This window comes from Erpetoichthys calabaricus, chromosome 7 (assembly GCF_900747795.2).
Source record: "Erpetoichthys calabaricus chromosome 7, fErpCal1.3, whole genome shotgun sequence".
Lineage (NCBI taxonomy): Eukaryota > Metazoa > Chordata > Cladistia > Polypteriformes > Polypteridae > Erpetoichthys > Erpetoichthys calabaricus.
In genome coordinates this window covers 94,934,084-95,177,876 of record NC_041400.2, presented here as the reverse complement: position 1 = coordinate 95,177,876, position 243,793 = coordinate 94,934,084, and the positions used below count along the sequence as shown (strand labels likewise).

Genomic DNA, 243,793 nt, shown 5'->3' with positions numbered 1-243,793 from the left:
GATTTGCTTTTGCATGATAATTAAGATCTAGTTTATTAACACTGTAAATATTCACATGAGTAGCAATTTGTATTTGTGTGGAAAATTCATATTTTCAAATGCCTTTACAAATAGGGGTGAAATTTTCACTATTTTGAAAATATCATATCATATACTCTAATATTTTAAATGAATAAAACCATTTTTTACTAGTAAATGTATTTACAATCATCTCATTGTAGTTTGTTCTGAATGATAAACATTTTGACGGTAAAGTAACCAAAAGAAACAGGTCTGTAGTGCTTTAAATAAATAGAAATTTTATTAAAAACACCCACATCTCAGCAATATCAGGAATGATATAATTAACAGCTTTCAAATAAACTGCATTCAGTACATTACAATACTTACAGTATTTATATCCACCCTCAGTTGTTTTAACAAACCAGACATTGTGGAAATTACAGAAGCGAAGTATTTTTTTTTCCTTAAAAAATAATAAAAGCAGTGAGATTAAACAGCTAGATTTATTTAGTGTCAAATTGTTAAAACCAATATGTAAGTATACACAGGTCTGTTAGCTTTACAAGTTAGCTGTATACAAATGTACATCAATTGAGCGTAAATAAAATTCATTCAAGTAATGCAAACACCGTTCAGAAGCATCTTCAAGTATGGCTGTAATTTACCCGATATATCGTGCTAGACAGACTCCCCACCTGCTCCTGATGCTGCGTCCGGTAGTCTACTCTACACCATCCCCATCTATTCTGTCTCATGACCTCTGTACACAGTATTTATTGTATTCTTTTGAATGGAGCAGATCATTACTCAGTCATACATCCAATATCCTTGGGGAATGCCGTATCAAAATATTTTGTTTATACAGTAGAAAAATTTGCCAAACATTATTAGTATCAGGAAAAATGACTGGAAATTACTTTCTTTGAAAACTAATAAAAACAAATAATGAATCTGCTGTTGGAACTTAAAGATTTTGGTAACAGGATATAAATTTATCACATAGAAAATTTTAGTTCATTAACAAAAGTGGGCTATTTCATGGTTACCTAAAATACATTTTGCAAGATTTCTCAGCTGTTCTTTTAAATATTTTTTTTTCTCTTTTGTCCTCTAAAGTAAACTAGGAGTTTCTGGTCTGTTCTGGTCTAATTCTTAAATTACAAGTGAAAAGTAATGAAGTGCTTTACGCAACAGGGGCAGTACTTTAAAGAAAGAATTAGTGTCCCCCAATCAAACCCATTAAGCTCAATTGTTAATTGGTCACAGCTAAATAAGCCAGTTTCTCATAAGATGAAAAAATTTGATAATTGACACATTTTAATTGTTTAGATGAATTTCTTTAAGACGAGGACATGTATGGTATTGCTGTTTATCACATCAATGATTTATACCTTTACTCCGCTCAGTGCATAATTTTACTTTCATTTAAGATTAAAACAGGAGCTGCTGGCAACTTTAGTTCAGTTTTTACAGTATACATAAATTTATATAGTTTTTAACATTATTTGTATTTCAATAGATGAACAATTTTGTCAACAGGTTAGGCTGTTTAACGCAGCTTCTATCCATCATGAAACCTGTTTAATCTAAATTCATGATCGCAGGGAGCTACAGTTTATTATTTCAGCAACTGACACAAGGCATGGCACATTTCTGTACCTAGTTACTCATTCCAGGCCAATTTCAATTCCTCGGTTAACTGAAGGTGCGCAAATTTGGAACATAAAAGGAAAACTGGAGTACCCGGTGAAAGTGTCACACAGACACTAGGAGAATGTGCAAAGTCCACACAGAGAGCAACCAAGCTGGGATTTAAACCAGGCCTGCTGAAGTGGGGTGAGCCAACTACTGCATCACCATAACAAAATAAATCTGATAAACAATTGATTGTTCATTTATTGAATTGCATTTTAAGAAAGTAACTCAACACAATATACATATATTCATTTCTATATGAGCTTTTGTTTGTGTATTTGTACATACACATATATACTGTATATATATATATATATATATATATATATATATATATATACTGTGTATATAAATACATTAGATAATATTTTAAAAATGTGCCATCCAATGTAAACCAATTCAATGTGATGTTGGTCCACAGGCTTTCCCGGCAGCACTAGGTACAAGGAAGAAAACGGCCTTGGACAGGGCACCAGTCTGTTGCAGTGCCAAGTTACACACATACCTACACTCAGACTGGGTCAATTTGAAATTACCAGTCATTCTAACCTGCTTGAATTTGGGGGTGTGAGTGCCTGGGTTTGAAAACTCAGGCTGACATGGGATGGGGTATGTAAACTCCACGTGGACAATGTCTGAGAACAGGATTATATATATGGCATATATAAATTTACAAATGTATGTATATATATATATATATATATATATATATATACACATACACGCGTGTGTGTGTGTGTTTGTGTGGACACAGACAGATAAATATACAGGTAAATATACATATATGTATGTATATACATACACACAAACACACAAATATTTCAAAACATATTACTTAAAAACTTAGTTAATATTACAAATGTTAAAGTTAAGCTAGTATTTAATAACAAATCCCAAAGAAAACAATACAATATGTAAAAAATAAACCAGAAAATAAAAAGTAAAAAGCTGACACATGAAGACAGGCAATGCTGGTTTGTGGAAAATATGAGCTGCATTTTCCCTGATTTTGAAACACGTTAAATTAAAATCAAATTTCATCTTTCAAGTTATACTTGTTGATACATCAAGTATGCAAATTACCATTTAAGTTCACTGTTGCTTCAAGGCTTTTTTTTCTTAATGTTACCATGATGACATATAAAACTGTAAAAAAAAAAAATAAAATAAAAAAAAAAGTAATAAAAACTATACTGTTATGTCTCAATCCTATTGCCAAGATAGTGCTGAGGTATATGACAACAAGGAACATTTCTTAAAACCCTTCTTGCCGCACATAAAAACTCACATTAGACATATATAACAAAAGGTCATATAGCACCATTTTGAAATAAAATCAGCTCAAACCAAAAACAAGTATTAGATTTTATACAGTAATTACTTCTAAAGCTTCAGGTATAAAAATCCAATTTAATTTACTGTACAACTCTTTATTTACTATTTTATACAATTACATTACAATGACTTTAAACCTCCACAGCTGCCCTTCATCCCGTTAACCCGACTGTTAACATACACCTCATCCTAGTTGCATCCTCCATGATTTAGTAAAAGCGCTTTCTGGCTTTTTTTGTAACAGAATATGTTTAGACTGACAACAGTCATCTGTATTTATCCATTTTAATATTGTTTAACTCATGATCCACTGATTTTATTTTCCTTAAAATTTCACAGCATGTGAAACACATTTAAAAATGCTGGTTATTAGTTTCTGCACCTTTAACTTATCAGTTTTAAAAGCACCAGAATTGACAAAAAACAAGATTATCCAGTAAGATCCCACTGAACTGTACCTAATTGCTTTTAATTTAAAACAGAGCACACCAGCACCATTATGGCTGAACCATAGATCTGATGTATTGTGATGTCTTCCTTACATCACACAAGTTACAGTAAATTCCTAAAATGTGAAGGTGCTTTTGCTCCTTCAAATCATTTTCCATTTAAATAAGCAAAGTGCTTCAAAAAGACCAGTATTAAAACATCCCCTACAGTTCATCGTTAAAACTAAAATACCATCCAGATGTCTTCATCCCGTCTACATTTCAGATGTAGACATTCTCATTTGGAACTAATTCTTCTCAGGGTGAGTTAAATGGCTCCTTAGCCTGAGCGCTTAACATAAAATCAGAATCCTCATAATATAGCGGAAATTTTAGAGCAAGTGATTATTTTTTCCTTTATAGCACCAAGACATTAAATAACCCAAAATCAAGCTTTTTCATTTTTCCCTAGCTGTGTACATAAAATAGTTATATCAAAAGATAATGATAAATAAATTTAGAAATTACAAAAAAAGCAATTAAATTAAATTTATTTCCAGTAGCGGTCCTGATGATATTGGACGTTCAGCACCAGAGTGAGTTTTGAGGAAAAAAAAAATACTGTAATGCTCCACACCACAGTTTGTAAAGCTCTAGCAGTGATGATCACGGCTATGTACAATTGTATAGGTACAGTAATTCTCTTGTATAGAACCCAGATCTTTGCATAGGATCACTTTGAGTTTATCCCAGTTACTAGCTTAGAACAAACTTTATGTAGAGTTAAGTAGGAGGTTTTTTTGTAATGAGGTTTTATATGTTTTAGTGCCGGTAACTGTAGCCCTAGACTGTGGAAATATGAAAGAAAGACCTGAATATGATGCTAAATGTATCGGTTATAAGGCCCTGTGACTCTGGTGAAGGCATATGGAGCTGTAGTAGTAATGGAGTCAGTGGTCAGGGACATCGACTGTTGTGCTAGCATTTGAACAAAACGTTTATATGGTGGCTCGGAGTGCTCATGGAGATCCGAATGCTCTCGTTTCACCTTTCTGCCATTGTGTTTGTTAGGGACGTTGTCAGAACCATGCTTTTCTAACTCTTCTTCTTTCTCTCTGGCTTTTTCGGCCACCTTTGCTTCCCACAGAGCCAGTCCATGTTTTGCCTCGTTCATGCTTTTATGCTGGTAGAAGACTAGAGAGATTCTGGTAGGGTGGTTTCTGTCAGGCTTTTTAATTGGGGTGGTTGCGTGAAGTTCTCTTTTGGCACATTCAATCAGGATTGAGCCATGGCTTGGGGCAACTGCGACTCCCCCAATTTCAGGATCCAGGAAGTTGTGCTCACTGTCTGACCAAACATCCTCATCCACTTCTTTGTGATTTTCCACAGCAGCTGAGGGGGCTGTGCCATTTTGTACATCTCCATTTACTTGTCTGTAACTTGAATTGGAGGGAGTACCAGGCTCAGGTGCAAGAGATGGAAGCATTTTAGAAAATCCATTTGATCCTTTAAAAAGAAGTTCATTTCTACTTTGTGTATGAAAAGAATCAGGATTCCTATCAAAGACTGCAGGGTTTTGTTCATGAACTAGGTATGGATTTGGATAATTGGCATACTGGCCAGCTTTGCTACCAGCTGTGTAGTCAAGGCTTGGATGGACAGATGACGAGCGAGGAATACATTCCAAAAAGTGTGCATTGACTTGGGAATTCGGAGCAAAAGATGAGTAACGCCCCATCTGGTGGACACTATTCTTCATGCTATAGTTGCTATAACCATTGACCTGCATGTCATGTTCTCCATACGGATGATGGTAACCAACTCGATAGGTTTGATGGCTTCCATATTGATGCTGAGGATAAAAGGCCTGAACTTGTGGCATCCCTAGCTTGCTAAGAGTTTCTGGATTTTGATGCTGAAATGTTTCGATTTTTTGAGAATTTGAATTGAATGAGCTAACAGCTGACAGATAATTGTCTACAGATATACTTCCATTACATTGATAGCCAGGATAATGGCTAGTGGGATTCACTGAATTGGAACTATGCTTGGTGGGAGTGGATCCATTTAGAAAAGAATTGTGCACTGACAAAGAATTTGCGGTCAAATTTCCTGGAGTTGAGGAACACGGATAAGAAGCTAAAGATTCCGACGTATTTGAGTATGAACTGGATGTGGATGGAAATCTTGGATAATTTGAGAGGTGTGGAGAGCCTGGAATCAGGTTCTTCGACTGTTGATTAGATAATCCAGGGCTTTGGAAATTGGCCCGCATGTTTCCAGCAGAAAGTTGAGCTGCATGAGAGCCTGTAACAATACAAAAAATAAAGAAATTAGATTATGCAAAGAATACTCACTCTCAGATCCAAGTAATCAAAAAAGATAGGCGATAGTTTTCAAAAGGAATTTTTTTCCAAAGCCATTTTTAGAAATTTTCCTTAAGTTCATGCTTTTAAGTTTACTTACAAAACTACAATACTTTTCTCCTTCTTTCTGATTAATTGAAAGAAGATTCAGCAGTTACAATAAATCATCCGTCAATCCATTTCCTTAATTGGACTGGTGGGACTTGGTGTCTCTTTTAATAGCATCAGCATCAAGTGACTCCGTGAAAAACCCGAACTACAAAGAGGACTATTTCATTTATGTTAGGTAGAATGCCCAGAGGGGACTGGGTGGTCTCGTGGCCTGGAACCCCTACAGATTTTATTTTTTTCTCCAGCCTTCTGGAGTTTTTTTTTGTTTTTTCTGTCCACCCTGGCCATCGGACCTTACTCCTTTCTATGTTAACTAATGTTGTCTTATTTTAATTTCTTATTTTGTTTTTTATTTTTCTTCTCTTCATTATGTAAAGCACTTTGAGCTACTTTTTGTATGAAAATGTGCTATATAAATAAATGTTGTTGTTGTTATCAGGCAATAGACTGGACCCAGCCCTGCATGGAACACCTAAACATCTAATGTTTATGCTTACACATAGTGTACATACTCTCTCTTGCACTCAAACTGAGCCAACACAGAGAAAGGTTAACATAATGGAGAAACTGAAAAAATAAGCACCAAAACAAAAAGTAATAATAATAATCCTATGAGAATGTTTACTTTATCACCAGCATATCACCAGCCCCGACTGGGGTGATAATATTCAGGATCACTGCCACACCATAATATAAGACGGCCACTCTGAGAGTCCAGTCACCTGTCAGCATTCCTGCTGCCTTCACAAACTCACTAAATATTAATAAACTAGATAGATAGATAGATAGATAGATAGATAGATAGATAGATAGATAGATACTTTATTAATCCCAATGGGAAAAACTAGAGATGGAGTTTTGCAGCTGTAATAATTCATGCAGATTTTGGCAGCGATTAGGGATTCTTACAGACTACAAAGTATAGCCTAATCCTGTCTCATCTACATTTTCAATCCCTGATGAATTTAATGCCTTCTACAACTACTTTTATTGCAATATCAAGCAGACTACCATTTGATGACCTGCATGAGTTGTATGTTTTTATATGTCTTGGTTTCTTTACATGACTAGATTTAATGACTTTTAAATTCATTAATATCCATAAGGCATCAGGTCCAGATAGAATGTCAGGCCGTGTGTTGACAACTTGTAACAACCAATTGCTTGACATTTTAAGTGACTACTTTAATATCTCTCTAAGGGAATTTGTGGTCCCTTTCTTTTGCTAATGGACAACAGTTTTCCCTGTGATTAAGAAAACAAATGTGGACTGTCTGAATAACTACACACTGGTGGTACTGAAGTATGTCATGCCAAGTGACTTGTTGCCATACCATCCATATACAGTGTTACAGCATACAGTGGCATTAAATAAAATTCCCCAAGACCACGGTGCAACATATGCATAAACACAGGACAGGGTTAGAACTATACTATACTATAAATAGTCAGACAGATAAATAAATAAATAATAGGTAACTGTATATATGGTAATAATTTGAAATAGAGAGTAGTAAATAAATAAATAATAACAATAACTAATAATATAAAAACAACAGTAGTAACAAGTGTAACAAATGTCCATCCATCCATCCTCTTCCACTTATCCGAGGTTGGGTCGCAAGGGGCAGCAGCTTGAGCAGAGATGCCCAGACATCCCTCTCCCAGACAACTTCTTCTAGCTCTTCCGGGAGAATCCTGAGGCGTTCCCAGGCCAGCCGGGAGACATAGTCCCTCTAGCATGTCCTGGGTCTTCCCTGGGGCCTCCTCCCAGTTGGACGTGCCTGGAACACCTCACCAGGGAGGCGTCCAGGAGGCATCCTGATCAGATGCCCGAGCCACCTCATCTGACTCCTCTCGATGCAGAGGAGCAACTACTCTGAGCCCCTCCCGGATGACTTAGTTTCCCACCCTGCGGAGGAAACTCATTTCAGCCGCTTGTATTCGTGATCTCGTTCTTTCGGTCACTACCCATAGCTTCATAAAGAGGGGGACCACCATCCTGGTCTGCCAATCCAGAGGCACTGTCCCCGATGTCCATGTGATGTTGCAGAGATGTGTCAACCAAGACAGCCCTACAACATCCAGAGCCTTGAGGAACTCCGAGTGTATGTTATCCACCCCCGGGGCCCTGCCACCAAGGAGTTTTTTGACCACCTCGGTGACCTTATTCCCAGAGATGGGGGAGCCCACCTCTGAGTCCCCAGGCTCTGCTTCTTCATTGGAAGGCATGTTAGTGGGATTGAGGAGGTCTTCGAAGTACTCCCCCCACCGACCCACAACGTCCCGAGTCGAGGTCAGCAGTGCACCATCCCCACCATATACAGTGTTGACACTGCACTGCTTCCCCCTCCTGAGACGCCGGACCAGAATCTCCTCAAAGCCGTCCGAAAGTCTTTCTCCATGGCCTCCCCAAACTCCTCCCACGCCTGAGTTTATGCCTCAGCAACCACCAAAGCCGCATTCCGCTTGGCCTGCCGGTACCTATCAGCTGCCTCCAGAGTCCCACAGGACAAAAAAGTCCTGTAGGACTCCTTCTTCAGCTTGACAGCATCCCTCACCGCCGGTGTCCACCTTACGGCCACAGCTCCGGTCAGCCGCCTCAACAATAGAGGCACGGAACATGGCCCATTCGGACTCAATATCCCCCACCTCCCTCGGGATGTGGTCGAAGTTCTGCTAGAGGTGGGAGTTGAAGCTACTTCTGACAGGGGAGTCTGCCAGACGTTCCCAGCAGACTCACAAAACGTTTGGAACTACCAGGCCTGATCGGCATCCTCTCCCACCATTGAAGCCTACTCACCACCAGGTGGTGATCAGTTGACAGCTCCACCCCTCTCTTCACCCGAGTGTCCAGGACATGTGGCCGCAAGTCCGACGACACAACCACAAAGTCGATCATCGAACTGAGGCCTAGGGTGTCCAGGTGCCAAGTGCACATATGAACACCCCTATGCTTGAACATGGTGTTCGTTATGGACAATCCGTGACGAGCACAGAAGTCCAATAACAAAACACCACTTGGGTTCAGATCGGGGGGGGGGGGGGGCATTCCTCCCAATCACGCCCTTCCAGGTCTCACTGTTATTGCCCATGTGAGCATTGAAGTCTCCCAGCAGTACGAGGGAGTCCCCAGAAGGTATGCCCTCTAGCACTCCCTCCAGGGACTCCAAAAAGGGTGGGTACTCCGAACTGCTGTTCGGTGCATACGCACAAACAACAGTTAGGACCCATCCCCCCACCTAAAGGTGGAGGGAGGCTGCCCTCTTGTCCACCGGGGTAAACCCCAATGTACAGGCTCCAAGTCCGGGGGCAATAAGTATTCCCACACCCGCTCAGAGCCTCTCACCGGGGGCAACTCCAGAGTGGTAGAGAGTCTAGCCCCTCTCAAGGAGATTGGTTCCAGAGTCCAAGCTGTGCGTCGAGGTGAGCCAAACTATATCTAGCCGGAACTTCTCAACCTCGCGCACTAGCTCAGGCTCCTTCCCCTTCAGAGTGGTTACATTCCACGTCCCAAGAGTCAGCTTCTGTAGCCGAGGATCAGAATGCCAAGGTCCCCGCCTTCGGCCACCATCCAACTCACACTGCACCCCCATGGGAAGTGTAACAAATGTTCTGTGTATAAAAAGGCAATAGGAGCAGATCTGAGAGCAGAAGGGCAGCATAGAGTTCAGAGTCTGGACAACGAAGGGACAGAAGCTATAGCAGAACAAGGCTGAACTGGTTTGGATGCTACAGTACTACTGCTGTGATGAACTAGTGGGTCACATTAAACGGAATGAACAGTCATGATCAACTCCTATTTGCATATAGTCATAACTGGTCCAGACAGCATGCCATATCCCTTGTATTCCATACCATCCTGATAATAAAAATTGCAATGCCAGAGACCGGTTTAAAAATTATAGCTCAGCATTTAGTCCCTGTTTGAATGGCAAAGCTAAAACAAAATTCTTCAATTTAGGACTTACTGCCACCTTCTGCAACTGAACTTTGGTCTGTTTAACCAATAGGCCTCAGCATGTGTAGACTGGCAGCATTATATTCACCATGCTGACCCTCAACACAGATATTTCATGGAGTACTTTGCCCCGTTCTGTACTCTTATTCACCTCTGACTGGATAGCCAGACACAGCTCCAGCCTTAATCATTAAGTTTGCTGATTATTCCATCATAGGCCCGATCACCAACAATGATGAGACAACTTACAGAGAAGAAGTCTATTTGCTGAGTGGTGCTAAAACAGCAATCTCACCCTTAATAACAGCAAAACCACAGAGCTAGACATAGACTTAAGTAAGCAGAAAGAAGACCACACTGCCATCTACAATTGATGCTGTTGAGAGGGTGATCAGCTTTAAACTTCTTGGAGTGACCATCACAGACAAACTGAATTGGGCACAACGCATTTTGGCTCTTGTCTGAAAGGATCTCAAATGCCTCTACTTCTTCAGATTTTTCTATTTGTTCTCATCAACTTCAACAGGCACACAGTGGAGTCCATCCTCCCCCACATTATGCGACTCTTCAATTCCACCCGGGGCGGGGGGGGGGGTCAGGGGGTGGGGGGGGGGGAACGTTAACATCATACAAAGTTATTGTCTGTTTTATCTGCATTTTTATCAATCTTTAATTTAATATTGCTTTTTATCAGTATGCTGCTGCTGAAGTATGTGAATTTCCCCTTGGGATTAATAAATTATCTATCTATCTATCTATCTATCTATCTATCTATCTATCTATCTATCTATCTATCTATCTATCTATCTATCTATCTATCTATCTGTCTGTCTGTCTGTCTGTCTGTCTGTCTGTCTGTCTGTCTGTCTGTCTGTCTGTCTGTCTGTCTGTCTGTCTGTCTGTCTGTATCCTCACTGACTTCATCACATCCTGGTATAGGACCTGCTCAGTTAGAGAACATAAAGCCCTGAAGGGGGTGATGGCAGAATATTACTGGCAACCAGTTTCCTTAAGTCCCTGACATGTGCAACACTTGCTGTGTTAGAAACTAAAACTGTACAATTAAAGACATTGGCTATCTTGTGGTCCCACATGTGTTTTGTGGATTTGGAGAAGGCATTCAACAGTGTCCCTCGAAGCATCCTGTGGGGTGTGCTCCAAGAGTACCGGGTACAAGGCTCGTTGTTACGAGCCATTCAGTCCCTGTACAGGAGGAGCAGGAGCTTGGTCCGCATTGCCAGTAATAAGTCAAACTCATTTCCTGTTGAGTTTGGACTCTGCCAGGGCTGCCCTTTGTCACTGATTCTGTTCATAAGTTTTATGGACAGAATTTCTAGGTGCAGCCAAGGAGCGGAGGGGGTCTAGTTCGGTGACCTCAGAATCTCATCTCTGCTATTTGTGGATGACGTGGTTCTGTTGGCTTCATCGGCCAGTGACCTCCAGCTCTCACTTTGGGCAGTTCGCAGCCGAGTGTGAAGCGACGGGGATGAGAGTCAGCACCTCTAAATCCGAGGCCATGGTTCTCTCCCGGAAAAGGGTGGAATGCTCTCTTTGGGTTGGGAACACATTACTGCCTCAAGTGGAGGAGTTCAAGTATCTCGGGGTCTTGTTCACGAGTGAGGGAAGAATGGAGCGGGAGGTTGACAGACGGATTGGTGCAGCATCCGCAGTAATGTGGGCTCTACAAAGGTCCGTCGTGGTGAAGAGAGAGCTGAGCTAAAAGGCGAGGCTTTCAATTTACCAGTCGATCTACGTTCCTACCCTCACCTATGGCCACGAGCTTTGGGTAGTGACCCTAAGAGCAAGATCACGGATATAAGTGGCTGAAATGAGTTTTCTCCGCAGGGTGGCTGGATGTTCCCTTAGAGATAGGGTGAGGAGTTCAGTTATCCGGGAGAGACTCGGAGTAGAGTCGTTCCTCCTCCGCATTGAGAGGAGTCAGTTGAGGTAGTTCGGGCATCTGGTGAGGATGCCCCCTGGACGCCTCCCTAGGGGGGTGTTCCAGACATGTCCCACTGGGAGAAGGCCACGGGGTAGACCCAGGACATGCTGGAGGGATTATATCTCCCGGCTGGCCTGGGAATGCCTCGGGGTCCCCCCAGAGAAGCTGGAGGAGGTGGCCGGGGAGAGAGAGGTCTGGGCTTCCCTGCTTAGGCTGCTGCCCCCGCGACCCGACTTCGGATAAGCGGTGGATAATGGATGGAAGGATGGATGGCTATCTTGTACAGTTATTTTTCTCACTCCTTCCTTCTGGCAAACGTTATAAGACCATTGGCTCGCACACCAGTAGGAAATCTTCAATCTAGGAGCTGTAAGTTTGCTGAACAGCCAATCATAATAATACAAAATTTTGTAACATAAAAACATTATGTGTCCATAAATATGAGGGGAACCCAAAATCCCCAAAACTGTTAAAAAAACTTCATTATACAACTTATACAACAAGCAAAGCTTAATTAAACTGAAACTAAAAAGGACGGAATTAATTAAAGTAGCTTTTCTTTCCGTTTGTCTATCTGCACAGGACGACTCCTCTGATTCCTTTTTCTCAGTTCAGTTTATTATTCCACTTTCTTTAATGTAAAAGCTAATATTCCAATTGAGTGGCACAGTGGTAGCGCTGCTGCCTTGCAGTTAGGAGACCCGGGATCGCTTCCTGGGTCCTCCCTGCGTGGAGTTTGCATGTTCTCCCCGTGTCTGCGTGAGTTTCCTCCCACAGTCCAAAGACATGCAGGTTAGGTGGATTGGCGATTCTAAATTGGCCCTAGTGTGTGCTTGGTGTGTGGGTGTGTTTGTGTGTGTCCTGCGATGGGTTGGCACCCTGCCCGGGACTGGTTCCTGCCTTGTGCCCTGTGTTGGCTGGGATTGGCTCCAGCAGACCCCCGTGACCCTGTGTTTGGATTCAGCGGGTTGGAAAATGGCTGGCATGGCTGGAAGAGGCAATAGGGGAGTGCCTGGTTTAAACTGAATTACATTTTTTTGAATTGTTAGCTGCTTCATACTCTACTACATTAGGTGGTGGTCAAGCACCTTATAGTCAGGTGTGAGCTGCCATGACCTATAGAAAGAAATAGAATAAAAAGTAGCCTGGAATTAATGGCATTTGGTCACTACTGGTCATTAAATGAGAAGCAAAGTACCATCTGCATAATGTTTTAAATAAAGCACTTGACCCAAAAAATTTTTAGAATGGATAATTCAATCCCCAGTGGATTAAAAATACACCTCTTCAAACGGTCAACTCCAAAGCAGTCTCCAAAAAGACTGTAGCCATTACCTTGAGTTTTAAACTTGCTGTAGCATTTACAATGTGCCCTTAAATTCATGTATTCATTTGATAAGCCTACTTACTTCTAGTTTAGGGTTGCAGGTGTAGAAATTAATACTATAAGTATTTAAAGTCTTAGTTCAATAAAAAAGTTAAATCATATATTGCAATAGGTAGCTTCAGCATGTAGTGAGTGTAACTGATAGCCTCAAGCAGTGTAAGAGTTACATATTAAAGGCTAAAGCCCACAGCTTTTCTCTAAAGTAATCTGAAAGGCCACCACTAGTTACAAAGGCGAGGTTTTGGAAAGAGCCAAGTAAATAAGGGATGGACACTCCTGTGGTCAGAAGGCAGCAATATATTTCTTAGGTCATAAGATAATGGTGGAAAAGTAATCATGTCCTTCAGGAGATTATTTGTGCCCATTAAGCACAAGAATACATTGGTAAAATTTACAAGTTAGAGGGAAGGAATGCAACAGGTAAACAGAAGATGCGGTCGCTCCTTTGGTCAGGTGGCCAATATGCCTTTTGGGTGAAGGTAATGGCGGCCAATAATGGGGGAATTATATCCATTTAGAAACCCTTGGCTCTTATTTTTATTAGGCACTAGAAAATATGGGTGAATAGGCAAAAGCACAGGAATGTTGGAGTCAGATAATGATTCTTTGCATTTATATAGCGCTTTTCTCACTACTCAGAGCGCTCTGCAATTGCAGGTTAAGGGCCTTGCTCAAGGGCCTGACAGAGCAGAGTCCCTATTGGCATTTACAGGATTCGAACCGGCAACCTTCCAATTGCCAGTGCAGATCCCTAGCCTCAGAGCCACCACTCTGATAACAATATACAGACTGAGGTAATCTGATGATAAGAAGTTGTATTAAAACGAGGTATTACCAGGCTTATGATCTCACTTCATTGAACTGTGATGGCTTTTGTGCATCTATGCAATAAAGTCTAAATTCTGATTGTCTTTCCAGAAACACTGCGTATTTTATTCCAAGAGGGAACAAATCTTTCTTCACAAACAGGGAGCTGGAGCCTATCATCGTATATTTGGGTGCAAAACAAGAACCAACACTTGGTGGCATGTCAGTTCATCACAGGGTAACACGGGGTCACAGTCCACCACAAACACTGGACCAATTTTGTGTTGCCTGTTGACCAAAACTTAGTAATTTTTTATGTCTGATGCTTTGAATAAAGTAGCACATACACACAATCACACATATATATATTAGTTTGTGTGTAGTTTGGGATAATAGTAGGGCCATGGAAAGTTCTGTGCAGAAAGATCCAAACAGGGTAGCCAGGCGTTTTTTACTTGCAAACCCTCGTTGGCTTTTTTTTAAATAAGATCACATATCTGTATTCCCTTATTCCTTCTAAAAGGTGGATCATCATGAGAATACTCAAACTGTTTACTGTATGTTGCCTTTTCCTTATTGAAAAGCATAGCTAGACTCTTTGAATAATAAGCGTTTAAAAAAGAACAAGAGTTCAGCCCATCAGCTTGGCACAGATCAATGCTGCGGTTTCGCTATCCCACCAGCCAGCTGTACCGGCCTTGTTTCAATCCCACTGCAAAGCTGCAATGATTTTTAAACAACCTGTGATTACAGGATTGTACTGCTGTAATGCCTGGATTTGCGAGGCGACATCACCTTCTGACAGTGTTAACCCATAGGACTACAGAGATAACCAGAGGGTTTTTTTAAAAAGGTTATTTATTTGGCAGTGTTGATGCAGAGACCCACTAAAATAAATCAAACTGTTTTCCGGTGCTGTTTGCTGACCTGGATTTTCCCTTCAGGATGACTCAGTTAGAAAGTCTGCTCTTTATTTTGTGTTTTCCATTTATCATCCTTAAATTTTGACCACCATTTGTTGGTGAGGTGATTTGTTTTCTTATTTCTAATACTGTTCAGCCCTGGCTGGCAGGAGACTTCTAGTTGCCTTAACAGTCAGTTCTGGATTCAGCAGCTACCTTTTTTAAGCCACAGTTATTATTATTAGGAAACACTTATATGGACTGTAGTGCTATACACCATTAGACTGTAAAGTTAGTGATTCACCAACTTATTTTCAGTTTAATCAAATATGGTCCTCATGCACACGTGGAGCTTTGAATGTACTTTGTACAGCTGGTTCTCGTACCACACTTACGAGTCACACATATGAGTTAACTCCTAGGAGGAATGGAGGCACCCACCTTAGTTTACATGTTACATGTGTTGCGTTTTACACATGGTTCCCCACCAACAAGGGCTCAAATGCTATTTTTATGTCTCTCTTGTTTAATTGTGATTCCTGTGTTTATGCATGCTTTGCAATATTCTTTGCTTTTTATGTCTACACATTCATGCCTTTGTTGTATGCCTTGTAAATTGAAGGCGGTCCCTCAAGAGGTAGGGCTACATGCCCATCACCACAAGGGACTGTCCACAGCCCTGAAGGTAACCCACAGTTCCTTGCAGTTCATTCTGGGTGTTTGGGAGTGGAAAGTTCTTGGATTTGTGATTATTTTTTTGTGCTTTGTGTGCATTACTGGATTTATGACCCCTTTGCTCTATATTTTCGACTATTTGGATTTATAGTTTGGACTTGATCTCCTTGGATTGACTTTGCTTTTTCAGGCAATCACTTTTTGCTTTTTGTGCTCCATGGTGCTTCTTGTTGTTACTGAGCATTTTTCTGAAGAATAAATCTTTATATTTATAAAGATTCTGTGTTTGTCCTTGTCATTAGCTGGATTTAATGGATTTTCTCCTCTTGTGGACATTTTTGGAAGTTTTTAAGACTTTGTGCTTTAGAAATTCTCAAGTTCACAACAACATTTAAATGGTCCAGCAGTTTTCCCCTTGACTAGCAAAACAAGTCTTGCCTTGGCCACTGATAATTGCAGTGCTGGAATCAAACAGCAGGCTTATAAAAAGTTGTTCTTCCTGACGGGAGGGCCAAAGTACAGACTGCATATGTCTTCACTACTCTTTCAGTTATTGCCTGTTCTGACTGCGGCAGTGAGGAACACTTGATCTTTTATATAAATATGGGGGACGGACAACACAGAAATCACCCAATTAAAGGCACTTGTGCTGACTGTTTAAATTAAACAGTAGCACTTTGCAGAGCTGGAGAGAATGCACTGAATAGTTAATCAACTGTAAGCATTTGTGTTTATAATTTAGTGAGAAAAAACGGACATTGTGTTTAATGAATTCCCTTTTAAGAATTGGTATACCTTTCTCTTTGATTGCCTTTAACTGAGTTTCTTAAAAGTTTTCCCTCACAAGGACACTCTCATTTGTAGGGCTGATAACTGATAGACCTGAACTTCTTGAACTCCTTGATTTGTTAAGGAAAATTGTAAACATTTTTTTTTGTTGTTGTTTTTGAAGGAAAAAATACAGAGCCATTAGTTCATCTAGGATGCACATCCAGATTTGCTCACACTGAGGCTAACTACAGTTCTTGTGATGAAAGAATTCAAGTTTTGTTTCACAGGCTCAGCTTAGATGTCTTCACTTTTGAGGCAGTCCTTTCCTCTGTAATATTTATACATGCATTTGTTGTCATTACCTGTTAAAAGGATGAAAGGAAGCCCTCGGAGATTTAGGGTCCTCATTTAATAATAGGTATACCACTTTCTCCTCCTCCGCTTTTTTGTGTTCATAAGAGGTATTTACAAACACATTGAAATATGACTAATTGGCTGTATTATCTGTCCTGTGAGTCCATATCATTGTGTTTTTATGTTTCTGCTGCTGCTTGCATCTGAATTCCTCTGTGGGATTAATATAATATCTAATACTAGCCAACCCACGGCGTAGCATACGCCGCATAATTATGTATTGATGGGTGAACACTTCCTGAACAACACAGTTGTCCAAACAGAAGTGAAAATAAAATTGAGCCCGGTGCATTCTTTAACTGCATTTTCTGCCTTGTAACACAGTGGTAGTGTTTCTGGTTAACAGTAAGGAGACTGTGGAAGATTTTGGGTTCGCTTCCTGGTTCCTCCCTGTGTGGATAGCGCTTTGAATGAAAAAAGTGAACATTTGCAAAATCCGTAATGGTGCGTTCAGTAAGTTCAATGCACACGCGTTTAATTTGCCAGCCGTCTTTTCAGGTTTGGGCTTATTTTGCAGTGTTACCGCTTGTGCATATTAAATCTTGAAATCCTTCGAGTAACTAATTAACTAAAACCCACCCACCCAGCTTGTGTGAAAAAAATGCACCAGTTCTTTCATCATTTTGTTGTAGCCTATCGAAGACTTGCTGCCCCCAACTCCTCTCCTGAGTCGCTGTCGTCTGTGTACCTCTGAGCCACGTTGTCCTTTCATTGTTCTTTGCGATTTCGGCTGCTTTTGTATATATAATCCACCAAGTCACCCGACCACAGTAGTAGGAGGGGGGTGGGGAGCGTACACAGGGCAGGGACGTATTCAGAGGGAGCGTATAACCCGCACTCAGTGGGTATTCCTCGTTCGTGGGGAACAATTCGAGAAAGAGCTATCAATCTGTTAATCCTCTCCGTGTCCGGGCAGGGTGAGGTTTCCGTGTTGAGTCAAATAAAGCAAGATTTGTGTGTGGCGAGTTGTTGTGAGTGTACACAGGGCAGGGACGTATTCAGAGGGAGCGTATAACCCGCACTCAGTGGGTATTCCTCGTTCGTGGGGAACAATTCGAGAAAGAGCTATCAATCTGTCAATCCTCTCCGTGTCCGGGCAGGGTGAGGTTTCCCGTGTTGAGTCAAATAAAGCAAGATTTGTGTGTGGGGAGTTGTTGTGTTCAAGCATATGAGCAGGCACTGTGAATGCCTTGAGAGCGTGGGTGGACGCATGCCGGATGAATGAGTATCCATATAATATATATATATATCTATATAATGAGTATCTATATATCTTCTTAGATATAGACAGCGTCTGATAGTTCAACTGATGATACAACTATCATAGTTGTGATGGTTTTACACTCCAGCACATTGCGGTGAACGCTGGTTAACAGTCAGGCGGGCAGGCGTATAGAATTGGTGCTCTTAGAGTTGGTGGGCGTGTCTCTCTAGGGGTTCGAGTTCTTGGGCGGTGCTCTGTCGTTTGTATCACACGGTCGGACGACTTGGTGGATTATATATGATAATGATTAAATTTTAAAATCCTTCGAGGAACTAATTAACTAAGACCAACCCCGCTTGTGAATATTAAATGTTGAAATCCTTCGAGGAACTAATTAACTAACTAACACCAACCCACCCACACAGTTTGTGTGAAAAAATGCGCCCGCACGGTCGGACGACTTGGTGGATTATATATGATGAACATTTGCAAAATCCGTAACGCTGCTTTCAGTAAGTACAATGCACACGCGTTTATATAGTAAAAGGCAAATTATCCGCGACAAACAAACTGTTATAAATGCTGTATACCAAGCCGCGGCGTAGTATACGTTACATAATCACGCTGCTTTTTAAATGTTTTTAAGCAGTCCCAGTCGACGCGTCCAAGTTGGTGGGCGTGGCTCTGCGAGTTGTCGTCGTAATCCAATGGTCTTAGAGTTGGTGGGCGTGGTTCCTTCCTGCGTGCGCCATTGGCGGCTTACTTCTCGGCGGCTTAGTGAATCCACGCCCCTTCCGGCGTGCTTTCCATGGGTGGCTACTTGTTTTCCGGCTTAGTGAATTATATATATAGATAATCTAAATCACTTCAGTGTTTTGTTGTCCAGTGCCTCCTGACTCACTTGTACAAGACAATCCCCACATCTCATATATCACTCGGCCCCTCTTGATGTCTAGTTATGCAAGATATCAAGCTTTTTGGATTCCCCTCCCCTAATTTATGTCCAGCAGATCTGAAAAACCCTGTTTTTGATGTTTGGACCATATTTTCTACAGGAAATTACATCCTTATGATAAAGTGTAAACCAATAAGTGTCATCAGCAAAAATAAGAACAAACATATGAACATAAGAAAATTGACAAACAAGAGAAGACCATTCAGTCCATCAAGCTTGCTTGTTTAGCTAATAGCTAACTGTCCAAATAGCTCATCCAGATACTTCTTAAAGGTTGAAAAGGATTCTGCTTCATCTACATGTCTCAGTATTTGATCAGAAGGGTTTGAAGTTGTGCATGCTACATCAACAAACCCCAGTGGTTCACCCCCTAAAGGGATACGAGGATTTAAAGTTATCCTTTTTTAAGGGAATGGTAATATAGATACTATATGTGAACTGTTGTTTTGTGTTATTTTGAGGTTGCTGATAATAAATATAACCATATTTTTAATATTAGATTCTTTACCAGTGGCGCTAGCCCACTAAGAGACACACCCAGAAGGTTAAAAACGACAGATTTAAACAAAAGGATGTGGGGTATTCTTTTACACTGTTTCAAGGTCAGTGATTATGAATATGATATTATTTTTGATTGTTAATCCTATATCAAGGATCTAGCCCTCTATGGACCTCTATCAGAAGGTGAAAAGTTACACATTTCTATTAGAATCAAGAACATTTAGGCTTTAAACATTTAAACTGAAGCACACATTTTAATATTTCAAGTATTTCATGCAACTATTCTTGTTTATTATATACTTTTACTTCATGAAGGAAATCATTATGTTTCTGACGAACTACCTGAAATTAGTACGACTTACGGTAACTCAGAGATGTTTTTGCTCTTCCTTTCCCACCTACTTCTGTTTATTCATATTTACAAAAATTCATCTTCCTGTTAATGATAGGATGTCATATTTTCTTCATGAGGAATACTGTCACTGGGCTTAGTTCACAAATAAGACAATGTTCACTCTCATATTATGCCATGTATTTTCAGAAGTGGGTAAGTTGAGAAGCCACCCCACTTACAGCCTGAAGTCTTCCAAACTTAGACGTAGTAAAACCAGATGTTACTTTCTTCTTTACCGCAATATAAAACTGAGCAGGGCAGAATAGTCAACTTTTAGCCGTTTAACAGTGGCATCCTTTCAAAGAACACCTCGTCCACCTGAGCACTTTAATATACGTAATCCCAATTAAAGATGGGCCTTTACACGTATAAATTAATCAGGAATACTGACTTTAATTTTAACATTATTGTAGCCTGGCAGCTGCAAACTCAAGAAAAGAAGATATTAATACTACACACCTTACAAAGAAAAACAATGTAAACAATGTAAAATGATGCAAATTACATTTAGATTTACTTGTACCTGTGCTTTGGACATTGTCATAAGTGCCTTCTTTCACTTTTGTATTGTTATTCTTTTCTGATTTGCTGTTTGGTGTATCAGAGTGTGAAAGTTTTGCTGCTGCTGCCGCCCTCCTGGCATCCTGCTTCCTTTGGCGACACGTCTTTGCAGGCTCAGCTAACATTCGGACTGGCCGACGAAACGAGGTAAGCACCTGAATAGCACCAGACTTAATTTTTTCTTGTTGAGCTTCCGCATTGCCAAATTCATCCGTTGCAGAGATTTTGTATAAAGGAAGAACATGGAGTTGTTCATCCTCTGCGATTTTACCAATATCTCGATTATCCTCCTTGGTTAGCGTGCACACCTGTAAATGATACAAGAATGGATATCATAACTGTTTTTCAGTTGACTGGTTAATCATAATTAACACTGCTGTGTTTTTACTTATGGCTTGTTCCCAGGGCTGGCATTAACGTAAACGTATAGGTGAACTAGTTGGTCACCTAGTGTGGCAAAGTTTTTGCGGGGGGCAGTCATTTTGTCAACTATATTAGATGCAACCATCGGGGTCAGGAAGAGGTGGCTTCGGGTGGAAACACTTTTAATCAGAGTATAGCATCAAGTCAATGAAACTTCTAGGATATTGATCTGGTCAGTTAAGTAGCAGAGGGGGTTGTTAATCAGTTTCAGTTGCTTTGGTGTTAATGAAACTAACAACAGGTGCACTAGAGGGACAACAATGAGACAACCCCCAAAACAGGAATGGTTTAACAGGTGGAAACCACTTACATTTTTCCCTCCTCATCTTTTCTGACTGTTTTTTCGCTAGTTTTGCATTTGGGTATGGTCAGTGTTACTACTGGTAGCATGAGGCGATACCTGGACCCTCCAGGATAGCACATCAATACGTGCCATTGCCAGAAAGTTTGCTGTATCTCCCAGCACAGTGAAAAGGGCATGGAGGAGATTCCAGGAGACAGCCAGTTACTCTATGAGAGCTAAACAGGGTCGTAGAAGGTCCTTAACCCATTAGCAGGACTGGTATCTGCTCCTTTGGGCAAGGAGGAACAGGATGAGCACTGCCAGAGCCCTACAAAATGTCCTCCAGCAGGCCACTGGTGTGAATGTCTCTGACCAAACAAACTTCATGAGGGTGGCTTGAGGGCCCGACGTCCTCTAGTGCAACCCTTGTGCTTACTGCTTGGCACCGTGGAGCTCGATTGGCATTTGCCACAGAATACCATATTTGGAAGGTCCACCACTGGTACCCTGTGCTTTTCACAGATGAGAACAGATTCACCCTGAGCACATGTGACAGACATGAAAGGGTCTGGAGAAGCCGTGGAGAATGTTATGCTGCCTCTAACATCATTCAGCATGACCGGTTTGATGGTGGGTCAGTGATGGTCTGGGGAGGCATATCCATGGAGGGACGCACAGACCTCTACAGGCTAGACAATGGCATCTTGACTGCCATTAGGTATTGGGATGAAATCTTTGGACCCATTGTCAGACCCTGTGCTGGTGAAGTGGGTCCTGGGTTCCTCCTGGTACACGACAATGCCCGGCCTCATGTGGCGAGAGTTTGCCGGCAGTTTCTGGAGGATGAAGGAATTGATACCATTGACTGGCCCCCACGCTCGCCTGACCTAAATCCAATAGAACACTTCTGAGACATTATGTTTCGGTCCATCCGACGATACCAGGTTGCACCGCAGACTGTTCAGGAGCTCAGTGATGCTGTGGTCCAGATCTGGGAAGAGATCCCCCAGGACACCATCCATTATCTCATTAGGAGCATGCCCCGACATTGTCAGGCATGCATACAAGCACGTGTGGGCCAAACAAACTACTGTGTACGATTTGGAGTTGTTGCAATGAAATTTTAGAAAAATGGACTAGCCTGACACATCATTTTTTCACTTTGATTTTCGAGGTGTCTTTGAATTCAGCCCTCTGTATGTTGATAATTTTCATTTCCATCAAACGATGTGGCATCCTTTCGTTCCTAACACATTACCCAGTCTATATCTGTATAGATATCCAGCATGATTTTTTTCCCCATTGAGATCTGATGTGTTTTCAAAGGTTTCCTTTAATTTTTTTGAGCAGTTTATATAAAGTACAACACTGGATAAATCTTTAATACATGTTTAATTGGGTACAGCTTGGTGGCAGAGTGGTTAGTGCTGCTCTAACTCCAACTCTTAAGTCCTGGCCCATTCGGTTTTTGTGTAAAGGTTATATGCTGCATGTGGGTTTTTAATCCCATACTCAGGTATCTTGCCCATATCCAAAGATGAGCATGTTAGGTGACTCCACATTGACCCAGCACTTGCAAGTGTGCAGGCATTTATAATATTCTTGCATCCCCATCCAGCAACGTGGCTACCTATGCATAAAGCCTCTGGTACATTCAATCTGACAACATTAGCTGGGCTTCATTGACTGTTCTTTCAAGATTAATGTTAACCATTTACATTAAGCTCAGCTTGTACTTTGTGCAAATCAGAACTTTATATTAACAAATAAGTCAAAATTGAACCTCTTAGATTTATAAACGGTCTCCCTCTGAAGTAATGATCCAGTTTCATGCTAGGAGAATGGTGATAAAAGCTTTTTGGTCAATTTTGAGGCCATGAGCAGAAAGACACGTGGAAATGCTTTAGAAATAGGATAGAACAGTATATGGGGAAAGAGAAGAACTTCTTTGGAAGGAGAAGAACATTTCATACAATGCTTAAAAATATTACTGAATAAGGGCCTTAAAAAAGACAGTTAATTACTTTCTATGCTAAAATAGTTTCTTATATTATAATGAAAATGTGTTTTGTCTGCTAAATCTTTTGTATTTAGATAAGAACTGCCTGAATATTTTAGTGAATAGATTTAATAGAAAGTGTTAAAGACTCTGTGGCACTATAAGACCAGAGTTATGTTGTTTTAGGAATGCTGTGTGGAATTTTACTTGGTTACTTATAAGAGATGAGCAAAATTACTGGTTTGAGTGTGGAGTTACACAAGTATGCTTGTGCTTGTGTAACTTCACTGCTGCAAAAGAAAGGATTCTAATGTCAGAGATCTATGTTAGTTTCGTCAGCTCTGAAAGGCAAAACTGGGCATGGAGACAGGAAATGTAGTTTTATGAGGCCCTAAATGAAAGGCAATAGCCACCTTGGAAATAAGCAAGATTTTTGAGCACCTCGGGGACAGGACCACAACACATGTTAGATTAGCTTTAAATGATCAGACAATGAACTGTTCATGTGTGTCTACCACCATCAAGACTGAGGCAGTGTAGAAAAGGTTAAGATGCTGAAGTGCAATGCAAGAACAGGTCTGCTTAGAAAACTGAACATCTAGTGCTAGCTGGGTGTATGGCGTGAATGGCCATGTCTTGATTTGCATTCACTTTGTCATGTAAGATTATAGATTGTTAATAATGTTTTGAATTCTAAAATATTAAACTAAGGTTAACTGCTTGCTTCTGAAGCTTGCATTTCTAGTTACTCTACTGGCAGAGACTGATTACATTATTTGGGTCAGCGGGTGAGGCGGATGCTCCAATAGAATTAATACAGTAGCATAATATAAAACAGAGTGTAGACTGTACAGAATTGATAAACTAGCATGATATGGAATAAATTACTGTTAAATGTTGGAGTAAAAGAGAATTAGTCATTACATTACATTACATTAGTCATCACATTAGAAAGATTTTGCACAGTTAGGAGAAGATATATAGTTTTGATTAGAGGTGTACCTCAAAGCCTTTCCACAATAAAACAAATAAGTAGAGTAATACTAGTCAATAAAGTGCTTAAAGTTGTTACTATTTAGTATTCGGTGAGCTTTCAAGATGGCTGGCCCAGTTTCCTTCTTTTATTGAATTTTATATAGTAAATCCTGAAAATGGTCTCACATCACTTTGAAACTTTCAACAGGCATTAGTAAGACCTTCTAAGGGAGTTAAGGTGAGCAAACATTTGAATATAGATAGCTAATAATTGCCAAAAGACTTGTATGTGTCCAAAAAGGTTTGCAGCATTAAAGAATTTAACCCCTGACTCTGTCTGTTTTGCATCTTTGTACCTTGCATTATACAGTATGCCCTCTATCCTTTCCCCTCAGGATGTGATGGACAAAGTAGAACATGATAGAACTAAATACCATGCAAAACTGTTGTTCTTCAGGATGAATGAATCTAAATGATGGTACGCTTTTTTGCTTCCCCGGGCCCATCCAGAGCAAATGTCCAACTTGTTTCTTACTTATTATGAACATTTTATTATAGACTCACCAGTGTACTGCCACTCTGCATGTTGTGCAGATCTCTGTGTGCATGGGCACAGAAGTCTAAGCATGCTGTCACTCCTGAGAATGGACGACCTTCTTTCAGTCCCAGCCTGCAGTCTGCTGCCCTTTGCTCATGTTCCACCTAAATCAAAGTTCACATTTAGATTTCTTTTTTAATTATATGGTTAGTTATTCAGTAATGTACAGTAAAGAGCAGAGAGACCACATTCAGACAGCAGGCAATGTGTGCTGTAGTTTATTGTTTTGAAGTTTCATGTTTTGATTAACCTCTGGCAAAGCAGCTGTTTTGTTAGAAACATTAGAAGATAATGTCTATTAAATTAAAAAAAAATGTTTAATCCAGTTTGGGATCATGAGGACAAAGAACCTAGGTGAACAGCACTGGGCACAATGGGTGTCAGTTCAAGGTACTGCCCGCTTGTACAGCATTATGTACTAACATGCATGTGTTTGAGGTTGTAGGAAACCTTGAGGAAAAACACAGACATAGAGAGAATGTTCAACCTATACACACATCCACAATAACCAAACACAGGATACAAAATCAGGATGCTGGACCTGAATGCCTATACAGTAATCCCTCCTCCATCGCGGGGGTTGCGTTCCAGAGCCACCCGCGAAATAGGAAAATCCGCGAAGTAGAAACCATATGTTTATATGGTTATTTTTAGAATGTCATGCTTGGGTCACAGATTTGCGCAGAAACACAGGAGGTTGTAGAGAGACAGGAACGTTATTCAAACACTGCAAACAAACATTTGTCTCTTTTTCAAAAGTTTAAACTGTGCTCCATGACAAGACAGAGATGACAGTTCTGTCTCACAATTAAAAGAATGCAAACATATCTTCCTTTTCAAAGGAGTGCAAAGCCAGCAGTCAAAAAAAAAATCAATAGGGCTTTTTGGCTTTTAAGTATGCGAGGCACCGCCGGTACAAAGCTGTTGAAGGCGGCAGCTCACACCCCCTCTGTCAGGAGCAGGAAGAGAGAGAGAGAGAGCCACAGAAAAACAAAGTCAAAAATCAATACGTGCCCTTTGAGCTTTTAAGTATGCGAAGCACCCGCAGCTGCACACAGCCCCCCTGCTCACACCCCCCTACGTCAGCACAAGAGAGAGAGAGAGAAAGTAAGTTGGGTAGCTTCTCAGCCATCTGCCAATAGCGTCCCTTGTATGAAATCAACTGGGCAAACCAACTGAGGAAGCATGTACCAGAAATTAAAAGACCCATTGTCCTCAGAAACCCGCGAAGCAGCGAAAAATCCGCGATATATATTTAAATATGCTTACATATAAAATCCGCGATGGAGTGAAGCCGCGAAAGGCGAAGCGCGATATAGCGAGGGATCACTGTAGTGCTAACTACTTGCTACCATGTTAGCTTTATTTTTTTAACCATGCTGCCCTTTAATATGTAATGACCAAATTTCCTTCCAATGGCAGAATAATTTCCAATTAATACACACCATTAAACAAGTGTTGACATTCAAGCTAGCCGTGAAAACCCAGAACATTTTTTGTAAGTTTGTATTATATTTTATAATTCTACATCCATTGAACTGAAATTCTAATTGATACTGCTTATTGTGCCATTTAGGATATATCTAGGAATGCATACACTAAGCATTTGGTGTCAAATTAAAATCTATTTCTTAACAAAGAATATCAATACTTGTATATTAATAATAATAATAATAATTCTTTACATTTATATAGTGCTTTAACCCTAGATGGACGTTAATACAGTGTATAGTGTTGCTGTCTCAAACTGCCAGTGAGCTAGACTTTGATCACATTTCAGACACTGTTTGTATAAATGTGGTTATATGTGCAATATACCTATCCTTTGGGCAACATCCATAATTTATTTTTTATAAATCTACTTTGTCCTGAAACTTGTTAAATATGGCTACATTACAAAGAATAATTATATGTGGATAATAGGGAACTATGAACTACAGAACTCATTTAATTGATTAATGAAAGATTCCAGTCCTGGCACTATGAGCAGCATTCACATAATCATGCTTCTTACACCAAGTCTTCCATAGGCACAGTGAAACAGCACTTAATGAGAACTATGATATTTGTCGGATTTTCAAGCTATATAGTGACATAACAATTAAAATGCATATATCTCCAATGTGAAAAGAAATAGTCCTATAATTTGTCCATTTGGAAATGCAACTTAATTGTCACCTAAAGCAATTTCAAGAACAAGATAATTTGGAGTTTAATTAAATTTAGGACTCTTATGTTAAATCATTAGTCATCGATTTTGGACACATATACATAGTATATGTGTTTATGTATTTAATTAATTGTTGCCTTTAAACGATAAACTGGTTTGTGACTAAATAATCATTTAAATATGAAAAAAACATAGAAACTTGAATGTGTGTTAGAAATAAAGAGATTACTTTGATGGCTGATACCTTATGTGTGACTTAAAGAATGGGGGGCTCAACTATCTGAGACATCTTTTTCTTTTAATTAAGGTATTGCTCCCTAAGGTAGGTCTATCTGTCCGTCCATCCATATTCTTAAGAAGCTCATCCAGGTTAGGGTTGTGGGACATCTGGAGCCTATCGCAGCAATCAATGGGCTCAAGGCAGGAACATCCCCTGGGCAGGACGCTAAGGTGTTTCCATTTCTTTGATTTCTTTCGATGGACATGTCTTGATACAGTATGTTATAACCCTTTCTTCTCAAACCATTACACTTTGTTTTTATGGTGTGAATAATGTCATTTTCTGGTGTTTAATGTTGAAGATATTTGTCATGTTTAGTTTAGAAATTAGAATTAGGAACAGTCTCTCTGTATCCTTGATTTTCTATAGTTCTCACTGAGATGTTTGTTTTTTTAACCAAATCTGAAACATGAGCTTATCAAAATAATGTCACACGAATTTCATCGTACTTCTTACACTTCTTTAATAAAAAAAACGTAAAAAAATAATTATTTAGTTGATCAATTGTATCGATCTTTTGTCTATTACTGGAAGTTTGTCATCAATTGACCAATAATGAAATTGCTTTTAATTATTATATAAAAACACTTTAACATAGCTTAAAAGAAGCATGATAATGTATAGAATACCTGGTTACTGTAAGCATCAGGGGCCATCTTTCCATAAATGGGGGCCATTACAGTTGCCAGATTCTGCAGACTTGACTCAAGTTTTTCCTCCTGATTCCAAAGAAAAAATGTCAATCAATAGATTTACAAATGCACAATATTTTCAGCATATAGTTTTGAAGATCTGTGATACAGTGCAATACATTTGAAATGTATGCATTGTCTTTCTGTTACACACTGTTTAACAGCTGTACAGATGCACGAGGGGTAAAATAGACAAGGTAACAATGAAAAATTGTATGATATCATACACAGTGGCAGAAAGGTGAATTTGAAAATAAAGAAAGCAAATGTATTCCCTTTTTCATGAACTTTGAACTTAAAATCCCCATGCTTTTGTTTCAAAAGCTTGTTTTTGATATTAATATAGAATGGATGGGGTTGGAAAAGAAGACAGGGGAGGTGTAGAAACTAGAAGGACAATTTCTAAGGCAAAGTCTTAAGGTTTATTCAAATAGACAAGGATACTGACCTCCTTAGGATCATCACCCAGAAGCCTGAATTTTCTAGGCAATTTGCTTCTGGCAAATTTGCATCCATTATAGTACATGCTCCAGGAACAGCCAAAAGAAAATGAAGCACCACAGGTCTCTGGGTCCAGACCTTGACATGCACATGTTCGTCTAGCATGGAAAAAATAAAACAATAATAACTCTATTTAAAAAAATTCAATAATCATTTGTAATATGCAATAAAAGACTTTCATTTATTTTTGCCCAACCATAAGGTTTCCTTCAGAGTACAATAAAGTGGAGTAAAGAATTATAAGCAGGACTGTCATAAACTAAAATCCAAACTCCTTTAATGTTCTCTTGACACCTTTAGTCTTTCTAAGATTATGCAACTAGCCAAGTGTATCTTTACGTGTCTTGGAGTTTGTCATATTCTCAAGTCAACCCCACCACAGCACAATCATAACACCACACTATCCAAATGTTTACAAGTAATCGCCTCCAGCATGCCGGTGTGACCAGTCAACAATGAGTCACCTTTAATTTAATGTTGGTTGGTTCTCTTTCTTTCAGAAGATAGAGGTATAAAATGTTGGTGTCCTGGGGTGCAGCTGTTTAAAAATTGACTCTTTTTCCATGTGTGAATCATGCACCATTATTGTTAGAATTTCTAAAGTTCCTGTACAGTATGTGTTTGAGTATCGCATGTGTTTAAATTTCAGGTAGCAGAAAGGTTCTGGTAAACAGCAAAATACTTTATTCTTTACAACAGAAGACATTTCCAGGGTGCTGACACTCTAGGATCCTATCTAAAACGTGTTCTGTAAGTGAAGATTTATGTTTTACATTTGCATAATACTTTAAAGGAACTACTATTAGTGGATTATGTGTCATTGTAGAAGTTGCACTATCCTGGCTTCGATTTATGAATCTCATCATGAATATGTTGTACCGATAGACCTGCCAGAGATTATATTTTAATTGTGCCGTTTCAAAATTTCCTGAGAAAGCCAAACTGAAAGTATGGAATCATAGCAAGACACTACTGTGGCAAAGCCTAAAATTAAAATGAGAAGCAGGTCCACTAGTCTGGTAGACTTGTCTCTTAGATGGTACTGCTTGAAGGGAGCTGAAGTGCGGAATGAACTTTGTGATTTTGTGTTCAGCTGTAGGACCCATATAATAGCTGTAGGACATAGTAATAAGTCTTAATACCAGTCTTCTTCTTCTTATTCTTTCTCTTTATCTTTTCCCACTTCTATTTGGTGTCAATGTGCTTGGTCAATCTTCTCTATTCAGCTCAATCCTGCACCTCCTCACCAGTCAAGCCCATTTCCTTCCGATTTTCTTTTTTTTATCCATTGACCTCCACTTTGGCCTCACTTACTTTCTCTACTCCTGTACTTCCATTCTCATCACACTTTTGCCCAAATATTCATTGTCTCAACTCATCACCTGTGCGTACCCCTTCATCCTACTTTCCTATACTTTCTTAGATAACACTTTTGTTGTACCTCTGATTGCCTCATTACTTATTCAGCTCATTTTGTAATTCCACACATCCATCTCAACATTCTTATTCGCGCTACATCTAACTTTTTCTCCTGTGCTCCCTTTACTGGCCATGTCAAAATATTAAGAAATTCTTTAAACTTAGGTAGCTTCACTGATTATATATATATGCATTATTTGACAGTAAAACTATTTTCAACCATTCTATGATCTGCTTCTCGCAACTGAAAGAGGGCACCATGGCGGATGTTAGCCGACTTGCTGACCAACCACTGGTGTTACCTGGTAGGTAACCACCCATACAATCAGATTGTGATTCAGACTACGAATGCCATGAATATCCAGTATATATATATATATATATATATATATAAGAAAATCCTGGAATGGAAAGCAAATGCAAGGCTACGATACGCGATAATCTTGAAAGACATTTTAAAGACCTGCTAGACCAAGGAGACTTGCCACGGTGCATCTTGCGGGGACCGTAAACATGAGACTTGGTGCCAAGAGATTGTCCCAGGGCCGTAGCAAAAAGGACAGCGGCTGTACAGGCTTTAAAAAGATCGAAGGGCAGCGTGACAGCAGCTACCCCAACCGAACACAAGCAGCTTTACACATCCTGCAAGAAAGAATTCAACCACTCCCGGGGCCAGAAATAAAAGACAGGTATTGCTTTTACAACGTCACGTGAGACCAGGCATTGAGCCATCATTTAAAACAAGTCAACAGACCTCTAAGCTAGCAGTTGTTGGGTTGCTTTTGGCAGGCAAGCATCATGTGTTCCCAGCTCTTAAAACAACGACATGCGACAGGCAGAAGAGGCAGCTAGCAAGCAGCAAAAAGACAGCAAATGATCCAAAGGCATATCCTTAGCGTACGTTCAGCCGCAACACCCTTCACAACACGAGCAGTATTAACGTCTGGGAAGAAAGAGATGTAACCTCGCGCGGGGCAGGAAATAAAGAAACAAGTATGTATATGTTTTTACAAAAGTTTTTAAAGTAAAAGTGAAAATAATGCATATGTAACAATTCACAAGAAAATAACAATCTCTTTAAATTGTAGATTGCCTGCCTAAGGTAAAGTCATCCCTGATGAATGGGGACGTGGGAATGAGGGGTTCTTTCTTCGGATTAGCGCTATTTCAGATGTTGAATGGCAAAATGGGGGAGGCAGCTTGATGAATGAGGTCTCCAGGACTTAAAACAAATCCAAATCATATTATGTGATAACATCTAATGTGAAATTCTACTCCGTACTTCTAGAATTTTTATTTTTATACTGTATTGAGGATTTTTTTGTTCTATGTATTGTACTGTACGGCTCAGAATTAAAAGACAATGAGTAAAATGACAAAATAGAACTTCATAAAGACGTTTACAAACGTTGGCACTAAACACATGCAGAGCAGGTTAGAGACTATGAAACCAGTGAAATTAGAAAGGCTCAAAAAAAAAAACAAAAAAAACGGCGCTATACACATGTGGAGAAAGTTAAAGGATATGAAAGTAGGAAAATTAGAAAATATAAAAAAAGAAAGTAAAGATCGCAGTAGCGCAAACAAACAAACTGCCTCATTTAACTATGCACCAGTCTAACTTTGGTTTTGTACAATAATTACTACACTATTGCACCTTAACACTTAATTCTACTTTATTCACATAATTTTACTTATTTATTATGTTCTACTATACTGTTATCTTTCAATCTATGACTTTTTGTTAATCTAACTGATATTCTTCTAACTTTGCACAGTTTTTGATAAGCTGATGTCCTGTATAACTATGCATGTGACAAATAAAGAATCTTGAGAATTTCAAAAACGGAGTTTACCGCACATGCATTTAGTGGTTACTTTGTTAGTGTATATATATTTATCTGTCTGCTTATTTAAAATGCACAATTTACCCCAGGAGTCAAAAACGTTCTGTCTAGCCCTTGTACAAAAACCTAGACAAAAGCTGGGGTATCACCTTGGTAACCCCATGTACTTTTGGAACTGAGAGAGGAAAATAGCACGACATTACAGACAGGAGTCCAATGCAGAACTCTACTTACTTTTTTACTTTGTAAAAAAAAATTATTAACTGCTGATGATGTAGATCGTTTTGTCTGTGCTGAAATTCCAAACAGAGAAACCTGTCCTGACGTCATTAAAAAGATTCAGCATATTGGGACTCGCAAGATTACAAATATTGTTTTTACAGAAGTTCTGAAATAAAAGTGAAACTAATGAAATAGCAACAATTCAAAGAAAAAAAAACTTAAAAGTCTGTATCCGAAAAACCAAACACGGGGGTTGGTGAGCGAAGCCCCCTAGTGTATATATATATATATATATATATATATATATATATATATATATATATATATATATATATATATATATATATATATATATATATATATACACAGTGCATCCAGAAAGTATTCACAGCACATCACTTTTTCCACATTTTGTTATGTTACAGCCTTATTCCAAAATGGATTAAATTCACTTTTTTCCTCAGAATTCTACACACAACACCCCATAATTACAACGTGAAAAAAGTTTACTTGAGGTTTTTGCAAATTTATTAAAAATAAAAAAACTGAGAAATCACATGTACATAAGTATTCACAGCCTTTGCTCAATACTTTATCGATGCACCTTTGGCAGCAATTACAGCCTCAAGTCTTGTTGAATATGATGCCACAAGCTTGGCACACCTATCCTTGGCCAGTTTCTCCCATTCCTCTTTGCAGCACCTCTCAAGCTCCATCAGGTTGGTTGGGAAGCGTCGGTGCACAGCCATTTTAAGATCTCTCCAGAGATGTTCAATCGGATTCAAGTCTGGGCTCTGGCTGGGCCACTCAAGGACATTCACAGAGTTGTCCTGAAGCCACTACTTTGATATCTTGGCTGTGTGCTTAGGGTCGTTGTCCTGCTGAAAGATGAACCGTCGCCCAAGTCTGAGGTCAAGAGCGCTCTGGAGCAGGTTTTCATCCATGATGTCTCTGTACATTGCTGCAGTCATCTTTCCCTTTATCCTGACTAGTCTCCAAGTTCCTGCCGCTGAAAAACATCCCCACAGCATGATGCTGCCACCACCATGCTTCACTGTAGGGATGGTGCCAGGTTTCCTCCAAACGTGACGCCTGGCATTCACACCAAAGAGTTCAATTTTTGTCTCATCAGACCAGAGAATTTTCTTTTTCATGGTCTGAGAGTCTTTCAGGTGCCTTTTGGCAAACTTCAGGCGGGCTGCCATGTGCCTTTTGCTAAGGAGTGGCTTCCGTCTGGCCACTCTACAACACAGGCCTGATTGGTGGATTGCTGCAGAGATGGTTGTCCTTCTGGAAGGTCCTTCTCTCTCCACAGATGACCTCTGGAGCTCTGACAGAGTGACCATCGGGTTCTTGGTCACCTCCCTGACTAAGGCCCTTCTCCCCCGATCGCTCAGTTTAGATGGCCGGCCCGCTCTAGGAAGAGTCCTGGTGGTTTCGAACTTCTTCCACTTATGGATGATGGAGGCCATTGTGCTCATTGGGACCTTCAAAGCAGCAGAAATTTTTCTGTAACCTTCCCCAGATATGTGCCTCGAGACAATCCTGTCTCAGAGGTCTACAGACAATTCCTTTGACTTCATGCATGGTTTGTGCTCTGACATGAACTGTCAACTGTGGGACCTTATATAGACAGGTGTGTGTCTTTCCAAATCATGTCCAGTCAACTGAATTTACCACAGGTGGACTCCAATTAAGCTGCAGAAACATCTCAAGGATGATCAGGGGAAACAGGATGCACCTGAGCTCAATTTTGAGCTTCATGGCAAACGCTGTGAATACTTATGTACATGTGCTTTCTCAATTTTTTTATTTTTAAAAATTTTGCAAAAACCTCAAGTAAACTTTTTTCACGTTGTCATTATGGGGTGTTGTGTGTAGAATCCTGAGGAAAAAAATGAATTTAATCCATTTTGGAATAAGGCTGTAACATAACAAAATGTGGAAAAAGTGATGCACTGTGAATACTTTCCGGATGCACTATATATATATATATATATATATATATATATATATATATATATATATATATATATATATACATACACATACATACACACACCTGTATATGCATATTTAAGTATGTATATATATGTATATACATATGTGTGTGTGTGTATGTTTTTTAACTGTTTGAAGAATTTACAGAATTCTTTGTATATACCATACACATGGAAATTGGACATATATGCAGTACTAAAGAGTTAAATATTCTCAATTCAGTTTATTGATCTTATTAATGTCAAAATTCCTGCCAAAGATGCATCTACAGTGGACATAGACAATATTCAGACCCTTTCACTTTCTGCACACTTTTTTGTGTTAATAGATTTAAATTTAAATACATACATTGGTCACTCTTACCCATCAGTCTATACTCAAAGGTAGAAAGGTTTGCAAATTTATTAAGAAATTTAAACTGAAATCTCTCCTTCATTTACATTTTTTGTCCCTTTGTTGTGGCATCCCAGACTCTGGTCAGGTACCTCCTGTTTGCTTTAATTATCCTTGAGATATCTGTAGAAATTGACTGGAGCCCACCTGTGGCAAACTGAATTAATTGTACATAATTTAGAAAGACGTGTATACCCCTGTGTATATAAGGTCCCAAAATTCACACTGCATGTCAAGGCAAAAATCAAGTTATGAACTTCAAGAAACTCTCTGTAGACCTGTGAATGAAATTTTTGTGAGGTATAGATTAGGGCAAGGGTTTAAAGCCATCTGTACAGTTCTGTGTGTTCCCAAAAGTGCAGTGGCCTTGATAATTGTGAGATGGAAGAAATTTAACCACCAAAACACTTCCTTGAGTTGGTCTTCCGGTCAAACTGAGTAACCGGATAAGAAGGGTCTTGGCCAGGGAGGTGACTAAGATCCGAGTGGTAACTCTAACAGAGCATTAGAAATCATCTGCTGAGATGGGAGAACTTGCTGGAAGGATGACCATCTCAGCAGCACTATATCAGTTTAAATGTTTATGATAGAATGGATAACTCTGCTTGGTTTGCCAAATGGCATTCAAAGGACTTAGACCATGAGGAAAAAAGATTCTCTAGTCTGATGAGACATATATTGATTTCTCTGGGCAGAACTCCAAGTCCTATGCTTAATATAATCTCTACAGTACTATGGAGATACTTTGCATCAGTAGCAGGGGCAGGGAGACTGGTCAGACGTAAGGAGAAGGATGAATGCAGCCATGTACTGAGAGGTTGTGGAGTGCATGTGACCACAGACTGGGGCAACAATCAGCGCAACAACAATCAAAAGCATATAGTCCAGACAATTCTAGTGTAGCTTTGGGCCTGTTGTTGAGTGGCCCAGCCAAAATCTACACTTAAACTCCATTGAATATCTGTGGGGAGACCTGAAGATGGCAGTTTACTGTCAGTTCCTGTTCAGACTAATGGAGCTTGAGAAGATCTGCCAAGAAGCATGGGAACACCTGTTCAAATCCAGGTGTGCAAACTTTGTAGAAACTTACCTAGGAACACCACAGTCTGTAATTGATGCCAAAGGTGCTTCTACAAAGTCCTGAATAGGATACTGGTCAGAATACTTACATGAATGAGAGATTACAGTGTTAGATTTTTAATACATTTTAACACCCTGTAGAAAACATGTTTTAACTTTGTCATTATGGGATATTGAGTGTAGATTGATGGAGAGAAATTGCATATTAATCCATTTAAAATTTAATCTACAGTACAATACAATAAAGTGTGCAGAAAGTGGGAAGGTTTGAATGCTTCCTGAATCCACTGTATATTGTAAACCGATAAATCATTCAGTTAGTTTTATTTAAACGAATTCCTTAAAATAATACTAATAAAAAAAACCATTATTGACATTAGAATTAATTTCATGTCAGACATTATTTATATTGGTCAGTAAGTTTATAGTTGTTTGATTAGTTATAGTGTTGGTCCTGAATTAATGATTTTGATGTTGCAGCAGAAAAGGATCTACTGTATGTCTAGTAAATCAACACATGCATGTCATTAAACATTCTTACTCTTCATTGAGAGCACATCTTCGGTTTGTAAGAGCACCATGTTTCCTTAGAGTGTCACTCAACTCGACGTACAGGCTGTCTGCAAGAGTATTGGATATTCCTTCCCATATAAGAATAAGGATCACTAAAACTGCAGTTTCACAACTGTGACCTGCTCGCTCCCGCACCAGGATCAGGATTTTTTCTTCCTTATTTGTCCTGCGGATTACCTGTGTAAAGGAATTAATGAATGGTTTAGCTACAATGGGTGAAAGATATTTGGAGAAACATTAATAATTCAATACAATTACTGTCTATGGTAAAATTCAAGCCAGCTTTCCCATGTACCTTTACTACCCAGTCATATATACAAGTTTGGTTGAAAAGCATATCTTGTTATTACCAGTAGCAAAAAGACACCATTGCAAATAAAGAATATGGATTCCCGTTTTATTATTAAAACAAAACTGTGCACAGGTACATAATTAAATTATCAGCCTTGTAACAAAATTTTATTCGTATTAATTAGTTGAGTTAAATGTCTTGTAAAAAGTGGTGTTCTTATAGTAGAAGAAATCTTGACTTGGTGAGGACCTGGGGAAAGTTCTGTGTGTTATTTCGTTTGATAGTTTTTCTTTTAGAATTGCATTGTTTAAAGTCTGATTGTGCCTAAATTCCTTGTATTATTAATGATGCACTTGCTTTATTTCAGTCCTAATGGCAATAACATTTTATGGCATGCAGTGAGTGATTTGCACATTTTATGGGAAGGCAAGTATTGAAAAAGTGTCAGTGTCTTTGTTTAGGTTCACTGCCCTCGATATTGGTTTGAGGTAGACCTTGAGAGGTCTGGCAATATGATAAAATGTGTCCTATATTTTGTATGAATTATAGTCTTATTTAATGGAATGCAAGAGAGTTGCACTTAACACCCACCCCTTCCTGCACATAACACACACAATATTGTGCCAACACAAAAATAAAAACTGGAAAAATACTGTTGTTCAAGAGATTACTTCTTTCCTGTCTGCACTGATGGTCCTAGTGTAAATAAAAAACATTTAAGGAGTATAACAAACAAGTTAAACACATGGAAATCTGAAGTGAATTATTTAAGAGACACAAAATGTTTAAAATTAATATTTATTTCAGCTTCAAAGTAACACAGACTGCGACTATGTGTGCAACTAAAGGTGAAATTGGAGGGAAGGAAAGGGTAAAGCTTTTATATTACAGGCCTCACTTTATATATATATATATATATATATATATGTAATAAATGTATATAATATATATAAATTTATAATATAATATAAAATCTTTTTGTTTCAGATACTCTTTGATAAAACAGCCAATATAAACCGAAAACAGGAAAGAATAAAAATTTGACCAAATATGCCTTAAACTTTGCTTCTGTTTTGTTTTAATCATATTATTTTGATAAATTATTTTATTTCTGAATAAGCTGAATTAGAGTTAAAATGAGCTACCTTTAAAACTAAAGGCTTATCAATATATTTCTGCAAAGAACACTAACAGTGTACCAGACTTACCCACTTAGCAATTGGACATCCTTGTGCGCTCTTCCCTTCTTTGCCAGTATAGACAGCTTTTTCAATTCTAATGGCTTTTCCTGATTCACCATACCTTTTAAGTAATGAATAAAAATCTTTAAGTATATATATGTATATATACACATATACATTACCCGTCAAATCTTTTACAGCACCTGAAAATACACACAGTTTAATGTCTTAATGTTTCATGAAGTCATGTCATAGAACAAATAAACAATGGCAAATAAAAAATAAGTCAAGGAATAATTAAGTGTGCGAAATTTTATTCAATTTTTGATTCGTCAAAGTAGCCACCTTTTGCTGATCTAACAGCCAAACTGTGCTAACCCTTTTGATTCATAACGTCAGTCACTCTGTGCAAGTCACCAACTCTGCCTCCAGCAAAAGATCCCCAGACCAACACACTTCCTCCTCCATGTTTAAGAGTTAGCTTTCAACAAGTAGACGACATACAAACACCCTGCATGATGAACTGAAGATTTCAAATTTTGATTCATTGGTCTATAACACTTTCTTCCAGTCTGCAGTAGTCCACAGCTGGTAATTCACGTCCCTATTTTGTGTCCTTTAAGGAATGGCTTTCTTACTGCCACTCATCCTGTTAAACCTGCAGCACAAAGTCTCCTCTTCACAGTAGAAACTGAGACTTGTTTTTTTGTGACCACTGTTAAGCTGTGCTTAAAGCTGTTGCGCTGTGAGGTGCCTATCACACAAGGTGGTGACCCTCAGAAACTTGTCTTCTGATTGGGTTCTGACTTTGGGTCTGGCAGATTTCTTCCAGATTTTCTTCTAGTTTCCAATTGCCTTTGGATTGTGTAGGGCACCATACTTACTGACACTTTGATTTTCTTTTCAGTTTCTCTAAATAAAAGGGTGATAATGCTCTATCTAATTTCATTTGTGAACTGCCATTTCCTTGCCATTATCACTGGATTTTATAACTTTCTACAGTGTAATAATGTCCAAGTACAACTTCAGAGGGTATAGTAACACAGTCTGTTCCAACTCTGTTTTAAGACAGACAGTGTTTTTAAGTAATCAACAGAAGTTGGGACACTTGTGATGGATGCGGGAGTGCTTGTGAAATGGTATAACAAGCTAGGAGCTGCTGGAAGATGGCATCAGGAAGAAATCGACATGCACATTCTGTGAAAGGCAGAATGTTTAAAAAAGCTCATCAACAATGAACTTGTAAGAAGATAATGATTTGACAGAGATGGAATAATATTCATAACAAATCTTGTATGTTAATTGATTGCTTCATCTACATGGAAAAACCATGTGCTGTCTGCCAAAATGTTAGTGTTTGGTAGCATTATGTGTAAAATGATGCTTTGCAATAGCAATGATTTCAGTATGTCACAAACACCCGTTTCTCAAATTTTGTACCAAACTTTAAATGCCCTTACAGTGCGTGAAATATTGTGCAGATTTATACATTTTCTTAACACTCCATATGAAGTAATGTTAAAGCAAGCACACACATGAAGATCATTGCTCCAAGTGTGGATGAGCATACACATGTGAATCGCAAGCAGTTTCACAGTATAAGTACACAGCTCATGGATACAAACTGTATTTTAGTAGCCAACATATTACCCTGAAGATAAGCAGGCCTGGATGGGTGATAGACAGAGAAATGTCACACAGGTACACTGAGCTCTGCATTCCACAAACCCTCAAATGTTCTCTTTACATTTTACAAGCCTGGGAAGGTTCAAGAAAACAGGGAGAGACTCTTGGGAGTGTTATGTAAATAGAGCCTTTCAGAAGATAATTGTACAATCTAAGATGATGAGGACACTGGAAAAATGAGAGTGACTTCAGAAACAGTGCAAGAATAGCCGTGACTAGTTCCAGTAACTGTCACATTAGGAGGTGTTTTCCATTGCTATAACAGCGGGAACGTTTCATCTGAAAGTCCGGCTGAGAATTATCCATTTATCATCCATCTATCCATCCATCCATCTATCCATTTTTGAAACTCACTTTAATCTGAGCAGGGTCATGGGGAAGCTATCCCAGAAAGCCTAGGGCACAAGGCAGAAACAATCCCTGGAACGTTCATTGTTAAATAAATGTGTGCGATTTTGGGCTTTACTCTCACTCAGTATGTGTGTCTCAGTCTTTCCATCTCAGTGCTTTTTGCAAAATGGCAACAATTACGTTTCTATTACTACTTTGTATATTATTACTACAATTATTATTACTATTATTATTATTATCTTTGATGTAAAGCCTTAGTGTTAGTATCAGAAAACTACAAAACATCATAATGATTTTCAGTTTGTGGCTTGGGGTGTCATGAAGTCGTGACATCATTCTCATTCCTAGCTAGTAGCCATAGGATGCTTTGTAAATACTTTTTATGTCCTACTCTGAGGTAGAACAAATTCTTATCCTAGCATAGCTTTTAGTGCAATTCCTAGGAGTAATTCTGCAATGCTTCACAAATACAGGCCCTGGTTTTTCACCTTATCCCAGTTATGTCTGTGCATGTAAACGCACTCAGTGTCATACAAAAAATGACAGGAAGCCTTACATATGCCATTAGTAAATTAAGGAGATAAGAAATTGTTGAAGTAGAGCCAATTTGGTTTAAAATAGTTACACTCAAAACAACTTCATCATTAAGTGTACAGTAATCCCTTGCTATATCGCGCTTCGACTTTCGCGGCTTCACTCTATCGTGGATTTTATATGTAAGCATATTTAAATATATATCGTGGATTTTTCGCTGGTTCGTGGGTTTCAGTGGACAATGGGTCTTTTAATTTCTGGTACATGCTTCCTCAGTTGGTTTGCCCAGTTGATTTCTCACAAGGGACGCTATTGGCAGATGGCCGAGAAGCTACCCAACCGGAGCACGTATTACGTATTAAATAAAACTCCTCAAATATATTGTGAGCACGGGGGCTGTTCGCACCCCTAGAGCAGGGGTCCCCAACCACCGGTCCGCGACCCACTACCGGGCCGCAGCTGTCTGACAGCCGGGCCGCGAGAGAACTGCCGGCAACGGAGACTCACTCAGACTTTTCAGAACGCTTGGCGGGCGGGGCTTTGCAGTGGCGCAGAGAGAGGAGAGAGACCGAGGTGAGAGAGTATTACAACAAAGTATTGTTACGGTCCCGACAGTTTCCCCATATGACACGAGTGTATAGAAATCGTGTTACTACGAAGTACATTCAGCAGATGCTTTCATTACAACGAAGTGACCTTGAAATGCCTGAATGAATCATCCACAGAGCAGTTAGATCTGTGGTCGCAGCTCAGTTGTGCACGTTTGCACAACGATCCCCAAACAGAAACATTGTAAAAAAAATTCTTTCTTCGAACTTTTCTCGTACTGTTTTTTTTTTTTGCTGTTTTTGTTTTCTGTGGTTTTCAGTGATACCTTTTGCTTATTGCTTGTCAACATTTGAAAAACATCCATTGGAATTTAACTCATTGTCACCCTCCTATAGAAACGGCAGACACGAAAAAAACGATAGTGTTAATGTTTGTGATGTGCAATCTGTTTGAATGGCAAATGCAAAGCATATGTCTTTGTTATATGCAAAAAAAGAAGAAAAATCTCAGGTTGCAAATGTATGCGAACTGCTTAATAACTTAATAATAAAAGAAATGTTATGTAAATTGTGTATAAAATTGCCCCCCCACACCCCCCCACGACCGGTCCGTGGAAAAATTTGCATCTAATAAAGTGGTCCTTGCTGTCAAAAAGGTTGGGGACCACTGCCCTAGAGGATATGGCCGCTCCTCAAAAAACGCTGAAAGACTATCTTCACATTACTCCCTACCTTGCTGGGCTTACTTGTGGCTGCTTTGTCAAGCGATATGCTTCCCACATGGTGCTTCGCATACTTAAAAGATCAAACAGCACGTATTGATTTTTGATTGTTTGCTTTTCTCTCTCTCTCTCTTGCTCTGACATTCTCTGCTGCTGATGGAGGGGGTGTGAGCAGGGGGGCTGTTCGCACCCCTAGACAATACGGACGCTCGTCTAAAAATGTTGAAAGATTACCTTCACATTGCTCCCTTCCTTTCAGCTGCTTTGTCAAGCATCATGCTTCCCGCACGGTGCTTCACATACTTAAAAGCTCGAAGGGCACGTATTGATTTTTGGTTGTTTGCTTTTCTCTGTCTCTCTCACTCTCTCTGACATTCTCTGCTCCTGACAGAGGGGGTGTGAGCAGAGGGGCTGTTCGCACACTGGCCTAGAGGATACGGACATTCCTCTAAAAAATCCTGAAAGACTACCTTCACATTGCTCCCTTCCTTGCAGCTACTTTGTCCGGCGGTGCTTTGCATACTTAAAAGCCCAAACAGCCCTATTGATTTTTGATTGTTTGCTTTTTTCCCTCTCTCTCTCTGACATTTTCTGCTCCTGACACGCACTCCTTTGAAGAGGAAGATATGTTTGCATTCTTTTAATTGTGAGACGGAACTGTCATCTCTGTCTTGTCATGGAGCACGTTTAAACTTTTGAAAAAGAGACAAACTGTTTGTTTGCAGTGTTTGAATAAAGTTCCTGTCTCTCTACAACCTCCTGTGTTTCTGTGCAAATCTGTGACCTAAGCATGACAATATAAAATTAACCATATAAACATATGGTTTCTACTTCGCGGATTTTCACCTTTTGTGTTCCAGAACACCCGTGATCGAGGAGGGATTACTGGTACACCTCATAAGAGAACAAAAAGATAAACACATGTAAGAAAAAATGCAAAAAAATGATGTGTTTCTTCCAATATTATGAAAGTAAAGGAACAATCAGTGTGACAAATGTACGGAAAAGGGATTAGGAAATACACAATTCATATCTTTCTGTAGTTTTTTATTTGTAAAGAGGCCAAGAGCAGTGATAACTGACAGTCAGGGGTTCCAAGAAGGTGGGGAAACAGGAACACTTTTTATGAGCCCTGGGCTTGTGGGGAGCACAGTAGGGTCAGTGCAGAAATTGTTTTTGTAACAGTAGCATCAGTAACAATATCAGCAAGAGTTGCAGCAAAAATTGGGTAGGACAACAGACAGTGGGAGTCTATAACTGAGTGGGCCATTATACAAATCAGCTCCCTGCTTCTACTGCCCCCTTCCTGTCACAGGATAAAAGCGGCCTCCCACCTCAGTCAGATTTCAGTTATTCTCGTGGTTCTTTTAAAGATAGGGGTCTAAAATCCATGAGAAATGACATGCAGTGCAGCAAAAAGACTGAACAGTCTTGCAGTTTTGCCCATCGAATTTGAGTATATGCATCACATGAATTATGTGGATGTCTTTAATGACTTTGCAGCTCCTACAGCTTAGGGGTGGATTCTTTAAAAAATTACTGTAGAAAGATAGAACCTTTTATTTATTGTATTTGTTTTACATGATGTTGAAAGGAGATTTAGTTTAATTTGGTTTGCAGTGTAACAAAATACAACCTGGTAATGTGTTATATTTGGGTCAATTATGCAATATGTGTTTGTAACGGACCTTGGAAATTCTAGGAGTGCTGAGGTCAGCACAGATTTGCATAAGCAGAAATGGCTACCCTTAATCTAAAAGGATGGAGCTTAAAGGCCAAGATTAATCCAATATTCTAAGTGTTCTTCATAATCAACCACCTGTTCAAATAAATCGAATACTGCAATTTTTTTTTCCATTTTGTTCCCTAAAAGGGTTTTTTGAGAATTTTTCCTTGTCTTCTTAGAGAGTCAAGGCTGGGGAGCTGTCAAAAGGCCGGGCCTGTTAAAGCCCATTGTGGCACTCCTTGTGTGATTTTGGGCTATACAAAAATAAATTGTATTGTATTGTATTGTACTGTACAATGAAAAAATGGTTAAACATGAACTGCATTCTCACATATAGTACAAAATATTTAAAAATATTTACAACATGCTCCAAACAAACAAGGCATAGACAAACACAATCATCAAACTGTATTTGTAGAGTCCCACACAAACCCAGAATAGTGGAAGTGATATATAGTTCAGATGCAAATGAAGAAAACTTAAGGAGGAATGATGGTTAACATCCCCTGACCAAAATGTTTCCAGAAAGGAAACACTCAACAGCCCTACTGGCAAATCCCAAATAATATGAAAGCTTTACAGGTGCGCATCCTAGAGAAGAAGAACAACTTTGAACAGATAAATGCAGCATGGTTAAAATCTACTCCCCTTGCCATCACTAATGATGTAGACAGAATATTTGTAGTTTGTTTGCTGGTTGGGAATTCTTTATGATTTGTAATTGAGCAGATTGAAAGATTCAGCAAAACAAAAATGCATACCCAACAGCCCTCCCCATTAATTTACTGTATATAGGGTAACTAATAAACATACAAACCTACCCACCATATCCTACATTTCTCTGCTTAAAGAAATAGACACAAATTATACTGGAAAATCTAATAACAGAAAGAAAACTTTACACAGAACATACCGAAGACAAACATTTTATGTTGCATCACTACATGTTGATAATGTTTTGCCTTTGTTTTAACGTTATAAAATATACATTGATAATGTTCTGTTAACAACCATGATGTTAAATGGCTAATATGTTGTGAGGCTGAGGCTAAGGAAGGTCTCTTTAGTTTTGTCACAGGCCCTGACATGTATAATGGCACACCTGATATGAGAGTCAACATTAGCTTAGAAAGGCGAGATGTCCTTTGTCACCATAGGGGACAGCTTAAGGGATCTTGCGATGGCAATTCCCCACCATTTCACGGGGTGGCGCTGTGTACTAACACCTTTTCTACAATCCGCTGACCAGAAGATTAATGGCTTTAATGTTGATGATGTCACTTCTGGCGTCTGCCCAGCTTGACCAGTCTCTTCCTGTTGGAAGTACTTAAATCTGAAGGATCAGCTATCTTGATCAGTCAAGAATTAGCCTTGTGTCTGAAAAGATGTTGTTTGCTCAGTGCCATTTGTATTTTTGTTTCATTTATACAAAGTTTGCCTATGGGTGCCCCAAAACTTCATGTGTCTCTACTTACACCTTTCAATAATATTCTAAAGCTTTATGAGGAAGTCAGAAGAGTTCTGACTCCATGATAATATACAATAATTCTTTGACTTTGTAAACATTCAGATGAGGAGCCCACAAGACAGGCACATTTTAAAAATGCAGCTATCAGGCCTTCAGGGTGCAGTGCCCATGGGTGAAAAATGAACAATGGGGTATTGCAAGTATTAGTGTCCAGCTTGCTTCTCTTTTAATGTATTTGAATAATTTAAAGAAAAGGCAGCATGGCTTCATAATGGTTTGGATTGCTGTCTTATAACTATAGAATCCTGCTTTCAGTTTCTTACCTGGGCACTGTCTATATGTAATTTTCATGTCCGCTCTGTGTCTGTATGGAGTTTATCACTTAACCACATTCTGGTTGTCAATGCACACCCAAAAGACACACATCTTAATTTAATTGGAATTTCTAAACTAATGCAAGAGCATTGATTGCTGCCAGGGCCCAATTTTGCCAGGATAAGCACCAGCAAAGTGAACTGGATAAGTGGGTTAAAATTGGATGGATGGATTGATTGATATAGGAAAAATGTAATTAACAAATTCACAGATTTTCTGATAACACAAAACTAGGTGATTGCAAGCAATACCAAAAAGAGCAGTATGCAACACTTGCTTTGTAAACATCTTGCATAGGGGAAATAAGGTATAATAAAACAAACTGAATTAGTCATCTAAAAGAATACCACATGGATGAGTGTGTTGCCAACCTCAAAGCTAAAAGGGGAAAAACCAGCATTATCTGCACTGCAGTCTGCTGCTACTTGCTGTTATTTGAGACAGTTAAGATATTCATTTAAAACGCTGCCTATCTTGATTCATTACACTGCTAGATAAGTTCTCCACCCTCCACACAGGAAGAATGTTGGGGAAAATTGTGTAGCCAGCATTTTATTTTGATGATATACCAGACAAAACCGTCTGATGACTGTTCAAGTAAGTCTATTTGAAATCAAAAATGAACCCATGAATCATCTTATTTACTTGGAAATGCTAACAAAACAAATGCTGCTGGCCCTGCAGCCAACCTACTTACTGTTATTAGCAACCAAAAAGATGACTGTGATGAGAAACTCATTCGAATGGCAGGTAACCTGTCTACACTTGGAGCTACTCAAAAAGAACACTGCTGGAGAAACTAACAGGCCTACAAATTAGGCAGCCATGGTTGCTGCAAACCTGATTATCCTTTATGCTCCAGTGCTTGTCTTGTGCTTTACCATATTTATTTTTATTAATTGAACCTCAATTACTAAATTACTTACTTGGTAAGTGCTTTTGCCTGATGTGTCCAGCATTCTTGGTTTAAATTTCATGCCCAGCCATTTTTTTTTTTACATGGATCTTTTGGTACTCTGCTTTTCCTCCCAAAGACGTATAAGTTACATTTACTGCCAAATCCAAGTTGATATGGTGCATGTTTGTGTGAGTGGGCTCTGTATTGGACTAAAGGCTTTTTTTGTAAAGTATAGTCAGGATGGGTTTGGGGAACTGTGACCCTTAACTGGTCTGAGCATGTTATTTCTTCTAGGTTGTTTTAGCTGTACAGTAATCCCTCCTCCATCGCGGGGGTTGCGTTCCAGAGCCACCCGCGAAGTAGGAAAATCCGCGAAGTAGAAACCATATGTTTATATGGTTATTTTTAGAATGTCATGCTTGGGTCACAGATTTGCGCAGAAACACAGGAGGTTGTAGAGAGACAGGAACGTTATTCAAACACTGCAAACAAACATTTGTCTCTTTTTCAAAAGTTTAAACTGTGCTCCATGACAAGACAGAGATGACAGTTCTGTCTCACAATTAAAAGAATGCAAACATATCTTCCTTTTCAAAGGAGTGCAAAGCAAGCAGTCAAAAAAAAAATCAATACGGCTTTTAAGTATGCGAAGCACCGCCGGTACAAAGCTGTTGAAGGCGGCAGCTCACACCCCCTCTGTCAGGAGCAGGAAGAGAGAGAGAGAGAGAGAGAGAGAGAGATAGCGAGAGACAGATAAAAAAAATCAATACGTGCCCTTTGAGCTTTTAAGTATGCGAAGCTCCGTGCAGCCTGTCCTTCAGGAAGCAGCTGCACACAGCCCCCCTGCTCACACCCCCCTACGTCAGCGCAAGAGAGAGAGAGAGAGAGAGAGAGAAAGTAAGCTGGATAGCTTTTCAGCCATCTGCCAATAGCGTCCCTTGTATGAAATCAACTGGGCAAACCAACTGAGGAAGCATGTACCAGAAATTAAAAGACCTATTGTCCGCAGAAACCCGCGAAGCAGCGAAAAATCCGCGATATATATTTAAATATGCTTACATATAAAATCCGCGATGGAGTGAAGCCGCGAAAGGCGAAGCGCGATATAGCGAGGGATCACTGTATCTTGTCCCAATTGTATATACTGAACAAATCAATATGTACAGTACTGCCGATCATTTTATTTTGTTTGTTTGCAGATCAACTGGCAGCTACAAAATGTGCAGCAACAAGCTTTCGTTCAAAATGGTGTGACTGGATAAACACAACCTGACAACATCTGTTAAGACATAACATCCTCTTGCTACCAGTATTCACTTGGCTGCTGTGGAACTGAGCCTGCTGGCATGTGGTTAGAAAGTTGCTGGCATTGGTTAGCTGTGTGAAAGGCTTTCACTGAGCAATGCCAACTCTTCATTATTAGCAGACCGCTGACAGTATTTTTCTCCATCAACTTAACTTTTATTGCTTCTTGATTGACCACTTGATGTTAACTTTTTTTTAAGGAAATAAGGAAAATAGATAGAGATGGTATTATGTGTCAATGGTGCATTTAAACAAGTGAAGTTTACTTTTTCCATACATTATCATTTGTCATATATAGCACTGGGTGGCACAGAGGGTAGCGTTGCTGCCTCGCAGTTGGGAGACCTGGGGACCTGGGTTCGCTTCCCGGGTCCTCCCTGCGTGGAGTTTGCATGTTCTCCTCGTGTCTGCGTGGGTTTCCTCCCACAGTCCAAAGACATGCTGGTTAGGTGGATTGGCGATTCTAAATTGGCCCTAGTGTGTGCTTGGTGTGTGGGTGTGTTTGTGTGTGTCCTGCGGTAGGTTGGCACCCTGCCCGGGATTGGTTCCTGCCCTGTGTTGGCTGGGATTGGCTCCAGCAGACCCCCGTGACCCTGTGTTCGGATTCAGCGGGTTGGACAATGGATGGATGGATATATAGCATTGGAGAGTAACAGGCAAGTACAAAGTTTGCAAAAGATGAGTAAAGACACTGGTTCCTTTTCAGCCTTTCCTTTCCTTTTCTTTTCTTGTGCACTGAATGTACAATACTTCTTTCTCCACCTCAATACCTTTTTTCTCCTGCCCTAACTAAGACATTTACTCTGTCCAAGGAGAAAGCAATCAATTAAGAGATCACAAAAAACTGAACTGAATCATGTACAGTAGTAATATTATTTGTATCTATATGTCTCTTACACAATTTCACTGCCTCTGTACATGTGATAATACTGCTAAAATATAAAGCGCATTATAAATAAAATTTATTATTACTATTATTATTGTTATATACAGTGCATCCGGAAAGTATTCACAGCGCATCACTTTTTCCACATTTTGTTATGTTACAGCCTTATTCCAAAATGGATTAAATTCATTTTTTTCCTCAGAATTCTACACACAACACCCCATAATGACAACGTGAAAAAAGTTTAATTGAGATTTTTGCAAATTAATTAAAAATAAAAAAATTGAGAAAGCACATGTACATAAGTATTCACAGCCTTTGCCATGAAGCTCAAAATTGAGCTCAGGTGCATCCTGTTTCCCCTGATCATCCTTGAGATGTTTCTGCAGCTTAATTGGAGTCCACCTGTGGTAAATTCAGTTGATTGGACATGATTTGGAAAGGCACACACCTGTCTATATAAGGTCCCACAGTTGACAGTTCATGTCAGAGCACAAACCAAGCATGAAGTCAAAGGAATTGTCTGTAGACCTCTGAGACAGCATTGTCGCAAGGCACAAATCTGGGGAAGGTTACAGAAAAATGTCTGCTTCTTTGAAGGTCCCAATGAGCACAGTGGCCTCCATCATCCGTAAGTGGAAGAAGTTCGAAACCACCAGGACTCTTCCTAGAGCTGGCCGGCCATCTAAAATGAGCAATCGGGGGAGAAGGGCCTTAGTCAGGGAGGTGACCAAGAACCCGATGGTCACTCTGTCAGAGCTCCAGAGTCCTCTGTGGAGAGAGGAGAACCTTCCAGAAGGACAACCATCTCTGCAGCAATCCACCAATCAGGCCTGTATGGTAGAGTGGCCAGACGGAAGTCTCTCCTTAGTAAAAGGCACATGGCAGCCTGCCTGGAGTTTGCCAAAAGGCACCTGAAGGACTCTCAGACCATGAGAAAGAAAATTCTCTGGTCTGATGAGACAAAGATTGAACTCTTTGGTGTGAATGCCAGGCGTCACGTTTGGAGGAAACCAGGCACCGCTCATCACTAGGCCAATACCATCCCTACAGTGAAGCATGGTGGTGGCAGCATCATGCTGTGAGGATGTTTTTCAGCGGCAGGGACTGGGAGACTAGTCAGGATAAAGGGAAAGATGACTGCAGCAATGTACAGAGACATCCTGAATGAAAACCTGCTCCAGAGTGCTCTTGACCTCAGACTGGGGCGACGGTTCATCTTTCAGCAGGACAACGACCCTAAGCACACAGCCAAGATATCAAAGGAGTGGCTTCAGGACAACTCTGTGAATGTCCTTGAGTGGCCCAGCAGGAGCCCAGACTTGAATCTGATTGAACATCTCTGGAGAGATCTTAAAATGGCTGTGCACCGACGCTTCCCATCTAACCTGATGGAGCTTGAGAGGTGCTGCAAAGAGGAATAGACAAAACTGGCCAAGGATAGGTGTGCCAAGCTTGTGGCATCATATTCAAAAAGTCTTGAGGCTGTAATTGCTGCCAAAGGTGCATCGACAAAGTATTGAGCAAAGGCTGTGAATACTTATGTACATGTGATTTCCTGATAAGGGCTGTTCGGTCCCTGTACGATCGGTGCCAGAGCTTGGTCCGCATTGCCGGCAGTAAGTCGAACCCGTTTCCAGTGAGAGTTGGACTCCGCCAGGGCTGCCCTTTGTCACCGATTCTGTTCATAACTTTTATGGACAGAATTTCTAGGCGCAGCCAGGGCGTTGAGGGGGTCCGGTTTGGTGGGCTCAGGATTGGGTCACTGCTTTTGCAGATGATGTTGTCCTGTTTGCTTCATCAGGCCGCGATCTTCAGCTCTCTCTGGATCGGTTCGCAGCCGAGTGTGAAGCAGCTGGGATGAGAATCAGCACCTCCAAATCCGAGACCATGGTCCTCAGCCGGAAAAGGGTGGAGTGCCCTCTTAGGGTTGGTAGTGAGATCCTGCCCCAAGTGGAGGAGTTCAAGTATCTCGGGGTCTTGTTCACGAGTGAGGGAAGAATGGAGCGTGAGATCGACAGGCGGATCGGTGCGGCATCCGCAGTAATGCGGGCGCTGCATCAGTCTGTCGTGGTGAAAAAGGAGCTGAGCCGCAAGGCAAAGCTCTCAATTTACCAGTCGATCTATGTTCCTACCCTCACCTATGGTCATGAACTATGGGTAGTGACCGAAAGAACGAGATCGCGAATACAAGCGGCTGAAATGAGTTTCCTCCGCAGGGTGTCTGGGCTTTCCCTTAAAGATAGGGTGAGAAGCTCAGTCATCCGGGAGGGGCACAGAGTAGAGCCGCTGCTCCTCCGCATCGAGAGGAGTCAGATGAGGTGGCTCGGGCATCTGATCAGAATGCCTCCTGGACGCCTCCCTGGTGAGGCGTTCCGGGCACGTCAAACCGGGAGGAGGCCCCGGGGAAGACCCAGGACACGCTGGAGGGACTATGTCTCTCGATTGGCCTGGGAACACCTTGGGATTCTCCCGGAAGAGCTAGAAGAAGTGGCCGGGGAGAGGGAAGTCTAGGCATCTCTGCTCAAGCTGCTGCCCCCGCAACCCGACCTCGGATAAGCGGGAGACAATGGATGGATGGATGGATGGATGGATGTGATTTCTTTTTTCTTTTTAATAAATTTGCAAAAACCTCAAGTAAACTTTTTTCACGTTGTCATTACGGGGTGTTGTGTGTAGAATTCTGAGGAAAAAAATGAATTTAATCCATTTTGGAATAAGGCTGTAACATAACAAAATGTGGAAAAAGTGATGCGCTGTGAATACTTTCCGGATGCACTGCATGTTACGGGTAAAGCCTGAAAACTGGATAAACGTAGCATTATCTGAGTAAAGCTTGTATTATCTAGCAGACCTGGGTAAAGCTGCAATAACATATGAGTTTCTAACTTTCCCAGGTAGTCTCTTTGGATAATGCACGTTTTACCCAGGTAATGCCAGGTTTATTCAGGTCTTTTGGATAATGTGAACTTTACCTGTATAATGCTAGGTTTATCCAATTTCTGGCTTTAGCTGTAACATATATATGGCAAAGTTTTGGTTTTAATCTAAACCAGTCTGATATTTGTTTATATGCAGTGAAATGAACCTCACATTTGGAGGTGCTTCCAAATGCAGGAGATGCCAAAAAACTTGGCCAAGCAAGGAGAGAGTGTGTTAAAGGTACGCTGAATAAACCAGAGACCTGTAAAAAGCAGCAGCTCTGCTTACAAAGAAGATGAACATTTACTTATTTAAAGCTTGAAAGAACCCCACTGTAGGTATGGATTTGAGGTTAAAACTCTTTGCCAGTCCCTCTTAGTAATGGAGGAGTGTCATGGAGATTTTGGTCAGAAAAAGGTTATACCTTCATGGCATTTACTGGCATTTTATCTTATGAGCAGGGAAACCTTAGGGGATGGTCTTCTTCTTAGATTTCCCACAATAAGGACCTTGCTCATATGATCCTTAAAAGTGCAGAGATAAGCACAGTATTTGCTCTTTAGATGCGAAATTTGGGAGTGAGTGCATATTTATAAATAAATGATACTGGACAAAGCACTGCTTTTCATGCTGTTAGCAACTTGACTGGACAGGTATTTCTGTATTCATGGAAAAAATAGAAATGCTCCATTTTAGACAAAAAAACAAACTTACCGAACATTTTACTTTCCCTTAGTCTTGGTGCTGCTCTTCTGATAGCCTCCACCAGATGTTATGGAAAATCCACTAAGCTTACTTGAAAGCTGTTCAAGTATTCATATTAAGTGTGTTATGGTGACCACGTGCAACTTCAGATGTTTGTGCAGGCAAATATTTAAGCACAGGTGCCTCAGAAAGCACAATCTTGTGGATCTCATTCTTACTCAAAGCATTAGCATGCACCCCATCTTGTTTGCCAGGCAGGAAGAACTGCACATGGTGTTCATGTTCCTTTCTCATTCCACCAAACTTTTGAGCTTTTTCATTAGTTGGCAAACTTGTGCCCACAGAAACTTCATAACTTCTCACACGCAGAAGGCCAGTCATTTGTGTCATAAATCCCCATCTCAGAAATTAATAGCAAGACAAGCTGCTATCAGATAGCCATCTCTACCTACAGCAATGTCACCCTGTGATCTCAAGCTTCTAAATAAACACAAGATATTTAGTGTATGCTGAGCCAGAGTTTTGAGCAATGCGAAACAGAAGCACTGGCAGCCCCCTTACTTCCTGTCTGATGATCACGAAAATGTACATGTGACATTTTAAGTTAATAAATGTGTGCTCTTCATTGTATGGTGTTGTGCAGAGTTGAAGGGCATGTTCACCCTTTTTGGCCTTTGGGTTCATCTCATGGTACCATGTTTTACAATGTAAATTATTTTTCTATTTATTACCGGTATGTGTCTTTTGAAAAATAACATTAAACTTTACTTCCACCCCATTCATACATTTTATGTACCTCCACACTGGAAAACAAGTTTGGTTTCCCCTTGGTTTCTTGTAAGCTTTCTAAATTCCTCTAAGTATTTGTTATAGGAAAAGCAGTAGTATTAAAGTGTTTTTAACACATTTGCTATTATGAATGATGGAGTAAGAGTACGAAACTTTACATTTACACATTATCAATTGTATGGTTTTTACTTCAGTTATCCTGAACTGGATTAACACTAGAATTACCAGAGTCTACAAAAAAACTTGTAGATCTGGCCCACCTTAAAACCGTTCTCACCTCTCTGCCAGCGTCTTTTGTCTTCTAAATGTGCCGATTAAGATGAGCAGCAAGCAGCCGGCTATTCCATCCCCCACCGTCGCAGAACTTTCACTAAGTTTTCCCAGCTCATGCCTTGTTTGATTATCTGGGAGTGACTGAACTGCTGGAGTTTTAGAGTGGAAATAATAGATCGTTATTTGGAACACATGCATTTAATGTGTGTTCCGTTTCTACAGTAATCTGTGTAAACACATTGTTAAAACAGAAACTTTTTCATATTTTAGTAATAAATGTTACAAAATGTAGGCATAAACTATAGAATGTGTGAAGCCTGAAATCCAACGATCAAATGAACACTTTCACAAAAGGTTCAAGGACGATACAACACCTTCTGTTGCGTAACGTTAAGATTTGCTGACTCAGAGTGCAGCAACCCTACCGTGCCTCAGAGACCCAAGTTCGATTCCCAGCTGGGGAGAAAGTGTTACTTTTTTTTTTCTCTTTTTAACGTCAAACGGACATAAAATTTATAAATTGGTTTGCACTGTAAATCGTTAAGTTTAAAATGTCGATCGTGGTTATTTCTGTTGATCAATTCATGCTTTTTACTTAGAGTCAGAACAGGAGCTTATTCAGCTTCTGATCTGACTCTAACAGCAGCAGCATAAATTCACACCCGATCTGATGCTGTTCGTTTAAAAAATAATATTGCATAATAGCACGTCTTTATGTGAAAACAGCAGTGTCAGATGGGGAGTGTCTGATGATTTCATATAGCAATGAAGTTGCTGCTCTTTACTATGCTTTCCTTTGCATGTCCTGGAGTACAAAAGAAACAGTGGTAGTATGTATCGTGATATACTGCAGAGCTATAGCGTGTCTTTATGTGAAAACAGCAGTGTCAGATGGGGAGGGGAAGGATCCTGAACGAGACTGAGAGAATGAAAATTGAATAATAAAAAAAAAAAAAAAAAAGACAAAGCTAACCTTTACAAGTATCGTAAATTACACTGGCTGTTACAGACTGAAATCAAACGTATGTTTATTCTAAAATAGCAAGAATAAGAGCAGTTCACTTCTCAAAAGGGGCTTATGCAGGATCGAACTTGTGACCTTTCAATTCCCAATCAGCAGCTGATACTGTTGCGCTACGGCGGCAGTCATAGTAAATATGTGTCAATATTGCATGCATGCATGCTTCCTGCAGTTATATTTTGAATAAAAGTGCACTTGTTCTGTTATATTTGTACCTTTTGTGAAAACGTTTCTTTGATATTTGGACTTAAGGCTTCATACATTATATAGTTTATGCCTACATTTTGTCATTTACTACTAGGATATGAAAAAAGTTTCTGTTTTAAAAATGTGTTTACACCGATTACTGTAGAAATGGAACACACTTGAAATGCGTGTGTTCCAAATAACAATCTATTATTTCCACTCTAAAACTCCACTTCAATCCCAGATAATCAATCAAGGCATGAGCTGGGAGAAGTTCATGCAAGTCGGTGGGGGGATGGAATAGCCGGCTACTTGCAGCTTGTCTTTATCTGCACATTTAGAAGACAAAATACGCTGGGGGAGAGCTGTGAACGGATTTAAGAAGCGATTTAAGGTGGGACGGATCTACAAGCTTTTTCGTAGGCTCTAGTAATTCTAGTGGTAAGGAAGTTGAAAATTCAATGATTTTGACCAAAATAGGTTTCTTGGGCTGAACCTTTATAGACAGATAAATAAGTTCAAAGCTCACTTAACATTCACAAACTCACTTAATCCAAACTCAAGTGCACATTTTTTTCCATATCTAACTTCAGATCCTAATGCATAAATGAGCTTATAAGAAAAGCCAGGAGACTGCAGGTTAAGAAGCTATATTTAATTTTTTTGTGGGCATCACAAAAGTGAGACTTACAGATGTTATGTATCAAAATCGTCTTTGTGATTGGAATATTTATTTAATAATTTACTAGTAAAAATACATAAATACTGCAGAATAAAGAGAAAAACAATCACTGGTCATGGTCTAGTTTGAGAATGCCTGTTCCTTAGTTGGGATGACATTCTCATGTGTGAATGCTATCCACCTAGGGTCAGCTGTTTATGTGTTGTCACACATGTGCGATTTGGAGACAGTTTATGAGCTCAAATAAGTGCATGTTCCTGCCGGACCAGGGGTTGGCGTTCTCCTGTAACTCTTTATCCTCCTCTCCTGTGGAAAAACCGAGGAACCGTCAACCTAACAGTACTTCTGATCCCCAGACAACAACCTAACAGTACTTCCCATTCTGGTCCCAAGATGCCACTCTACCATTACATCACGTCCTGTTTTCTAATTATATATGACAGCCATTTTGTAATCTCCTCAGTTCTGTTTTGGACTCCTGTCTGTAAAGACATATTTTTCACCCCTACATTTTCCCGGTTCCTCCCTGTGTGGATAGCGCTTTGAGTACTGAGAAAAGCGCTATATAAATGTAATGAATTATTATTATACAGGCTGGATCCCCAACTCTTTCACATAGTTTTGTGTCTTTTCTTACAGTGTGAATGAATGACTCTCATTAAATTCCTGGGATACTCAAGCCATGGATTTTCTGTGTCACAACTGCAAAAGTTATCAAATTTTAATCATTGTATGAGCTGTTACATACGGTACAGACCTGACATCACATGTTATTTTTATCACAGATTGAGCTTCAGGATATGCCAATCTTAGAGTTTTCTTTGTTACAGACTTATTAGGAATTTAAACCTGTTTTAGCAGCATCAGACACAAGGATGGAACCATTCTTGATGAGACTTACAGTCAGTTGAGATACATACATCATGTATCACTTATACTGAGACATAACAGATAATATATCAGTCCCATCTTTGGAATGAATACATGTTCCATCCATCTATTATCTAACCACTTATCCAGTTCAGGCTCATGGGAAGCTGGAGCACATCATTGTAGCATCAAGAACTCGTCTTAGATGGGGCACCGATCCAATGCAGGATGCGCTCACATCCATGAACACACACACACAAGGCAAATTTACATCCACCATTAGTCCACATGCATATCTTTAGGATGTGGAAAAAAATGAGGGTATCAGGAAAAAAGTACATGCAAACATAGGAGAAAGATCAGTCTCCACACAAGCGATGTACTGCAAACCCATAGAGACAGAGATCCTGTCTTTTCCTGAATCTGTAGCACCATATTACTCCCAAGTTGCCAGGCCTTCTTTACTGTATTTCCCCTTCTTTGTGCTGTGTTCTGTCAGATCAGACCATCGGCTTTTAAAATTAAATGGGTCTTTTAAAGTGTTATTAAATAGTATGTCCTGGAATTAATGCGAGAGATCTAAAAGACTGGGAGATAAGAAATGCGAGGTAAAATCATTGTCAAAGAGCGGCAAGGTCAAAGTAAACTGATCAAACAAAGTACAGGGGGTAAAGCAAAAGTCAAAGCCAAAAACAGTTCATTACTAAAATGGAACCAAGTGCTAATTCCTGGTAGCGTAATAAATGTACCTGGTCACATGACTAGTTTCCTGCATTGTGTATATAACATAATGGGAATGAAAATTACATCACATTTAACTGGAAGCCGCACTTTACTTTGGAAAGCTGGATTTTGTGCCTTTGCCCATTCTTCACAGCCATATCATTACAGTTATATTTTATACTTTACCTGTTTTCTATTATTTTTCGGATAGCTGCAACATTTGGCCCTGCCCCAAGGTGAGTATAATAGGGGCCCTCGTCCTTCTCACTGATTTGTTCTGTTGAAATAAAAAACACATGCATATTAATTATGATCTAACATATACAGTATGTAATAGTATTTAAGAATAAATATCACTTTGACTCAGTGATATTGTGGATAAATTAAGTGAAAAACATTTGCAAGCTTGTTGGGTTGAATAGCCTGTTCCTTTTAGAAGTGTTCTAATTATCTAATTATAACCCAGAATGAAACTTGAAGAATTAGTATTAATGTTAGTGCAATCATACAATTACGACTAATTCTGGAAACATGCAAAAAATCTATAAACCTTTATTTCATACAGCACCATTCATTAAAAGTAAAGTTATAAAACATATTTACTACCACAACAACATTAATTTATTTTTAGCTGTAATCATCAGAGGAAAGTGGTGCAGTGGCTGGTGCTACTCCTTGGTGGATACATCATCCTTGGTTCTACTGCTATGAATGATCATTGTCGTTTTGGAGTTAGCATGTTTTGAATGTATAATATCTGCCTGGGGTTTTCTAGCTTTCATCCAAAATCTCTAAAAACCTGCAATATTGTTTTAAATGGTGATTGTAAACTGTTTGACTGTGTGTGCCCGAGTTGGCCCCACAATGGATAGGCAAATCAGGGACGTTTCCTGATTTGAACCCAATCAATCATTCTCAAGCTTTTTAGCCTAAGGCAGGTTCAGAGGGAGCTGCAGCTGGAGTCGGCACAACAGTGTTTTAAATAAATAATGGTTTCACTTATCGTGCTATTGTATTGTTTCTTTTAATTTTAAATTAACCAGCTTTTAAATATTGCCAGGCCTGTTTGCTACAGAATTCTTTTTTGGGCCCACTTTAATTTTTTAATAATTATGGCATGGTCATACAGCAGCACAAAAACACAATTTTGGTTTTGAAGGGGTATTTTATATATTCTGAAGGTTTACTTTCTTTGTCCTGATTTTAATCTGAGCTGAAGTAGTCCTTTGAAGAAGCAGTAGTGCTATTTTATATTATCTTCATTACTGCTGTTTGATGTTAAAGGATAGTCAACAGCCTCAGGAACGTGACCTCAAACCATAGTTGTTATTGATGACTTTTTGGAAAATCTTACTCTCGTTTTCCCAAATTCAGACATGGTATGGGAATTGGGAACTTTAATTTGGCCACATGTGATTGAGTGAGTACCCTGCTTAAGTTATGTTAGGATAGGAGATTGGAGGTTTGTTTTTGGCATCACACCTGTCTGCCAGGCCCATCATTGGCTATCCGTGATTCTTAACTGAATTATGCAGGTTCAGGATATGGATGTATAGCTATCTAAAAATCACACAATGTAATCCTATAAAACTAAGAACAGATGCTAACAAGGGTGGAATATTTCAAACTGAATGCAGATGAACTCCTACATCGAATCTAAAACGTTTCTGAGTTTTTAATATTATTTTACTAAATGTAAGCTATTAATTACATACATTAAAGCTGTGAAAGACACACGTAGACACCACTTCTTTAAGTTCATATACAGTAAATCCTTGTTATAAAAGCGTAACCCATTTCGCAACACCCAAAGTTTACTCATTCGTATAGATGGACATGGACAGCAGAAATACAATTCCAAAAGGCCTACCGTGCAGAAGCCAAATGTTGGGATTAAGCAATAATAAATCTGTGATGTCCTAATATGTCTGGGGCTCTACATGCTACACAGAATGAATCAATGTGTGTCTGCCCGGCACCAAGAGGTATGGGTAAGCCATTGAACCTATTCTAGATGGGGATGAAGCTTGCAATTGTTCCACAGAAATGAGGAATTCCCAGTATGTGTGGGTCATACGCATGGACTGATGAAGTCCCAGCCCTTTGTACACACTGCCCATAACTACTGTTTATTCAGTTCTTCAGATCTGCCTTACTGCAGTCACTCGCAGCCTCTGATGAAGCACCTAGAAGATTATTAAACTCGATTTTAGAAGAAGAAGAAGTCATAACAAGGTTTCTGTTGCGGAAACCTGTGGAAAGATCATTACCAAACCTTAAGGGATGTAGGTAAGGCATTTGCTGCCTGCCAGAAAGATATAATGTTCAATTCACTGTCTGTAGGTAATGTCAACAAGTACAATTTGCCTGTTAAAACTATTATTGGACTCCTCATAACTATTTACATATATAAAATCCATTTTATAGTGAAAGACTTGGAGAGAGTTCTGCTTTCAGTGCTGTCCAATTCTGGCCAATTGCTCTTCCCTTAACTTTTTGTTGTTACCAAGAACACACAACACACTCTTAGCTAGATGAGTTAGCAGTGGATAAGAACCACTGTAGTTTTGTCACCAAGCAATATTTTCATTCAAATGAACATAATAAAAGGGACCAATTATTCATCACCTGCAATTAATATCTATTGATGGATTGGCTCAGTAGTTTGCAGTTACACAATCATGGGTTTCTAGTTAGTACACTATCTCCCAGTGTTTGGATATCCTTTCATCTGTATATGCTGGTTTTCTTTCTCCATCCAAAAAATTTATGTAGACTAATTGGTGACTGTAAATTTGTGCTGTATGGCTATCTGAATGAGAGTGATGGCTGTTTTTTAACCATTTCGGCTTCCCATGAGTAGTGACAAGAAAAATGATTTGTGTGAAACTGAACACTTAAGAGTTTCTCATCACAAAAAAATTTGTGCAGCAAATTGTTTCACTGCAAGCAAATTATGTACCATTAGCATATACTGTATATCTTCATCTTATCTACAACCTTTTACTCCATGTACAAAAGAAGAGCACAGTTTGTTTTGTTATAGAGTATGGTGGGGTGGGGGGTTGGCTGGATAACAAATACTTCCAAGTACTTCGCTGCTGCTAAAAGCCATCGCTCTAAGTATGAGGCTGTCAACATTCAAATTACAAAGTGGGGGAAACTGAGCACAGATGTTGTTACCCTTGGTGTTACCTCTTCTACTAAATGAGTGATGTTAGGCAGAACCAGCAGCATGAATGTGTAGCTGGGCAATGCAATGGTATTGTGTGGAGCCACATGGAAGGGAGCATGGAATTTTGGAATGGCCACGGAGGGTGCCTGAGAAAAGATAGAATTGTTTTGATAGATAGATAGATAGATAGATAGATAGATAGATAGATAGATAGATACAGTTAGGTCCATAAATATTTGGACAGAGACAACTGTTTTTCTAATTTTGGTTCTGTACATTACCACAATGAATTTTAAATGAAACAACTCCAATGCAGTTGAAGTGCAGACTTTCAGTTTTAATCCAGTGAGGTGAACAAAACGATTGCATAAAAATGTGAGGCAACTAAAGCATTTTTTTAACACAATCCCTTCATTTCAGGGGCTCAAAAGTAATTGGACAAATTAAATAACTGGAAATAAAATGTTCATTTCTAATACTTGGTTGAAAACCCTTTGCTGGCAATGACAGCCTTAAGTTATGATCTCATGGACATCAGCAGATGCTGGGTTTCCTCCTTTTTAATGCTCTGCCAGGCCTTTACTACAGCGGCTTCCAGTTGCTGTTTGTTTGTGGGCCTTTTTGTCCGAAGTTTAGTCTTCAACAAGTGAAATGCATGCTCAATAGGGTTAAGATCAGGGGCCTCATGTATAACGCCGTGCGTAGAACTCACACTATAACATGGCGTAAGCAAAAAAGTGGGAATGTGCGTACGCACAGAAAAATCCAGATGCAGGATTCTGTACGTATGCAAACTTCCATGTTCTTCCGCTACATAAATCCTGATCAGTGAGAAAAGTAACGCACGTGCACGCTCCTTCTGTCCTGCCCCAACTCCTCCCAGAATTATGCCTCTTTGAATATGCAAATCAATAAAAATAGCCTTCTGTGAAAAGACAATGGGAAAAGCACGGAGGGAAAATATACGAATTTCAGTGAATACCAAGTGGAGGCAAAGGAAAAACGTACTATTTGTTGGTTTAAACAGTGGTATAATCAATAAAAGGAAGTTGATCGAGTGACAGAGTGTCAGAGAAACTCGAAAGATCAAGTTCACAAAGTCGCACAGTGCCCGAAATAAAAAAGAAGTCACATATCAAAGTTGCCGTGAAAAGGCGAATGTATAGCCCACCGTCTGAGTGTCATATGAAAGCTTATTAGGGTACAGACAAAAAAAATAGGCACACAGTGGGGAAAAAAGCACGAAATGTCAACTTTAATTTCGAAATTTCCACTTTAATCGCGTAGTTTATTTTGCCATTAAAGTAGAACATCATAAACTTCATCTTAAAATCGTTTAATTTACTAGTTTCTCAAATCCCATTGTAACTAAAGTAACACGTTAAATGCTTTGTTCTGTATTTGATCTTCTATGTGCTCTATGTGTGTGAATCACTACCTGCTTCCATTATATTCATGATATTACAGCTCTCTGAATAATTAAAATACTGAGATGTATACGTGATATCTTTTTCATGATGATAGGGATGAAAGCATGTTATTAAACATGGGAACACGGTGGCGCAGTGCTTGTTCATGTCTCACGCAAGAGGCTTGCTGCGCCATGCGCAACCTTCGATGAAATTATTTATTACAGAAGTACTGTCTCTTTCAAACGTACTAACCGCCAATTCCTGTCCTTACTTTTCTTTCTCCAAATACCCAATCGTCACACAATCAGCTCTGTAATAGACGTGAAGCCATTTGTAAGCTTAGAACGCCAATTCTTCAAAAACTTTTAAGGAACATTGAAATATCTTTGTAGTACATGTTTAATTATTCTATCCGTCTATCCTTCCAGTGTCGCGTCAGCACCAGCAAGAATACAACACAATGCAGGAACATTCCGTGAACTAGCTAGCGCTGCGGTACCGTGTCCTCACATGTTTAGTTATTAACAATACAGATTATTTAAATGAAGTTAAAGTTTTATCTGTATAATATAATCAACATATTTTGCTGCATTTCATCTTAAAAATGATATTGTCATCATATGTAAATACGCGCTTTATAAAGTGGCGCATGTTGTGCAATATTATAACTGTAGTGCAAGTTTACAGTGAGGTAATTGTACTTATAAGTACAAACAGTTCTACAAGGAGCACTTGATGGACTGATTGAGTGCGTTTATAGTTCTTGGGATGAAACTTTTTCTAAACCGCGAAGTCCGTACAGGAAAGTCTCTGAAGCGTTTTGCCGTGGTTGAGGCAGCATCTGCTTCATGCTGTATACCGATAATTCTCTTTTCAATCAGCTACTGCTGTGATTCCCCACTCAGATACAGTGATATAAATACTCCAAGTGGTGCAGTGAGAGTAATATGGAAAAAGATGATCTGCTGTGGCAACCCTTAACGGGAGCAGCTGAAAGAAGAAGCAGATGCAGTGAGAGTAACAATGCTAAAGCAGTTATGGTATTTGGAATACTATGGCTATTCCCTTGACCATTATATTGCTGCAGGTTAATTACAATCAGATGCATTACACTAATAAACAATATGCAGTTAGTTTCAGTGTATTTATAAAGCCACGTCAGGAATGTGGATCTAAGAAAGAAAGGGTGACCACACAGGAACAGTAGCACTGCTTTGATGCTGGGTGCCGCCAGTCTGCAAAACCGAACAGAGAAATTACATACGCCAAGGTATGAGGTACCGTGGAAATATGCGTGGCTTTATGCCAAGTTTAGGTTTTATACATCGCGATTTGAGCGTGGAAACGTTCGTACGCAACATTTCTGTGCGTACGCACCGTTTATACATGAGGCCCCAGGTGACTGACTTGGCCATTCAAGAATTTTCCACTTCTTTGCTTTAATAAACTCCTGGGTTGCTTTGGCTGTATGTTTTGGGTCATTGTCCATCTGTATCATGAAACGCCGCCCAATCAATTTGACTGCATTTAGCTGGATTTGACCAGACAGTATGTCTCTAAACACCTCATAATTCATTCGGCTGCTTCTGTCCTGTGTCACATCATCAATAAACACTAGTGTCCCAGTGCCACTGGCAGCCATGCACGCCCAAGCCATCACACTGCCTCCACCATGTTTTACAGATGATGTGGTATGCTTTGGATAATGAGCTGTTCCATGCCTTCTCCATACTTTTTTCTTGCCATCATTTTGGTAGAGGCTGATCTTGGTTTCATCTGTCCAAAGAATATTTTTCCAGAACTGTGCTGGCTTTTTTAGATGTTCTTTAGGAAAGTCCAATATAGCCTTTCTATTCTTGAGGCTTATGAGTGGCTTGCACCTTGTAGTGCACCCTCTGTATTTACTTTCATGCAGTCTTCTCTTTATGGTAGACTTGGATATCGATACGCCTACCCTCTGGAGAGTGTTGTTCACTTGGTTGGCTGTTGTGAAGGGGTTTCTCTTCACCATGGAAATGATTCTGCGATCATCCACCACTGTTGTCTTCTGTGGACGTCAAGGTTTTTTTGCGTTGCTGAGTTCACCAGTGCTTACTTTCTTTCTCAGGATGTACCAAACTGTAGATTTTGCCACTCATAATATTGTAGCAATTTCTCGGATGGGTTTTTTCTGTTTTCGCAGCTTAAGGGTGGCTTGTTTCACCTGCTTGGAGAGCTCCTTTGACCGCATGTTGTCTGTTCACAGCAAAATCTTCCACATGCAAGCACCACACCTCAAATCAACTCCAGGCCTTTTATCTGCTTAATTGATAATGACATAACGACGGACTTGCCCACACCTGCCCATGAAATAGCCTTTGAGTCAATTGTCCAATTACTTTTGAGCCCCTGAAATGAAGGGATTGTGTTAAAAAAATGCTTTAGTTGCCTCACATTTTTATGCAATCATTTTGTTCACCCCACTGAATTAAAGCTGAAAGTCTGCATTTCAACTGCATCTGAGTTGTTTCATTTAAAATTCATTGTGGTAATGTACAGAACCAAAATTAGAAAAAAGTTGTCTCTGTCCAAATATTTATGGACGTAACTGTAGATAGATAGATAGATACTTTATTAATCCCCAAGGGGAAATTCACAAGCAGTGTAAGCTTTAGGAAGCAATATTCTTTGTCTTCCTCCTCAAAACACTTTAAAAACTCACACAATCTCGTTTTTCAATTATACAATCGCATGCAAATCAAATTTTAGAGGAAATTTTGAAATTGTATGCAGAACAAAATTCTTCTATTTTGCTCATCATTACCCATAAGCAACTAGTATTATGGTTTGAAGATTGATGGATGGAAGATAATAAACAAGTCTTTATACATTTTTTTTCTCTAAAGACACAGGCCCTAGATCCCCATCTATTATTAGGACATGAACTGGACAGCAGACCCCTAAGCAGGAGTTGTCAGTAATTTTTGTCAAAAGTAATTTCTTCACTAGAGATGATTTCTACAATGTCCTCACTTCACCACTGCTTGATGCTAGTGTCCATGCACAGGTGTGATTGGGCAGTTTGATAATGAATTTCATTTTCAAATGCTACTTTTGTTACATCGATTTTGCACAATGCAGTAGGACATTGTAAATTAAAATGAAATACTTTGTGCACCACTTTGATCAAGATCTGACAAAAGAGCAAAGAGGTAAATTATGTTATAGTGAAATGCAGAATCTTTTGTATTATGAGTAGAAGCACAATTTTAAGTTTTAAAATAACAGCATACAACCCAGGGATGTCTCTAGTGGTAAGATGAATTCCAATTAAATTACCAACACACAAAATTTTATATCCTGATGAGTAAAAAAAAATTACACCAATTTTAAAGCTCAAAGCATATAGGCTTACAATAGATGTTATGCAGTGGACATGATGTGTGAAACCCTTAAAAATAAACAAAAAAAAAGCTGTTGGTCCAAAAGTTGTTGACTGACATCATTAAAAATATGAAAGATCAGGTAACGTCCGTTCAATGTCTCTGTGTGTTAAACTTGTACATTAAAAAATGCCAAAAGGACACTGACAAAAAATCCAAGCTAAAGTGCCTGAGTGACACATTTATTTAGCTATGAAATGCTTAGGAAGCCTTTTTTATGGCTCATATTGTCAGCTCAGTTTTCCCTATTCTGTAAATCCACAATTAGTTCTCTAACAAATTATCAGACCAGACGATGACACTATTTCCCCAGCTGTACATGCTTTCATAGAACATCTATGATTAAGGTGTTTTTTTTTATTGTGGTTATTGTATGCAACTGGATACAGGAGTTTCTTCTGAGTAGTAATAAAGATAGGCAAAAAAAAAAATCATCAGTGCAGATGTTTAACATGAGAGCCCTTGTGGGCTTCTGCCTCAGCTGCAGATGGTGTCCACCTCACACCCACAATTATATAGCTGAATATAACAATAAAAAAATAAGACCACAGTGATAATACTGAATGTAGGAATCACATAGAAGCTCCACAAAACAGACAACTGCAAAATGTCCCTAAACATCACCAAGGCAAAAGAATTCTTTAGTGACTTGAGGTGAAACAGAAGGGAACAACACCCTGGTCAGTCATCATCCTGCTTCAGAGTTACTGGGTTACAGACATGAGATTACATCAAAAAATCTATTTTGACTGCATCTGGAGTAATGTCAGTACCATTTTAAAAGACTTCAGCCACTCCTGGGGCCAAATGCTCTCACACAGAAAGTACTCTAACTCAAGACTGGTAGGATTAGAAACAGTTTACAGCCCAACAGGTACACATTGTGAGTAATGAGGACAATGTGATTATGTAACTGCCATCCTTTGCAAAGATTTAAATCTTACTACACTGCATAAGCCTGCCATTTCAGTTTGGGGTTAGACTACCATGGGGTGAGGTCTACTTCTAAGGCCCAGAACTATCAGAATACATGGTCCAGCTTTTATTCATTTTGAGGTGCCTGTATAAAGTACAGTTTTTATGCTTTACTGTGTGTTCATTTCTTTTTCTGTTCTCCCTTTAAATTAATTTCCTTTTAAAATCTAATCATTACTTTGTCAGGTGTAGTCCAAATGCCCTGGTTATATCTACTATATTTTAAAACATTACTGTTTGTTTGAGTGTGTGGTCCCTCCAAGCAATCTGATTGGTCAATATGGCTTTGATCTCATAGGTTAATTTTTCTTTGATTGCTCAGTCGAACACAATTGAGACAGGAAGTGCCAGGCAAGGGAGTTTGATTCTCACACACACACACACACACAAAGATACAGACGAAAGGCATAGGAGGAATAGTCTCCTTCAAACATGGAAAATATTCACAAAAATATGAATGATGTTTTCACAACTCGGTAACGTGGGCATGTTGACTATTAGTGGTAGTCCAGAAGTGGATAGGAGGCAAGCTTGGTACCCCAGAATGTGATCGAGAGAGGAAGCACCAGCAAGATAGACTGAGACACACAAGGTTATCCCGAAGAAAGGCGTAGAAGCAACGCAGAAGGTACATGTAGGGCAAGAGATATCAAATATTTTAAAATGTATTCTATGGCAATAAAGTTTGAGCATGCAAATGTGGTTTATATAGGCCAATTCAAGTTTATTCTTTAACAGATTTGTTGGTTTTCACATATTTTTGACATTTTTATGTTTATATTATTGGTTTTGATTTATCTTTTAAAATGCACATAGTTTTATTATTTTTGTTTATATTGTTGTGTTTAATACTTATATTGTGTTCATGTATTCTGTAAGGATCTTTTATCATATTCCATTTGTCCTGTGAGTGGAACTTCAGGAAGTGGGTCCACCATTATGTCATGGCTGAAGGACCACATTCAGCCTTCATTCGATATTAGGGTCAAGGTAATTCAGACTAACACCGATTGTGGATTCAAGTATTATTGAGAGAATTATTGGGGTTTTATGTTTCTTTTGTGATTTTTTTTTGTCCATTTCTGGATTTTGTCATTGAATTTCGGACTGGCTGTGTTTGCTTTGGGTTTCCTTTTTTAGGCAAACCATTTATGGCTTGATTTCTGTCCTTTTTTTTCCTGCTACAACTTTTGTTCTTCTTCATGTATAAAGCAACTTTCTTTGATTTTGTCCTTTAACCCAGAGGATTAGAGTTATCCAGGCCCATGAAGAATATTTTTGAGTGTTTTGAACTTTAAAAACCTAAGCCCTATTTTGGCACTGAATTAGGGGTTAGGCTGCCTGGGGTGAAGTCTGCTCTTGAGGCACAGTTCAGTGCAGTTGTCAAGCCAATTTGTAAAGGAGTTTGCAGAGTTTTTTTTTAATCTTAGAAATGTTCGGTATGCACCCCATGTGTCACAAGGCACATGTCAATCTCATAGTCTAATGCATAACTGATCCTTTATATTATACAGTATTAGGGCAAGAATATGAAAATAATTAACAGTAACACTGTAATTTGGTGCACACTACATGTTCATATGACACTTAGCTACAGAGTATTACATTTATGAAAGTGTGTGTTTCTTTTTGAATCACTCAGTAAGTGCAGCTTACAGTCTAATAGTTTTAGATATGCTTAATCAAAATTATCTCTTTTACTGACTTCCTCCCAAAACCAAACATCATGTGACATTAGGTATAACTGATTAATCTGAAAAATTGTACCACTGTAAGTTGCTGTGTATAAGTGGGTGCGTCTTGTATGCGACTGTAAGTACAGTCCTTGCATTGCACATGGGATAGCATGGGACTTTGTTCTATAAGTGCATACAGAACATGTTTGGAGTAATTTTCCATGAAAATCAATGAAAAGAAGAGCTGACACAAATTTATTTCCAATTAGCATTGGTGAGTTAGTTATTGTATATGTGTGCTTCACAAAGATGTTGGCATTAACAGATGAAGATCTAATATATAATTTGTCAAGTAGCAAAATAATTCAAATAATTCAATAGATCTGTCTTTGAGTATATTGCAAAAGCAATTCATCTTCTAAACGAATATACATTTGGCATTCCTAAGGTGACTTATACCACAAACGTCCACCAAGGTGTGTCCAGAGCAGAAATTGAATCCTGGAAAAGATTCTAAAGCTGCAATATCTGTAAACATTGCAAAATACGACGGCATAGTGTATTTCATGTGGACCGAATAGTTGAACACTTGGAGGGAATTTGAGAGCAAGGGTTACATTGTATATAGTAACAGTTTCTCTTCCTGTTTTCTGGCCACAGGAAGTCCCAGCACAACATAACTGATATCAATTCTGCTTGCTCATGATGTCTCTTCCAGCCCAGTCTTCATAAAAGAAGACAGACACAGGAAGTCGTCATCATTCGGCCAACGGCTGGTATAAAGCATACATCTCTATATACCCAGTAGACAATGCATCTTCTTATCTTTATAACCTGCTTCAAACTCTGCATTTTTCCTACATTAAATAGGATTTCCTTGTTTGGGACCCTAACTCTTTTCATATGTGTTGGTTTGCCTTTTTTACAATAAAATAACCAGATGTCCTGTTTTCAATATTTCATGCTTCCATTTCTATTTTGCAGATGAACATTTCTGTTATACTGACCCTGTATCAAAATTTTTAATCATTTTCATAGCTAAAGGAACCACAGAATCTATAGCAGAAATTTGCACAATGTTTAATGTCTATGTATGCGTCTTGCTGTTAATATTGTGTGATATGGTTGCCGCTGTGACATTAACAAAGACCACTAAGTCCAAATTCTAATACTAGATACTCTTCTGATCTATAAAAATGTTCAGTCAAAGAAAAAGAAACGTTTGAAAATATACTTAAACATACAAATAGTTTTACTTTCTCTGTAGTTCCAATAATGTGGCTAAAACTATTGTCACAAAACTACTAAACTGTATTTTTTTAAGACTAAAAATTCTGAAAGGAGTATCTTTTGGAGAGTTAAAATCTATCGCATGCTGAAAGGGAAAGGACCGGGAGAAGGATGAAAAAACACGTGGTCACGAAAACAGGCACTAGTCAGTAAGATGAAACACACATCTGAGAGAAACGGCAAAGCCAAAACAAGAACAGAGAATCAAAAGGTCAAAGGAGTTGTTAACTCGACAAATTCAAGTGTGTAGCAAAATATAGAATGGTTTTTGTTTTTGGAAATTTGGATGATCTTCCAGATATACTGGATAGGGGGTTAAAAACTGTCACGGACAGACACAGTCACACCATCGAGACTTCTAGTAAATGCCCCCTAGCAACCTATGATTGCATCTTGATGACGAAAGTTAAAGTAGCATTAAGGCAAAACTAATTAGGGGTTGCCACAGCGGATAACAACTTATTAATTAATTATATAACTTTATAAAGAAATCAGAATAAAATAAGAATCCCAGGGTTAAGGGAACCTAAGAATGCTTAAGCATAATATGAAGGGTCAAGGAATTCATTTAAGTTATTATTCTTGGTGACTTGTGCAAATTGTCTGCCATTTCAATGACTTGTATTAAGGATTTGTTTGGCCATCAAAAGTGGCTATCAGACCATCCATCCATCCATCCATTTTCCAACCCGCTGAATCCGAACACAGGGTCACGGGGGTCTGCTGGAGCCAATCCCAGCCAACACAGGGCACAAGGCAGGAACCAATCCAGGGCAGGGTGCCAACCCACCGCAGGACACACACAAACACACCCACACACCAAGCACACACTAGGGCCAATTTAGAATCGCCAATCCACCTAACCTGCATGTCTTTGGACTGTGGGAGGAAACCGGAGTACCTGGAGGAAACCCACGCAGAGGAAAAGTCAAATATATACAAGTTGAAATATCCTTTGTCAAGGTAAATTTAAAAGTGCAAAAAAAAAATCATAATTAGTTTGCATACAATGTTTCTTTAAGAAAGATAGTTCTGAAAATGTTTTAAAAAGGGAGATTTTGGAAGTTGGGCGGCACAGTGGCGCAGTGGGTAGCGCTGCTGCCTCGCAGTTGGGAGACCTGGGGACCTGGGTTCGCGTCCCAGGCCCTCCCTGCGTGGAGTTTGCATGTTCTCCCCGTGTCTGCGTGGGTTTTCTCCGGGCGCTCCGGTTTCCTCCCACAGTCCAAAGACATGCAGGTTAGGTGGATTGGCAATTCTAAATTGGCCCTAGCATGTGCTTGGTGGGTGGGTGTGTTTGTGTGTGTCCTGCAGTGGGTTGGCACCCTGCCCGGGATTGGTTCCTGCCTTGTGCCCTGTGTTGGCTGGGATTGGCTCCAGCAGACACCCCGTGACATTGTGTTCGGATTCAGCGGGTTGGAAAATGGACGGATGGATGGATTTTGAAGTTTCAAAAATTTCTACAGTGCACTCAATTCGCGACATCTCAAAGAAATTTAAAGTTTCTTGGCCAAGTTTCTTCAAGAATAAGGGTACCAAGCTTTAATAAAATTGGGCCAGATCAGTGTGTGCACATTTTACGTGAAAGCACTCATGAATGAGGATTTTAAAAGCAGCAATAAGATATTTGCTAATGCAACATTTTCCTAACTTGTAGGTTAGTATCCATGCCAATACTCATGGCTAATGTTTGTCTAAAATTATTGTACAGTTTTTGCTGCCTGTAGTGGAACCTGGCTAATGGCATTGATCTTGTCCTGGTGTTAGGGGAAAAGTGACTTTAGAGTTTTATTCCTTCAAATATGCAATAGTAAATGAAAGCCAAGATTTACACAAATATGGATCCTTAATCTTGTGGTATGTATAATCTTGACCAGGATTTCAAAAGAATATACATTTTTTCATTAAACATTTGCAACCTGATTAAGTTCAACCATATTTGCTTGAAAACTGTAGGCTTACATAGCCTCCATGATATCTCAACCATGGTGTTATGTTACAGCCAGGGATTGTTCCCTCGCATATTTTGAGTGATTATTTTTCATGTGTTTTTTTTTTTATATACTTTTTAATTTATGTAATGTGTATTTATTTTTTTAATATGTTCCATGTGTTTTATGGGTTGCTAACCCCAAGAGGTATGTCCTCCATACCATAATTTATTGGATTTCTGGTTCTGTCTTTTGTTTTCTGATTTCTAAATAGCAGATTGGACTTACCTTTGTCTTGCTCTATTGTGTTGTTTATTAGTCTGTTTAATAACTTAATTAAAGTCTAAGTATGTTTGTTTTACTTTTATCCTCTCCATCCAGAGGTTTAAGATCATTCACTCCCTTGAAAAGTATTTTGTGCATTTAAATCATTTTTTGAACTGTTAACACGTGAGACCTTGAAGCATGCAATTTGAGTTTGGGGCCAGGCTGCCTGGCGTCAGGCCACTTTAGGAGGCAGAATTAGTGAACTCCTCGTCTGGCCTGTGTTTGCCCTTTTTGATATTTTGTGTTATATATAGACATGTATATGAAGGTGTGTCTACAGTGGCGTAGAAGAGTGAACATATTGAAGTGCAACCAATATAACATGAAACGGAAACAGACATGAGAATGAATATAAATGCTATATTTTATTATTGTGTCACTTGCCATTCATCAACATTGTACAGCTGTATTTTTAGAAAGCAATCAACAGTTTAATATTCATCTTTCTTTTGAAGAATTATTCTCCTGCTAGTAGAATTTCACAAATTTAAGTGATCAGCCTGAAAGGCATTTTTAGAGAACATGAAGGATTAGGGTAGACGTGATTTCATGAACACACACTAGCAGAGAGGATAAGCACTAACGTGGTCATGTATGACAAGAGCTGTACGAGCAAAGACTAAAATCTTTATTGTATTTAGATGACTACATCAAGGGAAGAATACAACAGACTGAAATAAAAAGGAAACAATGAATAAATATGGTGAATTTATATGAAGATGCATATTGAGGTGGAGATCATCTTTGATTTCAGTCAGAGAGGACAAAAGCAAGGTGAATGTTTGATTAATTTAAACTCGAATACTTGCACTACCCATAGTTCCATCAACTGAATTTATTTTGCATACTTGCAGTGAAAATGGACATAACAGAAATTGGGGAGAAAAAAAAACCAAATAAAACATTGGCCTTCTGCAAGCAGTGAACATCTTTATTATTAAGTATGCTTTTATCTTTACTGAAATATATGCATGGTAAGAATGCAACATCAAAAGAACTTTAGAAATGTATACTTAGCAGAAGGCATTTTTAACCACTTGTCTTACAGAAATATGAGTTAATAAGTGAATCTACTATATTTAGACTAAAAAATAGTTTCATATTTCATAATCAAACTAAGTAACAGTCCTAAGGGAGAAGGCGGGGCATTACATAAAAATGTTTGTGACCTATTTTTTAATCATGAAACAAACAGCATAATGCTACATTAATTTATTTTCTGAGCTTGCTTTTTTGAATTAGAGATTCCTAAGGAAACTGCAGCCATTGCTGACAGCATTGAACAAAAAGAACAAGCAATAAATAGAATTCTAATCCATCACACGACACACTCACACACACATTCCCGAGCTCACATACTCTGTGGCCCAATTTAGAGTTACACATTAATCTAATATAAACATTTCTGGGAGGTGGGAAGAAACCCCATTCAGACACAGAGTGACCCCCAAATTGTGTCAGGTTGAAAAAATACCTTTTGTTTTTAATAAGAGACAGGGCAAAATAATGTGTTTATTTCATGTAATTTTTACTTTTTGTGGTTATTATTAATTTCTATCATTACTCTGGTGACACTATTTGTGTTGTGTTTGTCACTATCAGGTTTCTGTGTATCAGATATATTGTTTAGAGTCACTTTGCTTGTCGCTGCATATGTGACATCACATGATGAATTTTGTAATCATTTGGTATATAGAGGAAGATGTTGTGCAGTATTTAATCTAAGTCTTGGATTAATCCACAGATTGCTCCATTTCCCTCTTAATTTATTGCACTTAGGACTAAAGTGTTCTCGTAGTGGTTAGGACCTTTTACAACATTATTTTTGAATATGAGTTTGGCTTTTGTGTTTCTGGTTGATCAGTTCTTTGTTCATTCTGGGACCAGTGATACTTGTTAACTCTCCTATCAGGGTCTTAGCCTGCTCCATTTGTACCATCAAGTCCTGAGGCCTCACTGTATAATGCTGAATTCACAGTAAAACATGGAGTAAAATTGGAAATGTGCATGCGCACAAAAAAAAATTAGAGATGAATAAAACTGTGTGTACACCAAGTTCCACACACTTCCCCTTTAGAATTCCTAATGAAAGTGAAATTTAATGCATGTGCACATGCCTACAGACCCACCCTGACTCCTTCCAGGATTTAGCATATTTGAACATGCAAATCAATATAAATATCCCCTTCCATTCAGTGTTTTGTTAAAAGACAATGGCAAACCAACGTGGAAAAAAGAAGAATTTCAGCGAATGTGACATGGAGGCAAGGAAAAACATACTATTTGTTGACTTAAGCAGTGGTATAAGCAACAAAATAAAATTGATGGAGTGCTACAACATGGAGGAGACACTCAAAAGTTCAAGTTCAGAAAGCCACATTGTGCCCGAAATAAAAAAGAAGTGATCAGATATCACAGTTGACATGAAAAGGTGAGTCACAGCCCACTGTCTCCTGGCTGCACACACACCTCTGCCTCGGAAACTGCTGGGCATTCATCTTGGCTATGTGCTGATGGATGCTGTTCTGGAGCGCAATAGTGGATGCTGTAAGAGATGTGGTCAATGAACTAAGGAAAATAAGGGCAGTACTATGTGATATTGACCACAAATTAAGTTAATAGTTTAAAAAATAAATGCTGCATCTGTTTACCTATTTTCACATTCTAATAATTACATTCAAATGAAGTTCTAATGCTGTCTGATTTGGCTGATCAATTGTTGGGTCAGGGTCAGGTTCATCATACCGCATCTCTTCAGATATGGCCAAGCCACGATGGAGTACCACATTATGCAGCATGCTACATGCTTGCACAATGCAACACAATTTCTGTGGACTATAGAGCAGCACATTAATAGAGTGGAGATGGTTTCGCTTTACATAAGCAAGTTCATTCTCTGAAAGTGCCTTTACAGTGTAGCGTTGGCACCGAGTGCCACAACGGATAGATTCTTGTTATGTGGCTCTTTGAGGTGACTTGCTATCCTTAAAAGGACTGCTTGCCTTTTGCTACTGTAGTTGGGAAAAGCACCTGAAACAGTGCGAAGTTGCCATTTTTATAGGCTTTCTTGCTATGGTGATTCATCCCTGGCTGATGAAACTTGTCCAGCGCAGTTGCAATAGCAATGTGTGTGCAGTTCACTGCTCCGATTACATTTGGAAAACAGGACATTGCTGCAAATTGCACTTTATGTTTTCCAGGTCAACCACAGTGTAAGAAAATCTTATATATCAGGGTACAAGCAGGTAATACCATTCCTATACAGCTGGCATGAAGTGACACGGTGATGTTTGTAAAACACCCAATTGGTCAGCAAGTTAGCTCCTGTGGCTAAAAACCTGAGAGTGGACAGAACTTTCAAAGAAGTGGGTAGAGCAAAATTCCTCAAAGTCTGCCTTTGTAAAGCCAGCGCCAGTTCAGCACACAGCTCCAAGAGGATAGCTCTTGGAAATCGAAATCAACTTAGAAGTCCGCCATCATCATCTATAAATACACATTGTTTTCTAATTCTTCCATTTGCGATGTCTTCGAACAACGCTAAAGCAGCTATGGTATTTGTAATAGTTCAGCCATTCCGTGCACAATTATATTGTTACAGAATGAGTACAATCAAGTGAATTAGATTTGTAAACGATTTGCAATTAATTTTGGTGTATTTGATAAATCTTGCATCATTGATGCAATTCTGAAAAAGAAAGGGACACCACAGAAAAACAGTAGCACTGCTTTGACGCTGGTTGCCACCTGTTTGCAAAACCAAGTAGAAACTTGCTTATGCACAGGGTGAGGCTGCTGTGAAAATTTGCATGGCTTTAGGCAGTTAATTTTTTATACGTTTCAAAGTGAGCGTGGAAATAGGCGGACACAATATTTTTGCGCGTACACATCGTTTGTATACATGAGGCCACTGGTCCTTCCATGGTCAGTATTTGACCTTGAACACTTTCTTTCCTTTCTGTTGGGTCACAAAACTATTAAACTGTATTTTTCCATGTTTTTAAATAGTAAATATTGAGATTTAAATGTACAACATATTGCAGGATGTTATTCTTCTTTTATTTGAATTAATCTCAGGAACAAATTATAGTCCTATAGGCAAAAATGTTTCAGCTATGCAAGAACCAATAAAATATATAGTTTCTACTTTCCTACAGATGACACAATGCACTGTTGTATAGATTTTTATACATGGTACAAAAATAAAAATTAAATTACAGGGAAAAAATTGCAATAATTTTATTGTATACATTTGTAGCAGCGACACATATTATGGCATAATATTTATCTCTGTAAACGTTGTTTTTGCCTTAGGAAGAAACAAGGCATGGTCATGGCAGTTGTGGAATCTCACGTCATTTAGGTGATATGTTACAAGATTGGCACTGGGTTTGTGGATGTGTTAGTACAAGGTTTTTTTTTTTATATTTTACTTCCTGGCTTTAGAACTTTGCTCTTGCTTTAATATCCTTAAGTTTTGATTACTGATTTAAACTACATGACTGACTGTCTTGACTTTTGGTTCTGATTTTGGCTTATTCCCTGACTTCATTTCTTCTCCTGATCAAATTCATTAAAAACCTTTACTGCCCCACATAGTACAGTGATGCTGTGTTGTTTCATAATTCGGGTTGTATTTTCCTGATATAAACAACTATTTCTTTTTTACAATATGTTTTAAATCAGTGTTCTCAAGGCATCTCAGAGTAGCGATGCAGTGGGGTTAGGCTCGATTCGATAATCATTCATCTATCTATTTAAAATTGAAATTTACAACAGTCATGTGTGAAGCCTCTCTTGTATTGAGGGGTTTTCTACCATTTTTGCCTCACTTCAAGCTAGAAGACAAGCTTGAAGGATGTTCAATGACTTATCATGTTCTATAGGCAGTGTGGAATAAATTGCAGGTTCAGATCTAGACAGGGAGAGATCTGAGGAGAATTTACATCAGGTTAAAAGTCCATTTTTCATATGACAATGCTCAAAGGTTTGCTAAAAAAAAACTGAACTCAACTATATTATGTAGTTTTTACAAAGGCACAAGAAGAAATGAACCACAACACTGTTCCATTGTTATACTCCTTGCCCAAACCATCATATAATAGCTACTGTACATAACTGGTGTTGGTAAGCAACAGAGACAGAGCAAAGGGGCCAAAGGTAAGCAGCACATAAAAATAGGGGTCACATCTAGACCCCATGTTCCATTCTGACAGTAATCTTTTCAAAATGGTGTTTTAGGGTATTTGTGCAAGGAAAGACAAGACTATGAAATCATCCTAATAAGGACACTTGTACCTGTGGGGAGTACATCAGGCTTATCTCTTGTGAGATAAAGATTAACATGATCTATAGATACACAAATAAAAGGAGCTGGGCAGGAGATTTGAGTGAAAGAAAATACAGGAAGCAAAGAGAGAAAAACAAGCTTATCAGAAAAAGAATAATGTTAGATAAACTGAGAATTAAGTGAATGAAAGTTACTAAAGCCACTGAATTATTATGTTCATGCATGACATCTGAAAAAGATACTTGAGACAACAGCTGACGTGATAAATCAAATTGCAGTGTGCCCACATCCTCCAGCAGATTCTCTGTGGGTGGAAAATGTTCTTCTTGTATATTTGGTTGCCTCTTAGGTCTCACAAATTCCACCTCAGAGAGAGAGTATCTTTTTACTCAGTTCACTTCTGCTTTCCGTTAAATCTGCTCTAATGCACCTCAGCCTGATTCTTCCCACCAATAAATATATCACTCAAATACATACTGAACTTCCTCTTCTTGGGAAATATACTCCTCCAGTTTATCTCAGTTCTCTACAGCTTCTGTCTTCAACATCTACATTTCCACTCTAACATATGTTAATCTTTGATACCTTCATTAACTGTACATATTCCTGTCAATTCAAAATATAATACATTAATATCTCATTTTATTACAACCAACTAAACAGCATTTTTTTTGATTATGTGTGAATATATGAGCCACCCTGTAAATCTTGAAATACTGATGGCTGATGCTTGGCTGTTTATCACTTTCTTTAAAATGAAATGTTAAAGAACTGCAGAATACCATGTCATGATACATACAGTCAATACACCTTTCTTTTAATTGCTTTCTTCAGTATAATCGTGCATGTCTTGGTCATTGTCCATGCCCTTAATCCCAAAGCCTATATGATATTTTCCCATCCTTATGCCTTTATCCATGTAACTCACATGACGTTTGTCTCTTCCTGTGTTTGTTGTTGAAAGGTTCTTAGCATCTGCAGTTATATGGCAGTCGGCTCATGACACTCACTAAGTCAACTTTCATTTAAATCTAGTTGTATTAGTTTATTTTGTATTGAATTGTTAATTTTTTACGTTTTTTTTGTTTTTAAAAAAGTATGTCAATATGTTATGTTTAAATATTATTTAATGTATTGTGCATCTAAGTTATTTTGTTATGTTCCTGATGTCACTGCTGCAAGAACCGCCCTTAGCCTTTATATTCATTGAAGGACAAGGTCCTGGTAAAGGTTCATTGTGAGTTGTTCAAGTGATCCTTAATGAGTGTATTATATCTTTTTTCAAGTTTCTAGTTCCCCTTCTTGGGTCAGAGCAGGCCAAAGCCTGCTAGTGGATTTGGGGTCAGGCTGTCTAAGAGTCGCTAGTGAAGGTCCTGGCCTGCTTTACGGGTCTTTTGGAGACCTCACACCTCTTTTATATGTTTGTGATGTCCTTTCAAATCACACTTGATGTTATTTTTGCACTGTTTTACATATTATTTTCTCATTTCTTTATTTTTTCACAACTGATGAGTTTGAAACATTGTTATTTCAACAAATTTACTTTTTATACTGTACACTCCTTCAGCTCCCAGACTCTTCAGCCTTGGTGGTCTGCTTATAATTCCAAGAGCCAAGAAAGTTGCAAGAAATGAAAAACAACATTAAAGAATAAGTAACAATGAAAAAACAATAAATCTATACAAACTAGAAGAGTAGCATCCTTATATACAGTATCATGATGCAAGTCTCTAAAGATGAGTCCAATGATAAGGTCAGGGGTTCCAAGGCCAAAAGATCACCCAGCCCCCACCAAGCATTCTACCTAATACAAATATTCTTGAGTCATTTCTCTTTGTTTCCAGGCTTCATATGGGAGGATTCGATGAAGTCAGACTTGTGGACAGCTGGGGCACCCGACTTCATTTCAGCATAACAGATGGCTACACAATGTCTTGATCAGGTGGTGGTACTGCAAAACACCACCACAGAAGAACCAGAAAAGATAGCAGAAAAAAATCCCAAAGAAGATGATAATTGTATGCTCATATAGTCTATTTGGAGCACAACTAAAATGTAGCTATAGAAAAGCCAAATTAAAATAATGGGTTTTTACCAGTGTGGCATCCGGACGGGGTTCACGCCCGGCCGGGACACCCAGGAGGATGGGAGGAGGGCTCATTCCTCCTCCAGAACGCGAGGGGGCGTCCGCCTTGGTTGTATTGGGGGCCACGGGTACATAGCTTGGAAGCTCTACCCTGTAGGTGCCCGTGGCCACCGCCAGGGTGTGCCCTGATGCCTTGGGGATCCTGGACCCCTGCGCTTCCACCACACCCGGAAGTGCTGGGGGGAAGAGAAGAAGGGACACCCGGAGTGCTTCCGGGTACACAGCCGACACTTCCGCCACACTGGGGAGTGCCGGTTGAAGAATGCCGGGGAGCACCTGGAGCACATCCGGGTGTGTATAAAAGGGGCCATCATCTTCCTTCCTCCCTCCAGTCATTGTCAAGATTCGGGAGGAAGGAAGATGATGTCAGGAGGACGGCAAGGAGGCGGCCTGAAGAGAGAGAAGGCATTGTTGAGAGGCCAGGACTTTGGGGTCTTTGAGCACAGTAAGACTGTATATAATACTGTAAATAAACGCGTGTTGGGTGACATGAACATGTCTGCCTGTCTGTGTCCGAGCCAGTCTCCACACCAGTTTTTAAAATGTTCTACACTATTAGCCTGGTGAATTTCAATTGCTAATTCCAAGAGCCAAACTTAAAAGAAGTGGTAAGGCAAATATAATTACCAATAGAGATTCAACAGGCTAATTCTGTAAAACATTTTAAAAACTTCTAAAAAAACAATTTTTTTTAAATTTGGCTTTTTTGTAGTTATATCTTAGTTGTACTCTTAAATAGACTACAGAGGCATAAAATTATCATACAGTTGTGGGATTTGCAATCTTTACTAATTTCTACTTTTCTCTGCTTTTTTTTCTGGTGTGCTGCCTGTGATGCTGGAATGAAGGTGGGTGCCCCAGCTGTCCACGAGACCTACTTCATCAGATTTTTTCAGATGAAGCCTGGAAACAATGAAGAATGACTTAAGGACATTTGTGTTAGGTAGAATGCCCATTGGGGACTGGACAGACTTTTGGTCTTGGAACCCCTGCAGATTTTGTTTTTTTATCCTGCTTAACTGGAGTTTGTTTTTTCTGTCCTTCTGGCCATCTGATCTTATCACCAGACTCATCTTTAGAGACTTAAATTATGACGTTGTATGTAAGGACTCTACCCTTCTAATAATTACATATCTATATTTTATAAGATCATATGATTTTTTTCTTCGTTACTTATTCATTAATATTCTTAACCTAATCTTATTTGTTTTTTCTTTTCTTGTAACTTTCTCTTTTACATCTTGTAAAGCACTTTGAGCTACATTCTTTGTAGGAAAATGTGTCATATAAATAAATGTTGTTGTTGCTGGTATAGTCTTCCTCTTAATTTTGTTCCTGCCTCAACTAAAAGTTGTTATCTTAATAACCAAGTAATATTATAATAAAAAAAATCTCTCTAGCATCTCAATCTCTCTCTCTCAAGTTTTTGAGAGCTGCTGAGGAGTAGTGTGTGAATACCGTCAATAGAATAATTTGGGTTGGAGAAACAGATGAAGGTGGTTTGGTCACTTGGAATAAATGGAAGAGGATAGCTGGTTGAAGAGGTGCACCAAGAGGGAGGTGTAGTGAAGTTTGAGAACTATCTGTACACAATGTGGAAAAGAGGGAATTAAATTGTGAAAAACATACAGTGAAAAAGTCAACACCAACCAGTAGAATTCTTAGTTGTTTTGCATATCCTACAGCTAGTTAAAATATGCCTAGTGCCAATGACATCTTATATAGGTGGGCTGTGATGACAACATATGTCATATGACTTGTGTGTCACATGACTAGCAATTGGTAAAACAACAGTGAATAATATGGCTGCAATGATGATAAAGTGGGCAGGATAGCTCTCCTGCCTCGCAGTTAAGAGACCTGGGTTCGCTTCCCGGGTCGTTCCTGCATGGAGTTTCCATGTTCTCCCCGTGTCTGAGTGAGTTTCCTCCGGGTACTTCGGTTTCCTCCCACAGTCCAAAGACATGCAGGTTAGGTGCATTGCCGATTCTAAATTGTCCCTAGTGTGTGCTTGGTGTGTGTGTGTGTGTGTGCCCTGCCCGGGGTTTGTTTCCTGCCTTGCACCCTGTGTTGGTTGGGATTGGCTCCAGCAGACCCCTGTGACCCTGTAGTTAGGATTTAGCGGGTTGGATAATGGATGGATGGTGATAAAGTAACACACAGTTGCAGCATCTAACACAAGAATACTTGCCATAATTCTGTTTTCACTATTGTACCAGGGACTCTGATGCTTTGCTAACTTCCTGCATTTAACAACATTTAATTTTCAAAAGTTAAGTTACCATGAATTGTCACACTGTGACAGTCCAGATTGACTCCATGCTACCTGGTTGTTTCTGGGAGCCTCCTGAACCCGTCACTGTTCACAGTCATGAACCAAGATGAGCCAGGCAAATGAGGATAAACACATTCAACAAGAGGTTGGTACAAAAGTGTTCAGTACTTTTATTAAAACCATAGGATACTGTTCAAAAACACGTGCAGTGCTTAAAATGATCTTCTTCAATAAATAAATTATCCAGAAAACCAAAGTGGTCAGTGGAAGTTAAAAGCAATGAATAATTCCAACAAAACCAAGGTTAAAATCACGGCAGGTTCCTCTTCTAAACACGAGCCCCAATGCCTCTCTCTGAAATCTGCCATCTCCTCAGCTTATCCCATAAAGACTTTGCAGCATGTGGAGATGCCTGCTGACAAGTGCAGTTTTCACTTTATCCTGTGTTGAGGGGCCTACTGCCAGTCTGTCTGCGCCAGAGGACACTTCTCCAAACCCCTCGGACGTCTCCCTTAGCCAGTCTGTCAGAATCACTGGGGAGATGTTGCCTAATGGCAGATGCTCTAAGGATCACCTGTACACCAGCCCTTCACTTGAGAGCAGGCCTGCCACACGCTCCATTGGGGCATACTCTTGACTACCTGCCTCCTTTCCAGACAACACAGGCACCTTACTGATCTGCCTCTTTTCCAGCCTCTCCGTAACCGCTGTTCTTTCTCATTGATCTGATCTTTTCGTTTCTTTTCCTGTCTTTTTTTCCTCCATCTGTGCTGTGCAGGCTCCCTTTATACAGCCCGATTGGATGGAGGTGTAGTCCTCTGCCTAATCCAAGGTGTGAATGAGGTACCTGACTGATCTGCCAGCATTTGCATGTGAATATACAATCAGTCAAGCAGCCCAGTCAACCCGGAGCAAGTGCATGTATACACCCACACCAGCTCTGGATTCTGATTATTTGTTTTAAATCGCAGTTCACTATGGACATATTATCAAACACACTAAATGCTTTTTTCCCCTGTTGCTGAAATGTTTTGCCTTTTTTTAACCTGTTTTAAGGTGGATGTGTTCTGTGGAAATATTAGAAAATAAATAACAGGTGATATATAAAATTTGATCCCTTGAAAAATTAAATAAGCATGGGCAGAACAGCTGGTGAAGTGAAACCCATAATCTAAGGAGCTAACTGAAGACAATTTGTGTGTCCAGAAACCAAAGTCATATACATAGGCAGGAGAAAAAAGAAGATTGGAGAAACTAAAATGAGAGCTGTAGACTCAGATGCTGAATGTCAGAACAAGCCAAATGAGTTCTAGGCAATGAGTAAATGAGTACCATCAGCTGGAAAAGGATAGCAGAAGTATTTAAGACGTGTAAACTTCATTTTGGGGTGTGACAGATGCTGTAATGATATGGAGATCTTAAGCCCTATCAGATTATCGCTTGGCTCTACAGAGTCACAATAGCACAGGTAAACTGTGAACTTAGGATGTAGAACCTTCTGTTGGCAACTACTGTAATTTTAATGATAAAGTTTGTTTAGTAGCTTGACTCTTGAATGATGGGTAAGAGGAATTCATGTTGTAATTATAAATGACTTTTAAGTATATTGTTTGTTCATTATTTTTTAATTTGGTGACTGCTCATATAAGTAATAATACAACAAAATCTGTCTGTGTAGCCCTTTCATGGGTCTATTTGTCTGTTGAATTAAAAATAATGTTTAGAATGACTCAAATGATATACTTTCTTTATTATCAGCAATACAGGAAGAGTCTTTGCCACACAATATGTACACTCCATTTCTCCCAAGTTTTCCAATATACTGCTCATGTCAGTTCATTAAGAACACTGTGAAGTACCATTATAACCACACGTGTAGCAAATTTCCCCACTTCATAACATCCTAAACAAAGGCAAACGTTCATTTGGGAATATTTTGTGCACAGTAACAGTTATCGTGCCAGCTGTGAAGCTTTTTTTTTTAGTGGTTTTGTTTTGGCAGTTCACTTTCATCCCGTTTTTGGCACACATACTTTGAACCACTGTTGAACTTTGATGATGAGTTTTATTCTCACACAGACAACATTCTGAAAGCAATTAATCATTACGCCTTTGAAGATTTCCATTACTTTTGTCAAAGTGAAGTGATTACTATACTGTTCAGTCACATCTTTCTTGATACCACTTAGTCTCATCTGACTAATGTACACATTATTATTATGTGAGAGTTGTTGTGAAGATTTCTATATTTTGAAAAGATACATATTCTCAAAAAATCTTACACAAGGTCAACTATATATACATACAGGTGGAATCCCGTTATAACAAAACTCACAGGACCATAAAAATATTTTGTTATAACAGAAATGTTATAACGAATATGGGGAAAATTAGTATTGTATTGTGATTCACTATGTCTAACGGAAGCAGCATAAGGAGAGCTCTGTAGCTGCTCTGCTGTGTCTGGTAAACAGCAACCCAAGGGCAAAGCAATTGGTTGTCCTCTGCAGGATCAGGGTTACCACATATCATGCTAGTCATACAATGTTTAACATTTAACACTGGGCTTTGATCTGCTCTTCCTCACACTATCCTGATCTGTCTTCTCCAGACCGTGTCTGTCACAGCTGTGATTCTGAGCCACTGGTGTTCTTCTAATATGAAGATGGGAGCTAAAGCAGGATGATCGTCCATGCCGCGGCTCCTATTGGCTCCTATTTCGAATGAAGTCTTAAGACTGTACCTGCCTTATCTATGCATTAATAAAGTACCTGTATTTTCCTTGAAAACCTGGACTCATCTTCCTGTCTCTCGTGCAACTCTGTGACCCAAGCTTGACAATACCTGTATAAAAAAACAGCGCTTCTTAAACTGCAAAAAAATTTTTATTTGAAAATGAGATGTTAGATGTAACTTTTTTTTATAGAGATGAAAATATGAAAATACAGAATGAGAACGAGATGTTAGATGTAACTTTTTTTATTAGAAATACAGGTATAAACACAGATTGAAAACAAGACGTTAGATGTAATTTTTTTAAATAGAAATACAGGTATGAAAACAGAATGAAAATGAGATGTTAGCTGTATTTTTTTAAAAACAGAAATACAAGTATGAATAAAGAAGGAAACAGATGTTAGATTAAATTTTTTTAAATAGAAATACAGGTATATATCCAAAATGAAAACAAGACGTTAGATGTATTTTTTTAAAGAAATACAGGTATGAAAATAAAGAATTAAATCTTTAAATGAAGATGAAGGTGTGATTCCAAGATGCTTTCGCCACGTAATTTTTCTTCATTCTGGAATCAACTTTTTCCAGGATTGTTAACTTTTCTTTCAGTGTAAATTGACACTGTTTTTCACTTTTTTTTTCATCTCAAAGCAAACTTTGAAAAGCGCTATGAAACACGAACAGTACAGTATTCGCACACAACACAACTACCCACGCTGATGCTCAGTGGAGCACTGAGTCAGAATTCAGCTATACCTGTATGATGTCGCACCTACACGCTCACTGAGTCTGCCCGAGATCAGAAATTTGCAACAGACTGTCTCTCTCATGCTTGTTATACTGAGATTTACATTTCATTAAAACAAGATTAATTTAACATGAACATTTGTCCAAGCTGGCAAAAAGTATTTATCATTGTGAAAATTTTGTTACTTCAGTATTTTCTATAACGGGATTTAACTTGTGTATATATATATATTTAATTTATTGTCACACACATGTGAATAGTAGGCAGCAAACGGGCACAAAAGATAGTAATTACATGCCGGTCCAGGGGGAGGCAGTGTTCACTAACTCTTTCTCTTTTTCCCCTGCCAACCAATGAGGACATTTCCTGCCTGAGCCTCTCAATATCATTTCCGGTCCCAGATCCAGTGATGTCACTTCCTCCAACCCAACCAAAAAAATGCCATCTTTTTACTATTAATTCAGTTCTGTCTTGAACTCAGTCAGTAAAGACCTTTTGATTGCTGATTTTTGTGTTTTTGTTTCAAGTATATAGGGTGGCTACCCCAAAAATTTTTCTCTCTGCTACCTTTAACAATATATCACACACATGTGCCTGAAAGATTACTTTAGAGCCAAGGGTAGGTGCTGCCTTGTAACTCTTTTCCTTTCCTTCCCTCTCCAGATCCAGAAGACAAAACCTCACATGACATAATTTCCGGTTACAGGGTTCCTGGACCTACCCCTTCTGCCTCACCAACTTTATAACCAGTAGACTTGTATCTGTGAAGATGTTTTACAAACAAATGTTAATTCATCTTTGTTGTTTTCTGTGCTGCAATATACAGGATTTGCCTTTATGCGTGTTTTTCTGTTTTTTTTTTTTGTCACCCAAGGAATTCAGTTCTACTATTTACCATACCATACCATACCATACCATACCATACCATACCATACCATACCATACCATACCATACCATATTTATTTGTTGAGCGCTTAAAAACACAGCATTACAACCGACCAAAGCGCTGTACAGTTAAAACAAACAGGACTAAAAACAAAATATTAAAAGCAAACATTAAGAGAGAATTTGAACTAAGAAACTAAAAAGAGGTCAGAGGACCCAATAAAATAGAGAAAATAGATGAAAAACAAGTAGAAAATGAAACAAGTTAAGAATTAAAAGCCAATGTGAAGAAGTGCGTTTTTAAGCGTAATTTGAATGTGGCAACTGAAGTGGCTTGCCTAACCACTAAGGGTAGGGAGTTCCAGAGCCTGGGTGCACTGACGGAGAAAGCCCTTTCACCACGAGCTTTGAAACGTGACTTGGGAACGGTTAGAAGCAGCTGATCTGCGGATCTAAGAATGCGAGGGGGATTGTATCGATGGAGCAAAACACTCAAATAGGCGGGGGCTAGACCATTTAATGCCTTATAAGTTAGGAGGAGTATCTTAAAATCGATTCTGAATCTAACTGGCAGCCAATGTAAGGTTTTTAAAATTGGAGTAATATGTTGGCCTCTGCCACTCCCTGTTAGAAGCCTTGCAGCCGCATTTTGAACCAGTTGTAGTCTAGAAAGAGTGGCTTTGCTGATACCATAAAGGCAGGAATTAGAGTAATCAAGCCGGGACGTAATAAATGCATGGATTACTGATTCCAGGAGATGGTTAGACAGAATAGGCTTGAGTTTGGCGATATACCTGAGCTGGAAAAAACAGGATTTTACTGTGCTGTTGATTTGAGCATCCATTTTCAGGAACGAATCCATTTTGATTCCGAGATTAAAGACAGACGAAGTTACTGGAGTGGGAAGAGAGTCGAGGCCAAAAGATGGAATCTGTTTGTAGTCGGGACTAAAAACAATGACCTCGGTTTTTGAATCGTTCAGGTGAAGGAAATTTACAGCCAGCTAATCCTTAATGTCAGATAGGCAGTCGAGGAGAGGTTTGGTGGAGTCAGTTGGCTTAAGGGAAAAATAAATTTGGCAGTTGTCAGCATATAGATGATATGAAATTGCATGTTTTCTAAAAATTGCACCTAAAGGCAGAATGTAGATTGAAAAAAGTAGTGGCCCTAAAATGGAACCCTGGGGGACCCCACATGGGAGTAGGACTGATTCAGATGAAAAATCACCCAACATGACTCTAAGGGTCCTGTTGCAGAAATATGACCTGAACCAGTCGAGGGCTGAGCCAGATACACCAGCCCAGGATTCGAGTCGGGAGATCATGATGCCATGATCGATTGTGTCAAACGCAGCAGATAGATCGAGAAGAACCATAATCACATGAAGTCCTGAGTCCAATGCCAAAAGGATGTCATTCAGGACACGTAAATGCACGGTTTCTGTGCTATGTTGGGGCCTAAAGCCTGACTGAAAAAGGTCCATTACCTGATGGTCCTGTAAGTGATGAGTTAATTGCTCATAAACTACTTTTTCTAGTATTTTTGACAAGAAAGGTAGTTTGGAAATTGGACGAAGATTGGAAAGAACGGCAGGGTCTAAATCAGGTTTTTTCAGAATTGGATGTACTACTGCGTGTTTGAAAGCACGAGGAACTATAGCCGAAGATAGACTACTAGTTATAATCTTTAGGACGTCGTATCGAATCGCAGGAAACACATCTTTCAGGAGTCTGGGCGGCACCACGTCGTCCAGAGAGCCCGAAGGCTTCATTGAGGCGACGATTTTTTCCAGATGGAAGAGCGAAATGGGTTCAAAGCTGGTGAAAGAGCCGTGTGTAGGAACGGCTAAGTCAACAGAGCAAGAAGAAGAAATGGAGATCTTGGATCTAATGTTCGTGACCTTATCCAGAAAAAACGTAAGGATCTGATCACAAAGAGCAGTGGAAGCAGAAGAAAAAACAGTTGCAACTGGAGAAAGGACAGCATTTAGTGTTTTGTATAAGACACGTTGATTGCCAGAGTTTTTTAAACTGATATCTGCGAAAAAACGGTTCCTTGCACCTGTGACTGCTCTCTGGTATTGGGACCACACGTCTCTCATGCGGTCGAAGGTAACAATAAGACCATCTTTCCTCCATTCTAGACGCCTACAGTTTTGCCTGATGGAACGAGTTTGTTCGTTTAGCCATGGGTCAACCTTGACTTTAGATTGTCTCCGTTTGAGTGGGGCTACGTCATCCATCATAGAACAGCAGGAAGTATGGAAGGTTTGCAATAAAACATCAACATCCGTGGATTCACATGATGTGGAAATTGATGAAAAAGCAGCTGCAAAATCTTTAGCAGCAGAAGGGAGAATGACACGGGAGAGACGGGTGGTAGTGGATTTACTATGCTTAACAGAGACCAAATCCAAATTAACTCTTTTAGGGCTAATTTTTTTTTTGTTTCTTTTCTCCCAGGGCTGAATATTTTTCCAAAAACTAACATTTTTAAAAAAGAACACAAAGCAATTGTTTAACACATCAAATCAACAAAAAAATTTACTTTTGACAAATGTTACTGTCTTGCATGTTGTATGAGCCTGCATACTCTATGATTTCACATACATATCACATACATTTTACACAGCAAAGTCTGATCTCGCTCAAAGCAGCCAATTTCAGTCATTGCCACATTGCACTCCTTACAATATGTGTTGCTTTGGTGCCTATTTTTCAATTGTCTGTTGCTGCACTTTCTAACATATATTGTTAGTGTGTACTGTAGAGAGACAAGTCACCCATTTGCCATCGTGCCATGCCACTGCCACCAAGTTTTCTGCCTGCATGAAAACCGTATTGTCACCTCTTTTCATCTTCTGAAACTTTATGAACTTTATGTATGGCATTATAGCCTGGCTCACCCCATGGGATTTGCTTCTGTTTATTATAGAAGTGAATAAAACTTTGCAGCAGCACGTACCTAAGCCACCAGGGGACAAAACACGTTTGGACCAATGCTCCCTGAAGTTATATCACCAGTTCTGTCCCATCTCTATTTGTAATGCCACAGCGCGCTTCATCTCGTCTTTCGTTGTGGGTCTCCACTTTGAAAAACGAGAATGCGATGCAAACGCAGCCCGCGATTCAAAAAAAATCTCTGCCTACCTGTTTGTCTCGTCTGACAGTAGCTGAAAAGCAGCATCAGGAGAGAGCAGCCTGAAGTACAGCAGCTGGTGATCTGTCGTGTCCAAAAGCAAGCCATGCCGTCTTGTAAACTCCGGTAGCCAGATCGGCTCTCAACGGATCAATGTCTGTGTATTTATCCCATGCGAACCTTGCTGTAGATGCATCGGCTGCGCGAAGGCACTCAGCTGGCAGCAGATCCGCTGGCGCGGCATCGGCTGGTGTCTGATCAGCTGATGCCTGCTTCTAACTCTCTTGCTCAATCTCCTGATCACTGCCAATAAAGTCCGATTCTGAAAAATCAAGAGTCCGACTCCGCGATAATGCGCAAAACAACGTCTGCCAAGTGTTTTCTTTTCTGCACTTGCTTCGCTGCCTTTTCACATGTCGGTGCCATCTTGCCTTTGTTTACATTTCGCAACTCACGCACACGCAATGTTTATTTGCCGAGTCAACGAGTCTAGCATTCCTCCAAGCACAGAGGGAATGCCTGTGACGTGACAGTGAGATTTGTCGCCATTAACAGCTGATTGTCGCCCTCTATCCCTGGATGTCGACTTTTGTCGACATTCGCCTTCAACCCCTCCTGTCGACAAAAGTCAACATCCGCCCTAAAAGAGTTAAACAAAACGGGCGAGTGATCGGAAAAGCTGGGAGGCAGAATGTCCAAGTCACTGATTCTGAGACCGCGAGAAAGAACCAGGTCCAATATGTGAACCTGTCCATGTGTTGGCCCATTTACAAGTTGAGAGAGACCAAAGGAGACAATAATGTCCAGAAAATCTTTTGCTAGAGGATTAGCGGGACAGCAAACATGGATATTAAAATCGCCCAAACAAAGAAAGCGATCATATCTGCAGGTAACATCAGCCAAGAAAGCTGCAAATTCATCTAAAAAGTCCTTATTATATTTTGGAGGGCGATAGATGAGTGTACACAGCAACGGTGGTCAGCAGACTAGTTCAAACATACTAAGCTCAAAAGTTGAAGGGGAAAAAGAAAGGGGAAAGGAAGGGCGGTTGCAAATGAAATCGGATTTAAATAAGGTCAATAAGCCCCCACCACGGCGCTGCACTCTCGGCGTGTTGATAAAGGAGCATCCCGGGGGCAAAACTTCAGTAAGTGGGAGCGTCTCGCCCGGTAATATCCAGGTTTCAGCAGCACATAAAAAATCCAGGCCATTGGAGAGAAAAAAGTCTTTCAGAATAAAAGTTTTGTTCACGACCGATCTGGCATTTATCAGCGCAAAACGAAGCGGCTGGGACGACGTTAACAAAAACTCACCAGCCGTAGCGGCTGACATTTTCATGATGCGGCGCAGATTGTTAAAGTTCACCCCCCGGCGGCGGTGACAGAGCGAGGCGGGGAGGTACATCAGAGCATCCGAGGGGAAGTGGCATTCCGGCAGCATTACATCATGTTGGAAACCAGGAGTTGTTCCTAGAAAGGATCCGGGAAACTCGGAGCCGAGCCCTGGTGCCTCCACGCTTCCCCTGGCGGCGGCGTTTCCATCGGCGACTGGCCAAGCCGTAGGCAGTGATGAGGAAGGCTGGGACAAAAGTTTGACTGAAATCAAGGCTCAGATGTTGAGAGACTCCCACACTCGTTCGAAGAGCCAGAAGGGTGAGGCGATCGTAAGAAATCATCGGATCAAGAAGAGCATCAGAGGAGCAGGTAAGCCGAGAAAAAGCAGGACTAACAAGAAAAAAGCCAGAGCGGCTGACAGCATGCCAGAACAGTCGGCGCCATCTTGCCTACTGAAATTGATATTTTAGTATAAAGCTTCCTGAAATAGTTGCATTATACCACAATAGCAGTTTGTTTTTTTTATGGGCACTGACATTTTTGCGCATTTGCTACCCAGGGTTGCGGAACATGTGATGCCATCATCCTGAATATATACAGGTTACCACATACACTTCTGTGTATCATCTGAGAACAAATAGCGAACAAATCTTTGGTGTGTTTTCTGGCGTAAAAGACTACTTCTGATGTCATTCAGATTTCAGTTTTTGGTTAGTGTATTGGATTGATGAGAGATTGGCTAGATTTCTGGCTAACAAAATTGGCTTGTAGTTTGACTACATCATATCTCCTGGGGCCTCATGCATAACGGCGTGCGTAGAATTCACACTATAACATGACGTAAGCACAAAAGCGGAAATGTGCTTAAGCACAAAAAAATCCACATGCATAAATCTATGCAAACGCCAGCTTCCACGTTCTTCCACTACATAAATCAGTGTGAAAATTAACGTACAATGCACGCACCTGCTGTCTCGCCCCAACTCCTCCCAGAATTACGCCTCTTTGAATATGCAAATCAATATAAATAGCCCTTAAGATCAGCCTTCTTTGAAAAGACAATGGCAAAAGTATGAGGGAAAATAGAACAACTTCAGCGAATACCAAGTGGAGGTAAAGAAAAACGTACTATTTGTTGATTTAAACAGTGGTATAAACAACAAAAGGAAGTTGATCGAGTGACATAGCGTGTCGGAGAAACACGAAAGCTCAAGTTCACAAAGTCGCACAGTGCCAAAAATAAAAAAGAATTTGTCAGATATCAAAGTCGCCATGAAAAGGCGAGTCATAGCCCACCATCTGAGTGTCATATGAAAACTTATTAGGGTATAGAGAAAAAAAAAAGGCACAGTGTGAAAAAAGCACAAAATGCCAGCTTTAATCTTGAAATTTCCACTTTAATCATGTAGTTTATTTTGTCATTAAAGTAGAACATCATAAACTTCATCTTAAAATCATTTAATTTACTAGTTTCTCAAATCCCATCATACCTAAAGTAGCAATTTAAATGCTTTGTATTTTATTTGATCTTCTATGTGGGTGAATCACTACGTGCTTCCAGGCTGCTCTTCCTCCGACAGGACACAGAATCCATTACATTCATAATATTACAGCTCTCTGAATAATTAAAATACTGAGAAGTATATGTGATATCATTTTCATGATGATAGGAGTTAAAGTATGTTATTAAACATGGGAACACGGTGGCGCAGTGATAGTTCATGTCTCACACAAGATGCTTGCTGCGCCATGCGTGACCTTCGATGAAATACTATCTTGTAGCAGTACTGTCTCTTTCAAACGTACTAAGCCCCAATTCCTGTCCTTACTTTTCTTTCTCCAAATACCCAATCGCCACACAATCAGCTTTGTAATAGACGTTAAGCCATCTGTAAGCTTAGAACGCTGATTCTTCAAAACTTTTAAGGAACGTTGAAATACCTTCGTAATGTTTAATTATTCTATCCATCTATCCTACCAGTGTCACGCCAGCCACAGCAAGAATACAGCGCGAGGCAGGAACAATCCGTGAACGAAGCTCCAGCTCCTCACAGAGCGCTGCGGCACCGTGTAGTTAACGTTAAAGTTTTATCTGTATAATATATTTTGCTGCATTTCATCTTAAAAATGATATCGTCATCATATGTAAATACTCGCTTTATAAAATGTCTCAGGTTGTGCAATACAGTGAGGTAATTGTATGTGTTTATTGGATGAGAGCAGTTCAAATAGTGAATGGCTGAGGCAGCGTGTGCTTGATGCTGTATACCGATAATTCTCTTTCCGATCAGCTGCTGTACAGCTGTGATTCACACTCAGATACAGTGATATAAATACTCTGAGTGGTGCAGTGAGAGTAATATGGAAAAAGATGATCCGATGTGACAACCCTTAACGGGAGCAGATGAAAGAAGAAACAGATGCAGTGAGAGTAACAACGCTAAAGCAGTTATGGTATTTGGAATACTATGGCTATTTTTATACATCGCAATTTCAACGGAAACGTTCTTACGCAACATTATTGTGCGTACGCACCGTTTATACATAAGGCCCCTGGTTCTCTCATTAAGTGATATTTACTGAGTCAGTACAGTCAGAGTTATATTGCAGAATGGCAATTTTCATTTTGAGACAGAATTGTGAATATATGTACATACATGCAAATTGGTCATTAATACTTTCCGTATATCAATTTACAAACCAAGTTATCCAGTTCAGAGTGTGGAACTGATGGCTATCTCAGCCAGCAGCACTGGGTGTGATGCAAGAAGCAAGTCTGGACAGGGACAGTCTGGACAGGGCACTGGTCCTCTACAGGCCACACTCTCTTTCATACCAAGGCAGTTTAGATTTGCTAATTAACTTAACCTTTGTGGCTTTTAATTGTTGCAGTAAAACCCATGACAGAACATGCAAACTGCACTAACACCCATTCATTCCCGCAGATTCCCACATCATCATGTGTATTCTTCTCTCTGATAACATTGGTGGAATTCTCCCAAAATATAAAAAATATTAAATATATAAAATATAAAAATAGTACAAATAACTTAAAACCTGTTAACAGATGATTGTTGTTTTAATTAAAATATCTGCCACATTTCTCAGGTATGTCAATGAAGTATTGTTGAGAAAGCTGCCAGAAGTCTTTACCAGTGGATGAATGTCTACATAAAAAAGTACAGTGCAGTTGTTTCTTGCTTAATGTTAATATGGGTGGACATCTAATTTTCTCTCTGAAATTCGATTTAGTTTGGACGGTAATGTTACAGAAACATGTCAGAACAAACTAGAGGAACCTTATGTGTCCTTTGAACCTTAAAACCTTTTGAAATTTGTCACAACTCAAATGGTTCAGCTCCTTTCAATCTGAATCTAACATAAGTGAAAACCTGCTCCATATTTTTCTTATTTCCACATCTTTTTTACTGTGCTATATTGGCCAATTTAGATTACCCGTTGCATATATGCATTTTTTCAATATGCTTTGAACAATTGGCAGTCATAAATAACGTAAAAATAATGGCATTACAAATTAATTTTTAATATGTAAACTAGGTATTTTTATAATGTATAGCTTTTGGTTCATATTCAAAGCAATAAGATGTTTAGCAAGAGGTTTAATGATAATTATAAACAATTGGTCATCCTGCATTTGGCCCAAGATCTCAATTCTGACTGCTCATTCCTACCTGAATGACAGGGGAAAAGTCCTTTTATGTGACACCTTGTGCTTTCCTTGGGACCCCAGTTCCAATGAACACCTCCATTTCAAGATTCAATGTTGCCAACAAACTGACAGTGGATTTTCCTCTTATTTTTATGTTAGAGGGTGAAAGTGACTATGATTTTAGTGCCAAGCCATGATATGGTTCATTTAACAATTTGTTTTGAAAATGTAGGGGATGAAATTTACTCATTAAAAAAGTTACCAGTGACACCCCCCTATGGACGCTGTGCACCTGGCATTAACTGTTAACAGACAGTTTTACAATGGTAGGTGTGTGGATGGTTATGGTTAGTTTTTTTCTGGATATTGTCCCATGCTGTTGTTTTACTGTACAGTTGCCTTTACCCACCTATTGAAATAAGTGAGTGCAGTTAAGAGTTGGAGAAAACATAAAATCATAAAAAATATAACTTTATTTGATGAAATAGTATTTCCACTCAGAAATGCTAAATTGATCCAGTATATATTTCACCAGATTTAGGACCACTTCATCAGAGGTGTAGTGTCATATGTTAACATCCTGGTCCTTTCACTATCTGTGTGGATTTTGCATATCTCCCTGTTTTTTTGGGGGGTTTGTCTCCAGGAACTCCAGGTCTTCTACCTATTCCAAAACTATAGTAGTTACATTATCTCATAACTCTAAAATAGTCTTATAGGAGACTGTTGGATATTTCTGCTTTGTGCCTGATACTGTCAAATTAGGTTCCAGCACTATATAACAGAGTAAGTGACTGGGGAAAGTAAATAAATGAATGAAGGAATGAATGAATGAGTACATGTGTGTTGTGTAGAAGAAAATGATAGATATGGGTGTGTATGGCAGAGTTAAATTCTGTCAAAATGTAGACCTGCTTTGTATTTCTCGTCAACAGAAATAGGTGTATGCAAGTAGCTTAGAAATCTTCAGCATGGAAGAATTTGATCATGATAGCAGATGCAGGAATGACAAAGTCAACCACATGAAGAGACTTTAAATGAACTGTTTGCTTAATAGCACTATTGACTTTTTTGACATTATTGATGTGCTCAAAGGCATCTTTAAAAACCAAGAGGAAGAGCAATTAAGACCAGTTTCTGGAACAAAGGGCCATCTGAATCTGGAGTAAACTACCAAGTTATACAGTTGAAGCAGAAGCACTGAAAACTTACGTACAATTTTACATATTTTGCTGGGCAAACCTTAAGAGAATGTATTTAGATCCTACAGTGTGTAGTTATTCTCTAGAGAAAATTTCATTTCATTATATATAATTAGAGACCAAATCTTCAGTAATAAAGATAATTTACTTACCAACACAATGGCAGGATGGGAATTCATATTGAGTTTTGATTGGTGTATCCAATAAGTTCTTTATTGGAGTATCCAGCAGCTTTAGGGGAGACTCTAAAAAAACATTAAGGTTATGAGAACTTTTCTTTGTTGGAGTAATCTCAGAACTGGCCCGTTTCTGGGTTGAGGCTCTAACATCTTCAGTTGCCAAGTTAGTGTTAGTTGACAGAATAGTAATAGGGCCACAGTTTTCTATTTTTACTTGTTTTGGTGACTTTGTGGTCATTGGCTTTTTATCAAATAATGGAGATACGTGATATTGTTTAAGTTGTTGTTCCATTGTGGCAATAATACTCTTCTGTTGTATCTGCTGAGTACAATGAGATTGTGGAAACTCTTGCTTAATCTTATTTTTCATGGATGAATTTCCAAGAACTCTATCTTGTGATGTCACCGAACGGTCACACTGTGGGCTTTGTTCAACCTTGATAGACTGAAGAATGCGTTGAAAGTCTTCTGAATTCTGCTGGAAAGCCTGCTCTTGCCTTTGCAACAAGTGCCAGCGCAGTGCAGCATGCCGAGCCGAGCTTTGCAGCTGTCCTTGTGAAAATTTTGCACAAGACTCACGCAATTCTGACTTGGGATAGACTTCCGAAATTACATGTTCTTTTGAAGCATGATAGCTTAGTGTACTCTGTCCTGGTGTAGACTTGAGTGTTTCCTGTGAAGGAGGGGAATGGCCAGCCATTTTTCTAGGCTGAATGTTACACCTCTGCATTTGCTGTGACTCTGCATATTGCTTTGAGGTTCCAGGGTGTGGAGAATACCTGGATTGCTGTCCATCCTGTATTTTACTGAACTGGCAATGCTCCTCTTTTATAGCACCATTGATGTTTCCATATGACTGCATCAAGTTCTTTTGGCAGGCCTGTTTGCTCATAGGCAATCCTGCTTGCTGATATTGATTTGCAGGTAAATTTGTATCAGGTACATTAGCTAATAGGTTATGATGTGGTTCCTTGGAGGAGAATTTCAATTTGTTGTATGCTTCTAGTAGTTGGTAGTCATATTGCTGATGAGCAAGATGTTGCACCTGGGAAGCTTTCTTGTCTTTTGCATCCTGAGAGAAATATTGCTGTGGCTGTTGAATATTTTGATTATGTGGCTGCTCATGCAAAAACTGTGAAGGTAACAGATGTTGTATGTCTTGTACTTCTTCACTTAAGTGCTCCTGCTGAGGTTGGAACGAATTCTGTTTTTGCGGCTGAGGATGAAAATACTGCTGGCATGTACTTAGCTGAGTCTGTGATTCTAGTAAAGTTGACAGTGAGTGGTTTACATTCTCTTTGTGCCATTTAGCCGCATCAGTCAGTGACGCTTGCTGGATTGCCTTGTCTTGCTGCTGAATGCCTACAGGACTAAATGCCTGCATATGAAATGCTTCTTCAACTTTTGGATTTTGCAAATGACTTTGATCCTGACTGTGTGCTTGTTTCGGATGATGTAACTCAGAGTTTACATTTTCCCAGACTGGGTGAAGACTCTCATGAGACTGAGGCTGAGATGAGTTGAGTGTGATCCATTCTATCTGAGAATAGGAGTGTGGCTGCTGTAGTATTCCATCTGTTTCTTCTTTGCATATGATTTCATTTTCTAATTCCCTTCCTTGCTTTTGGGAGGTCATTAGGCCCTGAAGTGCTTTATCTCCATGCTCATGCTGACCAAATTCCAGGGTTTCTGGTTCTTTTATGGATAACTGTGGAAGAGGTAGATGGTTCTGCAATGGTGGAGGCACAGATGACTCTAACTCAGCTCTGCGTTTAGGTGCATTTTGGTCTTCCCTTGTTTTATGCTCTGGTAATCTGTGCTGTACATCTGAAGAAGATGAAGCAGCTGTGGATTCATCCATTTGCATGATCTCCTCCATGGGTTTCTCAGTTCCATCTTCACAACTTGTGAAAGTTGTCTCATCTTGACTACATGGGTTGCTAGAGTTTAAACCTGGAAAAGTCCCCTTATCGAGAAGCATATTTGGCTTCGTCAAGTGATCATTATTCAAACATTCAGTTTGTATTTTCACATTACCCTCTGCTCCTGGTGATAAGATATTTTGAGGGATCTGTGCCTCTGCATTGCCCACATTCTGCTTATGAAGTGGTGTGGATTGGGCAGTATATGACTTCTGCCCTTGTGACAGCTGAGACACTACTTGGAAAGCATTCATGCTACTGTTACCAATTGGTGCATTACATACACGGGGGGATTGGACATCTAAAGATACCGTTTCTGGCACTTGTGGCTGCGTAGAAACTGAGGTTTGAGGTAAAATGTCCATCTGTGATGTACAAGTTGAATTCTTGGCCTCGCATTGCAAATCAGCTGGACTTTTGCCCAAATGTTCTTGAGATATGCATTTTTGCAATTCAGTGGAAACATGTTGTGGAAAATACTGAGACAGTGTTTTTTCCAGCAAATCATCATGTACATCCTTGATGGAAGAAGAATAAGTGTAAGAAGTAGTTGTAGAAGAAGAAGAACAAGAAGAAGAAGAAAAAACTGTAGCACCGTTGGTTTCTGGCACCTGGTTGTTTCTGGAGAAAACATTACCGTTGTAACAGTGAAATTGTTTTTCCAGTGTGTGATCATTCTGATGATTCTGAAGGTGGTCAGGGCACTCCAGACCGTCACAGTGACAATCCAAAAATTTTGTGAGATCTGGTAAAGTGTTTTGCTTAGGTTCCGTCTCTGCAACTTTCGTCTCACTCCACATCTCTGTCATTTTGTTTTCTTCAATCTTAAGATCAAAGTCCACTTTTAACTTTTTAGACTGATGATATCCCAGTAAGGAAGAGTCACTAGAAAAGCGCTTATTCCCACCATTTTCTAAACATTGGGGATTTTCTAACTGATTCTGCATTCCCATAGGACTCAAACAGCTTTCCTGATGTCTCTTCATTTGACCCGTGTCTTGGTTACTTTTATATTGGAGCCATTTGTACTCTCCATTGATTCGATGGAGTTGTTGGAGTGTTTCGGGTGATTGATTTCCATTTTGCAATTTGGGGCTGAATTTTTCGGTTTGGTGTACTTTACTGGGATTCCCTACCAATAGCGGACTCAGTCTATTGTCTGCCACATGATTGGCCTGTTCCTGTTCCATCTGTCTTGTCCTGGACACATCCACAAGGCTGCCCTCTGACCGTACCTAAAAGACAAAAGGGGATAAGTTATAACTGAGAATATTGTTCCATAAATGTAAATTTGATTTTTTTTTTCAAAATTAGGCCAAAAATTTCTATTTTTAAATTACTATATTAAGAGTGTTTTATCATTTTTTGAAGAGGTTGACAATTTTAATGCTCTTATGGGAACTAATTTAAAGGGAAGTAGTTTCCACTGGAAGAGTACTGTGTTTGCTGCCATTGCAGTACAGTTTTGTTCAATTTACTATTAAATAAATATTCAATATAGTTGATAGTCAGTAAATATCAATGGATCCCCAATTCAATACCTCGTTTCTGGCAGACAAGAAAACGAAGAAATATGCAAAGTGGTGTAACCTCATTCAAAATAAAATTGAAACAATAAACTAATGTGTAAGTTGAAGACGAGTAGATAGATGAGTTTGCTGATTCTCCAATGTTTTTCAATGGGAGATCTTGACATTTCAAAACTTTGTAGAATGCAATCTGCTGAAGATATGTCAATAAAAATTGAACAGCCTTTTCACATTTCTTTGAAGAATAAGGGCTGTTTCATGTGGACAGACGGACATGGCTACTGCAATAGGTGCTTTTCTATTTATATGCAAATGCACCTAAAATGGCATATTGGAAACAATGTAGCATTGTCACCCACAAGGGGGAGCATGGAAGATTTTTCGGGGTTAATAACAAAAAGAAATGTATAAATCAAGCACAATTACAACATGAAACTACTAGTTATCAAATGTTCCATATTCCATGTATACTACGGTCTATATTTTTATCCTACTGATTTGTGTATCACCTTGATACAGTAGAGTAAGATAGAATTTGTTTTTGATTGACAATGGAAAATATTTTTTGGCCTGTGTGAAACAGGAAAAGGAAACAAGATCTGTTTAATGCTGTCCTTTTAAAAAATGCCCGCTCCAATAATGTTTAATACTCAAAGATGACAGAAACCTTCTTGATAGTGGGTTGGATGTTTCACAGCTCCTGTAATATATGGCTCTACTAGCGTCTCTTTTACAATTGTGGGTTAATGTGCCACTTTTATGTAGCTTGTGCGAATGTAGTATTTGAACTAAAAGCTGTGGTTTCAGAGTTTTCTGCGCATACAATTACTTAGAAATATGTTCTTTGTGATCAAATCTTCATTTAAAAAATGAAAAGTATAACATTTGCAAGAAAGCAATGTTACAGACACAGAATTGTCGGATAAGTAAATATGAAAAGAACTATACTGGAAGAAAACAGAAGAAAGGAGCACGTTTTTGGTACATCAGATCCCTTAAAACAACTATGCTAAAGTGTGAAAAACCCATATTCAATTGTTTACCTAAATAAACAGACGTAAGGCACCAAAAACGCTTTTATTAACTTTACTAATGAAAATGTTGAAGTTACAGACAAAAAAATAGAATGCTTAATGGTAAAGATCCATTTTTGATCATCAATACATCGATTGCAGCTCTTCAGGCTTGCCTCTTAAGACCTTTGGCTTGTGGAGTGGAAAAAAAAACAGTAACTTAAGCAGTCATCATTGGTGATGGCTCTTTATTTCTGTCAGACTCAGACGAGAACAAGAGTGATACCTGGAATTGCTTTGTCATTCTCTGAAAGGGTCTCAACTTCCTGCTGCTTTACATTTTTATTGTTCTATATGTTACTGAAATTGCATATTACTTGTTTTGAATGGATTTTTCATACTATCAGACACAATTGCGCCAAGAACATGACATGACATGACTTTAATACACCCCATCCATCCATCCCCTGAACCAACTAAAGATGTTCAAAGATATGTAGGTTAGGTTAACTGGTAAATACAATTTTGCCCCTCTGTGGATGTTTGTGTGAGGTGGCCCTACAATGGACTGGTGTGCTATTCCAAGCTGTTTCTCACTTTCTGCCCAGTGCTTCACTTTTTTTTTACATTTATCTGCTAAGTACTACTCCAGATGTTTATTTTAAATACCTCTTAACATTTATAGTAATTAAACATTTTTGAGATCTCATCAAATGTTGTCATAGAGCATTTGCGTGTTTCACTATGTCAGGCTCCATGGAGGAGAACAGGGCCTCTGAAGTGTTTGACAATTAGGGGGGAGAGAAGACAGCATTGGACAAGGTTTGGAGCAAGCAACATTCATCTTATTCTACACCCGTTCTCTCATTCTAAGACATTGCTAGTTGCTAGGCTCGGTAGCTAAAAATTTGCAGAAATTCCAAGAAGGCAAACAAAATGTAGATCTTTCAATGACAGCTAAAATGTTAATGATAAAATTTTGAAAATTGGAACATTAAATGTCTCAGTCATGAACTCAACTGGAAAAAAGTGATGTTACATCTCAGCTCTTTGAGGTTAGATAATAGCATTTTGTTCAGGGAATCCATTTAAATAATAAGCATCTGTCTATTGTAGGGTTTTTATAGGATCTCTGTCTCCAGTGAATAGTAAGATTCAACTAAATCACTTTACCTGCTCCTTATGTCACAACAGTTCATATATTTGGAAGTTATCAAAACGAAATGCAATTATTTATTCAAGTTACCTTTTTTTTAGTCTCATGGAAAACATAACACAGTGTTTTAATTATAATTTAATAATCAGACTGACTCAGGGCAGCACGGTGGCGCAGTGGCTAGTGCTGCTGCCTCGCAGTTAGGAGACCCGGGTTCGCATCCCGGGTGCTCCCTGCGTGGAGTTTGCATGTTCTCCCCGTGTCTGCGTGGGTTTCCTCCGGTTGCTCCAGCTTCTCCCCACAGTCCAAAGACATGCAGGTTAGGCGCATTGGCGATTCTAAATTGTCCCTAGTGTGTGCCCTGCCCGGGGTTTGTTTCCTGCCTTGCGCCCTGTGTTGGCTGGGATTGGCTCCGGCAGACCCCCGTGACCCTGTAGTTAGGATATAGTGGGTTGGATAATGGATGGATGGATGGACTGACTCATATTTGCTGCTGGAAGTAACAGTGTCAAAGTGAATATCCTTCCAAAGTTCCTGTGTCTTTATCAGAGTATCCCTGTATATTAGCATATACATTAATATAATCATATTAAAAAATAGATACAATTGTTACTTGGTTCAGGGGCAAAAACTAAAGTAAAAAGAGCATAGAACAAATTATTTTCCATTTTTTAATTTGGTTGTAAATATATGTACTTTAAGACAAAAGAAAGAAGCAGAAAGTATTGAAACTGTGGAATAGCTGTTGAGTTATGAGTTATGCTGTGCTCTTGTATTTGTTAATTAATGCCAATTCACCAATCACTCAATAATAATAGATGATGGAAACATAATAAACATGGTAGTATTAATTGCTCAGGTGCACAATAATGATTTGATCCAGCAGTTCCCAAGAAATATTCAATATCAATACAGTAATTCCTCCTCCATCGCGGGGGTTGCGTTCCAGAGCCACCCGCGAAATAAGAAAATCCGCGAAGTAGAAACCATATGTTTATATGGTTATTTTTATATTGTCCTGCTTGGGTCACAGATTTGCGCAGAAACACATGAGGTTGTAGAGAAACAGGAACGTTATTCAAACACTGCAAACAAACATTTGTCTCTTTTTCAAAAGTTTAAACTGTGCTCCATGACAAGACAGAGATGACAGTTCTGTCTCACAATTAAAAGAATGCAAACATATCTTCCTCTTCAAAGGAGCAAACAAATCAATAGGGCTGTTTGGTTTTTAAGTATGCGAAGCATCGCGGCACAAAGCTGTTGAAGGCGGCAGCTCACACCCCCTCCGTCAGGAGCAGAGAGAGAGAGAGAGAGAGAGAAAAAAATCAATACGTGCCCTTCGAGCTTTTAAGTATGCGAAGCACCGGGCAGCATGTCGTTTCAGGAAGCAGCTGCACAAAAAATAGCAACGTGAAGATAATCTTTCAGCATTTTTAGACGAGCGTCCCTATCGTCTAGGTGTGCGAACAGCCCCCCTGCTCAATCCCCCTACGTCAGGATCAGAGAAAGTCAGCGCAAGAGACAGAGAAAAGTAAGCTGGGTAGCTTCTCAGCCATCTGCCAATAGCGTCCCTTGTATGAAATCAACCGGGCAAACCAACTGAGGAAGCATGTACCAGAAATTAAAAGACCCATTGTCCGCAGAAACCCGTGAAGCAGCGAAAAATCCGCGATATATATTTAAATATGCTTACATATAAAATCCGCGATGGAGTGAAGCCGCGAAAGGCGAAGCACGATATAGCGAGGGATTACTGTAGTTGAAACAATCCAGTGATGATGAACATTGAGGCAGCATTTACAAATCAACTCATTTCCAAGAGTGCACTCCAAATGATCTAAGCTAAGAACAGGAATGGAATATTTTATTTAGAATCTCAGATAATGAATGGAAATCAGCTTTGAAATACTCTTCATCAATTTGCACAAAGCATGGTGTGATTCATTTAAAAAGTGTTCATCGCATGTATCAATCTCAATTAAGATTATCCAGATTACATCCAAGACAAGATCCAATTTGTGAATAATGCTATGAAGCATCTGATAACATCCCCCTATCTACTACCACCTGGCTAAAGTACTCAGCAGCTGCTTTTGTTTTTGAAAAGGATAAAGGATTCTACCACTATAATAATCCCCAGAGCTTCAGATCTTCTAGGACTTTTTATTATATGCAGACTGTAATTAATAACTGCATCATATTTAAGTACTCTACAGTGTCCAAGTGGTCTGGGTGATCTTTAGCATTGGAAGCTCCAGATGTTTATTTTCTCCAGATTGAGTTTTTCTTATTCTCTTCTCCCTGGATCTGTAATCATGGCATATGTTTTCAAATCAGACATCGACTTTTGTCATTATAACCTTTTAAGAATTCAATCATAATTTAATTAATTTAACCATCGTTGGGGATTATCAAATTTCACCTTCTATTTGTTTTTGTAATTGTTACGGTTATTTTACTATATGCAAAGCACTTGAGCTGCATTTTTCATTTTAAAATGTGCTATATAAATTAATGTTATTGTAACTGCCAAGGGTTTCTGAGTGTATCTCATCCGGCTGCTGGAGAGTTGCTTAAATACTATTACGTGATCATCAAGAGCTGTGGCCCTAAAGAGGCAGACCGGTGTGATAGTCCACATTTTTAACCAACTATCGGGGTGATCACTCTTCTCAGCCTCCCAGGAAAAACTTATGCCAGGGTACTGAAAAGGAGACTCTACCCAGTCGTGGAATCTCAGTTCCAGGAAGAGCAATGTGAATTTCATCACGGCCGTGAAACAGTGGACCAACTCTTTACCCTCATGAGAATCTTGGAGGGGGAGAATCTTGGGGAATCTTGGAGAATCTTGGTCTACATATCTTTTGTGGACGTAGTTAAAGCATATGACCATATATTTCGAGGGATTCTGCTAAGGATACTGGGATAGTATAAGGTTTTGGGCCCTCAGTAAGGGCCATTCAGTCTCTGTGTAATCACAGTGAGAGCTGTGTCCGCATATTTGGAAAAACATCAGCACCATTCCCATTGGGTATGTGACTCTGTTAGGGCTGTGCTTTGTCTCCTGTCCTGTTTGTGGTTTTCATCAAGTTACAGATGGAGAGGGGAGGGTGTCGAGTTCATAACTGTTAAAACTGTGTCACAGCTTGAACTCTGTGAACTCCAGCACCCATTGGGATAGTTTGCGATGGAGTGTGAAGTGGTAGTAATGAGGATCAGCACTCCAAATCTGAGGCCATGGTATTCAGTAGCAAAAAGTTGAACTGTCCTTGCCAAATGGGAGGTGAGTTACTGCCTCAAGTGGAAGAATTTTAGTACCTCGGGCCTTGTTAATGAGTGAGTGGAAAAGGGGTGGTGAGATCAACAGACGAATAGGGTTGGCGAGCACCTTTATGCAGTCACTATACCGATAAATAGTGAAGAAGAATTAGCTGAGTCAGAAGGTGAAGCTCTTGATTTACCAGTTGATCTATGTCCCTATTCTCACCTATGGCCGTGAGGTTTGGGTAATGACTGAAAGAATGAGATCATGAATACAGGCGGCCAAAATGAGCTTTCTCTGCAGGGTTTCTGGGCTCTCTCCTTGATATACAGTGAGAAGCACAGACATCCAGGAGAGGCTAGGAGCAGAGCCTCTATCTCTCTGCAACAAGAGGAGCCGTCTGAGGTGGTTCGGGAATCTAATACGAATGACTCCCGGATGCCTCCCTATGGAGGTTTTGCAGGCACAACCAGGAGGGGGCAGACCCTAGGGAAGGCCCAGGCCTCACTGGGAGGATTATATTTCCTAGATGGTCTGGCAACACTTTGGGATCCCAGAATAGGAGCTGGCAAGTGTGGCTGGGGAAAGGGACATTTTGGCATCACTGCTAAGACTGTTGCCCCCACAACCTAGTCTTGAATAAGCAGTGGAAAATAAAGTAAATAAATTTACGTAATCGCCTAGATTATATACTTCGGTAATGTCCTAAATGCAAATCATACTGGAAAACATATTGGAAAGTAAATTTTCTAATAGACAAATCAAAGTAATTTTACATCTAAAACTAACAGAAATACCAGCTGGGGCCACATCCTGACACTAAAACTATAGTGGAATATTTTACAGTACACTACAGTATTTTCATAGTACACTTTTAAAAAAATAATGGTTCTTTAATGGCACTTTATAGTTCTTTACTGGGTTGTGTGGTTCTTCATAGAAGTATTGCTTGACAAGGCATCATTTCATTCTGAAAAGGGCTCTTTACATAGGATGTTGGTTCTTTCTGCTTTGAAAAAAACTTTCTAATATAGAGAAAAAACTGAAATCTTTAATTTATGGTAGGCTACCTGGCAGATTAAGGAATCCAGGACTTAGCCTGTGTGATTGTGTGCAGCAGGAGTTCTTTTAAAATCCTGATCCACTGGTATTTCACAAATCTGTTACCATCTATGCATGAATATTTCGTATATGGAGGCTGTTGCGGATCAAATAACTAAAGGCTGTTTCTGGAATCTTGATGTGGATGAGTCTTTTGGGAACCAGAAATGGTTCTGCTATGACATCACTCTGTAGAACTACTCTGCCACATTTATTTTTAAGATTGTGCCTGTTGCATAACTAACTTTAGTTACAATTAGAGAAGATCACATTTTCCTTCAGAATTAACTGTGCACTTTATAGTACTTATTAATGTTACATTAAAATAAACAAGAAAGGCTTCTGTTAAGCTTTTTGGTACCATATAACAGACAGGGTGGAGTAGTGGCTCTGAGGCTAGGGATCTGTACCAGCAATCAGAAGGTGGCCAGTTAGAATCCTGTAAATGCCAGAAATGACTCCACTCCTTTGGGCCCCTGATTGAGCAAAGCCCTTAACCTACAATTGCTCTGTCCTGAGTATGACGTTAACCTGCATCCAGTCCTGCAAGCAGATCCTCAAACTTACAGGGAAAACTTGGGGGTTGGTGGCAGGATTGGCACACCAGACATTTACAAAAAAACCTCACACTGTTCCATTCCATTCAAACTAGTGTGGTGCTAAGGTGTCACCTGTTGCACAGCTGCACTCTGGTCCTAATTTGGGGTCCTGAGATGGTTTGTTTTGTGGTGGATGTTCCCAGCCTCCCCTCTTTCTCTGCATATAGGAAGGACTGCTGCATATTGGACTTTTTTCACATTTAGGTAGAGAACGTGTGCTGATATTGATTCAATACGATGCAATTTGATATACAACATAAATGGATGAATGTCGTTTTGATTGAAATCTACTTTTTTGGCATTGTAATTCAAATGTCAAAGTATATAACATTTACACTATAATACAGACATAGACAGTAAGCAGAAACATGATGGAACTTGATTTGAAAATTTAACATTTTAATTTTCTTTTATTAATTATAAATAGTGGAAAAATAAGAATATTAAAAATAGAAATAAATCATTGTTATTTTTTAATGTAAAAATGAATTCAGTTAAATGTATTTCACCTTGAAAGCAAGAAAAACACCACCTTCTTTCTTAAGTGTATTTTTCCATACCACTTCTTTTGTTAAATGCTCTTCCTTTGCTATCACTTTTTGCCATATTTCACTTAACATTTTTTGAAACAAATAGGTTTTTCCCTTCCTGTGTTACAAAATGCATAAGAGGCTTCTCTATCAGTTCCACGCCTCCCTCCTGCCTGCCTCTTTATTATTTACTCTCAGCATTACCAGGATGCCTTTCCATCAAGCTAATCCACAGAGAAAATGGCTGTCTCTAGAAATGCCCTTGAGAACTGGTGTCTTCCATCAGCAGGGACACATAAATGCCAATCACTGCTACTTAATGGTGTGACCTGATTTGACTGTGTGACTGCTGTGTCTAACGAACACAGAAACAGCTTTGGTTCTGCAGACCTGTGACATTTACCATTGATGTTTCAATGAGAGCTTCCCTAAAATAGAAATGTAATAATTATGCACAATTAATTTTAAAATGCCTGAACTGAATAATGCTTAAAAGTGAATTTTAATTAAAGGAAATGTACAATAATTTGCAAGCTAATTATATGCGTAACCAAAAGGAGCTAACATTTACTGTTTACAGTATTAAGTATGTTTGAAGCAGGGTAGTGCTATGGCTCATGTTTTGCTCCATGGATGCACATTCAATTCCCAGCTTGATCAATGCCTGAGTGGTGTCTTTATGTTCTCCTTGTCCAGCTGTGTGTTTTCTCTTAATAACCTGATTTCCTCCCTCATGCCAAAGAACCACATATTGGCCCGATATGAGTGGGAGCTGGTATGTTAGTAAGTCTGCCTTTACCATGGAATGGTATTTCATCCAGGGCTGATTTCTGTAATGGCATGGCATCCACTTAAAGCTTGGTTTTTGTCTTGCTGCTGGCTAGTTGTGACTGAGACCTTGATAAAGAAGAATTAGAAAATAAGTGAATGGATGCTTTTAAACTTATAATAAATCGTGTGTAATAGAAAAACATCTGTTTTTATCTAGTTTAGATGTATGTTTTGCATTTTGGCATCATTTGTGCTGGTGTATCTGCAAATTTGTGCAAGACAATTTGTGCAGATCATTAAGGAGAAACTTTCAAAAGTAGATTTACAGGAAAGAGCTAAGACATGCTTATAATAAACCTAAAATGATCCCTGTGTTTCAAAAGCTGGAAATCTTCAACACTTTCAGTTACCTCAAATACACAGAAAGCATCATTTGCACAGAAAGCATTGACTTTTCCTGGTGTCCATAATTATGAATGCTTGTCACATCTCCAGCATCTGTGAAACAATTACTGCGCACAGGCCAAACTCCGCAGTCTAATCCATCATAATTATGACCTGCCTCTTTGCAGATGCTCCGAAGAGTGGTTTAAAAATAGCAGATACCAGTAAAACACAATGACATGTCACATGTGCAGAAATCAGCTCCAGCTTCATTCACAAACATTTAGCTTGCAAAGTGGATCTGGTTTTAAATTTTCATGGTTAGCTTAACAAGCAAAGACCTCATTGTGCTTTTTGTGCTTATATTTGCATGCAGTAGGAAATACACCCTCATATTCTCTTCAAACAGAACATTCATATTAGATAAGCCAAACCTTTTATACATGATATATATAGTCTGTACTAATGGTTTTCAAGCTAGGGGACTGTTGATCAGTGTCACAAAAGCCAAATTAAATCCATTGTGATCCAATATTATATGTTACTAAAATGTGAAAACTTTCAAAGAGGTGAATACTTTTTTTAGGTACTGTATATTATTACTGTAATGCCAATAAAAGGTCAAGATATGGCAAAGCCCATCCCAGTAGTATTAGGCACAAGGCAGAAATAAACCCCAAATGAGACTGTAGTTCATTGCATGGCTCACTCACACGCTGCTAATTTAGTGTCCAGTAGATGCATTTTTGGGATATGGAAATAAACTGAAGTATGTGGATATGGAAAAACCTATGTAGATATTAACTGGACTAGAATTGGGGCTTTATACTTCAACTTGTGAGACTGCACTGTGGTGATGTTTATTAGTAAAATCACAGAAGTCCCAAATAAAGGCCACATGCAAAGAAATTTTAATGAGATGGCAGGGATTTTTCTCAAAAGGTTCTTAAAACCAGAAATCCAGCAGTTAGCTTCTCACTGCTACAATATGAAATCTGCCTAGGGGTTGCCACATGGCCACTGTAAAGTTAAAGCTAACATGTGTAATCATCCTCCAGGTTCACAAGTCCTTTAGGTCAAAATAATGCATCAATTGTCTGTGTGGACCCCTCATTTTTGTTTAAGATGGACACATTTCTTGAACCATTCTGCATCGCTTCTGCTGACACTCTGCCTTGCAGCATGTAGAAGGGTAATGATTTATTGTAAAAAAAACACAACAAATCCACATTTCAGCTTTTAGCAGGTGGAATCGAATTTAAGCTTCCAAAGTGGCTGCAAACATAAAGCCTTTTTGCTGTACATTTGTCACGCACGCGCGCATGGGGAGTCGCAGAACGACCCGGGAAAGAGCGCGAAACCCGAAAGCCATACGGGACGGGCAGGCAACTAACCTTGTTTTCTTTATCTTCCCAGAAAGAAGGAAACGACGGCACCCTGAATCACCTCCCGCTACTCCACTTCCACATCTTCCTTCCCTCTGATGACGTCAGTATCCCAGACTGCACCACTCCTCGTTACCCAGCATTCCTCTGTTCAATTCCGGTCCCCTCTATAAATGTTCCCCCCATCAAGCCATATGTTGTTAACAGTTAAACCAGTGAATGCACTTTGGACTGTATAACCTCAAATCTGAATCTTCTTTACAGTATACGGGGCCGGAAACCCCAAACCTTTATGCTCTGTTGTGTCTTTATTTTACAGTGGCGTAGTCGGCAGGATACAAAATCGTCCGAATAATGACAGAAGGACAGGATCTGAACGCCGTATTAACGACTCTGGCAACCCAGCTACAGAAGCTGCAGGTAGAACATGCCGCGACGCAGCGAAAACTGGCAGAAACCACCGCGAGGCTCGACTCACCTGACGCGGTAAGACCAGAGCCTGCACGGCCCCCGCCTCCGCCTATTGTCCCGCTTTCGGAGGCGGATGACATAGAATCATAACTGGGAATCTTTGAGAGGACTGCCTCTCGGAACCAGTGGCCGCGATCGGACTGGGCGTCCATCTTAGCGCCGTACTTGAAAGGCGCTGCGCAGCGGGCTTATTACGATCTCCCCGAGGAGGAGGCCGCGAGTTATGACAATCTCAAAACAGAAATCCTAAGCCGCTACGGCGTCACGCCGGACCAGCAGGCGAGTGAATGGAGGCTGTGGCGCTCTGATCCTGAAGGCCCGGCCAGAGCGCAAGCCTTTGAATTTTGGGGCAAGATGGGCCGCTGGCTACGGCCAGAAGGGCCCCACGCTCGGAAGGTCGTGGAACAGGTGGCGTGCGAAGGCCTCATAAACGCCATGCCAGACTATCTTGCCCAGCAGGTCCGGCGACATCCCTACAAGGATATGAAAGGCCTCCTAGAGGTCTTGGAGCATCAGCTCACGGTTCACCGATCCGGGGGGGCGGAACGGCCGGCTCGTGGAGTCCGACAGGGACGTGCTAGCCACCCCGAGCCCAGCTGCCGCGCGGCGGAAGCACCAGTAAAGCCCCGGGAGAAGCCAGCCCCGCCGTGCTGTTTCAAGTGCGGGGAGCTCGGCCACATCTTGCCAGCCTGTCCCTTACATGTGGAGTCAATGGATTGCAGCGTGGCCCTGACAGAAAGGTATAGTGCTTTGTCTCATCCCTTGGCTGTTCCGAATGTGGGAGTGGTATTGGTAAATGGGTACTCGGTGAGGGCATTGTTTGACTCCGGGAGCAATATCTCTATTGTTGCTCGCCGTTATATCTTGCCGCGACAGTGGATAAGTCAACACTTAAAGGTTACCTGTGTGCACGGGGAGACCAGGGCGTATAGAGCCGCGAAATGTTTTATTGCTTGGAAGGGAGAGGTGATTCAACTGGCGGTTGCTGTTCTTCCGGAACCCCCCTTCCCAGTAATATTGGGGCACAACTGGTCAAAGATAAATTGCGGCAAGACAAAATCCACTCCTTGTAATAACTTGGGTCTGGCTGTGAGTAAAACAAAGAAGCTCACTGCGACTCCCACGCCGTGCCATGCGGCAAACACTGATGACGTAGGTCACCCGGGGGAAGGTTCTCAGGTGTCGGACCCTGGCCCGGAACCTTCGAGTGGGGGCCCGAGCCGGAACACCGACCCCTATTCGGCGACGGACGATCCACTAAGCCGGGTGGAGCTTCAGTATAGGGCTACACCGGCTTCTTTTAAACGCGAGCAGTGGAATGATGATTCCCTAAAGTTTGCCAGAAATGCTGTTGTTGCTGTGAACGGCCATTTGTCAAGCGATCCCGCACCACCGGAGCCCTACTTTATTCTTGAAAACGATCTGTTGTACCGAGTCGCGACTCACGAAGGCGAGATGCGGAAACTGTTACTAGTCCCATGGACCTACCGGCGGGAGGTGTGTGAGCTAGCGCATGCCCATCTCTTAGGCGCCCATCTAGGGGCCGAGAAAACGTTGGGAGAGGTTAAAGCTCCACTTTTATTGGCCCGGTATTAACGAGGAGGTCCGGCGTTTCTGTCAATCCTGCCCGGACTGTCAGATTCGCCAGATCCCTAGGAGGGCTCCAGCTCCTCTCATGCCAATCCCCCTTGTCGATATTCCCTTCGAAAGAATAGGGGTAGACATAGTGGGTCCCCTGGAGCCTTCAAGCCGCGGTCATAAGTATATATTGGTTACGGTAGACTACGCGACTCGTTACCCAGAGGCGGTTCCGTTGCGCTCCGCTACTACTAAAACAATCGCACGGGAATTGGTACTTTTCTTTTCCAGAGTGGGAATACCCAAAGAAGTTCTTACGGACCAGGGTACTCCTTTTACTTCGGATACGTTTAGGGAAATGGCCAAGTTACTGTGGATAAAGCATCTTAAAACGTCTGTTTATCACCCCCAGACCGACGGATTAGTCGAGCGATTTAATCAGACGCTTAAGCAAATGCTACGCAAAGTAGTCAGCGCGGACGGTAGGAACTGGGATCAGCTTTTGCCCCTCGTCCTTTTTGCATACCGGGAGGTGCCCCAAGCTTCCACGGGCTTTTCCCCTTTTGAGCTATTGTATGGACGCCAACCCCGGGGACTATTGGACATAATGAAGGAAGGATGGGAGGAGGAGACCCTTCCTTCTACAAACGTAGTGGAATATATTGCGCAACTGCGTGATAGGCTAGCCCACATCAGGCCTATTCTCAAAGATCACCTGACTCGTGCTCAAGCAGCGCAGGCGCGTTGCTACAATAAAAACTCCACCCTCAGGGAATTCCAGCCTGGGGATCGGGTGATGGTGCTCGTACCGTCCTCCCACTCTAAATTGTTGGCTCATTGGCTAGGGCCTTACGAGGTTATAGAGAGAAAGGGGCTGGTCGATTATTTGGTCCGACAACCAAATCGCCGACCACACGAAAGGGTTTATCACGTGAACTTATTGAAGCCATGGAGAGTTCGGGAAGAGTCCCCGATCTCCGGTACAACCCTCTCCCTATTTACAAAAAACACGCCACTTAACCTCGGTCCGGATTTGTCCTCGTCCCAACGCCAGGAGCTGGAACAAGCGATCCTGGCTGTCCCGGAGGTGGTAAGCGAGACGCCGGGCCGCACCGCCCTGATTGAGCATGATATCAGTACAGATCCTGGGGTGGTAGTCAGGGAAAGGGCCTATCGCCTCCCGGAGGCAAAGCGTGCGGAGGTCGAACTCGAGATCCAGCGGATGTTGGACTTGGATGTCATTGAGGAAAGTCACAGCCCGTGGTCCAGTCCTATCGTCCTCGTCTCTAAGCCCGATGGCTCTTGGAGGCTCTGTAACGACTTCAGACGTCTGAATCAGGTCTCCAAGTTTGATGCCTACCCTATGCCCCGGATAGACGACCTTATTGAGCGATTGGGTACGGCTCAATACTTGACTACTCTTGACATGACCAAAGGGTACTGGCAAATTCCCTTAACGGCATCCGCAAAGGAAAAAAACGCCTTCAGTACCCCTAGTGGACATTGGCACTATAAGGTTCTCCCATTTGGGCTGCATGGGGCGCCTGCGACTTTCCAGCGTCTGGTCGATAGAGTCCTACGGCCCCACCAGTCCTATTGTGCCGCCTATCTGGATGACGTCGTCATCTATTCCGGCACCTGGGAGGAACATATCGTGCAGGTGTATGCTGTCCTGGCCACATTAGCGAAAGCCGGTCTCCGTATAAACCCTCGGAAGTGTTTTTTTTGGTTTAAAGGAGGCCAAATATTTAGGCTACCTAGTGGGGCGAGGACGGGTGAAGCCGCAATGCTCCAAAATTAAAAACATCCTTGAATGGCCCCGTCCGAGTACCAAGAGACAGGTGCAGGCTTTCTTGGGGTTGGCGGGGTACTACCGCCAGTTTGTGCCCCGTTTCTCTGAGAGGGCAGCACCCTTGACTAACCTGACAAGGAAGGGGGCTCCGTTGTATGTGGTATGGGATCCTACAGCAGACCGGGCATTTCGTGACTTGAAAGCAGCCCTTACCTCGGCACCTGTGTTAAACACACCTGATTTTTCACTTCCTTTTCTTCTCCAGACCGATGCTTCGGACACAGGCCTGGGTGCTGTGCTGAGCCAGAGCATCGACGGTGTCGAGCACCCCGTTTTTTACCTGAGCCGGAAACTGTTGGACCGGGAGACCAGGTATGCGGCAGTGGAGAGGGAAGCCCTGGCTATCAAGTGGGCGGTTACACATCTGAGGTACTACCTGCTGGGTCAGGAGTTCACCCTTATGACGGACCACGCGGCCCTCCAGTGGATGGCGTTGCACAAGGAGTCGAATCCCCGAGACACCAGGTGGTTTTTGGACCTTCAGCCATACAAGTTTACCGTCACTTATAGGCGGGGTAACCTTCAAGCCAATGCCGACGCCCTCTCCCGGGTTCACGACCTCTCGGTCTGGTCCGCCCGCCCCGATGGGGCTGGGCTGAGGGGGGGGCCCTGTCACACACGCGTGCATGGGGATTCGGAGAACGACCTGGGAAAGAGCGCGAAACCCGAAAGCCATACGGGACGGGCAGGCAACTAACCTTGTTTTCTTTATCTTCCCAGAAAGAAGGAAACGACGGCACCCTGAATCACCTCCCGCTACTCCACTTCCACATCTTCCTTCCCTCTGATGACGTCAGTATCCCAGACTGCACCACTCCTCGTTACCCAGCATTCCTCTGTTCAATTCCGGTCCCCTCTATAAATGTTCCCCCCATCAAGCCATATGTTGTTAACAGTTAAACCAGTGAATGCACTTTGGACTGTATAACCTCAAATCTGAATCTTCTTTACAGTATACGGGGCCGGAAACCCCAAACCTTTATGCTCTGTTGTGTCTTTATTTTACACATTATATGAAGCCAACCCTGGCAGCCATGCAGTCTATCTGATGTTGGAATGGACAAACATCTGTGTATCTGTGTGTCTGTTACGTACCTTTGTCTTTGATATATGCCATTTGGTATGGAATTCATAAAAGCAGTGCTTATGTCCTCTGCTGGGGGGACTTGTTTTGTTTTGGACATGCTCTGTGTGTAGGTATTTCAGAGGACTGGGAGTTTGTGAAGTGTGCTTCAGCCTCATGTGGGGAGGCAAAATGGGGGGATGGGGGGGTGGGGAGAAAGAGAGCAAGCTATCTCTAATCTATCCTTTTAATCCTTATAATTATAAAGTGGCAACATAAAAGCAGTGCTAATGTTTGTGATGTGCCATCTGTTAGAATGACAAATGCAATGTATTTTATAACTACAAATGTTTGTGATGCGCCATGTGTTGAAATGACAGATGCAATGTGTTTTATTACTACATGCATCACAAAATGCATTCCAATAGATGGTGCACCGCAAACGTTAATACTGAGGTCAACGTTGATTTCTTAGATTTCAACCCATTTTAGATGGGCAGCAAAGCTATTATGGTAAAGAAAGTCACATTGTGATGTGTAGTGGCTTTAATATCTGATATTACTGGACATCATCGATTTAGTTGATAGGCAATAACATTTGAACTTTATTTTTGTGGCTTGCTAGAAGTGTTAAATGTGCTTACAGAAGTCAAAATAAGATTGTAAACAGGTGCAGAAAAATCTTTAAAACTAATAAAACTTTAACACTCTTAAAATACAGTAGATAAATTACTATAATGCCTGTGAAAATGGAACTCTTTTTAACTGACATTTGTGTAACAATGGGGCTCTCTTCTCAATGGTTGATGGACATTTGTGTATTCTTAATTTAAAATATCAATCTGCAAAAAGCTGATTTCTGAGTCACTAAAAAAGAACGGAAATGAAGTTTGATAATGCCATATATGTACATTTTGATCTGTCCAAAATGCTGTGGAAAAAAGGCAGTGTTTGCATGTGCTTTGTAATTTGCATAAAGCAACATTTCCAAAATATAATGACAGAATTAACTAAACTCCATGGCAGGACTGGAAATCTTCATGCTGCCAGATTCCAACAATTGATTTTTAAATTAATCAGCATTTGATGAAATGTGTTTGATTTTGACTCTATGTGTAATATTTTGTGAAAACAGTGCATCACTAGACATCAAAACATGCATCTGTGTGGTTCAGGACATTCAAATGATTGCCATTTAAAAGAAGGTGGCAAGCATAGCAAACTATTCAAACATTGAGTAACAAAAAACAGAATTTGTCAAGAGACTTCACGCTCAAGCAATCAAGTGAAAAAACAGTATCACTTTGAGACATATATTGAATTATATTTAGTCTTATTTCAACTTTGAGATTGGTTTAGTCCATATAATATGCTGAAAAGATTAGATAACTGAATGTACCCAATTCTGCTGTTGTCTTTGACTTTTTCCCATAATTAGACTATTGAAATCTTTGCCACTCGATAACAAAATCATTACTTGGGACTTCTTCTAACTAAACACATTAATCTATATATATATTAAAGTCAATGTATGTGTGGGTGGCACGGTGGCGCAGTGGGTAGCGCTGCTGCCTCGCAGTTGGGAGACCTGGGGACCTGGGTTCGATTCCCGGGTCCTCCCTGCGTGGAGTTTGCATGTTCTCCCCGTGTCTGCGTGGGTTTCCTCTGGGCGCTCCGGTTTCCTCCCACAGTCCAAAGACGTGCAGGTTAGGTGGATTGGCGATTCTAAATTGGCCCTAGTGTGTGCTTGGTGTGTGGGTGTGTTTGTGTGTGTCCTGCGGTGGGTTGGCACCCTGCCCAGGATTGGTTCCCTGCCTTGTGCCCTGTGTTGGCTGGGATTGGCTCCAGCAGACCCCTGTGTTCGGATTCAGCGGGTTGGACAATGGATGGATGGATGTATGTGTGTGTGTATTTATGTATGTTCCAGCATCACTTCCGAATGGCAATTTTCATGAAACTTGGTACACATGTTTCTCAATGGTCAACTAAAAATACTGTAGGGTGAAAGCAGCCCTAACCCACCCCCTTCTGGGTAGCGTGGGGGCTGATCTTGTGGTCTTGTATGCATGTTATCATCCAGTTGACACTCAGAACGACCACCAGAGGGCGAACTGGAGGTGACTGCCAGCATTCTTTATTTTTGAGTCCCACCGCGCCCCTGTTGCTTTTGAAATTAAATAGAGTTGGCCAGTTCTGAGTGTCAACTGGATGATAAAGTACATACAAGTCTGCAAGACAAGCAAATTAGTGAGTCTTCATTGTTTGTTAATTTATTTTTATTTTTAAAGTTTTTTTTTTTTTAATTATATTTTTCTCAAACAACGCCAGGTATTTCAGCTAGTAGATGTTAAAACTAGAAAATGGGCATTAAAAATATGAACAAAGACAAAAAATAAATTATTTGCTTGTAGTTTGTACATATGTTATAGACGGGAAAGACCGTTTTCTCTGTGTTGATGATGTGCTATGATAAAAACCTAGCGGTTTACTATAAAGCTTTGTATATTCATTTTCAAAACAATTTAATCCAATCAATAGCTGAAAAGCCATAAAAGCTACAGAATGTTTTTTGATTGTAAAGATATTTACTAAAAATGAGCAAAATCTATTATCCTGTGTGTGTGATATGTAAAATCAAATGAAAAGAAATGTTAGCTTTACTTAATCTCCACATGCAGCTGTTCTTGATAAGCTGACAAGTCATCCCACCAATAAGTTGTTCTTTGGTTTATTTATTTATTTACCCCTTTCAATCCATTTTGTTACATAACATTTGGCATGTTCTGCTTCGTACACTCGGATCCCTGGGGTATTATAGTAACCATTCATCGATATAAACTGCATTTTCAAGACGCAGTTAGTAATGTCCAGGGGTCTCATGTATAACGCCGTGCGTAGAACTCACACTATAACATGGCGTAAGCACAAAGCGGGATTGTGCGTACGCACAGAAAAATCCAGATGCAGGAATCTGTGCGCACGCATACTTTCACGTTCTTCCACTACATAAATCCCGATCAGCGTGAAAAGTAACGTACGTTACAGAATTACGCCTCTTTGAATATGCAAATCAATATAAATAGCCTTCTGTGAAAAGACAATGGGAAAAGCACAGGGGAAAATATAAGAATTTCAGCAAATACCAAGTGGAGGCAAAGGAAAAACGTACTATTTGTTGGTTTAAACAGTGGTATAATCAACAAAAGAAAGTTGATCGAGTGACAGAGTGTCGGAAAAACTCGAAAGATCAAATTCACAAAGTCGCACAGTGCCCGAAATAAAAAAGAAATCACATATCAAAGTCACCGTGAAAAGGCAAGTCGTAGCCCACCGTCTGAGTGTCAAATGAAAGCATATTAGGGTACAAACAAAAAACATAGGCACACAGTGGGAAAAAAAGCACGAAATGTCAACTTTAATCTCGAAATTTCCACTTTAATCACGTAGTTTATTTTGCCATTAAAGTAGAACATCATAAACTTCATCTTAAAATCGTTTATTTTACTAGTTTCTCAAGTAGCATGTTAAATGCTTTGTTCTGTGTTTGATCTTCTATGTGCCCTATGTGTGTGAATCACTACGTGCTTCCGTTCTTTCTCTTTCTCCGACAGGACACAGAATGCATTACATTCGAGATATTACAGCTCTCTGAATAATTAAAATAGTGAGATGTATACGTGATATCATTTTCATGATGATAGGAATGAAAGCATGTTATTAAACATGGGAACACGGTGGCGCAGTGATTGTTCATATCTCACGCAAGAGGCTTGCTGCACCATGTGCGACCTTCGATGAAATAATTTATTACAGAAGTACTGTCTCTTTCAAACGTACTAACCTCCAATTCCTGTCCATACTTTTCTTTCTCCAATTGCCACACAATCAGCTCTGTAATAGACATTAAGCCATTTGTAAGCTTAGAACGCCGATTCTTCAAAACTTTTAAGGAACATTGAAATATCTTCGTAGTACATGTTTAATTATTCTATTCGTCTATCCTTCCAGTGTCGCGTCAGCACCAGCAAGAATACAGCGCAAGGCAGGAGCTATCCTTGAAGTAGCTATACGCTGCGGCACCGTGTCCTCACATGTTTAATTATTAACAATACAGATTATTTAAATGAAGTTAAAGTTTTATCTGTATAGTATAAGCAACATATTTTGCTGCATTTCATCTTAAAAATGATATTGTCATCATACGCGCTTTATAAAATAGCGCAGGTTGTGCAATATTATAACTGTAGTGTAAGTTTACAGTGAGGTGATAGTACTTATAAGTACAAACAGTTCTACAAGGAGCACTTGATGGACTGATTGAGTGCGTTTAGAGTTCTTGGGATGAAACTGTTTCTGAAACGTGAGGTCCGTACAGGAAAGGCTTTGACGCTTTTTGCCGTGGTTGAGATAGTGTGTACTTGAAACTGTATACCGATAATTCTCTTTCCGATCATCTGCTGCTGTGATTCACACTCAGATACAGTGATATAAATACTCCGAGTGGTGCAGTGAGAGTAATATGGAAAAAGATGATCCATGCAGTGAGCGTAACAACGCTAAAGCAGTTATGGTATTTGGAATACTGTGGCTATTCCCTGGACCATTATATTGCTACAGGTTAATTACAATCAGATGCATTACACTAATAAACAATATGCAGTTAATTTCAGTGTATTTATAAAGCTGCGTCAGGAATGTGGAGCTAAGAAAGAAAGGATGAGCACACAGGAACAGTAGTTTGACCATTCTGTGGACCATTATATTGTTACAGGTTAATTACAATGAGATGCATTAAATTTATGAACGATATGCGGTTAATTTCAGTGTATTTGATAAAGCCGCCGCCGTGGATGTGGATCTAAGAAAGGGTAACCACACAGGAACAGTAGCACTGCTTTGACGCTGGGTGCCGCCAGTCTGCAAAACCGAGCGGAGAAATTGCGTACGCCAAGGTATGAGTTACCGTGGAAATGTGCGTGGCTTTACGCCAAGTTTAGGTTTTATACATCGCGATTTGAGCGTGGAAAGGTTCATACGCAACATTTCTGTGCGTACGCACCATTTATACATGAGGCCCCAGGAGTTTGGCAGTCCATCACAAGTCACACATGAACCAAACTGTGAGTAGACGATCACTAGACTGCCCTAAAGAAATCCATCATGGACACCAAAAAAACATACAAATTCCACTTAGGCAGTAACCAGATCAAGGTCTGAATTCAGTCTCCAGAAGGTGTGAGGCTGCATTGCAGTACAATGATATCCCAATTTCAATACCTCAGCTCCCTTATTTGGGATAACTGGGTTAAAATGTATAAACTGTTTTTGATACAATCAGTTTATAGTAATTGGCATTTACATTCAGAAAAGGTAAATATCACTGCTAATCCATCTCTTAAATGGTGCCTGGTCTTAAGCAAACTAATTATTTACAGTGGCTATGAACAGTAATGTGAGCTGCAGTGTTGCTAACCTGACGTTGTCATTTGGAATGTAACATAACTTTTAATAGAGTTGACAAATGTTGGAGGGAGATCAAGCATAAAGGATATTAAGAGACTGAATTGCTCCTGGCTGACCTTGAAAGATAACTACTCTTTATAGATTTTTATCACTTTATCATCTTTTCAAAGCCCTCAGGTTATAGCTATTCTTTTTGCACTTGATTATTTTTTCTCATCAACACACACACACTTTCACAAAAACACACTCCTTGTAAATCTACAACTCCACTTTTATTTTTTGTAAAGTATAGCAAAACAAAAAATGAAAGAATGGCATTCAGCCCTCTCAGCTCATTAGTTATTTAAATGTTGCTTCATAAATGTATAGTACATCATACAGCTCCTTTCACAGCTTAATGGTATATGTGAATTAACCTTTCTGGATTTGCATCTTCAGTAAACTTCACCTTGGTGTGCAAGTGTGTTTTGGCATCTGAGCTGTGAGAGATCTGATGTACTTTTATTGTCCTTCTGTTTGAGTAATTTGATAATGTGGATTATCTTATCGGCTCCTGTAATGTTTTATGCTGTTGGCGTTTACAGATATTCATCCTTTCAACTATTTTGTCTCTCTTCCCATTGCATAAATATAGCGTAATGTCATATTAAGCAACTTCTAGTCATTGGTTATGTTAGAGTTGCTGACTGCATTTGCTGATTTACTTGAATAACCATATCAGTATACATGATTCAAAATCGCTGGGCATGTCACATTTACCAACTGCATTTGCCAGTCTTTTTAAGACACTCAATAACGCCCTGCCTGACAGTGCCGGTGGTGTATAAAGGGTTAACAGATCCAGCAAGTTCAGCTACAGTCTCGGCCAGTTTTTTCCTTTTGCCCATTCTGTCATGGTATATAAAACATGAGACATCAGACAGGCAAGCTTCTCTTCTGTTTGTGGTATCCAAAACACTCACATTCCTTATTCCTCGTCACTGCATTACATGACTTGTACTTCCAGATGAGCATTCATTGGTTTTCATCTCTCTAGCACACAGAGCCCAACACTTCGACTAAAGACAAAATCAAACCTATTTTATTTTGTCAGTGCAAATCTTAGACTAGTTGGAATAAGTCACTAGATACAGTATGTCGTATTACGTAAACGGCTTCACAGAAGCGCACCACTGGCTGCCTCTGACCTGCTAAGATTATGCAAAGTAAAGTTCTGAAAGATAATTTGTGGAAAAGTCATCTCAAATATCATTTACATAAATTTAGTGAGTCAGGGAATTTATGGCATGCTGCCTCCACATGCTCCTGACATACCCAGTGACACAATCCAACCAGTCTGCAACTAGCCCCAAAAAATCAAACGACATAGTGGTGAACTCTGTGCGCTTGAGAGCTGACAGCCAATGAGCACTACTCAAGAATTACAATGCATACGATGCAGCTGTGAAGAATAAGGAACAGGAGTGTTATTGACCTGATAAACAGAAGAGAGACTTGTCTTTTATGTGCCATGCCAGATTGGAAAGAAAGAAGTAAAAGGGCCAAGATTGAGGATGAAGTCACCATCCTTGTTAAACTTTTGCACTCCGTCAGGTAGAACATTACTGGCTGCCAGAAAAAGGGACAACTTTGGAAAACTGTGCTGTAAAGTTCATTATGCAGACCTCTTATTTGACATACTCAGTAATCATGTCATTTGACATACTTAGTAACTGCAGTCATTAAGTCTGACATCCCTCCAACTCTTGCCTTTAGGGTTGACCTTGTATACCACTGCTAAGTATCCTTTCATTCAAATGGAAGTTTAATGGGAGGCAACAACCAATCCTGACAGCACAGACACAAGATAAAAACAAAATCAAGATGTGGCATCAGGCATTAACTGGTTATAGTATTTCATATACTCGTACTCAGTGATTCCAGGCTAGTTTAAAATGTCTACCAGTTATCATCAACGTGTGTTTTTGGACTGTAGGAAGAAAATCCACACAGAGTTTGAAAGAACTCTATGACCATTAAGAAGAAGGAGCAAATCACTTTTAGTTTTATTAATTATTTACTTTTGAAGTTAGGAAAGACGGATTATGAACTGTAATTTTTTTAAACAGCCATATATTTTTTTCTTTTGTTTTTAGTGAAGTTTCCACAGTACTACTACTTTTCACATTAATAACTGTTTTCTGTTGACCTCATCACCAAAATGACACAAAAGAACACACATAATGAGCAAAAATACATTTTAGAAAGCCATATAAACTGACGTACATTCCAGATTCCAGGAATCTTGTCCAAAAGAACTAGAGATCATGGCATAAAATGGTCAGTAGTTATCATACCTTTTTCAAACCTGCTTAATCCTGAGCAGGGTCTTTTTTTTTTGTTTTTTATTTCATCTTATACGATTTCTCGTATTAGAAATTTGTTTTTTTTGTTTTTTATTTCGTCTTATACGATTTCTCGTATTAGAAATTTGTTAGTTTTCGCATACCCCTTGGGGTCAGAGCGCAGGGTCAGCCATTGTACAGCGCCCCTGGAGCAATTGAAGGTTAAGGGCCTTGCTCAAGGGCCCAGCAGAGTAGGATCTCTTTTGGCAGTAACGGGGATTCGAACCGGCAACCTTCGGGATAGTAGCGCAGATCCTTAGCCTCAGAGCCACCACTCCGCCCTCCGTCTTGAGGTCAATAATTATCTTTTAATCTAAAAAATTGCCTTATTTATTCATACTGTGTTATGATGGCTTGTAGGCTCAGCCTCTGACTTTTTGCCTACAGTAGGATCCTGGATCTTCCTAACAATACAGGTTGAACTGTAGAAATGAGGTTGTGTGATGGTCAGCCCGGGTTGGCACCATGTGCCCCGATTGCTTCTAGGAGCCTCTTCAACCCATAACCACCAACAGTCGTAGACCAAGATGAGTCGAGCAATTGAGGACACCTACAGTACATTCAGCAAGGGGTTGGTGCATAAGTGGCAGTGCTTTTATTAAAAATCCAACAAATGAGAATGTATACAGTTATTGGGTCAATGTTCCCTCTCTGATCCCTGATGAGCCCAGTAAGCCTCCCACTCCATCTCCCTGACTCACCCATAACTCACTCAGTCAGCGGAGACTAGCAGCTGTGGTCCTCTCCACTGCTGCCTGTCTGGGTTGCCACAAACAGCATTGGCTAGACTAGTCTGGGTCGATTGTCCTCCTGTTGTTGTTCTTGCTCCCCTGGTGTACCTCGGATCCCTGGGAAGGACTCAATTGTGATCACACCCGCTCCTCTAAGAATAAGCAGTGGGGATGATCTGCCCTTAGAATGCCGATTCTTTGCTCCTCCATGGGGCTAATGACTCACTGGATGGCTGGTTGGTTGGTCCTGCTTCACCACCCAATACTGCTCTCATTGATCTCTGTTTCTTTGCCATGCAAGCTCCTTTTATATGGCCTGATTGAATGCAGGTGTGAATGAGACACCTGACTGATCCACTTGCATTTGCACGTGAATGCGTGATTAATCAGCCAAGCACCACAACTTCCAGAGTGAAGAATCTAATCTAACCTAATCCTGATTATTTATTTAAAACTGCACTTTGCCTCAGACCACTCATCACAGATGGGGACAAAGAGTGATTAAAGAGAGAATTTGGCAGAATTGTTCCACTCTACCACTGAGCCCTGTGAAAGTCTTCAGCCAAGGGTTTTCTAGTGATATCTCGCTTGTGATAGAGACCCCCTTTACACCTCGTATTGACATGTGGTTTAGGTGAATTGTATCAGAATATAATTGAGCCAAATCACATTTAGATTTGGAATTAGTGAGAAGTCAAGCAAAATGACACCTTTTATTGGCTAACTAAAAAGATTACAATATGCAAGCTTTCGAGGCAACTCAAGCCCATTTGCCTGAAGAGGAGGCCCGAGTTGCCTTGAAAGCTTGCATATTGTAATCTTTTTAGTTAGCCAATAAAAGGTGTCATTTTGCTTGACTTCTCACTACATTCATAATGGCTAACACGGTACAACACCCTAGTACTACAGGCATACAAGATTTGGAATTATAATGCATGTCTACATCATGTACAGACACTTATCAAATGTAGCTTTCTCCAAAGAAATTTCAGAATGTCATCATTTTACAAAGTTTTTTTTATAAACAGACAGAAATATCACTTACATTTGTATTGGTGTTACATGTAGTCACTATGAATTTCAAACCATATCCCAAGTAGGCTGGATGATCCAAACACATTTACACCCTTGTTTTATATTTGAAATAGAAGGGGTGGTAATTCTAATATATTTAACTAGCCATGTGCGCCCAACTACGTTGCGCATGTTAAAGTTATCTGTGAAGGGCTCCCTGTTTAAACGCGGCTGCCAGTCGTGAACTGGGCCCTTCGTCGCACAGCATTATGATTTTTTATAAGGGAAACAAAATTAGAAAACAAAACCCTTGGACATTGATTCGATAGGAACAGCCTACTCAGAATCACTGTCCGAACAGTAATTATGTGGTGGTGGAGGAGCATTTCTGCTTCTCTCCGTTCACAGTCCATCTCGTTTTCATGATGCTGTCACAATCTCTTCTCAACCTTTCTCCAATCTCGCAGGTTGCTTTGTGGCAATCCAAAGAGTAAGGAAGAACCAATACTTCTTTCTTGAACTTCAAACATCGACTGATGGAAAATCACAGAAGTGTGCCCGACTTATATACTCTGACTGCCAACTCCAAGAAGTGGGGGAACATTCAATTTGGACGAAGTGCTGCCAACGACGGTCGATAGAAACACAAAAAACCACAGTCTCGACAACGAAGCAGGCGTCGACGCCAGATCTAAACACAAAGCACGGTGTCGACGCCAGATCTAAACACAAAGAGTGCTATCGACAGTGTTTGTAAACAAAAGTAACAACCAAGGTGTTGTGTATTCAGCCAGTACAAACAGCACGTAGTCTCCTTTAGTTCAATCCTCTTTAATCACCACACTCCAAGCTCATCCAACGATCCTCCCCCTCACTTCCTCTCCTCCTCCATCACTACTGCCCTCTACTGAACACAGCAGGAACACCACACAAGGCAGTGAATTCGCGGACAAACAAAGATCAAGATCCAAATGAAGATTATATATAAAGATTTGGGCTGATACTGCTTCTGGGCTGCCAGGGCTTTTAATGTGAAAAACCATCAAGAATGTAGAAACATGTCTAGATTTAGATTTTGGATTGAGAGTTTAATGTCACAGGCTTCGTAATATTTATACTATACTATGCATGTGTATTCTCCTATTTACCAAAAACACAAAAAAAAAAATCATCAAAAAAATAAATAAGTAACATTAGCTATACTAATATAGTTGGCTGAATAGGCAATTAAAAGAAACTGTTCAGATGTCTAGTTCTCCTGGAATTTTATTCTTCTGTATCTTCAACCCAATGGCAAAAGTATGAATAAACTGTGCTGTGGGTAAATTATGTTCTTTATTACATTGCTGGCCCTTCTGATGGCCCTGCTGTAATGGTAAAATAGATGTTATCCAGGGATATTCCAGAGATAATTTTGGCATTTCTTTCCACCCACTGTAAAGCGCTGTGGTGCTGCATAGAGCAAGTCCCAGACCAGACTAGAATTGCATTGGTCAGGATGGTCTTGATAGTACATCTGTAAAAATTGCTAAGTATCCTTGCTGACAGACCAAATTTATTAACCTTCTCAGCAAGTATAGATACTGTTGGAATTTCTTAATCAGTTGAGTGGTGTCATGAGACCACTGAAGGTCTTCACTGATGTAAATGCAAAGGAGCTTAAAGAAGGAAACTCTCTCTACTGCTGTCACACCAATGTGCAATGATCTGTGCTGTTCACTCCTCTTTGTCTTACTTATATTTATTAAGGGATTGTTGACCTCGTACCATGTCACCAGACCCAATACCTCCCTCCAGTAGGCAGACCAATGATTGTGGTACGTGCATGTTTCTTAAACCTGGCACAGATTTCAATCTGTTGAACTGCCATGCTAAATTACTAGCCAAAGTTGTGGCTACTCATCTTCAAACCTTGATACACAACCTTTCTTATTCAGAACAGCCTGGCTTTGTTTACTCACAGTTTGTTGCAGATAACATTCCTTGACAGTTACACATTATTAACAAGGATCATTCCCAAACTCCACTTGTGGTGCTGTTTCTAGATGCTGAGAACACTTTAGACAGGATGCATTGGCATTATCTATGGAAAGTTATGCAGTGATGGGCTTTGGGGACCCCTTTATTAACACATTCAATACTCAAACTTCCAATGCATCAGTTTTTTCAAATTGTGGCTTTTCTTACCCTTTTCCTATAAGTAGTGGAGCAAGACAAGGTTATTCCATCACCTACGCATTTTATTCTTTTTCTAGATCTGCTCTTAGCACTCTTACATATCTCACAGCAGCTTTCCCTTATGCCTGTTCATAATTCACCTCACAAAATGTCTCTTTATGCTGTTGGTGGTGTGAACTTTGCTTGAGGCTTTCACCCATTTTATGGGATGCACATTGGCTAAGGATTAAACATCTGGTTTTCACATGTCTGTAGTTTTTGTATGTAATCAGCGGGATGGAGAGTATTTATTCTGGGTGCCTGAGAGTAGAATGTCTGATGATTGCAGATCATATTCTTCTTCTTCTTCTTTACGTCACCAGACTGCAAGGTCTGATATGAAATAAATTGTGTGTGATGTTGCTGACAAGAGAATTTCCATGTTATTAAAGTCATGGTTTTCTATTAGAAAATAAGTGGTTGCTCTCTACAAGTAAAAGGAAAGGTCATTTCCAGGTGGAAGAGTATATGACTATGGTGTCTTATTCATTTGTTAGCAGATAGAAAATAATAAGATTGACAAATGAATTGCTGCTAAAGCCTAATCAAGCAATATCTAGCACAAAGGAGGAAACAACCCCAGGTGGGATACCAACCCATCACAGTGCACTCTCACACCCACACCTACATATTTGCTTAGGGTATGACAATTTCGAGTCACCTGTTTATCCTAACATTCAGGCTTTTGAAATGTTATAGGGAACTTATAATAAAGATAAAATGAAAATGTACACAGACAGCTGTGAGACAGTAGCAATAGCCATTAAAAATATTATTGTTGTGTCCTTCAAATATACACACAATTATTTGCTTATGTAATGTTAAGCTATAACATTTGTAGTGATTTGTGATATTGGAATTAAATGAACATTTGGGAAAAAAAACAGAGGATTGAACAATAAAAAAACAAAACAACTTTCTTTCTTACTTACATAATTACTGCTTGCTGGAATACATTTCTCTCCACAATTCATACCAGACATTATAGTACACATTGCTTGGTAAGTCCCAAATGTATACTATTTGGCCAAAGCTGTTAGTAGAGGTGTGTTAAGAACACCTAGCTGATATTCTTATTAAGAAGTTACCAATGGACAAGCTTGAAGGACATTAGTGATAAACAGTCTGAAATGATGCACTTAAACCACAATAGTGGAAACAAATGCCATGAGCTCTAGCCAAAATATTTTTAGTGCATACCTGGTCAACAACCCTTGGACCTTTTGCAAAACATAAACATTTATAGAAGGAGTTCTTCTGTGCAAGATTAACAAGAATGTCCCTGAACTGAATGAGAGGTAGTGGCAGGCTAACTAGGCAGCAATGGATGAAATGAAAACCCTGGTGTACGACAAGTAATGGTGATACCATATACAATTATGTTTTAGGTGTTCTCAAAAAGTCCTGGTAAACAATTTGATGACACGTGGAGAGTAAAAAAAAAAAGTATCATTAAAGATGCTATCAGAAAGAGAAGAGAATATTTACAATGGAAGGACATATTATTACCATAGGCAAAGAAAACTGTGAGGTGCTCCTTAACCTGGTGGACATGAACACCTCAGAGGGGATAGTATGAGAGATATCAGGAGGACTTGAATCTATTTTGTTAGCTGATGTTATAACAGTGTTTGGAAAGTTCTGAATTAAGGTTATGTCACATTTGATGACTTTTCCAGCAATTTTCAGTCATAGCCATCACTTACATAATTTTAACAAATTGGGGGCAGTTGGCGGCAATCTCCCATGAAGCCAGTCACATTCTGTAATGTGACATACCCAGCAACTGAGAAAAACTAGTATGCAACTTGCTGGAATTTGCATAGAATTTAGCAACAAAGAATAAGGCTAACATAACAGAGGTTTGTCTTTCTGAAGTCTCAGTTTTACATGCTAAAACAGAATGGAAAAAAGGACCCAGATTGTTGCTGTCATAGCTATTAATTCTTCATTCAGCCCTGGCTTCATCAGGCAGCACACTATTGGCTGCCAGAAAAAGCAGTGAGCATGACTGTGCTGGGAGATCAGCACGTGATCGCTAAATGTGACAAAGCCAGCCATTTTCAGTTGTTTAAACATACAGGGTCCGGCAACAAGATCCATTCTGGCTGCCTGAATGTCTGATGACTGCAAATTATTTTTCTTCACTTCACCAGACTGTGATCTCTAAAATGCACTAAAATTGATATGATGTTGCTGAAAAAAAAAAGCTGGTATGTCCAAGTCATGGTTTTCTGCTGAAAAAACAGGATGGTCCTCTGCAAATAAATTAAAAAAAAGCCACTCCATGTATAAGAGTATAAGGACTATGTTGTCTTGATTGTTTGCAGGAAATAATAAGATTGACAAATGAATTGTTGAACTGGCAGTAGTGTTATGGGTATGGCACTAACCAAAGCTTTTGAATTACTAGTTAACCTTTGACCTCACTGTCACAGAGGTCACAGATACAAGCTACATGAATGAACTTCTCTTGCTGGTTTGTGGACTTCATTCTTCATGGCAGGCAGACAAGCTTGACAATTTGGATGAAGAAAAGACTGGTAATGCAATTACTGCAGTGCATCTTCCTAACTACGGCACAATTTTCCACGGACATTCCAACAAAATACGGTATCTATCTATCTATCTATCTATCTATCTATCTATCTATCTATCTATCTATCTATCTATCTATCTATCTATCTATCTATCTATCTATCTATCTATCATGAATGTTCAAATGTTATCATTCTACGTAATTAAAAGAGAAAATAGAAACAGAAGGAAAGGAAAGAAAGACAACTATGTGAGATATCACAAAGTAATTGTAGTACATCTTGTCCGAAAGTAGGGGCCTGAGCTGCCTCAAAAGCTTGCATATTATAACCTTTTTAGTTAGCCAATAAGGTCTCATTTTGCTTGACTTCTTACTACATCTATAATGGCTAATGTGGTACAACACCCTAGTACTACAGATGACACCACAGTAATAGGGCTCATATTAGAAGGGGATGAGTTGGCCTACAGAGATGAGGTCCAGAGACTGACAAAATGGTGTTCAGTGAATAACTTGACACTAAACGCTACAAAAACCAAGGAACTCATTCTGGACTTCAGAAAGCACAGTGCAGCACAGAACCCCTTGTAGAAAGGGTATAGACCTTCAAATTCTTGGGAACGCAAATTGCAGAGAACCTCTCCTGGCCTGAGAACACCACAGCAATGGTCCAAAAAGCACAACAGAGACTGCACTTTCTGAGAGTGCTCAGGAAAAATAACTTGGAGCAAAAACTATTGGTGGCCTTTTATTGTTCAACCATCAAGAGCATCCTGGCATACTGTATTATAGAATGGTACTCCAGATATATGGAAACAGACAAGAAGGCTCTCCAGAGAGTCATAAACAAAGCACAAGAAAATCACAGGCTGCTGTCTGCCCTCCCTGGGAGACATTGCCTGCTCACGCTATCTCACCAGAGTCACAAAGACAATTAAGCATCATTCACACCCTAGTCACCACCTGTTTGAACTGTTGCCCTCTGGTCGGCATTATAGATCTTTGAGAGCATGAACTGATAGTTCCTGAAACAGTTTCTGTCCAATTGCCATGAACACATTAGCCAAAGTAGTAAATTAAGGTGGGTTAAACAATTTTTGGTTAGTGCTGGGAAACAGACTCACACATACTGCTGCTGCTCTCGTGCAGCTACTCCCCAGTGGAATGGAATTATTTATTGTATTAGTACTGGCTTTCTTTTTTTAATCTCACTTCTTTTTAAGTATATTTTTGCATACAATATTACTGTTTTATTTTTGTTCTTCTTGTTTGTATTATGTGTTGTAGCAATGGTTTGTTTTTCCCAAAAGTAGTGTCATTTTGCTTTTGTACTCAGTTGGAGTGGTGCTCGTAATTTTGTTGTAAATTATTTGGCAATAACAATAAAAGGCTTTCTATTCTATTTCGATTCTATTAATTAAATTATCTTACACCAGTGAATAATGGAATGTATGAAAGGCTACAGCAAGGTAGACTAAAAATAGAGAAATGCTGAGACAAAATGCCAAAAATAATATGAGTGATGCTATTAATATAATAAAGTTATATTGGAAATATTCAACTAAATAAAAAATAAAATGAAAAAGAAATAAAGTTGAAGACAAGATACTATAGAAATGTTAAGGAACATTCTCAAACTTCAGGATTCAGGATTGCAGGCATCAGTCCACTGTACAACCCACTAACACAAAAACCCACAGAGAGGCCAATTTGGAATCACCATTTTCCCTAACCACTTAACTTGGCCACTGTGTTTCTCTCTTTGAAATAACACTGTCAAAATCTGTTGCTGTAAGTTCATTTCCTGAATTAATAGATGGATGGAAATTTATTATGAGATGATTTTAAGCAAAAGTTAAAATATATCAAAAATATCAAAAATGCATTTTTAATTATTTAATTTCATTTCATGTTTAATTTTACTGTTTAAGGAATTAAATTATAAAATTGCTATTAAACAGATTAAATAGCTAAAACTAATTGTTTTGGGACTGAGTTGAGGTGAGCACTATAACATCATACAGTAGTTGCAGGTGCAGGTTCGAATCCTAGCATCAGACGATGTAGCTGTGCGGAGTTTGTAATTTCTTTTGTTCACTTCAACTTTTTTCCATACTTTAGTTTCTCCCACATCAGAAAGAAATTCATGCTCATAGGTCATATGTACAACCTTCCAAAATGAAAAATGTATTTGCTAGTTTGAATATCTCACTCTTTGTGATAATGCAATGAGCATGACAATCTAAATGGAAAAAGGACTGGTAGCGTCATTCTTGCTATAATGCTGACATTTACAGTGTAAGTACAATGCATTTTCCTTTTGTCTACAGATTAATTTCTCCTTGGGCATCAACAAAGTATCTATCTATCTATCTATCTATCTATCTATCTATCTATCTATCTATCTATCTATCTATCTATCTATCTATCTATCTATCTATCTATCTATCTATCTAGCCGTATGTGTTTCCTGCAAGAAATTATTGGCAACCACCATTTCTTAAAATGGTTCTCTTATTTTGGGATACATGATTTGAAGCGTTCTATAAAAGGAAAAACTTTACCCTGAGTGGAACACCAGTTTGTCAGAAAGTATAAGCATGGAGATATGTTGTCATTACATTACACACATGTGTACTGGGTTTAATATACAGTACAACTGCCGTTAAACCAAACAGCATGCTTTTGCATTGTGACCTTGAAGTGGTGTCGCAGGAAGAAACTCACATGAGGAAACTAATAACATGTAAATTTCATCCAGAATGCAATGAATGACAAAAATGGGGTCCCGCCTTTGTATGTCATCAGCCTATAGTTCAAAGCATTGCTGAAAGATCCATGAAAGGTGTGACAACTTTGCAGATGTTAAAAAGCATTAAATATTCAAATGTTGCTGATCCCCCGTGCCTCCCAGATACTTTTAGATAAGCTGAAGAACTTTCATTATCATCATCACCTTTCATTATTTTTTTTACTTTATTGATTTTAAAAACAAATAACATTCCATACAAATAAGTCAAGCTTTACAAGACTTGGTTCAAAATTCACCTTTCAGGTCTTGCCAAGATGTAATGTGATGTTTCAGGTTAACCAGCAGGCCCCAAGATGCAATAAAATTGCTCTTACCAAACTAATTCACTTAATTATGAAATAGAATAACATTTCATCCTTGGTGGACTGTGTTTGATGTACAAGTATTTCAAAAATCACCATAATCCTACCTTATCTGATTAATGATTTTTAATAGCTAGCCTAATGTACAGACTTCCAGTGGTAGCCATGAGAATACCAAATATGTGTTATTTGTATACCTGATTTTGCTGCAAATTGGAGTACTTCTTCTATTTTGGGTGTTCACCACAAAATATTTTTGTGAAATCTTTAAAAATGCATTATCCAATGTATAATTCAAATTAATTTTCAATTTATTCCCAGTAAAGCATGTTTTATTTTTCATCCCTGCATGCTATTTCAATTATATTCACATAAATATAATTTTTTTAGAGAAGCTCAGTAAATTAATATTACAAAAAACAAAATTAGCCCCCCAATAAAATTAGAAATACTAAAAAGGAAGTAAACTTCTGAGTTGAGTAAAGATAAAAAGAGCAGTCACGGTCAAAGTAAGGCACTACAGCAGCACATGAAGGAGCCCCAGTAGTGTTTCTTGTCACACTTGTGTTGAATAATTCATTGGCTAAAAATACTCAGTGATGGTGTGTCAGTTAGAGAATATGCAGCATTATTCATAATGGCAGTCAATTTTGTCTTCATTCTCTCCTCCACTACTATCTCCATTGGGGCAAGAGTGCATCCCATAACTGAGCCTGCCTTCTTAATGAGCTTGTTGATCATCCACCATAGTTTGAAAGAACTCAAAAATTGCGTTGGATGGGAAACCAAAATATTGCAAATATTCTGATCTCCATGTGAATCTATGTGGTCAGTCATGCTTGAGTTAGAAATAAAGACACATGGATTTGATTTAGTAGAACCCCTCATTAGAAAGATCAGGAGTATGCCCCTTCAAAATAAATACGTAAATTCAAGTAATACAGGGTGTACATTTTCCTCAGTATAGATAACTAGATTTTGTATCATTCACAAATAAAGTAAAACAACAAAAAATGTAGTTTGTTAATCGAACAAAAAAAAAAAACCTAAAAGTTGTGTAAAAAATTAAAACTTAAATAAAATTTAATAATAAAATAAAATATTTTTTTCTTTTTTTTAAAAGCAAACCACCCACCGTTGACTGACCCACCTTTTGACTAATTAGCTATACATTACATTTAGTATGTAGCTTAATGAGGGTAACAACTGTCAGACAACTAGAGTGATGTTTTTGAAAACTGGTTGTAAACAGGAAACTACTGTTCAGGAGTTCTTCACATATGACACCAACAGTAAAATGAGCAAGGGATGTTAACGATTGGGTTTGTGGAGCTCAATTAAATGTAAAGAACCTGACAAATTTAAAAACACTGCTTTTACAAAAATGTCTTTAAAAATATTGAGGACAGTGACATGCTGAAAAAACACAGAGCTACCTTTTCCGTCCTTCATCTGCTACTATTTAGGGGTCACCACAGCAGATCAACCGTCTCCATCTATCCCTGTCTTTTACATCGGAAAACACTCAAAACTACTGAAGAAGATAAAACAACAGACTACATTGGTCAACAAAACTTTTACTTTCTGTCAGCAAAGGTTTGTTGCTTCTTTAATTTTTAAAATGCTCTTATGTTTCATGAATATACCCAATATTTTAATTTACTTTCTTTAAGTGTACTATGTTGAGAAAAGGAAAACAGGGTTTTGCATGGCTAATGCTCATTATATGCTGTTTTTTCTATTTAAAAAATAAAACTAAATACTACTAAAGACCCAAAACAGGAGCTTTCCAGACTGAATATGGTGGAAGGACCTCAAATTGAATATCCCATACGACATTGTGGCTTGAAAATCATTTAACATAAATACAAAGTGCAGTTTGTACAGTTTTTACCATATATATTCATGTATAAGTTAGGTCTTGAAACCCGAAAAATCGATCATAAAATCAGACCCCGACTTATACACCCGTTCAAAAATGCGACACCTAATTTTTTTTTATACATATCTTCTTGCCTCCTCCAATCTTGCATCAGTTTCTCAGATGCATTAAATTCTGTTGCAGCAGCGCAGTTACCAATTTCTTTCGCTACTTCAACAACGTTTAATTTAAAACCAGCTTCATATTTTCTTCTGATCAAACACTCCATCGTAGATAAGGGATGCTCTTACGATAAAGGTGTATGAGGGTGTGAGATACAAAAAACACAAATCAGTGAGAACGTTGCTTCGGAATAGTTCGGGTATTACCGTGTGGTAAAGCAGGCACAATAGATGGAGAGAGGTTAGGAGCACGCACTGATACAGCACATTGCCGCAACCACATAGAAAAAAACGGCAGTGTGCTCCGTGGTTACTCTCTCAGGTGGGCGTTAGCATATCATAATCTCTTGGACCAATATTGTGAGTTTTCCGCATTCGACTTATACGACCGACATTATAAAATACCAAAAATTATATGGTAAAATCAAGTCCTGACTTATCCGCAAGTATATACAGTAATTTAAAGCTCACAGTGCATGGTTCAGTTATACTGTCAAACCACTTCTTTTGGTCAGAGTTCCTTATGAAACATTCACCAAATTTTTATTTTTGGTAATAAATATCTGAATACATAATAGACTGTTTATGGTGAATATTGATAGCTGTAAATGGCACAAAGTTGACCTCTTTGCTGTTAGCTACCCTATTATTTATGAATATTTTTTCTTCAGTTAAGAAAACAAGTGATCTAAATGAAAACAATATATAGATTGAATAAACACCCCTCCACTTAATAGATAACATAATAATACCCACAGTACTACTGATCTTTACTATTACAGAAAAGGCAAGACATTTCTTTAATAGCAAGAATAGTGTTCAGAGAAGTGTGCAAATGTACAGAAACTGAGCTTGAGACCCTTTGACCTTGAAACTCTTAAAAGGCCTTTGCTTTCATTGGTTAACATATTCCTATTAAACAAAGCTTTCATTTAAGTTACTTAAGTGTTCATTTTTTTGTTTGATTTTACCTATAAACATTACAGATATTAAGCTTCACAATTTCAAAATATTGAAATTAAAATGTTTTAAGAACATTTGTATTTTGTTTGCATGATCGGCACTTATTATAGCATTCTGTCACCTTGTACTGGCTAATTAAAATGCATGTTGCCTAGTGAATTGCATGTACCGCGTTCAGGAAATGGCTTGTTGAACAGGTTCTGGAAAAAACACCTGAAAGAAGACTCAAGTCTAAGCACGCTGAAGGGTTGGTTCTCTTGCACGACTTGCTGACCCAGTTTGCATGCTTCATCAAGACATCTGTTTTGCCAAAATACCTCTGCATTGAAAACAAACTGAAGCAGGATAATGTTCTTTACTTCTCAAAGTAGGAAGCAGGTAGTGCATTTAAGTGTGTGGAACGGCAATCAAGCCTGATTTGTGCACAGGCATTACATGTGAACAGTACTAATTTCACATCAATTATTTTTACTCAGGAAGAGAGATTTTGATATAAAACTAAAAATCAGGCATTTGAAAGCAAATAATGTGCTACATTACCAACAAATGCTGTCAGGACTGTGAAACAATAGCCTAATTTTCTTTGATCCATTCATTTAAATTTCAAACATATTTTCTCCAACAATAATGTAAGAACAGTATTTATTTCCAGTCATGAAGACTTTTTCTTAGCAAATTTAAAAAATGTTTTATATGTTTTGGGATATCAGGATTCTAATTATTTGATTATTTTCATTATGAAATATGTTTTGATCATAGAAATGAATCATTGTTTTCATTTTTTCATTTTTTGTGTGTAGATGGTGGTTAGGGACACAGTCACAGATTGCTAGATGATGTTTCCCAAAAGGTATACCAAGTGACATTCTTTTTTATACTGTATATATATATATATATATATATATATATATATATATATATATATATATATATATATATATATATATAATCTCCTTGTGCTTTAACCTAGTCGTGGTTGAGAGGCTTGTGTGCATCAAAGACCCTAAGAGCTATGCTGGGAGGAGCCTTGGCTCCTAGTAGGTCCAACCTTACCAGATTGGTCTTAGGCGAGTAGCCAGACAAAAGACAGCACACTGGTCCTCCAGGTTGGGGATTGGGCGTGGCGCTAACAACGCCACCCTGTAAAAATAGTTACCGTTACAGAAACTACAATGAGCAAATCCATCGACAGCAGGCCCATAACAGTTCTCCACCACTATAGCAGTATGACCACCCCTGATGAAAGCCGAAAGGAAGTCTGGGGTGCAATGGGGGGACTGCTTGGACCAAAGACCAAGATCTGCCTGGGAGCATGGAATGTCCGAACCATGTTCGAGACCTCCAAGACAGCACAAGTCCTCAATGAAATGAAGAGATACCACTTGGACATCCTGGGGATTAATGAAAGTCACTGGAAGGGCTCCAAACGCCAAGCTCTACAAGATGGATCCATCATTCTCCACTCAGGCCATGAGAGCGCCCATACACATGGAGTAGCCATCATAATCTCCAAAAAGAAAGCTAAAACCCTGCTGGAGTAGGAACCAGTAAGTGAAAGGCTGATCAAAGTGCGCCTCAACTCCAAGTTCTGCAAATTCACCATCCTGCAGTGCTACGCATCAACAAATGAGGCGGAGGAGGACGCCAAAGAGGACTGGTATGAACAGCTTCAAATGGTAGTCTCTAAGGTACCCCAGCATGACATACTCTTGATAACTGGCGACATGAATGCCAAAGTGGGAACCGACAATTCCAACTATGAGAGGGCAATGGGGAAACATGGGCATGGCACTAGAAACAGCAATGGCGAACGCCTTGTTGATTTCTGTTTGAACAACAACCTTGTTATTGGTGGAACTATTTTTCCACACAAGAACATCCATAAGCTCACATGGAAATCACCTGATGGAAGAACTACCAAGTAGATTGACCACATTATAATCAATGGAACGTGGTGCAGGTCATTACAAGACGTGAGAGCATATCGAGGTGCAGATGCCTACAGTGATCACTACCTGATCGTTGCCACTATCAAGCTCAAGCCAAAGAGGTCGACACCTCAAGGCCAACGGCAGAATTTGTTAGATATTGTAAAGCTCCATTATCCAAAGGAAAATAAGGAATTTGTGCTGGAACTCAGGAACCGTTTTAGCACATTAGTTGCTACCCTTGCAACAGAAGAGCCCTCTGTAAATCACAAATGGAACATCATTAAAAACATAGGTGGAGTGGTGGCTCTGAGGCTAAGGATCTGCACTGGCAATCGGAAGGTTGCCGGTTCGAATCCCGTAAATGCCAATAGAGACTCTGCTCTGTTGGGCCCTTAAGCAAGGCCCTTAACCTGCAATTGCTGAGCGCTTTGAGTAGTGAGAAAAGCGCTATATAAATGCAAAGAATTATTATTATTATTATATACTTTGAAACAGCAGAAAAAGTCTTAGGCTATAAACAGAGAGAAGTCAAAGAATGGATATCCGCTAAGACATGGCAGAAAATTGAGGAGAGAAAACAGATAAAAGCAAAGCTATTGAGTCTTAAGTCCCAACAAATCACTGAAAAAGCCAAGCTGTCCTACAAAAACAAGGACAAAGAAGTGAAGAAGAGTGCAAGGAGAGATAAGAGGACCTTTACAGAAAGCCTGGCAAAAGAAGCATAGAAGGCTGCAGCCTTGGGGAATCTGGGGTCTGTTTATAGGATCACCAAACATCTTTGTGGAAATCACACAAGCCAAAGTGCCCACATTAGGGATAAGAATGGCAATATTTGCTCATCAGAGCGAGAGCAAGCAGCCAGATGGGTACAGCATTTCCAGGAAGTGCTCAATCACCCTGAGCCAGAACAACCTGCCAACATCACAACAACAGACTACATCCTGGATATCAACATCAATCCCCCTGACCTTTCCGAGGTTAAAACTGCCATTCTATCCCTAAAGAGTGGCAAGGCATGTGGCCTGGATGCAATCCATGAGGAAATGCTGAATGCCGATATTTTAACATCAACTAAAGTCCTTACCGATCTCTTCCAAAACATATGGAACAGCGATACCATCCCTGAAGACTGGTCTAAGGGCCTCATTGTCAAAATCCCAAAGAAAGGCGACACCAAAAACTGTGACAACTGGAGAGGAATCAGCCTTCTGTCCATCCCAAGCAAAGTGTTCTGCAGAGTCCTCCTTAACAGAATGGAGCCAGCTATTGCCTCCAAACTTAGACAAGAACAAGCAGGCTTTAGGAAAAGAAGAGGATGTATAGACCAGATCTTTGCACTGCGAAACATCCTAGAGCAGTGCTTAGAATGGAACACACCCCTGTACATCAACTTTGTTGATTTTAAGAAAGCATTTGATAGTGTCCATCGTAACACACTTTGGAAGATACTCCAGTACTACGGAATCCCAAATAAGATAATTACAATCATAAAAATCTTCTATGAAAAATTTGAGTGTAGTGTCCTTATGGGCAACACTCATACTGAATGGTTCCCTGTACAGTCCGGAGTGAGACAAGGGTGCATCATCTCTCCCATCCTCTTCCTACTTGCAATAGACTGGATAACAACCAATACAATAGCAGACAAACCCAGAGGCATCCAATGGACCCTGTCCTCTCAATTGGAAGACCTGGACTTTGCAGACGACGTTGCTCTCCTTTCAACAAACCACTCCAACATGCAATCGAAAACTAACTGGTTTCATAAATATGCCAGACAGGCCGGACTTACTGTAACATCAACACCTCCAAAACCCAAGTGGTGTGCATAAACTCCATCCCCACAGCACCAATCCAGGTAAATGGAGCACCACTCGAGTTTGTGGAGGACTTTACCTACCTTGGCAGCCTTATCAGCAAGGACAGCGCTGTCCATAAAGACATTAGAGCAAGGCTGGGAAAGGCTCAGGGTGCCTTTTCCCAACTCCGTTCTATCTGGAGGTTTAAACAATACAGCCTAAAAACAAAGATGCTCCTGTACAACAGCAACGTAAAGTCTGTCCTCCTGTATGGTTCAGAGTGTTGGCGTGTGGTCAGTACAGACATGAGGAGACTTGAGGTCTTCCACAACAGATGTCTCAGACGATTCTGCCAGATCTTTTGGCCCAACAAAATAAGTGTATCAAACCAACAATTATACAAGAAAACAAACAGTTAATGCATCACCAAGGACATTACATTAAGATGCTTAAGATGGCTTGGACATGTGTTAAGGATGGAGCAAAACTGCATCCTAAGAGTTACCTTAAGATGGACACCACCTGGAAAAAGAAAAACTGGAAGACTCAAAAACACCTGGTGCAGAACGGTGGTACAAGAGCTTCAAAAGATGAATGTGTCATGGGGAGAAGCACAACATGCTGCAAAGCGACTGCAGGCAATGGAGGGAGCTCATTGAAGCCTTATGTCCCACAAGGGATGAAGAGGATTGATGATGTTGATGATTGAGATATATATACTGAATATTTATATATATATATATATATATATATATATATATATATATATATATATAAAGATACTCCCGTGCAATAGTCAGTATGAATGGCTGCTAAACAGCCTTATATTCTGTGCTTGGTGTGCTAATGGATACTTAACCTGAAATGATGTTGACAAGAATATCTAGGTAACTTAACTTCCTGACTTGAGAAGGTTGTTGCCACCTTAAAGTAAGGTTTCAATCTGTGTGCAACCAGTAAAGAATATTACACAAAGCATCTATCAGCAAACTTGACAGACAAGACTAAACTTAGCAGCTCAGTAAGTCAAGGATGGATTTTAAGACATTAAAAACAAACTTGACAGCCATGTACTTTTAAACCTCTTAATTTCTTTTGCTTTTTTTAATTTCACTTTCCCATTTATATTTAGACTCATATCTGAGTCCAACATGTGATCAGACTTAATGAATCTAAACATTACGGACAGTGTTCTCAGGCCTAATTCACTTAGTAAATATTAGCAGTAATTGAGCAATTAATTGAAACGTGATGCAATTGATCAAATGTGAGGTCATGTAATGGATGCTTCATTATCCTGTTGGTGTTGGATGAGTTAAATGCATGGAAGAAAACACAAGTAATAAATATTCTGACTAGTTAACAAAAGGCTGGTTGGCCTTGAGGGATTGCTTTTTAAAATTTTATTTGAAGAAAATAAACAAGACTTACTTTTACAACAAGGAAAATAACATTACATACAATTGAGTCAAACTTAACAAACCTGAATTGAAGCCCCACCCAATACAGAAAGGCAAGCCAACAGCAAGAGCAAATCTTTAAAAACAACAAAGTAGGGAGAATAATCTTTCCCGCTGATAAAAAAGCTTATTCCAGCTTGTCATATTTTTAAAAAGTTTTGAACAGATCCTGTAAGTGAGAATTTAATCTTTTCCAATTTCAGATAGTATAGAACATTAGTTACCCACTAACTGGAATTCTTCCAGTTGAGCTAGATAAGTCTATGTGCTAATAGTATGGTATAAGCAACTACAATCAATTTGTTCTCCTCCATTTTAAGACCATCTGGGAGTATACCGATCACAGCTATTGATTGTGACACAAATACTGTCTGATAGGCATTCAAAGATTTTGGTCCAGAATGATGCTAATTTGGTTCACGCCCAAAACATGTGGCATAGTGAGGCTGAAGCTAGATTGCAACGTGTTCACAGGTTGAATCTTGGCCTGGATACATTTTAGACAATTTTAACAGAGATAAATGTGCCTAATGAAAGATATTAAGTTGAATGATTAAATGTTTTTGCATAGGGAACTAGAGTGTATTCTATGCATGGCTGTCTCCCATTCCTTTTTTAAGATTTTAAGTGAAAGATCCTTATATTTTTATAAATTATTGAGATGTTTTCTGAGTCTTCAAGACTGATAAATACATCTCTGGAATAAAATTAGGAGGGAAGTGAGAAAAATTGGGCAGGTTCCTTTTAGGAAAGCTTCTGATTTGAAAGTAGTGGAAAATTGTGTAGATGAGAAGATAAATTTGAAGCATAATTCTTCATAAGATGCAAAGACATTTTCTACATACAAATCTCAGTGTTTGAATCCCAAACTTTTTCCAAAGGTTAAATGCTGTGTATGTTTAAAAGGGTAGAAAAAGATGATTGATATGCAGTGGTGCAACAGATAAAAGGTCTGCCTTAAAGTGCTTCCTGCATTGGTTCCATATTCTGAGTGATTGATGGACAATTGGATTATTAGTATAGTGACAATAATTTGTATTTACTGTACTGGGGAACAGAGCAGAATATATAAAGCAGTACATCAAGATGTTATTTCTACTGTAAACCTGGCTTTTTAATATTCATAAATTTGTGTCAATGTCCTAGGGCCTCATGCATAACACCGTGCGCAGAATTCACACTATAACATGGCGTACGGACAAAAGCGGAAATGTTCGTACGCACAAACAAATCCATATGCATAAATCTATTCGTTCGCCAACTTCCATTTTCTTCCGCTCCATAAATCCCGGTCAGCATAAAAAGTAAAGCATGTACTCATGCCTGCTGACACTCCCAAACTCCTCCCAGAAATACGCCTCTTTGAATATGCAAATCAATATAAACAGCCATTAAGCTCAGCGTTCTGTGAAAAGACAATGGCAAAAGCACCGGGGTAAACAGAAGAATTTCAGTGAATACCAAGTGGAGGCAAGAAAAAACGTACAATTTGTTGGTTTAAACAGTGGTATAAACAACAAAAGGAAGTTGATTGAGTGACATAAAGTGACGGAGAAACTCGAAAGCTCAAGTTCACAAAGTCGCACAGAGCCCGAAATAAAAAAGAAGTTGTCAGATATCAGTCGCCGTGAAAAGGCAAGTCATAGCCCACCATCTGAGTGTCATATGAAAGCTTATTAGGGTACAGAGAAAAGAAAAAAGAATAGGGACACACTGGGGAAAAAAGCTCGAAATGTTAACTTTAATCTCAAAATTTCCACATTAATCACATAGTTTATTTTGTCATTGAAGTAGAACATCATAAGCTTCATCTTAAAATCACTTAATTTACTAGTTTCTCAAATCCCATCGTAACAAAAGTAGCACATTAAATGCTTTGTTCTGTATTTGTTCTTCTATGTACTCTATGTCTGTGAATCACTACGTGCTTCTTAAACAGGCTTTCTCTTCCTCCGACTGGACACAGAATCCATTACATTTGTGATATTACAGCTCTCTGAATAATTTAAATACTGAGATGTATACTTGATGTCATTTTCATGATGATAGGAATTAAAGTATGTTATTAAACATGGGAACACGGTGGCGCAGTGATAGTGACGAGCTGGCACCCTGTCCAGGGATTGTTCCTGCCCCACTGCAAGATGCTTGCTGTGCCATGCGCGACCTTCGTTGAAATAATTTATTGCAGCAGTACTGTCTCTTTCAAACGTACTAACACCCAATTCATGTTCTTCCTTTTCTTTCTCCAAATACACAATCGCCACACAATCAGCTCTGTAATAAACGTTAAGCCATCTGTATGCTGAGAATGCCGATTTTTCAATGCTTTTAAGCAACATTGAAATATCTTCGTAGTACATGTTTAATTATTCTATCCATCTATCCTTCCAGTGTCGTGCCAGTCCCAGCAAGAATACAGCGCGAGGCAGGAACAATCCCTGAACGGGGCGCCAGCTCCTTGCTAGCGCTGCGACACTGTGTCCTCACATGTTTAATTATTAGCAATATAGATTATTTAAATGAAGTTAAAGTTTTATCTGTATAATATAAAACACATATTTTGCTGCATTTCATCTTAAAAATTATATCATCATCATATGTAAATATGTGCTTTATAAAATGGCTGAGGTTGTGCAATATTATAACTGTATCGCATGTTTACAGTGAGGTATTTATACTAATAAGTACAAACAGTTCTACAAGAAACACTTGATGGACTGATTGAGTGCATTTATAGTTCTTGGGATGAAACTGTTTCTGAACCGCAAGGTCAGTACAGGGAAGGCTCTGAAGCGTTTGTCGTATGAGAGCAGTTCAAATAGGCAGTATGGCTGATGCAGCGTGTGCTTGATGCTATATACCGATAATTCTCTTTCTGATCGGCTGCTGTAGAGCTGTGATTCCACACTCAGATACAGTGATATAAATACTCAGAGTGGTGCAGTGAGAATAATATGGAAAAAGATGATCCTCTGTGGCAACCTCTAACAGGAGCAGCTGAAAGAAGATGAAGAAGGCGCAGTGAGAGTAACAACGCTAAAGCAGCTATGGTATTTGGAATAGTTTGACCATTATATTGTTACAGGTTAATTACAATCAAATGCCTTAAACTAATAAACAATATGTGGTTAATTTCAGTGTATATGATAAAGCCACGTCAGGGATGTGGATCTAAAAAGAAAGGGAAACCACACTTGAACAAAAGCACTGCTTTGACGCTGTGTGCTGCCAGTTTCCAAAACTGAGTGGAGAACTTGTGTACGCCAAGTTTTGAGCTAGCGTGAAAATGTGAGTTGGCTTTGCACCAAATTTAGGTTTTATACATCGCAATTTGAGCGTGGAAATGGGAGTACGCAACATTTTTGTGTGTACGCACTGTTTATACATGAGGCCCCTGGTCTTTATAGCTTGTATATTTGCCACCCAGGGATAAAATTGAAAGTTGCAGTAGGTAGTGCCATGACCCCTGCTGCTTTAGGTCATTGCAGAGTCATCCTTTGGATGTGTGGATGTTTGGAATTCCACATAAATTAAGTTATAATTGAGTGTAATTTCTTAAAGAATGACTTGTTAATGTATATAGGGATGTTCTGAAATAGAAAAAAGAAAAAGAAGCTTAGGAAGGATGTTCATCTTGACAGTGTTGATTCTCCATCCTAACGTAAGATGGAGGGGAGACCATCTGTTCACATCTTGTTTAATTTTTTTCCATGCTGATAGCAACATTTTGTTGAAAAAGATTTTTATATTTTCTTGTGATGTTTTCCCCTGGGTATTTAAACTGATCTGCTAAAATAAATGAGAAGTTGTCCAGTCTTATATTGTGTGCTAGAAAGTTCACTGGAAAAAGTACACTTTTATTCAAATTTATTTTGAGTCCCGATATCTTTTGAAATTCTGCAAGTACATTAAGGACTGCTGGTATGTACATTTGTGGGTCTGATATATATAGTACCATATCATCTGCATACTTTCTGTTCAAGTCTTTCTCTGGCAATCCCCTTTATCTCTGATGCTTTTTGAAAGCAAATGGCCAATGGCTTGATGACGAATGCAAAAAGCAACGGTGATGGGGGTATCCTTGTTGAGTACCATGTTCTGTTTTGAAGTAGTTTGAAATAATGTTGGAACTGCAAACAGAGGCTTCCAGACTGGTGTGAAGTAGTTTAAGACATGCATATAAGTTTGAGCCAAATTCAAATTTGTGCAATTTGGTGAATCGGTAGTCTCTCTCAACCATGTCAAATGCTTGTTCTGCATCCAAAGGTAATAAGATCTCTGGTGTGTTAGATTTTATAAGTGAGTATGTTACATTAAAGTAACGATGAAGATTAGAAGCTAAGTGTCTGACTTTAATAAATCCAGTTTGGTCTTGTGATATTACAGAAGGAAGCAATCCTTCTAGCTAGAACTTAGGTGCATAGATATTTATCATAATTACTTTAGATTTGAATAAATTACCCATCACCATGACATATCGACCTTCAGGATCAGATACTACATCTGATGCTACAAATGAGATTGCTTTATGTATTAAGATTCCCACACCTCGTGTTTTCTTTGTATAGCTGGAGTGAAAGATTTGGACAGTCCAGTCTGTTTGCAACTAAAATTGGCCCTAACTTATTAAGTGAGTCTCCTGTAAAAAATACTGTTTTGGCATTTGGACCTGTTAGGTGTGAAAATACTTTTTTCTACTTTAGATAGTGATTGAGACCTTTAACATTCCAGCTAATAAAGTCAGAGAGACAGGGCTTTCAGACTTTTGAGGACACTGTGTAACCTTGAGTAAAGGTAGTATAGTATTTAATACAATAGCTTTAACCTTGATTTCATATTATTGTAAAGTTTTATGGCTAAGGAGCCTGCTATGTTGGAATTAACAGTTCTTTGGGTAAAAAGGATAGATATGAAGTAACTTGCTCTCTTTCTCCCACCCCCCAGCCTCCCCCAAGAAACTTGTTTTTTTCAAAAGTTGGGCTCTTCAGACAGAAAGTTTACCTTGGTGTAATTTAAGTGAAAGAATGGGAACTATTATGAGCAACTGGATCCCTGGTGGTTGGCCTATACTGAAAATACTTCCATCTTCTAAATTTTCTTTGGAAGACTGAGTTTAACCTAGCAGTATTGAGTTAAAGGAAAGAACTATCTCTGGACAGGATGGCAGTTCATAATGAGGCACACTAACCATTTTCATTCACACTTGGTAAAGTTAAAGCACTAGCTAACCTAACTCAAATTACTTTTGGTTATATTTGTGTAAAAACTGAAAGTAATAATAATTAATAATAATAATTGTTTGCATTTATATAGCGCTTTTCTCACTACTCAAAGCGCTCAGCAATTGCAGGTTAAGGGCCTTGCTGAAGGGCCCAACAGAGCAGAATCCCTTTTGGCATTTACGGGATTTGAACCGGCAACCTTCCGATTGCCAGTGCAGATCCCTAGCCTCAGAGCCACCACTCCGCCCAGAGAAAAACCTCTCTGAATGCACTGAATCAACGTGCCACCATTACACTAAAAGTACACTTTCTTGGAGCTTTGAGGCAGAAACACAATCATGCTGTCCTGAGTTACACAGTAGACTATATGTGTTGTGCAGTATATATGTTGTAGTTATGCTTGAGTAATCCATTTTAGTTGTATTGCTGTTGCTGTTGTGCCCTGTGTGATCATTATACTGTATCATGAAATTTACCTTCTCAACACAAAGTGGTAGGAGAAAAACACTTAGTCCTTGATAAACACAAGTACTTCCTTGTGAAAAATTTGTGGCATGACTACAAGTATAAAGCAACTAAAATAAACCTGTTCATTTTTAAAAATACCAAAAATCTGTCAAAAAAGGTAGTTTGATCAAACTTTAGTCAAAGGGGATGTCACACTTGACTGAATTTGTAATTTTGTGGCCTGAAGATGTCAGATTACATGACTATATACTGTATCACAGGGTATGACAACCTACATGACTGCAGCATGTCTTTCCTGTACAAGGTCAAATTTCCATAGTATTGCAAGCTCAACTCTTTTTCTGACAGCCAATAACATTTACCCTGACAAATGCTTTACAGGTATGGCAAGTTCAACCTAGATTTCTGACCTTTTTTTTCTTTAATCTATTCTGTTGTGATACATAAAACATGAGACATCAGACAGACAAGTATCTCTTTTGTTTGCAAAATGCATAACACCTAATCAAACGTGTTTGATTTTGTCAGGGTACCATTTCAGATTGGTCACACTGAGTCTCTGGTGATGTAAAGCTACCCGACTAAATGTCATGGCATGACTGCCCTGATGTGCAAGCATTCTCTGACTTTCATGCAACCCTGATCAAGATTATTCAGCTTATTAAATGGGATGAATATTTGTAAATAATTTAATAAACAGTACCACCTTTTTGTTTGGTAATTGAAATCCAGACACATAAGCATTTCATTTGACAATCATGAAGACCTAAGATGAGGGAGATTATAGCACAAAGCACAAAATTTAGATAGGACATGACTAAAACTCCCTGTAGAAAATGCTGTTTGTTTTTAACAGGTCACACTTGCAAAAATCATCTTGACCAAGTAAGAAAATCCCAGGTGCATGTGTAAGAGGACAGAAGTATCGGAATAAGGTTCTAAATAGTATTTGTACATAATGACAAAAGCATGTAAGAAGGCCAGTGACAACTCAGAGAGCCTACATATAAATCATAGGTTACCATGTCAAATGGGTAATACTATTCTGAGCCAGCTATACATGAAATGTCCAGTTTATTATTTCAGATGTTTTATTTAGCAAAATATACAGTATTTAAGATTATTTTTCTTCAGAGAATGCATTCAAATAACACATAAAAAACTGAGCTTTCAAACAAAGCAGACTTCTAGCTTTTCTATTTCCGGTTGTGTTTTTCCCAATACAGATAAACACTTAAAGGCTCCAAAAGTTTCCTTGTCAACATTTCAAAAATGTTTCTAAGTTTGGTACATAACCACATACTATAAGTAGCAAGTTGGGCCTGGTTTTGCATTAGTATATTCCAACATGGATACACACCCTAGACAGTTGCCTTTAACTTCTAAAGCCATGAGCAAATCCTGAATACAAACAATTTCGAACCAAGACTGATGAAGTGTGATAGACCATGAATAATTTACATTAAAATATAATTTCCCCAATATTAAGTGCACAGCACTGCAAATAGATTGTACAGAAAAAATACGATGTTCTCCATGTCTTTATTGGCATTTAAAAGGCACAATCAACTGCAGAATGCTGCTGGCTTGCCTATTAAGAATAACTGCCTATTAAGTTAGCTACATTTTATTACACACTTTAATCAAGCAAAATTCATATGTGTATTAAGGTGCAACTGATTCTGCTCATGTAGGAATAGAAATCATTTGGGAACGGGTTTCAGTCCTGAAATGATGGACAAGGTGTTATCTCACTGCAATAATAATTATGTGAATAACAGTAGTAATAACTGTAACATCTGTTATGATGGCAATATAACATTGCATTTTTTCTATTTCATTTTTGGTAGAAATTAATTTCTTTCACTCCAGTTATTGCCTGGAATGATGACACATATTTTCTTTTATTTGTTGAAACATTTTAATAGAAATATGTTTGCAGTTGCAAGAAATATTTCTAATAATAAAATTGGCACAGTTGTAAATCTTTGGTAGCAGTACTATTAAGAACTAAAGTATAGTTGATTTTTTAAGAAACATATTCATTTTGACAACTGGATCAGGTACTTAGTAAATGGATTCATAGCTAATCTGGTGTGGCGGACGGGACGCCCGAGTGATGGAAGGACCAGGGGAGAGGACATATTCAGGGCAATAACAAAAGAGGGTAACCCCCCTGGCTCACAACAGGGTTAGTGGGTGCCTGGACAGTTCCTGAGCCTTGGGTTGCAGCACTTCTGCCACACCTGGAAGTGCTGCCGGAAGAAGGTTTGGCAGCACCTGGAGCACTTCTGGGTGCCCTATAAAAGGGGCCAGCCACTCCTTTCAGGAAGCCAGAGTCGGGAGGAGGTGGAGGAAGCTTGCTGGCAGAGGAGTGGAGGCGGCAACAAAAGGAGAGAAGAAGAAAGGAAAGGACTGTTTCTGGTGCTTGTGACTGTGCTTATTTCTGTATTGAGCGAGGCAGAAGGGCTCCACACTATAAATAAAACATGTGTTGTGTGGCAACTCGTGCCCCTGCCCGTCTGTGTTGGGTTTGAGTGGTTGTACACGCTCTGGTGGTCCACACTGACTTCTAAAACATTAAATATTTTTTGAAATATGGCACTGTGTTACTGAAGTAATGATTTTCTACACAATGAAAAAGAGAGAATATACCTCATAGAACAAGAAAAAAAACTATGAAGAAAAAATGAATGGAAAATGGAAATACACATATGTGGAGATAACAAATACAGTGAACCTTGCAGTAAGGTCAGTATAGAGATGTACTGAGTGTCTTGCATGGGGTGTATATTTCAATGGAAAATTATAATTTTCATTCTATTTATCAAAGTTGGTTTCTAGTTGTATCAGAATGCAGTATTGGTTTGCCCATCCTTCCCCTTCTTGTGGAGCCCCCATAGATCATAACTGGCTCACAAAAATAAATAATTATAATATCAACAAAATGTGTAAACCATGAAACCAGACACAGCAGTGTTGGATAAAATTTTTCTACTGTGTCTAAATAAATCCATGTGTGGACATCTGTAAGAGTTGAGCTGCATCTGTTGTGTTTTAGACAGATGTGTTACAACAGTTTATTAACAGCAGTCAGATATACACAACATAAATTCAAGTCTAAACAGTAAAACATATGCATAAAAAGATACAGCCATAATCTATTTACAGTTAACATTAATTTAATTAATTAAACTCATTTCATTAAAAATTAACATGCTAACATAAAAAAAACTTTCACCTGTCTAAGGTGGGGGATGAAACAAGATCTTGAAGCCTAGGACTTTTGCCTCTACCATACATAATATAACATAAAACCACATAACATTACATGATCTTCACAGGGTTTTAGGAGACCTGAGTGAATTCTAACAACTTTGGGGTGCAAGGCAGGAACCAACTTTGAACAGTTCATTCAAGCAAACAGGCATTTTACAATCTTTAGGGAAAAAAACCCATACAAACACTGGTGGAACGTGCAGACCCTCACAAATAATGACCATGTGGAAGATTCTGACCCGCTATGCTGAAACACTACAGCACTGTGCTGTCATTTCATTCCAGGTATTACCTTTACCAAATGGAAGTTCTTTTGTTCTTCTGTAGAAGATTAATTTTATATTATTTAGCATATGATATCTACATTAGCACAGCTAAAAGGTTAAACCTTTTTGGAGGAGCTACTTATTATATGGTCATTCTGGCTCAAAAACAATTCAAGAGAATATGAATCCTGTAACCTTATGGAAATTTGTCACGAAACAACACTTCATTTTAAACCCTCTTGGTGCTATGATGTATATGAATTGAGAAAAAAATCTGGTGGGATTTCATCAGCCATCTCTTTCATATTTTGTTAGTTTTGTTGTTTATTTTATATAGAGCAGAGACAACCAGAGCCAGCTGCTTTTAACCATTACCATCTGCAACACCACCCGGAGTACTGTTTTGTTTCCACTTCATATATATCTTACTTTTCTTTCCAGCGTCACAAGTAAAAAAGAAAATCTTAAAGTTAAACTCACTGAATATGTACTTTTTAATCAATAGATCTATATATTGTGGAAAATAAATGGCACTATAATGTGATAATCCAACACAGACAGATGCTAGAGGCACAAGTCCAAAAACACACACGTGAATTTATTTATCTACAGTGTGCCCAATAGCCCAATCACACACTTTCCTTTCTTTACTTTCTTATTTTCTCTTTTAACTTTCAGTCCTTTTATTTTCTCCTCTACTCCTCCTCAGCAAGCTTTGTCCTCCTCCTCCCAACTCTGGCTCCTGGAGTGGTGACTGCTGGCTCCTTTTATAACGCCCCCGGAGCCCAGGAGGGCTCAGCAGCTGTTGCAGCACCCCCTGGTGGCACCCCCGGATCCCAACAGGGCTGTAGGTAACTCCAACTCCCGTGAAGCCCTGTGGGAGGCCGAGGCACCGCTGCAACCCAGGGGGCTGCCATCTAGTGTTCCGGGGGAGGTAACGTTCTGACCATACTTGCTCCCCTGGTCCTCCCAGCGTGGAAGTGTCCCAGCCGGGCATGCGAGCATGGACCCTCTCTGTCAGCCACATTATACATATGTTTTTACACTAATAATCTTGTTAAATTTTATTAATTGGAAATATAAAATTAATCATTAATTAATTCTGGGGTGGCACGGTGGCGCAGTGGGTAGCGCTGCTGCCTCGCAGTTGGGAGATCTGGGGACCTGGGTTTGCTTCCCGGGTCCTCCCTGCGTGGAGTTTGCATGTTCTCTCCGTGTCTGCGTGGGTTTCCTCCCACAGTCCAAAGACATGCAGGTTAGGTGGATTGGCGATTCTAAATTGGCCCTAGTGTGTGCTTGGTGTGTGGGTGTGTTTGTGTGTGTCCTGCGGTGGGTTGGCACCCTGCCCAGGATTGGTTCCTGCCTTGTGCCCTGTGTTGGCTGGGATTGGCTCCAGCAGACCCCCGTGACCCTGTGTTCGGATTCAGCGGGTTGGAACATGGATGGATGGATGGATTAATTCTGAATGCTATTAGATTCTTATCCTATTGTAATAATGAGAGAACAATTTCAAATTGTTCTAACTGGACATGAGAAATGAAACCCAATCATTATTTTTAAAATCTATATTTTCATACAGTGGGGTTCTCAGTGCCATTTAAATTAGCTATACACGCTGTAAACGGAACTTTTCTTTGAAGCAAAGTAAACTTTCTACTTACTTCCAGCACTTTGCTTACTGTGCATAAACAGCTAGTTTAATTTAAATTAGCTACATTTGATCTTTATGATGCATATATTTCATACTCTAAGATGAAGGGGTTTAAAAATAAATGTTTGACCTTTGAGCCATGAGTCACCACTGCCAACCACTGAGTCAACTCCTTCTCTCACATTATGAATCAGCTCACATAAATCAGAGTACTTGTTTATACTACACTATATTCTACTGTAACTGTGGAAGTCCCAAGGATTTATAATAATATACAAGTTAAGATTTTTAGCTTCACTTAAGCTTTCTTTTCATCTTCATCTCTAAATACATGTTGGCATTTCATTTGAAAGAGAGGAAGAAAAACAAATCTAATGACTTTATGCTTTTATCTATAGCTTGTGGCAGGAAGGCTAGAATTAATTTAAAATCTAAAACCTACTGTAAAACAGGCAACAAGGATGTGAAAACAATACCTTTCAGTGATTCAGTTACTTCAGAGTAAGTAAGTTTATCTTTACATTTCCTTATAATATGACTGTTTATGTATAATTAATCAGTTTAATCCTGTTATTCTTTTCTGTTATCTGAACTCCCCTTGTGTGAAAATATTAGACAATTTAAAGGGAACACATGGTTAACTTTATTATAGTACACTGCATTTAAAAAGGCGGCTTCACCACATCTCTCAGTATGCAATAAATGGAAGGCATTCATTGTTAAAAACTGATAGGGCACTGAAAACAAAACAAAACAAAACAGAATGCCTGAGATATTCCTTAACTTCATCTTAAAGGCCTTAAAAATCTTATAGAAAGTTCTTTAACCAAACACCCCAGGGTGCCTGATTTCGCTGCTGTTGTCAGCCCTTTTCCCATCACATAGCCTCACTGTATTTTTATCACTGAGCCATCATTCCGGTCCATCATTACCACTCTCTGCTTTTCTTCTCTGACAACCATGATAAAAGTTCTTTGGTGTGACCATTAAAGAGAAAAACAACCTAAAACTTTGCTTTTCTGTTTGCTAGACCTTTACCAATTTTATTGCCTGTACATTCAATATGTTGTTTTTTTTTTTTCATTTAATGTAATAAAACATAATTTGTAAACCAAGGCTAACTATACAAAATCAAGAGGACAGGGAAACAGCACTAGAAAATGTGTAACAGTATATCAGTATAAGAAAACCATCATTAACACTGGCAGCTTGGTTGAGTAGAGTTAGTGCTTCTGCTTCCCTGCTCCAAGAACTGAATTCAGATAAAGCCCAGGCACTCTGTTTGGGGTCTTATTCACCCAAGATAGATACATTAAGTTAATTGCGGTCTCTAAATGGGCAGAGTGTGAATGAGTTTGTGAATATGACCAGTTATGGACTGTCCCATTCAGGGTTAGCCCCCAACTAGTATTTGAAGCTGCTGCAATAGACTCGAACACCCTCATGCTATTCTAAACAGACTATGCAGATTTTTGAAGTGGTGGAATCTTAACAAAAACTTTTTGTTTGTTATTACGTTCACAACGGTTCTATTTTTCTAGTCTTCAGTCATTCAGTTTTGGTGATCATGTGCACACCATTGCCTCATTTTGCTTTCCTTAGCTGACAGAACTAGCAACTCAGTATGGACAACTAAAGCTACTTGAAGCTTCTAGCACTTCCAGATTCAGTGTGATGTGTACTCAGAGATGTATGTAAACAGTATATACTGTACATATATTTTTTTATATAATAGAATTTTTTTTCATTATCTACCTCCTGGACCCAGTTTTTCCAAGACATTGTCCCAATAACATCTGGCAAAGGCAGGAATCACTTCTGGATGTCAGGGGATGTCAACATCATACAACTCATTTATTCCTGATTAATTTAAGTCACCAAGTACCAAAACATTTATTTCTTCAGGTTACAGAAGGAAACTGGGGTACAAGTAGAAAAAAAAGTATGTGCCAACAATAACTGTGTCCCTGGATCTGTGGGTCTGCAGCACTATAACTGTACACCAGGCTGTTTGTGATAAGATTTTAAACCATGAACTACTAAAATGAAAAGAAAAGCCTTGCTTAAAGCTAGATACCAATTTTTGACTCTTCTCTTATTTGACTGCTAACTAAGAATTTTCTAATGAACATCCAAATACTTAAAAAGTTACAAGCAACAAAATTATGCATTCAGCACAGTAATGAATATATGTGCATTCACAGGTCACTTTAAATGTTGAATGTATGACATAAATTATCCTATTTAGAATTCAATAAATTACTTTTAAAACTGATATTTATTCATGGTTTCAATATAAAAACTTACATTTCCCAATAATTGTGCAGTCTCACAGATGACTGTCATAGAAGTGTAACAAAAGACAAATGGTAGTTAGGTATATTGACTCAAAATGTCATAATTAACATATATTAAGCCTTACTCTTATTAAAGTTTCACTGGAGTAAATTTTACTTATTCAGGGTACTCATGCATAAGTCATTTATTTGACAACTAGAAACAGAAAACTCATGTTTTCGAATCTAAGAACATTTAATTTTAAAACCAGTTATATTTTATTATTTGTGTTAAGCACAGGATTAATAATTCCCATAAAACTCTTTTGCAGTAATGTTAAAATGGTGAGTGGACTGCCATTTATCATATCCAGGTACAGAAACAATGAGTCCATGCATATAGATAAGCTTATATTCTCTTTATATTATATATTTATCCATCCCTCAATTGAAGGTTTCAGGATAATATATACAGACAATATGTTAACATAAATCCAAGTTGTATGTCATCATAATAACATTTAAAAATAAAATATATATAAAGAAAACCTCTATGACAATTGTATCAAACCTGGCTAGCACACCCTCATGTGTTTTTTTCTAATGCCAGACCAGTCCCAGTTGTTTTTTTTTTTTTTGTAAAGTCAATGAAAAGAATAGCAGCTGTCTTCCCCCTCCTTCCTCTTTAGGCACTGCATGGCCAATTGAACACTGTCCTCAGGCTTTTCATCTCCTTGTCTGAAGCACGAGTGGGAATTAAAACCTGACCTAGACTCTTACTAATGCACTAGAGATAGAACAGTTTACAAAAAATAATAGTATGTCTCTCTGGAGGTCTCTGCCATGTCACAATTGCATTTATCCAAAACATTGTAATAATCAATATTTTGCTCCTTTGAGCACTGCACTGATCATGCCATACTTGTTCATGAAATTTTTATTATTTTTTATCTGTTATGAATTATACATGAAATCCTTTTTAATTCACTTTGTATCTTTTTAAGAAGCAGAAAATCGTTTTTATTTTCATGATTGATAGCTTAGCAGCTTTTGATTTTTTTGTCAATAGTTTAAAACATCACAAGTCAAGTGGCCATCAGAGTTCTATTTGGCTCTCGATAAGAAAGCAACCTTGATTCCCATATGATAGGAAACTATAAGCAATATGGCACAAACGAGAGCTGCATGTTTCCCAAGAGCAGGTACCATCTCTTTATGCTTAGTATGTTGGAATCAGAAAGTTTAAGTAAATTAGCGTACCACAGAAACAAATACAAGAGTGAGTAAATGCCCATATGCTTTTTTAAATACTAGTTATTTTTAAAAGAACATTTAATGTGGTCACTTGCTCCTATATGAAATGCAAAAGCATTGCATTTAGCATAGCTCTGCCAAGATGGACACTGTGAACTCCAGCTTTATGTCTGTTTTTTTTTGTTTTTTTTATTTATTTGCCCCTATGCAATTAGAAAATAGAAAAGAGTTGGTGCATTTAGTGGAACATGGACTTTTTTTTAAGGATTTCCAAATTATAATTTGCTTGTACAGGTATTCTTAAACTTTTGGGTTTTGGGCCCCAACCTGGGCCAGCAGTGGAGGCCGAACTGATTCACACTCAAATTTCTGCATGGACTTTCCAGACTATAAAGGTCTACTCTGTTGGTCAGGGATTCTTAAGTTTGTTTATGTATTATCTGAATTAGTGTTGCATTTGCAGCATGAATGATAAGCTGATTATAACATTTTCTAGCCATAACTTACAGTAGTAAAATTTATATGAGCTGAGTAACCATTTTTCTTTTAAATGTTCCAGTTTCCTATGGTTATGGGTTGCAATTAATATGAAATTAAAGTTGCTACTAGAAGAACAAATTTTCCAATAAAATATATTTGCGCATCAATCTCTTATTCATCTACTGTTCATATTAATAAAAAGTAAAAACTAAATTACTGCAGCTAACAGTTAATTCTTTGTATTTTATATCCATTTATTTGATGGAATTTGAAAGAGATCAAACTGCACTTTGTCTAGAAATACCATGCTTAGTAATTTCTTGCCATCTGTTTAATTACTTGACACATTTACAATTAGGTGAGACAATATAAATGTTTTTCTGCTGCTGTTGCATAATCAAAGAATTAAACAAGGAATAGTCTGTATATAAATTTTTTTGCAATTATTTAAAGATTGAAAAATTTTAAGTGTACTATATAAAAAAAAAAAAGTTCAGTAGGTTGCCGGGGAGTTTTTAAAAGTATCAAGAGAAAATATTTCAGATGAACACAAAGATAATTTGAAGTGTCTGGAAGAAATTTTAAGTTAAGATCAACTTCTAACTTTTTTCAGATTCAATGAACACATAAATTGAAAATAACTCCTTAAAGATCCCCTACTGTATGACTTCAGTGAGACTCCATGGATTTTACAACTTTATTTCAGCTGGTTTTTCAGGTTTGGCAGCAGTGTGTTCAATCCACATGCTTCTTTCTATTTTTAAGTGTTGAGGCAGTTTATTTTTTGTTTTCAGTTGTAACAGAGGGTGACCACATTTAAAAATACGCAGTTCAGCCAAAAAACAGAATTCATGATGGCTTAACATTTGATGTTAAGACAAGGAAGAATGAGAAGAATGAAGCGGCAGTTGGGATTCACTCCATGTTTGGTGTTATGTTTTTCAGAGTATTGCAAAGGTCAAGAACTTGCATTTCTAGAAGACTGTATAGGTGATGCAACATAAGGTCATACTATACCATTTATTGATAAACCATACGTCAAGAAACATTCCCTTAAATGCATCATTTTGTGAAAGTTCAAATGTTTGTAACCTGGCAGTTATCCCAATGTGAAAACAAGTCAACTGCCTAAGCAAACATTCAGATCACATGCGGCTAAGCTCTTTGTTAAATATAGTATGATGACATGCTCAAATATAATTTTATTTGAACGGCTCAGATGACAGAGGCTAAGCCACAACTCTGGAGTAATGCCACAATGGAAGAGGAAAGAAGAACAAATTCATTCATTTTCAGGCTCAAACATGTTAATTTACTACCTTTTTAAAGTATAATGGGATATCTTTCGGAAACAAGTGACCAGTATTAGAAACCCATGTCATAGCCTCTCTTGTTAAGTTTTGTCTTCAAAGATTTTTAATTGTAGTTTGTCTTATTTTTATTAACTGCTGTATACTTATAAGGAGAAGCTCTTGTAATGCATAAAAGTGTATACCTGAGAAAACAGGAGTCTACAGACCTTTCTGGAGAAAACGCTTCCTTCCAACCACTGAGTCTATATTGTTTAGAAGCACTTTAAGAAATTAGATAGGTCTTTTCTCATCTTGTTTACCCCGAATAAGGGAATTTTTGCAATACATTAAAGAACAAGAAGCAAAAAGCCCAACTTAATTATGTTAGAGACCTTGGACAGACCCCTAACTACCGCATACAGTGTGTGACTGGTCAAAGGTCTCAAGTTTTATATTAACTAAGCAAAGGCCCTGGAATGCAAAGACAGCTAAAACAAACAGAAAGAAAGTATTACAGGTCCAGTCATGTTCTTTAAAGTATCAAGGAAAACAAGTCAAAATAGTTTCATTGTAAGTGTTTTTAGATAAATATTACTATGATATGCATGTGTATATTATTTAATACCTAAATTGTTTCCCACTTAATCTTTGTATCAACTAGAATTTGTTGAAAAAGAAATGGTTTATCATTATTCAGGAATGCCCCAATGTACAGCACCTACTGGGTATAGATCTGACAACATAAAATTAGAAAGCCATAAAAAATGTGAAAAACCCCAAACTTACCAAGTTATGCATTATTGTCCATAGAGAGGGCTCTTTTCCTATAGCATAGCCTTTGCCTTTCTCCTAATTTTTTCATTTCTTATTTCTTTCTTTCCTTATTATTAACTGGTGGGCAAATGACCTTAAATGTTCTTTCAAAGGTCTAAAGTCCGAATTTTGTGAGCTTATGTGCAGAGGTTTCAGCAAAAAAGAAGAATAAAACATCTTCAAGACATCAGTGTTTCCCCACAACTACATAGGATGTACAAATTCTTATTATATACCTATAATTTTGGTATTATAGTATTAATCTACATAAATACAAAGAAACTCTTAATTTCCTGAAGTTATTACAAACCACAAAATCCAGATCAGAGTCACAGGGCCAATGCACTGGATACAAGACAAGACATCCAAGTCAATAATGACCCTATAAACCAGTCCTGGGTTGCCAGTGGTCCACCAAGGTGAATGTTCATGCACACGCACACACACACACTCTCACTCACACAGAGTCAGTTCAGAGTTACCAAACAAGCCAAGTTCACAGAACAGAATGATGTGGAATTTGATTTCTTATCTCACAAATGATCCTACCAAAAGAAAAATGAGGATCGATGAAAATGATCCAAATTGGAGAAGGACAAACAAACTGTAATTGCCTTTACTTCACTATTGGCACATAGACTTATCTTGCTCAACTGGAAGAATTCTAACCCTTCCTCGTTTAAGTCAGTGGGTGTCTGATGTTATATACTATTTGAAATTGGAAAAAATCTAATTCTCACTTGGAGGATCTGTACAAAACTTTTTCAAAACATGGAAGGATCTAATCAATAACTTTTTAAAATAAGTATTTAAATTGAGGAAGTGGATTCTCTCCCCTCTTTTTTATTCTATTTATTTTTATGAATTTATTTCTTTACATATTTTTACTATTATTAAAGTTTTACTCTGCTGGTCTGGCTCTCTTTCTCAAGGGTGGGGGTTGATGTGTTTCAAACCTTTTTTGCTAAACTTGACTTGCTTGTATGGAATGTTATTTGATTTTAATAAAATCAATAAGATGTTAAGAAAATTATCCAAAATGTTTGGCCTGGGGCACTAAGTGGTGCCAGAGGAAACAGTTGGTGTCAATGTAGTGCTGCAGGTGAGGGAAGTGCAATATGTGGTGTCTAAACTAAAACAGAATGCTGTTAGGGGAGGACAATCCCATAATGTGTTTTAGAAGAGGGTTAACAGAGATTTAAGAATTAAAGAATTGAACGGGATAATTGGGGAACCCTCATAATTATTGTCTGTTAGGCGAGCCCCAAAAGGATTCTTCATTCTTATTGTGCTGGTCTCCACATCTCTTTAGGTTCTAACCCCATGCTGTTTTACTTGTGAGGTGCTGTAAACATATATTGCAGTGTTAATTTATTATCCTGCTGGTCAAATAATGAGGTATCATAATGCAAGAACAATCCTTAAAAACCTGGCTTTTATCCTAGTGCAGTTTTGGCTCACAAAGGCAATTGGCATTTGGGCAGTCCCTGGGAGTCTGGACATAATCCTAGGAAAGCCTCTACCTGTCGCAAGTGTTATCTCTTAGTTGGGTACTAGCAAAATAACATTCTGATAGAAGGAACAGTTGAACACAACAGACTGAAAGTGAGAGGAAGTCAAGGTTTGGCTACGAACAAAACAGGCACACTGCCTAAATGTAGAATGAGCAAGTCCTTCACCTATTCAGCAGGTCAGGTAGGGTGCAGAGATGTGGATTTGTGTTGTACCTGTTTCATCCAGTAAACTGGAAACAAAGTCCTCCACAGATTACTATGTACTTTTCCAATGTACAAGTTCCAGCAGTCTTTGTTTACTAATCAATGAAAGTTAGTTCATTTTTAATCTTCAACAAATATTTTGTTAAAGTAATACTCTTCCAAGAGTTTAAAATACATTGAGCTTAGGTTGAGAGTCTCCAGCTATAATTTATTCACCATGTAAGATTTACAATGGGTCATCTATTGTAGTAAATATCTAAACTGGGCTTCATTAGCACTTTGTTTTCCTTTGAAAAATTAACACTAGGTAATACATAACACAGAAAAAAACTTAAAACATGGGAAAGTTAGTGGTACAAGAAAACCCATTTTAACATCATTAGTGGCATGGTGGTATGTTGGTTAGCAAGCCATCTCATAGATCCAGTTTGTATCTTCCATCTGGTCAAGACCTGCGGGCACTTTGGTTGTTTTCCCTGGGTCAGCATGGGCATATACTCCAAATCCCACAGATGTTCATGTTACATACTTCCAGATTGGTCCTTTGTGAATGTGAGTATGAGGTTGTGCATAAATGAGTCCTGCAATGGACTGGTCCTGCATGCAATGCTGCCTGGATAGGCTTGGATCTCCTGTGACCCTGAATTGTATTTAGGAACTTAGAATATGTTATGTAATTCATTCACTGAATGATGTTTAGGCACACAATATGTTGGGCTATATTTGTATTTTATCCTCTTGTGTAGTTCATAAGAAGGTTTCAGACCTTATGTAAGTGAATTGTAATCTTAGCACAATATACTGTTTCTCAAATATGCTCATATGCTCATATGTTCCTACTTTTACTATTTTAACAGTGACAGCAAGGTTTGATTGTAGTAATGTTGTTGTTCTGAAGCAAGAACTTACTATTTAGTCGAGAATTGTGTTGTGTATCATTGTTTTTAATTGGCTCTGTTCTTATGCCCTGTGCTACCAGTTTAGGCCCTCGTTGTAATGCAATAGGTTAAAACTGGTAGACCACAAGAGCAGTTTAAGGAGAGGAAGGGCAAAATGTTTGCCTGAAGACTAGTCAAGATCAATACTGTAAATGCTTTTAAAGAATGAAAATGGCAATGTCCAATATGTAAACCAAACTTCACTGTTGAATAAACAAAGCAAGTTCCTAACTATGCCAATATCAGACTAACTGTAATGCAGGAGATTCGTTTAGAGAAGTTAAGGAGTGACAAGTGATGCTGGCTTAAATAGCAACATGCCAATGATGTCATGTGATGAGACTTCTGGGACACACCTCCTAGCAGTGGTTCCTGTATCATTTCAGCCAAAACTCAAAATGCCGGTGCCCTCTAAAAAAATTAGGTGCTATATCAGGTTTTCCAAAACCTAAAGAAAATATAAAATAACCAATCTGAATATATAAAATAACCAATCTAAAATCAAAATAAACGTAGAAAGTGACAATTATTCTTAATTCTACACATTTCAAAATCTAAGGAAGGAATGAATAAATCCAAGGAAAAAAATGTTTACAAAAAATTCACAACGATACAAAATAATAACACTAGTTCCTTGTAAACCTATAGCTGGTTTAAAGCAGGTCTCATAGATGGATGGACAGTGTAAGGGATGACAGGCATGAGCTGGCGTCCCAACGGTGAAAGGGCATGGTTCATTACCCAGCTGAAAGGCCAATGTAATTAAGGAACAGGGGGAGACAATGTATTCGGAACAGTGGCTTCCCCGATATTATAGATGGCAGCACAACCAGATCAGGACTTCCACATGGATACCCCTAAGGCATAATGGGAATTGTAACCTCATGGGGTAGCTCGGTTGAGTTCCGTGGAGACTGCCAGAGGGAGCTGTTGGGAATGGTAATCCCTATTTTGATCGACTTGAAGTACTGTACATCCATCACACTATACCCTGGCACAAGACTTATTCACTGGTCCAAGGTAAAAGGAGCCATTCTGCCACATCCAGGCGAGTAAGAGTCAGGAGAGAAGAGAGAGAGGCAACACTCCCCTGTGAGGAATGGAGGAGAAGCAAGAGAGTGACATGAAGAAGAATTTATAATTGTGGTGGTTTATATGGAGAAAGAAGCCTTTTGTAAGGTAACTGTGAATAATAGATCTTACATTTTAACTGATAACTTGTGTCTGTTCGGTTGTGTTTGGGGGTTTGGGGCTCTCTGGTGTCCCCTGTCGTTCACAACAGATACTGTATTAAAACAAAAGTGTACAGTTTGCACATTTTATGCATTTGTGGCTTGGTTGGGCGTTATTGTTGTGTTGATTCATGGTTAAGTTCTACTGTATATTTTGACTTTATTTCCTTATTGAATGCTTCCTGCCCTATTCCAAAAACACACTATTATGGTGATTATCCTTCAGTTCATTTACCCATTTTCAAACCCACTTATTCTAAATCAGGGATGAAGAGAGACACCACTTATCCCAACAGTGTCAAGTACAAGACTGAAGGCAGCACTGGATGGGATGCCAGTTGGAAGGTTTGTTAGCATTGCTAAATGGATGTTTAATATGTGTGGAGTACTTCATACCATGTAGTACAATGATAAACCGGAATCCAATCCAATGAAATTCCTGTTTGGCCTATTGCTGCAAAAGCAAATTGGTCAGTAAGCTCAGGAAATTCATGCAGTTTTGGATTCATTTGCATTTTGTTGCAATAATTTTTTTATGTTTAGATTAGAAAGTAATGATGTTGGAAACAGGTTTGTACTTTTTAATTTAATGGGATTTTCATTAACATATATCATTGTGAAAACCACTTAACCTAATCCAGGGTTCATGGTGGGCAGGTGCTTCTGTTAGCAACAGCAGATTCACAGCTGGAACCATCCATGAGACAAAGTGTCAATCCACTGAAGGGCATACTGAGCCACTGTGCCAACCTTTCTAAAAGCAACTGTTCATTCATTTTCTAACTCAACATTTTTGTGTGCATAGTCAATTTAAAGTTGAAGGAAACACAGGCAGAACTCCACCCAGTCACACACTGCACAGAGACCAGCGGAAAGTCATATTAGATCCAAACACTCTTGTGCCATGTTGCCATTTTTCACATGTGTGATAGAGAAATGGGACAAGCTAAAGTGTCCTAGTGTGTCCATGAGTGTGCACTGATTTGGTGAGGCAACATACAGTACTTCCTAGGAATTATTGCAGCCATACAGTAACAACAAACATTAACAAGCAAGAATAGTAACATGCAAGAGACAGTACATTATACAACACATATGCAACAAGAAGGTATATGCTGTGATGTGCTTGTGCTCTGTCCAGGATTAGTTACAGAAACTGAGAGATCTAGTAGACACAGGAGAAAAAGTATTATGCTGTTTGGGAAGTCTTTTTGTGGAACTTTTGGGGCCTGGTGCCAAGCTTCAAAATCAATCTAAAGTTTAAAAACTCATCATATTTTGACACTACTTAATAATTTCATTTTTTGGTTTTTATGATGTAAGATTTTCATTATTCTTGAATTTATCTGCACTGTTGTCCATTCTGTCACCAGCTACCATCTTTTTGCATGGTGTGTCCATGTCCTGTTATTGTAGAGACATACTTTAAGAAGATGTTTCAGCTTACACATCCAAAATTGCGACAATTTCCATACTTTGTGATGCACACGGTTTTTAAACAGGTTAAATTATAATAACTGCAGCAAAAATATGTTAGGAAAAGTATCTTTGACTACTGAAAGAATCCTTTGAATATTGAAGATTCTACTGGAAATCTTGGTAGAGATAGCAATAGAAATATGCATTATTTATTTATTAAGTACATAAATATGCATATTTTTAAGTATGTTAAAATACACAGCGTATGTATTTACTGATTTATTTCTTGTATGTCTGAAATACAGGATCATAAGCTTGCTAATTTCCTTTTCCAGATACAGCATTTCCCTTAAAATTAATCTGATTTGTGAGAATTACTTTGTTTGCTGTAGGGGATGGAGGTGTTTAATAAAAATAAAGAGATAAAATTTGAATGTTACCCCATTTTTATTTTATTTGTGAAAACTTCAGGATAGATATTACTTAATATGCATACAGCTGCAGTAAACGATGTAGTCTACACATTTCACTACCAACTATAGAATAACAGAAGAAAGAACTAAAAAATCTTCATTAATTTTCACCTCTCCGGTCTTGTATTTCAGTCATGCAAAGTCCGTTTAAACTGCAGCATGTGGCCTGAGCTGCGATATTCCAATTAGATCAGGTACGCAACTCCAGGAAATCTTTCTTATGTAACCAACAGCGCTTTGGAATGCTGGGATACTACGTGTTTGTATACAGTGTAGCCATGTGAGCCTTGCCACGTGCGGCCTCTGTTGCAGTGACCTGGAGATTTTACCCAGAGGTAACTCCTGGCATTGATAAGAATGATGCCAGCCAAGTGACTGTATTCTTGTTGAAGTATCAGCCTGAGATGTGCCAACAGCAGTTTCAAATGCTTCATATACGGCATTTTAAGGGTGGGAGAAATTGACTCCTCAGTTACTTTGTGATCTATTGAGAAAGTTATTACAGACTAACAATTTATATGTAAGTTGCTTGATATTTATATGGGAAAGAGGGCTTTAAATTATATTGGGAGATTAAAAATAGGTTTGTTGTAGTTTTGCAAAGTGGTTTGGCCTGTTTTATAACCTTTACGATCCACACCTTGAGAACAGGCCTCCAAACACATTGTAGTCACATTGTCAACAAGTGATAACATATCAAAGCTTCTTCTTCTTTTCTGCCTTTAGGCAATTTCAGGGCATGAAGGCACGTCAGAGACATAATAAATGAGGCTGAAACCTTATGCTTTCTGTCATTGCAAAAGAACATTTAAAATGTCTGCTGAGGCATGCCTTAGACAAATGGTATTTTTAAATTTCATCACGTGCCTTTGTTATGTTCACTAGTCTTTTTTTTATAATTTCTTTTTTTGGCCGGGGTATTCAAAAATAGACACCCAAGATTAGCTTTTCATTTACTTGTTGCTTGCAGCAAATCACAAGAGAAAATTAGTCAACAAACAGCTAAACTATAAATGCATATACTGACAAAAATATTACCAATTGTCTCAGATGTTACAAGGCCTCTTTATTAGATAAAAAATTAATATTGTCATTTTTACCATGTGACATGGTCACATGACATTCATTTATCACTCTTTACATTATGTGCTGGGGATTAGCTGAGGTGAAGATTTGCAGGTCGATACTCCACATGTCAGTTTTTGATTTAAAACAGCTAAAACAATCTGTTTTATAATAATCATTGCAATTTGTTTAACAAAACATGGAAATATTTTAAAATCCAGAGTTACAACAATTCTGTAAATTAAAAAATAATACCAACTTAAAATGAGTTCTGTTCTCTTTTTAATTTCAAAAGTTCGAAGTCATTAAGATTACTTCCAGAAAAAAAGGTGTTTTTGCTTTAGGCATCTTCTGTTGTGAAGTTTTTTAGTATCTGCTTTACAGTTTGAGATTCAGAAAATGATCATGTTTTCATGTTGCTAATTTATCAGTTTACTGACTGTGGTAATTAAAGGCACAGAAAAACAGAACTGCATCTGCTGGATTCCATGCTAAGCCTTTTTTCATTAATGGCTTTCAACCTTATTGCTGAATTTTTAGTAAGCTTTCAGACATAAATTATGGCCTATTTTGTCCACTCCAAACCACGGCAATAGAAACGGTAATTCATTGAAATTTTATGAACAAATGCTTAAATGATATTATTCTTCTGATGCAAATGTACTGTAGATCATGGGATATAAGGACCAATATAATGTAAGTCAATCTTGTTCATTCTTCTTGAAAAAAATATCTCCGCCTAATTTCAGAAACCCCTTGTCAATTAAGACATTTGTTTATTTTTCATACTTATGAATTCCAATACTTGACTGGCTGAAATGGCTATACAAATGGTTATGATCAGAGATTGCCCAACAGGGAAACGCTTGCATCACAAGTTTCAGAAAAGAGGTGGGAAGGGAGGTGAAGTCACTGCAATGTCAAAGATTGTGAAATGTGATTGCCTTTGTACAAGGAATTAGCCAACACATGCTGTAGCTTCTATTGTAGATTCTGAAGTTTCAAAAATAACATTCTAGATGGGTTGGAATTTTTATATCTGAATTTTATTAATTTTGATTCAAAAATAGCATTCAGTCATACATAAAAACATAATAAGCACCAAAACTTGTCCTAATTCTTCAATTTCCTGAATAAATCTGTTTGAAGTATTGTTATTTGACAAAACAAATAACACAAATGCAGCTGCCAAGAAAGTAACATCTTCAAAACTCTACTGATGTTATAATATGTCATTCAGAGTACTACAGACCAATCACATAAATGGAGTGATAACCGGAGCACCATTCAAGAGGTATCTCAAAAAGTTTTCTAGCAATAGATTAAGCCGTGTTTCGCTGTGCAGTGTCAGATCGCTGTCACTGCACTCCCTGACCAGGCAAGCTTTTTTTTTTCAGTTTGCCAAATGCTGTTGACATCGTACAGTCAGTCACCATGTGCCCTGTATCAAAACAAACTCTTTTATTGGCTGGATGCCAGCGAGTAAACACAGCCATAGCTAATCTCTTGAGCCCTAGTGGCCACCAATAAATTCCATTCCGCAGCTGGTGCACCGTTATTGAGGGAAGCTGAGGGACTTTTTTTCCACTTTCATAATTCAATCGAAAAGATTTAATCAATCAACTGAAAGAAAAAATATAGCTTGAAATTAGTCAAAACTGATGCTACAGTAGAAAATGCAATGGATCATCATTACACATCGAATCCTTTCCAATCATTTTCTTGTGCATTGTAATAACCTGAAGAATCATTATTGTGAAATTGGTATATTGGTAGTTTTTGACTTTTCCCATATGGCATCATCTTTTAGGTAACTTGCATGGTGTAGATTGGATTACAGTTTATTTTGTTATCCCACATTTACCTATATTTTCAGCATACATATCTATCTATCTATCTATCTATCTATCTATCTATCTATCTATCTATCTATCTATCTATCTATCTATCTATCTATCTATCTATCTATCTATCTATAAATACAAAAATACTTGCATAGAAAAAGTGACCATTTAATTCTATTAAGGATGGATATTAGAAGAAGTGTTGAGCAGCAGTAGGTTATTGCTCCCTAATTTACTTTCATTCTCTGAAGTGTTTATTCATGACACTTTTAATGACTGTATCCTGATGGGGTTCCTACAGAAGCTTGTCTCTGTATTTATCTATTTGTGTTTCACACAAAACCTTTACTGGTGAAAGTAATGATGCCGAATACACAAATGCAATACACACAGGAGCAAAGCTTTTTTATCTGCTGTCTCCTCGGCTTCAATTATTATGCTAATCCTTATGCCTATGGTGGAAAATTCAGCAGGGTGAAAAATGCATAGAGACCTTTTGTAATTCTTGTGGTAACAAAAGCCAGCAAAACAATTTGCCTTCCTTGGGACAGATTGCAGAGAAGGGATTTTAAACTTTGAAACATTTTTTAAGAATAATAAAAAAAAAGAAACTTGGATTTCAAAGATCTATGTGGCAAACCAACTGGATATTACTTCTTTTACATTGAAGAAAAGAATTAGCCTCATTGTGCAAAATGGTGGATTCAATTAAAACATATTGTGGTATTTAAATGAAGGAAATGTGCATGACTCCATTAGAAAATACTTTTAGTTCTCATGAAATGGCCTGAACATTGTAAATGGAAAAGGAATATCATTTTTGCTGATTTACATTGTCCTATAGTGTGGACAATACTATGAAGGGCAGTTTGCTTATGGGACAGCTAGATAATTTCTGTATTGGATCATGATGTTTAGGTGTGGCTGCTTATACTTTTGAATAAATACTTCCCATAATTCCCAAACTTCTGTTATTTCTTTCATGACTCTTTATGACACAGTCTTTGCAAGCTCTACTTTAGGAAGATAATGGGGTTTCAATAGCCACTCACTGAACTTTGACTGACCAGTGGATTTTATTTTTCCTTACAAAGTAACCTGTGTTCTCTATTTCTCTTATGTTTCTGTAAATGGAAGTGACATCAACAATAGCAAATAATCGACACAAAAGTGCACAGATTCCAGGCTTGATATGATACTAAGACAATTTGTTAATTATAAACATATATTTGAATGTGTTTACCTAAGTTTATTATCAGTTCATATCAGCATGCATTGTGGTTTCTTTAAAGGTGTTTTTATAGCACTTTTTGAAACCCTTCTGAACTGCTACAGCTAGACAAACAGAATCATGTTAATTATGAACAAATCACGGTTATGATTTACAGGAAATGTAGTGCAACATTAAATTCTGTGTTCCTTTTCTTTTAGCTCTGTGTGCCTTTCCTGCTATTGATTTTTTTTTCTATTTTAATGAAGTAAATGCGTACTTTAGCTGAGCCCCCAGTGACATAAGCCTCTGTCCGGTATTTTTTAAGCTGCTCCAGATTCCCTCTCCTCAGCTAATGGTGCGTTGGGATTGAATTACATTTCCTTTAGAGCCCCTGACTTCTTTTTTTTTTTTTTTTTCTTCAACTGCAGTGCTCTTTGTGTCTGCCTGTCACTCACTGGTAAAGTAAATGAAAGCCACTCCATGGAAATCGCAAGCTCACAACCAGCTCTGTCCTCTGCTCACACGGCTCTAGGAGAGCCTTGAAGTGCACTGCAGGACACTGAGTTCTCTTTGAAATTATACTCTGTCTATGTCTGGAAAGCAACATAACAAATGATTCAAAAGTATCTGAAACTAAATCATAATTAAGAAAAGCAGGCAAAATTCAAAGATATGATTATCATTACTGTGTTTGTGATAATTACAATCCTCAGGATATTCTTTCAGCATGAAATAACCCACACTTGAAAACAGGATAATGTAAAAGAACAGTACTTGTACTTAATAGTGAAATGATTTGTTCCAGAGGACAACCCCTGGTACTACATGGAATTTTACAAATGTGGGCTCATGCTGGTCACAACTCATATCATCCTCAAAACAGACAAGCTTCCCTTTTCATTTTACAGTAATGTAAAGCTGAAATGAGAGAAACTGTCTGCCATCCTTTTCTAATTTTTTTAGCCAGGGCTCTGTTATAGGAGATTTTCATGCAAGGCGAGCACAGGCTTACTAAAGATCCCCCCTATCCCCCAGCACACACACACTGCAAACATACACACACACACACACATACTGAACACTCATATGCACACACAAACAAACACACACATCAGTACAGAAGCCCCCATTCAGCCTTAAAAAAAATAAAGCAAAGGAAAACACCACAAAATGGCATTAAACAAGTCAACTGACCTTTTTCTGCGTCCCTCCACCTTGCAGAATTCCAGAAAAAGCACTCTGGATCCTCTCTTTAACAAATCCTAAAGGGCAGCCATCTTGCTTCCTTCTGTTCGTCTACGAAAGCAGACAAGCCTCCATATCAGTACTCATTGGCCAGGCTGACGTCTGTCTTCATCACGAGTGAAGAGAAGCCCGGTGTCGCTGTTGGCCACAGAAAATGCAGATGTGACACACATAGGCAATGACATACAGAGTGGTGTGTTCTCTGTCTGACTGCACAGTGCAGGCAGACCCAGGAAGTTGCAAATCACTTCCCTACTGAGGCCTTCTGACACAAAAGGCCTCTCATTTTTTTTTCTGCCTAACACAATAGTGCACACTGCTAGGATGGCTGCCTTGAAGCACTGGAGTGGACTATACAAGGCATGGCTTCCCTTCTTACTGAACAGCCCAGCTGTGCTCATTAACTGTCTTATATTTCAGCCCCCTGGGGGCAAGACACAAAGATTTGTAATCTTCTACTCCTGTTCCTCCTCCCTTGTTCTCTTTTCATTTGCTTTACAGTTCCCTCCTGTACTCCTGTACTTTCTTTGCCGCCTGTCTGCCTGCCTGCCAGTGCCCTCCCTTCATTTTCATACCCGGCACTTCTCTTGGCAGCCATTGGCTGTCAGCTTGCTCCAAACAGTAGAGTAAAACTTCCCTCTAACCTTTGAAACTCTTTCCAAGAGTCAGCATTTCTCTCAGAGTTGCTCTCCCCACTTGCCAAGGCCCTCCTACTGTTTACATTGCCCACGTGGGCTTTAGGGTATTTAAATGATGCGGCCTTTCTGAGAATCCATAGGCAGATGGAAGGCTATTTCTACTAAATCTTTCATATTTTTAGCTCCTCTTTCCTTTCTCTGCCTTGCTACTTCGTGCTCACTTAAGCAGCACCCTTCCTGTAACATGTCAATGGAAAGTACTCTTTTATGTATTTTATTTTATGTAAGGACGTATGCCTAGAAGGCACCACAACGGTGGCCAAACCCAGTGGCAGTCAGTGAACTACAGACCTGTCAAACTGACTGCTCCCCGTCAACTCCTACCTCAAGAGAAGCCGGTTCATTTCTATTTCCTTTCAAAAGGATTATACTTAATAATTTATGATCTCAAATTAAAGTCATATTGGCACAATAAATTGCCTTATGAAACTTATTTTGTTAGAAGATATTCAATAAATAGATAACTCCATTTGTCTGTTTCTGGCTAATATAGTTTCTCATAGAAAAATGGCTCAACTGTACTGTTGTCAGCACTGCTGCCTTCCACCTCTAAAGACCTGTGTTCAGTTCTTGGCCTATTCATTTACTGCATGGAGTTTGTATGTTAATGTGAGGATTTTCCCCATACCCTCTGATTTTCATCCCACAAATGTAAATAGTCAGTTGAAAATTAACAATCAGTAAGTTTAAACACATAAATGATTTTGCTACACAATTTTTTGGCACTCCTTTTGGGATGGTTTCTACCTTGCTTTGCTTGCTTCTACTAGGATAGGCTCCAGTCCAGCACATCCTATATTGGAATAAATGGGGTACAGGGAAGGGACAGTGGGTAGAAGGAAGAGGTTTGTGTGCGGACTGGTGTTGCTGATAAGAAATTGACATAAATTCAGAGACGAGCGCTTGATCTGTTTATGCTCCACTTCAACAAGGTCATATGTTCAATTCCTTCTTTCCTAAGTTGCCAGCGATTACGGTAATTCATAAAATCATCTGATTTGCCTTTTTTCTTTAAAGTTGACAGGGTGTTTTTTTTTTTCAAAAACATCATTTAACTTTACCCAGATAGTTATGACACTACTTTATGAAATTTTTGCTTTTATCTATTTGACTTACATCTAAATCTAATTTGTCCTTGTGTCCTTGAATGCATGGTTCATTAAAGAAAAAATGCTGGAAGCCCTTCCCAATGACTTGAAGGTTCTGAAAATGAGGACTGTTCATCTTTTTAATCACTATTATGTGAAAGGAAAGACCTCTTAAGTAAAATAATACAACAACAGGTTGGGGAATCAGTAACTATGTAATCAATCTTATACTTTTCAAATAATCTGTCCTTCAATGATACTCACCAAATCAAAATATTGGATGGTGAGTGGCACAATCCAAGCAGTGGTTTAATTAATGAAGCCATTTTAGAAAAGAAAACTTAGATATTTCCAGCAATCCAAGTTAGTATAGTAGAGAGATAGTTTCTGAATTATAATGAATTGGAGTAACTGAAAAATATTAAAAAATAAGACAACAAGAATACATTGAGAAAAAGTGGTCCTTCATTCTGTTTATCAGTAAACTCTAATTCTGCATGAAATGTTCAAAATAATGAGATATGCAAAGTTATCATCAAAACGTACATGTAGGATGTGACCTGTACTCTTTTAATTATGTGAACAGCCATTTGCCTCATTAAGTACTCCAGATATTGAGAACACTGGGCAAAAAATGAGGTCAAAATTCTTTGATACAGGATGGTACCAGTTTGTGTTAGAGACAGACAATTAAAAACAAATTTAAAGCTATGCATAAGCCTCCTGTCAACTTGTACATGCAGTACCTAAGAGTAAGAAACACCTACATCAATTATTTTATTTTTATTTAAAGAGCAAAGCAAATGAAGAAAACACAATCCAGTAAAGAAAGCAAGTGCAATATGTCCCACAGACAATTCAGAACTAAGTGGTTAAACCCAGTGCAGATTCAGATAGCTATACAACAAGACCTCCACATCTAAAAGTTCTTCAAGTAGAGTAAAACGGCAACCTAACAGGAAACCTACTTTCTTTCCAATTTAACATGGTATAGAATATCACTTTGCAACTTAGTTATAGAGGGTGTGTTGGGATTCCTGAAGTTCAGCAGCATCAAACTTTGTGCAAGTAGTGTGGTATGAGATATTCTAACATTTTGACTTCCCATTTAATATTGAATAATATGTTAATATGATCTATGGATTTAAAATTAAGCTGAATAACAGCATGCTTTTACAAGTGAATTATTTTCCTGCCAGACAAAGCTAGATCAGTTTCACTGATTGTTTCAGAACAGTTACCTAGGAATTATTAGTTTTGCTTGAAAACGTAATTGAATCGTAATTTCACTACATGTAGGAAAATATTAAACAAGAGGCAAGTGGATAATCTTCTGTTTGTTAAATTTTAGCCAGGAGAATTAATATCATGAATTAACTGTTACGTGTAACCTTATTCATCTTAAATTCAAAAGACATATCAAAAATGGGACTCTTAAGAGAGCTTAAATGGAAGGTGACATGGCACTACCTAACCTTTCTTTATTGGATTACAAATATTTCTACAATAAAACTTTGGAAAGTTGCAGAGTTTCATTATTTCCCATTGGGATTAATAAAGTATCTATCTATCTATCTATCTATCTATCTATCTATCTATCTATCTATCTATCTATCTATCTATCTATCTATCTATCTATCTATCTATCTATCTATCTATCTATCTATCTAAATCATTGATTTGGTTAGCCATGGAAATAAAATCTTGATTAATATCCTGTCTGTGTGTTTTGTTGTGTGTTCCTGTCAACAGTAATAACTGTTAATTTTCCAGCAATCAAATGGTTTACTATTTAGTAAAGATATGGAACCAACTTAGGACATTTTTTTAAGGCAGAGCAGCTGTTATCTGTTGCTCCCTATACATTCTTTTTTCTTTAACCTATATGATTTTCAGATTTATGACAGTCACTAGGTGTCATGGTTCTCTATATTGATCATATTTGCGTGCTTTTAACAGATCTGCTTCAAATCTAATCTTCCTGTTGATACACATTGTTTTCTATTCACGAATCAGAAATTTCATGATAATCAACCTGCTCATCTTCCTTCATCATGGCACCACATCTACGGTGTTCTGGGCTTTAAATCTCAAAACCACCACTCTCAGTATGGAATTTGTACCTTCCCTATGTCCACGTTTTTTTGTTTATTCTTTTACGTTTGATTCTTCTCGCATTCCAAATACATCAGGAAAAAGTTCATTCATTAATGTGTAATGGCCTACCATAAGAGTATCTAGTATGAGCTGGCATTCCTTTCACAGCTGGTTCAAGCCTTATGCCTGATATTGCAGTATAGACCTCAATTTACTGAGATTCTGATTAGAAGTAGGCAACATTAGAAAACTAAAACAATGAATGAATTCAGAAAAAAATACAAACATGATAGCAAGGCTTTTGTTCCTCTGTCTTTCATTTCATTCTAACAATACCTAGAAAACTTTAATTACTAATATTAATAAATGTACATCAGTGCCATGGACATTAGAAAAAGAAGGGCAAAAAAGATGGCATCTGCAGAGCAATCTATAATGTTTACTGAGCAAACATTGGTTTTGCCATTGGTGATGACTTAGGCATCTTAAAGTCCTGTTCCAAGGTCATCAGATATATAACTTGGCAAAGACGGCAGTGACACCAAATTATAATGCAGGAGGCAGAGTTGAGAAATATATGAAAAAGACTTAGTAACAATTACAACTATTATAATAGGTAAAGCAGTCAGTTCGGTACATTATATCACTTTGATATCCTGCATACCTTGTCACCACCTTCATTTTGCAATATTTTTAAGCTGTGGAAAACAATTCAGAGATGTTGTGCAAATGTGATGACTGTATGTTAGATTAGTATCAAAAGTAGCAACAACAACAACAACATTTATTTATATAGCACGTTTTCATACAAAAAGTAGCTCAAAGTGCTTTACATAATGAAGAAAAGAAAAATAAAAGACAAAATAAGAAATTAAAATAAGCCATTAGTTAACATAGAAAAGGAGTAAGGTCCGATGGCCAGGGTGGACAGAAAAAAACAAAAAAAACTCCAGAAAGCTGGAGAAAAAAATAAAATCTGTAGGGGTTCCAGGCCACGAGACCGCTCAGTCCCCTCTGGGCATTCTACCTAACATAAATGAAATAGTCCTCTTTGTAGTTAGGGTTCTCACGGTAAGTACATAGTTTGCAGATTCAGCCAAACTAATAGTCAGACAATTCAAACTGAGAGCATTTCATGATACCTTTAAATATCTAAATGATTCAAGATATGTTGAATGTATTTTAGTATAACCTTTTGAGGCTCCTTAATATCACTTCTTGTAAAAACGTTGTGCTGTTAAAATGTGTCATCTTATTTTATGTAAAAACCTTAAAAGGTACAAAGATAACGTGAAAACTCTCTAAATGCTTTGTGATATCTTAGAATGAAGAGAAAGTTGTTTTCCTGTGTTGGCATTATTCAAAATACATACAAAATTTTCAACAATCACTATAACATGTGAAATGCATTTTGTAATGCAATGTTGTACTTCAAAATAGCCAGAATACCCCTGATAAGATGCTTACGGGAAGTGATGTTTGAGATATCTTGAAACAGGCAGGAAATTCTCCTGTGCCTTACTTTTCAAACATCTCTTGATATTTTTATATTTCTACTTCTAAAAAACTTGCAAACAATTAATACTGGATTAACATAAATTTGATGATATTCATGTATGTCACTTTGTAGATTCCAAACACTACTAAACAGAATGTTTGTGTACAAAACATATTTACCGTGTAATAACAGCTTAAATTTTAACTGTGGATTGGATTGCTCTACATCAAGCAGCACCAATGACAGAAACGAGACAAAGAAAGAAAACAAAGGAAATAAATTACAGTCAGAAATGGAAGGTCACAAGTGCAGTTAAAGAAGTCATGCCCAAATGAAACACAGAAGTTCCTGAAATATTGTTACCCCTAAATTTTCAAACCAGAATAAAAAAATAAACAGGCTTAATGATGATCACATAATGCTGACCACTTCTGTGTTGATAAGGATTGGTATTGAGGCTAACAGGTTTAACTCAAAACAGCATGGTGTCATTGCCATTAGCACTGTCACCTTACATGTCCATGAGAATGTGTTTGAATCTCACCTTGGTCCTTGACTGTGTGAGTGTGTGTGCTGTGCCTTCCACCAGGTGCCTTTCTTAGGTGGCTTTTCACCCAATTTTGCCAGGATAGGCTCTGTCCCCTGTGGATTTAACTCTGCCACCTCCAGCTCTGTCTCCTGTTTTTTGGTCACTGCCACTGTCTCCAACAAATATAACATAGCTGGTCTCAATACCATCCTGTAGACCTTCCCTTTCACTCTGGCTAATACCCGTCTGTCACAAATCACTCCTGACACTCTACTCTGCTTACCCCACCCTGCCTGCACTCTCTTTTTCACTTCTCTTCCACAATCCCTGTTACTCTGCACTGTTGAGTCCAAGTATTAAACTCATCCACCGTTGCCAACTCCACTCCCAGTGTTCTTGCCATTTTTCTGACCTCCCTCTCATTTATACACATGTATTCTGACTTAGTCCTACTGACCTTCATTCCTCTCCTCTCTAGAGCAAACCTCCACCTCTGCAGGGATGTGTTAAAAAGTTTCTACTCTCCATTAAATCAACTCAATTAAAACAATAATTAGTTAGCTAAATGAACACAGCCAGGATTGGTTGCAGCCAGCCTGGCTCAATACACAATAAACCAACCTTATTTAGACCTTTACCTCAGAATATTAAAAAATTAGCCTGTCTGATTAATTTGACAAGTTTGTTTAACACTGTTTTCACCTGCAATTTACTTTTCATGGAGTATTTCCTTAAAATTAATAACTGCATTTATATTTTGCAGACAGAGCTTCTTATTTTAATTCTTTTTAAAAGATAAGCATATGATTTGAATACATTGCTGAGTTCATATACTGATGGGGCTAAAGGAACCATTTAAAGCTTTAACTCACATTTGAGTGTTAAGTTTGTAAGATGGTGGGGATGACATATATAGTATGTTGTTAATTTAATAATTTAGGATCATGGACCCTTCTAAATAGTAATTGTACAGACATACAGTATACTTTTTCAGAAGAATGTTTACTTGTTGAATTACTTTAAATTATTTAAATTTGTACCATAAACAACATAAGTTGAACACAATCAACTTTAAATTATACTATGCTATGTTATTTTATTCCCCCAACCCGGCTGAAGAGTTAACAACAAATGTTGAATACTATTTAATAAAGATGGCTTTGCTTAATTTGCTTTACATGAATCTTACAAATAGATAGTAAAGGAAGTGATTGCTCTACCATGTTAGGAATACATAAGTTTTGAAACATATTACACTCAAAATAAAAGACAGCTGAGAGAAAAGAGGACATCAAATTTAATATTTTTAGAAATGTGTCTATGGTATATTGCAAAAATGAACAAAGAGGCCCAGAGTCAAAGGGTTAACTGCTTAGCATTTAAAACATATGAAAGATTTTAACGATCAGAAGAAAAAAAAGTGTGTTCCCCTGTCTATCTAGTGACATTATCACAAAGATATTTGAATGTCTAACAGTTCCAGTACACAAACATCATAAGTATTCTTGCTGCAGAGAATTTGTGGCAAAATGCATCTGGGTGTCTGAAAATAAAAGTACAAGCTTTAACCTTCCACTTAAGGCACCACACAAATATTCTCAAGACGTATTTACTCTTTGCTTCTATTAAAAGTGATTTGATTTTTGAATTAGAGATACAATCAGAAAAATGACAATACATAAATATATCAATTAGCTAACTGGGTACCAATTCAGTCTTGGCAGAGTCCATAAACAAACCTTCTTTGTTACATGGAATTGATAAATCCCCATGGAATTCCTTCTTTCATATCTTAGTTGCAGAAGTACTATTCTAACTTAGTTAGGTGATCAAGCCTTCTGAAAAAGTAAATTCAAAGTGTAATCAAAAATAATATTCATAAAGACTGAAAATCTGGAATAGTGTAGCTTAACCATTACAACCATATAAAGTTTTCAAAATTACCAATAGCTGAATTTAATGTAATCTTTCTGTCAGCACCTTCACAAATGCATCTTAAACCACACACTTTACAAATCTCATTTACAGAAAATAGACCATCTTACCATTTGGAATTAAAAATGGAGACAATTTTCTTACATGTAATTTTTTTAGGAGATTTCTCAAGATCTCAAGGCAAAAGGCCATCACTACAGACAATATCAAGACTCTAACAAAACCTTTCATTAAATTTTAATGGATATACATTTTCATTATTTGAGGTACAGAAAAAGCATAGTCTTCCCTTATAAGAAGCACACTGGGAAGTAAATCAAAATTACAGTATTCTACTTTGTTGGGCCCTTGAGCAAGACCCTTAACCTGCAATTGCTCCATTCTGGGTACGACATTAACCTCCATCCAACTTGCAGGGAAATCTTGGGAGTTGGTGGCAGGATTGGTACTCCAGCCACTGTAAAAAACCCTCACACTGTTCCATTCTATTCAAACTAGTGTAGTGCTGAGGTGTCACCCATTGCATGGCTGCGTTTAGGTCCTAATTTGGGATCTTAATGTTCATTGTGAAGTGGGTGCAGCAACATGCTGTATCAGTGCATGCTCCCAACCTCTCTCTCATCACTACTGAGGTCGTACTTGCAGCCGATTCAGGTTGTACAGGTAGTCCAGCTCCTCTTGGATGACACAATCCATATGTGCCATTGCAAGAATGTTTTCTGTGTCTTTCAGCACAGTTTCAAGAGCATGGAGGAGATACTGGGAGATGGGCCGTTATATGAGGAGAGCTGGACAGGGCCATAGAAGGGCATCAAACCAGAAAGCAGGACCAGTATCTGCTCCGTTTGCAAGGAGGAACAGGAGGAGAACCAGCAGAGCCCTACAAAAGGACCTCTAGCTAGCTACTGGTATGCATGTATCTGATCAAATTGTCAGAAACAGACTCCATGAGGGTGGCCTGACGTGATCTAGTGGGATCTGTATTCACAGCCCATCACCGTGCAGCTCGATTGGCATTTGCTAGACAATACACCATTGGAATTGGCACCCTGTTTCTCTTGAATATTGTCTTCATCGAGATCCGATGTGTGATTAAAGTGTTCCCTTATTTTTTTTAACAGTATATATGTTCGGTGTTATGAGGTTCTACATATAAACCTTTTGAAGGAGTACAAATGGGCATTATAGATAGATTAAATTTCAAGGTAGTAAAAAATGAACTAAGTTGTACTTTTTTATTTTATTTGTAAACCTAAGTTACTATAAGAGTGATGGTATTGGTATTCTGACTCTCCTGAACTGCCTACTGTAATCTCATCAGAAGTATTCTTAAATGGTAGGATAAGTGATTAGAAGCTGATACAGGAGAATTCTTTCTGTGGCATGCACAAGTTCTGGGCCTAAAACAATTTCCCAATTGAATAAACTTTCAAAGAAATTATTAGTGTTATTACCAAGCCCACAATATTTTTTGTATTCCAGGGAGGTCTGTTAGCATCTTTAAATTTGGGCTGGTGTGACCGACAAATTTTTGTGTGTCCTGTGGCTTATGTGCATCCAATTCTGCACTGAAAATGTCCTATTAATGAAAGGATTATAAAGAAATGGCTATTTTTACATACAGTATATGAGTGGTTGTATCACAGAAATATTCAACATTATTACTTTTTCTCATTTAGACATTAGGCAAAGATACAAGTCACTGCTTGTTTTTCATTGGAAATTTCAAACTAAATAGATGTTGATTACAGGGTGGTGCCTGCATTTTTAAAGACTATCATACTATTTATTTAATATAAGACCAAAGGCAGCAGCCGTCTATTCAGAATGTAGATGTTAAATAGAATTATGGTGTTCCACGGAAACATTTAATTTTGTAGCAGTTCTTGTTTGCATTTATGGCACTTGTGTACTTTATTTGGATTTGCATAAGGCAAAAGCAGAACAGTGCTGATACAGTATGAGAGAGAATTGAAAGCAGATAAACTAATGGAAAATGTGCTAATTCTCTTTGTACTCAGCTGTCATTCCATATTCCAAAGTGTATGTTAGGTTAATAAATAACTCCAAATTGTTCTACTTTGGGGTTTTGTCCATATCTGCTTGCATCTAATCAAAGGCTGGCTGCTTGCACAAAATGCTGCTAGGAGAGGCTTCTACATGTGGAGCCTAAAATGGAAAAGGTTGGTTTTGAAAACAGAAGCCAGTATCAATACCCTATTGCTAAAAGTTAATGAGGTTCCACTAATTACGTCAGAGCAATAGTACGGCAAGGCACATTATACTGTATAGGGATGTTTTGATGAGATTTAAACTTACCTGGAAAGCATCTGAGATATCCAGAAATCTTTCAAGGTATCTCTAAATGATGATTAGGCTCAGGATAGGGCAGTGTAGGGTTGCTAAAAGCTCCACAGACCAGGCACTCTCTATGCACAGTTTGCACATCTTCCCCGCTTCATATGGGTTTTCTTTGGATACTCCAATCTTCTCCCACACCTTAAAAATAAAGGCTAATGTAAGTGAAAGTGAACATGTGAGTGAGTGTTCTGTGATGGCCTAGTTCACCTTTATAAAGTTTTAGAGAGAATTAAGTAATTATTATTTTTTTTATCTGGTATATGTTTTTGGGACCTTTCTGTACACATTAAATTAGAATTAACTGCAATGCAAGTTTTCTACTAGTTGTAATTTTTAACCTCTCTCTTCTTGAAGGTGTCTTTACTTTCCATCGTATCATAAATCTTGTCTATTCTGGTTCAACAGGTGGCCTTGGTCTGTTTACAATAAATGAAAAAGGACCTATGGCACGGATTCAGCTTTAAGCTAGATCTTCTTCCTCATAAAAATGCCTTCTCCATTTTGTGACATTTTTTAGCTTTAAATTCTATCTAATGCCCAGCCCCCTTAGCCGACTGCAAGGGGTTCTTAGTGTATGTTTGTTATTGCAAAAAGTGTGTATGTGGTTCAGGGTTGGGGACACTTGTAACCACACAACTGCAAAGAGTAGGAGCCTTCTGCATGCAAGAAAGCAGGCCATTGTCCACATTCGTGTTCTATTTTTTGTGGTAAAGTGGCTTAGTAAATATATTAGGTATTGTGGTTGAAAACCTGCAAGGTTTGATTGTTTTGGAAACTGACAGACTTTAGATCAGATAAGGTTAACCTGAAAAACCTGTGGTGCAACTCTGTTTGATTAATTTTTAAAGGTTTCTCTATGTCTGTGAAGTACAGAACAAATAGAAAGTAAATATTACAGTGGAAATTAAAAAGTTGGCATCCTTTTACATGTAAGAAAACACTGCAGGCAGTGCATATTAGAGAGTAATAAAAGTAAATAATAATAATAAAACACATACACTATCCACACAATTATTAAGATCAGAAGGTTATAATAGTTTTATCAATTCCAGACTATTTTTCTGGCACACTCTTAGGAAAGGTAGTAAAATTATGACTCCATAAAAGCCCCAGATATATAACAACTTAATTTGTGATATAACAGTGCCTGTAGTAACAGTTATAAAATAAATTAGGCTAAGTTTTTCATTTTTGATATTGCAGTGTATGTTACTTAAGGGATACCCAAAAATCTTTCAAATTGGAAAAGGCCTTTCAAATTGGCAATTCTGGAGTTAATACCAACAAGGCTCTACCTAAATGTTTGAAGCTACATGGGGAAAGATAACTTGATCTTCTAATCTCAGCCCAGCCCAAGTCTTTACCACTTTTGAAAACTTTGCATAATTAACAAAAATGTGTGGGAAGATGCTGTGCAGGAGACGTACTTAGCTTTGCAGCATCACAACTTCAGAGATCTGGGTTTAATTTCTAACATCTGGGTTGGCTGATTTTGTCTCTCACTCCCCCAATGATTCTTTATTTAATTCGTGGGCCAGTTTAGTCAGCAATTAACCTAATAGGCTTCTCTTTTGGGTGCAACAGGAATCCAGCCTTCTTTGGATAAAACCCATGTTCCATTGGTCAGACTATTCAAGTTGTGTGCAGTTAACAAATGTCCCAGAATCAAGTCTGGCATCCCAAAAGCAGAGAAGCAGCAGCCTGTGCCAATGCGGCTTTTGTTCAATGTTGCTGTAAAAACAGTCAATCTTAGAAAATTAATGTTTGAAATTAAAAATAAAATAAAAATATCAGTTTCTTATAGCTACAGTACCTAGAATATGGTATACCCTTTCACCCTCTGTAAGTAAACATGAGATAGAACTTTCTTAGCTGCAGTATATCTGGAGAACAGAGTGTTAATTAAGCCAGTTAGGAAATAGTCTTACTGCTAGCATGGACAGTTAGATATGTTTGTAAATAGGAACTGGCATACAGTTTTCTGATCGTGTGTAACGGGCTAACATGCTTAACGTGCCTAATATGACTGTATGACCAAAATAAAGAAATAAAACAAGATATATAAGTCTTAAACAGGAACTTTTCTTTAATATCAATTTTTTCTCTATTTTTGATTTATAGTAGTAGGGTGTTGTATCGTGTTATCCATTATGAATGTAGTGAAAAGTCAAGCAAAATGACACCTATTATTGGCTAACTAAAAAGATTACAATATGCAAGCTTTCGAGGCAACTCAGGCCCCTTCTTCAGATACATCTTGCCTGAAGAAGGGGCCTGAGTTGCCTCGAAAGCTTGCATATTGTAATTTTTTTAGTTAGCCAATAAAAGGTGTCATTTTGCTTGACTTTTCACTATTTTTGCTTTGAAATTTTTCTAAAACTACTAAAACAAAGATATATGGTCTGTGGAATTATTTGAACATGCATCACACTGTTGCCTGGATCATCCTATGAAGCAAACTAAAAGCGGTAGAACTTTGGTAATTTTGGATGAACACAGCTACAGTTGCCAAGATTTAGACTCTTTTGACTCATTCGTTAATTCACACTGTTCATATACATGCTTTTTATTCTTCCAGCATGTTCATTTTTAGGGTGCTAGAATATATACTGTAAATTTCCCTAAGGTGTCAATTTCTAGAATTGACCTTTTAAAAAAGGCTGTCATATTTGGATGACTGGATGAATTCACAACTGTGAATCACATCACATGGTAATACACTGCTGTTCTTGGTCCAGTAGGCCTATGCATATCAGAGATAACAAATTATTCTGAAAGACAGTGCCTTGTAGATAGTAAATATACAGGTCTGGGTTAAGATTTGTAGATATCTAGGGGGAATATTTTATTGTCAGTTTTCTTTTCCCATCTACTATTTTTATGTGTTTTCAATAAAAATCATCAAGGCAGCATGTTGGCACAGTGGTTAATGTTGCTGACTCCCTAGTAACACTGTAATCTCCACAGAGGCATTGCAGGCATTAATAGTGCTTAATGTTACTATGGAGTCAGTAACATTAACCACTGTTAGTGCCTGTTCGGAGATTACAAGTCTTCAATGTGTCCACTTGGGCTTACCCCTGGGTATTCTGGTCTCCCCTCATTTTGAAAACACAGATATTACATTAATCAGTGCCTCTACAGAGGCCAATTGACTGTCCTTGTTTGAATTTATTAAGCAGCTTTAAAGAAATACTAAACCTCAAAATTATATATTTTTTTATATTTTACATGCCCAGTGTAGTTTGTAGTGATGTCCAAGAAAAATTTTAATCTCATGTTTTTATGCAGAACAAGAGAAAACAGTTTATGACATACTGGAAAGTAATGGCAACCCATTCTGTTCAACAAGAAAAAATGTGAAATACTTCCATAGAAAAGAAAGAAAAAATTCTCATGTAACTTGGGTCGCATAATTCACATGTTCGTTATTCATTTGTGTGCTCAAAACATGCGAAACACATGCATCTTTTTCTAAATATGATTAACACTTCCGGAAAACTCATATACAAGATAAGCAGAAAAGATTCATTCAATTGAAGACAAGACTCTTGACTAATGAATGAAGGAATGAGGCGGATCTTCAATTCAAATGCGGATTGTGTGAAGTATGCGACACAAGTTATGTGTGAATTATTTTCTTTTTCCCCAATGGGTGCTGGACAGAATGGGTCACCATTGTGTTCAGTTGTACCATAAACTGTTTTATCTCGTTTTATATGAACACTTATTAATTTTTTTTTCTCAGTTACATCTAAAAACTACATGGGGAAAGCAACATATAAAAATATAATAATTAAGAAGGTTTTCACTTAAGTGGGAATGAATGAGTGAGTTTTTGCCTGTTTTGAGGAGGTCTTTAACTAGTTTTGGTTCTTCCCTTACAGAAATGAGATACAAGTAAAGTATAGTTTAAAAACTATATTAAAACAATTCAATATATTATAAAATACTAGCAATATATTGTACATTTAACAAAGCTATATGTTTGAACTACATATATGCTATATTGAAAGATACTGTATGTCCCCATATTTTAGGTATTTTGTACTATATTTCATATTTGTATGGGTTGCTGTTTCCCATTAGTTGTGTGTCTCACAAGTCCCTCAAAAAAAGCAGAAAAAATACATTCTGTTGCATTCATCAAGTGAGGATAGAGAAAAGCCAAGCAAAATGACACCTTTTATTGGCTAACTAGAAAGATTACAATATGCAAGCTTTCGAGGCAACTCAGGCCCCTTCTTCAGGCAAGATGTAATGTTTACATTGATGATTACATCTTGCCTGAAGAAGGGGCCTGAGTTGCCTCGAAAGCTTGCATATTGTAATCTTTCTAGTTAGCCAATAAAAGGTGTCATTTTGCTTGGCTTTTCTCTACATTCATAATGGCTAACACGGTACAACACCCTAGTACTCAAGTGAGGATTTAATTTCCAACAGAGAACACAATCCATCCACCATTTATGTAGTGTTCACTCTTAAATGCCCTGCTGTAGCCCTTAAATGAACACTCTAAGAGTAATAAAGATAATTTAGTCCAAAAATGAACCTTACCTTTTGATCAATTATTAAAGCATCACAAAACATGCTGTATGTTATTTCTAGTCCAGTCACCCCAACTCATTTTTTGAGGTTATGCATTAAATCCCTTTGGGACACAGAGATGACAAAGATTTCGTGAGGAACAATGATTATTGAACTCTACTAACACTGTAATCAGATATACATTTCTGCTATTGTTGATTCCATATTTAATAAACCACGGAACAATACTAATATTTATGCATGCAGTTTGACCAGTACTGTAAAATTTCCATACATTCATCAGTGTTGACATTTTACAGAAGAGTTGAGCTCCATGCTTCATTGTCTTTGTGTGTAGCTAACTTTTTCCTGAACTTCCTCGAACTCATTCAACAAGCAGAAGGCTCAGTTTTTTTTTTATATTTATTTTCCTGTTGCTGCATTCTATCTTATTTATTTTGACAACCGTCAATTTATCTCCTTTTCATAAAAGAAGGAATTTGAGTTCTGAAATAGAAAACATGCATTAGGCTAGAAATGAGTAATAACTGTACTGGTTCTGATCGTTCTTAATTGTTTATTCATTTCCTTGCCTAATCCAATGGCTCATTACAGCTACTGCTACAGAATTAATATGACGTTTCGTTCAAATTTTAAAAGTTACTTCTGTTTGGTTTTTAGTTCAAGCCACCTAATTTTTTGCTTTCATTACATTTTAATTCACTTGAATGTCAAATGTATACTTCTGTTGTTGTTGTTGCTTTTTATTAATCTGAAGTCAATTAACTATTAGTCACAAATGAGAAGTGAGACAACAATTAATTGGCTAAATTAGCGTCATTTTCATTTCTATGTATTTTTCATTATGTATCTGCTTATTATAAAATTTTGAAAAACACGGAAATGGGAGGCTGAGGTTTTCTAATATTTCCTAGTCCTTTTTGTTTCTTCCAGAAAAAAGAATATAGGTTGGAAGGATTGAATACAGCAGAGTAAATAACACATTCAAGTAAAATATTTAAATAACTGATGTCTTCCTTAAGAATTAATTTCTATGAAATTTGTTTGACCAAAATCCTACAGCCAATACAGTCCTTCAGTAAAGACTGCCCACACTTACTCTAAGCCGATAGTTGCGTTAGCAGCATGGTCATATTGAGAACTAGAAATTTTTGTATAGTAGGTTGCAATTTCAACATTTAACATTATGATGGACAAACTGGCATCCCAGCTGGTATGGACACTGCTGTCTTACCTGGCCAGTGGGCCTTGATAACAGACGGTTATGGAGGGAGCGATAATGTCTCCTTTTCATGCCAGGACCTAGAGGTGGAATGGAAGGATGTTACAACAGCTACAGCAGGAGTGGCATCCTAATAACCACTAAGTGACGTTCGGGATGGACTCGGGAACATGGAAAGTGTTCAACACAGTGCCTGCTATGGGCAGAGCATCCCCCCATACACTGGGTGGTAGCACACCACACCCGCAGGACAGCATGGGACTTGTGGTTCTATGAGCCTTCCCTTATGGGTAGTGTGGGGACTGCCAAGAGGAGCTCTTGGATACAGTTCATAAGGACCGTGGTGATCCTGCCTGACCCAGAAGGACCTCTCAGGGGCAATAGCACCAGAAGTACTCCCGGGTCCACAGTTAAAAAAGAGCCTTCCACTCAACTTGGGGAGTTGAAGTTGGGTGTGGAAGAAAGTGTGGAGGTGGAGGAAAATAAAAGAAAGTAAAAAAAGAGAAGGAGTTGTGCTGTATTGTGAACAAAAGAAGCCTGTGTGAAAGTAGTGTTAAATTAAAAGCACTTTAGTTGAAGTGTGATTGTTGTGGTGTAATTGTGTCTGGGGGTTTGGGGCTCAGGGGCACCCCTGCAAGCCACAAACAGGTACAATGCCACTGCTTTTCAGCAGTGGACTATATATTTGGAAAGATCATACATACCCTTAATTATCTAAGCCCTGTCTTACCAATTTGTCGAAAAAACTGAATTTGTCCTCCAGTCTGCTTTCATATAGTCCTGAAGAAATAATCAGCTTCAATGTATTATTGCCTTTTGTGGTGACACAAAAATTCCAAGTATCAAAGCAATGCAAATTTCATTGGGTGCTTAGACTAGTAGTGGGTGTGCTTCTGTAACCTTTAGTATATAAAACAAATATCTTAATTTAAGAAAATTATAAATATTAAACATCCATACAGCCCTGGATTAACCATTAACCAAAACAAGCACGTGCTTAGGGCCCCAAGTGAAGCGGGGCACTAAGGAGTTTTTTTCCCCATACCTATAAAGTCCTGAACTCTTTTCACTGCCAAGCTTGATTTTAGTTCATTTTATTTAAATTGTCCTTATCTGTGACATTTGGCATTAATCTGCATTCTTAAAAAAGCATTTTCTTTGGCATGGTGAATGACTAAAGTTTAAGAGGTTGGCTTAAAGGAGGCATCAGATAACATATTTGTTTCCATCTCATAGCATAAGGGTTTCGCTTTTGTTGAGGGTAAACACAGCTGGCTAGCATTTAACTCATCAGTTGATTTGTGTAATGGACTCTTAAACTCTTTATTTGATTATTTTTGACCCTACATGTTCTCACACCGTGAATTCTTTTTCAATAAAGCTTGTGAACAGATATCCACCCTTTAGTATAGGTTTAGGTAGACTTTATTATCCCAGAGGGAATTTTGTTTGCACTAGGAAAGTACAAAAACAGAAGACTTTGTTACAGAGATCCAATAAATCAACAAACACATAACATTTGACAACCAATGTTACTGTAAAAATATACACACACAAATTAGTACAAAGAAGAATAATTACTTTCAACAGTACACACAATTATAATGCAGAATTTAACATTTAGCAGCATCCCTGTCTACATGACGACTATCTACCTATCTACTTGATAATGACATTATCTATCTATCCATCCATCCATCCAGAGTGACTTGCTCTGGCACGTCTGTCATGAAAAATAAAAATGAGTCCTTAGAAAACCAATGTTCCCTTTGTTGGATTTTTAGAAAACATTTAGATATGCAGTCTTTCTACCTTTTTTGTTAGAACCTAACTAATTAGTGTCCTTCATTTTTCTAAAGTATTACTCAATGCTTTAAACATATAAAAATTAAGAAATATTAGGACCACTGTATGCTATATTTTGCCTTGAATTATATTTTTGTGGTGGATAGTTTATAGGCACCAATCTACCACATCTTTTGGTGTACCTGGACAACACATGCATACAAACTCTATCCTGTTACCAGGTTTAGAACTGATTTGAAGTCCTGGACCTGTGAAGCACTAGCCATCTGCTGCTGTCAATATGAATATTCAATATGAAGTATTACAACTTGGGGCGGCACGGTGGCGCAGTGGGTAGCGCTGCTGCCTCGCAGTTGGGTGATCTGGGGACCTGGGTTCGCTTCCCGGGTCCTCCCTGCGTGGAGTTTGCATGTTCTCCCCGTGTCTGTGTGGGTTTCCTCCGGGCGCTCCGGTTTCCTCCCACAGTCCAAAGACATGCAGGTTAGGTGGATTGGCGATTCTAAATTGGCCTTAGTGTGTGCTTGGTGTGTGGGTGTGTTTGTGTGTGTCCTGCGGTGGGTTGGCACCCTGCCCAGGATTGTTTCCTGCCTTGTGCCCTGTGTTGGCTGGGATTGGCTCCAGCAGACCCCCGTGACCCTGTGTTCGGATTCAGCGAGTTGGAAAATGGATGGATGGAAGTATTACAACTTAACAGTTATTACTGTTGCTAACATATTGTTCAAAATAGTATGTAACATACTTACATTGGTTTCAGGGAGCTGAACACTATACTCACAAAATCAGGCACAATATAAAGGCACATTCATGCTCACATTGGCATTTGCATTTGGCCAAAGTAGTCCCAAGTCATACTAATCTTCAAATGTTATGTATGGGAGGATGCCTCAGTATCCTGAGAAACTCCACATGGACATGGAGAGAATTTGCTGACACTACACAGATGGTGAACAAGTCAAAACAGAGCAGCATTGCTATACCTCTTTGAAAACAACTAAACAATTGCTTAATGCAGCATTTCTCAACCTTTAAGTATTTGCAACCCGAGTTTTCATAACAGTTTTAATCGCGCCCCCCCCTAACGTTTTTTTGAAAGGAGGCCACAAATACCAATTTGTTCTTTTTTAATTAATGATATATCATAGATGCATATTTTATTATACCTACAGTACTTAACTTTTATCAACATTTATCTAACTCTATATTTATTTTTCTAGTATCAGAATGTAGTTTAAGTTAATTTGTTTTGGTTTCAATAGATGTATTTTTCATATTTTTGATTCTTGTTTTCTTTTTTTCACATCTTCATGCCCCCCTTTTTGTTACTTCGCGCCCCCCCTAGGGGGGCCCACCCCACAGATTGAGAACCACTGGCTTAATGTCATGCTTAAATCTGTAGAAAGAATAGTCAGTAGCATGATTTTGGCATTTTCAACCAATACATAGCTAAGAATTTTTTTTTCTAAGAATTAGAGGTTAACCATAACCTAAAATGAATAAATAACACCACTCTCTGGCAACCTCAGGCCAAAGGAGGGAACTATCAATGCACAGGAGTGCCAGCCCCTTCATAGGCCACACTTGCACACAGTCCCTCTCGCTTATCACACTCTCTCTCCTTCATACTGGATCAGTGTTTAAAGTTGCTGGTTAGATTAAAGTTCATGCATGTGATTTGGAATAAGGGAACAGAGAGACAAAGAAAATAAGGATGTAGACTCCATGCACACAGTAACTGGACCAGAATTTGATCACAATCAAGGAGTTCTGGGGAATGCCTACACTAGTTAAATTTAGTATAGAACAATATAAATATGTTGTTTGACTGTTACTATAGTCTTCTTATTTTTTAAAAAGAGTCTGAAAACCAATACTGTAGCATGTAACGACTTTAAATGCTGTACATAGGTTAACTCTTACTAATAGATACATTGACATATAAATCAGATGCTACCTATCTTTAATGGGTGACTGCTATTTTAACAAAAGTTTTGTTTGATCGTAATTACAATGTACCAATGACACATTAGAATAGGGACTACTTATAAGGCTTCTATCACTCAGTTACCTTAAAATGTTTGTTACATACAGTAGCAGTATATGGTAATAGAAGCATTATAGTAATTTCTTAAAGCCCCTATTCTAAAATTATATCAATTAAACTTTGAAAGAAATCACACTGTGAAATTCTACGTTACATGGGTTGCTTATGCTGCACTAATAGAGATGTACAATATATGTTAGATAGTGAGGGTAAGAAATTCACAGATGACTCGATTTTGTAATCTTCTATATCAACTGTTCATTTACTTCTTACTTTGCATACTCCTTGAAATACTAGTGTAGGAAAAGAAGAGTATTTTAACTTAATTATCAGCTTTGCCTTTAGCAATGCCAGTAATCGAGTAAATAATTTGGTTTGGCTCCCACTTTACTTTCCTTAGCTTTCTTCTTAAGAGGGTGTCTCTGGTTGTTAGACTTATATCAAGGTAAATGAAGCACACTTGTTTTAAGAAGCAGTATAATATAGTTTATTGATAAACACAAGTATCATAGAAATGTCTTCTTCTTCTTCTTCTTTCGGTTGCTCCCGTTAGGGGTCGCCACAGCGGATCATCTTCTTCCATACAAGTATCATAGAAATGTGATCACTGCATATATATCAACATAGAAGAAAGGACACAAGACAGATAAGACAGGCAAACATAAAACACAGAAGAGGCTGGATGTTTATCGGCTATTTAGTTTTTTTATTTATCTTGACACAGATAAAGTTTTATGATACCAAGTCTTTATGGATGTTGTCCAATGCTATGTGGAGCTGAGTATTGTTGCTGTTGTTCTGGGTTCAACTGGATATGTTTTCTTGCATTGGAGTGCAGTGTTTCTCTTTTCTTACTTGGTCCTTTGTTCATGGTATGGTATGATGCTTTCCTCTGCTTGCTGTTAGTCTCTTTGCTATGTCCTCTTCATCTTCATAGAGAAGAGTATTACTCTTTTTACTGCTTCTCGGTCTTCTCAGACTAGGCCCAGTTATTGGCACAGAGCTTGGCTTGGCAGAATGAAGCTTAGAGTTAATTCAAGACATCCAGATCATTTGTATTCAGTTCCCCCCAAAAAAGAGCATCTCATCGACCTTTCGGTTTCAAAGAGAGAGAAGATTTAAACGCAGCAAGATGTAACCTTGGGTGATTGGATCAGTCACTTTGAGTTACAGATCTAGTACCTGCTTAAAAGAGTGTTATTTTGTCCATCAGATACAGGCAGATTGCGGTTGCAAGTCTAAGATGAATGTCAATTTTGGTGCCTGTTGTCTAAAGGAGCCTCTGCAAAAGTGTCAGTTCAGCTCTGATTTCCACTTTTGTTAAAAGATCAAGTACAGGTCTGCTCACAGAATTAGTATGACAGTTCAGCCATTAATTCTGGAAAACAGGTTGGGGTGCAAATGGCTCTCTGCATTCCTGTTTAATCTGTTGTCTAAATAGGCCTTGTGTTCCACTAAAAGCCTTGCTAAATGGGCAATGGCCACGTTGTCCTATACTATGTATCACAATATCAAGAGTCTTCCTAACACTCCTAAATGCTCCAATTATATTTACAGATAGTCCGGAAATACACTAATAACAGAAGCATTAGAAAACAGAAAAAAGTGTATCTTATACATTGTGGCCTGCAGGGGGCACGCTGGCTCCCCAAACACAAGCAGATGCAGACGCAAGGCACAAGTTCAGCAACACACACACACAGGTTTATTCCTCTGTGGGAAACACTTCTTTTTCATTTCCCACCTGCAGAGCACAATACAGATAATGAAGCATAGTCTATAAAGCACAATAACACAACAGCCCTTTGTCTTATTTTCTCCTTCTCTTTTCTCTCTGCCTCTTCCCAGCAAGTGTCATCCTCTCCCTCCTGACTCTGGCTCCTGGAGCAGTAGCAGAGGGCTTCTTTTATCCTGCACCTGAGCGTACTTCTGGTGGCATGTTAGCATGGTCCAGAAGCACCTTCTGGGTGAGGCAGAAAACTGACAAGGTAGGGCTCTACAGTCCCTGCAGCACCCTCTGGCGGCACCCATGGAACCCAACAGGGCTCTGCCAAACTTCAACTCTCACAAAGTCCTTTGAGAGTCCAAGGCACCACTGCAACTCAGGGTGGCTGATATCAAGAGTGCTGGGGGAGAAAATGCCCTATGTAGGTTCTCTACCTTAGTCTTTCTATTAAGAAGATGTCACGGCCAGGCAAGAGTGCAGTCCGTCCACCACAACATCCACCCACTCTTTATAGAATCCATGCAATTCATGGCATCCTGTTGACACATAATGGAGTAGTGCTAGAGCTAGAATGTAAATCAGAAAATAAGTCTGTCATTTTGAAAATGTATCTTTTGTGTTATGCTTCTGTCTGTTTGATTCTGTATATTGTGTGCTTTTCATAGACATGGCATCATAATCTATAGTTTTATAAGTTTGAAGATTATTGTCATGTCTGCAAAAGGATATTGACAAAAGTGTTTGCTGCCATGAGAGCATGAAAGGGAAAACAAGATGGGGGTATACAGACTGATAACCTGAAACATTTAGAGAAAAAACAGATTTAGTCTGACAAGAGAATGTTAGTAACCCCCACCCCCCATGCACTCACCAGGAACAACTTTACAGTTTAATCTCTTTTGTTTGCTGTAAGGTGCCTTGAATACCATAGGGTATGTTGTGTAAATTTTTTGAATTGGTGCAATTTTTACTCCTATGATTAAGCTGCAAAATTCAAAATACGTTTGTGAAAAAAAAGATTATTTCAAACTTTATGTGCTTGATACAATCAAAGATGCAACAAGTAGGTTCATTAAAGTTTGTTGACAGCACAGAATTAGGGGATTACTAGATACCCTGGAGGTGATAAATAAACTTAGTGGATTATCGAATGTCTTCACAGGATTTAGATTTGACGAATGACAAAGAGCTCTGGGGGGGTTAAAGAAAAGATTACAGTACCTCCACAGGGGGCTTAAAGGCTATACTATAAAGGATTTCAAATGGTTCAGCTGCCCTTGTCATTCAGCTGCCCTAATGTTGAGTAGTCTAAGACTGTTAGGACAGTACAAAAGTAGCAAGCAACAGAAAATTAGAGCTTCAACACTTTGGTGGACTGTAATACAGGCTTTGTTAGTGGACTCACAGTTAAATCTGGCATGGATGCTTTCTGTGTGGATTTTATTACTGTATTCCCATGCTTCTATGGGGTTTCTTTTCCCCATCACATCTAAATCTACTTTTTTGTTGATTTGTTGATTATCAATTTAAATAACCCCATGGGCAGAGTAGGCAATGCTGTTTCCATTTTGACTCACATCTAATTTGACACTCTTTAGGAGAAAAACTCCATCATAGTCCAAATCCTAGTTTAAACAATTTTATTTTTTCATAAGGGGTTGTGTACTCATTTCTGCCCTTATTACTGTTCTTTCTTACAACTGTTCTTTCTCCATTTATCTTCACCCTGGACACGTCAGACTTTAGTTACAACTCAGGGATGCGCCACATGCAGAAGTTCTCAGATGACACTGCTATTGTGGGCTGTGTCATGAGTGGACAGGAGGAGGAGTACTGTCAGAGAATGACAGTCAAACCAACTGCTATTGAACATTTCCAAAACATAAGCAGATGGTCGTGGACTACTATAGGCCCAGACCTCCACTGAGACCTGTCTCCACTGAAGGGGTTGATATGGAGTGAGTCAAGACCTATAAATACCTTAGAGTGCAATTGGATGACAGGCTGGACTTGTCAGACAACACAAAAGCTCTGTTCAAGAAGGAGCAAAGCCAGCTCTATTTTCTGAGAAGACTGGGCTCCTTTCACATATAGTAATAATAATAATAATAATAATAATAATACATTTTATTTATATAGCGCCTTTCTCATGCTCCTGCACATGTTCTATCAGTCGGTGGTTGCCAGTACTCTATTCTACGCTGTGGTATGCCGGTGGGGGTAGCTTAAAGAAGAGAGATGCTGAGTGTGTTGACAAGTTGACCAGGCGAGCAGAATCTGTGGTTGGTATAGAAATGGACTCTCTGGTGACCGTTGCAGAGAGGAGGCCCTATGCAAGCTACTGTCTATTATGGATAATGAACATCACCCACTATACACCACACCACCATAATTAATCAGATGTGTTTGTTTAGTGGTAGGCTGCTATCACAGAACTGCAATATGGACAGATACAAAAGATCTATTGTCTTTTAAAGATCCAAGAGACATTAGACTCTTTAACTCTTCCCAACAGGGATGGGGGGTGGCTGAGTTCTGGCCCTGATGCTACTTCTCTGCTCATAAGCTATATTAACTGTATTAGCTATGCACTACATCTGATATCTCACTTCTTGGTCACTACTGTATAACCTTTCAGAGTGTGTCACTTTAAACATGTCACCCTGTCAGGTTTAGCCATGTCTCTTTATTTTATTTTACTCTAATATTAATACCACTTTAGTGTCCGTCACTTTAATATTATGTGCCATATGTCCCTTTGATAGTATAGTATTATTTGCACAATTCCCAATGTACTGGCATTATTGTATGTACAGCTTGTGGCTTCATTATTTTTATAGTATTTGTTGTTTGTATAGTTTGTACCTAAATGTTTGTATTTAACTTGGTATAATTCTTGGCTACTGGTACTTAAACTTAAAGTATCTATCTATCTATCTATCTATCTATCTATCTATCTATCTATCTATCTATCTATCTATCTATCTATCTATCTATCTATCTATCTATCTATCTATCTATCTAAAGAGATTCACGTAATTTTCAAGTTGTGAGGAATTGTGCAAAGATCAGTGAGTGTAAAACTAAACTATTCTATTTACATTTATTAAAAAGAACATGAGTAATAGACAGGCAATGAATATGAGCACTTCCACTGTTATGCAAGTCATTACTATTATCATAAAAGTATATTACAATTCTACCCATCAGGTTTTAAAAATAGCAGTCATGTGGGAACTGAAGTCTATCCTGGCAACATGAGATGCAAAGGTAACAGCCCTGGGCACAAGACCAGTCTCTTGTAAGGTGAAATCTTGCACATAATCGCCTAAATTAGACCTGAACTAAAGGGATGTAGGTGAACCAAAATTACTGGCAGAAGCTTGGATAGGAGAAATTCTATCTTGACATGACCTAGACAGAACCTGAACCTGTTTCCTTGGTGGTGTGGAAGAAGATGCAAGACACTTTGGAAATTTTAGAAAGAATGAACATTATCATTATGTTGGTATTTTAAAACTAAGTATAATATGGAGAAATATATTTTTTTCTCTCCAAGTAACATAAGAGAATGGTTAAGCTAATCCGAAACTGAAGTAGTACTGTAGTTTTCTAATTCAATTTAACATTGACTAAAACTAAACATTGATTATGTCTTTGGAATGTTGAAGAAAACCAAAGTAACCAGTGACAACAGTAGCAGCATCAGAATCAAGTGAAATGGTAGTGACAAGAACTGGACTCTACAGCTTGAAATGGCGAAATAGAAGACTTTTGAGCCCCTAAAAATAAGAAAAAAGTTACAGAAAGATGTCAAATGTATTTTTTTTTTATCAAATTCATATTTAAAAAACCTAAAGGATAATGACTGGAAATATTAGAAAGGAACACAACCCTAAAGGTAAATGAGAGCTTTTGCCATCCCGACAATGCTTGAGCCAAGGTACAGTACTACAGGATCACCGTTATCTAGAAGAAATGGAAAGGGAAAAGGAACTTCAGCCACAGTACACTACTAGGGAAAAAGAAAGAAGCACAGAAGGAATGATGTATTATAAGGCAAATACAAGTGCAGCAAATTGGAAAGGAAAAAACTGAAAACTAAAAAGTTTCTACTGACTTTGTGCCAATTATTGTTTATGAAAAATGTGGTTTTCTGCAACCTTGAGCTGGATAGTACAGTTAGAAAAAACAGATAGATGGATAAATGTTTCAAGTGGAATTGTTGCAGTCCATAAGGTGTAATTGTTTATTGGAAATATAAAGTATTAGTGTGAAAGATATGTTAATTAAAATGTGCAATTGAACACGTCTTTTTGGAACTATACAAAGAATTTCATTGTGATCTTTACCCTAAAACACTTTTTCTGTAAATGTTTGCTTGTCATTCTACAAGTGGAGCTCAGGTGGTTTATGCACTTTCTCCAGGTCAAACTGAGTCAGCGATGGGAATTACCCTTGCAGTCCCATTTCCAGATTAGCTTCTTAAACACTAAACCGCAATGTCTGCGAGAGATAGTCTCCAAATGAGAAAACATAAGACATTTGGTAAAAGAGTGGCAACCATTCAATTCAGACATTTTTTGGTTAGCTTGTTAAGTTGTCCCAATATCAATACATGTTTTAAAAATTAGTGGATAAGTAAGAATAATGATTTGGCAGTAGAAAACTATTCGATTTGATCATTTTAGACACATGACAGTACCAGTTTCTTAAGTTTTCCTTAAACTCTTAAAGGTTTTGGGCAAGGGAACAATATATATATATGAATTTGTTCCATATATTGGTATTCATATATCTTATTTCACCTGTTTGAGGTCATGGCAAGGGTGTAGCTAAATGTTAGTAAACTTAACACAGTTCAGAATTATGGGACCACAATTCATTCCCTAAAGTTTCAAAAGTATGTTAAGACTCAAACCCCGTTTTCACACCTTATATAGTTTAGGCACTTTGGTTTCTTTTTAAATCAGATATCAACAAGATATTAACTGTGAAGCTGTCCACAAAATAAGCATTAATATGGTGAGAAATATTTATTGTGTATATACTGCATGTATTGTACAGTATATTAATGGTTAAAAGAAGACTGTTTTTTTGAGCCCGAAAAAGCTTAATTAAATTCAACACTCCATTCCTTTTCTCCTTATGCTATTATCCATCATTTGTTGTGGAAGACAACTCAATCACATTCAAAATATATGTGAAAGATGTTTTTCAATTAGGTTTGTTAATTAAGTCTATGCTGATCACTATCCTGATGCCAAAGCTGTCACTTGTCTCATCTGCTTAGCAAATGACACCTCTTGTTTGCTCGGTACCTATATGTATATTTGAATAAACAGGGTACTAAGTAACACACATTAGACTTCCATATTTATTTAAGACAAAGTTATAATTCCTTTTTTGTCATGACACTGTAGATAACATCTTTGCGTTATTTCCTCTTGCTGCTTATTCATGGCAGTCAACCTAAATACACATGTATGTAGTACAATAAAAAGAAAGTTCATATTCATGACTCATCTCAAATATTCACTGACTAATTCTTATAAAAGGGATTTTTTTTATATAAACCTCATTTACCCATTTTTTTTACCTTTGATCTGTTAAGGGTTTATTTATTTATAACGTATTCACATGAGCATTCTGGACCTAATATATATTTTATTTTTACACACTTTGCTGTGTGGACAGATCTTTAATATGGCTGTATTTTTTAAAGCTGTGAAAGAAACTATCCACTCTCCTTTCTTCATCCTTTGGGTTGTTGATATTTTTGGCTTATAGACTATGACAACAAAGGGGTGCCAGAGAGACCCAAACCACAGACACAGGATGTCCAGCCCACTTTTCAGTTCAAGTGAAAGATGTTTATTTAAATACAGCACCTCTCAGGAACTCTGGAATGCTTTTGGTGCCAGGCCTTGTCTTCCTGGGAGCACTTCTGGGTGATAAGGAAAGTAGGAAGGTCCTCTACCGACAGTGCCCTTTCTTGATCCCCAGGGACCACGACTGGGCTGCACTTCCAGACTCCATCTCCCGAGCACCCACCCGAGTCCCCATATAATGTTCCATGCATCACCCATCAGGTGACATAAGCATCACACAGGGAGGGGGCGAACTTGCAGTTGTCCAAACCTACACGGTGCTGTGAACCTGCAATTGCCTAATGAAATGTGTTTCAGCGTGCAGCACCATTGGGGAGGATCTCAAAAAAGCTCAAAAAGTCTCAAAATTTGTTCTGCTGGCCAATCCGTTTGCGTTGTCGCACTGACCTCTTATCCAAGTAATGTATTTCTCCCTGTCTCATCCAGGATGCCTGTTCTAGTCCTACAAGATATAAACCAAAGATAAATAAGGGTGAAAAGCATTGTACCAAATTGGACATGGTGCTCCATTGGGCCAAACTCAAGGTGATTTCCTGTCTGGTATGGTGGCTCAACTAAACGTCCAACTGCATATTACAGTACAATGTAAAATAATCCCCTACAACTTTCCCTCTCCTCTCTACTTAGACTGGTATTGCACATTGTCTTTGACCCAACTCAAGCTGAAGCCCCTTTATCCCAGCAAAGTGTTCTTTTTTGGGCCAACACAGATTTACAAAGTTTGCTGGCAACCTTAGAGACAATGCCTTCACTGATCCCTAGAAAGTCAATGAACTACCTTAAAGCATTCTCTGATGGACTTATGTTTCACCACACCTGTGGTCTTTAATAGTTAAAAATACCATGTATATAATTGGCAGTTTCCAGGCTGTCTTTCCTGTAATGAATAGCAAGGCTTCTCTTGACCCTCTGGCATCAAAGGTTAAATTCTCTTTCATTTCTCTGGTGATACATTCAGGTCAAGAAGAGTTCTGCATTCTGCATATCCATTAGGAGTTTGCTTACTTGGTGACCTGCTCGATGGCTGAGGCCTTGTGACAATCAAATCTTAACAGACTCACTTTAACCTTCTTCTACTTACAACTCTAGTCAGTACTCAGGACATCTGGCATCTCTCCAGCTGACCCTCTTCCTTCCCACCCTCTTTATTCACTTTTTCATTCTTTTTCACTTATCCTGTCTCCACCCTTTGCTCTGTACTCTGCAAGTCATCCTAAAAACATCTCCCTCTGATTTCAATGTGGTCCAATGATCTCTCTCCACTGGCTTCCCCTCTGTCTTGGTAGGACGTATTCAGGAATGTTCTATTTTGCTCCAGGAATCCCAATTATTAATTCACACAGCTAAAAATACTTTATAAACTTTAACCCACCTCTCAGAAACATTTTTAAGGGTGTTTTCCTCTGATCCACTTTGCCAGCTCCATTTGCTTGGTTTGCCTAGCACCTTTTTACACATGTTCCACCACTACCTCTGAATCTTTTCTCTATGGACACAAGTCTGTCACTTTGAGTCTTCACTTCTTTTTGTGACTGGTACCTGGGCCCCAGGCCTTTCTTTTATAGGACCACTCTACTTTCATTATAACTTCTCGGCAGTGTGAATTGCTCTACCTTGCCACTTTAGAAGCTAAATTACTCTGTGTCTCTAGATGGAAAACCCTGGAGCTTGGCACTTTTAACAATTGGCATTCCTTATTTTTTAATTTAATCTCATTTGAACAATCCTCATGCCGAATCAATCGTGAATCAGTTAAATCCGTTGAGAACTGGTCAGTCTTGGCTCACTTAATTAGAACTTGGTGGTCTGGGTCCCATTGATATTGTTCGTTTCATTCTTCTAGCCTGCTACAGCTGTGCAGTTAGCTTCCTATTAGTTCTCTACTTTTTTTTAACACCCTTTATCCCTTTACTCTTTAAAACATAAGTTTTTTTTTTGTTTGAGATTGGATGGCATGGGGTGTAAGGCACATTTAGGGTACCCTGTTCCCTTAGTAATTGACTTCACATTTTCTTTCAATAAAGAATTAATTACAAAAAAGACACAGAACCAGGGGAAGACAATGATTCTGGAACCCTCTCACAAATATGGATTACTCAGAGATGGTCAAGAGTTATGTGCAATGTATAATTTTGAAATGGATTTGCTCATGTCTTGCACAAATTGGGAAAGATCTGTTTTGTCATTGGGTTTACTTCCTTTCTTTGAGGCTCTAATTGTAAGGTTTAGTTCTCAACTGTGTTTGAGAATATTTAAGTATGTGTTATTGTGAAAGCACTGATAAAGGTTTGACTACCTTTATCAATAGCGGTGCTTTTTCATTATCTACTTATTAATTAATGACAAATGGTTAGGAAGCTTTGCAAAGCTTCTTTTGACACAGTCTCTGACTTGCTTCCAATGATTTTTTTGTATTTTATGGGACTTCATATTTAGATCAAAGTATGTGTCATAAAAATGTGGCTAAAGGAGATTGGTGTCAGAAAGGGCATCCAACCTTAAATATTTCTGCCCTAGTGCCCCTTGATAAAATACAATGACAAGAGTTACAAACCATGGGCAACGTACAGCCCATAATACTCTGTTTGCCATAGTCAGGTAAGGGGGTGGGGTGGGGTTAACAAACTTGGGGAATCTAGCTGAACCACGAACAGGGGAAACCTTATTTATGACAGACTTAGACACACTGATGCACTGGGCTGAGGCCATTTCATTAGTATGAGATTATGAAAGTGAAGTGATAAGCAAGATGTGAGAAGGAGAGAGTATAAGGAATGTGTCTTGGAATACTGGGAGTATGAAGTGGAAAATCTGGCAAAGTGGTAAAAGTGCTGAACAGAAGTGGGGGCAAATGTGCACTATGCACAAGAGATGAGGTAGAATGGCACAAGATGTTTTAAAGCAGAGGTCCCCAACTCTGAACCTGGTGGACCACAGTGGCCCCAGATTTTTATTCTAACCTTTTTCATAGTTAGTGACCTGTTTTTCCTGCTAATTATCTTCTTTTGAATTAATTTTAATTGACTTTTTTTGGAGATTTGTTCCCCTGAATTTCTTTATTGTTCCTCTGAATTGCATCATCTCTTTCCTTAAATGGCATCCAAACAGAAATGAAATATGAAGTGAGTGAGCCAACAGAAGACCAACTAAGTCAAGGCCTCAAACCAGTTTCACTAAAACCAGTTGCTTAATTGTTGATTTTCTCTTTTTTAAGAGTACTGTTAAAATGTTTTGAGGACCTGAGCAGAACAACATTCCTGAGACCTTCATCTTTCTTTATTTTCAGATATTATATGATGGACACAGTTTGTTGGTCATGTTTTGCTTCATTTTGTATCTCATTATTGTTTGGCAGCTAATTACGGAAAAAGAAACAATTAAGAAGTCTGTGTCTTCAAGAGCAAATCAATTAAAATCCATTCAAAAGAAGTTAATTAGCAGCAAAAACAGGTCACTAATTAAGAAAAGGGCTACTGTGGTCCAGAGAAATGGAAGAGTGATGGCAACACTGGAGTTGGTGTAAAGGTTGAATGAGTCTGTTTTAGTTAAGATGATTGTAGGTAAAAGACTAATGAATATAGTCTCAGTATGTACTACACAGGTTGTCAGAAACAAAGAAAAAGATGTTATTTTGGGAAAAGCTGATTAAGATGACATTTTCCTCAGAGGAAGGTGGTTGCAATGGGTGGTGACTTGAATGGGGATGATGAAGCTACTGCTGATGGTCGTGAGGGAGTCCATGGTAGATTTAGCTATTGAGGGTGAGAGCATACTGATGATTGATGCTGAAATTGAAGTTGGTTGTTTGTAACACCATATTCACGAAGGAAAAAACAAACTAGTGACCTGAGGATCTGGTGGTGCAGGAGGTATGGTAGACATTTGTTGGTGAGAAAAGTTATCAGGACATGGTGAAAAAGGTGATCTAGGGAGAAAGTCGAGTATTACAGCTTCAGTTTGTCCTTGAATATCTGTTTTGTTCAGAGGCAAGATAACTATTACTGTGGCTGAATGTCTGGAACTTGGGAACAACTGTGAATGAAATCTCAGAATCATTGTGTGTTAAATGAAAGTGATGAAGAATGCTTGCCTGGAAACAGAAGTTTGTGGCTGAATATGAGACCCATAAAAATATGGTGTTCAATGCATAATGGCAAATGAGGAAGAGAAGGTGATGTAAAGAATGATAGGGCAATCTATAAGGAAGCAAAACAAAATGCTAGAACAGCAGTTGGGAGGTCAGAAGAAGCTGGTGTGTGCAAGTAAGCTGCAGAATGAGGAAGGAAAGGCAAATTGGTTTAGGATCGCAAGGCAAAGTAAGACATGATGTAGTAGATATGAATTGCTTGAGAAATACTAGCAGGGACATTGTGATTGACAGTAATAGGAAGTGGTGTTGTAGCCATGAAAATTCTAGTGGAGACATATGACAATTTCTCTTTGTCTGTGGACTTCTCTAATGCTAATATTAATTTGCCTAACTATTATCCTCCCCTCTTGCTAAAGACTAGAGAGATGTGCAAATTTTTGCACCTCTCACATCACAAAAATCAGTCAAGTGCCTGGTCTGTCTCAATTATCTAAAGATTATTCTAATACACTATGACATTGTTATCATCCGACACGATACAACACAACAATATAGATTTTAAGGTTAACTAAACTGAAAGCCTTGCAACCACCTGCTTGCTCAGGAAAATCTTTTGGCTATGAACTGTCTAAATTGAAACATCTAGGTTAGACCTGAATGGCTTAGAGGTGAGGAAAGACATGTAGACTACACGCTCTGCACAACATGAACTGCATACTGCATGTCAAGGAATGTCGGACTGGCGCTAAAATTTTGGCTTTTGATATCAATACCAGATTTTATACATCAATACCAGTATATCAAAATGGTTCTGAAGCAAATAAGGGATAACTCAAAACCCCATGTCTTATTTCAGCTTTCCTAGTGCACCACTCCATCTTGCTGCTCTATGCACTGCTTCCCCCTTGATACCAAAACAATGAAAGGGGAGACCCCTGTGAAGTCCTGAATATGTCAAAGCAATAAGGAAGTGAGTTCCCATGTAGTTTCAATTGCATCAAAGCCTATGATTTCATGAAGTCTACTGAATGCCTGCGCTTGTTTTCCCCATGTACTCTACGATGTGTATGTGTATGGTGAGTGGAAAGCTGCTCTTTATTTCTAGTACTGAAAATCCCAAAATTCTACTACCGTACCATTTTAAAATTTGAGTTTTTCTGTAACTTTCCAGTGCTGGTTTACTGAGTAAACATTATATCAAGAAGCAGAGGTAATCATCATATAAACTCTGACATTGTCATCATAGGGCACAATACAACAAAGTAGATTTAAACATTAAGTAAGATGGGAGTTTTGCAGCCACCCACTGCTCAGAAAATCTATTGGCTAAAAAATGGCCTAAATTGAAACACTTAGTTTAGAACTGAACGGTTCTGATGTGAGAAATGACATGTAGATAACACACATTGCACAAATCAAACTGCTCACTGCATAACCGATAGCACAGTTAACCAGGTGTAGGTTGGCCAATGCAAGTCCACCAAACAATTGAAGAAACAATATCATACTTAGCTTACTTTCTGCACCAGGACACTGTGATTCTTTGAAACAAGAGCATCAGAATGCTAGCTTCATTTACAGAAAGTAAGAGTACACATGAGCATTTGTGGTAGCTTATTCAAATTTTGCACCATCAGGCTGTCTTCTTCAGCAGTGGGTCAATATCAAGATGCAGCGTAATGTGTTGTGTTCGAAACAAAAGTAAAAAAGTCATTCTAGTTTTAATGCCAGGCCCTAGCCTTTAAGTCCAATGGCTAAAGTGCTGATTGAACATTCACAAATACACACAAGAAAAAAATGGAGAACACCGCAGGGCCAATTGGACCAGCACCTCAGCCAGAAACAGGCTGGCAGCACCAAGCACAAAGACAATTTCACATATGACAAAAAGCAATATTTTTTTCAAATAAATAATTAGACAGAGCATTTAATATAAAATTGGAAAATAATTGCTTAAGGCAAAAAAGTACAGCAATGTTACAAACATTTAAATGATTAGTAAATAGCTGTGGAAATCTTATTATATATTTTGCACAATATGTGGGCCCTTATACATAAATTTTGCATATGCACAAAAAAAATTGTGCACACCATTTTCCACCCTCATATCGAGATGTATAAATCTAAACTTTGTGTAATGCTATGGACATTTTCATGGCAGCCTCAGACCGTGCATACGCACGTTTCTGCTCAGTTTTGTAAATGGGCAGCTCCGGGCATCAAAGCAGTGCTACTGTTTCTGTGTAGTTTCCCTTTCTTTTTATAATCACATCCATGACACAGGCTTTATCAAATACACTGAAAATTAATTGCATATCATTTACATATTTAAGGCACTTGATTGTAATCAATCTGTACAATATAATGGTGTAATGGACAAACTATTCCAACTACCACAGCTGCTTTAGCATTGTTAGAAGACATTGCAAATGGAAGAATTAGAAGAGACAGTGTATTTAAAGATCAAACTGATTTCTTGTCCCATGATGATGACTTGCTTCTAACGATTTACATTTCCAAGATCTATTCTCTTGGATCTGTGGGTTAAACAGGCACTCGCTTTACAAAGGCAGACTTTGAGGAATTTTGCTCTCTGTTCCTTTGCAAATTCTGCCACAGGAGCTTTTCAACATGAACTAGCTGACCAATAGGCTATTTCTCAGTCATCACTGAGTTGCACCATGCCAGCTGAGGGATGGTATTATCCGCTTGTCATCCAGATATTTAAGATTTCCTTACATTGTGGTTGAATAGGCAAACATCAAAGCGCAATTCACAGCGTCTGTTTTTCCAAGTGTAATCGGAGAGACTGACTGCATACACTTTGTTATACAGGTGCCTTCAGAGAATTAATCTTCTTATGTAAACAGAAAGCACTTCCACTCTATTATATGTGCAAATTATCTGTGATGTAAAAATGAGTCTCATTAATGTTTTGCAACAAAATGGCCTGGCTCAACTCATGATTCATTCATTCTGACAAATAGCAGGGTTGGGAACAAACTTAAAAATGGTGTTGTGTGTAACGGCTGGCTTCATTGTAAGAAAAGACATTTAATATTGCCACTTTGGTCAAAAAGTTATCTGAATGATGTAAATATATAACACATTACTTAGGTGACAGCGGGTACCCACTGAAGATGTGGCTTCTCACCCCATTTGCCAAATGACTGACTAAAACAGCAGCGACATTATAATGACCTCCACTCTCAAGCTCAGGCAGTGGTAGAACATACTATAGGGCAGGTTAAGGGCTATTGGTGCTGCTCTATAGTCTACAGAAAGTGTTTTGCATTGTGCAAGCATGTAGCATGCTGCATAATGTGGCACACAATCATGGCCTGGCTGTACCTGAAGAGATGTGGTATAATGAACCTGACCCTGACCCACCAAAAGATTAGCCAAATCGGATGGCATTACAACATCATTTGAATGGAATTAGCAGAATGTAAAAACAGGTAATTGGATGCGGTATTTATTTTTTAACCAAATTATTTAATTTGTTGTCTAAATCACATAGTACAGCTTATATATTCCTTAGTTCATTGGCCACATCTCTTACAGCATCCACTGTTGCATTTTATGACTCCAGAACAGCGTCCTCCAGCACACAGCCAGATGGTCACCCAGTGATTTCTTAGGCAGGGATGAGTGCACAGTCAGCGGCAGAAGATGTGCTCAGCACAATAGTACTATCACCACCTGGAATTGCGTCTCCGGCACAAAGGTCACATTTTGAAATATTGTCTGAATCAGAATAAACAGTATTACCTCATCTGCTGCCTGCTTGTTTGTCTTATTAAACATGCTAATTATTTACATGAGTATGGACAATGGGACAATGGTAAGCAAAAAAAAAAAACCTCCCCTTCACCCGCTAGTAAAATGCCAGTTATTGGTGTCTCACCAATATTTGCAGCAGATTGCTGCTCAACCAGTACGAACCCCAGAATTCCGCTACCTCCTCCAGTGGTGTTGACATTCAGAAAGTGGGCTGTGAGCTGCCTTTTCCCATCGACTTTGATATCTGCCCACTTCTTACTTTATTTTTGGCATTGTGCGACTTTCTGAACTTAAACTTCTGAGTGCCTCTGCCGCGCTGGGCCACTCTTTCAATTTCCTTTTGTTGCTTATACCATTGCTTAAGCCACCAAATAGTATTTTTCTTCTTGCCTCCACTTCACTGAACAGGTCCTTCATTTCACATTCCCTGAAATTCTTCTGTTTTACACATGCTTTTGCAATTGTCTTTTAATAAAACACTGAACGGAAGGGGCTATTTATATTGATTTGCATATTCAAATAGGCATAATTCTGGGAGGAGCTGTAGCAGCGTGCATGTACATTAAATTTCCATTGATTACGATTTATGAAGAGAAAGTGCATAGAACTTTTTTGTGCATTCTTTTATTTTTAGTTTTGTCTGTATGCCATGTTATATTGTGAATTTTATGCAAGATATGACACATGAGGCCCCTGGGTGTGCTTTGCCCCACTGGCCCTTAACACAGAAATACCACTGTTAATACATTTAGGAGACCAGGAAGAAATATAAGTTGAAGCTGTAGAATGAATGGGATAATGTTAAGTTCGAGGATAATAGGAAAGCTGAACTTGTGTTTTTTGAAAGAGATTTAAAAAGAACTGAAAAAGATGAAGATAGGTAAAGCAGCAGATCCAAATAGAGAGGTGCTGGAAATGTTGAAGGTGATGGAAAGTTTTGGAGTTGAATGGTTGACAGTCCTGTGCAACAAGATTTAAAAAAACTGGAAACATGTGCTCATTCCAGTATTCAAATGAAAAGGTGACCCAATGGAACATGTGTCATATCATGGAAAAGGTGGATGCACGGCCATGCAGCATTTGGGATAACTGGGGAGAAACTCAATCCAATGCATGGGTGGTTAGAATTGGATTAATACAAGATGCAGTGGTGAGATGGGTAGTCCTGCTGGCAACAAGTGTTTGCAGAAAGTGTATAAGAAGAGGGCAGACCTTTGATGTAGGAAGGGTAAATTTGATATCAGCAATGATGGTGTTTTGGAGACCAGCAAGGAAGTTCTACTACCTGCATGATTTGTTTGAGTGCAGAGGGATGTGGTAGGCACAGCTGGGACAGCCAGGGTGAGAGGTTCATGTTATGGGTACTTTACTCCATTTTGACTTCTAAAGGAGTCTCTGGTGCTCTATGGGAGTGACAGATTTACAACAAAATTGAGACAAGGAAGCAAAGCTGGAAAGAACAGACATGGGAATGATTAGATGGATGCACAGAGTGTCACAGAATGAGAGGAAGGTGAATGCTGAGCTAAGAGACTTGGTGTTAAGGTAATAGGTGTTGTGCTGAGGAGAACAGATCAAGGTTGTCTTGAACATGTGATAAAGGATGATTGATGAAAAGTAGTGCACCAAGATGGAAGTGCAGGGATTGAAACCAAAGATGTGATTAGAGATGTTGTTAAATGTTATGAAAAAAAAGATGTCTAGGGTTGTAGAGAGTCAAAAAACTGAAGGTTTGGTGATGGGAAAGTCTGATGAACATGGGGAAATGTGGATCACATTTACATCACACTTATCCAAAATACTTTTTTGTATATAAAAGAAAAATGGCATTATGATGCTTTGAATACTTCTGCCTCCTCACTGCTCTTTAGAGCCCTGGGTTCAGATTTCAGTCAAAGCACTGCCTGTGGTGTGTATCCACATTGTACTTTGTTTAGGTTTTACTCCCAAAGATGGCATGCATTACATTAATAGATGGTACTAAATTGGATTGCTATATGAGAATGGCTATCTAATCTAAGTGTATATAATTCATCCATTGCATTTAACAAATATCAAATTAATAAATCCTGGACAAATATAAAAAGCAACACAGCACTGAAGATAGATGTTTTATTCCAGTACCTATATTAGACTTCCTCAGATCTCTGGTTGAAACCCCAATAGCATGAGGCTCAAATGCAGCAGTGAAATGATGGGAAACCACTGCTCATCATTGGGTGTTTGAACTGAAATTCATGTTCACGTTTAGTGTTTAATAATTTAATACAACTAGATATTTTAGGACTAAGTCCAAATTTACATGAAAGCTGCAGCTGAGCTTAGGAAGGTTTCTGTTATTCTGGGGAACTTTTATGGACATAGCCATTGCTCTAGGGGTGCTAGAATCTAAGTAGGAGGATAATATAAACTGAACCAGACTGGAGATCTACCTCTAATTCACAATTATCCACAGTGGATACTTCCTGTGTCTCCTTTTCTACATGTTATGAATTTAATGGAGAAATAAAGCTATTATTCTCTTCATTTCCCTCCAGCCCAAACAAAATACCAGTGCTTTGGCCATTTTTAGCCTAGTTCTGCTTTTGTGATCTGATATGAACACCTGCTCTTTTCCAGCATGCTGGGAGCCTTAACATTTCTCAGACAGCAAATTGTGCTTCTCTTACCCAGTATTAAAAGACATGTGATTTTGTGTGCTCACTGTTCCTTTAAATTCTGCGAGCCATACTTGAAATTCTCAGAATTGCAGGTTCTGCTGTGGACTCCTTTGTCTTTACTCTGCCAAAAATGTCCATTTCATTACTTTACAAGTGATTGTCTAGTTGCTCATCGTCTGCTAGAAATAAGTATGCAATAAGTAATGCTGTTGGTCTAGAGAAACAAGAGGACTTTTTGTCATCTTGATATAGTGTGATTTTTCCCCTCTTGTACAAAGTAGCCATTGATGGATGTCCCTTCTATACTCAAATGTTATGCATAAGGCTTTCTTTCTGCTTGTTAAATGAGATGAAGTCTTCAAGGCATCACTAATTGGTACAAGTTCATAAGCAGTTACTACTTATTTCTAATGACTAGGCCTATTTGTGCTCTTCAGGCTGGCATACATGTGTTGCTGCATGAGTCTGCAGGAGAATGAAAAACAAACTAGAAAATATCAACCTGCCCATATTCCTTGGTTAAGGAACTTTGAGTCCTTTGATTAATTGGCAGTGACACAAGATGACACTGCAGAAAACCAGAAAGGAAAACAAAATAATAGGGATTATTTTGCATATCTTAATCTCTTAATATCTTATCAACAGTTGCATATCTTAAGTATATATTGGGAGTACATAGTATAATCTGCTAGAAATAGTTAAAAAAAAATAACTATGAAAAAAACATATTTAAAAAGTGGGTGTTTAGAAGTTATTTAAAATATTCTGAGTGTCCTGTTGGTTAAGCATTCCAGATGTCTGGTGTATGTGTGTAAAAGGCTGCCTCATAATAAGCAGTCTAGGATTTGAGAATCAAAGATTATGACTGTAAATGTAAGAGGACAGACACTGCAAAACAAAAGGAGAGGTAGTGTTCAGAGTTTTATGTCCAGTTAAGACTATCTTAAAATAATAGTGAAAAAGGCACAGGCAACCAATAAAATAATGGTAATTTCAGTGAGATGTGCTCAGATTTTCTGTAATTGCTTAACATGCTTACTGTTTCCCTTTGAACCTGCCAGCAGTCAAGCTATGTTGGATTTAGGTTGTAATCTTAGAAGTAGATTACAGTAATCTAGTCAGCTAAAATCAAACACACACGTCTTAATTTTTCACCATCTTAAGATGTTATAAGCAATCTATCTCCTGCATTGTTTCTTAGAAGAAGAAATAGTCTTTAGTAATATTGTTAATATATGATATGAACTTTACTTATGAGCCTATAATGTTTGAACTTTTATATCAAACTTGATTTGTAAGACCTTTATATTTCAAAGACCATCACATTTAAATTTCTGCCAATAACAAACATTTCCACTTTCCACTGTGTTGTTTTAGGAATTTACTACTCTTTCATTTTGTAATGGTAGTAAGACATTGGATAAGAGGGTTTAGAATCTCTGAGTTATTTGGTGTTATAGATGGTGCATTTGTTAACTCTTAGCACAAAAATTTGATATAACCGTGAGGCCTCCTAAATAAGCCACAAAAACAGGCCAAGACCTTTACTGGCCATCCTATTAGACGCTCCTCCCAAACCAACAACAACATTTATTTATATAGCACATTTTCATACAAAAAACCAGGTAGTCCCCCCAACTTCTAGCTACAGGCTTTGGCTTATACAGGCCTATAATTGGGGAGATGGTTTTAAAAGTTGAAAATACAAACAAACTCTCAAGGAATATCAAAAATGCCTCACAACAGAGAACATGTAAAAACTCTGGCTTATTGAGACAGATGTCATTTTGGCAAGGTGACCTCATTTTAAAAGGGTAGCCACGAGAAAAGGCAAAAGGGACAGAAAAGGTCAGAATGGGGAGGTCAAGAAAATCAAAGCATCAAAACTAAAATGAGGAGCAAAACATCAAAGCCTTAGAACATAGCAAAATAAGAAAACCAGAGATCAAAAATAAGGATTATTTAGAAAGAATGAACAAGGTTTGTTATCTGAAGCTCACAATGAGGACCAGATGAACTGGGTGACCTCACTGTCACTGCAAGTACCAGCAGGTCATTGACCCTTGGGAACACACTTCCTTGCAACAGGGAAAGCTAGACAACGGGATACAATGTTGGAGCCAGAAACAAAACAAAATCCAAAATCTATAGCAAGTCCTACACAGATTCTTTATAAATAAAGACAAATATTACAAAAAATGGGAAAAATGCTCAAAAAAGTAAAAATGAATATGCCAACAAGGCAATCTAAAGCAAACAAGTCTAAAAACATTAATCCTAAGGCAAATCCAATAAATGAGCAAGAGAATCCAAAAACTAGAGAAATCGATTAAGTGAAACTCAACTGGAGTGCTAAAGCATATGTGTGTTTTGTTTGATGTCTTCCGCATCTCACGTTTCTCTAACATTGCTAGGTGTTTAAAACGCATTCACAAGAACTGCCTGAATAATGAGTCTCGACTCATTTGATTCATGAACAAGTCACTACCCAAGAACCAGTGCAACGATTCTCATTTCATTTGATTAATGAACAAACCATTTTTAGTTGCACAGTTGTTACTCACTTCTGATTCTGTATTGGAATATTTTATTTTAATTATGCATTTTGAATTGTATTTCTCATGCTTTGTGCACTTGAGAAAACAGAAAAATAGTATATGAATTATCATATTTTATCATTATTATTATTTATATATTTATTGTAAGATAAGCACAAACAAATCATAAAGGGTAGAGGTACTAGCAGGTAATCCCTGTACAAGCATTGGTAAAAAAAAATAACAAAACCAATTTAACACAGAAGCAAGAATGTCTTTCTAGATGCAAGTCCAAAGTTTGACTGCTTAAAGATGGTGGTGGAGCTGGTAATGAGATATGTGGGTGAGGCAAAAGAGATGGTCTCAGGTGACTACATACTGGAAGTGATGTTAGTTGTCATCCCACTGCCGATTGTCGGATCTGCAGACAGAATAAGTGGAGAGGCATTACATGACACTTGATTTGGGGAGGAATTACCATTAATTATATGTACATTAATAAACCATGATATTCTTTATATAGTTATATATGTAATACATATGAAAATAATGTATGAATTATTCAATGTTGCATCTGTGATGCAATTAAAGGGGACCCAACCCCTCTGGACTTTCCATATATGCAAGAATCTAAGTGAATCCAATGAATCAATAGAATTTATTCACGTAAATGGGTACGTACATAATAAGCAGTACATAATAAACAAAACTAACAGAAATAACAAAACATCAAGAAAAACAATAACTGAAAATTAATAGAAACAACAATAAAACAGAATAGTATCTATCTATCTATCTATCTATCTATCTATCTATCTATCTATCTATCTATCTATCTATCTATCTATCTATCTATCTATCTATCTATCTATCTATCTATCTAAATGCAAGCTAGGGAAAAAAAACCTCAGGTTTCACTTAACATAGGTTGAATGAAATATCTAGAGAAAAGCTAGAAATCAAAGTCACACAAAGTGATAAAAATGTAAATGATTTGCTTTAATGTTTTTTTATTTTTAACAGTCTTTATTTTTTTATGTAAAGAACTAAGAAGAGGTTACTGCAGCCAACAAGTTACTCATCAATGCAAGCACAAAGGACACCACGGAGGCAACACTCATATAATTATGTCATGAACAAAGTGACCACAACTGTAAACAATTAAAAAACAGATTTCCAAAAATCTATGTGCTGGAAGAATATTCATAATGCAGCAAAATATTTTCAATGCCAAGGATCCAGAAACTAGCTAGCACAGTCTTAGCACTCCTGGAACATAAAGAAAACTTATTATTTCACAGTTCCATAGATATACCAAAAGTCAGACAGGTAGTCTTAACTTAGAGCTACAACTGAGGTACTTGAGTGGCAGTCCTCGAAAGCCTTCTTCACTGAGCCCCCTAGAAATTCCTGAAGCCATATAACAGTGTACCCTGTTAGCCCTTGTCCTCTAAGATTGTTTGTAAGTTGAGATACTTATGGCCACTTTCAGGGTACCCTACTTTCTCTGCAGTGCAGCCACTGCCCCCCTTTTCTCAAGAAAATCTTTTCCTTTTTGTACCTGGGAAACCCTTTTCAGACTGTCAAAACATCAAATGAACCAACTTTAAAATGATAATACTTTCAAATATCCAAGATCAAACAGTAATAAAAATTCAAATTTTATTTTATTGCATTGCTCCCTGCATACACTTGTAGAAGCAAAAAGAGTAAACACAAGCTCTGTAAGGGTAAACAGAATCCTAGCTGTTGCATCAAGCCTTGCTGCAGTTTTCTTCCTTTTCTGCTGTTCATCAACACACCTTCTTTACTTATTTAAAGAGATTCAGACTCTCACTTTTTTAGCAAATCATTTTCTACTTAAGAATTTATTGGTCTTCTGTAGAATTTTAATCAGATGAGCACCAGGAAATGCATGCAGTTCAAATACTTGCAGGGAGTAGCAGAGACCAGTACAATGTATAGTAAAGTGGTCATAAATAGCATTCATCCCCTTGCAAAACTTTTTAGATTTTATTGTATTACAATTCAAAATATAATGAATATCTAAAAACATGTACAGGGAACTCTTTTTTTTTTTGCTGTTTGAATCGATTGAGCTGCTACTGGCCCATGTATGCTTTGCTCTCTTGCTTTTCCTATGGACAATAGAGTGGTTGGCCCTTTTTATTTAAAGTGCGGTAAACACATGCAGGAAGGGAGGGGAGGCTTGCTGCTATTGTGATTTGCCAAACTGGTTGAAGTCTTTTCGGCTGGAGATAGAATTTTAGAACTATTAGTCTACTGGGCCATTCTCATCTCCATCTCTGGCAGAAACTCTTTGATTGGACCCCAAAACCAACAGGATTTCCGCTAATGCATGACAATATAAAATGGGATTTTGTGCTACTGATCAACACAAGTTATAACATTGTCACATGTGTGAGTAGAAGACAGCTTAAGGGACTAAGTAATAGTAATTCTATGGCAGACCAGGGGGCGGCGAGGTGCACTAATTGTCTTTCTCAATCCCTTGCAGACCATTCTCGGGAAATCCTGCACGGTTCCAGTGCCTCTAATGATGTCAGTCCCGGTTCCAACGCCTCTGATGACGTCACTTCCAGTCCCCGAAGACATTATTTCCGGGTCCGGCCCTATTGATGACGTCACTTCCAGTTCTGACCCTGATGATATCACTTCCTGCCATGGCCTTTAAAGCTGCCATCTTGCCTCCACATCATTAGTTCTGTTTTGGACTCAGTCTTATGAAAATCTCACAACTATTTCAAACCCTTTTTGCAGCCAAGCTATATTATACAGGTGGCTGCCCAAAACCTTTATGATGTCTTTGTGTCTTTCTTATGACAACATGTACAGATTATGAATTAAAAATTAGAAATTTCCAAGAAGCTTTGAACAGAGGTCATGCAACTTGATGAAACATCAATAACATAAGTATAGAAAAGGTCATTAAAATATAAGGCAAGGTCAGAAACATTGTAAAACAGAAAACTGAGCCTGCCAGCCTCAATTCTCCAACGCTACCTTAACTGTAGCTGTGTGGGATGACTGGGACAAGGAAAAGAACAAAAATCATACAGAGTCAAATGAACTTATGGCAAATCCTGTAAGAAGCTTTCAAGAATTCACTGCAGGACTACTAGAAGAAAAATCTGAATGTGATTTCACAAACATTTTAGCATAATTGTCTATTATGGAATATAGATTTTTATGCCTATTTTGTAACTTTTTAGCTTTGGACACCAATTCTGAACTGCATTACTTTTGGAAAGTTTTATTTATTTTTGATTTAGTTGTCTTAAGAATTCAAAGTTTGATTTGGTGCCCTGCCATGGGATTGATGCTACCTTACATCTGATGCTTCCTGGGATAGGCTACAAGTTCCTCATGGCTCTGCTCAGGGTAAGCAAATTTGAAAATGGATGGATAAATAGATAGATGGATGATGGAGGAATCTTCCTTAGTATAAACTCTGTGTAAAAATCATGTTTAATTGGGAAACAATTAGTGAAGTGTTCCTTATTTGTTCATACTGAAATTTTAAATTGCTATCTTATGGATAACTTGAACTTAATACTGTTGCTATAGATTAATAATTCAGGAGTTATCTAGTTTGGTAAAATATGCCTAATTTGTCATAATGTCCGCCCAGTCCTTATCACTTAATCTAAATGAGGGCTACATTATCCAGTGTCTGTCCCAGCAGCACTGGAGACATGGTGCTAACCAATTCTGAATGGGACTTCAGAGCACTGCAGGGCATGCTGACCCCCATACCCATACTCGCACTTGTTCAATATTCTTGCTAATTATTCTAAAACATCTTTGGGAGGTATGAGTAAACTGACAATTCCTGATGGTAAACCCACACAGGAAATGAAAAAATGAAAACTCTACAGACAGTGACCAGTTTGGAATTCAAACCCAAGACTCAAGCTTTTATAAGTAAGCAGGCAAACTACTGCATGAGCATATTGCCTTTGTATACAATTAAACATTTTAGATATCTAAGTATAAGCTCAGTCAGTGAATTCACACTAAAACATGGCATATGGACAACAGTGGAAATGTGTATATGTACAAAAAAATTCAGATGCACAAAACTGTATGTAAGCCAACTTCCACTCTCCTTCACACTTCAGCTCCATAAATCCCGGTCAGCGTGATAAATAACGAACGTGCATGTGCCTGCCGTCCTACCCCAATGACCTCTGTAATAAATGTAAAACCAGCAGTAAACTTAGAACGCTTCAAATCTTTTATATAACATTGAAAAATCTTCATTACACATGTCTAATTATTCCATCCATCCAGTGTCACACCAGTCCCAGCAAGCATCAAGCACGAAGCAGGAACAACTTCAAATAGATAAGGCAAGGAGAAATTCAAATAGACTGCTGCATGGCTGAGTGGAATCCATGCAGATGCTAGTGGCTTTCCTTATGCAGCATGTGCTATAAATGTTCTCCAGGACTGGGAGCTGTATCCTGATAATTCTCTGTGCTCTCGACACAGTCCGCCATAGAATTTTCCGATCAGCTGCTATGTAGCTATGATTCCACACACATATTCAATAGGATAAAATACTCTGAGTGGTGCACTGAGAGTAACAATGCTAAAGCAGCTATGGTGTTTGGAATAGTTTGGTCATTCCGTGCACCATTATATTGGTACAGAATGATTACAATCAAGTTAATTAAGTATGTAAATGATATGCAGTTAATTTAGATATTTTGATAAATTCCGTGTCACTGATGCAAATCTGAGACCACACAGAAACAGTAGCACTACTTTAACGCTGGTTGCCGCCAGTTTGCAAAACCAAGCAGAAACGTGCATACACTTTTGCCGTGAGTATGTGCGTGGCTTTACACCAAGTTTAGTTTTTATACATGCCAATGTAAGCATTGAAACGGGCATATGCAACATTTTTGTGCATATGTACCTTTTATACATGAGCCCTCTGATCTCAATTGGTGACAACAGTATCGACGTGCCATGAAAACAGATGTCCTATACAATTTGTTAAAAATAGAAATGTTTGTAAAAAATTACATTGGGGTGGTATGGTTCATGAAGTTTGAAACTTTAGTGTAGTTATTGAATAACAGCATGGCCATGTGTAACCAGGTCATGTCCGGGTTATGGGGCATACAGATAATATATCATGATCTGTTCCTAATTTGTAATATTTTTGCATATAGCACCCCTTTAACATATGATTACAATATTGTGAATGAAAGAATCTTCGTTAAAATTGACCGTAATTGTGCAAATGAACTTCAATTAATTTTTTGCAAAACCTTCATGTCCTGAATAGAACGATCTACATTCTAATTGAGGTAGCACTCTAGCATGAAAGCAAATTATATACTGCAAAGGAAACACAGAATGCATAAAGTTTTGTGGATCTGAGTAAAGACTCCATTTAATTGCCAATGGTAAGATGTTAAATGAAAAGTGATTAGCTGTTGCAACAGTGTTTCTTTACAAAATTAAAAAGTCAAGTGCTCCTTTTCTCAAGGTTCCATTTTGTGATGCTTTATCCTGGCAAGCTAGAGATGGCGAGGATGGACTTTGGGAAGAAGGGACATTATTTATCTTCACTGATTGTCTTCTTATCCATTCTAAAGTAGAAAGAGGAAATTCTCTCAGTGACTGTGCCTTAACAGACATTCATCAGGTTTGTGTGTGTGAGAGCACAATGGAATTATTTGAAAGTTTAGCTCTTATTAAGTATATTGTTATAAGGAAAACTTTCTTGAAATGTGAATGGTGTGCACCAACTTTTGGCAACTGTTACCAAGCATGAATAATAAAAAGGTGGCTTCATTGAAGCTCATTGAAAGATACAGGAGGACATGCATTTCACGTACTGAGGGCAGATGAATATTCTGTGCCTAAATTTTGAAGCACCAAACCCTGACTTAACAGATCAACTTAATACTGGGCTACATGCAAAAGACTAGGGGTCACAGAAGATAATGAACACTTGAGGAGACTTAAGACCAAGGTGTTCTGTTTGGGCTCAAAGGTGGCACATTGTAGCACCCATTGATGTTTTTTTGATTACCTTTGAAGGACAATGTTGAAAGTTTTGTTGATGAAATACTAAAATCCCTAGCTCTGGCATTTCGACTGCTAATGTGATCATGTCAGTTTTCAGGTCGCTGGATGAGTTTCTTGTGCTTTTTACATCCAAACTCCATACATCAATTTAACATTCTGTGATAGAAAACTAACTTAAATATGTATAGTGGAATAAAATACAGCTCATTACTTCCTAATGTAATGAATTATTATTATTATTATTATTAATACAAAACAAACATTTAATCATTTCAAGCCCTTTCCTTCAATATTTTGGGGTAATGTAATCTTTGTTTCTACTAGTATTTCTTACCTTGACGTGACGTGCTCAAGCTTAATTGGTTTGAGTGAGGGCTAGTGACAAATTAGCACCATATTGAAGTCTGGTCGTGTTTTTCAAAAATCGAGACTTGGAGTTTTAAGCAACTACATTATACATTAGGCTGAATTTTTAAGGTAGTTGCCCCTGCTGGATGATGAATCCTTTTCAAAGTCTTGGGCCCTTTGGGCACTGTAGTTTCTGTTCCCCATAGATTTAACATACCAGGCCATGTGTAGGTTTTGCTTTACCACAGAAATCTGAAACTGATTCAAGCTCAATATTTTTCCTAGTACCTATTTTACAGTCTTGCTAAGAGTGTTTCTTAAAAGGGATTTACTTTGCAGATCAAGCATAGATGAAAATACATGTTCACACTAGGACTCAATATAAATTCACTTTAACAGACACTTTTATGAAGAATAACCCAGTTTTAAACATTTAGACAAGATGACAAAGATGTTTGTCCATGTAAATAAATAAATAAACAAACAAATAAATAAATAAATAATCCAGCCAAGTAACTGAGCTATCCTCACTAAAACTGAATCACTCTTGGACACAGGTTAAGTAGATAATTATACGGAAGCTGGCAGATTAATGAGCCATGAGCAAAAAGTTTGATGTGGCATCAAATGCTATATATCTTACTGGATGGCAGTTTATGTGGTCTGTGAGGTCTGAGATGATAGAAAAATCCTTTCTGCTGTCAAATGCCTGAATAGATTGGAGCTAGGCGCCAGTGAATTTGGCTCTTTTCATCACCTGCTGTAAGGCTTTGTGGTTTACAAGAATACGGTGACCATACCAGACTGCATGGTATCTTGTCAATATGCTCTCCACTGTGCATTAGTGAGGATCCTGATAGACAACACTGACTTTTACTTTCAGGTTCAAATTTGTCCCATGTACAGAGTAGAATGAAATTCTTTCTTGTATGTCTAAACAACATTCACTGTTATCATGAACAGCAAATATTAGGTTTCTTTATCCTTCTTTAAAAGACAAGGCTCTGATTGTGTTTCCTTGCTTGTTTTATTTTGAAACAATGATAGTTGTATTCATGTGTATTCAATGCACTTAGCTAGTAATGCTCAGACTGTAATGTAATAGTCGGAAAAATCATTTTTCACCATGAAACACCTGATAATTCTGAAGACCTGAAAGAGACATTTACATATGTGAGGAGACCAATCTGTGCTGCTCACTAGTTTTGGTATTTTAATATATTAAGACTGACATTACATTAATACAACAAGGTGTAGGAAGCAGATTCTCTTGCTAATCACTGTTATTATCTCCTGGCAGCAGTCAGTTTTGTTATACATCTTGTCATGCATGTGTGAGTGGAAGACATCCTCAGGGCATCAGACAGGTAAACAATACCACCAATGGGACAAAGAAGGGGGCAGTCTTGCTGGTTGAACATATTTTTTTCCACAGTTCAGAGGGATATCTGACAGATTTTGCAATTACGTAAGTCCAACCCCTTTTGGGAACCAGTGACTTAAAACCACCCAGCACTGGAAGGAGACAGTGATTCTTGGATTCAACAGAGTCTGAGTTGAAAAATATAGGAGCATGTCTTTCCTTTGAGTTGATAGAACCCTTGTGAGCTCTTCAATTTGAATATTTTTTGCCATTTCTGTCTGCTGTCATGTAAGAGGGTCCTGCTGATTTCCCAACACTTTGTTTGTCTCATATGTGATATATTTGATATTTGCAGAGTTGGGTGAATGTGGACTCATCGAAACCTGGTCCGAACCCATGATCTTTGCAGATATGATCAGCACATTTGAAGAACAAGTCCAACAACTTTAAGTCATTTAAAGTCTGAAGAGTCAGCAGAAGATGCAATAAGAGCGGAAAAAATCCAACACAGGTATTACTGCCCCCATGCCTGAAGGATAATGTGAAGATTTACGTTCTCATCTTCAAAAGAACTGCCACTTGGCATAATTGTCCAAAAGAAGACTGGTTACAAATACGAGCATCCTTCCTGACTGTGGAAGCCCAAAGGCCTTCCTTTGATATTTAGCAAAATTTGGCAGATGACTACAAGACCATAAAGAAAGAGACTGGCACCTGGTATGGTCTTGCCAAGCCCAAAGTTGCCATGATTTGAATTTTAATCCTGACCAGCCTTCACGGTCACAGACTTTCCATTTATGGGGCAAACTGGCAAGATGGTTAAGGCTCTGTGAGAACATGGCACAAAAAGCTGTCAAACATTGCCTACAATTATCGTGTCCACACTCTCCCAGAAATATTACCCATAACCAATTAGAACACATTCCTAGAAGGAAACAGAAATCCTGATTGATATCTTTGAACTTCACCAAACCACACTTCAAACCAAAGAACTGGTGAAAAAAAAAGAACGTCAGCCCGACCTCACAAGTCAGAAGTGGATCATTAAAAAAATGAACCCAGGGCTCACCAACCAGATCCATGTCCAACTTCTCTACATTGTTACAAGAGCGGGGAGCTAGGATATACCGTGCCAAATTGTCTCTTCCTCTGCAAACTGATGAACTGTTGATGGGCCCAAAGCCCTTCTTGATACAGGGAGCAATATTTCCATGGCCACTTGCTGTTGCTACAATTGGATGGAAAACAGACCGGTCTTACCTGTACCCAAAGTAACATTTGCTGTTATGACACTTCTGTGTATGAGATTTCTTTCCAGGGTTCCACAAGGGGTCTCTGTATAGCAGTCATGCCCTCACCTCCCTACGCCATAGTACTAGGACACTACTGGTTTCAGAATAAAAGCAACAGCTTGAAACCACAACCTGTATTAATCTGGAGCCTAGTTGTGGACAAGTCAGCTTTATCTCAGGGCTTCTCTACTCCATGCAAAAGAACAAGTATGTCACCATACAGTGTTAGAAGGCTGACTTCTGGGAGAGGAGACATCACACAACGCTACACAGGGGTTGACCATGTAGGAAGAAGTAACTCTGCTGGAGAGAAACAATTACTGTACATCTTCAGTTTCTGAACCTTGCCAGGCATTTCAGCAGTTTCTTTTTCTAATAGCAGATTTGTTTCAACAACATCAAGGAGCAGCACAGCAATGCATTATGTTTGAAAATCACAATCTTTTTTTTGTTAATTCACTTCAGTTTCTGAAGTTGAAATCAAGTAACACTGTATGGAAGGATCAAAGACAGACATTATTTTTTTGACTGGGCCTCTAGATTGAGCAACTGCGATGGACACTCATCTGAGTACTGGATGCATTTTTAAGTTATTACATCAGACAAATACTTGAGGGTACTTGAGGCACAACTGTCACCTGCCTTAAAAAAATGCTTCATATTTCTTTGTTTCCCTTTAATCCCATAACCATTCTCCTTGACCTTAGCTTTCATTTTCAAGGTTAGATGAGTAGTAACACCCATCTTGATTGTTATATGGTTCCATTCTTCTTGGGTATTTGGTATTTTATTGATGTTTTGTTACATATAGTGTTGTAGTAACATTGGATACTGCATAGTGTGCTGCATTCTGAAGTCTATCAATCTGTTTTTCTAAGTTTTGTCAGTTCAAGGTCATGGGCAATGCATATACAGGGAACACTGGGCACAAGGTGACTATTACATTATAATTGATGGATGGATTGTTACATAATAAGCAACTGTTCATCTACCCATTTTCTAACCCCATTTATCCCACTAAAAGCTAAAAGAGGGCCAGTCAGTTGATAAATGACTATTGGGACACCAGTAGGGAAGCAGACATGGAGAGAATGTGTAACCTGCACATATGGCAGTGATAGGATTTGAACCAAGGTGCTTGCAGCTGTGACACAGCAGTGTTAACCACATCACCAAGACAATGGAGACTTTTGAATTCATTTCATTACATTTCGAAATCCTCATTTATTTACATCCTCACTGATGGGCTGTATATGTAAACTTTATTGTCTGAAACATGTTTAAAAATTATAAATGTTTAACAGAGATTTTCACCAGCTTCTTTATATCAGATATTCTGTATTATCATTGCATTTATATTGGGTTGAAAGTATTGATAAAAGTAAATTCACAGTAAACTATAATTTCTTAAGTTGTCATGAATGTTAATAATAGTATTTAAAGAAATAGTGTAAGTGAACTTTGAACTGCAAACAGCAGTGTTTATAGATTTAAACACAAAAGAAGGATGAGAAAATATTTCTTTATACATAACATTTTGAGTAAACTTTTTGTCTTCTTTGGGAATTAGTTTTCCTTGATTTTCAAAAAGTTTTGGTTGCTCTAGACCAATGTGTAAAAACTGGTCACAGATAACTAAAATATTTACATTTTTCCGAGCAAATGAAATGGAGGAAATGGCACATGTGCTTGCATGTCGAAATGCAGTACTATGGTTATAAACACACACATCTGCATCAGTCTTAAAATATGTATTCTGTACACAGGTTGTCCAAACTGGAGTTATTGTTTTTTACTCTCTACATAATCACTGCATTTACTTCCGCGTGTTGTGCACTTGTGAGAGAATAATTTAGAGGTAACAATAGTTAAGTATTTTGGTTTGCAGTGTACATTGAAATACTGTATAATAATTGATTTTGGAAAACTACTGAGATGGTCAAGTAAACAAAGGATGTACCAGAATGAAAGGCTGTTGTAATATACAAAATGTACTGAAAGATGACTAAGAAGTCAGCAGATGTCCTGTAGATAACTAAAATTTACAGTTGTTACATACACAGAAATTTCAAGGGTAGTGGCTCAACCCAAACGTTTGGTAAGAAGAACAAGAATATAATAAAAATAGACGTTTATTTTATATAGATCATTTGGATAAACCAGAGAAAATGTATGCATTGATCAACACTGTTATGTAAATTCAGTTACTTATCAAATAGACTTACACCTTTAATATGTTGACCATTCTCAACATACTGTAACAGACTGCTATGAGCGATGCTCCCTAGTCAGCATGGTGCTGCAGGGATAATAAATGTCGCAGATGGACAGACTTTTCTCCTGCCCGATTACTGACTCAAAAAGGGTTTATCTGACTTGTCCCGCTACAGGATAAGTTTCTTTCTTTAATTAATATGTATGATTTCTAATACACACTACATTCATGTTAGGATATTGCATAGCTTTGTCCCATACATTGTTTGGGAATATTCATGCTAGATTCAAATTTGTTAAATCTAAAGTGCTATCCATGAGCAATTCATAGTTATCAGCCTATTTAGTTTGTCCAGTTGCCACTGCACTGGGAATTTGGTTGCATTTTGAACCATAAATCTCCCCCTGGGTACAAATAAAATTCTATCTATCTATCTATCTATCTATCTATCTATCTATCTATCTATCTATCTATCTATCTATCTATCTATCTATCTATCTATCTATCTATCTATCTATCTATCTATCTATCTATCTATATTAATATAAAAGGAGAGATGAAAATGGAATAGAGTAACTCTTCCTTGCAGTATATAACAATAGAGGAACATCTTAAACATTTGTTCTTCTGTTAGAGGACAATACACTCCACTTAAGGAATTTAAAAATTCAATAAAAGCAATGGACATTCTTGTGAGTTGCTATTTAAGATATAACCTATTGTGAAAAATAAACATATATGCTGGAAATTTGTAACTTTGTCTCATACACTTTGAAACTGAAACACATTCATAAAATGGTATGCTTTTGTCAAGTGAACTCTGACACACTCTTCATGTGCCAGATGCTGTATCTGCAATTAATTAAAATTTGAGGAGACAATGCAATTACTGTGTCACTAACCTTTTTTAAGGTTGGAGGTAACCTTTACTTTCTTCCTCTTTTTATTTAACATTTTTCATATTGTTAGCCTGGTTTAAATCTGTACATGTAGTTAAAATGAAAATTTCCATTAGCATAAAATATATTTACTTATCGAGTATATGAAATAAGCAGGCTAAATCATAAAAAAAAAAAAATTCCCAGACTTGCTTTTTTTCCCAATTAAATATGAAACTGTATACATTTGAGTGGGGTTGTTGCCTGGCATAAATGAGTTGGCACCATGGCCATGTGGGACCCTTAGCTCCCACAGTGAAGATGGTGTTTCAGTTGCTTGTGTACAGAAACAAGAAGAACACAGAATTCCAAGGTTGTGATGCTATTATAGTTCCTCTGAGTAGAGTTATTATAAAAGTCTATTTTCACTTCACAGAGCAAATCGCCTTGATGGTAACTGAAAATGTAACTAAACCTATAAACTTATAAAACTGCAATTGAAATCTCTAAACTGGAAGTGGATAGTAACTTAAGTTTTAACAATAATACAAGAGATGCCAACATGTTAAAATTAATTTATTGTGACCAATTGCAATATAGCTCTACATTGTGGGTAACTCCATTCATTTTATTATACTATTTTACTATTATTTTTATTTAAGGTTAAATGTCTGTTAGCTATTTTTTAAAAATCAATAAAAATGTTCGCAGTTGTAGCTGTCTGCATTCCTAAACAATGGAATGTGTTATAATGAAACAGCAACCAAGAAGATAAGAAAGAAGAAAAATGAGAAGGCAAGGGTTTCCTGTTTCAAGGGTAATGTGGAAAAATGTAATTGTTTAAATATTTCCTATAAATTATCCAGAGTTTTGTTCACTTTGTAGGATTTATGAAGATTTGCACTGTGTTTGTTGCAGTTTGTATTTTTTTTGTGTGTGCAAGAATGCTAATTGCCAATTATAATATTTCATTATAACAGCCTTGATGCGCTTTACTTTAAATTATTCATAAGATAATTCTCTGTAAGGAGATTGTTTTTTGTCATAAAGCATGATTTTATTGTTATAGATGGAAATATAAAATGCAACATGGTGGCACAGTCACCTCATGGTTCCTACATTTTGGTTTGTTGAAAATGTGTGGGGTTTGCATGTTTTTCCTGTATCCGCATGTGTGTTCCTCCATGTACCCTGGTTTCTCTCACACCTCCTCAAAGACTTGCTGTTTAGGTTAAACAATGATTTCTAATTGGCCTAGGGTGGGATGTGTGCATGAGTGGTCCCCACAATGAACTGGTGGCCTGGGCAGTACTGTTTCATGCCTTGTGTACTGTAGTGCTGGGATAGGCTGTAATCCTATGGTAGAAATCAAACGTTTTTTCTGTGTATAAACCAATTGTTCAAGTTTACTGTTTACATGTCATCTGATCTCTTAGTCATCTTTTAGTACATTTCATTTTGTGTATTACATTTTTGTCTCTGTTGTTCACTTGACCTTTATGTGATTTCCGGATACGCCTGAATAGGTTTCTGATGTGTATTAACCCTTTAAGTTATTTCTTTAAGAAGAATGCCGTGTTACCCTAAAATTATTCTTCCACAATCCTGATTTGTATTACGCAGGTTATATGAATGTTAAATATACTGTATAATGTTTCAGAAAAGTAAATTCATTCATGTTCCTAAATATATATTTTTCTGTCTGCTGAGGCTGCTGTATAGAGTGAATAAAGCCCCTAAATGGCCCCACAAAAGCTAGAAAATCCCCAGCATTTTAGAATACTATGATTACATTTTGGGGGGATGGAGGGGAGTATATCTTTCATTATATACAGTATGTTTTTGCTTAAAAAATAAATTATGCCTTCAATGGCACTACTTTTGATCCCTAATATATACAAGTGTAGGCAGAGCTCAGGCCACATCAGTTGCTGTGAATGACAGTTTCTAATGGCTGACAAGCTTTTTGCCAGTTGAGACAGATGGAAATAAGCAGGTGGAGCACCTGTGCAGATATGCAGGTTAGGATAGGAATAGTAATAATATGATCATTATTACACCAGAAATGTCTGCCTTCTTTGTATCGTATATTAAATTTTACACTGTGATCATAATTAGTCCACAACAGTCAACTATGGGTGAAAACTGACAACTTATGCAATCTAGCATGATTTAATTTTATACCTAACATGTGTTCTGAATTAATGTATACTAACTAAATCACTAAAATCAGCTGGTTTCCATGTATACACCTAGAGACATTAAATGCACTGTAATCCAGTGCCTGTGGTGATATGGGTCCACAGCTCTCCCAGCAAAGGCCAGTTCATTTTTAAATGAATAATCACTGTGCTCGCAGCTTAGCAAGGGGGCGTGGTGGCTGTAGTGAGCCGCAGGGCGATCTGCAGTGTGGGCGTTTCTCACCTAAGTGCACAGGTGAGAGACGGCCCACATCAGTGATTGTTCCTGGGGCTAATGTGCTGCAGCTGCCATTTCCTCTCTGCATATATAGAGAAGCCCGAGACGGTTAGAGGATGATAAAGAAGAAAAAGAGAACAAGGTGAAAGAAAGAAAGACGGAGGTTACGGGAGGAAGCAAGCAAACAAAAGAGAGAGCGTCCGCCGGTACGAGTGAGTGAGCGAGCGAAAGCAGGCTCGCGGCAGCTGAGCAGACAGCCTGGGGTTAGGCCGACACCCAGGGCATAGTAGTGGTTGTCGCTCCCGCAGAGTTTGTTTCAGGAAGGACGGGAGTCACCGGGAGACGGGTGACTCTCCGCATGATGCCGCGGATGGCAGCGGGAGTCTGGACATGGGATATGGTGTCCTCCACGTGAGAGCCTTGGCTGTGGGAGGAAGTCCCAAGTCGTTGTCTGGAGGAGCCGACCGGAGCCAAGGATCGGTGAGGCAAGTCTGACAACAGTAGCAGGAGGAGTAGGCAGAAGGTCAGCTGCAATGAGAGCGTCTCGCCTGTTGCAGGGGCCCGCATGGGAGAAGCAGGTGAGACGCTAACGCTAACAGAAAAGGAGCATCGGGCATGTCATTTGTTTTTTTTAAGACTGCTTCCTGAAGTGCGTTTTAACCTCGTTTTTAAAGGATTGTTGTTTTTGTGTATTTTAACCTCCACACGTTTCTTTAATGGATTATTTATTTAATGGAACGTTTGAAAAGCACTGCATTTACTTCGAACATTGTTGCACTTTGTTTTCATTGACTGTTTTAATAAAAGCACTGTTTGCACATTTATACATCATCCCCTTGCTCAAATGCTATTGCCTCACTGTCTAGCTCATCGGTGACATTACCAACGGTGTTGGGTTCAAGGGCTCCCTAACAGCCGATGGGAGCATGGAGCTGAACCCGCATCGTCACAGTGCCCTCCACCTACTGATAATTCTATCATGCAGAAGCTGTTCTTTCAAATTCTAACCTACCACATCTTCTTGTTACACAGTTGTTGCTGTCCCTGCTATAGAAGGGCATGGTATTTTAAACATTGTTTGATATGAGTTGAAGCCACCATGTGCACTCACATGGCTTAATTCAGCCCATCTTCTGCAAACTGAACTTTATAAAACTCTCAGTTCCTTAACTGCTATAAATCTGGATTTGTCTTGCTCTCTTGATGGAAATAATGGCCTATTTCTTTTTTCTTTTATTATGTTTATGCTTTGCTCGTCAACCCCTTCCACCCACTCCCCCCCCCCCCACCAGCGCTAAACACTGTTGTGAAGAGGGGGGCTAAACGCACCCCGAGGAGATGCGGTCGCTCCTTCTAAACCCCTCTTAAACAGTGATACAATGGGAAACAAATACAGTTTTTTTTTTACCGCCTTCATCAGCTACTCACTTGCTGCTGCTGCCGTGCCACATGATCTGCATCTCGTGCGGAGCTTCAAACATTTAAAAGCCTGTACACCAGCTGTCCTTTTGTCTCACTGCCTTGTCTCTCTTCTCCCCCAGACATCCTCAAACACTATTCGATCTCTTTTCGCTGTTCCGTTATTTCACCGAGTAATATTTTTGCGCAAATTCGATCTTTACTATCATTTTTTTGAGACTTTCGAATTTTCCTACTTCCATTATCTCTAACCTGCTCTGAATGTGTATCACGCCAACGTTTTTGAATTCTTTCCGACGTTCTACTTTGTCTTTCTCTGGCCCCGGGCATGGTTAAATCTCTTGGCACAAAGAGAGCACAGGAAGTGTGTCTGCCAAAAGCATTCCAACAACTGAGAGGTTAGATGACTGTGATCTTGTATGAAATTGGTTGTAAGTAGGGCGTGACTTGCAAAAATCACTGTCTCACGGGACTTGCTTTCAAAGGTTGTAAGTATGATGTGACTTGACCGTTTTCTAAAAAGAAGATTATTTGACTTTCTAAAGCAAACATACACCCAAGAATGGAGTGAGCTAGGGCAAATAGATTTTTAACCATATTTCTTTAATTCATTATAGAGAAGCTCAAGCTTAGCTGATCGAATGAAATAGCTGGAGGTTAAGCATACCTTGGAGAAGTGTGATACACTTCTCAAAAAGGCAAAGTGAAGCAGGATGCAGGGTAGAATCCAATCCTGGATAGGATGTCAGGGCTCATTCAATCACTCTCTAACAATTTAGAACCATCAATTATTTTGAACTGATTTAAATAGTGAGAAGAGTCTGCTTCTTGGAACTAGCAGAACTGTTTGGCAGTCACTCAGTGCATACATCTGAACAAAAAATTCTTAAGAAAGTTTTATTGGGCCTAAACATGATAATACAAGTTTACAATTTGTACTTAAACAGGCATGCCTGGTAGATGATGAGGAGGGCAAGGAACAATTGGCATATAGCCTCTTTCACAATAAAAATATAACCATTTCATAATAAAAAATGGTTTCTTTACTATGTGATATCATATTGTGTCGTTGCTGTCTACACAGAGTCCTGCGGTGGGTTGGCACCCTGCCCAGGATTGGTTCCCTGCCTTGTGCCCTGTGTTGGCTGGGATTGGTTCCAGCAGACCCCCGTGACCCTGTGTTCGGATTCAGCGGGTTGGAAAATGGATGGATGGATGTCTACACAGAGCAATTGGTTATTCCACAGTTTTCCGGGTAAATTATCTTACATCTCACTCACTTACATGTTTTAGGAGAACATCTAGGTTCTGAGAAAATGAGGGAGAGTATTTTAAAACATTTCTATTAGTTAAACCTGGATGGCTAACAATGTAGAGCATTTGTTTCAATCTTGTCCCGATTGTCCCCCACATGCAATGTTAATACTTATGCCTGTTATACAGGTTCTTACTGAAGGAGTGGAAACAGACATTCTTGGGCCAATACCTAGGAATAAAACTGAGTATCAGTACATTTTCATGTTGATATATTATGCAACCACATGCCCAAAAGTGGCCCAATTAGAAAAGGCAAATTTGCCTAACATCATGAAGGAAATAACTGAGGTTTTCATTTGCACTGGAATACCTCTTGAGAATTTAATAGATCAGAATACACCATTTATTTCAAGAGATATGAAGGGGTTGTTTTCATTTAAATTAATTTAAACTGCTTTTTGACCAACAGCCTTAAAGGGTCTTGGATGTTTTAAGGGAATGCTGGGAGAATAATCACAGTGATCACAAATTAAATTAAGCTACTTAAGTTGTTCTCTTATAAGTGAAATTGTTTAAATTATCCTTGATTGCAAATATGCATCTGCAATGTGAGCAAGAATAACAAACATTCATATGATGAAAAAAGTAAACTGTGAATTCTGTAAAAGAGATCTTGTACTTGTTCTTGTTCTGACTGATCCTCACAAGTTTTTAGCTAATTGGCAAGATCCTGCTATTGTCAATGACAAATAAATCCTGTAAATTATAAATATAAGATACCTACAGATTATAACCCAATTCATACACTACATGTTAAACTTGTAAAAGAATAGCATGACCTGAAGGAAAAGTTGGTTGTGATTCAAGGAGCACAATACAGCAAAACAGGTGAGGCATTCAAAAAAACCGACAAAAACAGGTTGGAATCTTCACTGGCCTGCCCCAATATAGGTCTCACCCAGACAAGCCTGACCCTAAGCAATCTGGAGTCTCAAAACAACAAAAATGACTAACAAGACTAACAAGAGGGAGAACTATAAAAGCTCCATATAAATGCAAGAAGAAAAAAAGCAACAAAAGAGTTTTCCAAAAAGCAACCCACAGCAACCAAATTTCTATACACAGTCACAGAAAATATCCAAAACCAGTGCAGAAAACAATCAAAAGCCTGAAGGTCAAAATCACAGGAAAAAAACACAATACTCACACGAAACCATCAAGCAAATCCAATCAACCGTAAAGTGACTCGCTTTTCCAGCCTGTCTTTAAAGGCGGGGGCAGTCTCTTCGAAGTGATATAAGGGTGGTCTTACTTAGATACAAAATTATGACAAATCTGAACACTAAAAACAAAAAATACATATGTAAAGTGATACATAACAATAAACAAGGACGACATCTGAAAGAAAAATAACTATAAGCCAGAGAACATATCCTGTCTAAAATATTACATGTTTGTTGTGCCAGCTGGTTTTTCTAATGAACTTGAAGTTTCCATATGGGAGGATTTCACTGAAACATGGAAAGGTTTGTGGTGTGCTTTAATCCAAAAGAACCAGGATGAATTTTCAGCTTTACCTTGGAAAACTAGTTCTGCTGTACATAAAATAAAAACAGAGCCTGGTGTTACAGTTTAGAATTCCCAAAGCTTGAAGAACAGCCATTCTTTAGAAGGCAAAGCAAATACCAAATTCAGTGTAATTTGAGAAGTCTAATTGTGATGGTACTAAAACCAGACTGAAGATTTTAAACTTTTTAATAATTGTCTAAAGTTTCTAAAATTGACACATATCCAATTTACGGAGTAGATTAGCTTTTGGAAAAATTAGGTCAGGCATCTTACATATCTAGTTTGGTTTTAACTAACAGATATTGTCAGGTGCCTCTGAAGTTCTCCATTGTGGATGATTTGTATGAATTTATTATACTCTGTCACACATGTGCGTTTGGGAGACAGGAGTTGGTGCTGCCTTCTCTTTCTCCTCTCTCCTTGCAGAACATCTGAAGAATTTACACACTAACAACATCATTTCTGGTTCCAACCCTCAAGACCCCACCTCTTCTTGATGCCACTTCCAGTTCCAGAATGCTATTCACCAATGACATTAGTTCCTGCAGCCAACTATACAGTGGAACCTTGGTTCACGACCATAATTCGTTCCAAAACTCTGGTCGTAAACCGATTTGGTCATGAACCGAAGCAATTTCCCCCATAGGATTGTATGTAAATACAATTAATCCGTTCCAGACCATACGAACTGTATGTAAATTTATATATATTTTTAAGTTTTTAAGCACAAATATAGTTAATTAAACCATAGAATGCACAGCATAATAGTAAACTAAATGTAAAAACATCGAATAACAATGAGGAAACCTTGAACAACAGAGAAAACTAACATTGCAAGAGATCGCGCTATACTGTAGCCTTATGACCCGATCGCTGTAAACTTTTTTTTTTTTTTTGAGTTTTAAGCACAGGGGAAAAAGGAACATTTGAACAAATCCGAACTTTATTTAAAAGCCAAGCATAAGCAACCAAGAAAGTAACATTGCAGGAGTTCACGCTAATAGCATTATAACCCGATTGCTGTAAAAACTCTTTTTAAATGAGTTTTAAGCACAGGGGGAAAAAGAACATTTCAACAAATCTGAACTTTATTTAAAAGCCAACCATAAGCAACCAAGAAAGTAACATTGCAGGAGTTCACGCTAATAGCATTACAATCCGATCGCTGTAAACACTCTTTTTAAATGAACTTTAAGCACAGGGGGAAAAAGAACATTTCAACAAATCCGAGTTTAATTTAAAAGCCAACCATAAGCAACCAAGAAAGTAACATTGCAACAATTTACGCTACGAACCGAAAAATGAACATTTGAAAAATCTGTAATATAAAAACTAACCATAAACCACCAAGAAAACTAACCTTGCATGAGTCGAGTTCTGGCATGAAGTGAGGAGGAACTGGGTGGAGAACAATCCGGTCTTGTCGCAGTTGAAGACTTGTTGCGGGATGTAGCCTTTGTCCTCCAATAATTTTGTGAAATTTTTCACGAATTCTTTCGCAGCTTCAGTGTCAGAACTAGCAGCCTCTCCATGCCTTACCACACTATGAATGCTACTTTTCTTGTGAAACTTTTCAAACCATCCTCTACTGGCTTTAAATTCCTCACTTTCGCCACTCATAGAAGGATAGTTTTGCAGCAAATCGCCATGAATCTTCCTGGCTTTCTCGCATAACATCGCCTCGTTTACGCTTCTCGTTCAGCCACACTAGCAACAGTTTTTCCACCTCTTCCAGCACTTGAGGCCTCTGCCTGGTTAACGCTGTAACTCCTTTTGCAACATCAGCTGCTTTAATAGATTCTTTCTGCTTTAGAATAGTCAAACGCGATTTTGACTTCTTGTACATGGCGGCAAGATCAGTAACACAAACGCCACGCTCATACTTTTCAATAATTTCTTTCTTTACTTCGATTTCAATTTTCTGCAAAACTTTCTTCTCACCACTCTTCACTTGCTTAGAAGCCATGGTTAACTGCAAAAGCACACGAAATACAGTAGAGCACAAAGAGTTCACAGGTAAAGCACGCACGTCTGACTGAGAATAATGAACAGGAAGAGGCTGAACACGTGCTTAAATACAGTAATCAGCGCGTACGAACCGGAAGGGAAATGAAATAGAGCACAAAGAGTTCACAGCGAAAGCACGCACGCATGTGCAAGCACGCACGTCTGACCAAGAACAATGCAACATTTGCGGAAATCATCGGCGCGCACAAACCGAAAGGGAAACTGGCATGTTTGTATACCAAGTGCGTGGTCATGAACCGAGTCAAATGTTTGGCAAACTTTTTGGTCATAAACCGATCTGTACGTGTGCCGAGACGTTCGTGAACCGAGGTTCCACTGTATATAGTCCTCTATTTTCTTTTTTGTCAGTTCCGTTTTGAACTCTGTCTGTGAAGATGCCATTTCTTTTTTGCTACAATATAGGGAGAATCCCCCGAAACCTTTGATGGTGTTTCTGTCCTTATTTTACAATTACCATTTAGGCTACAATATACGCCCCTCATATCTCAGCATATCATGGATCAGATATTACCTCTGTTAAACTGAATATTTTGACACATACCTTTTGATATTGTAATCTTCAGCAATAATTTGGATTTCCACTTGACACACCTTCAGGAAGTGTTAAGCAGTTTGAAGGATGCTAGTCTAACTGGGTGAGGGATGGTCTGGAAACCTTACTCAGCCGGTACAGCCTAAGATTGGAACGACAGGGAAGATGGCATGCACAGGGTTTTGTCTTCCCCAGGGAGCTAGATGGCAGCCCCACTGGGTTTCAGCATTGCCACGGATTCCCATAGGGTATCTTAGTTGAAGTTTGTTGACTCAGCCCTGTTGGGTTCTGTGGGTACTGCCAGGGGGTGCTGAAGGGACTTGCTCAGGCATCCAGAAGTGCTTCAAAGCCACAGCTTCAGGACACCAGAAGTACTTCCGGGGATTACATAAAAGGAGCTGCCTGCATAATATCATGAGGCCAGAGTCAGGAGGAGGGAGGGGAGTGGAGACAGAAAGAGAAAGACAAAGACGAAAGAGAGCTATTGTGTGTTATTGTTCTTAGGAGCTGTATGTGACAATGCAGGTCCACTCCAGGCTCCCTCTTCACATTTTAGGGGCCTCTTGAACCCAACACCGTCAATAGTTATTATCAAATGAGCTGACAGATGGGGACAAATCATACAAGGCACAAGGAGATGGTGTAAAAAGTGTTCCGTGCTTTTATTAAAAAAAAAAATCAAAACAAAACTAAAAAGAGTGTCCACAGTGCAGTGCTCAAAAAATCCATAAATAAATAATCCATAAAAGCAAGTGAATAGTGGGGGATAAAAACACAATAAATAAATTCATTAAAAGCAAAGGTAAAAAATGCAGTCACTGGCTCCTTCAGATCCCAGCCTTCCTCATTCTTTGTCTCCCTGGCTCATCCATAACTCGTGCAGCTGGCAGAGATTGAGTATCCACAAACTCAGCCAGACCATCTAAGGTCGGCACACCTCCCATCATCCACGCACCCGCAGTCGTACCTTGGAACCCTGGGGAGGTCATCCGCCATGCTCTCCCCACTCTACACCAATGATCAATGAGGCGAACCAGCCCCTAGATCGCCACAAACTATGCTCTTTCGTGGAGCCCCTGTTTTCCCTCTAGGTGGCCAGATCGTCCTCTCTGAGACTGCTCTTCAGACACCTTTTAACCTCAGTTTCTTTTTTCGTTCCTTTCCATCTCCCCCATCTTACACTCACACTTCTACTTTTATATGTGGGGATGTGGCACAGGTGTGGTGATTAGCAGCTCCCAGCATCAATTATGGACAAGGACGATTCCTCACCTGTGTACTTAATTGAGTAAATGCACGCGCCGCATTGTGCCCGGGAACCGCTCCAGCCACACTACCACACCCCCTCCTTAATTATTATTATTTATTTTAAAAGGCAATGAGCTGCGGACCTCACCTTACTGCACTATAACTATGCTTGGTGCTGTGGTTAATGTGTCATTGTGCTTAGTACTTTGTATCGGGTGTTTGGGGAGCTGCAGTGCCCCCTGGTGATCACAACTGCTAATCCAAAACGTAAATCAAATATGTCAGAAACTTATTACTTAGGTTACACCATACGTAAAGGTTTAATCAAGCCACTAATGAAAAAAATGAGTGAGGTATGAGTATTCTCACCCAGAAAAACAGAAACAGGTTTCTATTTTTTAGGTTTTGATGGTTATTATAGGCAATTTATATGTAATTTTGCTGCTTGTGCTATCCCTTTAAATGATTTCAAAACTAATTTAGCAAGCTTTTACTTAGGCTACTGGAGGTTCTATAGGCAAACAACATATTAAATAAAACATGCAAACTCAAGATAATAAAACTGATCAATGGGCCAGAGATCAAACATATCTATAAGGTTTAGCGACAGTAGTGCATCACAGACCCATTCAGTTTATTCACTTGTAAACCTTTTTAATAAAATGCAGGGCTGCAGGTAACCAATAGCCTATAATTTATATTGATATTTTACTGTAAAATTAGATTTAAAATATCATAAAACTATTAAATCATTTCATTTAAAACGTACCTTGTGTGAATTGCCAAGAATTTTTTTTCCACATTTATTTTCTTGTGTGACTGTTACTATAATTGAAAGTAGGGCCTGGAAAATTAGTAGGATTTTGGTGACTCTCTAGTTCAGTGGTCTCAAACTCCAGTCCTGGAGGGCCTCAGTGGCTGCAGGTTTTCATTCTAACTCTTTTCTTAATTGGTGACCAGTTTTTGCTGCTAATTAATTCCTTTTCCTTTCATTGTAATTGACTTGTTTCTTAAAATTTGTTCCCCTGAATTTCTTCATCGTTCCTTTGAATTGCTTCATGTCTTTCCTGAAATGACACCCAAGGAAAAATGCAAACATGAAGTGAGTGAGCCAACAGAAGATCAACTAAGTCAGGGTCTCAAACTCCAACCAGTTACTTAATTAGGCACAGATTCTTGTTGTTAATTAAACCATTTCTTTAATTCCATGACTTGTTGCTGCTCTCAGTGTGCAATAGCATACAATTCCAAATTTATTGATTTTCTCTTTTCTAAGAGCACCGTTAAAATGTTTTGTGCACCTGAGCAAATCAGCATTCCTGAGACCTTCATCTTTCTTTATTTTCAGATTTTATTCAGATATTATGGACACAGTTTGCTGGTCATGTTTTGGCTCATTTTATATCTCATTATTGTTTGACTGCTAATTAAGGAGAAAGAAACAATTATGGGGGCTGAGTCTTCAAGGGCAAGTCAAATACAGTCAGTCAGTCAGTCATTATCCAACCCATTATATCCTAACACAGGGTCATGGGGGTTTGCTGGCGCTAATCCCAGCCAACACAGGGCGCAAGACGGTAACAAATCCTGGGCAGGGCGCCAGGCCCACCACAGGACACACACACACACGGGAATATTTAGGATCGCCAATGCACCTAACCTGCATGTCTTTGGACTGTGGGATGAAACCCACACAGACATGGGGAGAACATGCAAACTCCACGCAGGGAGGACCCGGGAAGTGGACCCAGGTCTCCTTACTGCGAGGCAGAAGCGCTACCACTGTGCCACCCCAAGTCAGATACAATTAATTCAAAAGAAGTTAATTAGCAGCAAAAACAGGTCACTAATTAAGAAAAGGGTAAGAATGAAAACTTGCAGCCACTGCGGCCCTCCAGGACTGGAGTTTGAGACCACTGGTCCAGTTTATCTATAAAATGTTGCAATATGTCAGAGAGAATGATTTAATTTGTATTTAAATGTTAAGATATTATCTACCACAAAGACATGACCTCTAAAAGACACAGTTTGATCTATAATGATCTTCTATTGCTTTCCATCATTTCTCAGCTTTAGAAAAGTAAAATACTTTCAGGTGTCCGGTATGATACATAGCCCCATCAAGAGGCTTTGCATGCCCCCTTCTTCAAAACTAGTACTACAGTGCAGATACTCTAAAGTTATTCTTAGGATTACATGCATATAAATAATTTGAAACATACAAGAAAAGAGTTAAAGTTTTCCATCCAAAGTAAAATTGAACTCTATTTGGCAGATAGCCGACAAAGCTCTTACAAACTGCTCGTACCCAAAAGTGCTTTGAATTTAAATTCCAACAAAAGTCAAATCAGCATGGAGTACCACAACATAGCAATTCAAATGCTAATGCCCAGCCGGCCCCATTTAGCACAGCAGGAAGCAGGCCAAACAGCTCTTCAGCTTGACTACAGGCAAAGTTAATAGCAAACAGTCAAACTGCTGATCTAACCAAGCTGTCTATCCATCCATTTTATGAACGTGTTTATTTGATCAGGAAGTCACGATGAGTCACATGTCATTGCACAGTAACAGTGGGCATGTTTAGAGTCACCAACCACAATCAACTGTATCTCTTTTGGAGGAAATCAATATATGGGCATAATGTATAAATAATGAGTTGGATATAAAGTTGCTCTCCTGAAGCTATGAGGCAGTAATACCAACTGTGCCTTAAGCAAGTTAAAAAATTTAAATAGAATATTTCCATGCAGCTATGGTAGATAAACTAGTTATATTAGTCTTTTATGGACATGCATCTTGTTTAAATACAATTAAATTATTAATATATACTATGCACAACATGCATTTGTACAGTATATGTATATACACAGAGTATAAACATTCCCATATATATGTACAAAATACATATTTACACATGCACAGTGCCTAAAAAAGTGTTCACTTCTTAGAAGTTTTCACATTTTAGTATTATACAAAATTGAATCACAGGTGGCTTTTTTGACAATGATCATCAGAAAAAATGCGAAAAAGTGAAAACATCTCCGCAAACTGGTCTAAACTAATCTTCAAATGAAGATGATGATGATGAAATACTTGATTAATCCCCAATGGATGAGCATAGTTGATCAACGCCTTCTAGCTGCTTCCACCACATGCACTTCACTAGTCTCTGCTTGGACTTTTTGTTTAATTTTAGCTTGTTCTTGTTCTTCTATTTTATTTGTTCTTTTTCTTGTTTTGTTATATTTGGATGGCACTTTTATGTGTTTTTTGTTGTACAGCACTTTGCGACGTCATGTCTATGAAAGGCGCTTCATAAATAAATTTTTCTTTCTTACTTGCATGATAATTTTGAAAGGTATATTTAAAGGGAGGGCGGCACGGTGGCGCAGTGGGTAGCGCTGCTGCCTGGCAGTTGGGAGACATGGGGACCTGGGTTCGCTTCTCGGGTCCTCCCTGCGTGGAGTTTGCATGTTCTCCCCCTGTCTGCGTGGGTTTCCTCCGGGCGCTCCGGTTTCCTACCACAGTCCAAAGACATGCTGGTTAGGTGGATTGGCAATTCTAAATTGGCCCTAGTGTGTGCTTGGTGTGTGGGTGTGTTTGTGTGTGTCCTGCGGTGGGTTGGCACCCTGCCCGGGATTGGTTCCTGCCTTGTGCCCTGTGTTGACTGGGATTGGCTCCAGCAGACCCCCATGACCCTGTGTTCGGATTCAGCAGGTTGGAAAATAGATGGATGGATATTTAAAGGGCTTCTCTTCATTAGTGTTGTTGCAGAGTCACTTCCAAGCATTGTTACTAGTATATCTGCAATAAAAATAAACTAACACTCAAATAAATACCAGGTATAATAATTTGTGAATTTCTTTGACACAAACTGAAATATCTGAAGTAGAAAGTAGAAAAGTGTAACAAGTCAGATCAAACTTGTCTCTTGACAGCAGACTGACAGCTACATAAAAGTGGAGAGCACAAAATCATTTTTGAAAAAGCACTTGAGTATTTTTGGTGCACATACATATTAATATGTAGAGTTTTTTGCTCTCATGCTACATTATGTGTACTTTAAAAGTATGACTTTAAGTTTTTTAAAAGGCAAGCCTGCTCCTTCAGTGAAAATAGCCCAGCATGAGTCAACTTACATTTTCCATTTATTTATTGTGTCTTTTGCTTATTCAGTTCAGAACTATCATGGAAGGCAAAGTCAAAACAGGAACCTTACTGGATGGGGCAACAGTTCATTGCAGAGGACATTCAAAGCCACACTCTGCCAATTCAGAGTGCCAACAGCAAAGGCAAATCTTTGGGATGTTGAAGGAAAACACACGCAGGCATAATGAAAATGAGATCTCATTCCAGGCAGCGCTTGGGGATGGGATTCATGATGGGCTGAAGGTCTGCGTGGAAACAGCACTAGGTATAGAACCATCCTGCCACCAACTGAGTCTTTGTTTAAATTTGGATGTTCTTCCTTTAAACAGCCTTGCTTTTGTGATTTAAAGAGACAATATTAATATTTAATATTTCAAATTCAGATCTCCAGTTGAATGTTTAGTACATGACTATCACAATTTGGGTTAATGTCCAGATTGTTACAAATTAAGCGAAAACATGCAATACTGAGCAACTCATTTCAAATATTTATAATACCGTATATACTTGCGTATAAGTCGGGTCTTGAAACCCAAAAAATCGATTATAAAATCAGACCACGACTTATACACCTGCTCAAAAATGCGACACTTACATTTTTTTCAGACACATTGAATTTTGTTGCAGCAGCGCAGTTACTGATTTCTTTCGCCACTTCAACGACTTTTAATTTAAAACCAGCTTCATATTTTCTTCTGATCGAACGCGCCATCATAGATAAGTGATGCTCTTATGATAAAGGTGTATGAGGGTGTGAGATACAAAAACACAAAACAGTGCAAACATTGCTTCGGAATAGTTCAGGTATTTCCAATAGTTCAGGTATTTCAAATAGTTCAGGTATTACCATGTGGTCATGTAGGCACAATACATAGAAAAAAAAGGTAGTGTGCTCCATGGTTACTCTCTCAGGTGGGCGTTAGCATATCATAATCTCTTGGACCAATAGCATGAGCTATTCGCATTCAACTTAAACGACCGACATTATAAAATCCCGAAAATTATACAGTAAAATCAAGCTCCAACTTATCCATGGGAGAACTTAAATGTGAGTATATACGATATATTTTAAAGGAGGTTCAGAGATGGATTAAAACAAAAGAAGTTAGTTCCAGGGCCATTACAATGGTTAGTGCTGTCACCTCAAACATACAGCTCTCTGGGTTTGAAGCATGTGCCCGTCACTGTGCAAATTCAGATAAAATTAACTTAAACATTCTCCCCAAGCTCTTGTGGATGTTTCTGGGATTTCTGGTTTTTCTCCCTTACACATTATGTTAAAGGTCAAGTGTACATCGTTGACATCTCATCCAAGGTTGTACCCAGTGCTGCTGCAGGGATAAGCACAAACTTCATGCAATCCTAAATCACATAAGCAGACAAGGAAACAAATTGATGTACAGTATGTTACTAAGTGTAGCCATTTTATTCAGCATATTGATCTAATACTGATTCATCCTTGATTTGACAGTGGAACAGCTTGGATTTGTTAGGGCATTGGGTTAAAGTGTTCAAACTGCACCTCAAAGAATGCTGGGTCATGTTAGTGTGTTACTTTATTTGTTTTCAGTTTTCTTGAGGGGGATTTCCAAAGACCTCATACCTTCTCATCCCACTGATGCCTGATTGGATTGGAATCTGAATTTACCATCACGTTTCTTGACCCACTCCAGGGGCCTCATGTATAACGCCGTGCGTAGAACTCACACTATAACATGGCATAAGCACAAAAGTGGGATTGTGCGTACGCACAGAAAAATACAGATGCAGGAATCTGTGCGCACGCAAACTTTCACGTTCTTCCACTACATAAATCCGGATCAGCGTGAAAAGTAACGCACGTGCACGCGCCTTCTGTCCCGCCCCAACTCCTCCCAGAATTATGCCTCTTTGAATATGCAAATCAATATAAATAGCCTTCTGTGAAAAGACAATGGGAAAAGCACAGGGGAAAATATAAGAATTTCAGCGAATACCAAGTGGAGGCAAAGGAAAAACGTACTATTTGTTGGTTTAAACAGTGGTATAATCAACAAAAGAAAGTTGATTGAGTGACAGAGTGTCGGAGAAACTCGAAAAATCCAAGTTCACAAAGTCGCACAGTGCCCGAAATAAAAAAGAAATCACATATCAAAGTCGCCGTGAAAAGGCGAGTCATAGCCCACTGTCTGAGTGTCATATGAAAGCTTATTAGGGTACAGACAAAACAAATAGGCACACAGTGGGGAAAAAAGCACGAAATGTCAACTTTAATCTCGAAATTTCCACTTTAATCACGTTGTTTATTTTGCCATTAAAGTAGAACATCATAAACTTCATCTTAAAATCATGTATTTTGCTAGTTTCTCAAGTAGCACGTTAAATGCTTTGTTCTGTATTTGATCTTCTATGTGCTCTATGTGTGTGAATCACTACGTGCTTCCGTTCTTTCTCTTTCTCCGACAGGACACAGAATCCATTACATTCGTGATATTACAGCTCTCTGAATAATTAAAATACTGAGATGTATATGTGATATCATTTTCATGATGATAGGAATGAAAGCATGTTATTAAACATGGGAACACGGTGGCACAGTGATTGTTCATATCTCACGCAAGAGTCTTGTTGCGCCATGTGCGACCTTCGATGAAATAATTTATCACAGCAGTACTGTCTCTTTCAAACGTACTAACCTCCAATTCCTGTCCTTACTTTTCTTTCTCCAAATGCCCAATCGCCACACAATCAGCTCTGTAATAGACGTTAAGCCATCTGTAAGCTTAGAACGCCGATTCTTCAAAACTTTTAAGGAACATTGAAATATCTTCGTAGTACATGTTTAATTATTCTATCCGTCTATCTTTCCAGTGTCGCGTCAGCGCAAGAATACAATGCAATGCAGGAACAATCCCTGAACTAGCTAGCGCTGCGGTACCGTGTCCTCACATGTTTAATTACTAACAATACAGATTATTTAAATGCAGTTAAAATTTTATCTGTATAATATAATCAACATATTTTGCTGCATTTCATCTTAAAAATTAATACCGTCATCATATGTAAATACGCGCTTTATAAAGTGGCGCAGGTTATGCAATATTATAACTGTAGTGCAAGTTTACAGTGAGGTAATTGTACTTATAAGTAAACAGTTCTACAAGGAGCACTTGATGGAGTGATTGAGTGCGTTTAGAGTTCTTGGGATGAAACCTTTTCTAAACCGCGAAGTCCGTACAGGGAAGTCTCTATAAAGTGTTTTGCCGTGACTCAGGCAGCGTCTGCTTCATGCTGTATACCGATATTTCTCTAACGGGAGCAGCTGAAAGAAGAAGAAGATGCAGTGAGAGTTACAACGCTAAAGCAGTTATGGTATTTGGAATACTATGGCTATTCCCTGGACCTTTATATTGCTGCAGGTTAAATACAATCAGATGCATTACACTAATAAACAATATGCAGTTAGTTTCAGTGTATTTATAAAGCAGCGTCAGGAATGTGGATCTAAGAAAGAAAGGGTGACCACACAGGAACAGTAGCACTGCTTTGACGCTGGGTGCCGCCAGTCTGCAAAACCGATTGGAGAAATTAGGGTTGCGTACGCCAAGGTACGAGTTACCGTGGAAATGTGCGTGGCTTTACGCCAAGTTTAGGTTTTATACATCGCGATTTGAGCATGGAAACGGAAGTACGCAACATTTCTGTGCGTACGCACCGTTTATACATGAGGCCCCAGGACTTTTGTGTCTTATGGGTTAGCATTACAATGCAGGTGCAGCTTATTCATAGAGGAGTATACTTCAGCTGTGAAAGGATGCAACTAATTCAGAATGGTATCCTTTAATTTTTAAAAAGTGTTGTGTTCATGGCAAGGAATTTAATATGTGACACAGATATTCCCCGCACCTTTAAAAAGCCACCGCTACCCCATATGGTCTAAGTGTCATATCTTAGACCACTGTCTTATTATCAAAACTGCTATTCATCAGACTAGGCATTGTATGTTCAGTCCTTCAATGTTCATATTGTTTAGTCAACAGCAACACACACTGCGTTTTGCTGACAGAAATTAAACCACTTTCACAGCCTTCCTTTGTATGACTGACTGTAGTTTATCCTACATTAGTGAGGAGCAGAGTAAAGGCCACAAACGCTGGACTTTAAACCACAAAGCTGCTAGCTGAGCCTCTGCCTCCCTGTACCATCCTTAGAAAACTATTTTTTAAATCCCCACTGAAGTCTTGTTATATTATTTTAGTCTACCATACCCTGTTTATTGCACCTCTGTTACTTATTAGTACAAAAATCCAAGCATGACCATTGTGAACTGTTGTTGACCCTCCTCTGTTCTGTATCTCATTCTGATGTCCTGCTGTGTCATTTGCTATTACCAAGCTGTTACCCTTACCCATAGCCAGGGACACCAGAGATACAGTATTTGTCACTCTGGAATCAAAGGATGGGCACACTTAATCTTCTCAGACTGCTCAGCATGCACTGATAATATTATAGTAGGTAAATGAGGAATAATAGAAGTCGTGTGCAGCCAGTTGGCATGGGTCATCACAACTGTGACAATTTCTGTTAAAACTGACAGGGAATCCCAGGAGATTTTTTTTCTCTAAGAATGCTATTATCTGGAGTTTTGGTTTTCTTCACCTCCATTGTCAACTGGCCATATTTCAATTATAATGTTAATGGATTTTCACAATTAATCATATTTGAAATTGCTGTTTTTTTACTGTCCTTTAAACTAACTTGTGTGTTCACATATATAAATGATGTATGGCTTAATTCTGTCATTGCAAAAAGAACCTTGTACAAGTGCATTAAGCCTGCATTCTAAAGTGAGTGCTATACAAGAATACGTTAGGACCTGCTCCATCTGAAATATCTGTACAGTCCAAACATGTCCTGTCTTGTAAGTCACATTAGACAAAGGCTTGAGCTGAATATTTATATTTTATACTAATTCCATCAGAGTCAGGTGGTTATGTCCGTTGCTTGTCTGTTTTCAGATACAAAGGCCTCTTTTTGATATATCAGTAATACTTATTTTTACACTTGTATTGAGGTGATTTGCTCACATTTACCATGTCACATTCCCAATTACTTAAGCGCTTAGTTGCAGCCGACCTCAGCTGGGTGAGTACACACACACACACACACACACACACACACGCGCACACGCACACACGCACGCACGCACGCACACACACACACACAGATATGATGCATTGGTACCTATCAGCCTGGCTTGTGTAGTGTTCTCTGCACATAGGATGCTGTCCTTGATTAAGCAGTCACTTATGTGATGAGCACAGGTGTAACAACCACTATATAACTTTAATTATTAATACCTGTATCTACTACTTTCCTTCTGTTCCTCAGGAGGTTAGTAGATAAATTGATCATTTTTAGATCCTTTTGGCCCACTGCAAGACATGGATATCTCAAGATCTTTAAATCTCTTTAAGTAGTTTCACAGCAAATTATCTTTACATAATGTGTTTAGCACCTCATTATTATATAACCAGTGAAAATCCACACCAGGCTCAGGTTACACACTAAGTTACTGTATATGCCTTCCTCATGTCCTTCCCAAGAGGTGAGCCCACATGTGTTCTACTAAAGCCAATTCTGTTTGGCTCATGCAGTTTTAAACTCTCAAGTTTTATTATTTAATGTCATTAGCAATGTCCACTATTATAAGCCATACTGTAGCAAACACAAATTTGTGACTGCACTTATCCCAGCAACTGTCACAGTGCACACATACTTCACTGAGCAACACAGATAATCTGATATCCAGTAGCTTCTTCTGGTTTCTCCTAGAAATTTTTATGTAAGGATTAAAATACAATGGTGACATATTGCAGGGTGAACTCATAAGGACATACAATATGACCAATCTTAACCATAAGGTGCAGTCTGCATTGCATGGGTGGAACAAATGCATGAGGGTTTTTTTCCAAACAGTACTGGGTGTCATAAGCAAGCTCATTCTAGCAAATAAAGATACAGAGTGGGATTCTTATATAATTATACATAGTGTCATGCTTGTATATGTTAATTGGACCAAAAATCTTGAGGGATGTTGCAGGTGAGAGCATTCAAGGAGCTAGCCTATGTTTTATAATTACTGAATAGGAGTGATTGCTATAATTCAATAGTTCTTAAACATTTGTTTACAGTGGGTCAGGCATGTGCACCAGAGGGTCATCTTCCAGGCTCACCTAAAGTAAGTAATACCATCCTGGGGCAAGAAGAGGTGCCCTCACAGTTCCCTCATAGCCTGGAGAAGCTGCGCCTTGAGGGCACCCAGCCGAAGGAAGCCCCACCCCTTCTGGTCCACAGCATGTAAGAACTGAGCAAACACAGAGATGGTCATCGCATTCTGATGTGGACCCACCTGAAGTGTACTGAAGTCTGTTTTCTTCCTGCCTTATTAAAAGAGGACTTTCACTTTCCTTTGACCAGCATGAGTGCAGATTATCACTCATTTCAGTTATTATTTGTGGAAATAATAATGCTCGCACTGCAACCTCCCTTTCACTGCTACAAGTACTACCTCAAAAACTAATTTTCTACTAAGGTTTCCAACAGGAAACCGTAGGGCTCTATTTTATATTCAAATGATATAACGTTCCTGTGCATAGAAAAACATAAAAATGTAACATAAAAGTAGTTTGAGCTCTTGGACACCACCCAGTCGTGAGAACTAAGCCACTCCATTTTCTGTAAGAACTAAGTCAAGTTAATTGAAATGATCACAAATATAATGGGTTGGATAATGACTGACTGACAAAGGAAATATGGAAATATTGGGTTATGATAAAACATGAACAAAACAAAAAAACTTTAAACATGAATAATAGCACATGAACAGATATACAACAAAACATTTAAAGGAAGTTTCATAGAGGGTTGCCATAAGTTTAAAATAACCTTTATTTAAAATTGAAGCAAGCCACATTGTGAAATTTATCAAGTACAGCCTTCTGTTGAACACAGCACTGTGATTTGGGCATCTTGCAATAGCTTCTGAGGAGACCCAAGAACATCTCCTTCTCCTTTGATGTACCAGTTAGGAAAAAATATGGTTTAAGTCAAGCGATACAGATGTGCGTAAACCAAAGGATAAACCAAATAATCCATGGAGTTGCACCTTTCATTAACCAATATGATATTTAATGCATGTATCTGTATGTGATTCAGCATGTTCATCAGCATTTCAACATAGCTATGCCCAAATCCTATTTTTCTAAACCATGCCTTTCATTCTCAGCACTTCCTGTAATTCATTTAGTCATTTTTTATGTACTTGTATTGTTTTCAACTTTCAAAACAACCAATCTGCTAAAATGTACAGTTTTTGATATTTACTCTATGTGGCCTTCATGCTTTAAAAGCTACATCACTCATGCACCATTACTGGCGTCAGGCCATTTGCAACTCAAAGACTGAGAATCACCATTCGAATTCTTATCAAACAAATTTTGGACAGCTTACATTGTAGGTACTTTTGATTATAATTATTGAAGAGCATGTGTGTTTTGTTGGAAGATAGAATGTACACAGTTTATTTATGCACTGCTGACTAAGTTGTGCAACACATACCATTTAGCAGGGGTTTGGAGCCAACTTGCTGAAGCCCTGAGGCCAGCACCATGGAGGCTTATAGACACGACAACTTTGATAAGATGTTTTACAAATTGCTACTTTGAATCTTATAAGGTCAACATGCTATTTAGACGAAACTGTTTGACTTTTCACTTAATCCCTATTAACTTTTATTCTGTAAGAACCTGCTTCTAACACAAGATTTTTGCAAAAAGATTATTCTGCTTCTAAAAATGTGTATGCACATCATCAAGACTGTGCATAAATATCTAGTGTATATCTTTGCACAAGCATTTACTGTATATTGATTGCCTACACCATGTTTATGGAAAAGTCTGTATGCAATAAATATTTGCACATCTGGAAAACTGCAGAGTGTCTATGCATTTGATTGTCCACCATTAGTAACTTCTGCTTTGCAGCATCTGTTTGCAGCTTAGACAGACTTCTGCCCAAGCCCAGCTCCAGTACTGGCCCTTTTTAAGTAACATATGTCAACCTACTCCCATTTCTCCCAGATAACATTGTTTAGTATATATATCTACCCTGATTTGCATACTTTAAAACAGACACAAGCAGTAATAAGGGTCCAATAATGTTTTTGATAGTAAAGAAACATTGTTGGTAGTCTACCACATATAAGGTAATCACTTAGTACTCCTAGGTAGGTTCCAGTTGTCAAAGTGGAGATGGAGCACCCTTGGCCCACAGAAGACACTCGGAGTCTCAGGACAGGCAGCAGAATCAAGCTTTATTGTGCAATGCACATACAGACTCAAATCAGATGACTCGAGCAGTTAACAACTGGGCTACTTTACATTTATTACTGTGCTTATTAAAACTCACTCAGCTCATATGACACTCCTATCTGACTTCCGACATCCCGTTGCCTTGGTCCTGCCTCTAATTAATTCCACCAATATTTCCCAGCCTAATGAGCGTAGCACTCTATCTTATCCATCATGTCCACTTGGCAGGCCCTCTCCCCACCTCAAACCTATCCAGTTCCTGCCACCATTATCTCTAGTCCTCAGCTCACATTCGCTACCTGGAAAAAAGGTGGGGGCTTGCATGTCAGCCTCTCTCTACATATCTGACCTTGACTCATGATATATTGGTGGCTTCCAGCTTATTAAGAAAAATAAAAAATATACAGGCACAAACCTTTTTGTAATTTAACCCTTACTATACTAACGGGCACTAGGATATAATGCTTATTTTCATATGTGTTCATGATTCTCTTTGAGTATATGCAAATCATCAACTTCAAGAATATACTTTTCTATATTTTCCCCCCTTTTGGGGTTCACTAGACCACCAATACAGTCAATGAAGGGTAGATAATACAGAGCTCAATATGATAAGAAAACTTATGTAGCCTGCATCTGTGGGACTCTGCCATGGTAACTGGCTGTACTGATTCTGTTCACTTAGAGAAAGTTCTTCTGATGTACAGTATGAGACAAGTGATTGAAGTCCGCTCTGTATTTGGGAACCTTGGAATCCAAGGATAAAAATACTCTCTCATCCTATTATTCCGCCAGAATCAATATATACAGTACTTCACAATATGCAGGAGGAGTGGGCAGCTAGTTGGCCTGTCTCTCCAGAACTATTATTGTGACTGACTTGTTTTTTTAGTTTGGCTTATTACTGACCTTAGACCTCCCCAAAAAGGTTTTTCTCTTGGGGTTCTGCTGCTTGGAGTTTTTGTAATCTTCTCCTCCATTGTCAACTGGAATTATGTCAACGACATTAACAAGATGCAGAGGACAGAAAGATATAACTAACAAATTCCTAATACAAGAAATTGTATAAGGTGAAATAAAGAACAAAAAAAGTAAATAACATTAATCCTCTTTTTCATTCCCCAATCAGAGTCTCCAGTTGAACGTTGCCTGCTGTGCCACAAGATCATATTGTTTCAAAATATCTTGAGCAAATAACTGAATTAAAGATACTGTATAAAGATACTTTAATAACTGGTTTCTGTTGATGGATTGCATGCAGCACTCTCCTTTCTGCATGGCGGTGTGATTGTGCCCTACAAAGGATCGGTGCAGTCCAACACATTTCATTCTTGCTTTACGCTCAGTGCTGCTGCTGTAGTCACTCGTTCCCAGTGACCCTAAATTGGGCAGATTAAATTCATGCCTCAGCACTGTGAAAAGCATGCCCCCGGACACAGACAGACAGACACCAGAATGTCCAAAATGCACACGTTTATTAAAAACAATCCAAAAATGCCAACAGTCTCAGTCTTTTTTTACTTCTCTTTTCTCAATGACCTCCTCTCCCCTCCTCACAAGCTTCGTCTCCTTCCTCCCAACTCTGGCTCCCCTTCTAGAGGGAGGCGGCCCCTTTTATAATAACCGGATGGGCTCCAGGTGCTCTGTCTGACATCACTTCCTGGTTTGGCGGAAGTGTCAGGAGGGCAACCGGAAGCACTCCAGGTGTCCTTAGAATTTCTTCCGGCAGCACTTCCTGGTGTGACGGAAGTGCTGCCATCCAGGGTTCCAACCACGTCCGGGCGCCCCCTGGCGGTGACTCCGTCTTCACAGAGGGTTGAGTTTCACAGCTCCGTGACCCCCATGCATTCCAGTGAGGCCGCCCACCTGCGCTCCAGGGAGAATATTGTTCCATTTCCAGTC

The 243,793-nt window shown here is 38.6% G+C and overlaps 1 protein-coding gene across 2 annotated transcripts; it reads right to left on the bottom strand.

Moving 5' to 3' along the window:
* Positions 1-279: 279 nt before the first annotated feature.
* Positions 280-166,880, bottom strand: tet2 (tet methylcytosine dioxygenase 2). Of its 2 annotated transcripts, none has more exons than XM_028805179.2 (10): positions 166,195-166,880; positions 93,791-96,974; positions 56,198-56,288; positions 37,369-37,462; positions 35,837-36,045; positions 28,281-28,431; positions 27,770-27,859; positions 24,657-24,794; positions 20,369-20,720; positions 280-5,768 (listed from the first exon to the last, which is right to left on the bottom strand). In XM_028805179.2, exons 2-10 carry the CDS (start codon positions 96,927-96,929, stop codon positions 4,345-4,347), a joined length of 5,688 nt encoding a protein of 1,895 aa, XP_028661012.1. In that variant the 5' UTR covers positions 96,930-96,974; positions 166,195-166,880; the 3' UTR covers positions 280-4,344. The 2 variants fall into 2 exon arrangements, with proteins under 2 accessions (XP_028661012.1, XP_028661014.1); XM_028805181.2 differs by having other exon boundaries at positions 20,375-20,720.
* Between the last annotated feature and the right edge of the window lie 76,913 nt (positions 166,881-243,793).

Excerpts from the sequence above, each read along its gene's own strand:
- tet2 (XM_028805179.2), bottom strand. The coding sequence starts at position 96,929 with ATGGAACAGGAACAGGCCAATCATGTGGCAGACAATAGACTGAGTCCG. Across the intron at positions 27,860-28,280 it reads TGGGTGATGATCCTAAGGAG|GAGGAAAAACTTGAGTCAAG; the intron begins GTCAGTATCCTT and ends CTTTGGAATCAG. Across the intron at positions 5,769-20,368 it reads TGTCCAAAGCACAGGTACAA|GCTCTCATGCAGCTCAACTT; the intron begins GTAAATCTAAAT and ends GTATTGTTACAG.